This window comes from Lygodium microphyllum, chromosome 16 (assembly GCF_053477565.2).
Source record: "Lygodium microphyllum isolate KBCC chromosome 16, Lygodium_microphyllum_v1.1.10, whole genome shotgun sequence".
Classification (NCBI taxonomy): domain Eukaryota; kingdom Viridiplantae; phylum Streptophyta; class Polypodiopsida; order Schizaeales; family Lygodiaceae; genus Lygodium; species Lygodium microphyllum.
The window spans coordinates 36475721-36764078 of record NC_141150.1 but is presented as its reverse complement, the minus strand read 5'-3'; the positions used below and the strand labels follow the sequence as shown (position 1 = coordinate 36764078).

Below are 288358 nucleotides of genomic sequence, written 5' to 3'. Positions count from 1 at the left end.
CCAATAGGCCTTGCATTGAGCTAGAATCTAGTTTTTCTTAATATTTGGGCTCTTAGTCTAAGTACTTTTGAAGTATTTAAACTTTAAACTAGTACTTTCTATTCATGATTCTCAATGTCATATTCTTTTAGTAATTATGCTATTTGTAACCCTTGACTATGCTTTAACCTAGCACTTGTATGCACAATCTTTTGATGTTGTTCTTTTGACGACTATACCATTCATAACCCTTGACTAATTCTTCCTTGTAATTGCTCTACTAGTAAATAAGCCATATGCAACTAGGTGCAATTAAATTCCCTTGATATATGCACTTCACAAACTCCATCTTTCGAGTAGGTGAGATGAAATTTATCCTTTTTGATGGCCTACTGCACTCGTGCATCATAGTATGGGGCCTAACGTATCTCATATGATAATCAAAACAGGCATCTATCAATTTGGAAATACATTACTTACGATCGGAACTGCAGTTGGATTGACAGTGATGCCTTTGGCTGAAGCTTCATTTCTGGTAGTGGGATTACCATTCGCATGTGACATTCTTCGCTTGGGGGCCATCGCCTGCAAGTAGAGTCAAGAGATTAAGAAGGCGGAATAGATTCGAGATGGGAGATTGTAAGAGAAGATGGGTGAGTTGAGGATCCAAATAGAGGGAATTGAGCTAACTCTCTTCCTTGTAGCCTCTCAGGTCTCCTTCTCTCTCTCTCTCTCTCTCTCTCTCTCTCTTGGAGGGGTATCCATCTCTCTACCTCTCTCTTGCAGCCTCTCAGGGTCTCCTTATGCTTCCTTGTGTCTCCCCATGCCTCATATTTATAGTAAATTAGAGGAGAGGGCTTGTGGCTAAGAAGTGGAGCTCTTTGGAGGGGGATCTTGGAAAGATCAGTGATCTGATACTCAGATCATAAATCTGATGGTTCCATTGGCTCTGAAAGAGGGGGGTAAAACCCCAAGACACTTGGTTAGAAAGCTCTCGGTTCACTCCTTTTTTTCTCTATTCGAAGTGTTGTTTTCTGTTTGTGGACTGCGATCATAGCGCGCTCGATTTTGCAAATCCTCTCTTTATTTTATTCTTTTTATAAAATCTCCAAAACTAACTAAAACATCACTTGTCTTTTCTTTTAAATGACATCCAGTTCTAGAAATCTCCATATCTTTTTTGGATAATATCTAAAATATACTAGTTTTACCCAAAATCTAATATTTTTGGACAATCCAAACTATAAACATTAAAACTAGTTGTTAATATAGCTTATAAGCCTCATTCATGTTGTAACCTACGTAAAGGGTGGCTACGATCCTTATGAATCTGAGAAAAATATTGGATTTACAACTCTCCTTTTTTTTACATATATTTTTAATTAAATAAAAATCCTTAGTTATTAATGTTAGTTAGTTTTTTTACTACAATTAGTCTTTAGTTAGTAATCTTACTAACTTATTAATTGACTAACTAACTTTCGAACTAACCAACTAACTTTTATTGTGTGGAAATATTACAAGGATACTACCCCCAACCCCCGACTAGGGGTGTTGCCCGTATATCCCCACCAAGGGGCCCTACCGCTCAAACCCCCCATTGGGAGCTTTGCCCCCAAATCCCTACAACGAGTGCTATCCTGAAACCTCCACTGGGGGCATTGCTCCCAAACCTCCACTTAGGAAGACATTGCCCTAAAACTCTCACCAGGGGCATTTCTCCTAAACCTGCTCCTTCCCCCTCGCCCCTCCTTAAGAACCCACCATTGGGATGTTGCCCCTATTTCCACAGCAAGAGATTTTACCTACATACTCTCTATCCTACCCTGCTAGAGATTCTACTCTCGAACTATCACGAAGGTGGCTTCAAAATCCTCAATGATATTACATATTACATATTCGATACATTAAATATACATAATATTATAAAATATAATTTAATATATTTAAATTTTATTGATTAATTATTAATAAATTAATTTAATATATATATATTTAAAATATATTTTAATAATATATTTCATAATATTCACATAGTACGATATACTAATATAACATGATTTAGACTAAAATAGTATAACTTAAAAATAAAATGTAATATGATACATTTTACTATTATCAACAAGTAGGTAGTATAAGATTTATAAATATTTAACCATGATAAAAATTATTTTTCCTTCTCAAATGGCTTTTAATTGATGCTTAAATTTCCTCAATCTTTATAACTTTGTGTCAGAGGGAATGAAATCTCCTATTCTTTAGAGGTCATTGTGGTTTCAACATTTGAGCACAAGGTCAAAGTTTCTCATAAAATATATTTATCCTTATTGTCATGTGGAATACATGAAATAAAGGTTTTGATAATTTAATCAAATATTTTCTAATGGAGATCACAGAGATTATTTATCATTGTTGACATACAATAAAGGCTTTGAACATTTGGCTAAGTCTTGTTCTATGGGCATCACAAACAATTATTATCCTTGCTATCATCTAGGTTAAATACATGTTTTGACCATATCATTAAGTATTTCCTTGTGGATATCACAAAGAATTTTAATCTTAAGTCTTGTGTAAAATAGTTGCAATAGATGTTTTGACCATTTGGCTAAATATTTTTCCATAAAGATCACAATGAACTTTTATCCTTGTTGTATGTATTTTGCTTAAGTTTTGACCATTTGGCTAAATATTTTTCTATGGAGACCACAATGAACTTTTATCATTTTTGTCATGTGAAATACATACAACAAAGGTTTCAATCATTTGACTATGTTTTTCCCTATGGGGATCACAAATAATTTTTATATTTGCTATGGTATGGAATACATACAATAGATTTTTGACCAGGTGGCTAAATCTTTTCCTATACACATTATAAATAATTTTAATCATTGTTCTCGTATTGAATAGATATAGTACAAGTTTTGAACATCTGCTATATCTTTTCCCAATGAGAACACACAATGAAGTTTTTGCTTACTCAAAGCGTAGCTAATAAAATAAAGTAAAATCAAGGGTAACTACAAATAATAGAAGAAACTTTTCTTATTTACTTTAGGGTGGCATAGTTCATGAGAAAGTTTGTTTTTGGCCATATGGTCAAATCTATCCCCTTTTTGTACGATGTTTCCATTAATACTTTCTATTATGGAAGTTGGACTCATTCTATCTAATGTTTAAGTACTTTTTTCGTTTCAATGAAATTTGATACTTCATTTTATTTAGCAATTTCATTACTATTTTCTTCTTTCTAAGAGGTGATAACATACAAATGATAAAATCTCCATTTTCTCAATTGTACATGTATCATGAATAATGAATTTTATTTTGGAGAAAATGTGAATTTTCTAGTTGATCATGAGATTGCTGCACTTGGGAGAGTGCATGCAATACATCCAAATGAGACATGCCATGGAGAAACACTTGAAGATGGGTATATTTCAGTGGTTATTGATAAATGTTTAAATGTAGCAGCATATTTGCCATTCCCAACAATTGATGCAATGAAGATTCATGAAACTGTAGGTGGTTTTACAAAATGGGGAAAGAAAGATGTGGTGGTTGTTTCAAACTCAATAACAATCCATGACGGAGGAGATAATTATGAATCAAACCATGTCCAACCTTCTGAGGATATTGATGTGCTTAGCATTCGTGAAAGTTGGAGAGAATGTAGAGTGATGCTATGGATGGAAGGCAACACTGTGTGTGTTGGGATAGGGGTTATATTATTGGCTTTTCCATATGATGTGATAAAATTTGAATTGCTAGGAGAAGAGGATGTTGGTGTGGTGGTAGATAAAGCCCTTAATCAAACCACATGAACATACATTGATGACAACCTCCATTGTCTCACTTTGGAAAGATGGCCTATTAAACAAGTCACCTTTGATGATGGAACATCACTACTACAACAACAATCATACATGCAATTTGTCTCTACAAATGCTTTTGTCAAAAACATGGAAGATACCAATGAAGATTATGTTTCTGCAAAAAATCAATTTTTGTTCAGAAGAGATCATATTGTATGGTCAATAGAAAGCCTCAAATTATTGCCTCTAAAAGTGCAAACTTGAGGACTTCTATGCACTCCATTTCACAGGTTTCCATGATTGATTATTGCCAAGAAAAGTGTTGTCAGTTTGCTGATAGAGAAGCAATGCAACAATTACATAAATACTTTTGGGGATTTCAATTTGAAGATCACACAGACTATGTTTATGACAAGTTTGAATCATCATGCAAGATTGATTAGTTGGGAACAAGGAAGTACAGCTTTATCTTCAATGGACAAGTGGTATGTGGAAGGGCATGGTATGAGATTCATGGAATCCCAAAGACATCTTTTTATAGGTACAAAACACAATTTGAGCATGGCGTGAGGAGGGCAATGCATGGAAACAAGGGGGTAATAAGAGTAGCTTGGGATCACACAGAGATGTGAAGAGCCATCCTTAGAGACTTTGTTAAGAAGAATGCAGAGCAAATGCCACACAAGAGTACAACAATGCAAGATGAATCAAGGGAGACACAATTGGTCATCCCAGATGTTTACAAGCAAGTAGATATATGAGCAGAAGTAAATACAACATTGAGTGGTATTGGATGTAAGCAAATGTCCTTGTCAACCTTCAATCGTATTTGGAACACAGAGTTCAAGCATGTAACCTTAGCAAAGACAAGTGAGTTTTCCAAATGTAGTATTTGCTTAGAGATCAAAGAGCAACTTGCAGCAACAAAGTGTCTTCAAGAGTGAAATGTGCTTCTAAAGAAGCATCAATGTCACATGCTACAACAACAAAGTTGTCGAAACATATACTATAGTTGGCACTTGGCCTCAGCATTACACATGGACATGGAGAAGGTCGATATGGACATTCTCACTCAATCTATGGCTTGATGATCCTAACTTCACAATTGCCTCATTGTCGTTGTGCTTTAGGAACTTGGAGCGAGTACACAAGCATGCAAATGGTGATCTACAAGTAGATGGAATGCCAAGATCAACCTCTGTGGTACTAAATTCCCTCAACTCGAAAAAAGTACTAGACCACGATCAAGGTGTCGCATAAAATAAATCATTCATGGAAGATAATACACCACATGATGACCATCATCATTTCAAATGATTGCCAAAGAACTTACTACTTCAACTTGATAACTGTGGATCAAAAAACAAAAATCGCTATCTCTTTGCATATCTATCATTGCTTGTTGCATGAGGAACATTCAAGATGATCTAGCTTGGGTTTCTCATGGTGGGTCATACACATGAAGACATCGATGCAATGTTCAGTAAATTTTCAAAGAAGCTAAGGACGAGCATGACCTTCACTTTTCCTCATCTTATGCAACATTTTCAATCATGCTAGATGACAAGTCCTACACCTTTCTTATTGACACATGTGCCTGACTTTAAGAGATACATTCAGGGATACTTGTGTGATTCAAAAGATATAATTTTTGGTCACTCCAAACCTCTTCAACTTCGGTTTATATGCAAGGAGATACACCTGTCATGCAATACAAGATGCATCCAAAGTCCCCAAATTGGTTATCAGGAGAAGGTGGCATTGAATTATGGAAGACAGCCCTTGCAGGAAAGCCTACTCTTCCAAAGGGTGTTCCAATGTTGCTACCCATGTTTGAGTATATTAAGGATCGTCAAGAAGTAGTAAGTGGAGTTAAAGATTATTTGAAGTATTGGGAAATATGGTCAAATGTACAAGGACTTGAAGCAAAGTTCACAAAGTTTATAACACTAGTGATTGATTATTGGAAACATATGATTTGCGCTCTTCAAACTCCAAATGCCCAAGAAGATTTATTTTTCATAGATTTCTGGCGAAGAATACAAAGTGATGTAACTAATATAGATGTAGATAATGTAGATGACTTCATTGGATTGGAAGATTTGAATGATCACTATTGTGGTCTTCTGAGCAAACGACCCAAATATGCATTTGAACCAATGCTTGATGTTAAGAAAGATGACTTTGTGCTTGTTAGACCTTCAGATCTAGTATATCCAAAATGGCTTGGTGTTGCACAAAGTGAGGTCGATACAAATAGAAATTCTGAAAACTTCAACAAGGTAGGTATACAATATTGGGAACCATTTTGTAGTCGTCAAAATGCTACAGATGCATAGGTGTATTTTAATTGCTGGGATAAATATTGGATGTGCAAAAAAAAAGATCCTAAATGATGGGAAAAAATAGATAGCATTGTTTTCTCTTGGATGAAGAAATGTACAAAATCTCCCAAAAAATTTAAAATTCCCCCAAAGGTTGTATTGAAGGCTAAAGAAAGTCTACAAGAATCCATTGACTGAAGATTTTCCTTGAATATTTTCAAGGATATTAAAACTAAGGCATTTATTAACACTACCTTTTTGAGTTTTTTTCAATCTCTTGGAAACAACCATAAGCAGTAATATGTTCAATTGCACCAAGTTCCAAATTAATGAAATTCCCAAAATTCATGAAATCCATCTTGATTTGGTTTTTTCATATTGATGGAAAATTTCCAAAATCATGAATATGGAGTTATAATGTTCCATATCTTTATACATGTTTTGCCATCAATACTTCTCTTTGATATTTGCAAATGTGTCCCAAACTCCTCTATGTCTAGCCCATAAGCTTTTATGAAACTCATGTATCACCTGTTGTTGAGAAGCCCTATCTCCCAAAACACGTACTGGAGCTCCTCTCTTTCTCTTTGCATGCTTCCATAAACATCCATCTTTTAAGAAAAACACATTAGCTTTTCTTTTAATCCTTTTGAATTCAACTTCAGACCATTCAGCCTTCTTTGTCATGAGGCTAAGATATTGACCTATTTTCAGCCAATCATCCTTATACAACTCTTCCAAAAATTGTGTTCTCATTGAAGCATAACACTGATGATGCTTTCTCTCTACTACCCATTTCTTCTCCATGGCTGTACGCTCTTTTCTTACTACTGAAATCCCTGTTACAACAGTTGTACCTGCAATAACAACAGCTACATACTCATTTCCCATTGTCATAAAGTCATTTTCAGCACCTATCACATCATCCTCTTCATCTTCCATCAACTCCTCTTCAGCTTCCAACCTCACTCGTGAAAGCATGCCAGCCACAAGGTTTTCTGTACTTGCAATATGCTAAAAATCAAGGCTAAATGACTTTATATATGCAATCCATCGTAACATGGCAATATCAAGAGTTGAGCAATTTGCTATCATGCCCAATAAGGTAGACAATCAGTCTCTACCACTATATGAGCTCCCATAAAATACTCCCTATCACACTTAAGGGCTATCACTACACCCCAAAGCTCTCTTTTGACTTGAGAATACCATTGTTGGCGTTCATTGAGGACCTTTGCTCCAAACTGAATGGCATATTTATTCCCATCAGCATCATCTTGACCCACTGCCCAACCAATGCCAATTGGGCTTGTATCCATAGTGATAATAATAGGTTGCCCATTCTCATAAATTTCTCTCTTTAGTGTTGGGACTAAAATCAATAAGCTCTTTAACTTCTGAACTGCTTTCGTATGTTGTTTTCTCCACCAAAACATTTTCCCTTTTCTTAAGAGTTGATATAGACTTTCAGCCACATGAGCAAAATGCACAATCCATATCAAGTAAGAGACACATGCACCCAAAAATATTCTTACCTCAGATACATTCAAACATGTCTCCCACATCCTGCTTGTGGTATCAATCTTTACTGGTGAGGGCTTTCTTCCATATGGTCCACACATGTGCCCAATAAGTAATACTTCCTCTACTCCAAAAATTGATTTTTCTCCTAACAGAGTCAAATGCACTTCTTCAAGACGGCTCAAAATCCTGTCACAATTAGCAATATGATCAGCCACAAATCCTCTACATCCCTAATTATTTAGCTCTTCATTCTTCTCATGGATATTGCATCCTTTTATCGGCATATCATCAAGAAAGGGTAAGGTCAACTGAGGAATTTACTCCCTCAAAACTTTATCCATAGCATTCATTATATGCGCCACTGAATTGGTTGCCCCCTGTGGAAGTGTACACATTCTAACCAATCCAAGTGGTGTCTTCATGGTAGTGATATCCCAGCTTTCTAATGCAAGCTGGAACTGATCATATCCTGAATATAGATCTCCCAAAGAGTAAATTTCCTTGCCTGCAAATGCTTCTGCAAATTCATCCACTATCAGGCCTGATCCAACATTCCTTATGGTGACTTTATTAAGTGGTTGCAAATCCTGTATAAACGACCTCAAAGAACCATTCTTCTTTGGAACAGTAAACCATCGATTCAAATATGGAGCTGAAGAGGGCTCCAAAATCCACATCCTGATCTCACGTTCAAAAGCTTCAGCGACTTAGACAAATATGCCTGAGGTACTAGAATAGGCTTTAAATTCCATGGCACATGAGGTACTGTAAAGATCGCCATAGGTGCAACTATGGTTGAATCAACACATCCAATTTTATCTAGTTGAAATGCAAAGGCTTTCCCATGCCTTGCCAACATCTGCAAGAAATAAGCTCTTTCTGTAGGTAAAACAAAGCTTGTATCACCAATTTTCATCTTTTGTAAAGTTTCAGCTAAAAAATTATGTCCCACTCCATGTGGATCCCATAAACTAGGCTGTTGAGTCACTTTTTCAGCCAACACATCACTTTTCAGCCCCACTCCATCCATCCTCTGGAAGATCCTCTAGAAGAGGTAGATCTAGAGGATCTTACATATTTCTTTTCAGCCCCGCACATGGCTGAAACATTCTTAAAATTGCCAAGAATACATGCTATCAATTATTGCAACCCAGACACAAACACACTTTTCCCCTTTCTTGGAGGCATAATTATCTTCCTAGCGGCACTGCCATAGCCTCCCCTTACAATAGTGCTATCTAAAAACCCTTAAACTCTCATGCATTAGGTGGCATAGGATTATCCCGCAACTTATCTTGATTGCGGGGATGATTCACACAAATAGTGAGAAACTGTACTGCCTTTGTATTGTCTTTAATGAAGAACCATCATCCAAGGCTTTTGTTTCTAGCCTTGATTCTGAAATATTGGGCTATCCCAAAATCACTGGATAACTACATGAATCTTGCGGAAAAAAATAATATTCATCCCTAACATCTCCAATAGTCATGGGTACATTCGGACAAGCTGCATAAAGATCCCTTGATGAATTGTTTGCCACCCGCATGCGCCATCTTGAATCTACATCAATTGGCCAATCTCCATTCTCATACAAACTGCGTGCCATAACATTGATTTCAGAACCATGATCCAAGAGAGCTATGCAAGGCGTCTCTCTTTCTCCCACTTTAATAATCGTCTCTATTGTAGCACGAGCCCAATGTGTTCCTAAATAATGACTGCTTGGAATAAAATGAGCATCGTCTTCTTCATGTGCTTGAATGGACATCCCTATTATACATAGCCTTTTCTCTATGCTTAGTGCTGCCGATAATACCATTTTGGCCCACTAGCTTGTTGTCTATACCTCCATCTAACCCATTTTCAGCATCAGCCTATTCTAAAACAGCATTTCATACATCATTATATTCCCTCTGAAGATGTTTCTCTATGTCTTTGTCAACCTACATCAATGCTTGCAAAACTTCACCATCAAACCTTCTATTTCCTTTCACCATATCAATGATTGCATCATAAAATTCACGCTTTGAGATTCCAAGAACTTTGCCAAGTGTTAATTCCACTCTACCAAGTATGTGATCTTCCAAGACTTTTTCAAGATTTGTGGCAGTCTCAAGATCTGATTGTAACCTGTAACCGAGCTGCTTGCCCCTTTTCTTTCCTTCTTGTTTCTTCTCTTGAGATGCATCATCCATAACATGCTTAGGTATGACTTTTTCACTATCTTTTTGTTGCTCCATTTTACTTCGTGTTATGCATTTAGATGGGCTTGAAGATGAAGGACCAGTAGTGTCCTCGTCTCTTCTTCTCTTTTTTTCTACAAGAGCTTCTTGATTATGAACCTCAGCCAAATAAGCATAGGCTGAAAATGCATCCACTAATGCACTTCATCTTGTTCTCCCTCATATACTCTAACTTGCATTAGCCAATTCAGACTTTGTTGTTTTTCCCTTTTCCATGCAATCTAATGCTTGCATCCAAACACGAGATTTTGCTTCAGCCATGCTTCCTTTATGAGCTTCATCAGTCCTTTCAATTCTCAACCCATATGTGGCTGCATCTATGGCAACAAATGCTATTATTGCAGCCATATCTTCCAACTTCTTCTGCATGCCACCATTTTCAAAATTTGGCTCTATTGGAAGACTAGTTTGTGTTGCATGTATTTTTCCATCTTTTCAAAAGATTAACCTTGTACGATCTTTGGGATGTTGTTCGAGCCTTCTCTTCTACCTTAACATCCAACTTTTCGACCTTTGCATAAATCTCTATCAAATTCAGCCTAAAATCACGCATGCCTTTTATTAATTCATCCACAACATCACCTTTAAGAGTTGCACCAATAGATATAGCTGGTTGTTCCACCATATGAACAGCCCAAGGACAACACCTAGTCTACCCAGAGAGCAGGCCTCATGGTGGCATCTAGAATGCCCGTGCCCTCAAAAATCTGCAAGAAACACCCTTCGTCTCAACAAGAAACCATGCTCACACACAAGAATCCAACACACAAGAAATATAACCATAATCTTCATCCTCACTCTCTCCTTCTTCCATGGAAGAGATAAAGCAAGAGAGCACAAGAAAGGAAAGAGAGCAAGAGTTGTGCCAATGAAAGAGAGAAAAGAAGATACGTGCAAGTAGCTAGATAAAGGAGAGGAAGAGAAGTTGTAACTCCCCAAACCACCTTTTCCCACAAATTGCATGGCTCTTCATTTCCACCTTTTCATATTCCTTTAAGGGTTTGTTTTACATGAGCATTCTAAGACCTTAGAAATGAGGTCTATGAACATTGAAACATTAAAACCTTTCAAATTTTGCAAAACACACACACTACTTCTCATGCTCATGGCTTTACAATGTGGACCCAATAAAATACCATGGCAAATTACAAAGAATATTATCAATGATAGTTGCTTGAATTTTCTTTTTGCCGATGTAGACCACATTTTGTGCCTTTTTCTTGCATAAATTTTGGGTTATCAACAGCCCAAGGACAACACCTAGTCTACCAAGAGAGCAGGCCTCATGGTGGCATATACAATGCCCATGCCCTTAAAAACCTACAAGAAACACCCTTCCTCTCAACAAGAAACCATTCTCTCACACACAAGAATCTGGCACACAAGAAATATGACCATCATCTTCATCCTCACTCTCTCCTTCTTCCATGGAAGAGATAAAGCAAGAAAGCACAAGAAAGGAAAGAGAGCAAGAGTTGTACCAATGCAAGAGAGAAAAGAAGATACATGCAAGTAGCTAGATAAAGGAGAGGAAGAGAAGTTGTAACTCCCCAAACCACCTTTTTACACAAATTGCATGGCTCTTCATTTCCACCTTTTCATATTCCTTTAAGGGTTTGTTTTACACGAGCATTCTTAGACCTTAGAAAGGAGGTCTATGAACATTGAAACATTAAAACCTTTCAACTTTTGCAAACACACACACTACTTCTCATGCTCATGGCTTTACAATGTGGACCCAATAAAATACCATGGCAAATTACAAAGAATATTATCAATGATAGTTGCTTGAATTTTCTTTTTGCCGATGTAGACCACATTTTGTGCCTTTTTCTTGCATAAATTTTGGGTTATCATTCCTCCTCTTCCAATCTTGTGAGCGTCCTCGTGATCACTTTGGAAATACACTTTGCCTTGGAATAAGCACCTTATGTTGATGAAGAATCTACATCTCTTTACTTCACTTCACATTGAAATTGAACCATCTCAATCGATACTCGTCCAAAAACACCATACTTCACACTTCCACTTCAAATCTCATCTCTAACTTTTTCTTCACACCAACATTTGCAAAACCTTCCACTTTCACTTTGAAAAGAGCACAAGGCAAAACACCCTCCAAAAGAACACAAATCTATCCACAATCTTCAATAAAGAAGGAAAGAGAACCACCTTCATCTTGAAACACATTGTAGACCGATCCATGGAAAGTACCATGGAGCTTTAACCTGCAAAAGAATCTTCCTTTAATTGCACCCTCACAAAATATTTGCCAATGAAGAGCTCCACCCGGTTGATGTATTTGTGTGTTTTTGGTACAAAAGGAAAGGAGAGTGGTTTTATTTATAAAAGGAAAATAACTATTCTAATAGCTAGTATGATGCTTGTGTGAGGGAGTAAGGCTCTTAGTTGAGAAGAGCATGTGAACAAACTCAAAAGAGATTTGTTGTTTTTTCTTCATTGTAAGGGACGAGAGATATGAGAAAGTTGTGGCTATTGTTGTCTGTGCAGAATATGGAGAATGAGAGGAAGAAGATAGGAAGAGAGGAGTGGAGTGGGAGGTTACTTTCTCTCTCTCCGTCTCTCTCTCATCCTCCTACCTTCAAATCTGTTTCCTTTGTGTTTCTCTCTTCCATTGCCTCCTCTCTCTTTTTTTCTGTTTGTCTGTCCATTTAACTAGAAACAAACTTTTCTAGTCACCCTTCCAAACAATCCCTGCACATCCATCGAATCGTAGCAGTGAAAAACCCTAAATAGAAGGATTGAAGCGCTTCTTTACTCCGCATAGACAGCATTACAAGCATTTTGGTCTAATCATTTTTTTGATCCGTGTGGTCCTTTCCTTTGTGTGCTTCATCGTGCATGCTTCAATTCACCTTACAAAATGATGCATTAGATAGGAAGAGAGGAGTGGAGTGGGAGGTCACTCTCTCTCTCTCACCTCGCTCTCTCGCCCTCTGCTCTTATTATTCACTATGAGGTGCAATAGCCATTCTCTGTGTGTTTCTATGGGGAATCAGAGGTTGATGCTGATGGTGGGTTCTGGAGCCTTTGCTCTCGCCTCCTCTAGCTTCCATCGGCTTGAAGGTGTCGAGAATAGATACATGGGCTTCTCAATATCATCACTTGCAACAGCACGAGCCTTGCTCCGTAATATTGCCTTCGAAAGCTTCCGTCTATTCTAGGAGAGGGTTTTGATGAGACCCTGCCGGTGTTTCAAGAAATCCATGAGGACTTCCCACTTGTACCTTTTGATGGCCACTGCTGTGCTGCTTTTCCTCTTCCTTCTTGGTATTCATGGTATCCATAACCTCTAGATCTATGACTTGTCCAAATTTGAGCATTTGAACATCGATCACACGTTGCTCCAAATCTGCAATTTTTCTTTCTCTAGATTTCTGATCTCTAATGAGAGAGATGATCTTTTCTGAGTTCTTTCTAAAGCTTTGTGAGAGCCAAAGTTTCTGATCCATGCTCACATGTCCTCCTCCTCTTGCTTATCGCAAGTCAGGGTAGTTGCTGTCATATGAAGGAGAGAGGAGGAGCTAAAGAAGGGTGAAATGTCTTCCAAGGATCGCTGTGTTCTTGAGACAAACCACATGGCAGATGGAAGCATACAACTAGAGTGCCAGAGGCATCAAAGGTATGTTGACTTTGGAGTAGGCTGCAATGCCAAGCAAGGGGCCTAGAGGATTTGGCATGGTATTACTTAAGTGCATTTTGTGCTGTGGAGATGAGCAAAGATAAGAGTATGTAGAATTGAGCAGATGGCATCTTGGAAGAAGTCGTTGATTGTGATGGCATCGTACTCTTCATCATCCTTCTCTTACTTCATTCCAAGAATTAATATTCGAAAAATTTCTGAGGTGGATCAGTCCCAGGACAAAGGGGAATATGGTGATGAACATAGGAAAGCACACTGATTGCACATCTGAGATGTTGCTCAAGCCTTCTTGAAATCCCTTCAGATTGTCTCGAAACTTTGACTGCCACTTCCTTGCCTTTGTATATGCCAAGATAAACCCTACTGTAGGCTCCCGAAGCAACTTGTGGCCTGTAGATTCATTTTCTTGTGCCAAAATACTCGAACCATGAAGTAGCCTGAGCAACATCAAACTCTCCATGTTCATCTCTTCTATTTCACCTTTCTCTTTATGAGCAGTGTCTTCTTCTCTATCCTCTTCACTGTTTAGCACCATCTTCTTCTCATCCTTCTTTGGCCTAAGATTTGAAATGGTAGAGGCTCATTCCTTCTTGCAAGCTTCAAGAACATCCATGAATCCCCCTGGCAGGATCACTAAAAATGAATAGCCCAAGGACAACACCTAGTCTACCAAGAGAGCAGGCCTCATGGTGGCATCTACAAGGCCCGTGCCCTCAAAAATCTGCAAGAAACACCCTTCCTCTCAACAAGAAACCATGCTCACACACAAGAATCCAGCACACAAGAAATATAACCATAATCTTTATCCTCACTCTCTCCTTCTTCCATGGAAGAGATAAAGCAAGAGAGCACAAGAAAGGAAAGAGAGCAAGAGTTGTGCCAATGCAAGAGAGAAAAGAAGATACGTGCAAGTAGCTAGATAAAGGAGAGGAAGAGAAGTTGTAACTCCCCAAACCACCTTTTCCCACAAATTGCATGGCTCTTCATTTCCACCTTTTCATATTCCTTTAAGGGTTTGTTTTACATGAGCATTCTTAGACCTTAGAAATGAGGTCTATGAACATTGAAACATTAAAACCTTTCAACTTTTGCAAAACACACACACTACTTCTCATGCTCATGGCTTTACAATGTGGACCCAATAAAATACCATGGCAAATTACAAAGAATATTATCAATGATAGTTGCTTGAATTTTCTTTTTGCCGATGTAGATCACATTTTGTGCCTTTTTCTTGCATAAATTTTGGATTATCACCATAGCTACAAGTGACTTGGTTGCAATTTCAGTCCCCTTCTGACCACTAGTAGTTGTGGTGCCTCTATCCCATCTTAATTCATCGGCTCTCTCTTTACCAATATATGCACTGCTTGAGTTACATTAGCCCAATCTGATTTCAGCCCTATTTCAGAAGAGGCATCTTCTAAACGATCAGTCATCTTCTCCTGCAAGACATGATCTACAGCCTTTAGAAAAAAATCAAATTTTTGACTCTCCAATGATTGCTGCTCATCGGCATCCAATTGTGCATACCGACTTTCAAATTCACGGAGCAAAGCTGTAGCAGTCAACCCTTTATTGGGTTTTTCAATCCAATCTATAAATGTCTTTTTAGTTACCAATCTTGCATCTTCCAAGAAAAACTCTTCTCTCAATGCTTTCTTAAAAGCTGCCCCATCAGCATCTCATCTATATAACTCATCAATTTGATCATGCAAAGCATGCATGGCCAAACGGGAGAAATATTGACTCCATGCATACTACGGTACCCCATGAAACAACATCTTTTCTTCATACAGCCAGATGAAGGCCGAAACATTTTGACCTTTAAACTGCTTCAATTCTTGTCCCACTGCCTACAATGCATTCACGGCTAAGGAATCAATTCTTTCTACTTCCTACCGAGTTTGCATCTGTTGTTGTAACAAGAACTGTTGCTGTTGTTGTTTGTGCAACAAAGCAATCATTTGTTGTAAAGTATCACCACCACTTGAAGCTTTAGAATCTCCCATCTTTACACACCTCTACTGCCGACTTTCATGTCGAGTTCACCATTGTCGGAGCATTTGCGATCAAAAGTCTACCACGGGGGTAAGAGATAGCAGGGTGAAGGGAGATTCAAGGAGTGGAGTAGATGGAAGAGAAGGGTTGAAAGAAAGAGAAGATATGAAAGAATACTCGCCGAAAGAAATAGAAGACGTAGAACAATACTCATAGGATTGAAGCCTGTCAGTTTATTTCTCCATTATGAGAAGACAAATCTCTTGTACACAAAAATGTACAGAAAATAATACCTTCCTCTATGCTACCCAGACCACCAATTGGATGCTTTCATTGGCTCTGAAAGGGGATAAAATACCAGCACACCTGGCCAGAATTTTGCCAGATCACTCCTTCATCCCCCACTTCGAAGTGATGTTCATTGCCAGAAAAAAATTGATCGCAATGCGTGCGATTTCGTCCATCTCTCTTTTTACATAAAATCCTCACAGATGGCTAAAAGCTACATGCTTTCTTTTGCATGTCATCCTAATCTAGAAGTTGTCTACAATTTTTGGATTTTTACAAGAGATAATATCTAAAATATCATAAATTGACTACACTTGTCCAAAAAACTAATATGTTTGAACCATGGACACTAACACTAATGTCTAAAATGGCATCGGCTCTCTAGATCAATAAGAAAGCCGCACTTTAGAGTTTTTCACATGGTATGTGTGATCAATAAGAAAGACGCACTTTAGAGTTTTTCACATGGTATGTGTGATCAATAAGAAAGCCTCACTTTAGAAATTTTCACATGGTGTGTGCACAGTGGCACGACAGTGTGTCTATCTTATTTACAATTTGTTTTGAATGATTGATGGTTTTTTCAAGTTTTGAAATTCACTATTTGCACTGTGTCATGTTTTATATCACGATGAAGATTTGATATCTATAAATTGTTTCTAGTTAGCAAATGTGAAATCCTAGTGAGTATCCCATTGCATACACGAGGTTTATGAGTGTGAATAAACATATCTTGATATTTACATCATAGACCACAATTCTTATCATAATGCACTTAATAAAGGTAACACTTAAAAAATTTCATAGTCACTAGAATCATTGAGAGATTTTTATCAACCTTTAATAGCTACTTTGCGATTAATTCCATGATAAACATGGGTATCAAATTATTAACCATATCGCAGTTTATCTCCATTGAGCTAGTGTCATTATTTAGTAAGGTTTTTTAAAATGTGCACGATGTATGTGTACATGCGTGTGTGGGTGTGTGTTATTCCTTGCAAATAAGATGCTTTAATCTAAAAGGATTGAAACCAATATTTTATGGGTCATAGTTAAGTTGGTAATGGTCTATATGTTTCTTTCAATTTCAAGTTATATTTGCTTTTATATACAACTAGTACAAAATGTGCAAGAATGTGTATGTGCACACATTTAAGGGTGTTGTTCCTTGTTGCAAACAAGGTGATTTAATCTAAAGACTTGAAACCAATCTTTTATGGGCCTTGGTTAAGTTGGTAATGGTTTATATGTTTCTTTAAATTCCAAGTTATATTTGGATTTATGTGCAATTGGTATAAAGTGTAATCATATGTGTGTATACACGAGTGTATTGTGTGTGGCGTTTCTTGCAAACAAGTTGCTTTGATCTAAAATCTTGAAGCCAATCTTTGGTGAATCATAGTTGAGTGTTAATTGTTTGTATGTTTCTTTAATTTTCAAGTTATATTTGGATTTATATGCAACCGATATTCTTTAAAAACTGATATAATTTTGTAGTAGCATTGTGAAGAAACAAAATCTTAGGTATTGTTTTGTGTGTTTTTCTATAGGCATGGATAGATTAAAGAAACAAAAAATTTGTGAGGTTTCAAAGGGAGATATTGCAACATTTTTTAGCCATCCAATAAATACCCCTACGACCACAAATGTTATAAATGATTCGTAGACATCAATAAATCAACCAGATACATCTATTCCATTACAAGGATATGGAGGTATAGCAAGGGCGGTTTCCAACGCAAAATAGCGGCATCGCTATTAGCGTCGTAAATAGTGACGCAAATAGCAATGGTACTCAGATGAAAAAAATGCGGGCCGAAACCCGAGCATGTTATTTTGCATGCATACACGAAAGGGAGAGCGAAAGGGAGAACAAACATCTTGCATTTGAGAGGGAGAGGGAGAGAAAGAGAGAAAGGGGGAGAAGGAAAGCTTCTCACCGCCAACGCCACCATTCGCAAAGAAGAGGAGGAAGTGTACGGAGGGCGAAGAGGAGCCGCCAAACCCTTCTTTGAGACTTTATGGTGAGTGCATTGTTCCTTCTTGCTTTGTTTTTGTGTTTTCTCTTTCTCTTTTACTTGTTTTTGTTCAAATTCATGTGTATTGAAAGAGGGAGAGGAAATGAGAGAGAAAGAGAGGGAAAGGGAGAGGGAGGAAGAGGAAATGAGAGAGGGAGAGAGAGGGAGAGAAAGAGGGAGAGAAAAGAGAAGGAATAATTAATTAACATAATAGGAAAACCAAGAAAGAGAGGGAGAGGGAGAGGGAGAGGGAGGGAGAGGAAATGAGAGAGGGAGAGGAAGAGAGAAAAGAAAATGAGAGAGGGAGAGGAAGAGGGAAAAAACATTAAACATAATAGGAAAAGGGAGAAAGTGAGGGAGAGCGAGAGGGAGAGGGAGGGAGAGGAAATTAAACATAATAGGGAAAGAGAGAGGAAGAGGAAGAGAGAAAAAGAAAATGGAAGAGGGAGAGGAGAGAGAAAAAACATTAAGCATAATAGGGAAAGAGAAAAAGAGAGGGTGAGGGTGAGGGAGGGAGAAGAAATGAGAGAGGGAGAGGAAGAGAGAAAAGGAAATGAGAGATGGAGAGGAGAGAGAAAAAACATTAAACATAATAGGAAAAGAGAGAAAGAGAGGGTGAGGGTGAGGGTGAGGGAGAGAGAGGAAGAAGGGGAGGGGGGGAGAGGAAAGAGAGGAAAACATTAAACATAATAGGAAAATGAGAGAGGGAGAGAAAGAGACAAAAGGAAATGAGAAAGGGAGAGGAAAGAGAGGGAAACATTAAACATAATAGGGAAAGAGAGAGGGAGGGAGAGGAAAGAGAGGGAAACATTAAACATAATAGGGAAAGAGAGAAAGAGAGGGTGAGGGTGAGGGAGGGAGAGGAAATGAGAGAGGAAGAGGAGAGAAAAAAAACATTAAACATAATAGGGAAAAAGAGAAAGAGAGGGAGAGGGAGAGGGAGGGAAAGGAGAGAGAAAAAACATTAAACATAATAGGGAAAGAGAGAGGGAGGGAGAGGAAAGAGAGGGAAACATTAAACATAATAGGGAAAGAGAGAAAGAGAGGGAGGGATAGGAGAGAGAAAAAATATTAAACATAATAGGAAAAGAGAGAAAGAGAGGGAGAGGGAGAGGGAGGGAGAGGAAATGAGAGAGGGAGAGGAAGAGAGAAAAGGAAATGAGTGAGGGAGAGGAGATAAGAGAAAAAACATTAAACATAATAGGGAGAGAGAGAAATAGAGAGAGAGGGTGAGGGATGGAGAGGAAATGAGAGAGGGAGAGGAAGAGAGAAAGGAAAGAAAGAACGAGAGAGAGAGAGGGAGAAAACATTAAACATAATAGGGAAAGAGAGAAAGAGAGGGAGAGGGAGAGGGAGGGAACGAGAGGAGGGAGAGGTTGTTGTTTTCTTGTTTTTTTTGTAGTAGTAGTAGTAGTTTTTTTTCTTTTCTTGTTTATTGTTATTTAATTTTCTTATTTTTTGTTGCTGTAATAGTAGTACTAGCAGTTCTTGTTATTGTTTTTTCTTCTTTTCTTGTTTATTATAGTGGTAGTGGTAGTACTAGTGCTAGTGCTAGTGGTAGTCGTGGTCGTGGCCATGGTTATTGTAGTAGTAGTAGTAGTTATTGTTGTTGTTGTTTTTTTTTCCCTTACTTTCTTGTTTATTATAGTGGTAGTAGTAGTGGTAGTCATGGTCATGGTCGTGGTCGTGGTGGTGGTCATCATCGTCGTAGTTGTAGTCGTAGTTGTGGTCATGGTCATCGTCGTAGTCGTAGTCGTAGTTATAGTCATGGTCGTGGTTATAGTTGTAGACCTATTGAGAGAGGGAGTTGTAGTTGTGGTCATGGTCATAATCGTAGTCGTAGTCTTAGTTGTGGTCGTGGTCGTGGTCGTGGTCATAGTCGTAGTCGTCGTAGTTATGGTTGTAGTAGTAGTGATTTTCTTATTTGTTGTTGTTATTGTTGTTGTAGTAATGGTTTTTTTTGTTTTCTTTTTTATTGTTGTCTAGTTTTCTTATTTGTTGTTGTTGTTATAGTAGTGGTAGTAATAGTAGTTTTTCTTTTCTTTTCTTGTTAGTAGTAGTAGTAGTAGTAGTAGTAGTAGTAGTAGTAGTAGTAGTAGTAGTAGTAGTAGTTGTTGTTGTTGTTGTTGTTGTTGTAGAGAGAGATATATGTTTTATTAAAGGAAATGAGAGAGAGGGAGGAAGAGAAAAAAGAAGAAGGAATGAGAGAGAGGGAATAAACATACAACATAATAAAGAAAGAGAAAAGGAGAGAGAGATGGGAGGAGATAATGAATGGATAAAAGACAAAGAGAGAGTGGTGGCGTGGTTCGGTGCAAACACTCCAATATACGTTAATTTGTGGATGGGTGGGTTGAGACTTTACATACGTTAATTTTTGCTAAGATACAAGAGAAGAAATCCCTTCTTAAACAATTTAAGAAAGAAAAAAAGAATGATAACGAAAACAAATTGTTTGTCATAACGTAGACAAAATGGAAAATTATGAAGGTCTTGATGTCCAAGATCGTGAGGCGCATCTTAATCAGCATGTCCCATATCCTTGCTCTTAATGCAAGCTGGAAATTCGACAAAAACGTCGATTGTCTATAGAACATGTACGATGCTTCAGCGAGTTTCAATCTGAGATCATTGATCATGCGATCTTGGATTTTTAGCAAATGATAAGAAAAGTTAATATCAATCATGCATTATACTTGCAAGATTATTGAATACCATATACAGAAAGATTGGGTGTGGTTGGCAAATTTTCTATCCAAGGAGTTGACGTCTCGTCCCAAGGAGGAGTGCACCCTTTGCGGCCAATTGGAAGAGTTCATGGGCATGCGATGGATGGAGTGCCTGAGCCAATCCACCACTTAGAAGGCACTACCCAATCTATACCGTCAATACCAAAGGAGATAGACAGCCTTCGAGACTTACCTACAATCTTGGAGCTTGAGATGGAGGCAATGATCCATGCATTGATTCCCATGGATGTCGAGACTTCTGATCCGCTTAGAGAGGAAGCATCCATACCATTATATGATGGGTGCCGAGTATCTCGCTTGAAGACACTGCTTGCACTCCTAAGTGTGCAAGAAAAATACGGGTGGAGCGATGCGAGTGTGATCGAGTTGATCAAGTACCTTGTACGTACACTTCGTTGATTTCTTTTTGGCACTATCATTAAAAACATTTGTGTTTTTTCAAGATGTTTTATGATTTTTTTCAAGTTACTGAAGTATCATATATTACTACTTGCAAATACCATACCTGAGTCTTGCGATGATATATGACATGTTTTACGAAAGCTTGGCATGGACTACAACAGCATCCATGCATATACCAACGATTGCATACTGTTTCGAGGAGAATATGAGACTATGGAGACATATCCAAAGTGTGGTTCTCATAGGTATCGACAAGACTTGCAAGGGCAAACCATCCCTCAAAACATTCTTAGGCACTTTTTGCTTATCCCCCGCATAAACCACATGTTTCATACATCCGACATGGTGAGCTTGACAATGTGGCATGCGCAGAATAGGTCCACAGATGGAGTTCAATGAATATCAATGGATTCACGCGCATGGAGCCACATTGACTCTACCTTCCCAAGCTTTTCCTGAGAGCCAAGGAATCTTCGGCTTGGTCTTGCAATGGATGCGTGAACTCATTCGGTCTACACTCAACTTCTTACAGTGTGTGGCCTATATTCCTTGTCAATTACAATATCCCTCCATGGCTTTCTATGAAGAAAGGACATCTCATCCTTAGCTTACTCATCCCCAGCCACTACAAAGTTAAAAATATGGATGTGTATCTTTGTCCATTAGTCAATGAGCTTAAGATTTTGTGGGAGGAGGAGGTCACCATGCAAGATATGAGCAAGCACAATGGTCGACCGTCTGCCAATATTCCAGCCAGAGACTGCTCAGATAAATAGGCTTCCATTCTCATTGGTAAAATCCATCATAGCTCGTTCAAGTTTGTATTCACTGGATAGAGGTATTGGGACACGTATGGTTACCTTAGGCTATCATGCATGTCCATTATGCGGACCACAGTTAGACTCTTAAAGGTCATGAACCATGAAGAATATGGTATATCAAGGGCACGCCACTTTCTTGCTAGAGGGTCATAAACTCAGGGAAGGTTTTCTTGGACGACCTCCAACACATATGAATGCCCAAAGCTATTACGAGCTGAAAATGGTCCACGCAGAGTCACATCCAAATGGAATGCGATGGTTCTCAGTTTTCTATGAGTTGCCATATTGGACCACTTACAGATCAACCACTTGTTGGATCCCATGCATATTTCTAAGAGCGTGGACAGCTTGCTATGCGGCCATATCACAGGAAAGAGACACACTATAGGGGTATGAATGGATTTGAAGGAGGTAGGCAAGATGGAAGCACTTTGGCTGCAGTCGAGTGTTGATGGTCGCGTGCAACTACCTCGCGCTCCTTGGGTTCTGTCCACTACAGAAAAGCGCATTGTGAAGCAAATAGTCAATTCTATCCGCACTCCGACAGGAATGATGCGTTCTCTTGGGTCTGCATTTTCGAATGATGACCAATTATCAGGGATAAAATCCCATGATTGGCATAAGATATGTCAGGTTTGTACTACGAATGGATTGTAAGTGGCGTGCGCATTTTGCTATTTGAAGTGTAGTCATTGTTCATAATTCTTTCTCACTTGTGGCAGTTTGTACTACCGATCGCAATTGCAGGATGCCTTACTCTAGAAATACGCGAGGCCATTTACAAGTTGTCGACTTTAGTGCAATGGATCTCACAGAAGGAGATTAAGACATCTTCTATTGAATCCGCAAGGCGGGGAGCAGTGGAGACGGTCTGTCTCTTTGACAAATACCTGCCTATCAGCATGCTCACGATACAAATCCAGTTTCTTGTGCATCTTGTAGATGAAGTGGAGATTGTTGGACCTGTCCATATGCGATGGATGTTCTTCTTGGAGCACTTCATAAAAACCATGAAAGGCTTTGTGCGAGAACGAGCTCGGCCAGAAGGTAGCATGGCTGAAGGTTGGTTGGTGTTTGAGGCGCTAGTGCATATTTCACAATGGCTGCCAATGGTGGATCCAAACAACAATATGCTATGGTCGTTGAAGGACAATGATAGACTAACCAGAGATGTGGTGGTTGGAAATGGGTTAGAAAAAAGAATGGATGCTGCAATGGAGGAGAAAGTGAATCACTTTTGTATGTTGCACCATGCATCTATGGAGACGTGGCTTGCCAGCAGGTACCCTCAAGCTAGGCAAGATCGAGAGAAAGACCGATCTGAATTTTGACGTAGTATGCGCCATCAACCGATTCGATATCCCGAGGGCATGGAGGAGATGCCGGGGTTTATGTCAATGTGATGTTTTCATGGAGCTTTGACCACAGCATCTTGCGAAGGGGTGGATGTCTCAACCAAGGAGTGGAAATTCTCGAGGGGATGTAGTCCAAAGGTGATGACGCGTTTAGGATTTGTCGTATCTATATTTTATATATGACAACTAATTAAGTGTTTCAATGTACAATACAAAATATATACTATAGTGTGGTTGCGCAGAAGACATTTTTGCGTGGAGCGTATTTGAAAAAATGGGCTCCACAACAGACTGTGGTATCATGGCAAGGTTTGAGCAAGAGAGCCAACGACGAGCAATGGATCCAAATACAGTTATAGATGAGGTGGAGTATTTTGGAAACTTGCAAAGTATTATTACGGTGGATTATCATAGCTTCTCCATGATACTATTCGATGTATAGTGGTTCAAAGTGGTACTTGAAGGAGCTGGACCAATAGTTCGACGAGGTTCATCTGGATTTCTCGAAATAGATTCCAAAAAAAAATGGATGGATTTGCACGACAACTTTGTGCTGCCGGCCCATTGTGAACAGATGCATGAACTCATTTATTTGTTAATTGTATTACGACATGGTACATATCACAATAGTTAAATCTCTCTTGTACATATTTGTGAATACGTAAACTTCTATCCAAACCCCCGATAACCTTGATGGTGGTATGTTATACCTTTAGCTCCCTGAAGTGTGAGAGTATATGATCAAAGCAATGTTCCAAGCATAGATGATGACAATATGCAAATAGAGGGGTTGATATTGCAAGGGGTGAAGGCCACCGAAAGCTAGGAGCATGTAGAGGAGCCAGTATTGGGTAGCAATGATGGAAATACAGGAGTCCAAGAATTCTTTGAGAACCAGGTGGACTCATCCTTTTGTGGTGACATATCTATCGACCTTCCAGTTTATGCCGAGTTGTGTCAGGAGATTGACATGGGACCATAGGATACTTCATACTTGGAGCATCCATTTACTCAATTCGTTGACTAATCGCTTATAAAGGTACATAAGATATGCATTTTAAGTAAGATCATTTTTTAAGATTTATATTACCGTGCTTTGTATGATCTAAATTGATCATGCTAACATCATTTTAATGTCTATGTAGGTGACCTTTGTGGATGCTTAGATCATCAGGATGAGTCGAGGGATGAGTGATGAGGAGTTGTAGGATATCTTCACGCATATATCTCCAAATCAAATGGCGAGATTCAGAGACATGGCAGACTAAGAGTTGTCTCGGACATCCTCAGGCTGCTCTGTTAGATCTGCTTCGGCGCGATGAGATGCTTCAACTTCAAGCAGACGAGGTCGACGCTCCAGACTTGGGCCAGATGGAGGGTGTGCTTCAGGGTTAGGGGGATGCTGTAGAGATACATATGTAGTGAGCCCATGGTTGGTTCAGGATACAAGTGCTACTCCTCGCTCCTCCACGCTCTCGTGGCACTCCTAGAGAGCGTGGCTCAGGTGGTTGCTGTGGAGGCATGGACACGGTGTCTCCGTCTCATCGTTCTCCTAGAGTTGCATTACCTTCCGGATTTGTCACACCTATGGGGATGTCTACTCCAGTCACTCTGGCTTTTGCTCAGCCGTGCGCAAGTGGCACCCCTATGGGTGCTACTCCGATAGATGTTATCTCGGTTAGTACACTAGATGTACAAGGGTCTCTTGGATATGCCTAGGAGCATGGTTCCAGGTGGGAGAGGATCAATCTTAGGTATACCCCTATGCCTACCTTGTAGATGATAGGTCAGGAGCCATCATCATGAATGATGAGGGGAGGAGGGTGATGGCTCGCATGAGAGAGTTGTGCCAACAAGTTTTTCGGCACAACATCTTGGATCATTGGAAAAACATACCGAAGGGCAGCAAGGACTACATAGTAGCATCCTTGCATGAGAAGTTTCTAGTACCAACCATAGCAGATAGGTTTTCTATGGGCTTGATGATGGAGTGCATGCGTGCATATGTGTCACACAGACGATCGGATGCACGCAAGGCACTCAAGAGTAGGGTTTCAAAGCTCGAGTGACTAGATGTGGATGACTGGCGCCAACTGAGGGAGGAGGCTATAAATTCTCCAAGACATTGGAGTCAGCAGTGCGAGGCGGCGATGGCATGACTAGAGGCCGGAGTGGTCCATCATCTTGGGAGTGGTAGCCACAGGACATATCTGAAGGACTTTGTAAGTTTTTCTTTTGTTTTTCTTGCTTATTTTTTTGCAATATGCTTTGTACTGACAATCGTGTTTCTAACAGTTCGTATTTTGTTTCCTTTGTAGCACTTCATTGCAAATTGCGATCCAACTGGCCTTGAGACTCAATATGTAGAGAGGCACGATCTCATTGCATTGATCAACCGATTGTATGGATGCGGCGGACCTGTAAGTCACTCATCTTTCTTGTCTGTAGTTACCATGTTTAATTAGAATGCATTATTGTATGGTGGATTGATGTGTAGTTGTTTTTTTTTTTTGTAGAGTCCGTTCGATGCTCCTTTGCGGTGGGACGAGCTTTTGGATGGCAAGGATCTATAGCTTGCCCTTGGATTCCTGGAGCTCACACACCCTTCTTTTTTGGTCACTTGATATGTGTAGAAATTTTCTATATAGTAGTGATATCTTGCCATGATTGTACCAGCCGCTTTCATTATGTGATCATGTATTTATTTCATGTATCAGTGTTATGATTTAAGTACACTTTGTCTTTATTTACACGAGCATTGTACATAGTGTAGAAACTATTTTGTATGGCCCAAATAAAGCACTTAGTGCTACCAATTTTTTTTTTCCCTGTTATTGTCGCTATTAGCCTTGCAAATTTGCATGCGTGCGTCGTTATTAGTGTCGTTATTTGCATCAGTATCAACATCATTGTTATTTGTGTCGGTATCAACATCGCATTTACGATGTTGATATCGACGCAAATAGCAATGCTAATAACGACACTAATACCGACTTTTCTATGGCATCGCCAATAACGACGCTTTTTGCGACGAACAAGGGTAAATTTCTTTATTTACATTTTCGTCGCTTTTAACGTCGGTATAATGTAGTGTTATTGGAAATGAAGCAAATAATGAGATTGAAACACCATATCAAATAGCAAGAGATCAACAAATTTGTGCCACTACTAGTGTTGGAGTAATTGAAAGACAAGTTACACCAACTATACAAAATGCTCCATGTCAACCTATACAAACAAATGAAGAAGATATGTCAAGTTTCTTGAAAAGCACACAAGCTAGTGAGAAGAAAAATAAAAGAATTTGGAGCCTTGCAAAGCATACATTTTAGCTAGACTAGGTTAGTAAATTTCCATTCATTGAGCCAGTTATACCAACTGATGATTCTACTCCAAAAAAGGCTCGATGTATTAGTTGCTCATGGAAAAAGGAAGCTGATTACACACTTCAGCTCAAAATTAACACTATAGAGAAGCATGTAGGCAAGGAATATGAAAAAGCCATTGTTGATGGGCAAGAAGTAAGTCAAGTAAGATGGAAGTCTAGTGAGGAGTGTCTACATCTAAAGAATGCATGACTATATGAGAAACATTTGCTTGAGCAAGCACAACGTGAGAAGTTATCAATTAACAACATGTTCAGAAAAATGCAATATAAGACCTTGCAAATTAAAATCATATAGTTGAAGGTACTTTTAAATCATTTATAATTATTAATATATTCATAATATATTTTATATTGTGTGTAATATCAAATTGTAATGGTTTTTTTAAAGGTGCATATTGTTTTTTATATCTTAAGGCGAGGAAGACCAATGGTGGACTATCCCGAGTATAAGGAATTCTTGTCACAATTTCCTATTGATAATTTTCCACAATTGCATTGGTCACGCAGTAGTGGATGGGATTTGGCAGAAGCATTAGATGAGGTTGTCAAGCAAGATTTGAGAGACAAAATTAAATCTTCTCAATTTTTTACTCTCTCGCTAGATGAGGCCACATCAAGAGATAATACTAGTTGGGTTTACATGACTGTTTATTTTGTGGAAAATCATGTTCATCGTGCATATTTTCTTACAATAAACAAAATGCAAAAAGATGCCACAGTAGAGAACCTATTCTTGTTAGTTGAAGAAATCTTATTGAGTATGTTGCAATTTTCAAGGGTTGAGATTGCAAAAAAACTAAATTGTGTGGGAGTTGATGGAGCAACAGTTATACAAGGCCATCGCTCAAGAATTTGTGTCCGCCTACAAACTTCTATAGCACCTTTCATGTTAGGAATTCATTGTATGGCACATAGAATGAACTTGGCCTATAAAATAGTTGATGAGTTTGATAGTGTTGCAAAGGTGGAGTAGTTGGTGGATGAGTTCCAAATGATATTTAAAGTCCCAAGAGATGGCGAAGGGTTTAACAGAGGGTAGAAAATTATTGAAGCATGTGAATACAAGGTCGATCAACTTCTACTTGCTAGCTAGGAGATTATTAGAGGAGTACCCATCTTTAGTAGGACTCATGGATAGATTGGTAGCTCAGAAGTTGAAGGAGATTGACAAGACATTAGAGCTTTTAGCAGCTTTGGCAGATTTAGAGACATTACTTACATTGATAGGTATTTCAATGTTTTTGGAGTCATTATATTGCTTGTACCTTTTTTTTCTAATTTTGATATCTAATATTTTGTATATTTTTTTAATAGAAATTGTTCCTTTGCTTGGGGAGCTTAATGTCTTTGTGAAGCTTTCTAAAAAGTGAACAATTTATATGATTGAATATAGCAATATGCAGAAGATGGTATGCTTAGTATTAGATTCTTTTTATGCAGATATGAATCATCCTTTGCATGAGGAGAGATTCAAAAGATGGCATGAGATCATGAAATTTCAATCAAAACCTAGCAAGAGCTTTTTAAAGATAAACAGAAATGGCACAGTATGGATCAAAGTGCATTCAAGGTTGGTACATCTTTATGTCTCTAGGAAGTGAGTTCGAGGATGACTTGTTAGAAGACAGCCTATAAAGATGAAAACTTTTAATAATGTAGTGGAGAGTGTTAAAATCACATTAGCACAAGTTGCACGGTCTGTGTCACAGGAAATAAGAGAACAGTTTACAAGAGATGAACTATTGGAGGCAATGTCAATTGTTTATCCACAGTTTTGAAACCATAAGCAAGACATGTGTGCTCTTCAAGCAGATTTCAAGAAAAGAGTTCATGTTCTTAAAGATTACTTTGGGAAAATGTTACAATTGCAATGGTCTGATGCAACCTTCTTAGTAATAGATGGAGATGCACGTTTGCAACAATCACAATGCTTTGGAAATACCATGTGGCATCAATTAACAAAACTTATTGAGCCTACAAAATTCAGTGCAATTACTCTATTATGGAACATGTTGAGCATGAGTCAAGTTCTCCAAGATCGTATGCTTGAATATTTTCGACTTGTTGACTTGGCTCAAATAATGATTTTAGGATCCGTGGAGGATGAAATAATGTTTAGTGTTATGGTCTTTTAAAAAACAAAGTGTGCAATAAGTTAAGTACAAACTTGGATACTTGCATGAGATTGCATGTTTTCCATCAGTACTCAATAGAGAACTTTCCCTATGACCGAGCTTTGGCATATTGGATATCAGTCAATACTCAATGAAATCAATTGGATATCAACATAGGGTCAATATCACTACCATCATCATCATCCACAAAACTACATGAAAATGATGAAGTTCCTAATACTGATGGATAGCAACCCTAAGATAATCAAGGCTTTTGTATAGACAATCCAAGTGAATGTTGCACTCTGACTCATCAATATATTATTTATAGGTATTTTCTCACAGGAAAGTTGAGCTTTAATCAATGTGTATTTACTTGATTTACCTTGCTTTAGTTGTACTATTTTCTTTGCAATAACACAGTCATTGGTTGAATTAACTTTCATTCAATGTTCTTTCTATGTTATTATTAAGAAAATTTTACCATCTTGAGTTCAAAAATAACATTTTAATCTCTTTCTATCTGACCATCCATTTGAGGGTGGAATGGTGTGCTCATACTGAATTGGGTTCCCATTTTTAAAAGGAAATGTTACCAAAACTTGGGAGTGAAGTTAACATCTCTACCACTTCTACATTCCATGAATTTGAAAGATCTATACGACATAGATATTTGCACTATCCATAGCACTTTAAGTTTAGTGCATGATCAGAATAACTTAAAATTAAAATAGATTATGGATTTAAAATGAATGTGTCATTATATTACTCTGAATTCTATAGTAGTGAGGCCATGGTGAATAGATGCATTCATGAGATGAATTTTTCTATACATTAGTAGCACGGTTGATGTGATGGAAAATGATGTTGTCACTTCTTGATTAAATTATTATTATTTGGATGCTTTGAGTCTTGCTAGGTTGGGTGATTCCATGAAATGCATGTCCTAAGATAGCATTGGTTCTAGTTTTTAAAAATAAGTCCTAAGATGAAGTGAGGGTTTTCATTTTTTAACCTTAGAGGAAATACCCTTTGAAGACAAGATGTTTAAAATTTAGAAGATTGTGGATGATCCAAGTTAATGCTCGATAAAAAGACAAATATCATAATAAGTTTCATTGAGAACCTAGATTTGTTTAAAGGAAATAGAACCAATCCACTTTTAAAAGCTTGAGGAAACAAGGTATCCATTGGTACTTCTTGCTCCAAGTAAGAATAAAGGCTATGAAGAGTTGATGGGAAATCTTTGTGTTGAATAAGGTATTGTTATTGTCTTTAGAAACCGTTGAGAGTTTATTGTCTTGTAGTATTCTCTAAATAAGTTAACGTGGAGATTCTAATCAAAAAGTGTTTCTAATGATTGTCTTGGTGGATGGCATGCTTTTGAATTAGAGTACATTTGAGAGAAAGAGAAATAATTCCATAAAGATGTTTGAAGCCACATGTGCGAGGAAGGGCTTTAATGTACCTGGTTGAGGCTTTGAGTTGTAACTAAATTTAGATCCTTTTTTTTAGAAGCCCTAGAGTGAATAGGGAGACCACAAGAATTTGAGTCCTAAGTTAAGTGACATGCTTGAGTTTCTCCCTTGGAATCCAATGAGTATAATGTTATATCCATGAGCCTTTAGTTTTTGTTGTTGTTGGTCTTGTGAAAATTAAGCTCGGGATGGTTGAAAATTATAATAAGTCACCAAACCCAACTAGCACTCTATAGTATCTCTCAATTGTGCATGCTTGTCTAGGTTTCCCCTAGTTGTAATGAAGGAGAACTAGGGGGAGAGAAGAGAGAAGGGAGAAGATTGTAGAGAGGGGAGAGGAGGGAGAACGAGAGAGCAAAAGAGAGAGAAAGACCAGTAGAAGAGAGAGAAATATAGGAAAAGGGAGAGAAAGAGACAAGAAGGCACGAAAGCTAGAAGAAAGGTAAAGAGAAACTTGATCCATAATGCATGCTGTAATTGAGTCTATCAGCACCTTAAATACCCAATTGGTGTAACTGGGTACTCTTATGCTAACCCTCTATGTCCTATGTGTCTATCCCATTCTTTTGCATTACATCTTGATCTCTAAGGTTTTTTCCCTTAAAAACAAAAAGAGGACTTATTGGTGTGGGTTACACTGGGGCTATAGAGTACTACTCTATTCAACATTACGAGGGTAATATATATATATATATATATATATATAAAAGCTCAATCTCATGTGAAATTGGGATATATAGATTTATATGGAATATGTACAACATGTAGGAATTGACAGTGTATGGGTTTGGCCACCAATTCTAGACAGTTAGGGTTTTTAGGCTCAAACACTAGAGAATGTGTTGTCCAACTAGCTAGAGAAAACTGGTCATAAATTTCTATGCGCGGCTCCAATTGAGACGTGTGACATGTCAAAAAAAAGCTTGTGAAGTGTACTTCTAGCCAATATACATTACACATGATTTTCATTATGGCATGGTAAAAACTATCTCAAAACAGCGTGCCATCTATAAGTAGTTTGTAGGCCATATCACACTAAAGTTGGCCACTCTTCAACCAAAATTACATCCTTTAGATAGAGGAATTCCTCTAAGATTGTTGCTTTCCTTTAAGAGGCTTCTTTGAAAGATAAAACTTAGCATTTCATGAGATATTTGTGGATAGATTGAGTCTTTGTTTTGTTTTTTCTTTGTCCAATGACTACCTCAAGAATGTACTAAATGATGCCCTGTTTATCTAGTATGGGTGGAAGCTCCTCCACATAGTCTTTAGGAGTCCCAAAAAAAAATTTCACTTGACTTACATGAAAAATAATATTTATCTTAGTGGAGGGATGGATTTGGAGATGATGAGCTAAGTCATCTACTCTCTTGACTATCTTCTAGAGCCCCAAATAGCAATCTGCCAACTTATTGCTAGAGTTATTCTTTAGTATGTAGTATTGGGACTTGGATACCTTTAGGGAGAACCAACTCATCTTCTTGAAGCTCAAGGGAGCATCTTTTGTGATTAGCATAGAGCTTCATGTGTTCTTGGGTCTTCTTGAGATTCAACTTACATTGTTGAAGTAGGGTTTGAATGCATCCAGTTTTTCTCTTCCATGGTGAGGGTTCAACTTCTCACTAAATATGACTATAGAGAGGGGCACCCTATACCCATATATAAGATCAAAGGGGGATACTCTAATCCTAGAATGAGTGGAGTTATTATAAATAAAATCAATCAAATGGAGCCACAAATCCCATACACGTTGCACATCATGACAAAATATACTCAAGTAGGTCTCAAGCCACTTGTTCACCATCTCAATTTGGCCACTGGTCTAAGGGTGGTATGCTTTAGATGGAGCTAATTTTGTCCTTGTAGAGATGAAACATATATACCAATAAATGGCTTGTGAATTTTCCATCTCTATCATATACAATGACTTGTGGAAGCCCATGCAACTTAAAGACATGCTACATAAACTAGATTGCTACTTGAGATATAGTATACTATGCCTTAGTGGGGATAAAGTGGGATAATTTGGTGAGTCTATCCATTACCACATGAATACTATTACAACCCTTATTTTTTTTGGGAAAGCTAATTATGAAATCCATTGTAATATATGTCCATTTTCTGTGAAGTTAGGCAATTGCAACAATAAACCCATGGCTTGAGAGTGCTATCCTTGTTTTGTTGGCATGGCATACATCTAGATACAAAGTCCTTGACGTCCTTCCGTATGCCATTCTAGTGGAACCTCTTTGCAATTCTATTATATGTCTTAAATATTCCCACATGACATACAATAGGTGAAGAATGTATCTCTTCCATTATCTTCTACGTAAAAGAAGACATAGGAGGGATTACAATCTTACCATTTGACAAAATGAGTTAAATTTTGAGTTGATATTTGGATTTCTATTCCATGCTACTTTGTTGTAATTTTCAAAATATAGGACTAAGATAATCACTAAGGAAGTAGGACTCTTGGATCTCTTCTATCCAAACACTCTGAAGCTCAGAAATAGATTGTAATTTGCATGTCCCCATGGGAAAGAGCGAATGAACCACAATATTATCCTTTTGTCTAGTATGAGTGATTTAAAAATCATAATTTTGTAAGGTTTCCACCCACATTCTTTGCTTAGGGGTCAAATTTGTCTACAATAAAAAGTATTTGAGCCCTTGATGAGCTCTTTTCACTCTAAACTAACTATCATAGAGATACTAGTACCACTTCTTGATAGCATGAAGGATGGCCAACATTTCCTAGTCATAAACATGTGTTTGCCTCTCTATTTCATCCAATTTTCAACTTTCAAATGCAATGACACCATATTTTTGCAATAAGACACACTACAAGGGACTGGGGCAATAGCGACGCCGATTAGCGACGGCGTTTATCGGCGTCGCTATTGGTGTCGCTATATGCGTCGCTATTTGCGTCGCATTTGCGACGCAAATAGCGACGCAAATAGCGACGCAAATAGCGACGCAAATAGCGACGCATATAGCGACGCAAATAGCGACGCAAATAGCGACGCATATAGCGACGCCGCAGGGAAAAAAAGCGCGGCCGAAACCAGAGCGCCGTTTTCATTTTGTTTTCTTCGCCTTTTGAGAGCGAGAGCGAGGGAGAGAGCCAAGGCTTTGTGAAAGAAGAGGAGGAAGAGACTTGTTGCCGCCGCCGCCGCCACCGCCACCGCCACCGTCGTTGTTCGCGAAGGAGAGGAGGAGCCCTCGTTGCAAAGAGAAGCCACCCATGCTCGCCATATCTCATTGGTGAGTCTCCCTCTCTCTTTCTTTTACTTGTTGAAGGTTTAAATCGTTCTCTTTTGTTTATTTAGGATAGGAAAAGAAAGAGAAGGAGAGGGAGAGGGAGAGAGAGGGAGAGAAAGAGAGGGAGAGGGAGAGAAAGAGAGTGAGAGTGCATTCTCTCTCTCTCTCTCTCCCTTTTGCTTGTTTAATGTTTAAATTACTTTCTTCTTTGCTTGTTTAGGAGAGGAAACGAGAGAGTAAGAGAGAAAGAGAGGGAGAGGGAGAGGGAAAGGGAAAGAAAGAGAAAGAGAAATAGAGGGAGAGGGAGAGGGAGGGGGAGGAAATAGGAGAGGGAGAGAAAGAAAAAGAGAGGGAGAAGGAGGGAGAGTGCATTCTCTCTCTCCCTCCCTCTCCCTTTTGCTTGTTTAATGTTTGAATCACTTTATTTTTTTCTTGTTTAGGAGAGGAAATGAGAGAGAAAGAGAGTGAGAGGGATAGGAAGGGGAAGGAAATGAGAGAGGGATAGAAAGAGAAAGAGAGGGAGAGTGCATTGTATCTCTCCCTCTCCCTTTTGCTTGGAGGATGTTTAAATCACTTTATTTTTTGCTTGTTTAGGAAATGAGAGAGAAAGAGAGATAGAGAGGGAGAGGGAGAAAAAGAGAGGGAGAGGGAGAGGGAGAGGGAGGGGGAGGGGAAGGAAATGAGAGAGGGAGAGAAAGAGGGAGGGGGAGGGAGAGGGAGCGAGGGAGCGAGGGAGAGGGAGAGGGAGAAAGAGGGAGAAAGAGGGAGAGGGAGGAGGAGGGAGGAAATGAGAGAGGGAGAGAAAGAGAACGAGAGGGTGAGGGAGAGGGTGAGAGAAAGAGAGGGAGAGGGTGAGGGAGAGGGAGAGAGAGAGGGAAGGGAATGAAATTTAAGATAATATACGTATCGATAATGGTATGCAATGTGCTTTGCATACGGCCACGTACTTCATCAAAATTAACCCAAAATTATTGTTATAGAAGTGGAGATCCCTTAAATTGAGTATAGGATAATTTCTCTCAGGTCTTATGACTATGAGTAGAATTGATTGAAATAAATTTTATTACTATAGTTGTAAAATTTCATAGATGGCGCGCATTAATTTTAAAATGGATTACTTATACTCAAAGCCGAGATATAACAAAAAATTATCTACCGGGACAAACAAATCGTTGAGCATGATACAAGGCCGAGATATAACATCGGAAAATCTCTCGACTACTATATACAATGCAAGGTTTATGGTCAACTTGCAAGTTGACGTACATCTCCAAAAAGCTATCCATTTAAGCCTCGTTTGCTGTAATGTAGATAAGATGGCAAACGAAGAAGGTCCTATTGTTCAAGACCGCGAGTCGTATCTTAATCAGCGTGTCCCATGTCCTTGCTCTCAATGCAAGTTGGCAATTAGACGAAAACGCCGATTGTCTATAGAACACGTACGACGATTTGGCGAGTTTCAACCTGAGATTATTGATCAGGCGATTGCAGATTTTCAGCAAACGGTATTTTCAAGTTAGCATTTTTCATGCATTGTACTCTCAAGCTAATTGAAAACCATACACAATAAGATTGGGTCTTGTTGGCAAATTTTGTGTCCAGGGGGGTGATGTCTCGACCCAAGGGGGAGTGCACCCTTTGCGGCCAATTAGAAGAGTTCGTGGACGTGAGATGGATGGATGGCAGGAGCCAATAGACCACTCGCAAGGCCCATCTATATCGTCAATGCCAGAGGAGACAGACAACCTTCCCGACTTGCCTACAATCTTGGAGCCTGAGATGGAGGCAATGATCGATGCATTGATTCCCATGGATGTTGAGACATCTGACCCGCTTAGAGAGGAAGCATCCATACCATTATATGATGGGTGCCGAGTATCTCGGTTGAAGACATTGCTTGCACTCTTAAGTGTGCAAGCGAAATACGGTTGGAGCGATACGAGTGTGACTGAGTTATTCAGGTACCTTGCATACAGACTTCATTGTTTTTTTTTTAAACAGTATTATTGTAAATATGGATGGATTTTTCAAGGTGTTTTATGATGTTTTCAGGTTATTGAAATATCATATATTGCCACCTGCAAACACCATGCCTGAGTCTCGTGATGATGCACGACATGTTTTACGGAAGCTTGGCATGGACTACAATAACATCCATGCATGTATCAACGACTGCATATTGTTTCGAGATGAATACGAGACTATGGAGACATGTCCAAAGTGTGGTGCTCACAGGTATCGACAGGACTTGCAAGGGCAGACCATCCCTCAAAAAGTCCTCAGACACTTTCCGCTCATCCCCCGCATAAACCACATGTTTCGCACGTCTGCCATGGCAAGCTTGACAACGTGGCATGTGCAGAATAGGTCTACGGATGGAGTGCAACGAATATCAGCAGATTCGCGCGCATGGAGCCACATTGACTCTACCTTCCCAGGCTTTGCGCGAGAGCCAAGGAATCTTCGGCTCGGTCTCGCCATGGATGGTGTGAACCCATTCGGTCTGCGCTCGACTTCTTACAGTGTGTGGCCTATAGTGCTTGTCAACTACAACATTCCTCCATGGCTTTCTACGAAGAAAGGACATCTCATCCTTAGCTTGCTCGTCCCGGGCCGCTACAAAGTAAAAAATATGGACGTGTATCTTCGTCCATTAGTCGATGAGCTTAAGATTTTGTGGGAGGAGGGGGTCACGGTGCAAGATATGAGCAGGCGCGATGGTCGGCGGTCAGCCAACATTCGAGCCATTCTCATGTGGACGATGCATGACTTTCCGGGATTGGGAGAGTGCTCAGGTGAGCAGACCTTTGTTCACGCCGGTAATATCTATATTTTATTTCATTCAATCAAGTATTCACTAGGTCGTGGATCGCCTTGCAGGTCTCGTTACCTCAGGTTATCATGCATGTCCATTGTGTGGGCCACAGTTAGACTCCCGAAGGTCACGAACCATGAAGAAGATGGTATATCAAGGACACGCCACTTTCTTGCCGGAGGATCATGAACTCAGGGAAGGTTTTCTTGGACGACCTCCAGCACGTATGAACGCTGCAAGCTGGTACGAGCTGAAAATGGTAAACCCGGAATCACATCCAAATGGAATGCGACGGTTCTCAGTTTTCTACGAGTTGCCATATTGGACCCACTTACAGGTCAACCACTTGTTGGATCCCATGCATATTTTCAAAAATGTGGGCAGCTTGCTATGGGACCACATCACAGGAAAGAGAGACACTATAGGGTCACGAATGGATTTAAAGGAGGTAGGTAAGATGGAGGCGCTTTGGCCGCAGTCGAGTGCTGAAGGGGGAGTGCAGCTTCCTCGCGCTCCCTGGGTTTTGTCTACCAAAGAAGAGCGCATTGTGAAGCAAGTAATCAAGTCTATCCGCACTCCGACGGGTATGATGCGTTCTCTCAGGTCCGCATTTTCTAAAGATGACCAAATGTCTGGGCTAAAATCCCATGATTGGCATAAGATATGTCAGGTTTGTGAACAGAATGGATTTTAATAAGCGTGGACATTTTGAAATTTGAAAAGTGACCATTATTCTTAATGCTTTCTCATTTGTGGCAGTTTGTCCTACCGATCGCGATCGCGGGATGCCTAACTCCAGAAATTCGCGGGGCCATTTACAAGCTGTCGACTTTGGTGCAATGGATCTCACAGAAAGAGATTAAGACGTCCTCTATTGAATCCACAAGGCGGGGAGCAGTTGAGACGGTCTGTCTCTTTGAGAAATACCTGCCCACTAGCATGCTCACGATACAAGTTCACCTTCTTGTGCATCTTGTGGACGAAGTGGAGATTGCCGGACCTGTCCATACGCGATGGATGTTCTTCCTGGAGCGCTTCATGAAAACCCTGAAAGGCTTTGTGCGACAACGAGCTCGTCCGGAAGGTAGCATGGCGGAGGGTTGGTTGGTGTCAGAGGCATTAGTGCATATCTCACAATGGCTACCAACGGTGGAACCAGACAATGAAATGCTATGGACGCTCAAGGACGATGACAGGCTGACTGGAGATGTGGTGGTTGGAAATGGGGTAGAAAAAAGAATGGATGCCTCAATGAAAGAGAAAGTGAATCGCTTTTGTATGTTGCACCATGCCTCCATGGAGACGTGGCTCGCCAAGTACCAGATTGCAAGGCAAGATCGAGAGGAAGCGCGAGCTGAATTCCGACGCAGTACGCGTCACCGACCGATTCGATATCCCGAAGGCATGGAGGAGATGCCGCGGTTTATGTCAACACGATGGTTGCATGGAGCCTTGATCGCAGCATCCAGCGAAGGGGCAGAGGTCTCAATGGAGGAGTGGGAGTTCTCGAGGGGATGTAGTCCAAAGGTAATGAGGGGTTTAGAATGTGTCGTATCTGAATTTGTTTGCTACATCTAATTTGAGTGTTTCAATGTGCAGTACAAAATATATAGTGCAGCGTGGTCGCGCGGACGGCATTTTCGGGTGGAGCGTATTGACAAAATGCGCTCCACAATGGACTGTGGTGTCATGGCAAGGTTTGAGCAAGAGAGCCGGCGACGAGCAACGGATCCGAACACGGTTGTGGATGAGATGGAGTATTTTGGGAATTTGCAAAGTATTATTACGGTGGATTACCGTAGCTTCTCCATGATAATATTCGATGTGCAGTGGTTCAAAGTGGTACTTGGAGGAGCTGGCGCAACGGTTCGACGAGGTCCATCTGGATTTCTCGAAATAGATTCCGAAAAAAAATGGATGGATTTGCGCGACACCTTTGTGTTGCCGGCACATTGTGAACAGGTAATCTTCTAGTCATTTGCTTGCTAATTGTAATACGACATGCTTTATGTCACAATGATTTGAAGACGATTTGTAAGTGTTTGTGAACAGGTAATCTTCTATCCAAATCCCCGACAACCTCGATGGTGGTATGTTATACCTTCAACTCCTAGAGGTGCGAGAGTATACGATCAAAGCGATGTTCCAGGCATAGATGAAGAATATATGCAAATAGAGGGATCGAAATTACAAGGGGTGGAGGCCACCGCAAGCTTGGAGCCCGCATCGACTAACAATGATGGAAATACAGAAGTCGTAGAATTTTTTGAGAACGAGGCAGACTCGTTCTTTTGTGGTGACATGTCTATCGACCTTCCAGTGTATGCAGAGTTATGTCAGGAGATTAACATGGGACCATAGAATACTTCATTCTTGGAGAATTGTATTACTCAATTCGTTGTTTAGATCTTCCATAAAGGTAGATAAGATATGCATTTTAAGATGGATTTTTCAAAAATGATTTATATTAATGCGCTTTGTATAGTTTCAATTGATTATTCTAACATTATTTTTTATCTCTGCAGGTATCTTTATTTTCAGGATGAGTCGAGGGATGAGCGATGAGGAGTTTCAGGAGATGATGGCACGTATGTCTCCAGATCAGCTCGGGAGATTCAGAGAGATAGCAGATCAGGAGCTGTCTCGTTCTTCGTCAGGGCGCTCTGCTAGATCAGCTTCAGTGCGATCAGATGCTTCAGCTTCGAGCAGACGATCTCGACGCTCGCGACTTGGGCCAGAGGGAGGGACTGCGACTGCAGGAGGATCAGGGGGGTGCTACTGTGGAGACACGGACGCGGTGTCTCCGTCTCGTCGTTCAGCTAGAGCTCGGTCACCTCCAGGATTTGTCACACCTGTGGGGACATCCACTCCAGTTACTCCGGCTTTTGCGCAGCCGTCGGCAGATGTCACGCCTTTTGGTGGCACTCCTTTTGGTGGCAACCCCTCTGGTGGCACTCCTTTTGGTGGCACCCCCTCTGGTGGCACCCCTTTCAGTGGCACTCCGGGAGAGGGTACCCCCGTCGGTACACCGGATGTTCAGGGGTCTCCTGGATATGCCCAGGAGCGTGGACGGAGATGGGAGAGAGCCCATACGAGGCACACTCCTAGGGATTATGGATACCTAGTGGATGGCAGGTCAGGAGCTATCATCATGAATGATGAGGGGAGGAGGGTGATAGCTCGCATGAGGGAGTTGTGCCAACAAGTTTTTCGGCACAACGTCCTGAATCATTGGAGGAACATACCGGAGGGGAGCAAGGAGTACATAGTAGCATCCTTGCATGAGGAGTTCCCGGTGCCAGCCGCAGTGGATAGATTCTCTACGGGCTGGATGATGGATTGCATGCGTGCATACATGTCACATAGACGATCCGACGCACGCAAGGCAATCAAGAGTGGGGCTCCAAAGCCCGAGTGGTTAGATGCAGAGGACTGGCGCCGACTGAGGGAGGAGGCTACAAATTCGCCAGGACGTTGGAGTCAGCAGCGGGAGGCGGCGAGGGCACGAATCGAGGCCGGATCGGTACATCATCTTGGGAGTGGCGGCCACAGGACATATTTCGAGGACTTTGTAAGTTTCTCTTTTGTTTTGCTTATTTGTTTTTTTGAGATATTATTTGTACTGACAATCATATTTCTAACAGTTAGCATTTTGTTTTCTTTGCAGCACTCCATTACAAATCGTGATCCGCAAGGCCTTGAGACTCAATATGCAGAGAGGCACGGTCTCAGATCATTGATCGACCGATTGTACAGACGCGGCGGCCCAGTAAGTCTCTCATCTTTCATGTCCGTAGTTACCATGAGATATTTGAATGCATTATTGTATGGTGGATTGATATGTTGTTTCTTTTTCTGCAGAATCCGTTTGATGCTCCTTTGCAGAGGGACGAGCTTTCGGGGGACGACGATTTGTAGCTCGCCCTCGGATCCTTAGCGCTCACATACCTTTAGTTTTTAGTCGCCCGATCTATGTAGACATTTTCTATGTATTAGTGATATTGTTTTATGATTGTACCAATCGCATTTTATGCGATATCATGTATTTATTTCATCTATCAGTTTTATGATTTCAGTATAGATTCTTTTTGTTTGCAAACGCTTTGTATGCAGCAGTGCAGAAACTATTTTGTATGGCTCTCATACAGCACACAGTGCTATATGTGGCAGGGCAGCTTGCTGCCCTGCCACAAAAATTTTTTTTCCTCTGTTACCGTCGCTATTTGTGTCGCAAATTTACTGCAGGCGTCGCTATTGTCGTCGCTATCAGCGTCGCAAATTCTCTGTAACCGTCGCTATATGCGTCGCTATTTGCGTCGCTATATGCGTCGCAAATGCGACGCAAATAGCGACGCATATAGCGACGCAAATAGCGACGATTCCATGGCGTCGTCAATAACGACGCTTTTTGCGACGACGGGGGCAAATTTTGTTGTTTGTATTTTCGTCGCTTTAAACGTCGCTATAAGGTCTATATCTTGTAGTGACATTATTTATACCCCTTCCACTAGCATCAAGCTAGATTTATGGATTCTTTGGAGAAGTCTAGGTAAACAAGTATGGGGGATGAAGTAAGCAATCCCTTTAGTTGGTTAAATTTGTGATCAACTAGAGTATCCCAAAGAAAGGCCACATTTTAGTGAGTTTCAATCGGAGATAATTGACCACATAATCTCAAAATTTGAGCTAACTGTAAGAAAAATGTGTAGTAATCATGCTTTACATTTACATTATAATTTGAGCTAACTGTATGAAAAATGTGTAGTAATCATGCTTTACATTTACATTATAATTGAATATCACATATAATAATAATAGATGTGCCTTGAAAATATCTACAAAGAGGTGCCATTCCGTTCTAAGAGATGTATCTATTGTGGCCTACAATAATATCACATATAACAAGATTAGATGTGCCTTGAAAATATCTATAGAGAGGTGTCATTTTGCTCCAAGGAATGCACTAGAATGGATGGAGTGTCTAAGCTTATAAATCCATTAGAGGGCATGCCACTAACTATGTCCCCGAATGAGAAGAGATGGTGGGCCTTTTGGACCTTCCTCCAATCTTGGAGCCTAAGATGGAGGCAATGATCGATGTATTACTTCCCATGGATACTGAGTAATCTCATCAACTGAGAGAGAAGGTGTCCATAACATTCTATTATAGATGGTGGTAGATATCTCACTTCAAGATACTACTTGAACTCCTAAGTGTACATGCAAAGTACAGATGGAGCAATGCAAGTGTGACTAAGTTGTTCAGATACATACTATGCTCCTTTGTCTTTGACTCTATTATAAGATTAATTTTTATGCTATTTAAATTTGGTTGAGTTTTTTTCTTTCAAAATTTTAAAATATCATATATTTCCACCTAGAAACACGATGTCAGAGTCTCGTGATGATGCAGGACAGGTGTTGCAAAAGTGTAGCATGGACAACAACAGCATCCATACATGTGCCAATGATTATGTATGGTTTTGAGGAGACTACGAGACTATGGAGACATGTTTGAGCTCTGGAGCTCATATATATTGACAGGACTTGCAAGGGCAAACTACTCCTCAAAAGATTCTCAGAAACTTTCCATTGGAGCTCTCGGGAGGTTCACTATATATATATTCTCTATATGATTTGCGTTCATGGCCTATTTATAAATATCCTAACGTGTGAATTTTTCTTGAATAAAACACAACCCTTTTCTATTCAATCTGTAAGTAACCCCTTTATATGACACCCTTCTGTATGTAAAAACTGTATAAAAATGGTGTTTTAAAAACCCCTTATTTTGAACTCGCTTTATATATACATATATTCATAAGTGACCCCCCCCCCCCCCCCCGAGTTGGAGCTATATATAACTAACCCTATTTAGACTAGGTCTCATCTACATATATGCAGATTGTGCTCAATATGAAATAGTCTTTGGGATTTTATATGGTATGTCTCTTCTCTCTCTCTCTCTCTCTGTGTAATGAATGAAGCTGGGAGGAGAGAGGAGTGGAGCTGAAGAGAGAGAAAGAGAGGAAGAAGAAGAGGAAAGAAGACTAGAAGAAGAGAGAGAAAGACAAGAAAGAGAGGAGAAGGGAGGAGGAAGTCATGGAAGCTCAAGATGAAGGTGAAGCTTGTCTTTGGTTCTAGATTTTAATTTGAGCTTGATCTTGGCTTTGGAATGCATTTGATGCTCCGTCTTGGATGTACATATATGGCATATACGTTACCTATGCTTGATCGATCTTGACATGCTCGACCTATGCCACTACTACATGCTAGTTACATTGTTTGGAGTTGATTGCTACTAGTGCCTTGTCTTGGATTGTATATGGCTTCTCGAAACTTACTTGGGATATTTCTTGGCTTGTAGGAGTTGTACTTGGGATACAGTTGATGCCTATGGATTATCTAATTGAAGGCTACAGAGCCTATATGCCCATGATGTCTTATTGATTTCTGGTCTTGGATCTTTCACCACTTGTGCTCTCATATGCCTTTCTTGAGTTTCTTGGCTTGATCCATATGGATTTTGTGCCATTGGGAGCATTGTTGGATGTTTGACAGACATTGAACAGGTGGTTTATGCTATTAAGCTTTGTGTATTTTAAGACTGGGATCTTCTTCACTTGGATGTTGCATGGTTGATATGCCATGGTTTGTACTTGGGTTGATTTGGGCTTCGCACTCCTTGAGCATATGCCTCTTTGTATTAGGTCGTCTTGCTAGTGTTGTGTACACTTTGCCCTATTAAATAGGGGGTGTGTCGGATTACTAACGGATTTGTTTGACATGCTTAGGTATTTTCTCGAAGTCTGTATGACTATCATATACTGATTTATGCTCGCTTGATGCTGGTTATTCTTGGACAATCAGTGGTTTACTTGGTGTATTGATTTTGCCTACAATTTTCTCTCATTGTACCTCGTGATAATTTATTACATCAAGTAGTTATGTATGAACTAATGTGAAATTTTCATGCTGAATCATCTTGATTTTATGTACTTTTGATGGTTCTTGGTGGGCAACATTATTACCGATCAATTCGTGGTCATGTTGCCTTGGTTTTGGTGGTTTTTGGTTGTTTACAACATAAACGAGTAAGTAGTTTTGAGGTGTCTGCACTGTTTTTTACTGCATTATGGATTCCTCTTCCAGTAACAGTGCTATCTTCAAAATCAATAAGCTTGATGGTATGAATTATGCTGATTGAAAGAGCCAAGTTTGGCAGGTATTGGTGTAGAAATTGCAGATAAAGCTACTAAGGATGCATGGCGAGCAGCTTGAAACTATGACTGATGACGAATGGGATGAGCTTGATGAGTTATGCAAGTCCACCCTCATCTTGTCTCTCATTGAACGAGATGCATTACAATGTGGTTGAGGAAGCAAAGAGTGCTTGGCAGCTTTGGGATAAAATTAAGAACCTCTATGATAAGAAAAGTCCATAAAATCAAAAGTATTGGTTGAAGCACCTTATGGAATTGTGCATGAAGGAGAATATGACAATGTTTTCTCATTTGAGTGAGTTCCATTATATTCTCAAGAACTTGACTTTATAGGGTATTAACTTTAATGATGAGGTCTTTTCATTGTTTTTGCTTGGGACTCTAAGTGAGTCATGGGATGTATTCCGCATTGCCTTATGTGCTCCTACTACTATTTTGAACTTGCTTGATATAGAGAGTGATCTTCTGCTAGGAAGAGATTAAATGTAAGAACTTTGATGCCTCCCGTGTGTCGCATGCTTTGACTGTTAGATGCAAAGATGGTAATGGCAAGAATGACCGTGGGAATGGCCATGGCAAAGACTTGCTAAAGTCTAGGTCAAAGTTGCATGGTAAGTCGCACAGCAAGTCTCATGGGAGAAATACTAATGTGACATGTCATCATTGCAGCAAGAATGATCATATACACCCACAGTGTCATGAGTTACGCAATGAGAAGCACAAAGAGAAGGGGAAAGACAAACTATAGGAAAAGTCGTCTGATCGCAGCATTATACTTGCAAAATCCAATGTGAAAATCGAGGAGATAAATGTCATGCAGATTGATGACTCCGATGGGGAGTACATACTTGTAGTTAGTTCTTGTGATGCTACATCATTGACTGATGTTCACTCTATGTATGCATAGTACTGGCTTTTGGATTCTGGTGCTTCATTTCATGTTACACCAGTGAGTGGTTCCACTCCTACCACACTGTCTCTGGTTCAGTTTGCTTGGGTGATACCAGGTCATTTGCTATTGCTGGCATTAGGGATGTATGACTGTAGTTCTCTACTAGCAGTACTTTTCTGTTACAGGATGTACGCCATGTACCTATGCTTACACGTAGTCTTATATCTATAGGGCCGCTTGATGATGCTAGGTTTCATGTTTTATATGGGGATTCTACCTGGAAGATCACCCATGGCAGACTTATGCTTGCTAGAGGTGCCAAAGTTGGCAGCCTCTATCCTCTTGTAGTTGATGGGTCCTCTGTTGACCATGTTTTGTCAATGGGTTCCATCCCACATGTATCTCTTTGGCATGCCCATTTGGGCCATATGTCCTTGAAGGGAAAGAAAATGCTTTCTAGTTTTCAATACTTACCAACCCTTGACTACGCATTTTTTGATTCATGTGAGCATTTTCTTTATGGCAGACAAACTAGGAATACGCATAAGAAGTCTAGTAGGACACGCATGAGTGAACCCCTGGCATTGGTACATTTGGATGTCTATGGACCCATGCCCTATCAGTCTATGGTGGTGCAAAGTATTTTGTGATGTTCATTGATAATTTTTTGCATAAAGTCTAGGCTTACCCCATTAAGCTTAAGTTAGAAGTCGTGGCTATGTTTCAGAGATGGCTTGCATTGGTGGACAACTAGACTGGGCATAGGCTAATATGCCTTAGTACTGACAATGGGGGAGAATATGTGTCACATGATTTTGAGCAACTATGTGACTAGAGGGGTATTAATCATCAATTGAACGCCCCTTATACCCACCCCAAAATGGTTTAACTGAGTGGATGAATAGAATCATCCATGAGCGTGTACGTAGTATGCTTAGCCATGCACGCTTACCACAGAGCTTTTGGGCTAAGGCAATTAGTACAGTTGTGAATGTAAAAAATAGATCACCTTCTAGTGGTTTGGATTTCTAAGTTGGAGAGGAGGTATGGGCTGGGAAACCTCCATCTTATGCGCATCTATGTGTCTTTGGATGTGAGGCATTCTACCATGTGCCCAAAGACAAGTATACTAAGTTGGATCCTACGAGTGTCAGATGCATTTTTCTTGGCTATGGGGATGTAGGTGAGATAGGTTACCACCTTTGGAATTTGCAAGCATCGAAAGTCATTCGTAGCCATGATGTATTCTTCCATGAAGAAAAGATGCATAGGAAACTTGAGAAAGTGGTAGAGATACACATGGTTATATTCTAGGAGGAGCCATGTGCTCCTGCACAACTAGTTGGACAGCCTGCAGTAGCAGTTTGTACACATGGCCAAGGTGTTGGACTGGCCAGAAAGCCTACCATGAGATGGTCTACTAGAGATAGATGGCCACCTGATAGATTTGAGCCCTCGATGCATTATGTTTGAGTTAAAGATGCATGAGAGTCTCTCACCTATGATAAAGCTATGTGTAGGGGTGACAGTCACTCCTGGAAGAGGGCTATGTAGTGTGAGATGGATTCTCTGCACAAGAATATGACTTGGAATTTGGATGCACTGCCTTAGGGAAAGAAGGCTTTGCCATGCAAATGGGTGTACAAGCTAAAAAGTACCCCTAGAAACCCTAAGCCTGCTTATAAGGAAAGACTTGTCGCTAAGGGTTTTAAACAGGAGCATGGAGTTGACTTTGATTAACTCTTTTCTCCTGTGATCAAGATGACCACCCTACGCTCGGTTTTGGCCTTAGTCACGCAGCTTGATTTGGACTTGTACCAGGTGGATATCAAGACTGCATTCTTGCATGGGGATTTTCATGATAAGATATACATGGAGCAGCCTAAGGGCTTTGCAAAACCTAGTAGGGAGCACCTAGTGTGCAAGTTGAAGAAAAGTTTTTATGGCTTGAAGCAGGCACCTAGGGAGTGGTATCATAATTTTGATGCCTTTATGCAATCAGAGGGATACAACAGGAGTGCTATGGATCCGTTTCTTTACATGAAGAAAGTCTGTCATGGCTCATTGCTTATTTTGGTACTTTATGTGGATGATATGTTGATAGCAGGGAAAGCTCATGATGAGTTGGATGCTCTTAAATCTCAGCTGAAGAAGAGCTTTGAGATGAAGGATTTGGGGCAGGCCTCTCACATTCTTGGTATGCGCATTAAGCGCGACAGGCATCAAGGACTAATCTACCTCTCACAAAGGGAGTACATTCATAAAGTCCTTGAGCGTTTCTACATGCAGGACATAAAGTCTATTGGATGTCCATTACCTTCTTATGTGAAGGTTTCACAGGCCGATTGTCCACAAATGGATGAGCAGAGGGCATAGATGACCAAGATCCCTTATGCATCAACAGTGGACAATTTGATATATGCCATGATAGCCACTCATCTAGATATTGTCTTTGTAGTTGGTGTTGTGGCTCGCTATATGGCTATACCTAGCAAAAAGCATTGGGATGTTGTAAAGTGTAGATTCATGATATACCTAAAGGACAAAGCAGATATGTGCATTTGCTATGGTAGCCAGGATACGGGAGTTGTGGGCTATAGAGACTTTGATTATGTAGGACGTGTAGATAATAGAAAATCAATTAGTTGAAGCTTAATAAGCTTAAGCTTTTCAACTTTCATCAATCATCGGTGGCAGCACGTACTGCACAACGACGAAGGCGACGAGAACATAGCGCCGTCTTGGAACAAATTTCTAGATTCATTAAGCTTTTTACTATAAAGCTTAAGCTTAACGTTAAGCTTTATTCAAAACCTTACCTTTTTAATCTCTCCCATAGCAGCAGTTCACATACAATCACTCCCAAACTCGTTTTTGATCTACCTGCAAGCTCGTGTTCACACCTGTGCTGTGGACAGAGACGAATTCCAGCAAGCGGAGAATCACATGTAGAGTATACGCAAGAGTATACACTTGGAAGAAGACCGACATCAATTTTCGTAACCACGGAGAAGAAATATTGCTAAAAAGCCATTGAAAAAAAAAAGAGCAAGCCTTGTAAACCCGACTTTGAGCTACGCTCATCCCACTAACAAGATTTTGAGTGTGTGAGGTTGTTTCAAATTTTACAGGATGACCGATCAAAATATGGAAGATTCTATGGCTGAAGGTGATTTATCGGAACCAACGATGGAGAAAAAACTTTGCAAGCTCAATTGTCCAATCATTCCACGCAAGAAAACAAGCATATCTCATTCCATGCAAGAATCGGATTCCGTATGCGTATGTAGCAAGCGTCGGAAGGTCCCCAAGAACAAAGAACTCTACTTTAAGCTCAAAATCAAAGAGAATAGACTTGCATGACATGAAGCAAAAATACCAATTGGGTACTATCTCTCCCCATGCCTTATGTGAGCACTCCACAAAGCATGTATTTAATATTTTATTTATCTCCTAGCTAAAAAATAGCCCAGATATACAATTAGCATGCATTAGCTTTTGTGTTTACTTTTTTCCAAATAAAGAATAAAGCCATTGGGCACCCCAAGAGTCAAGCTGTGCCTTAGACTGTGTGCCCATGTGCATACAAAATAATAAATATATGTCAAGCGCTTCAACAAATAAGCGCGTCAAAATAAATATTGGCGCCACGCCTAAGACGTGCACCCATAAAAAATGATCATTTCTTCTAAATAACTTGAATACATGCTATCATCCAAGGCTTCCCAGTGCCACTGCCGCTTGGTCTACACATCAACTGAAGCATTCACAATTGTTAGAAAATAATAAAATTAAACCAATAAAAGTGAATACCTAGCATTCTTTAACTATAAAATAAATAAATAGGTTGGAACTCTGTCCTAACCTTAATTTAATATGAGTGCACACTCTAAACTCATAAATGTTCATTAATTTAAATATGTATTTTTGGAATCACCCGCTATGGAATCACCCACTTGTACATTAAATTAACGTGACACCCGAAAAGGACAGGCGTCCCCATCAACTTTTCGCAGAAGAAATCCACCTTGTGTACAAGCCCCAACAAATAAATATAATTTTACTGAATTCACTACAAAAGCTCATGAAATCCACCATGGAATATGCCTCTTGGCATTAAAGATGCAGTCAAAATAACCAAAGAAAAGCAAAGGAAAATAAAATTGAGGTCGGATCAATCAAGAGGTATTGTTGTGAATGCATTTTTACTGCCTAATCAAGTTGACATTGTTGTAGAACATGCAGGACATCAAGTTTTGAATCTTCATGGGGCATTTGAAGGAGCAGAGAATGGGACTCAACAAGGCCATAGAAAATCAGATGATGATGTGATTAGTATTCTAATCGGAGTTGGTTATCAAAAGATACACTCATTTTACTAACAATGGATCTAGTTGACTACACCCAAATAAAAGTAAGCAAAGATAAGGGCAAGGCCTAGTGTAACCTACATAGATATATTATCAAGCTAGGGGGCTCATCCCTAAAGAACCACATGGAGATGAATTTCATAAAGAGTCACTTGAATGGGGAGCCTTCGTATGCAAACATGAGACATGCCATGCACTAAGGCACAATGGCGTGGTCTAAATATTCATTATTGGTCATTGTATTCGAACTCTTGGGACGCCCAACCACTTTATTCTTTATTTGGACAAAAACTAAAGCATGCTAATTGTAAATTTGGGCTATTTTTGAGCTTGGAGATGAATAAAATATTAAACACATGCTTTATGGAGCACTCACACAAGGCATGGGGGGAGATTATACCCAATTGGTCTTTTTGCTTCATGTCGTGCAAGTCTATTCTCTTGGATTTTGAGCTTAAAGTATAGTTAAAGAGTATGTATCATGAATATATGATGAATCTCATTGAGAGTTGTCTACTCTCCCTCGCCCCTATCTCTCTCCCATTCGTTCAACACACTCTAGCTCTTTTGATAACCAATTTTAGATACACCCATTGAGAGCATGCTGGAAAAATAAGAGATGAATAAGAGAAATCCAAGTTGACAAGTGATAACAGACAACACACTATCACACATCTAAAATTGGTTTAGTAATCAACAAAGATTAGGTTTACAAACATCCAATACAGATTTCATTTAGAAGTGAAAACATTAGGAACCGAGCCTCCATCTGAGCCTTTTCAAAAGACAAAGAAAGTTGAGGTACGATGGAATCAAGGTATCCCTCTCCACTCCAAAGTGTAATTTTAAGTGTGTTTCAAGGAAGTCCAGCTCACCCCCTAATGCAAACTTGCATCTTGGTATCATTGGAAGTAGAGGTCTCCCCACTAGCTTTGAACTAGGTGAACCATCCAATAGGAATGAAGAATCAATTATGAGTGCTTTTCCTATGTAACCCCATACTAGAAGTCATCCCCCACTTTTGATTTTTTGTGGGCCTCACAAATGCTAGAATGATTGCTTGATAGTCATTGATAATTTGTACTTAATGGATTTTATGGCCAGAATGGCCAACATGCATATAATGCGCATCAAGGTCCTAATGGGCAACATGTATATAATGGAGAGTAAAATCCCAATGGGAAACATGCATTTAATGAGAAGCATGGACATTATGGGTAGCATTTATTTAATGAGCTACATAGTGACAATGGGCACTATGGATACAATGAGCATTGTGGATATAATAGGCAACATGTTTACAATGGCCAACATGGCATAAATGGGTAACCAAATGCCTATGATTGAGAAATTTGAGACAAGATAATCCTTACAAAATACAATAGCCAATCTTCATCCCCCTTAGATCTGGAGAACTAGATGCCCAAGTTGGAATCCTACTTTGATCTCTACCCCAAGATGAATGATCAAAAGATACACTTGGCCATACTTCACCTTGAGGGTTTTGTGCATACTTGGTGGCGCTATGTAAAGCATGAAAATTAGAAAAGTCATGGATGGGAGGACCCTAGGGCACACATAGTGTAAGTGTTTGTCTCTTTGATTGAAGTGGAGCGGTTGGCTAGGAGATCGCACCAAGTAGAGCAATGTAGCTTATCCCCATGAGAGACTACATAAATCAATTCCTTACTTAACAATGGATGTGGATGGTGTTAATGATTTTGCAAAACTGTATATGTATATGAATTCAAGCCCAATTTGTTCACCTTTGCTAGAGATATGATGGCATAAAAGCCAACTCCACTTTTCCAATCAATAGAGTTGGCCAAAAGGTATGCTCATAAATAGAAGAAAGACATTGGATTGTAGCCCAATTTTCAATAGCAAAGTGCACTACCTAGACAAAGCCCTCAAGGAGGCGCTTTATGGGGAAACTAACATGCAATATAGTGACCCCAAACTACCCACCTTACCTACCATTTAATGCCTCAAAACAAGAACCAAGTTTTAGGATAGTAAACAAGAAAAAATGGGCTAAAAATTAGGCCAAAGAATGGTTCAATCTAAGGTAATCAATGAGGCCAAAAAATCATCCCTATGGATCTTTGTAGAGAGTGCAAAGAAAATGTCTTATTCTTTTGATGTGAGGAAAAGTAAACATTGGATCATGCTTCAAAATGTGCTTATCGTAGGGCTAATCTCAATAGTATGCATGTCTTAGAAGATGCAAATGAGGAAGATGAGGATTTAGATACTATGAGGCCATATGTTGGTCATCATGAGCACTATGATGAGGATATGGATCATGAGCAATTCTATGATCTCCCAAATGACTATTACTTCAACTTGGATAGGTGCTTACCTCATAACCTGGGTGGAAATGCTTTTACCATACCCCCACATGTTGCCACTTCCATATTCTCTATCTCTTTTGATGGATGGATGGGCTCTAGGAGTCGAAGCATGCTATGAATACATGGAGGCATAAATGGAAAACATGGTTTTATTCTTGTGGATAGTGGTAGCACTCATAGTTTTGTGAATAAAATCACCATGGATTATTTGAGATGTTTTCCTACCAAATTACAACATCCCTCGAAGTACAAGTGATAAATGTTGATGAGGGAATCAACATTGACATATGCTTGGGAGAACCTTTATGCTTGGCTGAAAATTACATGCCATTTGTGGACTTGATTGCACTTAATAGAGCCTCATTGATGTTGCTCAAGAATATGATTAGCTAAAACACTTAGAGCAAAAAATGCCATGGGTTTTGTTATGAATGGACAACTCATATACTTAGAGAGAATTCGGGATAATACATGATTTTACCTTATTACCACCAATCAACTCAAAAGGGAATTCAAGAAATAGTCACATATATTTGTGTTGCATTTGAACAAGGAAATTATAGTTCAACCCACAGTTTTGGCTCACAATTTGGCATTGCCAGATCTTGTGGATGAATGCAAGGATTTATTCCAAGTCCCTATAACCCTTGTGCTTGAGAAACAAGTGGACCACCTCATTGACTTGGAGTCCCATGGAAAGCCAATGACCAAGTAACCTTACAAAGTGTGAGTGTGAAGAAATTCTAAAGCAATTGAAGGAGTTGCTTAAGATGGGGTTGATTGAATCAAGTTCTTCTCCTTATGCATCCCCATCCCTATTACTCGAGATGAAAGATGGGCCATTTAGAATGTATATTGACTACATGGACTTGAACAAATTTATTTTCTATAAACGGTTGGCATTCCATACCTAGGATTGATGACTTACTTGATGAGCTAAAGGGGGACAAATTATTTCACAAAGATTGATTTGAGATCTTGCTATCATTAGATATACATGAGAGAAGGTGATGAGATTAAAACAACACTTTATACAGATTTAGGGCTTTATTATTTTCTTATAACACCATTCAAGTTGAAAAATACCCTTGCTACTTTTCAGAGCCCCTGATGAATAAGATCTTACATCCCGTCCTTTTTCAATTTTTTCTTGTATTCTTTGATGACATTCTCATTTTCATCAGATCATTGAGAGCATTTACTATACATTAGGAGCATGTTTGACCTATTAAGGGACCATAAAATGTTTGCCAAGAAGTGAAAATGTATATTTATGTAGACTAAGATAGCCCACTTGGGTCACATTGTGAATGAGAATGGCATATAGATTGACCCCAAAAAGATACAATGTGTCAGGGATTAGCCCATGCCAACTAATACCACTTTTTTATGAGTATTTCTCATGGTCTTTCTTTGTTCTATTTGACATATCTTTGTCACCATGTAATAATCACAGCACCTCTGACTAATTATAGGTTGAAAAAGGAGGCCTTTCTTTGGGATAATCTAGTTGATCACAACTTTAACCAACTAAAGGGATTGCTTACTTCATCCCCCATACTTGTTTACCTAGACCTCTTCAAAGAATCCATTATCTAGTTTGATGCTAGTGGAAGTGGTATAGCTAATGTCTTGTTGCAAAAACATGGTGCCATGGCATTTGAAAGTTGTAAATTGGATGAAATAGAGAGGAGAATGCATGTTTATGACTAGGAAATGCTAGCCATTCTTCATCCTATTAAGAAGTGGTACTACTATCTCTATGATAGTCAGTTAAGAGTGAAAAGAGCTCATGAAGGGCCCCGGGGAAGTTACTATATGGATACTTTCTACATCACATATGCGTTCAATGCCTATTTTTAAATATTATTATCTACACTTGAATAAAACATAACCATTTTCTATTCAGTATGTAAATAACCCCTTTATATTACACCCTTCTGTATGTAAAAATTGTATAAAAATGGTATTTTAAAAAATACCTTATTTTGAACCCACGTGATGCACACATATATTCATGAGTAACTTACCTAAGTCAAGGGCTCAAATAGTTTTTATTGTTCACAAATTTATGATTTTTAGGTCACTCACACTAGACAAAAGAATAATATTGTGGTTGATTCACTCTCTCATATGGGGGCATGCAAATTACAATCTATTTTTGAGCTTTAGAGTGATTGGCTAGAAGAGACTCAACATGCCTACTTCCTTAGTGATAACCTTAGTCCTATTTTTCAAAAATTACAACAAAGTAGCATGGAAGAGAAATCCCAATATCAACTCAAAATTCAACTCATTCGGTCAAATGGCAAGATTGTAATCCCTCATGTCTCTTCATTTACATAGAAGATAATGGAAGAGATACATTCTTCACCTATTGTATGTCATGTGGGCATCTTTAAGACATATAATAGAATTGCAAAGGGGTTCCACTACAATTTCCTATGAAAGGACGTCAAGGACTTTGTCTCTAGATATATGCCAAAGTAGGATAACACTCTGAAGCCATGGGTTTATTGTTGCCATTGCCTATCCTTGAGGAAAAATGAACATATATTACAATGGATTTCATCACTAGCTTGCCCAAAAACAAGAAGGGTTGGAATAGTATTTATGTGGTTGGAATAGTATTTTCTTGGGACTCCTAAAGACTATGTGGAGGAGCTGCCACACCCGTACTAGATGAAGAGGGCATCATCTAGTACATTCTTGAGGTAGTCATTGGAGAAAGAGAAAACAAAACAAGGACTCAATAGATCCACAAATATCCCATGAAATTCTAGGGTTTACCCTTCAAAGAAGCCTCTTGAAGGCTAGCAACAATCTTAGAGGAGTTTCCCTATCTAAAGGATGCAATTTTGGTTGACGAGTAGCTAACTTTAGCCTAGTATGGCTTACAAACTACTTACAAATGGCACATTGTTTTGAAATAGTTTTTACCATGCCGTAATGAAAATCATGTGTAATGTATATGGGTTTAAAGTACACTTCACAAGCTTTTCTTTGACATGTCATATGTCTCAATTGGAGCCGTCCATTGACATTTATGACTAGTTTTCTCCAATTGGACAACACATTCTCTCGTATTTGAGCGTAGAAACCCTAACTATATAGAATTGGTGGCCAAACCCATACAACATCAATTCCTACATGTTGTACATATCCCATGTAAGTCTATATATCCCAATTCCACATGAGATTGAGCTTTATCATATATATATATATATATATATATATATAACCCTCCTACTTTTGAATAGAGTAGTACTCTGTAGCCCCACTATAAGCCACACCAATAAGTCCTCTTTTTTCTTTTGAAGGAAAAAACCTTAGAGATTAGGATGTAATGTAAAAGAATGTGATAGACACATAGGACATATAGGGTCAGCATGAGAGTACCCAAATACATCGATGGGGTATTTAAGGCATTGATAGACTCAATTACGGCATGCGTTATGAATAATCAAGTCTCTCTTTACCTTTCTTCTAGCTTTCATGCCTTCTCGTCTCTCTCTCTCCCTTTTCCTATATTTCTCTCTCTTCTACTAGTCTTTCTTTCTCTTTTGCTCTCTCCTTCTCCCTCCTCTCTCCTCTCTACACTCTTCTTCCTAATCTCTTCTCTCCCTCTAGTTCTCCTTCATTACAACTAGGGGAAACCTAGACAAGCATGCACAATTGGAGATACTAGTGAGTGCTAGTTGGGTTTGGTGACTTATTATAAGTCTCAACCATCCTGAGCTTAATTTTCACAAGACTAACAACAACAAGAACTAAAGGCTCAAGGGTATAACATTCTACTCAATGGATTACAAGAGAGAAAATCAAGCATGTCACTTAACATAGGACTCAAATTCTTATGGTTCCCCTATTAATTCTAGGATTTCTAAAAAAAAATATCTTAATTTAGTTACAAATCAAAGCCTCAACCACGTACATTAAATCCCTCACTCTCACGTGTGGCCTTAAACATCTTTATAGAATTATTTCTCTTTCTCTCAAATTTCTAATTCACAAGCATGCCATCCACCAATATAATCATTAGAAACACTTTTTGATTAGAATTTCCAAGTTATCTTATTTAGAGAACACTACAAGAGAATAAAACTCTCAAAGGTTTCTAAAGACAATAACAACCCCTTATTTAACACAAAGATTGCCCATCAACTCTTCATCGCCTTTATTCTTACTTGGAGCAAGAAGTAAGAATAAGAAACAAGGTATCCATTGGTACTTCTTACTTGGAGCAAGAAGTACCAATGGATACCTCGTTTCTTCAAGCTTCTAAAAGTTGATTGGTTCTATTTCCTATAAACAAGTATAGGTTCTCAATTAAACTTACTATGATATTTGCCTTTTTATCAAGCATTAATTTGCATCATCCACAATTTTCTAAATTTCAAACATCTTCTCTTCAAAGGGTGTTTCCTCTAAGGTTAAAAAATGAAAACCCTCACTTCATCTTAGGGCTAATTTTTAAAAACTAAAACCAATGCTATCTTAAGACATTCATTCCATGGAATCTCCCAACCTAGCAAGACTCAAAGCATCCAAACTTTAATAATTTAATCAAGAAGTGTCAACATCATTTTCCATCACATCAACCTTGACACTAATGCATAGAAAAATTCATCTCATGAATGCATCGATTCACCATGGCCGCAATACTATAAAATTCAGAGTAATATAATGACACATTTATTTGCAATCCAAAATCTATTTTAACTTTAAGCTATTCTGATCATGCACTAAACTCACAATGCTATGGATAGTGCAAATATCTATGTCAAATAGATCTTTCGAATTCATGGAATGTAGAAGTGGTGGAGATGCTAACTTCACTTTCAAGTTTTGGTAGCATTTCTTCTGAGAAATGGGTACCCAATTTAGTATGAGCACATCATTCCACCCTCAAATGGATGGTCAGATAGAAATAGTAAATCAAGCATTTGAGAATATCTTAAGAGCCTATTGTGCTAGAGAGACACATAAGTAGAAACATTACTTGACCTTGATTGGGTATTCCTCTAATGCTCCACATAAAATGCTAATTGAAATGAGTCTATATTGAGATCTCTATGGACAAGAATACTTGACACATTATTTGGACATATCCAACTATCTAAGTACAAACCGCCAAATAATTATTAGATGAGATGTAAGCACAGGAAAGATACATTCACTAATGAATTGAACTAGTTCTAGATAAGTAAAGCATATGCAAATACTCATAAATTAGATAAAACCTTTTTTGAGGGAAACATGGTTTTCCTAAGGGTGGAACCAAAGAAAAATACTTTAATCATAGTAGGTTGTTAGAAGTTATCACCGTGGTGTCATGATATTGTACAATCACACCTCAAAAACCTAGGGTATAAGGTGTTTACTTCTTGCCTGGTTTGAATAAGGTAGTTTCATTCATTTGCATGTTTTGTTTTTATTCATTATAGGTGAGCTCGAGTTGGGAGAAGTTGATCATATCAAGCTAAAGAAGGAATTTTGAGACCTTAGCCACTTTCTTTATAAGTTGCAAAATTATTTATGGAAAATCCATCTTAGTGCATGACCTAAGAAAATTGGTCATGGAAGGAGAGGGAATAATGTTGGAAGTTGCACATGATGCTTAAAAGAACTAAGATGTTCCTTGTTGGTTGGCATAGTTAAGAAGGAGTTTGTTTTAGAAGTACTCTTCATGCTCAAGCATCCATGCTAAGGTTCTTAGCATATGTGGAGGTGGACACACAAAATATTAACCTTTCCAGGATAAGAAAAGTGTTTTGAAAATTCACTAAGCTTAGTGCTTACAACAAAAAAAATGCTAGCTTTTGTAGCAAAAGGAGAGAAAAAAGAGAGTTTCCTTGTATATATGGCAGCTTTTAATGGCTAAACATTAGCAGCAAAGAAAGCAAAGGTGGAGAAAAACCGTGTTCTTGTGTCACCATGTATAGGCATGCTAAAGTGAAAAGAGACAAAAAAGAGGAGATAGAGCGTCATCACAATCTGCTTCTCTATGGAAAAATCTAAGGGTTGTTAATGCTGATAGGAGATACATGAAGATTCTCTACTATGTCCTCAACTTGATGATAGCATAAGAAAGCGCTTCCTCGAGATGTTGAATTCTAACTGTGATTGGCTGAAAATAACACCCTCTTCAAAGTGTGAAGAAATTGCCAAATCAAAGAGCATTTGGGGGAAAATCATATTTTGAAAACAAAGCAAGGGGGAGGGGATTATTATTAGCCTTCAATGGCAACCTTGGAAGGAAGATAATGGTTAAAAATCACCTGGATATACATGAGCAACAGATGGAGATGATACATACAGCACGAGCCATTGCAAGTTAATGTGGAGAGGGCATCATCAAATTGATTTTTGTGAAATCTTATTGACTATCCAAGTTGACTGATATTATTGTCAAAATATCACTTGTGTAACCTTTGAGAAAGGTGGTAGTAGTTGACATAGCCAAGGCATTGCATGCACTCATGGAGAAGCTATGACAATGTTACAATCAAAACAAGTGGACCTGCAAGTCATCTTGAACATCACCTTCATCAATGTTAGGTGGTGTTGTAACAGTCTTTTCATTGATGACTAAGATGACTAAATTTGATGTGGCCAACAATTGGCAAAAGTGCATTAATCATAGGCTAGGCATGGGTACAGAAGCCAAGCATCAGTTTTGAATGAGAAGGAGTCGTAATGAGTTTCTAATCAATTTCCTAACATCCTAATCTATAAGTCAAGCTTGATCACAATAGTCGACAGTCATCATAATGTTTGGCTTCAGTGATTTGCTTTGTGTGTAGTTTGATGAGCCAAATCATATGGTTTATAAACTCCTCTAAGCCTTCTTTCTACACCTTTCCCATTATTAATCCTAGCCACAAGTCATTGTATTGTATAAATGCTCGATTCATGACTTATATCTCCTTCTTTATGTATCTAGCTTCTCCTTTGATCTAGTTCAACCTCTTATCCATGATATCATTGTCATGTATTTAAAGCTTCAAGAATCTTCTTCAAGGATTAACCTTGAATACAAAATTCATAAAACGTCTCATGGATTTTTATAGTTGTGCAGTGCTTTAACCTTGAATACAAAATTCATAAAGAGTATTGTGGATTTTTATACTTATGCAGTGATGGTGTAAGGGATCCACCCTTGAGATAGAAAATAAGACTTCTTCTAGGTTGTGATGTTCTTAATCCTTTGTATATTTGTGGCTTTACCCAAAAGCACTTTAACCTTGTTGGTGAACCTAATGACATGAAGCCACTACTTAGGCATTGGCAAGATGGAAGACTTAACTTCTTCTGCAAGTCCATCCATGTCTTCTTCTAGGTTGTGATGTTCTTAATCCTTCGCATATTTGTGGCTTGACCCAAAAGCACTTCAACCTTGGTAGTGAACCTAATGACATGAAGCCACAACCTAGGCATTGGCAAGATGGAAGACTCAACTTCTTCTATAGGTCCATCCATGTCTAAAGAGATGAAGTAGATTCTTCGTACACTTATGGAGCAACAATAGAAATACCAACAAAAGCAGCAGATATTGCAATGCAGATCCCGTTGTGGATAATCTTGCATAGACTTTTACTGGATGAGTTATTTATTCTCTTGGAGATCTATATATTGGATATGATCAGTTTCAGCTTGCTATAGAGATCAAGGACTTGACCACTATAAAGACACCACTGGGCCTTGTTTGGATGTGCACTTTATTGCAAGGAGCCACAAATTTAGTGTCTCATATGATGAAAACTATAAACATGGTCTTGTGTGACTTCATTCCATAGCTGACTATGCATTTTTTGGATGATGTGCCTATTAAAGATTGTAAGTGAGATTGTAAGAGGAGGAAAAGATGAGTCTTTGGATGATTTTGGTTGCATATGGTAGGTCAAGCCACAAATCTGTAGAGGATTAGGAACGTCACAAGTTGGAAGAAGCCTCATTTTCTATCTCAAGGGTGAATCTCTTACAATAGCACTACAAAATATGATAATCCGCAAGATGCTTAATGAATTTTGTATTCAAGGTCAATCCTTGAAGAAGAATCTTGAAGCTTTAAGTACATGGGAATGACATCATGGATAAAAAGTTGAACTAGATCAAAGGAAAAGCTACATACTTAAAGAAGGAGATTTACTTGTTAAAGTAGCTCACAAATTGAGCCTTCAAGCAACACAATGGATTCTGTTCAAGCTTAATCATGAGAAATAAGTAGGGAGAAGGTTTAGAGGAGTTTATAAACCATATGATTTGGCCCATCAAAGTATATGAAAAGAAAATAGTGATAGCCAAAGATTTTGATGATTTCTTGCTCTTGTGATCAAGATTGACTTCAAGAGTAGACTGTGATAGGAAAAGTGATTATAGACTGCTTGTGACTTCTTTTTCAAAACTTATGCTTGGCTTCTTTGCCCACACCTAGCCTATGATTACTACACTTTGGCCAATTCTTGGCCACATTAGATGTAGTCTCCTTAGTCATCAATGAAGAGACCATTAGAATATCTCATTAGTCATCGATGAGCATACCACTAGAAAACCACCTAATATTAATGAAGGTGACGTTGAAGCAGACTTGTAACTAGACTTGTTTTGAGTGCAATCTTGTTGCACTGGCCAATGAGTGGACATCATTTCTTGGCTATGCAAACTACCACAACCTTTCTCACAACTTACATAGGAGATATTGTGACAATAATGTCAGTCAAATTTGACAGTAAATAACACTTCACATAAATCTGTTTGATGATGACCTCTCCACATTAGCTTGCAATGGCTCGAGTTGTGTGTGTCATCTCCATCTACCACTCTTGCATACCAAGGAGAGTTTTAACTAGTATCCTCCTTTCAACATTGTCATTGAAGGCTAATAATAATCTTTCCCTTGTTCTCTTTTTCAAAAATGATTTGCTCCCCAGATGCTCTTTGATTTGAAAGTTTCTCTGGGCTCTAAATAAGGTTTTATTTTTAGCACACACAATCAGAATTTAGTGTCTCTAGGAAGCACTTTTTTGTGCCATCATCATCATGGTGAGGACATAATAAATAATCTCCTATCAACATTAACTACTCCTAGCTTTTTCCATGCAGAAGGAGATCCTAATGACATTCTATCTCTCCTTTTTCATCTCTTTCCGTGGTACACACCTATGTGTGGAAATCCAAAAATAAGGTATTTCTCAATCTTTGCTTTCTTTACTACTAGTTTCCAGTTGCCATATATACAAGAAAACTCTCTTTTTTCTCTTCTTTGCTACTATAAAAGCTAGTGTTTCTTACTCTAAGCACAAAGCTTAGTGATCATAGTGATTCTTTAAGACACTTTTCTTATCCTCTAAAGGCTAATATTTTGTGTGTCCACCTCCACATATGCTAAGAACCTTACCATGGATGCTTGAGCATGAACACTTCTAAAGTAAACTCCTTAAATGTGCAAACTAGCAAGGAATATCTTAGTTCTTTTAAGCATCTTCTGCAACTCCCATTATGATTCCCTCTTGATCCACAAGAGCTTTTCTTAGGCTAGACCCTAAGATGGCTTTTATATAAGTAATTCTGCAACTCATCATCAAGAAAGTGGCCAAGGGCTCAAAATTCCTTCTCTAGTTTGACATGGTCAAGTTCTCCCAACTCAAACTCACATATAAGGAATAAAAACAAAACACATGAATGAAAGAGACAACCTTATTCAAACTAGCAAGAAGCAAACACCTACTACCCTAGGTTTTCCAAGTGTGAATGTGTAGTGTCACAACATCCACCCCCTTCAACTACTCATCCCCCAAATGAACCATATTTACTCATCTTCATTTCCTCAGAGCTCTAAAAGCAAGCCAAGCTCCTCATCATCAACATCCAAGAGAGCATCATCTTCCATAACATTATCCACAACATCCTATTCTCAAAATATAGGCTCATCCTTAACTAAATTTTCCATTGCATATTCAACTTCATCTCTTCTCTTGAAAATTTTGATCCGCTTGCCTCCAATGGGTTTCTTCAAGTCTATCCCATCAAGCTCAATCAGCTCATAAGTAGCATTCTCATAGGCATGCTTCACCCTATAAGATCCAAACTCCAAACCACCTTCTCACCATCTCACAAATAGTACTATGTTGATTGCCCAAGCTACTATCATACATTAATATTCAATATCCATCTTCAACTACTTTAGGTCATAGTCTATGCTTGTTATCAAACCTCTCCTTTTTCTACAATCTGGCTTCTTTGAGCTTTTGCACTGCACTCTATACACTCTTCATTCTTCACTTAAGTTTCTAAATGCAAAGAACTAGAATATCCTCTCTAGACATACCCTCTTGATAAGGTAAAACACTCCAAGTAATTACAAATACCTCTATTGCCATAATCAGATTTTGGCCATAGATAAATTTTGAAGGCATAAAACCTATAGCAACACAGTGAGTAGTGTGATCTGCACAAAGAGCATAGGGAAATATCCTCAACCAGTTCCTAATCTTTCCACCATAAGATTTAGCTAAAGCCTTTGCTATAGGTGGATGACCTCTCTTGCTCTTCCCATTTCCTTCGAGATTATATGCAAAAGTTAAAGACAATTTAATGCCATGTCTAGATAAGAATTCTCTAGCCTCATCTGCATCCAACTCACTAGGATCACTAGTGATCTTACTCACACAACCATATTTGCAAAAGATCTCCTCAAGAAAAGACCTGCACATGACTCTAGTAGTCTTTGTTCTTAGTGCTTTTCCTTGAACCTATATTAATTTGCACTATATTGTGTGCTTTCTATAGTAATTTGCACTATATTGTGCAAAGAAGAATCCTCAAATGCCCTATTGGTTCAATGTGATGATAAATGTTCCATAGTCTTGATTCACTACACCAACATGCTCTATAAGACATTCACATAAACAATTCTAGGTTCTTCTAGCACGTCTAAACCATGGCTTTCAAGCACATCTGATGACACAATGGATGATGAAGCCTTCTCACACACTACAAGATATAGAACTTATAGCGACGTTTAAAGCGACGAAAATACAAACAACAAAATTTGCCCCCGTCGTTGCAAAAAGCATCGTTATTGACGACGCCATAGAATCGTCGCTATATGCGTTGCTATATGCGTCGCATTTGCGACGTAAATAGCGATGCATATAGCGACGGTTACAATTTGCGACGCTGATAGCGACAACAATAGCGACGCGTGCAGTAAATTTGCGACGCAAATAGCGACGGTAGCAAAGAAAAAAAAAATTTGTGGCAGGGCAGCAAGCTGCCCTGCCACATATAGCACTGTGTGCTGTATGAGAGCCATACAAAATAGTTTCTGCACTGCTGCATACAAAGCGTTTGCAAACAAAAAGAATGTATACTGAAATCATAAAACTGATGGATGAAATAAATACATGATATCGCATAAAATGCGATTGGTACAATCATAAAATAATATCACTAATACATAGAAAATGTCTACATAGATCGGGCGACTAAAAACTAAAGGCATGTGAGCTCTAAGGATCCAAGGGCGAGCTACAAATCGTCGTCCCCCGAAAGCTCTTCCCGCTGTAAAGGAGCATCAAACGGATTCTACAGAAAAAGAAACAACATATCAATCCACCATACAATAATGCATTCAAATATCTCATGGTAACTACGGACAAGAAAGATGAGTGACTTACTGGGCCGCCGCGTCTATACAATCGGTCGATCAATGATCTGAGACCGTGCCTCTCCACATATCGAGTCTCAAGGCCTTGCGGATCACGATTTGTAATGGAGTGCTGCAAAGAAAACAAAATGCTAACTGTTAGAAACATGATTGTCAGTACAAAAAATATCTCAAAAAAACAAATAAGCAAAACAAAAGAGAATCTTACAAAGTCCTCCAAATATGTCATGTGGCCGCCACTCCCAAGATGATGTACCGATCCGGCCTCGATTCGTGCCCTCGCCGCCTCCCGATGTGACTCCAACGTCCTAGCGAATTTGTAGCCTCCTCCCTTAGTCGGTGCCAGTCGTCTGCATCTAACCACTCGGGCTTTGGAGCCCCACTCTTGATTGCCTTGCGTGCGTCGGATCATCTATGTGACATGTATGCACGCATGCAATCCATCATCCAGCCCGTAGAGAATCTATCCACTGCGGTTGGCACCGGGAACTCCTCGTGCAAGGATGCTACTATGTACTCCTTGCTTCCCTCCAGTATGTTCCTCCAATGATCCAGGACGTTGTGCCGAAAAACTTGTTGGCACAACTCCCTCATGCGAGCCATCACCCTCCTCCCCTCATCATTCATGATGATGGCTCCTGACCTGCCATCCACTAGGTATCCATAATCCCTAGGAGTGTGCCTTGTATGGGCCCTCTCCCATCTCCATCCACGCTCCTGGGCATATCCAGGAGACCCCTAAACATCCGGTGTACCGACGGGGGTACCCTCTCCCGGAGTGCCACTCAAAGGGGTGCCACCAGAGGGTGTGCCACCAAAAGGAGTGCCACCAGAGGGGGTGCCACCAAAAGGAGTGCCACCAAAAGGCGTGACATCTGCCGACGGCTACGCAAAAGCCAGAGTAACTGGAGTGGACGTCCCCACAGGTGTGACAAATCCTGGAGGTGACCGAGCTCCAGCTGAACGACGAGACGGAGACACCGCGTCCGTGTCTCCACAGCAGCACCCCCCTGATCCTCCTGCAGTCGCAGTCCCTCCCTCTGGCCCAAGTCGCGAGCGTGGAGATCGTCTGCTCGAAGCTGAAGCATCTGATCGCGCCGAAGCCGATCTAGCAGAGCGCCCTGACGAAGAACGAGACAGCTCTTGATCTGCTATCTCTCTGAATCTCGCGAGCTGATTTGGAGACACACACTGTAAGAAGTCGACGCAGACCGAATGGGTTCACACCATCCATGGCGAGACCGAGCCGAAGATTCCTTGGCTCTCGCGCAAAGCTTGTGAAGGTAGAGTCAATGTGGCTCCATGCGTGCGAATCTGCTGATATTCGTTGCACTCCATCCGTGGACCTATTCTGCACATGCCACGTTGTCAAGCTTGCCATGGCAGACGTGCGAAACATGTGGTTTATGCGGAGGATGAGCGGAAAGTGTCTAAGGACTTTTTGAGGGATGGTCTGCCCTTGCAAGTCCTGTCGATACCTGTGAGCACCACACTTTGGGCATGTCTCCATAGTCTCGTATTCATCTCAAAACAATATACAGTCGTTGATACATGCATGGATGTTATTGTAGTCCATGCCAAGCTTCCGTAAAACATGTCGCGCATCATCACGAGACTCAGGCATGGTGTTTGCTGGTGGCAATATATGATATTTCAATAACCTGAAAAAATCATAAAACACCTTGAAAAATCCATCCATGTTTGCAATAATACTGTTTTTTAAAAAAAACAATGAAGTCTGTGTGCAAGGTACCTGAATAACTCAGTCACACTTGTATCGCTCCAACCGTATTTTGCTTACACACTTAAGAGTGCAAGCAATGTCTTCAACCAAGATACTCGGCACCCATCATATAATGGTATGGATGCTTCCTCTCTAAGCGGGTCAGATGTCTCAACATCCATGGGAATCAATGCATCGATCATTGCCTCCATCTCAGGCTCCAAGATTGTAGGCAAGTCGGGAAGGTTGTCTGTCTCCTCTGGCATTGACGGTATAGATGGGCCTTGCGAGTGGTCGATTGGCTCCTGCAATCCATCCATCGCACCTCCACGAACTCTTCTAATTGGCCGCAAAGGGTGCACTCCCCCTTGGGTCGAGACATCACCCCCCTGGATACAAAATTTGCCAACAAGACCCAATCTTATTGTGTATGGTTTTCAATTAGCTTGAGAGTACAATGCATGAAAAATGCTAACTTCAAATTACCATTTGCTGAAAGTCTACAATTGCCTGATCAATGATCTCAGATTGAAACTCGCCAAATCGTCGTACGTGTTCTATAGACAATCGGCGTTTTCGTCTAATTGCCAACTTGCATTGAGAGCAAGGACATGGGACACACTGATTAAGATACGACTCGCGGTCTTGAACAATAGGACCTTCTTCGTTTGCCATCTTATCTACATTACAGCAAACAAGGCTTAAATGGATAGCTTTATGGAGATGTACGTCAAGTTGCAAGTTGACCATAAACCTTGCATTTTATATAGTAGTCGAGAGATTTTCCGATGTTATATCTCGGCCTTGTATCATGCTCAACGATTTGTTTGTCCCGGTAGATAATTTTTTGTTATATCTCGGCTTTGAGTATAAGTAATCCATTTTAAAATTAATGCGCGCCATCTATGAAATTTTATAACTATAGTAATAAAATTTATTTCAATCAATTCTACTCATAGTCATAAGATCTGAGAGAAATTATCCTATACTCAATTTAAGGGTTTCTTCTTCTATAACAATAATTTTGGGTTCATTTTGATGAAGTACGTGGCCGTATGCAAAGCACATTGCATACCATTATCAATACGCATATTATCTTAAATTTCCTTCCCTTCCCTCTCCCTCTCTTTCTCTCCCTCTCCCTCTCTTCCTCTCTTTCTCTCACCCTCTCCCTCTCCCTCTCGTTCTCTTTCTCTCCCTCTCTCGTTTCCTCCCTCCCCCTCCCTCTCCCTCTCCCTCCCTCTTTCTCCCTCTCCCTCTCCCTCGCTCCCTCTCCCTCCCCCTCCCTCTTTCTCTCCCTCTCTCATTTCCTTCCCCTCCCCCTCCCTCTCCCTCTCCCTCTCCCTCTCTTTCTCTTTTTCTCCCTCTCCCTCTCCCTCTCTATCTCTCTTTCTCTCTCATTTCCTAAACAAGCAAAAAATAAAGTGATTTAAACATCCTCCAAGCAAAAGGGAGAGGGAGAGATACAATGCACTCCCCCTCTCTTTCTCTTTCTATCCCTCTCTCATTTCCTTCCCCTTCCTCTCCCTCTCACTCTCTTTATCTCTCATTTCCTCTCCTAAACAAGCAAAAAATAAAGTGATTCAAACATTAAACAAGCAAAAGGGAGAGGGAGGGAGAGAGAGAATGCACTCTCCCTCCTTCTCCCTCTCTTTCTCTTTCTCTCCCTCTCATATTTCCTCCCCCTCCCTCTCCCTCTCCCTCTATTTCTCTTTCTCTTTCTTTCCCTCTCCCTCTCCCTCTCTTACTCTCTCGTTTCCTCTCCTAAACAAGCAAAGAAGAAAGTAATTTAAACATTAAACAAGCAAAAGGGAGAGAGAGAGAGAGAATGCACTCTCCCTCTCTTTCTCTCCCTCTCCCTCTCTTTCTCTCCCTCTCTCTCCCTCTCCCTCTCCTTCTCTTTCATTTCCTCTCCTAAACAAACAAAAGAGAACGATTTAAACCTTCAACAAGTAAAAGAAAGAGAGAGGGAGACTCACCAATGAGATATGGCGAGCGTGGGCGGCTTCTCTTTGCAACGAGGGCTCCTCCTCTCCTTCGCGAACAACGACGGTGGCGGTGGCGGTGGCGGCGGCGGCGGCGGCAGCAAGTCTCTTCCTCCTCTTCTCTCACAAAGCCTTGGCTCTCTCCCTCACTCTCTCCCTCGCTCTCGCTCTCAAAAGGCGAAGAAAACAAAATGAAAACGGCGCTCTAGTTTTGGCCGCACTTTTTTTCCCTGCGGCATCGCTATATGCGTCGCTATTTGCGTCGCATTTGCGACGCAATAGCGACGCAAATGCGATGCATATAGCGATGCCAATTGCGACGCCTATAGCGACGCCGACATCCGTCGTCGCTAATCGGCGTCGCTATTGCCCCATTCCCTTGTAGTGACACTTATTTAGCTTGCAAGCACCTACCCCCCACCAATACTAACTCCATTTTCAAGTCTTGAATCAAGAATGGGGGGTTTGATCTACAAGTAATCAATGCCAAGGACTCACTCGAACAACATGCTACATCTACTTCATGCTTCCTAGGCTCACAAAGATATTCCTTAGTATAATTAGCATGACTACTGCTAGAGAAAGTAGTTGGCTAATCCTTTGTAGAGTTTGGCTTCTTATGCTACTATTGCTAGTGGGAACGCAATCATTGCAGAGAATATAGATGGAAACCCCGAATCATCATATATGGCTTTAAAATTCTCGCAACGTTTCCCTCCCCTACATAGCAATTTCAACTATACAACCTATAACCGCATGTCTATCTTCCTGATGGAAGGTCTCTTCATCTATTGTGCAATTGTTGATGAGGCTCTTAGCAAGATCAAAGCATTCATATTGTCGAAGCATGTCAATGATGCATTCGAGGTGCTTCTGTAGCAATAAGGATTTGATAGAGAGAACCCTCTACCCTTCTTCTTGGATAAAGAGATGGATCCCTTTTTTGAGCATCTTGTAGCGCCACTTGTTGGAACACCACATAAAGAAAAGGATTGCATACAAGAGAAACTCCAAGCACAATGGTATGTAGACATTGACTTTGAAATCAGCCCTCTATTGTTGTTGTACACTACAAAAGACTATGTAAACATTCTAGAGCACTAAGTTAAACGATGGAATGTACAAATGTTGCCATGTCTTTCAAGACAAGGACAACATGTCATTTATCTTCCAAGCTTGACCCTTTAATCTTCAAGCTCATAGCTAGCATTTGTTTCTTGATGACTTTCTTCCATCTTCAAGCTTAACTCTACACTTGGTGATCCCTAAAATGATAGAAGTAAGAGTGAGGATCCTTGTTGTCCTCACAAATGCATCAATGGATGTTGCATCTTGCCATTAAACGTCCCACTTGCACCTCATAAAGGATTGGTGAAAGCACCATGGATGTTGGAAAGAAAGCTTGAAGAAAAAGAAGAAGGAGGAGAAACAAAGATCTGATCCTTAAAGCCTCTTTAGCCATCAACAATGGTACTCTATTTGATATCTATGATGTCTAGAACCCTTGTACACATTCCATTGCCCAAGAAGAGAAGGATCCTAAAAGAAATGAATGATGTTAAAAGTGGATTTTAATGATGTATATAGCTCATCCACCATAGCAATATCCAAGTATTTTAACAAGATTGTTCCTTCATCCACCTCACTCAACATACTCTGCAATTCCAAAGAAATGATTTTAGCAAAAAACAATTTATATTTACATATTTAGCAATACACACATTTACTAAATAAACACAACACATATAACCTGAGAGGATTGGCATTTATCAAGTGTCTTAGCATGGCTCCTAGCTAGCCGCACATTGAAGTTTTCAATCCCTCTATTAAGCATCATAAAAGGGTTAAATTACCAAAATAAAGACATCCATATTTATCTTAAGATACACTCAAAATACCTTGGATTTATTATGATTCTCTATATCCCTTGAAGCTTTTTTCTTCATTTCCTTCATGTTATCTTTCATCTTTTCACTCCACTATAAGATAAAAATAATTCTCTATATCCCTTGAAGGTTTTTTTTTCATTTCCTTCATGTTATCTTTCATCATTTCACTCTACTATAAGATAAAAATAATTTGATTAAACAAAGATAATATTTAATACAAACTATAGAGATAAAAAGAATGAGAAATATCTTAGTACCTTTGGCATTCGCTTGCTTTTTCAATTTACAACTATAACATTATTTGCCAACATAGTGTTCTCCTCAATCTATAATTTAAAAAAATAAATAAATTATAATATGATATATATTAATATTTAATTTTTACAAATCATTGAAGATAACTAATCTGTGTAGCCTGTATAATAAGGTCGGTAAATGATTTATAATTCTTGAGCATGTCATAGTTAAAAGAAAATGAAACATGTTAGTAAAATTATCCAAATATTTTATTAAAAATAATTATGAATATCATGCTCACCGTATCAAAATTCTCATCATTTTTTTTGTGATTTGAATCATCTTGTGTATGTGACGGTAGTTCTGGATGATAAACATCCTCTACCTCCATCTTGTTTGAAAGAAAACTCAGTAATCAAATAAAAAACATAAATATTCGAAAAAGTAATGATCAATGAGGTGCATTATAGTTTTATTGACAAACCTCTATTGTGCCACATGCATTATGATCCAAACCCTCATTTTCTTCATTGTTAAAAGATTGGGATTGTTGCAATGTTTTTTTTTAATATAACAAAAAAGTGTAATTTATGTCAGTATAGTTATGTAAACCAAATCATAATTTAAAAAACATTATTCTAAAATGGAAATAAAATGTTTGAAATAAACCTGTTGAACTTCTTGATCATCTTTAGCATCTTCTCCAACTATAGAAGTAGTTGATTTCTATAAAAAGAAGTTGATTTGTAAGGAGCATAAAAAGTAAAGTAAGTTCTAATACATGTTAAAGAGTGTACCATAGAGGAGCTCTTTGATAAGTGTCTCATCTTTTGTTTCTTGAATTTTCTATTTGTTTGCATATTTTGAAGGAAATATTGGTAGATGTCTTCTTTTCTCCAAATATAAGTTGCCCCTGGAAACTCAAGTGGCTTAATCTCATGATGCTTAGACTCAATGTAATCTTTTATCTCTTGTTGCAAGTCAAGCTTATGTCGCAGATCTTTATACTTTTCTTCCACATATTTCACCCAACGTCTTACAGTAGCTTGATTTGCACAATAAATTTGGTTTTGTGTACTACGACAATATGCTATGAGATATTTTCTTCCATATTTCTTATTAGGATTGCGATTGTTTGATGGTTGAGGCAAAAATATCTGCTCATATGTTGGTGTATCTACAACCATGACCTCATTAGAGGCCATCGTAAAATATAACCTGAAAAAAAAAACATACAAGTCAAATAAACATAATATTTAAGATAGTAATCATTCACAAAATGGTAAATATTAGTTGTAGAGATATATGAAGCTTGGATTGATCTAATAAAATAAATGTTTTAAAAAATACTTCCATTTATAAACATGTATATAGTCTATAAAGACATGTCTTTTTTGCATAAATTTAGGATATCCATGACACTGGAAAATCACATAATTCTCCAGAGGGTAATATTGCTCTCCTGCTTTTCCTTATCAACCATCCATGTATTATTGTGATACAACAATTCTAGTCCCTCGTGCAGTTATCCTCCATAGAAACTTTCCATAAGTTATTTTGATTATGATCTTTCTCCAACCATACTAATTTGCATTCTTTTTTTTCTCTATCAACTTCACGTACCACCGCATGTTTGGTTAAATTGTTATTCATATCTATATATGCCAACACAATATCATTTTTTTCTAGCCATGGAGGAATACATCCAACTTCACCTACTTGAAGCAGTCTCATCCTTGGTGAGAGATCTTTTATTTCTTAAGCACTAAGCTTATTAGTGAAAGGGATAAGCATACACTTGTGCAATAATGAGCATACAGGCCTTACACAATCCCAGTCAAATGGAAGACGTTCTCTCTGTAACACACTCATTCCTGTAGTTGGTTCAATAAGTAAGCAGTACTCTTTATTATCTTTTACTGTGATACATTGTTTATAATACTTTGCCCCAAAGAAAAGCATGATCTCTCTATTCCATTGAACTAAAAAAAATGATGTAATATGAGCCTTCCAATGACCCATGCTTTCAACAATAGTGTTAGGCTCATCAACTTTAACTACTAAATCATCCCCAAGCTTATAAACATCCCCATTGAACAATAACTTTTTATACATTGTCACATGTTGGGATTGTAGAGAATTCTCTTCAAGAGACCAATAGTGCTCTACATACTTTTGTTCCTCCTGAATAAGCTGTCTAATTATTCCTCTCTTTTGTCGTATTGCTATACCTTTTTGTTTTATCATTCTCCAGCATGCACTATCTTGATTTATTATTTCAAGCTCCCTCCATAGCTCCTTTGCCCTCTTGACTGATGAAACCTCCAAGATTCCTTGCTCATGTGTTGCGTGGCATGATGTGCTATCACGACTTCTTATCTCAAAAAAGAAGGAATTGACAAACACATATGAATACTTTTTAATGTCCTCTCATGTGGCAAAAGGTTATCCTTATCTTGTTGTAAGATTGAGAAAACCTCTGTAAATAGTATTCTTCTATAATAATGAATGTATGATATCTCCATGTCAAAATTATTGGTCTTGATACCAACATATGTTAGTACCTTACGTTCAAATTCATAACACCAATAGATATCATGCATTCCATGCCTGCAAACATCATCAAGTATTTCTCCAAACCCTGTAAATAAAATAATTTAGTAGACATTATTAGAGGCTATGAGAAATTGATATATTGAATTAATAAAGGTTCATACCTGCAACATGCTCAAGAGGAGAAGAATTTGCCTCCATAGACTCTTTCTTTCTTACTCTCCATGAAAGTAGCAAGGTACGCATCATTTCTATGCTTTCCTTTGACCAACCTTTGTCGCGACTATAATTATAAAACCCATGGGATATATCTACTAGAAGAATCCTCAAGTCATAGATTTCTCTATGTAAGTTAAAAATTCTTAGTAAAATATATGGTAAGCACCACTGGATGAACTTTTGATTCTCCTCTGCCTTAAAAAATCATGGTATTTACTTGGAGTGAATGGCCAATGACCATATCGAATGGATTGTGGAGCGAGGGAAAATACTTTTCAACACAAGCATCTATTTCTCTCTTTGTCTCATTGGATGCAGCTTGCATAAGAGCACTTACATATTTTTTGAATACATTCAATGCAAAAATATGCATTGAATCATAGACTAAATCCAATGATAAAATGAAACCATATAGATCATGCAATCTCCACATTATAGACTCTCCTAATAATCCTGCTTCCTTGAGTATACATTCTCGTTCAAACTGTGTGAATGCTTTTTTGGATTGTAAAAGTGCTTCTTTCATTCCTTATATGGTGCGTTTTTTTGGAGGATACCGAGCTTGATATCTATTTCCATCATAAATATAGTGACCTTGAAATGATGAGTTATTACTATCCAAGGTAGCTTGAGCTTTGTACCTTCGACAAAAGGATTGTCCTCCATCTTTAAACATTCCAAGTTTGCATTGGGCTAGATGATCACCTGTGACCATCATTAACATTGCACGTATCTTGGAAAATTGTGTTTATTGAGTGCAATTATCAAAGATACGTTCAATTGGATAATTATAAAACACATTTACTCCCTCAATGAATAACTCCTCAAGCTCTTTTATTAATGGTCTCAAAATGATCCCGAATGCAAAGCTTGAATTATGAATCAACTTCTTGCTACTTAGTGGCAAAAATAATACAGGAAGAATCCCAACCCTAGACCTTTTGCCACCATTTAAAATCATAATTTCTACTGCACCACAATATTTTTAAGTTGTTCCAGAAGCTTGGAATCCATCCCAATGTAGAAGTAGAGCGAAGTTTTGAGGCTCTCCCTACATAAAAAATTAATTTAGTACAAAAACGCATAGAGCAATAACTAGTATGATTCTATGTATTCACAAGTAGATTTGGTATACATATTTTGAAAAGATAACTAGTGAAATATGTACCTTGCATAACTGTTGATGGTGTTTATTCAAAGTACGACACTTATTGCATATAAATATATACTCCTTGGTAGATTCAATCCATCCATGCCGAAGTGTTTCTGATTTTCTTGGAAATGTGGAAAACATATTATTACACCTTGAGTTCTGGCAGATGACAGGTAACTCGTACTGAGTATTTGGATTCCAGAAATCTTGGACCTCACGACATTTTGATCCATCCCAAAATTCAAAGGATGAGTTTGGATGCATAGAAATAGCATGTCCAAGCCATCTCTCCTTGTGGCGCCACATTTGTAAAAATCCATGGCAAAGGCTTTGACTTTTTACTAAAAGTTGTAGTTGATTCTTAATAGGTAAATAGTCAAATGAAAGCATATCCTTTCGTGGCTTTTGATACCTTGGACACTTGGAAGAACAAATTAAGCAATCACGTTTTAAGATGCTTTGTCTTCTATTTCTTGGACAAGAACACTTTTCAACATTTCCCACATATAGATCTTCTCTACTAGGCTCAAAAATCTCTATCTCATGAGGATTATCATGTGTACCTCCACAAATCTTATAGCATTGAGATTGAATCATTCCAAGTCCATTGTACATTGTAATCAATTTCTCCCAACATGTAGGAATCCTTACTCCATCTAAGGTCCCATCCCATGTCTTAGGCAATTGAACCATGAGCTTACTCAAGCTTGGTTTCAAAGGCTCATTATCTCATTTTCCAACTCTCTGGCCACCCATATCACCAAACAAAAGTTGAAGCATTTCATCCTGAGCTATAATAGATATTCTATGTTTATCCCAAAGAGCTTGTAACTCAATTACCTTCTCAAGTATCTAGATGCATAGTAAGGACTCTGTGTCATCCACATCTGCACTACTTGGATCAACGTCTTCATGTATATCCATATGTTCATCATGTTCTTCCAAGTGATCAACATTGTTAGCATTATCCTCACAATGTTGATCTAGGTCACTATATGCATGATCTCCATGATCATGAACATCATTTATTATATCATCAAGATGATTTATCATACTTGGAGACCTGTCACCATAGGCATTGAAAGTACTATTGTTGTCATTGCATTGTGGTGTCAATCCTATCTCAAGTCCCAAGTCTTGATATTTCAACCTCAATTGTTGATGAATAGCAAAGGTAGAAGGAACCACATATCTTCCACCATGACAATATAAAATGCAATTGCACCAAACTTGTCTCCTCTCTGTGGGTCCATCTATAGTTTCAGTTAATTGTTCCTCATCTTGGGCCATAGTCAAGTTTGGATTTTATAAACCAGTCCTCCTATGCATATTACCAAGTAAATCTTGGCGGCTATGATGGTAGAAAGTACTTCTACTAACCATCTGCCATCCTTGATTAGTTTTTGAGCACTTGTATAAGCATGAGCATCTTCTCATATCACTTGAGGAACTTGCCATCTGTGCCACAAGAATACCATTCAATTAAAAATTTATATAATCTCTTAACACTACAACAAAAAGGCCTCATAGATGCACTTTTAGATGTGATTTTTGAATATAGAGAAAATCTGAGGGGTGCGTCTATCCGCCCGTCTATTTGTGTCTACAGCGTCGCATCTATAATCACATGTATAAACGAATTTACATGCAAATATAGACGCGCTGTTACGCGAGCGGTGATCGAGTGCAAGCCTCACTCACAACTCGATAACGAGACGTTAAGGAGTGCCGTTGGGGTAATTGACTTTATTGGATGCAAAACACAACTTGAAAAATTCAAATATTTGATAAAACACCACAAAACAAGACTAAAAAACAATGCCTCTTATAGCTCACAAAAAATTTAAAACCCGTATGCAGGTAGAGCATCACACAACCACACAATGAAAATACCAATAATTCGAAAACAAACCAAGAGATATATATTATCGTACCTTAACAACCTTGAGTCGATGCTCGGCGCTTTGACACCCAAAAGCTCCAACTTTTGAATTAGCATGACAAGAGCTCACTCTAGCATGCGACCCTCCACTCTCCTCTCTTATAAAATACAATTGTAATCAAGGGGGAAGGCTCTTAACTCTTCAATATCCTCTCCTTATATAGTTTTCTATCCACACTCACACTCATTAGGCTTTTTGCTTTCAGCTTTTGGCTTTTGCTTTTCTCCTGCTTTTCACTATTTTTGTTTTTTCTGCTTTATGCTTGTTTGCAACTTGTTTGGATCATAACTTCATCATTTGGCTTTTGCTTTTCTCCTGCTTTTCACTATTTTCGTTTTTTCTGCTTTATGCTTGTTTGCAACTTGTTTGGATCATAACTTCATCATTTGAGATCAAAACGCATCTAATCGACAAGCCCACGCGGGCAGAATTACGAAAATCCATCCAAAATGGGCAAAAATATTGATATTTGTAAATTGCATCATTTTTCTCCATCTTTTATTTTCGACGACTTATTCCCTTCCTTGGCCTATTGTTCTTGTAATTGCATATACTTTCACCACACATGGCCTCTTTTTCTTCAATAAATACTCGTTGACGATGTAAAACGTACGATCTTTTCCTTGATCCTTGAGTCTTCAAAATATTCTCTAGATGTGAACCTGTTTTTATGTAGTGTGTCCTAATAGGAATATGCTATGAAAGAGAACTCCGTGCCCAATCATTCATGATTTGAAAAAATATGCAATGTTGGATCCATGACTTGCAACCAATCAATCGATGCTACACACAAAATAATGTATGCATTGAAGAATTGTGCCTAGCCTATCTAGATATGATCGTGCATCATGCAAAATACAAACAGAATTCCTTATTAATTTAAAATTCCTTATCCTCACCTCTCAACTCTCATAAAGAAGATATGATATACTCCGCTCCACCCATCCAAAATCTCACAATCACTCTAGAAAATGGTGGTCCTCAAGTTGTTGACCAAATATGAACAACCCTTCTCACAATTGATGGAGTCCTTCACGACCCTCTAAACTCACCCAACCTCCTTATACACTCAACCAGAGGTTCCACTTTGTGATGAGCATCCCAAATGGTGCATGCAAGAAATGTGCGTGCTCAAAGACAGGTGCTCTCTCATGTGCGCGTGCATCTAAGATTTACTGCATATAGTTGCAGCGGACCTCATGCCGTGCTAGTGCTCAATGATGGTGCAAAGCGTGCATAATCCCAACCCATGGCATAGAGGTATTTGATAAGAACAGGAGATGACCCCCAAGTGCAGTGCATCAACAAGTGCAATGTGAAGTGCTCATGAATCCATAATCCCTGTGATGTGCAAGAGTCTCGATAAGAATACATACCTAGCTCCTCAATGTTCAGTAGCTATTGCTAAACACAAGCTTCATCCTGTCCAAAAAAATACCAAGCTAGACCAAGGCTATCAAGTTTCACACTCAACAAATCAAACAAAATGATAGAAACAAATCTTAGGCTAAACAAACAGAAGAAATCCAACTACAAAATAACAAAATAAACTATCATGCAAATAACTAATCTAGAAAAAATCAAACCTAACTACAATTTGACTAGGGCTTTTCAGTTTTCACAAAAACGCTTGAAATATTTAGCCCTCCCCCTAGTCTGCAAACATTCATGTGCAGCAGTTGTTTTCATAAAACGATGCAACATTTATGAGCCAATCAAAAATCAAATCCAAGGATCTATCCACAATCTTCTCAACAAACACAAATGGCACATTTTTCTCAAACAACTCCTTTATAGGTAGACATAATTCATCCATGAAATTCTCATCAAAATCCTTGAGACAATCCTCTCCATCTAAGGAAAATGCATCATCCTCCGAATTCTTCAAATCCCAACCATAATCCAAAATCTTCATATCCCACCCATCCTCCCTAGGAAAAACCATGTTACTTTTAGAGTCTCTAAATAAAGTCTTGACCCTTTCTTTGTTGCCAATCTCAAATTCATCCATTGATTCATTTACAACTTCTCCTAAAGATACTATGTAAGGATTTTCCAACTCAGTATCCAAATCAAACACAACATCACAAAAACCAACAACATCCACAAATGGGGTCACTCCAGGATACCCAGCCACATCACTCAACTCATCAACAATACAAAACTCCATCGAGTCTTTCACACACAAAGAGTGGTAAACACCTTCCATAGTATCCTTACAAGAAACCTCACAAGAAACTGAAGAAACTTTCACCTCTACATCATCACAAATAACATCTTCACTATACAACAATTTTGGGTCTAAAACCTCAACCAAAGACTTCTTAACTATCAAATCCCCAACTATCTCCTCACAAATACCTTTCAACTCCATTTTCTTAATTTTAAACCACTCTTCCCTCAAATTCTCAATCCTTTTTAAAGCCTTACTCAAATTCTCTCTCACATCCTCATCAATGTCACTCTCAAGATCCTCAAAACACCAATCAGAATCATCACAAATCTTAAGAGAACTCAAAGAAATTGAAAGACTATTAGATGAAGTTTTCTCTTCGACGTTGTTGCCTAAACCAATCAAACAATTATCCACACAACTATCAAGAAACATGAGGTTAGGTCTACTCAACACAACATCATCAACACCACAAACAAAAGCCTCTCCAAGGCTACTCAAACCATCAACAACCAACTCACAAGACTCATCAGAGTCAACAACACCAACACCAAAATCACAACATGAGTCTGAACCTAAAACCTTCATACTCTCTTGATCAACAAACTCATAACCAAGCTCACAACAAATCTCCACAAACTCATTAGACAACAAATTTGAACTCTCAACTTTATCTTGAAACCTTTTAGTTTTTAAGCCCTCCACCTCATGGTCTTCTGACAAACTCAAAAATTCATCCTCAATTCTCTCTTCATCTTTCAAACAATCAGATCCATCTATACTATCACCAAGGAAAACAAGCTCACTCTCTAAATTGTCTTTACTCTCTTCAACACTGCCATGACTATCAGAATTTTCATCACACCTTCCCTCATCAGAAATATTAAAACTTTCTTGACTCTCATCCTCTCCCAAAGAACATGAAAACTCTTGGTCCTTAAAATCATATGGTCTCTCGTTTTCTTCTTTACAACTCAAATCCAACTCTGGCTCAACTCTAAAGTCCTCAAGCTCCAAATTATCATCAGTCGATCCCTCTTCTTTAGTTAGATCTCTAATCACTGGACTAGAAGTATCCGCGGTCAATGGGTACGAATTCACAATCCTAGACTCTTCACTCCAATCAGTCAAACAAGTATTTTTTTCCTCAACCACCCTAGGGAGTTTCTCCTTACAGACTTCAATTGATTTCTCACAACTCAACTCGTCTCTCCTAAATAGAGAATATAGTATATCTCTTTGAGGATAGGCATAACTAACTCTCTGCTCCTCAAAAACATTTCTCTCAACTTTCCTTGAACTCAACTTTTCCCTTGGTTCATAAAACCCTAACTCTTTTTTTCTTTTAGTCTTCCTCTCTTGATATTGAGCTATCTTCACCGCTTCCTCAAAAGTCTTAGGCTTTTTTACCTCTAATTTTACTTTCCAATCTTCTAATCTCAACCCATTTACAAAATACATTATCTTCAACATAACCGGGGCTATCTCACCTTCTAACAATGTTAAACTCTATCGATTCCACAATCTTTCAAACTCCCTAGCAAAATCCTCAACACATTGATCATCTTTTTGAACACAAGTTTCTATTTTCTCCCATATCTCACATTGACTTTCTCTTTTTTTAAACCTAGATAAAAATGCATTTTTAATGGTCTCATAGTCCAAATTTTGTCTCTTAAATTGTAGGCTTCTCTCAAAGTCAAGCAACCAATTGTGCTTCTCCCTGCAATTGATACCTAAGAATTTGGAGTTTATCCTCAGGAATAACCCTTCTCATAATTGATGGCATCCTTCACGACCTTCTAGACTCACCCAACCTCCTTACACACTCAACCAGAGGTTCCACTTTGTGATGAGCATCCCAAATGGTGCGTGCAAGAAATATGCGTGCTCAATGACAGGTGCTCTCTCATGTGCGCGTGCATCTAAGATTTACTGCATATAGTTGCAGTGGACCTCGTGCCGTGCTAGTGCTCAATGATGGTGCAAGGCGTGCATAATCCCAACCCATGGCATAGAGGTATTTGATAAGAACAGGAGATGACCCCCAAGTGCAGTGCATCAACAAGTGCAATGTGAAGGGCTCATGAACCCATAATCCCTATGATGTGCAAGAGTCTCGACAAGAATACATACCTAGCTCCTCAATGTCCAATAGCTATTGATAAACACAAGCTTCATCCTATCCAAAAAAATACCAAGCTCGACCAAGGCTATCAAGTTTTACACTCAACAAATCAAACAAAATGATAGAAACAAATCTTAGGCTAAACAAACACAAGAAATCCAACTACAAAATAACAAAATAAACTATCACGCAAATAACTAAGCTAGCAAAAATCAAACCTAACTACAATTTGACTAGGGCTTTTCAGTTTTCACAAAAATGCTTGACAGCGCAATAGACGCACATATACACGCGTGAATACAAGCGCAATAAAAATCAAAATTGTTATTTATTTAATTTATTCTGTGCGTTTACCAGCGCATCTATCTGGCAATTAGACGGGCATATAGGCACCCTTGTAGACACGCTTTTATAAGCACCCTTAGACGTGAACGAAAAATAAAAAATCTCATTTTTAAAAAAAATATATTTAATTTTTTTTAAATTTAAATTATCTGATGCGTGTATAAGCGCGTGTACTCTGCATTGTAGAAGCGCTTATAAACGCGCGTTTTTTGCAATTCAGACGCGCGGATAGACGCGCAAAACAGAACTGGAAAAAAAAACCACAGAGCATGTTCGCTAGCACGACCATGGCTACTAGCGCCACTATCCCCCTCCTCGCTATGCTCCACATCCGGGTTTGCCTGCACATACAAAAGATCAAGGTTTCTTACGTAGACATGGTGGGAAAAAAGTTATAATTAGCTATACTTTTAATAGGAAAGTAAGAAAAACATACCTCCTCTTGCTGTCGAATCCTCATAGCCCGGTTGTATTGGTCCTCAATGATGAGACCCTCCTCATAGAAGTGAAGCCATGTGGCTGCGCGGTTATGGCCTCGATGGTAACCTACCTCTCTAGGAGTAGGTATCCTACCAAGGATAGTAGTCTGCAAAACAATCATGATACATACAAACAATTATGAGACACAATGTATTAGAAAAAATTATATAAAGAATTGAAAGAAATATAAATTTTAAAAAACTAGAAATCAAAATATACTTACAAACTCTGCCTCCCACTACTCTCTGCCGCCCGATCCATAATGCGACGATCCCATGGTTTCCATTTGGATCCGTTGCGCCTTTGCATGCTGGTGACTCTTCACTTTCTCTACTGCTTTCTTCTTGGCTTTCTTCCACTCTATGCGGTGGCACATAGGTGGTTAGCTATAGGCTCCACGCCCCTCCTCCTGCCTCCACAGTGAGTCCGTGGTGCGTGTCATGAGGTGGGATCTTTTGTTGTGAAGCAAATCCCTCACTTTTGCGTCCCCAATCATCCGAGAAATGCTGACCCTCAGGATTTGGGTACCTCTTATGGACTGCCCTCAACACCTCCTGCCACAAGCCACTTTTCTGATTTTTGAAGTAGACGAAACAATCTTTATACGTCGCATGCACGACGCTCCTCATGTACGCCATTACATCCCTTCCTTCATCATTATGGAAGATGCCACCAGTATCTATAACTCTATAGTACTGGCGTACTGGCTCCTCTACATGATCTACTGGTGAGGGTGATCGCTCGCCACCTCCTAGGCAACCCCCACACAAGCCTCGTACTCCCCCTCGACTCTCCCTCCTCCCTCTCTCTCGACTACCCTCTGCCTCGCTGGATGCATGTGCTTCTGCAGATACACGTGCGTCCGCTAACGCTTGTGCTTCAGCCGATGCATGTACAGGTGCTGCACGTTGCATGTGGAGTACCTGCACATGGAGTACCTGCAATTGGAGTCTGGGAAGTAGTGCCAGGAAAAGACGTTAGAGGCATTCGAAACATGATGCTGAACACCTTGTCTGCTGTGGGAGAGCGGCCAAGGTGTCTGGTCATCTCTCCCATGAAGTCTTCCCTACTAGGAAAACCTCCAAAAAATGCATTTATCCCCCTACCGAACAATGCCAATGTATCATTCATGCGATCCAGATCCAGGTCATTGCTAGAAGAACTAGGATGCGACATTTGCAAAAAAAACACAGGAAAAAGACAAATGTGTTTGCATACAAAAAATTATATATTACCTTCATCCACACCTAAACATTTTCAAAGACCCAAAATCCTTGATCCAATCCAACATTAATTATGAAAAATCATTCAGTGAGCCTAGAATCATTATATAAGAGAAGGCTTTTGATACTCACACATAGAAAAAATACATGGATTCTCATGGCACTTGAAAGTGCTAATAATCTAGCTTTCTTTAGATATTGAGCATAAAACTTAAGTGCTAATGCTTCTCATAAACAAGAAAACTTATAAACACAAACATGGGATTGGTCACATTCATCATTGCAAAAATATATTGTTTTAGGCAATGAAAATTGTGTTTTATCAGAGCTGGCGCTGGCGCGTGTATAATCGCGTCTAAATTTCAGTATAGACGCGCTCTCATATGCGTTCCTAAAGTCAACCCTTTGTACAGAGTGCATCTATATCTGCATCAGAGATGCAATATAGACGCGCTAGCAGACGCAGTTTCTAGGTCAATGCTTCTGTCGCGCGCATGTATCATCGTGTGTAGGCTGCAGAGTAAACGCACCTGGAGATGCGGCCTCAGACACAATGAGAGAAAACATTTCTGCGCATCTATCCCTGTGTCTACACTGAAATGTAGACGCGCTGGCAGACGCGCTCAGTCGGCTGATTTCAGTCCGACCGAACGCCATTCATGATTTACAAAATGCAATACTTAATGGAATCAGAAATCCTAATACACAAATCCTAATACACAGAGAGAGAGAGAGAGAGAGAGAAAGAGGACTCACCTTAGGTGTTTGGTGTGGTGGGTGGTGGCGCTTCTTCCTCTCCTTGGTAAGTTACTCTCCCTTGATGCTTGCTTGCTTGATTGCTGCTTCTTGTTCCTCTTATTCTCCTCTCTGTTGTTCTCTCTTTCTTCCTCTCCTTGGCTTTCCTTTTTCTCTTTTTGTGTGTTTGAAATGAAAAAAGAGATGAGTCATGAGGAGGTGAGGCACGAAGAGATTGCATGTCAGCTAAACTCGAGCTTCAGAACCGCAAAAAATGTAGGAAAGGACTGGCACAGTTTGAAAAGAAATGATTTAAGTATGTTTTGAATTTTGACGTGTGCATCTATTTTGGCGTGTATATGCGCGTCTAACTTTACGTAAACACGCGTATAGATGAGAACGTAGACGCACATATAGATGCAAACATAAATGCAGATATAGATGCGCATTTAAGTTTTATCATAATTTTTTGTTTTTAATATAAGTTTTGATAGTGAATTCTAATCATAAGTTTTAATGTATTTATGATGAGTTTTGTGTATTTAAAATTGAGATCTTAGAATAATTAATATACCAGCTTGAAGTTTTTGATGAATGATAAATATTTTGATGTTGTCATGAATTAGGTTTAATCATGTCGTCGTCATCACCTAGTGCGGTGTATGCTGATGAGTCAACGAGCACATTCTCAAGTGAGGATGAAATACTACGTCTTCATAATCAAGATGCATGGCTACGACGAAAAATTAAATGCGTGTGATCGTTGTCGAGGGTGTATTTTTCGAGCACATCGAATTGCAATGTCACACCTCAGCTTGTATGGAGAATGGGACTGAGAAAAATCACCAGTATTCATTGTTTTTTTCTAACACTAAGATTACTAGTCTATGTTACTCAATATATATCAACGTACATGAAACTCCCTTTTGTGGTTGAGCAGGATGCGGTGCCACATCCTCAGATGCTCCCTCCTGGGCGTCGAGAGGCTGCAAAGCATTGACGCGAGGAGGCAGAGTCTTCAAGAAGAGTGGAGACTGACAACCATGATAGAAGCCCTCATGAAATACCCCATCACGTTGTAGAGGATGAGATTTTGGACAACATGGTACACCATCTAATTTCGCAACTGGTTCAGGGAGAAGGTCGCTCTACAAAGCCAGATGATCCACTGTACGCAAGGTCATCTACTCCATTGTATGAAGGTTGTACGTACTTTGTTTTTCGTGCGTCCCTCGAGATACTTAACTTGCAAACGATTTATGGGTGGAGTAATGTCAGTTTGTATGCATTATTGAAGTAAGTATTAATTCAGTTTGGCTTATGAATCATAATATTAATTGTTCTATTTTGAAATCAAACACAAATATATGTTGGTGATTTTTTAACTCACTTTTAAAAATATATGTAGGTTATTATCACAAATGCTTCCAAAAGGAAACAAATTGCCAACTAAGAGAGAGCAAGCAAGACATTACTTGACATCTCTGGGAGGCCTTGATTATGTCAAGATCCATGCATGTGTCAATGATTGTGTCTTATTTCGTGGGATTCATGAGTTCACACAAGAGTGTCCTGTTTGTGGCGAATTAAGATACGAAGTGGAGATGAAGTCAATGGATGTGCCTCGTAAGGTTTTGCGACATTTTCTGATTGTTCCACGTATTCAACTTATGTTCAATGTAAGTCTATTGAAAAGCTCATGTCATGTCATACTAATCATCGTTTAAGTGATGGAAAATGGAGGATCCCTGCAGACACATCGGCATGGCAACATATAGATAATTTGTGGCCCGTTTTCAAAGAAGAGCCAAGAAATTTGAGATTTGGTTTAGGTATGGATGGAATCAATCCATTTGGCATCAAAAGCACATCATACAGCGTATGGCCAGTGGTAATGTTGAACTATAATATTTCTCCATCCATGGCCATTAAAAAGGGACATGTAATGTTGTCCCTTCTAATTCCTGGAAAGCACAAGGTAAAAAACATGGACATTTACTTAGAGCCTTTGATTGAAGAGTTAGAAATGTTATGGGAAGGTATTGAGGTGCAAGATACAAGTGCATCTGCATCCTCCAGAGATTTACGTTGAAGGCCATGTTGTTGTGGACCATGCATGACTTTTCAGGATACGGAGAGTGTTTAGGTACATGTATATAACTCTATATTTGAAATTCAAGACTTGAATCAATTACATTTTATTAATTCACTTGTTTGTTTAGGTTTAACCACATTAGGATATCATGCATGTCCTATTTGCGATCCCTCTCTAGTTTCCTCTAGGGCGGCACGTTTAAAGAAGGTTATCTATGACAATCATCATCGATTTTTTCCTACTGACCATCCCAAATATGTTCTCCCTACTAATGGAATGATTTCACAATCTCTAACCATTTGAGATTGGAAGGAGATATGAATTAATGCAGATAGCCACCCTCCACTCGACATGAGTCGGTAAGAAGTGCATTTCTCTCGATTGACTTTAAAGTATTTAGCATGATAAATTGTTTACATAATATATTGTTTGTTTGTTAGATTCTCTAAGGGCTCGTGATTCAGTCAATGTAAGGGAGGATTTACGTAACATTGGTTGCATGAGATGAGCCTGGCCATGCATTGGACTCAAAGGAAAGATTGAGCTATCCCATGCACCTTGGATGTTGTCAAAGAATGAGGAAAAAATAGTGAAGGAACAAACATATAGCTTTCGAACACCCACAGGATGTATGAGATGTCTCAAGGGAGCCTTCATAAAGAAAAATAAAAGAGGTGTGGAGCAACTATCTGGTTTGAAGTCCCACGATTGGCACAAAATGATTCAAGTAAGGGTATCTCTAACCATGAATATAGTAATTAGTGGAGTAACTATGTGTAAAATTTGGGGTATGATGACTTTTTTCTCAACTAATCATTTGATCTATGAATATTATTTACATTCAGTTCGTACTTCCTACTACCATATCCCATTGTGTATCCAAAGATGTACGTGATATCATTTACAAGATGGGAGAGCTTATGAGGTGTGTATACATTGTATTTTTTCATTATATATCTTTTAATTTCTACGCAAAAATAAACAATTGTCAAATACATCCTGACAAATATGTGAGCTCGAAGGAAATTGATCTAAACACATTACAAGATACTCGAGTATTATCTGTTGAGGTGGTTTGTTTGGTGGAGGAAAAATTTCCTCGGTCCATTTTGACTACTCAATTACATTTACTCATACATTTGATTGATGAGATCACACTTTGTGGGGCAGTTCATGCAAGGTGGATGTTTTTTCCTGAGCGCTTCATGAAAACCTTGAAAGATTTTGTGAGGCAAAAAGCACGGCCTGAGGAAAGCATGGCTGAGGGTTGGTTAGTGCAATCATCCCTTGTTTATATCTCTGAATATCTTGCTGAAGTGGACCCCTCTCAACCACGACTATGGAAAGATGATGAAGACTTGAGGATGACCTCTATAATACCTCAAGGAAAAGGAATGAGTAAAGTGCTAACAAAAGAAGAACTTCGTAAGTTAAATAGTTTTTGTGTGCTCAATAGTGATGTAATGAGAAAATGGGTGACACTATATAATGAAGCAAGGGCAAGAAGAAAAAGCAAAGGACAAGCATTTCGCACCAGATATGGACGTAATGTCTCATTTTCAGATCATCTAAATGTGCTCCCACGTCATATTGATATAGATTGGTTACATGAGGAAATGGAGAGAATTGAAAAAGATGAGGAAATTAATATATCTCAAGAAGAGTGGGAATACGCACGAGGTTGCTTATCAAAGGTGAGACATACTATCAATGATTTTTCTCTATAAGTTATATTTTATATAAAAATTTGACATATTTGATCTTAATCTTTTACTACTAGTGCACATTATTCAATGCTATTTGGTGTGAGGATAAACATATTCGAACTCAACGTATAGATGAAAAGAGAAATACCCAAGATTGTGGTGTCCTTGCTCACTTCGAGGATGCCAATGGTACCATGGAAGGTTATTGTGGCTTGATCCAAGATATTCTGAAGCTTGACTTCAGACAATTCTTTATATATGTACTGGATGTGAAGTGGTTTAAAGAAGTGGTAAAAAATGGTGAGCATTGCACAATCAGATGTCATCCAAGTGGTTTTGTAATCATTGACTCTACAAAATTTCACCAAAACAAGAATGACACATTAGTACTACCTCAACAATGTGAGCAGGTATATATGCAAAAGCTAATTTTTTTATATGTATACATATGATATATATACACAATATAATAAGTATTTAAGTTTCTTGCTTTTGTTTTTCAAATACAGATTGTCTATCATCCAATGGTAAACAATAACCGATGGTGGTATGTCATCCCTATATCTAATCGTTCAAAACCAATATATGGTAATACACTACAACAGAAACGAGGCATAGACGCGCATGTTAGACGCGCAAAGTCGGGCACATCTATCACAGCATCTATAAGTGTGTGTAAACGTGCGTGTAAATAGACACGAATTTTGCATCTATATATCTGCGCAAATAGAAGCGCATATACACACAAAAATAGACGCACACGTTAAAATTCAAATCATACTTAAATCATTTCTTTTCAAACTATGCCTTTTCTTTCCTGTGTTTTTTGTAGTTCTGAAGCTTGAGTTTAGCCGACATGCAGTCTCTTCATGCCTCACCTAGTCTCTTCATGCCTCACCTCCTCATGACTCACCTTTTCTTTCATTTCAAACACACAAGAAGGGAAAAAGGAAAGCCAAGGAGAGGAAGAAAGAGAGAACAAGAGAGAGGAGAAAAAGAAGAAGTAGCAAGCAAGCATCAAGGGAGGGTAACTTACTAAGGAGAGGAAGAACAAGAAGGAAGAAGCGCCACCACCTGCCACACCAAACACCCAAGGTGACTCTCTCTCTCTCTCTCTCTCTCTCTCTCTCTCTCTCTCTCTATGTTTCTCTCTTCCTCTCTCTGCTCTGTCTGTGTATTTAGGATTTGTGATTCCATTATGTATTGCATTTTGTAAATCATAAATGGCGGTCGTCGGCCTAAAATCAGCCGACCGAGCGCGTCTGATAGCGCATCTACATCTCAGTGTAGACGCAGATATAGATGCGAGTGGGAGAGCAAGAGCAAGAAAGAGAGAGACAAGAAATGGGAACTCCAACAGTCACAATGTGTGACCGGGCCTTCCTTTATTCAAACTGTCACTAAAAGAATAAAGAATAAAGTGACGTGACGGGCGCCCGCCACCTACAGTGTGCAGTGGCGGGTACTGTCGGTGTAGTAATACACGGGGCGGCATGGCGGAGGCGCCTTTACCCCCAACAACCTCCCACTTAAAGGCGAATCTACCCTAGTGAGAGAGAAAAGAAAAAGAAAAGACAGTACAAATGTACATAGGTACAAGGGATGAGGAAAGGCGACATCTCATCCAACGCCCATCAACCTCCTGAGGAAGGCAAAGCGCTCAGTAGTGAGGCTCTTCGTGAGCAGATCTGCAGGATTCTCGTCAGTGGAGATCTTGACAAGGTCAACAGACCTGTCCTCCACGGCACCACGTATGAAGTGATACCTCACCTCAATGTGTTTCATCTTCGCATGGAAGACCGGATTCTTAGCCAACTGAATGGTACTCATAGAATCCGAATGCAGTGTAGGTGTAGCATCAATCCCAAGGTCAGCAACTAGACGGCCTAACCATATGGCCTCCTTGCAAGCCTTAGTGGCTGCAACATACTCGGCCTTAGTGGTAGACAAAGCCGTATACTTCTGAACCCTAGACATCCAAGAGATAGCCCCTCCAGCATAGGTGAATACATAGCCAGAAGTGGACTTCCTACTATCTACATGTCCTGCATAATCGGAGTCAGTGTACCCCATGACCCCTGTATCCTGGCTGCCATAGCAAATACACATATCTGTTCTGCCCTTCAGGTACCTCATGATACCCTTCACGGCATCCCAATGTCTGCTGCCAGGTGTAGCCATATAGCGTGCCACAACACCAACTGTATGCGCAATATCTGGACGAGTGGCTATCATGGCATACATCAAACTACCCACGGCTGAAGCATAAGGGATCTTGGCCATCTCAGCCCTCTGCTCATCTGTCTGCGGACAATCGGCCTGTGATACCTTCACATAAGAAGGTAATGGACAGCCAATAGGCTTTACGTCTTGCATGCGGAAGCGCTCAAGGACTTTATGAATGTACTCCCACTGTGAGAGATACAAAAGCCCCTGATGCCTATCGCGCTTAATGCGCATCCCAAGTATATGTGAGGCCTGTCCCAAATCCTTCATCTCAAAGCTCTTCTTTAGCTGAGATTTAAGAGCATCTAGCTCATCATGAGCTTTCCCTGCTATCAGCATATCATCAACATAGAGTACCGAGATAAGAAAACTGCCATCACGGGCTTTCTTCGTGTAAAGACACGGATCCATAGCACTCCTGCTATAGCCCTGTGACTGCATAAAGGCATCAAACTTATGATACCATTCCCTAGGTGCCTGCTTCAAGCCATACAAGCTTTTCTTCAACTTGCACACTAGGTGCTCCTTGCCAGGTTCTGCAAATCCCTTAGGCTGATCCATATAGATCTCATCATGCAAATCCCCATGTAGAAAAGCCATCTTGACATCCATCTGATATAGATCTAAGTCAAGCTGTGCAACCAAAGCCAAGACCAAGCGCAGGGTGGTCATCTTAACCACAGGAGAGAAGACCTCATCAAAGTCCACACCATGTTCTTGCTTAAAACCCTTTGCTACCAATCTAGCCTTGTATGCCGGCTTGGGGTATCCAGGGGTACTTTTCAGCTTGTACACCCACTTGCATGGCAAAGCCTTCTTGCCCTTAGGCAAGGCAACCAAATCCCAAGTCTCATTCTTATGCAGGGAGTCTATCTCAAACTGCATAGCCCTCTCCGAGGAGTGACTATCACCCCTGTGCATAGCCTCATCATAAGTGAAAGGCTCTCCTGCATCTGTAACCAAAACATAATGCATAGAGGACTGAAATCTGTCAGGTGGACGTCTGTCTCTAGCATACCGTCTCACCGCAGGCTCTGCTGCCTGTCTAACTGCCTGTCCAACACCCTGGCCCTGTGGAGGAACTGCTGCAGGCTGTACTACTGGCTATGCTGGAGCTCTAGTCTCCTCTTGAAAGATCACTCTGCGGATCTCAACCACCTTCTCAGGCTACCTGTGCATCTTGTCTTCATGGAAGACGACATCATGGCTACGTACTATTTTCCGCGCCTGCGGATCCCATAGGCGATAGCCCATCTCTCCTGACTCACCATAGCCAAGGAATATGCATTTAATACTCTTTGGATCCAATTTACTCCTCTTTTCCTTGGGCACATGGCAGAATGCCTCACATCGAAAGACACGGAGATGCGCATAAGAGGGTGGCTTACCAGCCCAAACTTCCTCTACAACCTGGAAATCCAATCCACTAGAAGGCGATCGGTTTATGACATGCACTGCCGTACTAACTGCCTCAGCCCAAATGCTCTGGGGTAGGCCTGCATGGCTAAGCATAGAGCGCACACACTCTTGAATAGTCCTGTTCATGTGCTCAGCCAAATCATTCTGGGGTGGGGTGAAGGGGCAGTCAACTGACGCTTAATACCCCTGTCATCACAAAACTGCTCAAAAGCACGTGAGACATATTCTCCCCCATTGTCAGTCTTAAGGCATTTCAGCCTATACCCAGTCTGGTTCTCAACAAGAGCAAGCCAACGCTGAAAGACTGCCAAGACATCAGACTTTTGCTTTATGGGATAAGCCCACACTTTCCTAGAAAAATCATCAATGAAGGTAACAAAGTACTTCGCGCCACCCATAGACATGCAAGGCATAGGCCCACAAACATCGGAATGCACCAATGCCAAGGGCTCACTCATGCGTGGCCTACCCGATTTCTTATGCGTAGACCTATTCTTCTTACCATAAAGACAATGATCACACGAGTCAAAACATGCATAATCCAAAGGCGGAAGATACTGCAAACCAGATAACATTTTCATTCCCTTCAAAGACATGTGCCCTAAACGAGCATGCCAAAGTGATACATGTGGGCGACTGCCAAAACATGGTCAACTAAGGACCCAGATACAACAAGAGGATAGAGGCTGCCAGACTTGGCGCCTCTAGCAAGCACAAGTCTGCCTTTGGTAATTTTCCAGGCAGAATCCCCAAAACAGACATGAAACCCTGCATCATCCAACTATCAAGCAGACATAAGACTGCGCGTAAGCGTAGGTACATGACGTACATCCCTGAGCAAAAAGGAACTGCCAGTGGAAAACTGCAACTGAATATCTCCACAGCCCATAATATCAAGAGACCTGTCATCTCCAAGTCTGACTGATCCAGATACAGTACGGTAAGAGTAAAACCACTCACGGTAAGGCGTCACATGGAAGGACGCACCTGAATCCAATAACCAGACTGTGCATACATACTAGATGTCTCAGTCAAGTGTGAAGCATCAGAAGAACTAGCTGCAAGTATAAACTCATCACCACCATCGGACTCCTCAGTCTGCGTGACATTAATTTCCTCAATCTTGACGCTGGACCTCGCAGGTACTATGCTGCGATCAGAGGACTTCTCCTGCACTTTATCTTTCCCCTTAAAAACATGAAATGTCCTATGTGTCTATCCCATTCTTTTGCATTACATCTTGATCTCTAAGGTTTTTTCCCTTAAAAACAAAAAGAGGACTTATTGGTGTGGGTTACACTGGGGCTATAGAGTACTACTCTATTCAACATTACGAGGGTAATATATATATATATATATATATATATATATAAAAGCTCAATCTCATGTGAAATTGGGATATATAGATTTATATGGAATATGTACAACATGTAGGAATTGACAGTGTATGGGTTTGGCCACCAATTCTAGACAGTTAGGGTTTTTAGGCTCAAACACTAGAGAATGTGTTGTCCAACTAGCTAGAGAAAACTGGTCATAAATTTCTATGCGCGGCTCCAATTGAGACGTGTGACATGTCAAAAAAAAGCTTGTGAAGTGTACTTCTAGCCAATATACATTACACATGATTTTCATTATGGCATGGTAAAAACTATCTCAAAACAGCGTGCCATCTATAAGTAGTTTGTAGGCCATATCACACTAAAGTTGGCCACTCTTCAACCAAAATTACATCCTTTAGATAGAGGAATTCCTCTAAGATTGTTGCTTTCCTTTAAGAGGCTTCTTTGAAAGATAAAACTTAGCATTTCATGAGATATTTGTGGATAGATTGAGTCTTTGTTTTGTTTTTTCTTTGTCCAATGACTACCTCAAGAATGTACTAAATGATGCCCTGTTTATCTAGTATGGGTGGAAGCTCCTCCACATAGTCTTTAGGAGTCCCAAAAAAAAATTTCACTTGACTTACATGAAAAATAATATTTATCTTAGTGGAGGGATGGATTTGGAGATGATGAGCTAAGTCATCTACTCTCTTGACTATCTTCTAGAGCCCCAAATAGCAATCTGCCAACTTATTGCTAGAGTTATTCTTTAGTATGTAGTATTGGGACTTGGATACCTTTAGGGAGAACCAACTCATCTTCTTGAAGCTCAAGGGAGCATCTTTTGTGATTAGCATAGAGCTTCATGTGTTCTTGGGTCTTCTTGAGATTCAACTTACATTGTTGAAGTAGGGTTTGAATGCATCCAGTTTTTCTCTTCCATGGTGAGGGTTCAACTTCTCACTAAATATGACTATAGAGAGGGGCACCCTATACCCATATATAAGATCAAAGGGGGATACTCTAATCCTAGAATGAGTGGAGTTATTATAAATAAAATCAATCAAATGGAGCCACAAATCCCATACACGTTGCACATCATGACAAAATATACTCAAGTAGGTCTCAAGCCACTTGTTCACCATCTCAATTTGGCCACTGGTCTAAGGGTGGTATGCTTTAGATGGAGCTAATTTTGTCCTTGTAGAGATGAAACATATATACCAATAAATGGCTTGTGAATTTTCCATCTCTATCATATACAATGACTTGTGGAAGCCCATGCAACTTAAAGACATGCTACATAAACTAGATTGCTACTTGAGATATAGTATACTATGCCTTAGTGGGGATAAAGTGGGATAATTTGGTGAGTCTATCCATTACCACATGAATACTATTACAACCCTTATTTTTTTTGGGAAAGCTAATTATGAAATCCATTGTAATATATGTCCATTTTCTGTGAAGTTAGGCAATTGCAACAATAAACCCATGGCTTGAGAGTGCTATCCTTGTTTTGTTGGCATGGCATACATCTAGATACAAAGTCCTTGACGTCCTTCCGTAGGCCATTCTAGTGGAACCTCTTTGCAATTCTATTATATGTCTTAAATATTCCCACATGACATACAATAGGTGAAGAATGTATCTCTTCCATTATCTTCTACGTAAAAGAAGACATAGGAGGGATTACAATCTTACCATTTGACAAAATGAGTTAAATTTTGAGTTGATATTTGGATTTCTATTCCATGCTACTTTGTTGTAATTTTCAAAATATAGGACTAAGATAATCACTAAGGAAGTAGGACTCTTGGATCTCTTCTATCCAAACACTCTGAAGCTCAGAAATAGATTGTAATTTGCATGTCCCCATGGGAAAGAGCGAATGAACCACAATATTATCCTTTTGTCTAGTATGAGTGATTTAAAAATCATAATTTTGTAAGGTTTCCACCCACATTCTTTGCTTAGGGGTCAAATTTGTCTACAATAAAAAGTATTTGAGCCCTTGATGAGCTCTTTTCACTCTAAACTAACTATCATAGAGATACTAGTACCACTTCTTGATAGCATGAAGGATGGCCAACATTTCCTAGTCATAAACATGTGTTTGCCTCTCTATTTCATCCAATTTTCAACTTTCAAATGCAATGACACCATATTTTTGCAATAAGACACACTACAAGGGACTGGGGCAATAGCGACGCCGATTAGCGACGGCGTTTATCGGCGTCGCTATTGGCGTCGCTATTTGCGTCGCTATATGCGTCGCTATTTGCGTCGCTATTTGCGTCGCATTTGCGACGCAAATAGCGACGCAAATAGCGACGCAAATAGCGACGCATATAGCGACGCCGCAGGGAAAAAAAGCGCGGCCGAAACCAGAGCGCCGTTTTCATTTTGTTTTCTTCGCCTTTTGAGAGTGAGAGCGAGGGAGAGAGCCAAGGCTTTGTGAAAGAAGAGGAGGAAGAGACTTGTTGCCGCCGCCGCCGCCACCGCCACCGCCACCGTCGTTGTTCGCGAAGGAGAGGAGGAGCCCTCGTTGCAAAGAGAAGCCACCCACGCTCGCCATATCTCATTGGTGAGTCTCCCTCTCTCTTTCTTTTACTTGTTGAAGGTTTAAATCGTTCTCTTTTGTTTATTTAGGATAGGAAAAGAAAGAGAAGGAGAGGGAGAGGGAGAGAGAGGGAGAGAAAGAGAGGGAGAGGGAGAGAAAGAGAGTGAGAGTGCATTCTCTCTCTCTCTCTCCCTTTTGCTTGTTTAATGTTTAAATTACTTTCTTCTTTGCTTGTTTAGGAGAGGAAACGAGAGAGTAAGAGAGAAAGAGAGGGAGAGGGAGAGGGAAAGGGAAAGAAAGAGAAAGAGAAATAGAGGGAGAGGGAGAGGGAGGGGGAGGAAATAGGAGAGGGAGAGAAAGAAAAAGAGAGGGAGAAGGAGGGAGAGTGCATTCTCTCTCTCCCTCCCTCTCCCTTTTGCTTGTTTAATGTTTGAATCACTTTATTTTTTTCTTGTTTAGGAGAGGAAATGAGAGAGAAAGAGAGTGAGAGGGATAGGAAGGGGAAGGAAATGAGAGAGGGATAGAAAGAGAAAGAGAGGGAGAGTGCATTGTATCTCTCCCTCTCCCTTTTGCTTGGAGGATGTTTAAATCACTTTATTTTTTGCTTGTTTAGGAAATGAGAGAGAAAGAGAGATAGAGAGGGAGAGGGAGAAAAAGAGAGGGAGAGGGAGAGGGAGAGGGAGGGGGAGGGGAAGGAAATGAGAGAGGGAGAGAAAGAGGGAGGGGGAGGGAGAGGGAGCGAGGGAGCGAGGGAGAGGGAGAGGGAGAAAGAGGGAGAAAGAGGGAGAGGGAGGAGGAGGGAGGAAATGAGAGAGGGAGAGAAAGAGAACGAGAGGGTGAGGGAGAGGGTGAGAGAAAGAGAGGGAGAGGGTGAGGGAGAGGGAGAGAGAGAGGGAAGGGAATGAAATTTAAGATAATATACGTATCGATAATGGTATGCAATGTGCTTTGCATACGGCCACGTACTTCATCAAAATTAACCCAAAATTATTGTTATAGAAGTGGAGATCCCTTAAATTGAGTATAGGATAATTTCTCTCAGGTCTTATGACTATGAGTAGAATTGATTGAAATAAATTTTATTACTATAGTTGTAAAATTTCATAGATGGCGCGCATTAATTTTAAAATGGATTACTTATACTCAAAGCTGAGATATAACAAAAAATTATCTACCGGGACAAACAAATCGTTGAGCATGATACAAGGCCGAGATATAACATCGGAAAATCTCTCGACTACTATATACAATGCAAGGTTTATGGTCAACTTGCAAGTTGACGTACATCTCCAAAAAGCTATCCATTTAAGCCTCGTTTGCTGTAATGTAGATAAGATGGCAAACGAAGAAGGTCCTATTGTTCAAGACCGTGAGTCGTATCTTAATCAGCGTGTCCCATGTCCTTGCTCTCAATGCAAGTTGGCAATTAGACGAAAACGCCGATTGTCTATAGAACACGTACGACGATTTGGCGAGTTTCAACCTGAGATTATTGATTAGGCGATTGCAGATTTTCAGCAAACGGTATTTTCAAGTTAGCATTTTTCATGCATTGTACTCTCAAGCTAATTGAAAACCATACACAATAAGATTGGGTCTTGTTGGCAAATTTTGTGTCCAGGGGGGTGATGTCTCGACCCAAGGGGGAGTGCACCCTTTGCGGCCAATTAGAAGAGTTCGTGGACGTGAGATGGATGGATGGCAGGAGCCAATAGACCACTCGCAAGGCCCATCTATATCGTCAATGCCAGAGGAGACAGACAACCTTCCCGACTTGCCTACAATCTTGGAGCCTGAGATGGAGGCAATGATCGATGCATTGATTCCCATGGATGTTGAGACATCTGACCCGCTTAGAGAGGAAGCATCCATACCATTATATGATGGGTGCCGAGTATCTCGGTTGAAGACATTGCTTGCACTCTTAAGTGTGCAAGCGAAATACGGTTGGAGCGATACGAGTGTGACTGAGTTATTCAGGTACCTTGCATACAGACTTCATTGTTTTTTTTTTAAACAGTATTATTGTAAATATGGATGGATTTTTCAAGGTGTTTTATGATGTTTTCAGGTTATTGAAATATCATATATTGCCACTTGCAAACACCATGCCTGAGTCTCGTGATGATGCACGACATGTTTTACGGAAGCTTGGCATGGACTACAATAACATCCATGCATGTATCAACGACTGCATATTGTTTCGAGATGAATACGAGACTATGGAGACATGTCCAAAGTGTGGTGCTCACAGGTATCGACAGGACTTGCAAGGGCAGACCATCCCTCAAAAAGTCCTCAGACACTTTCCGCTCATCCCCCGCATAAACCACATGTTTCGCACGTCTGCCATGGCAAGCTTGACAACGTGGCATGTGCAGAATAGGTCTACGGATGGAGTGCAACGAATATCAGCAGATTCGCGCGCATGGAGCCACATTGACTCTACCTTCCCAGGCTTTGCGCGAGAGCCAAGGAATCTTCGGCTCGGTCTCGCCATGGATGGTGTGAACCCATTCGGTCTGCGCTCGACTTCTTACAGTGTGTGGCCTATAGTGCTTGTCAACTACAACATTCCTCCATGGCTTTCTACGAAGAAAGGACATCTCATCCTTAGCTTGCTCGTCCCGGGCCGCTATAAAGTAAAAAATATGGACGTGTATCTTCGTCCATTAGTCGATGAGCTTAAGATTTTGTGGGAGGAGGGGGTCACGGTGCAAGATATGAGCAGGCGCGATGGTCGGCGGTCAGCCAACATTCGAGCCATTCTCGTGTGGATGATGCATGACTTTCCGGGATTGGGAGAGTGCTCAGGTGAGCAGACCTTTGTTCACGCCGGTAATATCTATATTTTATTTCATTCAATCAAGTATTCACTAGGTCGTGGATCGCCTTGCAGGTCTCGTTACCTCAGGTTATCATGCATGTCCATTGTGTGGGCCACAGTTAGACTCCCGAAGGTCACGAACCATGAAGAAGATGGTATATCAAGGACACGCCACTTTCTTGCCGGAGGATCATGAACTCAGGGAAGGTTTTCTTGGACGACCTCCAGCACGTATGAACGCTACAAGCTGGTACGAGCTGAAAATGGTAAACCCGGAATCACATCCAAATGGAATGCGACGGTTCTCAGTTTTCTACGAGTTGCCATATTGGACCCACTTACAGGTCAACCACTTGTTGGATCCCATGCATATTTTCAAAAATGTGGGCAGCTTGCTATGGGACCACATCACAGGAAAGAGAGACACTATAGGGTCACGAATGGATTTAAAGGAGGTAGGTAAGATGGAGGCGCTTTGGCCGCAGTCGAGTGCTGAAGGGGGAGTGCAGCTTCCTCGCGCTCCCTGGGTTTTGTCTACCAAAGAAGAGCGCATTGTGAAGCAAGTAATCAAGTCTATCCGCACTCCGACGGGTATGATGCGTTCTCTCAGGTCCGCATTTTCTAAAGATGACCAAATGTCTGGGCTAAAATCCCATGATTGGCATAAGATATGTCAGGTTTGTGAACAGAATGGATTTTAATAAGCGTGGACATTTTGAAATTTGAAAAGTGACCATTATTCTTAATGCTTTCTCATTTGTGGCAGTTTGTCCTACCGATCGCGATCGCGGGATGCCTAACTCCAGAAATTCGCGGGGCCATTTACAAGCTGTCGACTTTGGTGCAATGGATCTCACAGAAAGAGATTAAGACGTCCTCTATTGAATCCGCAAGGCGGGGAGCAGTTGAGACGGTCTGTCTCTTTGAGAAATACCTGCCCACTAGCATGCTCACGATACAAGTTCACCTTCTTGTGCATCTTGTGGACGAAGTGGAGATTGCCGGACCTGTCCATACGCGATGGATGTTCTTCCTGGAGCGCTTCATGAAAACCCTGAAAGGCTTTGTGCGACAACGAGCTCGTCCGGAAGGTAGCATGGCGGAGGGTTGGTTGGTGTCAGAGGCATTAGTGCATATCTCACAATGGCTACCAACGGTGGAACCAGACAATGAAATGCTATGGACGCTCAAGGACGATGAGAGGCTGACTGGAGATGTGGTGGTTGGAAATGGGGTAGAAAAAAGAATGGATGCCTCAATGGAAGAGAAAGTGAATCGCTTTTGTATGTTGCACCATGCCTCCATGGAGACGTGGCTCGCCAAGTACCAGATTGCAAGGCAAGATCGAGAGGAAGCGCGAGCTGAATTCCGACGCAGTACGCGTCACCAACCGATTCGATATCCCGAAGGCATGGAGGAGATGCCGCGGTTTATGTCAACACGATGGTTGCATGGAGCCTTGATCGCAGCATCCAGCGAAGGGGCAGAGGTCTCAATGGAGGAGTGGGAGTTCTCGAGGGGATGTAGTCCAAAGGTAATGAGGGGTTTAGAATGTGTCGTATCTGAATTTGTTTGCTACATCTAATTTGAGTGTTTCAATGTGCAGTACAAAATATATAGTGCAGCGTGGTTGCGCGGACGGCATTTTCGGGTGGAGCGTATTGACAAAATGCGCTCCACAATGGACTGTGGTGTCATGGCAAGGTTTGAGCAAGAGAGCCGGCGACGAGCAACGGATCCGAACACGGTTGTGGATGAGATGGAGTATTTTGGGAATTTGCAAAGTATTATTACGGTGGATTACCGTAGCTTCTCCATGATAATATTCGATGTGCAGTGGTTCAAAGTGGTACTTGGAGGAGCTGGCGCAACGGTTCGACGAGGTCCATCTGGATTTCTCGAAATAGATTCCGAAAAAAAATGGATGGATTTGCGCGACACCTTTGTGTTGCCGGCACATTGTGAACAGGTAATCTTCTAGTCATTTGCTTGCTAATTGTAATACGACATGCTTTATGTCACAATGATTTGAAGACGATTTGTAAGTGTTTGTGAACAGGTAATCTTCTATCCAAATCCCCGACAACCTCGATGGTGGTATGTTATACCTTCAACTCCTAGAGGTGCGAGAGTATACGATCAAAGCGATGTTCCAGGCATAGATGAAGAATATATGCAAATAGAGGGATCGAAATTACAAGGGGTGGAGGCCACCGCAAGCTTGGAGCCCGCATCGGCTAACAATGATGGAAATACAGAAGTCGTAGAATTTTTTGAGAACGAGGCAGACTCGTTCTTTTGTGGTGACATGTCTATCGACCTTCCAGTGTATGCAGAGTTATGTCAGGAGATTAACATGGGACCATAGAATACTTCATTCTTGGAGAATTGTATTACTCAATTCGTTGTTTAGATCTTCCATAAAGGTAGATAAGATATGCATTTTAAGATGGATTTTTCAAAAATGATTTATATTAATGCGCTTTGTATAGTTTCAATTGATTATTCTAACATTATTTTTTATCTCTGCAGGTATCTTTATTTTCAGGATGAGTCGAGGGATGAGCGATGAGGAGTTTCAGGAGATGATGGCACGTATGTCTCCAGATCAGCTCGGGAGATTCAGAGAGATAGCAGATCAGGAGCTGTCTCGTTCTTCGTCAGGGCGCTCTGCTAGATCAGCTTCAGTGCGATCAGATGCTTCAGCTTCGAGCAGACGATCTCGACGCTCGCGACTTGGGCCAGAGGGAGGGACTGCGACTGCAGGAGGATCAGGGGGGTGCTGCTGTGGAGACACGGACGCGGTGTCTCCGTCTCGTCGTTCAGCTAGAGCTCGGTCACCTCCAGGATTTGTCACACCTGTGGGGACGTCCACTCCAGTTACTCCGGCTTTTGCGCAGCCGTCGGCAGATGTCACGCCTTTTGGTGGCACTCCTTTTGGTGGCACCCCCTCTGGTGGCACTCCTTTTGGTGGCACCCCCTCTGGTGGCACTCCTTTTGGTGGCACCCCCTCTGGTGGCACCCCTTTCAGTGGCACTCCGGGAGAGGGTACCCCCGTCGGTACACCGGATGTTCAGGGGTCTCCTGGATATGCCCAGGAGCGTGGACGGAGATGGGAGAGGGCCCATACGAGGCACACTCCTAGGGATTATGGATACCTAGTGGATGGCAGGTCAGGAGCTATCATCATGAATGATGAGGGGAGGAGGGTGATAGCTCGCATGAGGGAGTTGTGCCAACAAGTTTTTCGGCACAACGTCCTGAATCATTGGAGGAACATACCGGAGGGGAGCAAGGAGTACATAGTAGCATCCTTGCATGAGGAGTTCCCGGTGCCAGCCGCAGTGGATAGATTCTCTACGGGCTGGATGATGGATTGCATGCGTGCATACATGTCACATAGACGATCCGACGCACGCAAGGCAATCAAGAGTGGGGCTCCAAAGCCCGAGTGGTTAGATGCAGAGGACTGGCGCCGACTGAGGGAGGAGGCTACAAATTCGCCAGGACGTTGGAGTCAGCAGCGGGAGGCGGCGAGGGCACGAATCGAGGCCGGATCGGTACATCATCTTGGGAGTGGCGGCCACAGGACATATTTGGAGGACTTTGTAAGTTTCTCTTTTGTTTTGCTTATTTGTTTTTTTGAGATATTATTTGTACTGACAATCATATTTCTAACAGTTAGCATTTTGTTTTCTTTGCAGCACTCCATTACAAATCGTGATCCGCAAGGCCTTGAGACTCAATATGCAGAGAGGCACGGTCTCAGATCATTGATCGACCGATTGTACAGACGCGGCGGCCCAGTAAGTCTCTCATCTTTCATGTCCGTAGTTACCATGAGATATTTGAATGCATTATTGTATGGTGGATTGATATGTTGTTTCTTTTTCTGCAGAATCCGTTTGATGCTCCTTTGCAGAGGGACGAGCTTTCGGGGGACGACGATTTGTAGCTCGCCCTCGGATCCTTAGCGCTCACATACCTTTAGTTTTTAGTCGCCCGATCTATGTAGACATTTTCTATGTATTAGTGATATTGTTTTATGATTGTACCAATCGCATTTTATGCGATATCATGTATTTATTTCATCTATCAGTTTTATGATTTCAGTATAGATTCTTTTTGTTTGCAAACGCTTTGTATGCAGCAGTGCAGAAACTATTTTGTATGGCTCTCATACAGCACACAGTGCTATATGTGGCAGGGCAGCTTGCTGCCCTGCCACAAAATTTTTTTTTCCTCTGTTACCGTCGCTATTTGTGTCACAAATTTACTGCAGGCGTCGCTATTGTCGTCGCTATCAGCGTCGCAAATTCTCTGTAACCGTCGCTATATGCGTCGCTATTTGCGTCGCTATATGCGTCGCAAATGCGACGCAAATAGCGACGCATATAGCGACGCAAATAGCGACGATTCCATGGCGTCGTCAATAACGACGCTTTTTGCGACGACGGGGGCAAATTTTGTTGTTTGTATTTTCGTCGCTTTAAACGTCGCTATAAGGTCTATATCTTGTAGTGACATTATTTATACCCCTTCCACTAGCATCAAGCTAGATTTATGGATTCTTTGGAGAAGTCTAGGTAAACAAGTATGGGGGATGAAGTAAGCAATCCCTTTAGTTGGTTAAATTTGTGATCAACTAGAGTATCCCAAAGAAAGGCCACATTTTAGTGAGTTTCAATCGGAGATAATTGACCACATAATCTCAAAATTTGAGCTAACTGTAAGAAAAATGTGTAGTAATCATGCTTTACATTTACATTATAATTTGAGCTAACTGTATGAAAAATGTGTAGTAATCATGCTTTACATTTACATTATAATTGAATATCACATATAATAATAATAGATGTGCCTTGAAAATATCTACAAAGAGGTGCCATTCCGTTCTAAGAGATGTATCTATTGTGGCCTACAATAATATCACATATAACAAGATTAGATGTGCCTTGAAAATATCTATAGAGAGGTGTCATTTTGCTCCAAGGAATGCACTAGAATGGATGGAGTGTCTAAGCTTATAAATCCATTAGAGGGCATGCCACTAACTATGTCCCCGAATGAGAAGAGATGGTGGGCCTTTTGGACCTTCCTCCAATCTTGGAGCCTAAGATGGAGGCAATGATCGATGTATTACTTCCCATGGATACTGAGTAATCTCATCAACTGAGAGAGAAGGTGTCCATAACATTCTATTATAGATGGTGGTAGATATCTCACTTCAAGATACTACTTGAACTCCTAAGTGTACATGCAAAGTACAGATGGAGCAATGCAAGTGTGACTAAGTTGTTCAGATACATACTATGCTCCTTTGTCTTTGACTCTATTATAAGATTAATTTTTATGCTATTTAAATTTGGTTGAGTTTTTTTCTTTCAAAATTTTAAAATATCATATATTTCCACCTAGAAACACGATGTCAGAGTCTCGTGATGATGCAGGACAGGTGTTGCAAAAGTGTAGCATGGACAACAACAGCATCCATACATGTGCCAATGATTATGTATGGTTTTGAGGAGACTACGAGACTATGGAGACATGTTTGAGCTCTGGAGCTCATATATATTGACAGGACTTGCAAGGGCAAACTACTCCTCAAAAGATTCTCAGAAACTTTCCATTGGAGCTCTCGGGAGGTTCACTATATATATATTCTCTATATGATTTGCGTTCATGGCCTATTTATAAATATCCTAACGTGTGAATTTTTCTTGAATAAAACACAACCCTTTTCTATTCAATCTGTAAGTAACCCCTTTATATGACACCCTTCTGTATGTAAAAACTGTATAAAAATGGTGTTTTAAAAACCCCTTATTTTGAACTCGCTTTATATATACATATATTCATAAGTGACCCCCCCCCCCCCCCCCCCCCCCGAGTTGGAGCTATATATAACTAACCCTATTTAGACTAGGTCTCATCTACATATATGCAGATTGTGCTCAATATGAAATAGTCTTTGGGATTTTATATGGTATGTCTCTTCTCTCTCTCTCTCTCTGTGTAATGAATGAAGCTGGGAGGAGAGAGGAGTGGAGCTGAAGAGAGAGAAAGAGAGGAAGAAGAAGAGGAAAGAAGACTAGAAGAAGAGAGAGAAAGACAAGAAAGAGAGGAGAAGGGAGGAGGAAGTCATGGAAGCTCAAGATGAAGGTGAAGCTTGTCTTTGGTTCTAGATTTTAATTTGAGCTTGATCTTGGCTTTGGAATGCATTTGATGCTCCGTCTTGGATGTACATATATGGCATATACGTTACCTATGCTTGATCGATCTTGACATGCTCGACCTATGCCACTACTACATGCTAGTTACATTGTTTGGAGTTGATTGCTACTAGTGCCTTGTCTTGGATTGTATATGGCTTCTCGAAACTTACTTGGGATATTTCTTGGCTTGTAGGAGTTGTACTTGGGATACAGTTGATGCCTATGGATTATCTAATTGAAGGCTACAGAGCCTATATGCCCATGATGTCTTATTGATTTCTGGTCTTGGATCTTTCACCACTTGTGCTCTCATATGCCTTTCTTGAGTTTCTTGGCTTGATCCATATGGATTTTGTGCCATTGGGAGCATTGTTGGATGTTTGACAGACATTGAACAGGTGGTTTATGCTATTAAGCTTTGTGTATTTTAAGACTGGGATCTTCTTCACTTGGATGTTGCATGGTTGATATGCCATGGTTTGTACTTGGGTTGATTTGGGCTTCGCACTCCTTGAGCATATGCCTCTTTGTATTAGGTCGTCTTGCTAGTGTTGTGTACACTTTGCCCTATTAAATAGGGGGTGTGTCGGATTACTAACGGATTTGTTTGACATGCTTAGGTATTTTCTCGAAGTCTGTATGACTATCATATACTGATTTATGCTCGCTTGATGCTGGTTATTCTTGGACAATCAGTGGTTTACTTGGTGTATTGATTTTGCCTACAATTTTCTCTCATTGTACCTCGTGATAATTTATTACATCAAGTAGTTATGTATGAACTAATGTGAAATTTTCATGCTGAATCATCTTGATTTTATGTACTTTTGATGGTTCTTGGTGGGCAACATTATTACCGATCAATTCGTGGTCATGTTGCCTTGGCTTTGGTGGTTTTTGGTTGTTTACAACATAAACGAGTAAGTAGTTTTGAGGTGTCTGCACTGTTTTTGACTGCATTATGGATTCCTCTTCCAGTAACAGTGCTATCTTCAAAATCAATAAGCTTGATGGTATGAATTATGCTGATTGAAAGAGCCAAGTTTGGCAGGTATTGGTGTAGAAATTGCAGATAAAGCTACTAAGGATGCATGGCGAGCAGCTTGAAACTATGACTGATGACGAATGGGATGAGCTTGATGAGTTATGCAAGTCCACCCTCATCTTGTCTCTCATTGAACGAGATGCATTACAATGTGGTTGAGGAAGCAAAGAGTGCTTGGCAGCTTTGGGATAAAATTAAGAACCTCTATGATAAGAAAAGTCCATAAAATCAAAAGTATTGGTTGAAGCACCTTATGGAATTGTGCATGAAGGAGAATATGACAATGTTTTCTCATTTGAGTGAGTTCCATTATATTCTCAAGAACTTGACTTTATAGGGTATTAACTTTAATGATGAGGTCTTTTCATTGTTTTTGCTTGGGACTCTAAGTGAGTCATGGGATGTATTCCGCATTGCCTTATGTGCTCCTACTACTATTTTGAACTTGCTTGATATAGAGAGTGATCTTCTGCTAGGAAGAGATTAAATGTAAGAACTTTGATGCCTCCCGTGTGTCGCATGCTTTGACTGTTAGATGCAAAGATGGTAATGGCAAGAATGACCGTGGGAATGGCCATGGCAAAGACTTGCTAAAGTCTAGGTCAAAGTTGCATGGTAAGTCGCACAGCAAGTCTCATGGGAGAAATACTAATGTGACATGTCATCATTGCAGCAAGAATGATCATATACACCCACAGTGTCATGAGTTACGCAATGAGAAGCACAAAGAGAAGGGGAAAGACAAACTATAGGAAAAGTCGTCTGATCGCAGCATTATACTTGCAAAATCCAATGTGAAAATCGAGGAGATAAATGTCATGCAGATTGATGACTCCGATGGGGAGTACATACTTGTAGTTAGTTCTTGTGATGCTACATCATTGACTGATGTTCACTCTATGTATGCATAGTACTGGCTTTTGGATTCTGGTGCTTCATTTCATGTTACACCAGTGAGTGGTTCCACTCCTACCACACTGTCTCTGGTTCAGTTTGCTTGGGTGATACCAGGTCATTTGCTATTGCTGGCATTAGGGATGTATGACTGTAGTTCTCTACTAGCAGTACTTTTCTATTACAGGATGTACGCCATGTACCTATGCTTACACGTAGTCTTATATCTATAGGGCCGCTTGATGATGCTAGGTTTCATGTTTTATATGGGGATTCTACCTGGAAGATCACCCATGGCAGACTTATGCTTGCTAGAGGTGCCAAAGTTGGCAGCCTCTATCCTCTTGTAGTTGATGGGTCCTCTGTTGACCATGTTTTGTCAATGGGTTCCATCCCACATGTATCTCTTTGGCATGCCCATTTGGGCCATATGTCCTTGAAGGGAAAGAAAATGCTTTCTAGTTTTCAATACTTACCAACCCTTGACTACGCATTTTTTGATTCATGTGAGCATTTTCTTTATGGCAGACAAACTAGGAATACGCATAAGAAGTCTAGTAGGACACGCATGAGTGAACCCCTGGCATTGGTACATTTGGATGTCTATGGACCCATGCCCTATCAGTCTATGGTGGTGCAAAGTATTTTGTGATGTTCATTGATAATTTTTTGCATAAAGTCTAGGCTTACCCCATTAAGCTTAAGTTAGAAGTCGTGGCTATGTTTCAGAGATGGCTTGCATTGGTGGACAACTAGACTGGGCATAGGCTAATATGCCTTAGTACTGACAATGGGGGAGAATATGTGTCACATGATTTTGAGCAACTATGTGACTAGAGGGGTATTAATCATCAATTGAACGCCCCTTATACCCACCCCAAAATGGTTTAACTGAGTGGATGAATAGAATCATCCATGAGCGTGTACGTAGTATGCTTAGCCATGCACGCTTACCACAGAGCTTTTGGGCTAAGGCAATTAGTACAGTTGTGAATGTAAAAAATAGATCACCTTCTAGTGGTTTGGATTTCTAAGTTGGAGAGGAGGTATGGGCTGGGAAACCTCCATCTTATGCGCATCTATGTGTCTTTGGATGTGAGGTATTCTACCATGTGCCCAAAGACAAGTATACTAAGTTGGATCCTACGAGTGTCAGATGCATTTTTCTTGGCTATGGGGATGTAGGTGAGATAGGTTACCACCTTTGGAATTTGCAAGCATCGAAAGTCATTCGTAGCCATGATGTATTCTTCCATGAAGAAAAGATGCATAGGAAACTTGAGAAAGTGGTAGAGATACACATGGTTATATTCTAGGAGGAGCCATGTGCTCCTGCACAACTAGTTGGACAGCCTGCAGTAGCAGTTTGTACACATGGCCAAGGTGTTGGACTGGCCAGAAAGCCTACCATGAGATGGTCTACTAGAGATAGATGGCCACCTGATAGATTTGAGCCCTCGATGCATTATGTTTGAGTTAAAGATGCATGAGAGTCTCTCACCTATGATAAGGCTATGTGTAGGGGTGACAGTCACTCCTGGAAGAGGGCTATGTAGTGTGAGATGAATTCTCTGCACAAGAATATGACTTGGAATTTGGATGCACTGCCTTAGGGAAAGAAGGCTTTGCCATGCAAATGGGTGTACAAGCTAAAAAGTACCCCTAGAAACCCTAAGCCTGCTTATAAGGAAAGACTTGTCGCTAAGGGTTTTAAACAGGAGCATGGAGTTGACTTTGATTAACTCTTTTCTCCTGTGATCAAGATGACCACCCTACGCTCGGTTTTGGCCTTAGTCACGCAGCTTGATTTGGACTTGTACCAGGTGGATATCAAGACTGCATTCTTGCATGGGGATTTTCATGATAAGATATACATGGAGCAGCCTAAGGGCTTTGCAAAACCTAGTAGGGAGCACCTAGTGTGCAAGTTGAAGAAAAGTTTTTATGGCTTGAAGCAGGCACCTAGGGAGTGGTATCATAATTTTGATGCCTTTATGCAATCAGAGGGATACAACAGGAGTGCTATGGATCCGTTTCTTTACATGAAGAAAGTCTGTCATGGCTCATTGCTTATTTTGGTACTTTATGTGGATGATATGTTGATAGCAGGGAAAGCTCATGATGAGTTGGATGCTCTTAAATCTCAGCTGAAGAAGAGCTTTGAGATGAAGGATTTGGGGCAGGCCTCTCACATTCTTGGTATGCGCATTAAGCGCGACAGGCATCAAGGACTAATCTACCTCTCACAAAGGGAGTACATTCATAAAGTCCTTGAGCGTTTCTACATGCAGGACATAAAGTCTATTGGATGTCCATTACCTTCTTATGTGAAGGTTTCACAGGCCGATTGTCCACAAATGGATGAGCAGAGGGCATAGATGACCAAGATCCCTTATGCATCAACAGTGGACAATTTGATATATGCCATGATAGCCACTCATCTAGATATTGTCTTTGTAGTTGGTGTTGTGGCTCGCTATATGGCTATACCTAGCAAAAAGCATTGGGATGTTGTAAAGTGTAGATTCATGATATACCTAAAGGACAAAGCAGATATGTGCATTTGCTATGGTAGCCAGGATACGGGAGTTGTGGGCTATAGAGACTTTGATTATGTAGGACGTGTAGATAATAGAAAATCAATTAGTTGAAGCTTAATAAGCTTAAGCTTTTCAACTTTCATCAATCATCGGTGGCAGCACGTACTGCACAACGACGAAGGCGACGAGAACATAGCGCCGTCTTGGAACAAATTTCTAGATTCATTAAGCTTTTTACTATAAAGCTTAAGCTTAACGTTAAGCTTTATTCAAAACCTTACCTTTTTAATCTCTCCCATAGCAGCAGTTCACATACAATCACTCCCAAACTCGTTTTTGATCTACCTGCAAGCTCGTGTTCACACCTGTGCTGTGGACAGAGACGAATTCCAGCAAGCGGAGAATCACATGTAGAGTATACGCAAGAGTATACACTTGGAAGAAGACCGACATCAATTTTCGTAACCACGGAGAAGAAATATTGCTAAAAATCCATTGAAAAAAAAAAGAGCAAGCCTTGTAAACCCGACTTTGAGCTACGCTCATCCCACTAACAAGATTTTGAGTGTGTGAGGTTGTTTCAAATTTTACAGGATGACCGATCAAAATATGGAAGATTCTATGGCTGAAGGTGATTTATCGGAACCAACGATGGAGAAAAAACTTTGCAAGCTCAATTGTCCAATCATTCCACGCAAGAAAACAAGCATATCTCATTCCATGCAAGAATCGGATTCCGTATGCGTATGTAGCAAGCGTCGGAAGGTCCCCAAGAACAAAGAACTCTACTTTAAGCTCAAAATCAAAGAGAATAGACTTGCATGACATGAAGCAAAAATACCAATTGGGTACTATCTCTCCCCATGCCTTATGTGAGCACTCCACAAAGCATGTATTTAATATTTTATTTATCTCCTAGCTAAAAAATAGCCCAGATATACAATTAGCATGCATTAGCTTTTGTGTTTACTTTTTTCCAAATAAAGAATAAAGCCATTGGGCACCCCAAGAGTCAAGCTGTGCCTTAGACTGTGTGCCCATGTGCATACAAAATAATAAATATATGTCAAGCGCTTCAACAAATAAGCGCGTCAAAATAAATATTGGCGCCACGCCTAAGACGTGCACCCATAAAAAATGATCATTTCTTCTAAATAACTTGAATACATGCTATCATCCAAGGCTTCCCAGTGCCACTGCCGCTTGGTCTACACATCAACTGAAGCATTCACAATTGTTAGAAAATAATAAAATTAAACCAATAAAAGTGAATACCTAGCATTCTTTAGCTATAAAATAAATAAATAGGTTGGAACTCTGTCCTAACCTTAATTTAATATGAGTGCACACTCTAAACTCATAAATGTTCATTAATTTAAATATGTATTTTTGGAATCACCCGCTATGGAATCACCCACTTGTACATTAAATTAATGTGACACCCGAAAAGGACAGGCGTCCCCATCAACTTTTCGCAGAAGAAATCCACCTTGTGTACAAGCCCCAACAAATAAATATAATTTTACTGAATTCACTACAAAAGCTCATGAAATCCACCATGGAATATGCCTCTTGGCATTAAAGATGCAGTCAAAATAACCAAAGAAAAGCAAAGGAAAATAAAATTGAGGTCGAATCAATCAAGAGGTATTGTTGTGAATGCATTTTTACTGCCTAATCAAGTTGACATTGTTGTAGAACATGCAGGACATCAAGTTTTGAATCTTCATGGGGCATTTGAAGGAGCAGAGAATGGGACTCAACAAGGCCATAGAAAATCAGATGATGATGTGATTAGTATTCTAATCGGAGTTGGTTATCAAAAGATACACTCATTTTACTAACAATGGATCTAGTTGACTACACCCAAATAAAAGTAAGCAAAGATAAGGGCAAGGCCTAGTGTAACCTACATAGATATATTATCAAGCTAGGGGGCTCATCCCTAAAGAACCACATGGAGATGAATTTCATAAAGAGTCACTTGAATGGGGAGCCTTCGTATGCAAACATGAGACATGCCATGCACTAAGGCACAATGGCGTGGTCTAAATATTCATTATTGGTCATTGTATTCGAACTCTTGGGACGCCCAACCACTTTATTCTTTATTTGGACAAAAACTAAAGCATGCTAATTGTAAATTTGGGCTATTTTTGAGCTTGGAGATGAATAAAATATTAACACATGCTTTATGGAGCACTCACACAAGGCATGGGGGGAGATTATACCCAATTGGTCTTTTTGCTTCATGTCGTGCAAGTCTATTCTCTTGGATTTTGAGCTTAAAGTATAGTTAAAGAGTATGTATCATGAATATATGATGAATCTCATTGAGAGTTGTCTACTCTCCCTCGCCCCTATCTCTCTCCCATTCGTTCAACACACTCTAGCTCTTTTGATAACCAATTTTAGATACACCCATTGAGAGCATGCTGGAAAAATAAGAGATGAATAAGAGAAATCCAAGTTGACAAGTGATAACAGACAACACACTATCACACATCTAAAATTGGTTCAGTAATCAACAAAGATTAGGTTTACAAACATCCAATACAGATTTCATTTAGAAGTGAAAACATTAGGAACCGAGCCTCCATCTGAGCCTTTTCAAAAGACAAAGAAAGTTGAGGTACGATGGAATCAAGGTATCCCTCTCCACTCCAAAGTGTAATTTTAAGTGTGTTTCAAGGAAGTCCAGCTCACCCCCTAATGCAAACTTGCATCTTGGTATCATTGGAAGTAGAGGTCTCCCCACTAGCTTTGAACTAGGTGAACCATCCAATAGGAATGAAGAATCAATTATGAGTGTTTTTCCTATGTAACCCCATACTAGAAGTCATCCCCCACTTTTGATTTTTTGTGGGCCTCACAAATGCTAGAATGATTGCTTGATAGTCATTGATAATTTGTACTTAATGGATTTTATGGCCAGAATGGCCAACATGCATATAATGCACATCAAGGTCCTAATGGGCAACATGTATATAATGGAGAGTAAAATCCCAATGGGAAACATGCATTTAATGAGAAGCATGGACATTATGGGTAGCATTTATTTAATGAGCTACATAGTGACAATGGGCACTATGGATACAATGAGCATTGTGGATATAATAGGCAACATGTTTACAATGGCCAACATGGCATAAATGGGTAACCAAATGCCTATGATTGAGAAATTTGAGACAAGATAATCCTTACAAAATACAATAGCCAATCTTCATCCCCCTTAGATCTGGAGAACTAGATGCCCAAGTTGGAATCCTACTTTGATCTCTACCCCAAGATGAATGATCAAAAGATACACTTGGCCATACTTCACCTTGAGGGTTTTGTGCATACTTGGTGGCGCTATGTAAAGCATGAAAATTAGAAAAGTCATGGATGGGAGGACCCTAGGGCACACATAGTGTAAGTGTTTGTCTCTTTGATTGAAGTGGAGCGGTTGGCTAGGAGATCGCACCAAGTAGAGCAATGTAGCTTATCCCCATGAGAGACTACATAAATCAATTCCTTACTTAACAATGGATGTGGATGGTGTTAATGATTTTGCAAAACTGTATATGTATATGAATTCAAGCCCAATTTGTTCACCTTTGCTAGAGATATGATGGCATAAAAGCCAACTCCACTTTTCCAATCAATAGAGTTGGCCAAAAGGTATGCTCATAAATAGAAGAAAGACATTGGATTGTAGCCCAATTTTCAATAGCAAAGTGCACTAGCTAGACAAAGCCCTCAAGGAGGCGCTTTATGGGGAAACTAACATGCACTATAGTGACCCCAAACTACCCACCTTACCCACCATTTAATGCCTCAAAACAAGAACCAAGTTTTAGGATAGTAAACAAGACAAAATGGGCTAAAAATTAGGCCAAAGAATGGTTCAATCTAAGGTAATCAATGAGGCCAAAAAATCATCCCTATGGATCTTTGTAGAGAGTGCAAAGAAAATGTCTTATTCTTTTGATGTGAGGAAAAGTAAACATTGGATCATGCTTCAAAATGTGCTTATCGTAGGGCTAATCTCAATAGTATGCATGTCTTAGAAGATGCAAATGAGGAAGATGAGGATTTAGATACTATGAGGCCATATGTTGGTCATCATGAGCACTATGATGAGGATATGGATCATGAGCAATTCTATGATCTCCCAAATGACTATTACTTCAACTTGGATAGGTGCTTACCTCATAACCTGGGTGGAAATGCTTTTACCATACCCCCACATGTTGCCACTTCCATATTCTCTATCTCTTTTGATGGATGGATGGGCTCTAGGAGTCGAAGCATGCTATGAATACATGGAGGCATAAATGGAAAACATGGTTTTATTCTTGTGGATAGTGGTAGCACTCATAGTTTTGTGAATAAAATCACCATGGATTATTTGAGATGTTTTCCTACCAAATTACAACATCCCTCGAAGTACAAGTGATAAATGTTGATGAGGGAATCAACATTGACATATGCTTGGGAGAACCTTTATGCTTGGCTGAAAATTACATGCCATTTGTGGACTTGATTGCACTTAATAGAGCCTCATTGATGTTGCTCAAGAATATGATTAGCTAAAACACTTAGAGCAAAAAATGCCATGGGTTTTGTTATGAATGGACAACTCATATACTTAGAGAGAATTCGGGATAATACATGATTTTACCTTATTACCACCAATCAACTCAAAAGGGAATTCAAGAAATAGTCACATATATTTGTGTTGCATTTGAACAAGGAAATTATAGTTCAACCCACAGTTTTGGCTCACAATTTGGCATTGCCAGATCTTGTGGATGAATGCAAGGATTTATTCCAAGTCCCTATAGCCCTTGTGCTTGAGAAACAAGTGGACCACCTCATTGACTTGGAGTCCCATGGAAAGCCAATGACCAAGTAACCTTACAAAGTGTGAGTGTGAAGAAATTCTAAAGCAATTGAAGGAGTTGCTTAAGATGGGGTTGATTGAATCAAGTTCTTCTCCTTATGCATCCCCATCCCTATTACTCGAGATGAAAGATGGGCCATTTAGAATGTATATTGACTACATGGACTTGAACAAATTTATTTTCTATAAACGGTTGGCATTCCATACCTAGGATTGATGACTTACTTGATGAGCTAAAGGGGGACAAATTATTTCACAAAGATTGATTTGAGATCTTGCTATCATTAGATATACATGAGAGAAGGTGATGAGATTAAAACAACACTTTATACAGATTTAGGGCTTTATTATTTTCTTATAACACCATTCAAGTTGAAAAATACCCTTGCTACTTTTCAGAGCCCCTGATGAATAAGATCTTACATCCCGTCCTTTTTCAATTTTTTCTTGTATTCTTTGATGACATTCTCATTTTCATCAGATCATTGAGAGCATTTACTATACATTAGGAGCATGTTTGACCTATTAAGGGACCATAAAATGTTTGCCAAGAAGTGAAAATGTATATTTATGTAGACTAAGATAGCCCACTTGGGTCACATTGTGAATGAGAATGGCATATAGATTGACCCCAAAAAGATACAATGTGTCAGGGATTAGCCCATGCCAACTAATACCACTTTTTTATGAGTATTTATCATGGTCTTTCTTTGTTCTATTTGACATATCTTTGTCACCATGTAATAATCACAGAACCTCTGACTAATTATAGGTTGAAAAAGGAGGCCTTTCTTTGGGATAATCTAGTTGATCACAACTTTAACCAACTAAAGGGATTGCTTACTTCATCCCCCATACTTGTTTACCTAGACCTCTTCAAAGAATCCATTATCTAGTTTGATGCTAGTGGAAGTGGTATAGCTAATGTCTTGTTGCAAAAACATGGTGCCATGGCATTTGAAAGTTGTAAATTGGATGAAATAGAGAGGAGAATGCATGTTTATGACTAGGAAATGCTAGCCATTCTTCATCCTATTAAGAAGTGGTACTACTATCTCTATGATAGTCAGTTAAGAGTGAAAAGAGCTCATGAAGGGCCCCGGGGAAGTTACTATATGGATACTTTCTACATCACATATGCGTTCAATGCCTATTTTTAAATATTATTATCTACACTTGAATAAAACATAACCATTTTCTATTCAGTATGTAAATAACCCCTTTATATTACACCCTTCTGTATGTAAAAATTGTATAAAAATGGTATTTTAAAAAATACCTTATTTTGAACCCACGTGATGCACACATATATTCATGAGTAACTTACCTAAGTCAAGGGCTCAAATAGTTTTTATTGTTCACAAATTTATGATTTTTAGGTCACTCACACTAGACAAAAGAATAATATTATGGTTGATTCACTCTCTCATATGGGGGCATGCAAATTACAATCTATTTTTGAGCTTTAGAGTGATTGGCTAGAAGAGACTCAACATGCCTACTTCCTTAGTGATAACCTTAGTCCTATTTTTCAAAAATTACAACAAAGTAGCATGGAAGAGAAATCCCAATATCAACTCAAAATTCAACTCATTCGGTCAAATGGCAAGATTGTAATCCCTCATGTCTCTTCATTTACATAGAAGATAATGGAAGAGATACATTCTTCACCTATTGTATGTCATGTGGGCATCTTTAAGACATATAATAGAATTGCAAAGGGGTTCCACTACAATTTCCTATGAAAGGACGTCAAGGACTTTGTCTCTAGATATATGCCAAAGTAGGATAACACTCTGAAGCCATGGGTTTATTGTTGCCATTGCCTATCCTTGAGGAAAAATGAACATATATTACAATGGATTTCATCACTAGCTTGCCCAAAAACAAGAAGGGTTGGAATAGTATTTATGTGGTTGGAATAGTATTTTCTTGGGACTCCTAAAGACTATGTGGAGGAGCTGCCACACCCGTACTAGATGAAGAGGGCATCATCTAGTACATTCTTGAGGTAGTCATTGGAGAAAGAGAAAACAAAACAAGGACTCAATAGATCCACAAATATCCCATGAAATTCTAGGGTTTACCCTTCAAAGAAGCCTCTTGAAGGCTAGCAACAATCTTAGAGGAGTTTCCCTATCTAAAGGATGCAATTTTGGTTGACGAGTAGCTAACTTTAGCCTAGTATGGCTTACAAACTACTTACAAATGGCACATTGTTTTGAAATAGTTTTTACCATGCCGTAATGAAAATCATGTGTAATGTATATGGGTTTAAAGTACACTTCACAAGCTTTTCTTTGACATGTCATATGTCTCAATTGGAGCCGTCCATTGACATTTATGACTAGTTTTCTCCAATTGGACAACACATTCTCTCGTATTTGAGCGTAGAAACCCTAACTATATAGAATTGGTGGCCAAACCCATACAACATCAATTCCTACATGTTGTACATATCCCATGTAAGTCTATATATCCCAATTCCACATGAGATTGAGCTTTATCATATATATATATATATATATATATATATATATAACCCTCCTACTTTTGAATAGAGTAGTACTCTGTAGCCCCACTATAAGCCACACCAATAAGTCCTCTTTTTTCTTTTGAAGGAAAAAACCTTAGAGATTAGGATGTAATGTAAAAGAATGTGATAGACACATAGGACATATAGGGTCAGCATGAGAGTACCCAAATACATCGATGGGGTATTTAAGGCATTGATAGACTCAATTACGGCATGCGTTATGAATAATCAAGTCTCTCTTTACCTTTCTTCTAGCTTTCATGCCTTCTCGTCTCTCTCTCTCCCTTTTCCTATATTTATCTCTCTTCTACTAGTCTTTCTTTCTCTTTTGCTCTCTCCTTCTCCCTCCTCTCTCCTCTCTACACTCTTCTTCCTAATCTCTTCTCTCCCTCTAGTTCTCCTTCATTACAACTAGGGGAAACCTAGACAAGCATGCACAATTGGAGATACTAGTGAGTGCTAGTTGGGTTTGGTGACTTATTATAAGTCTCAACCATCCTGAGCTTAATTTTCACAAGACTAACAACAACAAGAACTAAAGGCTCAAGGGTATAACATTCTACTCAATGGATTACAAGAGAGAAAATCAAGCATGTCACTTAACATAGGACTCAAATTCTTATGGTTCCCCTATTAATTCTAGGATTTCTAAAAAAAAAGATCTTAATTTAGTTACAAATCAAAGCCTCAACCACGTACATTAAATCCCTCACTCTCACGTGTGGCCTTAAACATCTTTATAGAATTATTTCTCTTTCTCTCAAATTTCTAATTCACAAGCATGCCATCCACCAATATAATCATTAGAAACACTTTTTGATTAGAATTTCCAAGTTATCTTATTTAGAGAACACTACAAGAGAATAAAACTCTCAAAGGTTTCTAAAGACAATAACAACCCCTTATTTAACACAAAGATTGCCCATCAACTCTTCATCGCCTTTATTCTTACTTGGAGCAAGAAGTAAGAATAAGAAACAAGGTATCCATTGGTACTTCTTACTTGGAGCAAGAAGTATCAATGGATACCTCGTTTCTTCAAGCTTCTAAAAGTTGATTGGTTCTATTTCCTATAAACAAGTATAGGTTCTCAATTAAACTTACTATGATATTTGCCTTTTTATCAAGCATTAATTTGCATCATCCACAATTTTCTAAATTTCAAACATCTTCTCTTCAAAGGGTGTTTCCTCTAAGGTTAAAAAATGAAAACCCTCACTTCATCTTAGGGCTAATTTTTAAAAACTAAAACCAATGCTATCTTAAGACATTCATTCCATGGAATCTCCCAACCTAGCAAGACTCAAAGCATCCAAACTTTAATAATTTAATCAAGAAGTGTCAACATCATTTTCCATCACATCAACCTTGACACTAATGCATAGAAAAATTCATCTCATGAATGCATCGATTCACCATGGCCGCAATACTATAAAATTCAGAGTAATATAATGACACATTTATTTGCAATCCAAAATCTATTTTAACTTTAAGCTATTCTGATCATGCACTAAACTCACAATGCTATGGATAGTGCAAATATCTATGTCAAATAGATCTTTCGAATTCATGGAATGTAGAAGTGGTGGAGATGCTAACTTCACTTTCAAGTTTTGGTAGCATTTCTTCTGAGAAATGGGTACCCAATTTAGTATGAGCACATCATTCCACCCTCAAATGGATGGTCAGATAGAAATAGTAAATCAAGCATTTGAGAATATCTTAAGAGCCTATTGTGCTAGAGAGACACATAAGTAGAAACATTACTTGACCTTGATTGGGTATTCCTCTAATGCTCCACATAAAATGCTAATTGAAATGAGTCTATATTGAGATCTCTATGGACAAGAATACTTGACACATTATTTGGACATATCCAACTATCTAAGTACAAACCGCCAAATAATTATTAGATGAGATGTAAGCACAGGAAAGATACATTCACTAATGAATTGAACTAGTTCTAGATAAGTAAAGCATATGCAAATACTCATAAATTAGATAAAACCTTTTTTGAGGGAAACATGGTTTTCCTAAGGGTGGAACCAAAGAAAAATACTTTAATCATAGTAGGTTGTTAGAAGTTATCACCGTGGTGTCATGATATTGTACAATCACACCTCAAAAACCTAGGGTATAAGGTGTTTACTTCTTGCCTGGTTTGAATAAGGTAGTTTCATTCATTTGCATGTTTTGTTTTTATTCATTATAGGTGAGCTCGAGTTGGGAGAAGTTGATCATATCAAGCTAAAGAAGGAATTTTGAGACCTTAGCCACTTTCTTTATAAGTTGCAAAATTATTTATGGAAAATCCATCTTAGTGCATGACCTAAGAAAATTGGTCATGGAAGGAGAGGGAATAATGTTGGAAGTTGCACATGATGCTTAAAAGAACTAAGATGTTCCTTGTTGGTTGGCATAGTTAAGAAGGAGTTTGTTTTAGAAGTACTCTTCATGCTCAAGCATCCATGCTAAGGTTCTTAGCATATGTGGAGGTGGACACACAAAATATTAACCTTTCCAGGATAAGAAAAGTGTTTTGAAAATTCACTAAGCTTAGTGCTTACAACAAAAAAAATGCTAGCTTTTGTAGCAAAAGGAGAGAAAAAAGAGAGTTTCCTTGTATATATGGCAGCTTTTAATGGCTAAACATTAGCAGCAAAGAAAGCAAAGGTGGAGAAAAACCGTGTTCTTGTGTCACCATGTATAGGCATGCTAAAGTGAAAAGAGACAAAAAAGAGGAGATAGAGCGTCATCACAATCTGCTTCTCTATGGAAAAATCTAAGGGTTGTTAATGCTGATAGGAGATACATGAAGATTCTCTACTATGTCCTCAACTTGATGATAGCATAAGAAAGCGCTTCCTCGAGATGTTGAATTCTAACTGTGATTGGCTGAAAATAACACCCTCTTCAAAGTGTGAAGAAATTGCCAAATCAAAGAGCATTTGGGGGAAAATCATATTTTGAAAACAAAGCAAGGGGGAGGGGATTATTATTAGCCTTCAATGGCAACCTTGGAAGGAAGATAATGGTTAAAAATCACCTGGATATACATGAGCAACAGATGGAGATGATACATACAGCACGAGCCATTGCAAGTTAATGTGGAGAGGGCATCATCAAATTGATTTTTGTGAAATCTTATTGACTATCCAAGTTGACTGATATTATTGTCAAAATATCACTTGTGTAACCTTTGAGAAAGGTGGTAGTAGTTGACATAGCCAAGGCATTGCATGCACTCATGGAGAAGCTATGACAATGTTACAATCAAAACAAGTGGACCTGCAAGTCATCTTGAACATCACCTTCATCAATGTTAGGTGGTGTTGTAACAGTCTTTTCATTGATGACTAAGATGACTAAATTTGATGTGGCCAACAATTGGCAAAAGTGCATTAATCATAGGCTAGGCATGGGTACAGAAGCCAAGCATCAGTTTTGAATGAGAAGGAGTCGTAATGAGTTTCTAATCAATTTCCTAACATCCTAATCTATAAGTCAAGCTTGATCACAATAGTCGACAGTCATCATAATGTTTGGCTTCAGTGATTTGCTTTGTGTGTAGTTTGATGAGCCAAATCATATGGTTTATAAACTCCTCTAAGCCTTCTTTCTACACCTTTCCCATTATTAATCCTAGCCACAAGTCATTGTATTGTATAAATGCTCGATTCATGACTTATATCTCCTTCTTTATGTATCTAGCTTCTCCTTTGATCTAGTTCAACCTCTTATCCATGATATCATTGTCATGTATTTAAAGCTTCAAGAATCTTCTTCAAGGATTAACCTTGAATACAAAATTCATAAAACGTCTCATGGATTTTTATAGTTGTGCAGTGCTTTAACCTTGAATACAAAATTCATAAAGAGTATTGTGGATTTTTATACTTATGCAGTGATGGTGTAAGGGATCCACCCTTGAGATAGAAAATAAGACTTCTTCTAGGTTGTGATGTTCTTAATCCTTTGTATATTTGTGGCTTTACCCAAAAGCACTTTAACCTTGTTGGTGAACCTAATGACATGAAGCCACTACTTAGGCATTGGCAAGATGGAAGACTTAACTTCTTCTGCAAGTCCATCCATGTCTTCTTCTAGGTTGTGATGTTCTTAATCCTTCACATATTTGTGGCTTGACCCAAAAGCACTTCAACCTTGGTAGTGAACCTAATGACATGAAGCCACAACCTAGGCATTGGCAAGATGGAAGACTCAACTTCTTCTATAGGTCCATCCATGTCTAAAGAGATGAAGTAGATTCTTCGTACACTTATGGAGCAACAATAGAAATACCAACAAAAGCAGCAGATATTGCAATGCAGATCCCGTTGTGGATAATCTTGCATAGACTTTTACTGGATGAGTTATTTATTCTCTTGGAGATCTATATATTGGATATGATCAGTTTCAGCTTGCTATAGAGATCAAGGACTTGACCACTATAAAGACACCACTGGGCCTTGTTTGGATGTGCACTTTATTGCAAGGAGCCACAAATTTAGTGTCTCATATGATGAAAACTATAAACATGGTCTTGTGTGACTTCATTCCATAGCTGACTATGCATTTTTTGGATGATGTGCCTATTAAAGATTGTAAGTAAGATTGTAAGAGGAGGAAAAGATGAGTCTTTGGATGATTTTGGTTGCATATGGTAGGTCAAGCCACAAATCTGTAGAGGATTAGGAACGTCACAAGTTGGAAGAAGCCTCATTTTCTATCTCAAGGGTGAATCTCTTACAATAGCACTACAAAATATGATAATCCGCAAGATGCTTAATGAATTTTGTATTCAAGGTCAATCCTTGAAGAAGAATCTTGAAGCTTTAAGTACATGGGAATGACATCATGGATAAAAAGTTGAACTAGATCAAAGGAAAAGCTACATACTTAAAGAAGGAGATTTACTTGTTAAAGTAGCTCACAAATTGAGCCTTCAAGCAACACAATGGATTCTGTTCAAGCTTAATCATGAGAAATAAGTAGGGAGAAGGTTTAGAGGAGTTTATAAACCATATGATTTGGCCCATCAAAGTATATGAAAAGAAAATAGTGATAGCCAAAGATTTTGATGATTTCTTGCTCTTGTGATCAAGATTGACTTCAAGAGTAGACTGTGATAGGAAAAGTGATTATAGACTGCTTGTGACTTCTTTTTCAAAACTTATGCTTGGCTTCTTTGCCCACACCTAGCCTATGATTACTACACTTTGGCCAATTCTTGGCCACATTAGATGTAGTCTCCTTAGTCATCAATGAAGAGACCATTAGAATATCTCATTAGTCATCGATGAGCATACCACTAGAAAACCACCTAATATTAATGAAGGTGACGTTGAAGCAGACTTGTAACTAGACTTGTTTTGAGTGCAATCTTGTTGCACTGGCCAATGAGTGGACATCATTTCTTGGCTATGCAAACTACCACAACCTTTCTCACAACTTACATAGGAGATATTGTGACAATAATGTCAGTCAAATTTGACAGTAAATAACACTTCACATAAATCTGTTTGATGATGACCTCTCCACATTAGCTTGCAATGGCTCGAGTTGTGTGTGTCATCTCCATCTACCACTCTTGCATACCAAGGAGAGTTTTAACTAGTATCCTCCTTTCAACATTGTCATTGAAGGCTAATAATAATCTTTCCCTTGTTCTCTTTTTCAAAAATGATTTGCTCCCCAGATGCTCTTTGATTTGAAAGTTTCTCTGGGCTCTAAATAAGGTTTTATTTTTAGCACACACAATCAGAATTTAGTGTCTCTAGGAAGCACTTTTTTGTGCCATCATCATCATGGTGAGGACATAATAAATAATCTCCTATCAACATTAACTACTCCTAGCTTTTTCCATGCAGAAGGAGATCCTAATGACATTCTATCTCTCCTTTTTCATCTCTTTCCCTGGTACACACCTATGTGTGGAAATCCAAAAATAAGGTATTTCTCAATCTTTGCTTTCTTTACTACTAGTTTCCAGTTGCCATATATACAAGAAAACTCTCTTTTTTCTCTTCTTTGCTACTATAAAAGCTAGTGTTTCTTACTCTAAGCACAAAGCTTAGTGATCATAGTGATTCTTTAAGACACTTTTCTTATCCTCTAAAGGCTAATATTTTGTGTGTCCACCTCCACATATGCTAAGAACCTTACCATGGATGCTTGAGCATGAACACTTCTAAAGTAAACTCCTTAAATGTGCAAACTAGCAAGGAATATCTTAGTTCTTTTAAGCATCTTCTGCAACTCCCATTATGATTCCCTCTTGATCCACAAGAGCTTTTCTTAGGCTAGACCCTAAGATGGCTTTTATATAAGTAATTCTGCAACTCATCATCAAGAAAGTGGCCAAGGGCTCAAAATTCCTTCTCTAGTTTGACATGGTCAAGTTCTCCCAACTCAAACTCACATATAAGGAATAAAAACAAAACACATGAATGAAAGAGACAACCTTATTCAAACTAGCAAGAAGCAAACACCTACTACCCTAGGTTTTCCAAGTGTGAATGTGTAGTGTCACAACATCCACCCCCTTCAACTACTCATCCCCCAAATGAACCATATTTACTCATCTTCATTTCCTCAGAGCTCTAAAAGCAAGCCAAGCTCCTCATCATCAACATCCAAGAGAGCATCATCTTCCATAACATTATCCACAACATCCTATTCTCAAAATATAGGCTCATCCTTAACTAAATTTTCCATTGCATATTCAACTTCATCTCTTCTCTTGAAAATTTTGATCCGCTTGCCTCCAATGGGTTTCTTCAAGTCTATCCCATCAAGCTCAATCAGCTCATAAGTAGCATTCTCATAGGCATGCTTCACCCTATAAGATCCAAACTCCAAACCACCTTCTCACCATCTCACAAATAGTACTATGTTGATTGCCCAAGCTACTATCATACATTAATATTCAATATCCATCTTCAACTACTTTAGGTCATAGTCTATGCTTGTTATCAAACCTCTCCTTTTTCTACAATCTGGCTTCTTTGAGCTTTTGCACTGCACTCTATACACTCTTCATTCTTCACTTAAGTTTCTAAATGCAAAGAACTAGAATATCCTCTCTAGACATACCCTCTTGATAAGGTAAAACACTCCAAGTAATTACAAATACCTCTATTGCCATAATCAGATTTTGGCCATAGATAAATTTTGAAGGCATAAAACCTATAGCAACACAGTGAGTAGTGTGATCTGCACAAAGAGCATAGGGAAATATCCTCAACCAGTTCCTAATCTTTCCACCATAAGATTTAGCTAAAGCCTTTGCTATAGGTGGATGACCTCTCTTGCTCTTCCCATTTCCTTCGAGATTATATGCAAAAGTTAAAGACAATTTAATGCCATGTCTAGATAAGAATTCTCTAGCCTCATCTGCATCCAACTCACTAGGATCACTAGTGATCTTACTCACACAACCATATTTGCAAAAGATCTCCTCAAGAAAAGACCTGCACATGACTCTAGTAGTCTTTGTTCTTAGTGCTTTTCCTTGAACCTATATTAATTTGCACTATATTGTGTGCTTTCTATAGTAATTTGCACTATATTGTGCAAAGAAGAATCCTCAAATGCCCTATTGGTTCAATGTGATGATAAATGTTCCATAGTCTTGATTCACTACACCAACATGCTCTATAAGACATTCACATAAACAATTCTAGGTTCTTCTAGCACGTCTAAACCATGGCTTTCAAGCACATCTGATGACACAACGGATGATGAAGCCTTCTCACACACTACAAGATATAGAACTTATAGCGACGTTTAAAGCGACGAAAATACAAACAACAAAATTTGCCCCCGTCGTTGCAAAAAGCATCGTTATTGACGACGCCATAGAATCGTCGCTATATGCGTTGCTATATGCGTCGCATTTGCGACGTAAATAGCGATGCATATAGCGACGGTTACAATTTGCGACGCTGATAGCGACAACAATAGCGACGCGTGCAGTAAATTTGCGACGCAAATAGCGACGGTAGCAAAGAAAAAAAAAATTTGTGGCAGGGCAGCAAGCTGCCCTGCCACATATAGCACTGTGTGCTGTATGAGAGCCATACAAAATAGTTTCTGCACTGCTGCATACAAAGCGTTTGCAAACAAAAAGAATGTATACTGAAATCATAAAACTGATGGATGAAATAAATACATGATATCGCATAAAATGCGATTGGTACAATCATAAAATAATATCACTAATACATAGAAAATGTCTACATAGATCGGGCGACTAAAAACTAAAGGCATGTGAGCTCTAAGGATCCAAGGGCGAGCTACAAATCGTCGTCCCCCGAAAGCTCTTCCCGCTGTAAAGGAGCATCAAACGGATTCTACAGAAAAAGAAACAACATATCAATCCACCATACAATAATGCATTCAAATATCTCATGGTAACTACGGACAAGAAAGATGAGTGACTTACTGGGCCGCCGCGTCTATACAATCGGTCGATCAATGATCTGAGACCGTGCCTCTCCACATATCGAGTCTCAAGGCCTTGCGGATCACGATTTGTAATGGAGTGCTGCAAAGAAAACAAAATGCTAACTGTTAGAAACATGATTGTCAGTACAAAAAATATCTCAAAAAAACAAATAAGCAAAACAAAAGAGAATCTTACAAAGTCCTCCAAATATGTCATGTGGCCGCCACTCCCAAGATGATGTACCGATCCGGCCTCGATTCGTGCCCTCGCCGCCTCCCGATGTGACTCCAACGTCCTAGCGAATTTGTAGCCTCCTCCCTTAGTCGGTGCCAGTCGTCTGCATCTAACCACTCGGGCTTTGGAGCCCCACTCTTGATTGCCTTGCGTGCGTCGGATCATCTATGTGACATGTATGCACGCATGCAATCCATCATCCAGCCCGTAGAGAATCTATCCACTGCGGTTGGCACCGGGAACTCCTCGTGCAAGGATGCTACTATGTACTCCTTGCTTCCCTCCAGTATGTTCCTCCAATGATCCAGGACGTTGTGCCGAAAAACTTGTTGGCACAACTCCCTCATGCGAGCCATCACCCTCCTCCCCTCATCATTCATGATGATGGCTCCTGACCTGCCATCCACTAGGTATCCATAATCCCTAGGAGTGTGCCTTGTATGGGCCCTCTCCCATCTCCATCCACGCTCCTGGGCATATCCAGGAGACCCCTAAACATCCGGTGTACCGACGGGGGTACCCTCTCCCGGAGTGCCACTCAAAGGGGTGCCACCAGAGGGTGTGCCACCAAAAGGAGTGCCACCAGAGGGGGTGCCACCAAAAGGAGTGCCACCAAAAGGCGTGACATCTGCCGACGGCTACGCAAAAGCCAGAGTAACTGGAGTGGACGTCCCCACAGGTGTGACAAATCCTGGAGGTGACCGAGCTCCAGCTGAACGACGAGACGGAGACACCGCGTCCGTGTCTCCACAGCAGCACCCCCCTGATCCTCCTGCAGTCGCAGTCCCTCCCTCTGGCCCAAGTCGCGAGCGTGGAGATCGTCTGCTCGAAGCTGAAGCATCTGATCGCGCCGAAGCCGATCTAGCAGAGCGCCCTGACGAAGAACGAGACAGCTCTTGATCTGCTATCTCTCTGAATCTCGCGAGCTGATTTGGAGACACACACTGTAAGAAGTCGACGCAGACCGAATGGGTTCACACCATCCATGGCGAGACCGAGCCGAAGATTCCTTGGCTCTCGCGCAAAGCTTGTGAAGGTAGAGTCAATGTGGCTCCATGCGTGCGAATCTGCTGATATTCGTTGCACTCCATCCGTGGACCTATTCTGCACATGCCACGTTGTCAAGCTTGCCATGGCAGACGTGCGAAACATGTGGTTTATGCGGAGGATGAGCGGAAAGTGTCTAAGGACTTTTTGAGGGATGGTCTGCCCTTGCAAGTCCTGTCGATACCTGTGAGCACCACACTTTGGGCATGTCTCCATAGTCTCGTATTCATCTCAAAACAATATACAGTCGTTGATACATGCATGGATGTTATTGTAGTCCATGCCAAGCTTCCGTAAAACATGTCGCGCATCATCACGAGACTCAGGCATGGTGTTTGCTGGTGGCAATATATGATATTTCAATAACCTGAAAAAATCATAAAACACCTTGAAAAATCCATCCATGTTTGCAATAATACTGTTTTTAAAAAAAAACAATGAAGTCTGTGTGCAAGGTACCTGAATAACTCAGTCACACTTGTATCGCTCCAACCGTATTTTGCTTACACACTTAAGAGTGCAAGCAATGTCTTCAACCAAGATACTCGGCACCCATCATATAATGGTATGGATGCTTCCTCTCTAAGCGGGTCAGATGTCTCAACATCCATGGGAATCAATGCATCGATCATTGCCTCCATCTCAGGCTCCAAGATTGTAGGCAAGTCGGGAAGGTTGTCTGTCTCCTCTGGCATTGACGGTATAGATGGGCCTTGCGAGTGGTCGATTGGCTCCTGCAATCCATCCATCGCACCTCCACGAACTCTTCTAATTGGCCGCAAAGGGTGCACTCCCCCTTGGGTCGAGACATCACCCCCCTAGATACAAAATTTGCCAACAAGACCCAATCTTATTGTGTATGGTTTTCAATTAGCTTGAGAGTACAATGCATGAAAAATGCTAACTTCAAATTACCATTTGCTGAAAGTCTACAATTGCCTGATCAATGATCTCAGATTGAAACTCGCCAAATCGTCGTACGTGTTCTATAGACAATCGGCGTTTTCGTCTAATTGCCAACTTGCATTGAGAGCAAGGACATGGGACACACTGATTAAGATACGACTCGCGGTCTTGAACAATAGGACCTTCTTCGTTTGCCATCTTATCTACATTACAGTAAACAAGGCTTAAATGGATAGCTTTATGGAGATGTACGTCAAGTTGCAAGTTGACCATAAACCTTGCATTTTATATAGTAGTCGAGAGATTTTCCGATGTTATATCTCGGCCTTGTATCATGCTCAACGATTTGTTTGTCCCGGTAGATAATTTTTTGTTATATCTCGGCTTTGAGTATAAGTAATCCATTTTAAAATTAATGCGCGCCATCTATGAAATTTTATAACTATAGTAATAAAATTTATTTCAATCAATTCTACTCATAGTCATAAGATCTGAGAGAAATTATCCTATACTCAATTTAAGGGTTTCTTCTTCTATAACAATAATTTTGGGCACATTGCATACCATTATCAATACGTATATTATCTTAAATTTCCTTCCCTTCCCTCTCCCTCTCTTTCTCTCCCTCTCCCTCTCTTCCTCTCTTTCTCTCACCCTCTCCCTCTCCCTCTCGTTCTCTTTCTCTGCCTCTCTCGTTTCCTCCCTCCCCCTCCCTCCCCCTCTCCCTCCCTCTTTCTCCCTCTCCCTCTCCCTCGCTCCCTCTCCCTCCCCCTCCCTCTTTCTCTCCCTCTCTCATTTCCTTCCCCTCCCCCTCCCTCTCCCTCTCCCTCTCCCTCTCTTTCTCTTTTTCTCCCTCTCCCTCTCCCTCTCTATCTCTCTTTCTCTCTCATTTCCTAAACAAGCAAAAAATAAAGTGATTTAAACATCCTCCAAGCAAAAGGGAGAGGGAGAGATACAATGCACTCCCCCTCTCTTTCTCTTTCTATCCCTCTCTCATTTCCTTCCCCTTCCTCTCCCTCTCACTCTCTTTATCTCTCATTTCCTCTCCTAAACAAGCAAAAAATAAAGTGATTCAAACATTAAACAAGCAAAAGGGAGAGGGAGGGAGAGAGAGAATGCACTCTCCCTCCTTCTCCCTCTCTTTCTCTTTCTCTCCCTCTCATATTTCCTCCCCCTCCCTCTCCCTCTCCCTCTATTTCTCTTTCTCTTTCTTTCCCTCTCCCTCTCCCTCTCTTACTCTCTCGTTTCCTCTCCTAAACAAGCAAAGAAGAAAGTAATTTAAACATTAAACAAGCAAAAGGGAGAGAGAGAGAGAGAATGCACTCTCCCTCTCTTTCTCTCCCTCTCCCTCTCTTTCTCTCCCTCTCTCTCCCTCTCCCTCTCCTTCTCTTTCATTTCCTCTCCTAAACAAACAAAAGAGAACGATTTAAACCTTCAACAAGTAAAAGAAAGAGAGAGGGAGACTCACCAATGAGATATGGCGAGCGTGGGCGGCTTCTCTTTGCAACGAGGGCTCCTCCTCTCCTTCGCGAACAACGACGGTGGCGGTGGCGGCGGCGGCGGCGGCAGCAAGTCTCTTCCTCCTCTTCTCTCACAAAGCCTTGGCTCTCTCCCTCACTCTCTCCCTCGCTCTCGCTCTCAAAAGGCGAAGAAAACAAAATGAAAACGGCGCTCTGGTTTTGGCCGCACTTTTTTTCCCTGCGGCGTCACTATATGCGTCGCTATTTGCGTCGCATTTGCGACGCAATAGCGACGCAAACGCGATGCATATAGCGATGCCAATTGCGACGCCTATAGCGACGCCGACATCCGTCGTCGCTAATCGGCGTCGCTATTGCCCCATTCCCTTGTAGTGACACTTATTTAGCTTGCAAGCACCTACCCCCCACCAATACTAACTCCATTTTCAAGTCTTGAATCAAGAATGGGGGGTTTGATCTACAAGTAATCAATGCCAAGGACTCACTCGAACAACATGCTACATCTACTTCATGCTTCCTAGGCTCACAAAGATATTCCTTAGTATAATTAGCATGACTACTGCTAGAGAAAGTAGTTGGCTAATCCTTTGTAGAGTTTGGCTTCTTATGCTACTATTGCTAGTGGGAACGCAATCATTGCAGAGAATATAGATGGAAACCCCGAATCATCATATATGGCTTTAAAATTCTCGCAACGTTTCCCTCCCCTACATAGCAATTTCAACTATACAACCTATAACCGCATGTCTATCTTCCTGATGGAAGGTCTCTTCATCTATTGTGCAATTGTTGATGAGGCTCTTAGCAAGATCAAAGCATTCATATTGTCGAAGCATGTCAATGATGCATTCGAGGTGCTTCTATAGCAATAAGGATTTGATAGAGAGAACCCTCTACCCTTCTTCTTGGATAAAGAGATGGATCCCTTTTTTGAGCATCTTGTAGCGCCACTTGTTGGAACACCACATAAAGAAAAGGATTGCATACAAGAGAAACTCCAAGCACAATGGTATGTAGACATTGACTTTGAAATCAGCCCTCTATTGTTGTTGTACACTACAAAAGACTATGTAAACATTCTAGAGCACTAAGTTAAACGATGGAATGTACAAATGTTGCCATGTCTTTCAAGACAAGGACAACATGTCATTTATCTTCCAAGCTTGACCCTTTAATCTTCAAGCTCATAGCTAGCATTTGTTTCTTGATGACTTTCTTCCATCTTCAAGCTTAACTCTACACTTGGTGATCCCTAAAATGATAGAAGTAAGAGTGAGGATCCTTGTTGTCCTCACAAATGCATCAATGGATGTTGCATCTTGCCATTAAACGTCCCACTTGCACCTCATAAAGGATTGGTGAAAGCACCATGGATGTTGGAAAGAAAGCTTGAAGAAAAAGAAGAAGGAGGAGAAACAAAGATCTGATCCTTAAAGCCTCTTTAGCCATCAACAATGGTACTCTATTTGATATCTATGATGTCTAGAACCCTTGTACACATTCCATTGCCCAAGAAGAGAAGGATCCTAAAAGAAATGAATGATGTTAAAAGTGGATTTTAATGATGTATATAGCTCATCCACCATAGCAATATCCAAGTATTTTAACAAGATTGTTCCTTCATCCACCTCACTCAACATACTCTGCAATTCCAAAGAAATGATTTTAGCAAAAAACAATTTATATTTACATATTTAGCAATACACACATTTACTAAATAAACACAACACATATAACCTGAGAGGATTGGCATTTATCAAGTGTCTTAGCATGGCTCCTAGCTAGCCGCACATTGAAGTTTTCAATCCCCCTATTAAGCATCATAAAAGGGTTAAATTACCAAAATAAAGACATCCATATTTATCTTAAGATACACTCAAAATACCTTGGATTTATTATGATTCTCTATATCCCTTGAAGCTTTTTTCTTCATTTCCTTCATGTTATCTTTCATCTTTTCACTCCACTATAAGATAAAAATAATTCTCTATATCCCTTGAAGGTTTTTTTTTCATTTCCTTCATGTTATCTTTCATCATTTCACTCTACTATAAGATAAAAATAATTTGATTAAACAAAGATAATATTTAATACAAACTATAGAGATAAAAAGAATGAGAAATATTTTAGTACCTTTGGCATTCGCTTGCTTTTTCAATTTACAACTATAACATTATTTGCCAACATAGTGTTCTCCTCAATCTATAATTTAAAAAAATAAATAAATTATAATATGATATATATTAATATTTAATTTTTACAAATCATTGAAGATAACTAATCTGTGTAGCCTGTATAAGAAGGTCGGTAAATGATTTATAATTCTTGAGCATGTCATAGTTAAAAGAAAATGAAACATGTTAGTAAAATTATCCAAATATTTTATTAAAAATAATTATGAATATCATGCTCACCGTATCAAAATTCTCATCATTTTTTTTGTGATTTGAATCATCTTGTGTATGTGACGGTAGTTCTGGATGATAAACATCCTCTACCTCCATCTTGTTTGAAAGAAAACTCAGTAATCAAATAAAAAACATAAATATTCGAAAAAGTAATGATCAATGAGGTGCATTATAGTTTTATTGACAAACCTCTATTGTGCCACATGCATTATGATCCAAACCCTCATTTTCTTCATTGTTAAAAGATTGGGATTGTTGCAATGTTTTTTTTAAATATAACAAAAAAGTGTAATTTATGTCAGTATAGTTATGTAAACCAAATCATAATTTAAAAAACATTATTCTAAAATGGAAATAAAATGTTTGAAATAAACCTGTTGAACTTCTTGATCATCTTTAGCATCTTCTCCAACTATAGAAGTAGTTGATTTCTATAAAAAGAAGTTGATTTGTAAGGAGCATAAAAAGTAAAGTAAGTTCTAATACATGTTAAAGAGTGTACCATAGAGGAGCTCTTTGATAAGTGTCTCATCTTTTGTTTCTTGAATTTTCTATTTGTTTGCATATTTTGAAGGAAATATTGGTAGATGTCTTCTTTTCTCCAAATATAAGTTGCCCCTGGAAACTCAAGTGGCTTAATCTCATGATGCTTAGACTCAATGTAATCTTTTATCTCTTGTTGCAAGTCAAGCTTATGTCGCAGATCTTTATACTTTTCTTCCACATATTTCACCCAACGTCTTACAGTAGCTTGATTTGCACAATAAATTTGGTTTTGTGTACTACGACAATATGCTATGAGATATTTTCTTCCATATTTCTTATTAGGATTGCGATTGTTTGATGGTTGAGGCAAAAATATCTGCTCATATGTTGGTGTATCTACAACCATGACCTCATTAGAGGCCATCGTAAAATATAACCTGAAAAAAAAAACATACAAGTCAAATAAACATAATATTTAAGATAGTAATCATTCACAAAATGGTAAATATTAGTTGTAGAGATATATGAAGCTTGGATTGATCTAATAAAATAAATGTTTTAAAAAATACTTCCATTTATAAACATGTATATAGTCTATAAAGACATGTCTTTTTTGCATAAATTTAGGATATCCATGACACTGGAAAATCACATAATTCTCCAGAGGGTAATATTGCTCTCCTGCTTTTCCTTATCAACCATCCATGTATTATTGTGATACAACAATTCTAGTCCCTCGTGCAGTTATCCTCCATAGAAACTTTCCATAAGTTATTTTGATTATGATCTTTCTCCAACCATACTAATTTGCATTCTTTTTTTTCTCTATCAACTTCACGTACCACCGCATGTTTGGTTAAATTGTTATTCATATCTATATATGCCAACACAATATCATTTTTTTCTAGCCATGGAGGAATACATCCAACTTCACCTACTTGAAGCAGTCTCATCCTTGGTGAGAGATCTTTTATTTCTTAAGCACTAAGCTTATTAGTGAAAGGGATAAGCATACACTTGTGCAATAATGAGCATACAGGCCTTACACAATCCCAGTCAAATGGAAGACGTTCTCTCTGTAACACACTCATTCCTGTAGTTGGTTCAATAAGTAAGCAGTACTCTTTATTATCTTTTACTGTGATACATTGTTTATAATACTTTGCCCCAAAGAAAAGCATGATCTCTCTATTCCATTGAACTAAAAAAAATGATGTAATATGAGCCTTCCAATGACCCATGCTTTCAACAATAGTGTTAGGCTCATCAACTTTAACTACTAAATCATCCCCAAGCTTATAAACATCCCCATTGAACAATAACTTTTTATACATTGTCACATGTTGGGATTGTAGAGAATTCTCTTCAAGAGACCAATAGTGCTCTACATACTTTTGTTCCTCCTGAATAAGCTGTCTAATTATTCCTCTCTTTTGTCGTATTGCTATACCTTTTTGTTTTATCATTCTCCAGCATGCACTATCTTGATTTATTATTTCAAGCTCCCTCCATAGCTCCTTTGCCCTCTTGACTGATGAAACCTCCAAGATTCCTTGCTCATGTGTTGCGTGGCATGATGTGCTATCACGACTTCTTATCTCAAAAAAGAAGGAATTGACAAACACATATGAATACTTTTTAATGTCCTCTCATGTGGCAAAAGGTTATCCTTATCTTGTTGTAAGATTGAGAAAACCTCTGTAAATAGTATTCTTCTATAATAATGAATGTATGATATCTCCATGTCAAAATTATTGGTCTTGATACCAACATATGTTAGTACCTTACGTTCAAATTCATAACACCAATAGATATCATGCATTCCATGCCTGCAAACATCATCAAGTATTTCTCCAAACCCTGTAAATAAAATAATTTAGTAGACATTATTAGAGGCTATGAGAAATTGATATATTGAATTAATAAAGGTTCATACCTGCAACATGCTCAAGAGGAGAAGAATTTGCCTCCATAGACTCTTCCTTTCTTACTCTCCATGAAAGTAGCAAGGTACGCATCATTTCTATGCTTTCCTTTGACCAACCTTTGTCGCGACTATAATTATAAAACCCATGGGATATATCTACTAGAAGAATCCTCAAGTCATAGATTTCTCTATGTAAGTTAAAAATTCTTAGTAAAATATATGGTAAGCACCACTGGATGAACTTTTGATTCTCCTCTGCCTTAAAAAATCATGGTATTTACTTGGAGTGAATGGCCAATGACCATATCGAATGGATTGTGGAGCGAGGGAAAATACTTTTCAACACAAGCATCTATTTCTCTCTTTGTCTCATTGGATGCAGCTTGCATAAGAGCACTTACATATTTTTTGAATACATTCAATGCAAAAATATGCATTGAATCATAGACTAAATCCAATGATAAAATGAAACCATATAGATCATGCAATCTCCACATTATAGACTCTCCTAATAATCCTGCTTCCTTGAGTATACATTCTCGTTCAAACTGTGTGAATGCTTTTTTGGATTGTAAAAGTGCTTCTTTCATTCCTTATATGGTGCGTTTTTTTGGAGGATACCGAGCTTGATATCTATTTCCATCATAAATATAGTGACCTTGAAATGATGAGTTATTACTATCCAAGGTAGCTTGAGCTTTGTACCTTCGACAAAAGGATTGTCCTCCATCTTTAAACATTCCAAGTTTGCATTGGGCTAGATGATCACCTGTGACCATCATTAACATTGCACGTATCTTGGAAAATTGTGTTTATTGAGTGCAATTATCAAAGATACGTTCAATTGGATAATTATAAAACACATTTACTCCCTCAATGAATAACTCCTCAAGCTCTTTTATTAATGGTCTCAAAATGATCCCGAATGCAAAGCTTGAATTATGAATCAACTTCTTGCTACTTAGTGGCAAAAATAATACAGGAAGAATCCCAACCCTAGACCTTTTGCCACCATTTAAAATCATAATTTCTACTGCACCACAATATTTTTAAGTTGTTCCAGAAGCTTGGAATCCATCCCAATGTAGAAGTAGAGCGAAGTTTTGAGGCTCTCCCTACATAAAAAATTAATTTAGTACAAAAACGCATAGAGCAATAACTAGTATGATTCTATGTATTCACAAGTAGATTTGGTATACATATTTTGAAAAGATAACTAGTGAAATATGTACCTTGCATAACTGTTGATGGTGTTTATTCAAAGTACGACACTTATTGCATATAAATATATACTCCTTGGTAGATTCAATCCATCCATGCCGAAGTGTTTCTGATTTTCTTGGAAATGTGGAAAACATATTATTACACCTTGAGTTCTGGCAGATGACAGGTAACTCGTACTGAGTATTTGGATTCCAGAAATCTTGGACCTCACGACATTTTGATCCATCCCAAAATTCAAAGGATGAGTTTGGATGCATAGAAATAGCATGTCCAAGCCATCTCTCCTTGTGGCGCCACATTTGTAAAAATCCATGGCAAAGGCTTTGACTTTTTACTAAAAGTTGTAGTTGATTCTTAATAGGTAAATAGTCAAATGAAAGCATATCCTTTCGTGGCTTTTGATACCTTGGACACTTGGAAGAACAAATTAAGCAATCACGTTTTAAGATGCTTTGTCTTCTATTTCTTGGACAAGAACACTTTTCAACATTTCCCACATATAGATCTTCTCTACTAGGCTCAAAAATCTCTATCTCATGAGGATTATCATGTGTACCTCCACAAATCTTATAGCATTGAGATTGAATCATTCCAAGTCCATTGTACATTGTAATCAATTTCTCCCAACATGTAGGAATCCTTACTCCATCTAAGGTCCCATCCCATGTCTTAGGCAATTGAACCATGAGCTTACTCAAGCTTGGTTTCAAAGGCTCATTATCTCATTTTCCAACTCTCTGGCCACCCATATCACCAAACAAAAGTTGAAGCATTTCATCCTGAGCTATAATAGATATTCTATGTTTATCCCAAAGAGCTTGTAACTCAATTACCTTCTCAAGTATCTAGATGCATAGTAAGGACTCTGTGTCATCCACATCTGCACTACTTGGATCAACGTCTTCATGTATATCCATATGTTCATCATGTTCTTCCAAGTGATCAACATTGTTAGCATTATCCTCACAATGTTGATCTAGGTCACTATATGCATGATCTCCATGATCATGAACATCATTTATTATATCATCAAGATGATTTATCATACTTGGAGACCTGTCACCATAGGCATTGAAAGTACTATTGTTGTCATTGCATTGTGGTGTCAATCCTATCTCAAGTCCCAAGTCTTGATATTTCAACCTCAATTGTTGATGAATAGCAAAGGTAGAAGGAACCACATATCTTCCACCATGACAATATAAAATGCAATTGCACCAAACTTGTCTCCTCTCTGTGGGTCCATCTATAGTTTCAGTTAATTGTTCCTCATCTTGGGCCATAGTCAAGTTTGGATTTTATAAACCAGTCCTCCTATGCATATTACCAAGTAAATCTTGGCGGCTATGATGGTAGAAAGTACTTCTACTAACCATCTGCCATCCTTGATTAGTTTTTGAGCACTTGTATAAGCATGAGCATCTTCTCATATCACTTGAGGAACTTGCCATCTATGCCACAAGAATACCATTCAATTAAAAATTTATATAATCTCTTAACACTACAACAAAAAGGCCTCATAGATGCACTTTTAGATGTGATTTTTGAATATAGAGAAAATCTGAGGGGTGCGTCTATCCGCCCGTCTATTTGTGTCTACAGCGTCGCATCTATAATCACATGTATAAACAAATTTACATGCAAATATAGACGCGCTGTTACGCGGGCGGTGATCGAGTGCAAGCCTCACTCACAACTCGATAACGAGACGTTAAGGAGTGCCGTTGGGGTAATTGACTTTATTGGATGCAAAACACAACTTGAAAAATTCAAATATTTGATAAAACACCACAAAACAAGACTAAAAAACAATGCCTCTTATAGCTCACAAAAAATTTAAAACCCGTATGCAGGTAGAGCATCACACAACCACACAATGAAAATACCAATAATTCGAAAACAAACCAAGAGATATATATTATCGTACCTTAACAACCTTGAGTCGATGCTCGGCGCTTTGACACCCAAAAGCTCCAACTTCTGAATTAGCATGACAAGAGCTCACTCTAGCATGCGACCCTCCACTCTCCTCTCTTATAAAATACAATTGTAATCAAGGGGGAAGGCTCTTAACTCTTCAATATCCTCTCCTTATATAGTTTTCTATCCACACTCACACTCATTAGGCTTTTTGCTTTCAGCTTTTGGCTTTTGCTTTTCTCCTGCTTTTCACTATTTTTGTTTTTTCTGCTTTATGCTTGTTTGCAACTTGTTTGGATCATAACTTCATCATTTGGCTTTTGCTTTTCTCCTGCTTTTCACTATTTTCGTTTTTTCTGCTTTATGCTTGTTTGCAACTTGTTTGGATCATAACTTCATCATTTGAGATCAAAACGCATCTAATCGACAAGCCCACGCGGGCAGAATTACGAAAATCCATCCAAAATGGGCAAAAATATTGATATTTGTAAATTGCATCATTTTTCTCCATCTTTTATTTTCGACGACTTATTCCCTTCCTTGGCCTATTGTTCTTGTAATTGCATATACTTTCACCACACATGGCCTCTTTTTCTTCAATAAATACTCGTTGACGATGTAAAACGTACGATCTTTTCCTTGATCCTTGAGTCTTCAAAATATTCTCTAGATGTGAACCTGTTTTTATGTAGTGTGTCCTAATAGGAATATGCTATGAAAGAGAACTCCGTGCCCAATCATTCATGATTTGAAAAAATATGCAATGTTGGATCCATGACTTGCAACCAATCAATCGATGCTACACACAAAATAATGTATGCATTGAAGAATTGTGCCTAGCCTATCTAGATATGATCGTGCATCATGCAAAATACAAACAGAATTCCTTATTAATTTAAAATTCCTTATCCTCACCTCTCAACTCTCATAAAGAAGATATGATATACTCCGCTCCACCCATCCAAAATCTCACAATCACTCTAGAAAATGGTGGTCCTCAAGTTGTTGACCAAATATGAACAACCCTTCTCACAATTGATGGAGTCCTTCACGACCCTCTAAACTCACCCAACCTCCTTATACACTCAACCAGAGGTTCCACTTTGTGATGAGCATCCCAAATGGTGCATGCAAGAAATGTGCGTGCTCAAAGACAGGTGCTCTCTCATGTGCGCGTGCATCTAAGATTTACTGCATATAGTTGCAGCGGACCTCATGCCGTGCTAGTGCTCAATGATGGTGCAAAGCGTGCATAATCCCAACCCATGGCATAGAGGTATTTGATAAGAACAGGAGATGACCCCCAAGTGCAGTGCATCAACAAGTGCAATGTGAAGTGCTCATGAATCCATAATCCCTGTGATGTGCAAGAGTCTCGATAAGAATACATACCTAGCTCCTCAATGTTCAGTAGCTATTGCTAAACACAAGCTTCATCCTGTCCAAAAAAATACCAAGCTCGACCAAGGCTATCAAGTTTCACACTCAACAAATCAAACAAAATGATAGAAACAAATCTTAGGCTAAACAAACAGAAGAAATCCAACTACAAAATAACAAAATAAACTATCATGCAAATAACTAATCTAGAAAAAATCAAACCTAACTACAATTTGACTAGGGCTTTTCAGTTTTCACAAAAACGCTTGACATATTTAGCCCTCCCCCTAGTCTGCAAACATTCATGTGCAGCAGTTGTTTTCATAAAACGATGCAACATTTATGAGCCAATCAAAAATCAAATCCAAGGATCTATCCACAATCTTCTCAACAAACACAAATGGCACATTTTTCTCAAACAACTCCTTTATAGGTAGACATAATTCATCCATGAAATTCTCATCAAAATCCTTGAGACAATCCTCTCCATCTAAGGAAAATGCATCATCCTCCGAATTCTTCAAATCCCAACCATAATCCAAAATCTTCATATCCCACCCATCCTCCCTAGGAAAAACCATGTTACTTTTAGAGTCTCTAAATAAAGTCTTGACCCTTTCTTTGTTGCCAATCTCAAATTCATCCATTGATTCATTTACAACTTCTCCTAAAGATACTATGTAAGGATTTTCCAACTCAGTATCCAAATCAAACACAACATCACAAAAACCAACAACATCCACAAATGGGGTCACTCCAGGATACCCAGCCACATCACTCAACTCATCAACAATACAAAAATCCATCGAGTCTTTCACACACAAAGAGTGGTAAACACCTTCCATAGTATCCTTACAAGAAACCTCACAAGAAACTGAAGAAACTTTCACCTCTACATCATCACAAATAACATCTTCACTATACAACAATTTTGGGTCTAAAACCTCAACCAAAGACTTCTTAACTATCAAATCCCCAACTATCTCCTCACAAATACCTTTCAACTCCATTTTCTTAATTTTAAACCACTCTTCCCTCAAATTCTCAATCCTTTTTAAAGCCTTACTCAAATTCTCTCTCACATCCTCATCAATGTCACTCTCAAGATCCTCAAAACACCAATCAGAATCATCACAAATCTTAAGAGAACTCAAAGAAATTGAAAGACTATTAGATGAAGTTTTCTCTTCGACGTTGTTGCCTAAACCAATCAAACAATTATCCACACAACTATCAAGAAACATGAGGTTAGGTCTACTCAACACAACATCATCAACACCACAAACAAAAGCCTCTCCAAGGCTACTCAAACCATCAACAACCAACTCACAAGACTCATCAGAGTCAACAACACCAACACCAAAATCACAACATGAGTCTGAACCTAAAACCTTCATACTCTCTTGATCAACAAACTCATAACCAAGCTCACAACAAATCTCCACAAACTCATTAGACAACAAATTTGAACTCTCAACTTTATCTTGAAACCTTTTAGTTTTTAAGCCCTCCACCTCATGGTCTTCTGACAAACTCAAAAATTCATCCTCAATTCTCTCTTCATCTTTCAAACAATCAGATCCATCTATACTATCACCAAGGAAAACAAGCTCACTCTCTAAATTGTCTTTACTCTCTTCAACACTGCCATGACTATCAGAATTTTCATCACACCTTCCCTCATCAGAAATATTAAAACTTTCTTGACTCTCATCCTCTCCCAAAGAACATGAAAACTCTTGGTCCTTAAAATCATATGGTCTCTCGTTTTCTTCTTTACAACTCAAATCCAACTCTGGCTCAACTCTAAAGTCCTCAAGCTCCAAATTATCATCAGTCGATCCCTCTTCTTTAGTTAGATCTCTAATCACTGGACTAGAAGTATCCGCGGTCAATGGGTACGAATTCACAATCCTAGACTCTTCACTCCAATCAGTCAAACAAGTATTTTTTTCCTCAACCACCCTAGGGAGTTTCTCCTTACAGACTTCAATTGATTTCTCACAACTCAACTCGTCTCTCCTAAATAGAGAATATAGTATATCTCTTTGAGGATAGGCATAACTAACTCTCTGCTCCTCAAAAACATTTCTCTCAACTTTCCTTGAACTCAACTTTTCCCTTGGTTCATAAAACCCTAACTCTTTTTTTCTTTTAGTCTTCCTCTCTTGATATTGAGCTATCTTCACCGCTTCCTCAAAAGTCTTAGGCTTTTTTACCTCTAATTTTACTTTCCAATCTTCTAATCTCAACCCATTTACAAAATACATTATCTTCAACATAACCGGGGCTATCTCACCTTCTAACAATGTTAAACTCTATCGATTCCACAATCTTTCAAACTCCCTAGCAAAATCCTCAACACATTGATCATCTTTTTGAACACAAGTTTCTATTTTCTCCCATATCTCACATTGAATTTCTCTTTTTTTAAACCTAGATAAAAATGCATTTTTAATGGTCTCATAGTCCAAATTTTGTCTCTTAAATTGTAGGCTTCTCTCAAAGTCAAGCAACCAATTGTGCTTCTCCCTGCAATTGATACCTAAGAATTTGGAGTTTATCCTCAGGAACAACCCTTCTCATAATTGATGGCATCCTTCACGACCTTCTAGACTCACCCAACCTCCTTACACACTCAACCAGAGGTTCCACTTTGTGATGAGCATCCCAAATGGTGCGTGCAAGAAATATGCGTGCTCAATGACAGGTGCTCTCTCATGTGCGCGTGCATCTAAGATTTACTGCATATAGTTGCAGTGGACCTCGTGCCGTGCTAGTGCTCAATGATGGTGCAAGGCGTGCATAATCCCAACCCATGGCATAGAGGTATTTGATAAGAACAGGAGATGACCCCCAAGTGCAGTGCATCAACAAGTGCAATGTGAAGGGCTCATGAACCCATAATCCCTATGATGTGCAAGAGTCTCGACAAGAATACATACCTAGCTCCTCAATGTCCAATAGCTATTGATAAACACAAGCTTCATCCTATCCAAAAAAATACCAAGCTCGACCAAGGCTATCAAGTTTTACACTCAACAAATCAAACAAAATGATAGAAACAAATCTTAGGCTAAACAAACACAAGAAATCCAACTACAAAATAACAAAATAAACTATCACGCAAATAACTAAGCTAGCAAAAATCAAACCTAACTACAATTTGACTAGGGCTTTTTAGTTTTCACAAAAATGCTTGACAGCGCAATAGACGCACATATACACGCGTGAATACAAGCGCAATAAAAATCAAAATTGTTATTTATTTAATTTATTCTGTGCGTTTACCAGCGCATCTATCTGGCAATTAGACGGGCATATAGGCACCCTTGTAGACACGCTTTTATAAGCACCCTTAGACGTGAACGAAAAATAAAAAATCTCATTTTTTAAAAAAATATATTTAATTTTTTTTAAATTTAAATTATCTGATGCGTGTATAAGCGCGTGTACTCTGCATTGTAGAAGCGCTTATAAACGCGCGTTTTTTGCAATTCAGACGCGCGGATAGACGCGCAAAACAGAACTGGAAAAAAAAACCACAGAGCATGTTCGCTAGCACGACCATGGCTACTAGCGCCACTATCCCCCTCCTCGCTATGCTCCACATCCGGGTTTGCCTGCACATACAAAAGATCAAGGTTTCTTACGTAGACATGGTGGGAAAAAAGTTATAATTAGCTATACTTTTAATAGGAAAGTAAGAAAAACATACCTCCTCTTGCTGTCGAATCCTCATAGCCCGGTTGTATTGGTCCTCAATGATGAGACCCTCCTCATAGAAGTGAAGCCATGTGGCTGCGCGGTTATGGCCTCGATGGTAACCTACCTCTCTAGGAGTAGGTATCCTACCAAGGATAGTAGTCTGCAAAACAATCATGATACATACAAACAATTATGAGACACAATGTATTAGAAAAAATTATATAAAGAATTGAAAGAAATATAAATTTTAAAAAACTAGAAATCAAAATATACTTACAAACTCTGCCTCCCACTACTCTCTGCCGCCCGATCCATAATGCGACGATCCCATGGTTTCCATTTGGATCCGTTGCGCCTTTGCGTGCTGGTGACTCTTCACTTTCTCTACTGCTTTCTTCTTGGCTTTCTTCCACTCTATGCGGTGGCACATAGGTGGTTAGCTATAGGCTCCACGCCCCTCCTCCTGCCTCCACAGTGAGTCCGTGGTGCGTGTCATGAGGTGGGATCTTTTGTTGTGAAGCAAATCCCTCACTTTTGCGTCCCCAATCATCCGAGAAATGCTGACCCTCAGGATTTGGGTACCTCTTATGGACTGCCCTCAACACCTCCTGCCACAAGCCACTTTTCTGATTTTTGAAGTAGACGAAACAATCTTTATACGTCGCATGCACGACGCTCCTCATGTACGCCATTACATCCCTTCCTTCATCATTATGGAAGATGCCACCAGTATCTATAACTCTATAGTACTGGCGTACTGGCTCCTCTACATGATCTACTGGTGAGGGTGATCGCTCGCCACCTCCTAGGCAACCCCCACACAAGCCTCGTACTCCCCCTCGACTCTCCCTCCTCCCTCTCTCTCGACTACCCTCTGCCTCGCTGGATGCATGTGCTTCTGCAGATACACGTGCGTCCGCTAACGCTTGTGCTTCAGCCAATGCATGTACAGGTGCTGCACGTTGCATGTGGAGTACCTGCACATGGAGTACCTGCAATTGGAGTCTGGGAAGTAGTGCCAGGAAAAGACGTTAGAGGCATTCGAAACATGATGCTGAACACCTTGTCTGCTGTGGGAGAGCGGCCAAGGTGTCTGGTCATCTCTCCCATGAAGTCTTCCCTACTAGGAAAACCTCCAAAAAATGCATTTATCCCCCTACCGAACAATGCCAATGTATCATTCATGCGATCCAGATCCGGGTCATTGCTAGAAGAACTAGGATGCGACATTTGCAAAAAAAACACAGGAAAAAGACAAATGTGTTTGCATACAAAAAATTATATATTACCTTCATCCACACCTAAACATTTTCAAAGACCCAAAATCCTTGATCCAATCCAACATTAATTATGAAAAATCATTCAGTGAGCCTAGAATCATTATATAAGAGAAGGCTTTTGATACTCACACATAGAAAAAATACATGGATTCTCATGGCACTTGAAAGTGCTAATAATCTAGCTTTCTTTAGATATTGAGCATAAAACTTAAGTGCTAATGCTTCTCATAAACAAGAAAACTTATAAACACAAACATGGGATTGGTCACATTCATCATTGCAAAAATATATTGTTTTAGGCAATGAAAATTGTGTTTTATCAGAGCTGGCGCTGGCGCGTGTATAATCGCGTCTAAATTTCAGTATAGACGCGCTCTCATATGCGTTCCTAAAGTCAACCCTTTGTACAGAGTGCATCTATATCTGCATCAGAGATGCAATATAGACGCGCTAGCAGACGCAGTTTCTAGGTCAATGCTTCTGTCGCGCGCATGTATCATCGTGTGTAGGCTGCAGAGTAAACGCACCTGGAGATGCGGCCTCAGACACAATGAGAGAAAACATTTCTGCGCATCTATCCCTGTGTCTACACTGAAATGTAGACGCGCTGGCAGACGCGCTCAGTCGGCTGATTTCAGTCCGACCGAACGCCATTCATGATTTACAAAATGCAATACTTAATGGAATCAGAAATCCTAATACACAAATCCTAATACACAGAGAGAGAGAGAGAGAGAGAAAGAGGACTCACCTTAGGTGTTTGGTGTGGTGGGTGGTGGCGCTTCTTCCTCTCCTTGGTAAGTTACTCTCCCTTGATGCTTGCTTGCTTGATTGCTGCTTCTTGTTCCTCTTATTCTCCTCTCTGTTGTTCTCTCTTTCTTCCTCTCCTTGGCTTTCCTTTTTCTCTTTTTGTGTATTTGAAATGAAAAAAGAGATGAGTCATGAGGAGGTGAGGCATGAAGAGATTGCATGTCAGCTAAACTCGAGCTTCAGAACCGCAAAAAATGTAGGAAAGGACTGGCACAGTTTGAAAAGAAATGATTTAAGTATGTTTTGAATTTTGACGTGTGCATCTATTTTGGCGTGTATATGCGCGTCTAACTTTACGTAAACACGCGTATAGATGAGAACGTAGACGCACATATAGATGTAAACATAAATGCAGATATAGATGCGCATTTAAGTTTTATCATAATTTTTTGTTTTTAATATAAGTTTTGATAGTGAATTCTAATCATAAGTTTTAATGTATTTATGATGAGTTTTGTGTATTTAAAATTGAGATCTTAGAATAATTAATATACCAGCTTGAAGTTTTTGATGAATGATAAATATTTTGATGTTGTCATGAATTAGGTTTAATCATGTCGTCGTCATCACCTAGTGCGGTGTATGCTGATGAGTCAACGAGCACATTCTCAAGTGAGGATGAAATACTACGTCTTCATAATCAAGATGCATGGCTACGACAAAAAATTAAATGCGTGTGATCGTTGTCGAGGGTGTATTTTTCGAGCACATCGAATTGCAATGTCACACCTCAGCTTGTATGGAGAATGGGACTGAGAAAAATCACCAGTATTCATTGTTTTTTTCTAACACTAAGATTACTAGTCTATGTTACTCAATATATATCAACGTACATGAAACTCCCTTTTGTGGTTGAGCAGGATGCGGTGCCACATCCTCAGATGCTCCCTCCTGGGCGTCGAGAGGCTGCAAAGCATTGACGCGAGGAGGCAGAGTCTTCAAGAAGAGTGGAGACTGACAACCATGATAGAAGCCCTCATGAAATACCCCATCACGTTGTAGAGGATGAGATTTTGGACAACATGGTACACCATCTAATTTCGCAACTGGTTCAGGGAGAAGGTTGCTCTACAAAGCCAGATGATCCACTGTACGCAAGGTCATCTACTCCATTGTATGAAGGTTGTACGTACTTTGTTCTTCGTGCGTCCCTCGAGATACTTAACTTGCAAACGATTTATGGGTGGAGTAATGTCAGTTTGTATGCATTATTGAAGTAAGTATTAATTCAGTTTGGCTTATGAATCATAATATTAATTGTTCTATTTTGAAATCAAACACAAATATATGTTGGTGATTTTTTAACTCACTTTTAAAAATATATGTAGGTTATTATCACAAATGCTTCCAAAAGGAAACAAATTGCCAACTAAGAGAGAGCAAGCAAGACATTACTTGACATCTCTGGGAGGCCTTGATTATGTCAAGATCCATGCATGTGTCAATGATTGTGTCTTATTTCGTGGGATTCATGAGTTCACACAAGAGTGTCCTGTTTGTGGCGAATTAAGATACGAAGTGGAGATGAAGTCAATGGATGTGCCTCGTAAGGTTTTGCGACATTTTCTGATTGTTCCACGTATTCAACTTATGTTCAATGTAAGTCTATTGAAAAGCTCATGTCATGTCATACTAATCATCGTTTAAGTGATGGAAAATGGAGGATCCCTGCAGACACATCGGCATGGCAACATATAGATAATTTGTGGCCCGTTTTCAAAGAAGAGCCAAGAAATTTGAGATTTGGTTTAGGTATGGATGGAATCAATCCATTTGGCATCAAAAGCACATCATACAGTGTATGGCCAGTGGTAATGTTGAACTATAATATTTCTCCATCCATGGCCATTAAAAAGGGACATGTAATGTTGTCCCTTCTAATTCCTGGAAAGCACAAGGTAAAAAACATGGACATTTACTTAGAGCCTTTGATTGAAGAGTTAGAAATGTTATGGGAAGGTATTGAGGTGCAAGATACAAGTGCATCTGCATCCTCCAGAGATTTACGTTGAAGGCCATGTTGTTGTGGACCATGCATGACTTTTCAGGATACGGAGAGTGTTTAGGTACATGTATATAACTCTATATTTGAAATTCAAGACTTGAATCAATTACATTTTATTAATTCACTTGTTTGTTTAGGTTTAACCACATTAGGATATCATGCATGTCCTATTTGCGATCCCTCTCTAGTTTCCTCTAGGCCGGCACGTTTAAAGAAGGTTATCTATGACAATCATCATCGATTTTTTCCTACTGACCATCCCAAATATGTTCTCCCTACTAATGGAATGATTTCACAATCTCTAACCATTTGAGATTGGAAGGAGATATGAATTAATGCAGATAGCCACCCTCCACTCGACATGAGTCGGTAAGAAGTGCATTTCTCTCGATTGACTTTAAAGTATTTAGCATGATAAATTGTTTACATAATATATTGTTTGTTTGTTAGATTCTCTAAGGGCTCGTGATTCAGTCAATGTAAGGGAGGATTTACGTAACATTGGTTGCATGAGATGAGCCTGGCCATGCATTGGACTCAAAGGAAAGATTGAGCTATCCCATGCACCTTGGATGTTGTCAAAGAATGAGGAAAAAATAGTGAAGGAACAAACATATAGCTTTCGAACACCCACAGGATGTATGAGATGTCTCAAGGGAGCCTTCATAAAGAAAAATAAAAGAGGTGTGGAGCAACTATCTGGTTTGAAGTCCCACGATTGGCACAAAATGATTCAAGTAAGGGTATCTCTAACCATGAATATAGTAATTAGTGGAGTAACTATGTGTAAAATTTGGGGTATGATGACTTTTTTCTCAACTAATCATTTGATCTATGAATATTATTTACATTCAGTTCGTACTTCCTACTACCATATCCCATTGTGTATCCAAAGATGTACGTGATATCATTTACAAGATGGGAGAGCTTATGAGGTGTGTATACATTGTATTTTTTCATTATATATATTTTAATTTCTACACAAAAATAAACAATTGTCAAATACATCCTGACAGATATGTGAGCTCGAAGGAAATTGATCTAAACACATTACAAGATACTCGAGTATTATCTGTTGAGGTGGTTTGTTTGGTGGAGGAAAAATTTCCTCGGTCCATTTTGACTACTCAATTACATTTACTCATACATTTGATTGATGAGATCACACTTTGTGGGGCAGTTCATGCAAGGTGGATGTTTTTTCCTGAGCGCTTCATGAAAACCTTGAAAGATTTTGTGAGGCAAAAAGCACGGCCTGAGGAAAGCATGGCTGAGGGTTGGTTAGTGCAATCATCCCTTGTTTATATCTCTGAATATCTTGCTGAAGTGGACCCCTCTCAACCACGACTATGGAAAGATGATGAAGACTTGAGGATGACCTCTATAATACCTCAAGGAAAAGGAATGAGTAAAGTGCTAACAAAAGAAGAACTTCGTAAGTTAAATAGTTTTTGTGTGCTCAATAGTGATGTAATGAGAAAATGGGTGACACTATATAATGAAGCAAGGGCAAGAAGAAAAAGCAAAGGACAAGCATTTCGCACCAGATATGGACGTAATGTCTCATTTTCAGATCATCTAAATGTGCTCCCACGTCATATTGATATAGATTGGTTACATGAGGAAATGGAGAGAATTGAAAAAGAGGAGGAAATTAATATATCTCAAGAAGAGTGGGAATACGCACGAGGTTGCTTATCAAAGGTGAGACATACTATCAATGATTTTTCTCTATAAGTTATATTTTATATAAAAATTTGACATATTTGATCTTAATCTTTTACTACTAGTGCACATTATTCAATGCTATTTGGTGTGAGGATAAACATATTCGAACTCAACGTATAGATGAAAAGAGAAATACCCAAGATTGTGGTGTCCTTGCTCACTTCGAGGATGCCAATGGTACCATGGAAGGTTATTGTGGCTTGATCCAAGATATTCTGAAGCTTGACTTCAGACAATTCTTTATATATGTACTGGATGTGAAGTGGTTTAAAGAAGTGGTAAAAAATGGTGAGCATTGCACAATCAGATGTCATCCAAGTGGTTTTGTAATCATTGACTCTACAAAATTTCACCAAAACAAGAATGACACATTAGTACTACCTCAACAATGTGAGCAAGTATATATGCAAAAGCTAATTTTTTTATATGTATACATATGATATATATACACAATATAATAAGTATTTAAGTTTCTTGCTTTTGTTTTTCAAATACAGATTGTCTATCATCCAATGGTAAACAATAACCGATGGTGGTATGTCATCCCTATATCTAATCGTTCAAAACCAATATATGGTAATACACTACAACAGAAACGAGGCATAGACGCGCATGTTAGACGCGCAAAGTCGGGCACATCTATCACAGCATCTATAAGTGTGTGTAAACGTGCGTGTAAATAGACACGAATTTTGCATCTATATATCTGCGCAAATAGAAGCGCATATACACACAAAAATAGACGCACACGTTAAAATTCAAATCATACTTAAATCATTTCTTTTCAAACTATGCCTTTCCTTTCCTATGTTTTTTGCAGTTCTGAAGCTTGAGTTTAGCCGACATGCAGTCTCTTCATGCCTCACCTAGTCTCTTCATGCCTCACCTCCTCATGACTCACCTTTTCTTTCATTTCAAACACACAAGAAGGGAAAAAGGAAAGCCAAGGAGAGGAAGAAAGAGAGAACAAGAGAGAGGAGAAAAAGAAGAAGTAGCAAGCAAGCATCAAGGGAGGGTAACTTACTAAGGAGAGGAAGAACAAGAAGGAAGAAGCGCCACCACCTGCCACACCAAACACCCAAGGTGACTCTCTCTCTCTCTCTCTCTCTCTCTCTCTCTCTCTCTCTCTCTCTCTCTCTCTCTATGTTTCTCTCTTCCTCTCTCTGCTCTGTCTGTGTATTTAGGATTTGTGATTCCATTATGTATTGCATTTTGTAAATCATAAATGGCGGTCGTCGGCCTAAAATCAGCCGACCGAGCGCGTCTGATAGCGCGTCTACATCTCAGTGTAGACGCAGATATAGATGCGAGTGGGAGAGCAAGAGCAAGAAAGAGAGAGACAAGAAATGGGAACTCCAACAGTCACAATGTGTGACCGGGCCTTCCTTTATTCAAACTGTCACTAAAAGAATAAAGAATAAAGTGACGTGACGGGCGCCCGCCACCTGCAGTGTGCAGTGGCGGGTACTGTCGGTGTAGTAATACACGGGGCGGCATGGCGGAGGCGCCTTTACCCCCAACAACCTCCCACTTAAAGGCGAATCTACCCTAGTGAGAGAGAAAAGAAAAAGAAAAGACAGTACAAATGTACATAGGTACAAGGGATGAGGAAAGGCGACATCTCATCCAACGCCCATCAACCTCCTGAGGAAGGCAAAGCGCTCAGTAGTGAGGCTCTTCGTGAGCAGATCTGCAGGATTCTCGTCAGTGGAGATCTTGACAAGGTCAATAGACCTGTCCTCCACGGCACCACGTATGAAGTGATACCTCACCTCAATGTGTTTCATCTTCGCATGGAAGACCGGATTCTTAGCCAACTGAATGGTACTCATAGAATCCGAATGCAGTGTAGGTGTAGCATCAATCCCAAGGTCAGCAACTAGACGGCCTAACCATATGGCCTCCTTGCAAGCCTTAGTGGCTGCAACATACTCGGCCTTAGTGGTAGACAAAGCCGTATACTTCTGAACCCTAGACATCCAAGAGATAGCCCCTCCAGCATAGGTGAATACATAGCCAGAAGTGGACTTCCTACTATCTACATGTCCTGCATAATCGGAGTCAGTGTACCCCACGACCCCTGTATCCTGGCTGCCATAGCAAATACACATATCTGTTCTGCCCTTCAGGTACCTCATGATACCCTTCACGGCATCCCAATGTCTGCTGCCAGGTGTAGCCATATAGCGTGCCACAACACCAACTGTATGCGCAATATCTGGACGAGTGGCTATCATGGCATACATCAAACTACCCATGGCTGAAGCATAAGGGATCTTGGCCATCTCAGCCCTCTGCTCATCTGTCTGCGGACAATCGGCCTGTGATACCTTCACATAAGAAGGTAATGGACAGCCAATAGGCTTTACGTCTTGCATGCGGAAGCGCTCAAGGACTTTATGAATGTACTCCCACTGTGAGAGATACAAAAGCCCTTGATGCCTATCGCGCTTAATGCGCATCCCAAGTATATGTGAGGCCTGTCCCAAATCCTTCATCTCAAAGCTCTTCTTTAGCTGAGATTTAAGAGCATCTAGCTCATCATGAGCTTTCCCTGCTATCAGCATATCATCAACATAGAGTACCGAGATAAGAAAACTGCCATCACGGGCTTTCTTCGTGTAAAGACACGGATCCATAGCACTCCTGCTATAGCCCTGTGACTGCATAAAGGCATCAAACTTATGATACCATTCCCTAGGTGCCTGCTTCAAGCCATACAAGCTTTTCTTCAACTTGCACACTAGGTGCTCCTTGCCAGGTTCTGCAAATCCCTTAGGCTGATCCATATAGATCTCATCATGCAAATCCCCATGTAGAAAAGCCATCTTGACATCCATCTGATATAGATCTAAGTCAAGCTGTGCAACCAAAGCCAAGACCAAGCGCAGGGTGGTCATCTTAACCACAGGAGAGAAGACCTCATCAAAGTCCACACCATGTTCTTGCTTAAAACCCTTTGCTACCAATCTAGCCTTGTATGCCGGCTTGGGGTATCCAGGGGTACTTTTCAGCTTGTACACCCACTTGCATGGCAAAGCCTTCTTGCCCTTAGGCAAGGCAACCAAATCCCAAGTCTCATTCTTATGCAGGGAGTCTATCTCAAACTGCATAGCCCTCTCCGAGGAGTGACTATCACCCCTGTGCATAGCCTCATCATAAGTGAAAGGCTCTCCTGCATCTGTAACCAAAACATAATGCATAGAGGACTGAAATCTGTCAGGTGGACGTCTGTCTCTAGCATACCGTCTCACCGCAGGCTCTGCTGCCTGTCTAACTGCCTGTCCAACACCCTGGCCCTGTGGAGGAACTGCTGCAGGCTGTACTACTGGCTATGCTGGAGCTCTAGTCTCCTCTTGAAAGATCACTCTGCGGATCTCAACCACCTTCTCAGGCTACCTGTGCATCTTGTCTTCATGGAAGACGACATCATGGCTACGTACTATTTTCCGCGCCTGCGGATCCCATAGGCGATAGCCCATCTCTCCTGACTCACCATAGCCAAGGAATATGCATTTAATACTCTTTGGATCCAATTTACTCCTCTTTTCCTTGGGCACATGGCAGAATGCCTCACATCGAAAGACACGGAGATGCGCATAAGAGGGTGGCTTACCAGCCCAAACTTCCTCTACAACCTGGAAATCCAATCCACTAGAAGGCGATCGGTTTATGACATGCACTGCCGTACTAACTGCCTCAGCCCAAATGCTCTGGGGTAGGCCTGCATGGCTAAGCATAGAGCGCACACACTCTTGAATAGTCCTGTTCATGCGCTCAGCCAAATCATTCTGGGGTGGGGTGAAGGGGCGGTCAACTGACGCTTAATACCCCTGTCATCACAAAACTGCTCAAAAGCACGTGAGACATATTCTCCCCCATTGTCAGTCTTAAGGCATTTCAGCCTATACCCAGTCTGGTTCTCAACAAGAGCAAGCCAACGCTGAAAGACTGCCAAGACATCAGACTTTTGCTTTATGGGATAAGCCCACACTTTCCTAGAAAAATCATCAATGAAGGTAACAAAGTACTTCGCGCCACCCATAGACATGCAAGGCATAGGCCCACAAACATCGGAATGCACCAATGCCAAGGGCTCACTCATGCGTGGCCTACCCGATTTCTTATGCGTAGACCTATTCTGCTTACCATAAAGACAATGATCACACGAGTCAAAACATGCATAATCCAAAGGCGGAAGATACTGCCAACCAGATAACATTTTCATTCCCTTCAAAGACATGTGCCCTAAACGAGCATGCCAAAGTGATACATGTGGGCGACTGCCAAAACATGGTCAACTAAGGACCCAGATACAACAAGAGGATAGAGGCTGCCAGACTTGGCGCCTCTAGCAAGCACAAGTCTGCCTTTGGTAATTTTCCAGGCAGAATCCCCAAAACAGACATGAAACCCTGCATCATCCAACTATCAAGCAGACATAAGACTGCGCGTAAGCGTAGGTACATGACGTACATCCCTGAGCAAAAAGGAACTGCCAGTGGAAAACTGCAACTGAATATCTCCACAGCCCATAATATCAAGAGACCTGTCATCTCCAAGTCTGACTGATCCAGATACAGTACGGTAAGAGTGAAACCACTCACGGTAAGGCGTCACATGGAAGGACGCACCTGAATCCAATAACCAGACTGTGCATACATACTAGATGTCTCAGTCAAGTGTGAAGCATCAGAAGAACTAGCTGCAAGTATAAACTCATCACCACCATCGGACTCCTCAGTCTGCGTGACATTAATTTCCTCAATCTTGACGCTGGACCTCGCAGGTACTATGCTGCGATCAGAGGACTTCTCCTGCACTTTATCTTTCCCCTTATCCTTGCGCTTCTCATTGCGCAACTCATGACACTGTGGTCTAATATGGCCCTTTTTCCCACAATGATGACAAGTGACATTTGCATTGCGCCCACGCGACTTACTACACGACTTGCCACGAGATTAGACCGACCCTTCTGCGAGTCACGGCCTCGGCCATTACCATGGTCATACCTGTCATTCCTACCTCTAACTGTCAAAGCATGACTACCACGAGAGGCATCCAAGTTTTTGCGATTCACCTCTTCCTGAAGAAGAGCACTCTCAACATCTGCCAATTTTAGAGTAGCACTAGAGGCACAAAGAGCAGTGTGGAATACATCCGATGACTCATTCAGAGTACCAAGCAAGAAAAGAGGAGTTACTTCCTCTCCAAAGGTGATATCCTGCAAGGTCAGGTTCTTCAGTATAGCATGGAACTGGCTCAAGTGAGCAGACATAGTCGCATTATCCTTCATACGCAGATCCATAAGCTACTTCAACCAGTACATCTGACTCACCGGACTTTTCTTATCATAAAGATTCTTGATCTTATTCCATAGATCCCATGCACTCTGTGCTTCCTCAAATACATTATAATGTACTTGTTCAGTGAGAGACAATACAATCGTGGACTTGCATAGCTCATCAAGTTCAAGCCAGTCGTCATTGTCCATAGTTTCAGGCTGCTCCCCACTCAACTGAAGTGGCTTAATCTGAGATTTCTGCACCAAAACCTGCCATATTTGACCCTTCCAGTAAGAGTACTTGGTACCATCCAACTTTGTAATGTTAAAGATTGCACTATCATGCGAAGATGACGCCATTATGCAGGCTGGAAATGCCCAAACAGTCCAAAACTGCTTGCTATTTTACTGCAGAAACTGCCCAAAAATGACCAAAGCGGGGTCCAAAGGGCGAGCAAAGTGTGCCAAAAGTTGTTGCCCACTTAGTACTAGGTGCGGTACACCAAATCAGGATATTTTAGCATGAAAAGTACACCTCAGTCCACCAATAACTGCTTGCTGTAATAAATTGCAGGTATGCAGTCTAGAGAGCAAACAGTCCCAAAGTAGGATCCAATGTCAAGCAAACAATGCTAGGTCCAAAGCTGGCATGAAACGGACATAAGCAAGGCCAATGACAGTGAAAAGAACATGAGCTCAACACCGAAGCATGTCAAAATAACATCTTCCAGTGAAAGGCACACCCCCAGACACTCTAGGCAAAGTGTTCTTGAACTGCCAAAACCTGACACAAATAGGTGTCTGCTCAAAGAGAAAGATCCAAATATGAGACTCAGCTCACACATCAATGCATATCCATAAAGATCGGAGTATGATCCCAAAGTCTCAATGCGTATGTAGCTGCTCAAGACATAAACTGCTCCAAATACATGTAAGTGCTCCAATAGCATGTAACTGTCAAAGGTCAAGCAAGCATGTAAAATGCTCCCACTGGCACAAAAGGCGTACAAAGCGAGCTCAGAAGCTCAAACAACCCAAGAGAAAGCACCAGTGATAAGTGACCCTGTCAATGCATCAAGCGCATCCAAGAGAGCATGACATACATGAAGCACCGGTCGTATTAACCATGAAGCAATACATAAGCCCAAATAAGCTCTCGGTCAACTCAATGACATCCAAATAGCAACCAAGATCAGTGATCAAGTAAGCCGGGAATGCTCAAATACATCCAAATCCAAGCTCCAAATGTCGGTATGGCATACACGAACCAAATAGCATATGTCACGAACCAAAGCATGTAATGCAAAAGCCTAACTGTCAAGCAGAGACATGAGGCATAGGTGGTCCACGAGCATGCCAAGTCGGTCCAAATGCCAGTGAAGACGGAGCTACTGTGAAGCTCAAAAGCATCCCATAATCTCATACATATGCTCCAAGTCGTCCCCAAATGTCAGAGACATCATGCCAAAGCTCAAAGCATACATTCAGTATCGGTAGGTAAGTGCCAAAGCATGTAAAGTACCTGCAGCCCACTGTTATTCCAGCATGTATTTACTATTCTAAATAGTAGATTTCATCCCCGTATTCAAGCCAAAATCGCTCCAATTCGTCCCAAAATGTCAGAGACATCATGCCAAAGCTCAAAGCATACATCCGGTATCGGTAGGTAAGTGCCAAAGCATGTAAGGTACCTTCAGCCCACTGTTATTCCAGCATGTATTTACTGTTCTAAACAGTAGATTTCAGCCCCGAATTCAAGCCAAAATCATGGTCAAACCAAATGCATACATCCCCAATAAATCCGGGTAGGAAGTAGACTGCATACGGGCATCAAATAGCTCCAATGGAATGAGGCATAAGCAACAAATGTCAGTGTCAGGGGTGCTGCCCTGTTTCCAGCACTGTTATGCAGTAAATGACAGTTTCAAAACTGAGAATGATCAGCTCCCAACCTCAATGTCAAGCCAAAGAATCAAAATGACATCCAAAAATGGCTCAAATGCCCTCCAAATAGACCAATGATGAGTGCTCCATGAGCAACAAAGCATTCAACTGTAAAACATGGAGGTCAAAGTCTAAAAATGGGCGCCATATTCAGCGTGTTGAGGCCTGGAGTGCTGCTTTAATCACGTGGCTGAATGTTGAGTGTGGGGGGGCTCAATGATGGCCCAAGGTAAGCACATACCAAGCCATGAAGGCCCAATACAAAGGGGAGGGAAGATATGAGCTATGGAGCTCAAGAAGAGTGGCTGCCCTTTGTTCCTGCCCTGTTTCAAACTGAGAATACACTCAAATGCCTGCAAATGCTGAAGCAATACCTCAAGGGCAAGGCCTTGATGAAGCTCAAGAAGGCCGGGATGGAGCTCGGGAAGCTGGGGAGAGTCGGGAGCTCAAGAGGTCGGCTATGGCTGCCGGGATGGAGACCCAATGCGTGAAGCGAGTCGATGCGAAGGTTGGGAAGCACCGAGTCGAGCTCGAGCAAGAGAATGCCAAGCTCTGATACGAGTTGAAAGATGAGAAGGATCGAAGCTTGCACGCGAGCTATGGCGGGAGAGCAAGAGCAAGAAAGAGAGAGACAAGAAATGGGAACTCCAACAGTCACAATGTGTGACCGGGCCTTCCTTTATTCAAACTGTCACTAAAAGAATAAAGAATAAAGTGACGTGACGGGCGCCCCCCACCTGCAGTGTGCAGTGGCAGGTACTGTCAGTGTAGTAATACACGGGGCGGCACGGCGGAGGCGCCTTTACCCCCAACAAAAAATGTTTCTCTGAGGGCGCGTCTTTGAGCGCGTATGCTGGTGCGTGTGCTCTGCAGTGTACACGCAATGGTACACGCGCTAACAGATGCGCACAGAGACGCAGGTATAGACGTGCACAGAGACACAGGTATAAACGCTGTATGTAATATGTTTTATCTACACAGGGTAATATGATTTTTCTTGTGTAGATGTGGAATACTGGATCCTCCAACACCCCATTCAACAAAGAGCAATTCATGGGGGGGATGACCAATTCTCTTGGTCACCCTCCCACTGCAAATGAGGTTTTCAGTGTGATGTTTGGGACACCTATCACATCTTTGCCTACACAGGGATCAGCTAAGGTACATGGATCGACCGAAGCACGTACATCTGTAGAAGCACGTGTATCGAGTGAGGTAGAGGGTAGTGCACGTCGAGGGAGGAGGGAGAGTGGTGTAGGAGGACGAGGAGGTCAAGGGCTTTGTGGGGGTTGCCTAGGTGGTGGCTCTCGATCACGCTCACTAGAAAATGAGAGAGATGAGCCTCCACAAATGTACTACTCTATCACTGATGTTGGTGGTATCTTGCATGACTTTGAGGGGAGGGAAGTGATAGCCTACTTGAGGAATGTTGTGCATGCCACATACAAAGATTGCATGATTCCCTTCAAGCACCAAAAAAAATGATTTGTGGCAAGAGGTGCTGCGGGCAGTACATAAAAGGTACCCTAATCCCAAGAATTCACGATTCTCAGATGATTGGGGACGGTCAAAGGTGAGAGACACGCTTCATAACAAAAGGTCTCACCTTATGACGCGCGCCAAGGAGTCATTGCGGAGACAAGAGCATGGGCGCCCTGGATATGGCCAACCACCCAATTGCCACCGCAAGGAATGGAAAGAGGCCAAGAAGAGAGTAGCAGAGAAAATGACAAGTTGCCAGCATGCAGAGGTGCGACGTATCCATATGGCAACCATGGGATTGTCGCATTATGGATTGGGTGGCAAGGAGTCATGGGAGGCTGAGTTTGTAAGTATTATTTGTTTTTTTTTTTTAAATAAATTTTGTAATTTGTTTCACTTCATTATGTAGTGTGTTTTAATACGTTGTATGTTCAAATTGTTTTGTAGTATCATATCGTTGGTAGGATGCCTACTCCTAGAGAGGTAGGCTACCATCGAGGTCATAACCGGGTGTCCACTTGGCAACACTTCTACGAGGGGAGACTCATCACGGAGGAACAATATAATCGCGCCATGAGGATTCCACCACCAGAAGAGGTATGTTTTATTTTTTACATGAAAAGTATAGATAACTCTAATTTATTGTTTGTAATGGTATTTATATACCTTAATCCTTTGTGTAGGCGAACCCTAATGCAGTTGAGGATAACGAAGGGGGGACTAGCAGTAGCAGTGGCGGCAATGGCAGCGGTGGTGGTAGCGATGATGATGCCTCTTCTGAGGAGATATAGAGGAGCCCCATGCATGCATGCCTCCCCTTGGCTTGTAATTTTCATTTTTGATATGTATTACTTTCAGCTAGTGCTTGCGACCATGACGTCACAAGCACTAGAACTCATAATGTAAAAATGTTTCATCTATATATATGAAATTTCGTGTGCTATATACATTGTTTTGTTTTCAGTATCCAATCTTCGAAATAATCTTTCTTTTTTCTTCCTTAGCATACAATTTGATGTTGATGGGGGGGAAAAAACTAGAGAGCATATGGCTTGCAAAGCCACATGCTCTCTAGTTTTTTTTTCATACCTCTGTTTTGCGCGTCTATCAACGCGTCTAAATTGTAGGATAAATACGTGTCTATTTTCGTCAAAAACTTTCAGAGTAAACGTGGTTTTAGACGCGTAGATACATGCTTGTATAGACGCACAATATGCACATGTCCACTTTTTTATAAATATGATTATATATTTACGTAGCGCGTTTATACGCGCGTCTAAGTGTACGTGTAACTCTGATCATAAGCGCGCTTTTAGACATGATTTTGTAGACGCGTTAATAAACGTGCCCGACATTTTTTTTCACAATTCAAATATTGCATCTACAAGCGCGTCTATGGAGCCTTTTTGTTGTAGTGATATTACCGACATAGAGATAGCACATGACAATCCAACAATTAATGATGATGTACATGCTGACATCATAATGGATGATATGCGTGATATAGTACAAGATGAACCTCGCAAGGATGTTCAAGGAAACACAAAAGAGAACTATAATGTGATTGATGATATTGATGAAGTTATTGAGCAATATAGCAACACATCCGATAGTGGGATAGACTTATTTGTTTCGTTACCTCTTGGTAATATAGACCTAGAAGTAGATACTTTAGCAAGGGTTGATCTCATTGAAGATGAGATGGATCATTCAGTGTAACATACTTAATTTGCTTAATGATTCAATGTGTATTCTTAATTCTATGGTTTTTATCATACGCACGTGTGCATACTCAAGAATCAATAGTCAAGTTTAAAGCTAAATTGAATTTTCCATAATAAAAAGGAAGTATTTTTTATCATCTTCAAGTAGAGAAATTACGAGATACATACAATGCTTGCTACTAATTGTATAATAAGGTTTCTATCACTTGTCACTAATTACTTAAATCACGCTTGTCACAACTAGAGGAACAGCCATTCATTAGAAAGCAATGCAAAAATAATTATTAACTATGTTTTTTAAATTATATTAAATCCAATTTCAGGTGGTTAAATAATTACGCGTTTGAAGACGAGTCTATATTCGCGTCTATTTGCGCGGATATATAGACGCAAAATTCACATCTATTTTCATGCTCTTTTACACGCGCATATAGATGCAATGATAGACGTGCCCAAATTTGAACGTCTATGCCTCGTTTCTGTTGTAGTGTAACAAATTTAGTTTTCAAGCTTACTTTTCTAAGCATGGTTAAATATCTCCTCAAACAAGAGATTACAAAATCCTACTTATAAAGAACAAGAATGTATGTCCTAGTAGAGGTGTTTCTATAGAAAAGAGTCACAAAAAAAATATCAAGGACATACATTGGTGGGCTCATTTCCCAAGCAAGAACATAGATTGATGATTAGACATCTCCTCAAACAAGTGATATCGAGATCTTGCTATAACAAACTTATGCTCAAGAAAACCTAGCGTAAAAAGTAAACAAGAGAACCCTAAACCCTGTTTGGATAGAAAGATCGTGTCCCTAGGGCCAAAAAGGCCCATCACAACAGTTATCCTTTCCCAAAGCATGGTTAGACATCTCCTCAAACAAGCAAAGGAGATATTACAAAAACCCTACTTGGATAGGAAGATCGTGTCCCTAGGGCCAAAAAGACCCATCACAACAGTTATGTTTTCCCAGGCATCGTTAGACATCTCCTCAAACAAGTCATTTTAGGATGATTACTATAGAAAAATCATGAGTATTCCTCATTCCAAAATATCATAGAATTTTATACAACATAGAAGAGTTAGTGGTAGCTCCATTTTTACTTTTGGCTTTTGAAGGCATAATCCATTTAAGTAGAGGGCATTAACATACCCTTAAACATGCTAAATAATCATATTATCAAGGTATTCAATGCATCAATACGAATATCTATTGTGAAATTTTCACAAAATTGAATGGAATCTATGAGTACTTATTGGTCCTAGTAGAGGTGTTTGTACAAAAAGGATGGTTCTAGTAGAGGTGTTTCCACATAAAAGAGTTACAAAAAAAATATCAAGGACATACATTGTACTTATTGGTCCTAGTAGAGGTGTTTCTACAGAAAAGAGTTACAAAAAAAAACCAAGGACATACATTGGTGGGCTCATTTCCCAAGCAAGGACACACATTGATGATTAGACATTTCCTCAAACAAGTGATACCGAGAGCTTGCTATAACAAAATTATGCTCAAGAAAACCTAGCGGAAAAAGTAAACAAGAGAACCCTAAACCCTATTTGGATAGGAAGATTGTGTCCCTAGGGCCAAAAAGGCCCATCACAAGAGTTATCCTTTCCCAAAGCGTGGTTAGACATCTCCTCAAACAAGCAAAGGAGATATTACAAAACCTTGCTTGGATAGGAAGATTGTGTCCCTAGGGCCAAAAAGACCCATCACAACAGTTATCCTTTCCCAGGCATAGTTAGACATCTCCTCAAACAAGTCATTTTAGGATGATTACTATAGGAAAATCATGAGTATTCCTCATTCCAAAATATCATAGAATTTTATACAACATAGAAGAGTTAGTGGTAGCTCCATTTTTACTTTTAGCTTTTGAAGGCATAATCCATTTAAGTAGAGGGCATTAACATACCCTTAAACATGCTAAATAATCATATTATCAAGGTATTCAATGCATCAATACAAATATCTATTGTGAAATTTTCACAAAATTGAATGGAATCTATGAGTACTTATTGGTCCTAGTAGAGGTGTTTGTACAAAAAGGATGGTTCTAGTAGAGGTGTTTCCACATAAAAGAGTTACAAAAAAAATATCAAGGACATACATTGTACTTATTGGTCCTAGTAGAGGTGTTTCTACAGAAAAGAGCTACAAAAAAAATATCAAGGACATACATTGGTGGGCTCATTTCCCAAGCAAGGACACACATTGATGATTAGACATTTCCTCAAACAAGTGATACCGAGAGCTTGCTATAACAAACTTATGCTCAAGAAAACCTAGCAGAAAAAGTAAACAAGAGAAGCCTAAACCCTATTTGGATAGGAAGATTGTGTCCCTAGGGCCAAAAAGGCCCATCACAAGAGTTATCCTTTCCCAAAGCATGGTTAGACATCTCCTCAAACAAGCAAAGGAGATATTACAAAACCTTGCTTGGATAGAAAGATTGTGTCCCTAGGGCCAAAAAGACCCATCACACCAGTTATCCTTTCCCAGGCATAGTTAGACATCTCCTCAAACAAGTCATTTTAGGATGATTACTATAGGAAAATCATGAGTATTCCTCATTCCAAAATATCATAGAATTTCATGCAGCATAGAAGAGTTAGTGATAGCTCCGTTTTTACTTTTAGCTTTTGAAGGCATAATCCATTTAAGTAGAGGGCATTAACATACCCTTCAACATGCTAAATAATCATATTATCAAGGTATTCAATGCATTAAGAGGAATATCTATTGTGAAATTTTCACAAAATTGAATGGAATCTATGAGTACTTATTGGTCCTAGTAGAGGTGTTTGTACAAAAAGGATGGTTCTAGTAGAGGTGTTTCCACAGAAAAGAGTTACAAAAAAAATATCAAGGACATACATTGTACTTATTGGTCCTAGTAGAGGTGTTTCTACAGAAAAGAGTTACAAAAAAAAATCAAGGATATACATTGGTGGGCTCATTTCGCAAACAAGGACACACATTGATGATTAGACATTTCCTCAAACAAGTGATACCGAGAGCTTGCTATAACAAACTTATGCTCAAGAAAACCTAGCGGAAAAAGTAAACAAGAGAAGCCTAAACCCTATTTGGATAGGAAGATTGTGTCCCTAGGGCCAAAAAGGCCCATCACAAGAGTTATCCTTTCCCAAAGCATGGTTAGACATCTCCTCAAACAAGCAAAGGAGATATTACAAAACCTTGCTTGGGTAGGAAGATTGTGTCCCTAGGGCCAAAAAGACCCATCACACCAGTTATCCTTTCCCAGGCATAGTTAGACATCTCCTCAAACAAGTCATTTTAGGATGATTACTATAGGAAAATCATGAGTATTCCTCATTCCAAAATATCATAGAATTTCATGCAGCATACAAGAGTTAGTGATAGCTCCGTTTTTACTATTATCTTTTGAAGGCATAATCCATTTAAGTAGAGGGCATTAACATACCCTTCAACATGCTAAATAATCATATTATCAAGGTATTCAATGCATTAAGAGGAATATCTATTGTGAAATTTTCACAAAATTGAATGGAATCTATGAGTACTTATTGGTCCTAGTAGAGGTGTTTGTACAAAAAGGATGGTTCTAGTAGAGGTGTTTCCATAGAAAAGAGTTACAAAAAAAATATCAAGGACATATATTGTACTTATTGGTCCTAGTAGAGGTGTTTGTACAAAAAGGATGGTCCTAGTAGAGGTGTTTCTATAGAAAAGAGTTACAAAAAAATATCAAGGACATACATTGGTGGGCTCATTTCCCAAGCAAGGACATACATTGATGATTAGACATCTCCTCAAACAAGTGATACTGAGAGCTTGCTATAACAAACTTATGCTCAAGAAAACCTAGCGTAAAAAGTAAACAAGAGAACCCTAAACCCTGTTTGGATAGGAAGATCGTGTCCCTAGGGCCAAAAAGGCCCATCACAAGAGTTATCCTTTCCCAAAGCATGGTTAGACATCTCCTCAAATAAGCAAATGAGATATTACAAAACCCTACTTGGATAGGAAGATCGTGTCCCTAGGGCCAAAAAGACTTATCACAACAGTTATCATTTCGTAGGCATGGTTAGAGATCTCCTCAAACAAGACATCTCCTCAAAAAGGAGTTACAAGAAAAATATCAAGGACGTACATTGATGGGCTCATTTTCCAAGCAAGGACATACATTGGTGGTTAGATATCTCCTCAAACAAGTGATACTTGGAGCCAACTATAATAAACTTATGCTCAAGAGAAAACCTAGCATAAAAAGCAAACAAGAGAACCCTAAACCCTACTTGGATAGGAAGATCGTGTCCCTAGGGCCAAAAAGGCCCATCACAATAGTTATCCTTTCCCAAGCATGGTTAGACTCCCTCCTCAAACAAGCAAAGGCCACTAATTAAGAGACATGTAATCTTCAATTTTAAATTCTCTTATGCAACAAAAGTGTACCATAAAAGAAAGTTAAATTCTCTTATGCAACAAAAGTGTAATACTATCTAAGGCTTCTTGGAGATTTCACTTATCAAATGCTTTGCATTTCTATTCTTAGTTGTTTCATAAGATCCATCCCATAACTAAATCTTAAAAAAGGCCAGTATCACTCCATAATTAGCTCTTTAGAAAAAAACAATTTCAATATCATTGCAAGACATAGAGGAATTTAATTGAATAGATAGTGAACCATGGAAATCTACATGAATTGATGTACAAAAGTGAACCTATTATATACACTAGTATACAATGTATGCGAATGCTCAAGCAAAATAATTGACAGAATTATTTTTTTCATATTGCAATTGATGAATTCACATTCTATTATCCTTAGTGTTAGGTAATTCAAAAACTCCCCTTTTATTATCCTTAATACCATACCATTAAAACACTTTAGTTAAAAAAACATGAAAAAAGCATTTCAAACTATATATATTTTAATTATCCTTAGTCAAGTTTGGTTATACCTAGCTGGAGTTGGAGGCGTAATGGGTGGTCAAGGGATGCAAGACGTCAGGAGCTAGGCCATCGTTGGGAGGAGCTGGCCGTTGGGAGGAGTTACTTTTGGGAGGAGATCAATTATTTCCTGAATTGGCAATACAAGAACCCCCAAAATTAGGCAGGCGTGTTAGAGAAAATAACGCACATATAGATAAACTCTTCTATGTGATTTATTTATCCGTATATATATTCGATTCTGCGTAAGTATAACACACTGAATCAAAAACCAGCAATGATTCATGTCAATTGCAATAGATGCGTATGCGACACACATTGCATCAGATTCCAGGCATAGTTCATGTTAGATTTTGATGCATAATTCATGTCAAATTTGACAGAAAACAAAGAAAGACAAGGAATCAGAAAGCAAGATAACAATATCAAGGCATGGCTAAAAATGCCACTGATGAGACAACTAAAGCAGATGAGGAATCAAAAATCAACCTTGCTGCCTTCTTCGCCCACCTTCGCGATGATCAGGCACTCAAGAACTTGAAAAGGCGGCCTGGCACAACTTCTACACCAGCTCACGACGTATAAGTACTTGTATGATATCAACACTCGGTGCCTAGATCAATGCGGGGACTAATTGGCCGAATATCAAGCGAAGGCCGCCTGGGGCGATCAATCGGGTGGGACTAGATGACCAAATATCTAGGCGAAGGCAAAGCTATATGGAGGAGACTCTACGGCAGGCAGAGAGTAGGAGGACGATGACGAACTATCGGAAGATGGCGGAGAGTAAGAGGACGATGGTGAGCTGCCAGACTTTGACGAGGGAGGGCAGTAGGTCAGTGGAGTCCCGACGGGAGAGCTACCGAACGACGGCAAAGAGTAGGAGGACGACGGCGAACTACCGAACGATGGCGGAGAGTAGGAGGACAACTGCCAAACTTTGATGGGGGAGGGTAGTAGGTCAGTGGAGTCCCGATGGGAGAGCTATCGGACAACGGAGAAGTGTAGGACGATGATGGAGAGCTACCAGAGTTGGAGGGCGCAACGAAGCTGCTGGCCGAGTACAGTTCACTCTTATGAGCTGCCGCCTGCTGGCAGGCAGGGCACCACTTATAACAAGGCCGCTTGTCGGCGATGCCGACATCTAGTAGCACGCGTCGCGTGCTAGATTGAATCAGGCCGATAGCTAGCAGGGAGCGCGCGCGGGTCACTGCTCACAGCGCTGATGCACAGGGCACGCTATATTTGGGCACTGCAATATTGATCACGGGAGCTAAGTACTAGGACGTGTGCAGGGCTCCACAAGTTGATCAGGCAGAAGCAGCACAAAGGGTTGATAGGGCACCGCATGTGCACTTTTTTTCCAATGAGGTATTGAAAAAATTTCATAGCCATAAAACTACATTTGTTTTGAATTTAAATGTGCATTCAAAATCTTAATTTATTAAAACTTCCCTTTTAAGTGTTTATGCGGATTAAGATTGCTATCCTGAATTAAGAGACTTGAAGTATTGCATAATAAATTTCCATATCCACAAGGACACTCACAACATTTGAGATAAAATATAAAAAACCTTTGAGAATGAGGTAGAAGAAAACTTTGTGTTATAGTTGGGGGTTAGATCCAATTGTATCACATTGGGGTAGATGGTTGAAGTAGAGGCCACAAATGTTGGAGGTTTCTCGTGGGCCGAGGTCCTCAAGCACTTGTAATTGTGTATGCTCCTTGGGGGTGTGTCTCCCTATCTGTGATGTGATTTGTATATATGTTGGTATAATCAGAAGCCAATCTTCACGGGGTGTATATAGCCATCAAAAAAGTTTTACTAGCAGTTGTAGATACTTGCGTATTATGATGAATGATGGATTGGGAAAGTTTCTTAACTTTCTTACCAAATCAGTTGATTGAAGGCAAAAGGTCTCTAGCATGAAACATATATTGCTCCAGTGGGACTTCCATGGCCTACTAAATATACTTGTGTCACAAGTATCTACAACACTCCCTAGTCATTATCCATGTCGCCCTTACAAGTAGAAGTTATACCTTGTTCAATTCCATTTCCATAAATAGTAAGCTTCATTTAGTTAGATAGAAGATGAAAGGAAATTGAGCTCTACTCAGTCGTGGCAAAATTAGAAAGAACTTAGCTCTAAGAGGAAGTCATAAGAATTTTTCAAGAATGATAGGACAATTATGTTTGTAAGATATGTAGGGTATTTATAGCACCAAGCTTTTAGTACTAGTAAGTTATATAGGGTAATGGCCAAATACTGGACCTTAATTAAAAAGAAAGAAAAGAAAGCATGCATAATGATGCCTAAGGACACATCCTTTCTCCCTAATGAGAATCGTATGTAGGAAAGTGAAATAATCTAGTAGGTTTCTATCGCATTGTGTATTCTATTTTAAAGCAAATCATTATGGTCCTCAACCCATTGATGTTTAGAATGTATCCAATTTTGTGGTTCAAAGTGGATATTTTAGATGGATCACTCTCATTTAATTTAAGGTTACAGGTACAAAATTTAACAAGAAAAGCAACATCTACCTGCAACATTTAAAGGTGTAGATACAAGGCATGCTTCAGACTTAACAGAGAGTAGATTCATAAAATAAGATTCAATGCATATTATGATCTTGCATTGAATTTACAAGAACTTGGGATAAGCATGAGGAACACTCCTTCAACAAGCCTCTAGCAAAAAGGCTTCTACATAGCAAGCCTATGGTAAAAGGGCTACTTGCTCTACGACCTAATCAAGATAGGAAAGTCAACATGTGGCTACCTTATCCAACTTTCTACACTTTGATAGAGCTATCAAAAGTGACAAACAATTCAGAGCTCAAGTTGCTACTAAGGATGTGGACTATAGCACCCCTAATTTCTAAATACGTTTTCTTGCATTGAACCATCAAGGTTGCACCAATCAAAGCTTGACTACTGATGGTGTCATGTATGCTAACATCCTTGCCTGCTGCATGCTTGTGTGCCTTACCAAGTGGACTTTGGTGAGCCAAGGTTCATCATGCCATGTCAAATTTGGAACTTAATTTCTTTATGTGTTTGAGAGATTGGTGCAAAATCATCATTTTGAAAGACTCTTACACTATAATCATGGCAATGTAATATGGGGTATAGAGAGATTTTCATGGATGTGATTATAATAGTGTATCTAAAATTGATTGCACACATAACGAGTTGGATTGTGCACTTGTAGGTGATTGTAGATCACACTACACGAGTGATTGAAAGCACTACACCATTGATTTCCCAACCTTTGCTTGCCAATCAATGGCATAGTAGGATAGTGCAAGGGATTAGTTACCTAAGTTTTCTTTTGCGTATAGAGTCAATAATTTGACAATATCCATATTTACTCTTAAGATTATGATGTGGTATACTGTAATAGAGAGTGGTGGTGATATATGTGGTATACTATCTCTTGCTTATTTAGTGTAATAAAGTAGTATATATGTGCAATGTATAACTTTTAACGTTAGTGGGTACTAATGGCTAGACAATCTAAACATTCATAACTTGGTCAAGTGCAAATGTGCAAATGAGGTGAGGATCAAATAATTGCAACTAAACCACATAAGGGTATTTCTCAAATTTATACTTAGAGGGGTTTGATCTACATAAATATGGCTTCTTTAAACATAAATTTGTTGGAATATTTGTATGCTTAAGATTTTCCATATTAGCATAAGATATCCCATAACTTATGTAAGGATAGCTAGAGTTGCTTCTTGCAATCTTATTAGGCAAGATTGTTTGCATGACTTACAATACTCTTCTACATGGTATTTACGTGGCATTTCCAAAATTTAAAAAGAATACCATGTGCTCATTTGTGCTTCCGAAATATTAGGTATAATATAGTAAATAGTTGCCTCGGTAAGGAAAAGTTCTTTTTAGAAGCACTTGGCCTCCTAGATAAGGTCATATAGAATGGATATTGCATGCTAGATGCCTTTACTTTCAACTCTATACTTCATAGCCTTTGAGAGAGAGAGAGAGAGAGAGAGAGAGAGAGATTATAATTCTAGCAATGGTAGGTTATCTTCATAGTTGAATACGAGTGTTTCATAGTTAGATAGCTTAATATCCCATTTTTTAAATATTTTCTTTGACTCAAGTTATGTATAAAAACAGCTCATCTCATTGATGTTTCAATATATGGAGAAAGGTGGAGAGAGAGAGAGGTTTTCTTATTAAGATAATTCATCGTATGATAGAATTGACTCAATGTGTGTGCGTGTGCACGCATGCATTTGTGCCTGTGTGTATAAAATAGTTTTAAAAACATTATTGAAATGTAGCTTGAAATCTAAGATGCAATTTCTAAGACATATATTTTAATATGTGGTTTACAATATGAGGTCATGAAAGGCTGCTTAAAGTTATATTTATTTTCCTTTTGTTTATGTGAAGAATATGTATGCATGACACAAAAGCTTATTGATGCTTGATTGACATTATTGTAAAAGTATGATATTACACACATGGTTTATTCTAATAGCTTTTGTACGATTTAGTGAAATTATTGTAAAAAGAATGCACTACATATATGGTGTCTTCTAACTTTTGTGCGATTAGTGTTACAATCATTTTACTGTGTGAGCCATAAAACCCAAAAATGATGTTTATGTGTGAACCCTCTAGCACTAGTTGTGCCTAGTATTATCATTACGGGCTTAGGTGTGTCGGTGTGGATGTGTTATTTAGGTATACATGCATTTGTATTTTGAAATTGTACTTAATATAAAGATATATACACATGTGCATGTATGCCCATAATATGTTTGGATACATATGTGTATGTATGTGGATCGTTTGTATAGACATGTATGAGTGGCATTGTATGGATGTGTATGCATGTACCTGTAAACATGCACATATACATATGTATACATGCATGTGTAATCAAGTATACAAGCAAGGTTATGTTAGTAAAATAATCCATTGCCTAGTTGAAGATATAGCCATAACCAATGTAGCAAGTTTATAATCTTTTTTATTTACCAAATGTTATAGGAAAATAATTTTCTAGTCAAAGGGCAAGATAAGTTTCTAGTCAAAGGACATCAATTTACTAGTTCTATCTAGGAAAATCCTATATTCTTAATTGACTAGAAAAATTGTATGTAATTTGCTTATTACAGAATAGTAATTTACTAGTTTTTAAGTAGTGAAACATGAAATTTCCTAGTTATCTTGGTATTGTTACTAGTTTTACAACAAGTTACTATAATGTTACTAGGTAGGGCTCCAATTTTCTAGATAGTAACTAGAAAAAGGGACTTACTAGTTAGAAGAACCTCATGATGCCCAAAATCTCTAGTTATAACTAGGAAATGTTGCATCCTTACTAGTTTGGTTGAGGTTCTTACTAGTTATAATATGAATTTTCTATATAGGAAGTGATTTAGAGTTCCTCTTGATATCGCATCTGACCTTTTTTCGTCCATTTGTATTGCTGTATATATCAGCAATTTGGTCTCGCCGGCGCCAGACAGCAGAGATTCGGCTCTAAACTCCTTGGGTTCTGCGAGGAGACACTTGCTAAGGCGTGGGCGTCGACGAGGATACACTTCGCTCCATTTTAGAGCGCCAGAGCGACGTCGCTATCATTCCAGTGGAGCAGAGGATCTCCTTCGAGGAGGCGCGTCGACGACGGCAGCACTATGAGGACGAAGAGGAGGACGAGGAGGAATATCGCTGAGGGCGCCGCCGTGATTCTGGCCGTGATACTGAGGTTAATAACGAGAATGCTGTCCAGATAGCTGAGCGCAGCCGAAGCAGTTTCCACTACTTCGAGGAGCTCAGGTACAGTACCCGAGCGCAGGGGCCGATGTCTATGTTCGCGACGGGTGGGGAGACAGATTGTGAATCGACACAAGCTCCCGGCTTTGAGCGCAGTAGGGTTCAGCGTGGGGAGGGGACGACTGGAGCCGGTAATTATTGCATTAATATGCACGAGCAGTATGTGCTAATATGTATATGCGCGATTATTCTTTAGATGTATATATCATCACGCCTGTCGAAATATGGCAATATATCATGCTCACCTTCCACCTTATCTCGACCTTCAGAACGCCATCTTCGCGCCGCTCTTCTTCCGCAATGCTCACCAGCTCATCTACGTGACGCGCGGGAAGGGCAGGATTGAGGTGTCGACGGGCAACGGCCGGAGCGCCTTCAACGAGGAGGTGCGAGAGGGCTCCGTGGTGGCCATCCCGCCGTTGCACCCGTCCTTGAAGATCGCGGGCGACCAGGGGCTGGAGTGGATCAACCTCATCACGAGCGACAACTCCTTCCTGGCCGGGCGGAACTCCGTCTATCGGGGGGATACCCACACAGGTGCTGCGCGACGCATTGCGCGTGGATGAGAGAACCTTTGAGGAGCTGGTCCGGGGCCGTGAGGAAGACGAGTTCATCTTCCCAGCTGGTCGCGGTCGTCACGAAGAGCACCGCAGGAGAGGACATGATGACGAGTGGGAGCGAGAGCAGGAGGAACATCATCGGCATCGATCTAATCCTGATTCGCACCTGCCGGAGCTCGTGGCGAGCGGGGAAGGGGGGAGTTTCCTTTTCTGGTTGAATGCGCAGACTGTACATATTTCTCGCGAGTTAGTAATAAAGAGTAATAATCGTGCCCACCACCCAAACTGCGGAACAGTGTTCGTTTTTAAAGGACTAGCCCGTATTTTCTGCTGAAGGTCTCTCTATGATCTTGCCCTTCGAGTTGAAGGTCACTTCTTAGAAGATGGCCTTCGAATTATGTGTGCAATAAATATTACCTTACAAGATCTAAATCTTGTGCAAATAAGCTTTTTAAGTAAAATCATTTAACAACGATAAAATTTTAATTCATATATAAGATACATTTTTCATTCAATTTATACTAACTCTATTATGAATCATTGATATATCCTTAGTAACTAGGCATTGGGTAATTAGATTAATAAATTTATTTATAATACAATATACTAATTTTTTAGCCAGACTCAATCTTATTGTATATGGTATTCAATTAGTTTGCGAGTATAATGCATGATTGATATTAACTTTTCTTACTGTTTGCTGAAAATCCGCAATCACCTGATCAATGATCTCAAATTGAAACTCGCCAAATCGTCGTACGTATTCTGTAGACAATCGACATTTTCATTTAACACGCTAATTAAGATACGCCTCACGATCTTAAACAACAGGACCTTCATCGTTTTCCACTTTGTCTACATTACGATAAACAATTTGTTTTTGTTATTATTCTTTTTTTCTTTCTTAAATTGTTTTCCTCTCCTTCCATCTCTCTCTTTTTTTTTCTTTCTTAAATTGTTATCCTCTCCTTCCATCTCTCTCACTTTTTCTACGTTACGACTACGACCACAACAATGACTACGACCACGACCACGACCATGACAATAACTACGACCACGACTATGACCACGACCACGATCACGACCACGACCACGATCACGACCACGACCACGACCACGACCACCATGACCACCACAACCATGACCACGACCACAACCACGACCACGACCACGACGACCATGACTATGACTACGACCACGACTACGACTAGGACCACGACCACAACCACGACCACAACTACGATCACGATCACGACTACGACGACCACGACCACGACGATCACAACCACAACCATGACCACAACCACAACCACGACCACGACCACGACCACGACCACGACTAGGACTACAACTACGACCATGACTACGACTACGACTATGACCACGACCACCACCACAACCACAACCATGACTACGACTATGACTACAACGACCATGACCACGACGGCCACAACCACGACCACAACTACGACTATAACTATGATGACCACAACCACGACCACGACCATGACCATGACCATGACCACAACCACAACCAAGACCAAGACCACGACCACGACTACGACCACGACCACGACCACGACTACGACGACCATGACCACGACCACGACCACGACCATGACCATGACCACGACTACGACTAAGACCATAACTACGACGACCACGACCACGACCACGACCACGACTAGGACCATGACCACGACCATGACCACAACCACGACCACGACTACAACCATGACCACCACCACCACCACGACCATGGCGACCAGGATGACTACAACCACGACCATGACCACGACCACAATGACCACGACTACGACTATGACTACTTATATAGAGATGAAGAGAGAGACAAGAATTAGGGAGAGAGTAAAGTTAGACAAGTGAGAGAGGTAGAAATAGAAAGAGAGATAGAGAGAGAAAAGAGATAGGGGGAGATAGAAGGATTTAGGGAGAGTATAGAAAGAGAGAAAGAATGAAGATTGAGGGAGAGAGAAGGGTTGAGAGAAGAGAGAGAAGAAAGAAAGAGATCCGACTAGAGCATTTGACATCCATAGTCAACACACCATGAAAAACACAAGCACAAATTGACATTGAATTATGGCAAGAAACTCTACCACAAAACAATAGTTATAATACTTGAGGTAGAATTTCAAAGTCTTATGAATTTCAATCGCTGATGGATGCCATACTATAGGTAGGTTCCACTGACTAAGAATAGAATTGGTGATTCACCTCATTTTCTTTCCATCATCAATAGAATTCTCCTTTACCATTTACAACTCACCCACTTTCTCTCCATACTATTGTACACTACAATCTCTATGAGGGCATGAGATTGGGATCTCCATAGATACTAAAGCATGATCTCTAGCTTGATGGTTGCATATATACTACTACTACTCATGGAATAAATCTTAAAATAGTTATTATGCTAAAATATATGCTTGTAGAGCATAAATTTGTTCCTAAGACTATTCTAAGGAAGAAAGAGGGTTAATGATAAAAGAGTGTCCTTCCTTGAAAGTGATTTTATATTATATTTTTCAATTAAAACTTATAATTGAATATGAGTTTCCTAGGAGATCTTGTGGTGATGCTATTTTAGTTTTGCGAAGCATATGAATGATACTGTTTTAGTTTTTTATATTTGTCTTTTTAATAAGAGATTGATTTTTATGGAATATCCAAAGTTATTTTTTGATTTACATTAATATAAAAAATGAATGTTTTTCTAAATGATAGCCTGATTGCCTTCATTGTATACTTGCGTGATGGAGGCTAGGACAAGCCCCATGTATGAGAGGTCTCTTTACAGGAAGAACATTATGCTAGGAGGCATAAGTGTGCTAGGGTTTTCTAGCCATATATCCCTTAGGTTTGTTGAGGATCGACCTAACCCGTATATGCCTAGGATAAGCTTATTGTAAGGTCTTATTTTATTCTTTCTCTTTCTCTCCCTCTCTCATTTTCTTTCCCTCCCTCACCCTCACCCTCTCTTTCTCTCTTTTCCTATTAGGTTTAATGATTTTTCTCTCCTCTCCCTCTCTCATTTTTTTTCTCTCTCCTCTCCCCCTCTCATTTCCTCTCCCTCCCTCACCCTCATCCTCTCTTTCTCTCTTTCCCAATTAGGTTTAATGATTTTTCTCTCTCCTCTCTCTCTCTCATTTCCTTTTCTCTCTTCCTCTTCCTCTCTCATTTCCTCTCCCTCCCTCACCCTCTCTTTCTCTCTTTCCCTCTTATGTTTAACATCTTTTCTCTCTTTTTTCTCTCTCCTCTCATTCTCTCTCTTTTTCTCTCTCCTCTCCCTCTCATTTTCCTATTATGTTTGATGTCTCCCTCCCTCTCCCTCTCCCTCTCTCATTTTCCTCTCTCTCTCTCTCACTCTCTCTCTCACTCACTCACTCTCTCTCTCTCTCTCTCTCTCTCTCTCTCTCTCTCTCTCTCTCTCATTTTCCTATTATATTTAATGTCTCCCTCTTCCTCTCTCATTTCCTCTCCCTACCTCTCTCTCCCCCTCTCAGCAAAACGGTCGCTCTCCCTCTCGAAATATTTCGTGAATGTGTGAAATAAAATACGCTCGGGTTTCGGCCTGTGTTTTTTTTTCTCTTGGTATCGTCGCCATTTGCGTCGCATTTGCAACGCTAATAGCGACACCGCTATTTGTCGTCGCTAATCAGCGTCACTATGGCCTGATATCCTTATAGTGAGAGAGGGTCTATGAAGTAAAACTATTTAGAGCTAGAGCAAGGAGAAGAAAATTAGAGTGCTTCATACAATCTAGAGCAAGGAACATTTCTTCAACTTATGAAGCAAAACAAAATACATAAAGAAAAATAAAACCACACTAGAATAGCCCAACCAATTATGTGATCTGAATTGTCAAAATAGTTGGGTATAAGAAAACTAATGATGATAGGGTTGAAATAGGAATAGTGATATTTTATAATCATCAAGAAAGTTCGGTTGAGGTAGCCCAAGGCATTTGCTATGGTTGCATTGACTTGCCCAAAGTTAAAAGACTCTTCATAATTATGTGCTCTAATTCCAATATAGATAGTGTGATATCTCAATGAACTAGTGATGGTGTAGATAGTATTTCCATCACGAACTAATGATAGTGTAGTGTGTTAAGTCTTTTCATAATCATGTGCTCTAATTCCAATAGATATTGATGTCATTAAGAACTAATGATGGTGTAGATAGTATTTATCGTGAACTAATGATGGTGTATCTTGTTAAGTCTTTTCATAATCATGTGCTCTAATTCCAATAGATAGTGATGTCATTAAGAACTAATGATGGTGTAGATAGTATTTCATGATCAAAAGGTTGAAATAGGCCAACGAATTTATTGATATTTGGCGCTTTCTTTTTATGATGATCCCTAAAACTTCTTCAAGTGTAAATTCAATCTTGCAATTAAGATTTCAATCTTCGAGTACCTTTTTCAAATATGTGGAAGACTCAATGTCGAATAGTAGCTTGAATCCAGGTTGCTTCTTCGGCTTTGAATCCTTTAACTTTGAGTCATTTTTGTCTTCTTGCATCTTTGGCTTTTGCTCATTAGCCATGCTCTACTCCGGTCTTGAAGAAGAAGGTTGAAGAACTGGCTCACTCCTCCTAGTTGCATTCTTTGATCCTTCTGGTTGATCATTATCTCTTTTGCGCTTTTCTTCAACAAGTGCTTCAAATCTTTGAGATTTTGCAATATAAGCCTAGATAAAAAAGACATCTACATGATCATTCTATCCAATTCCTTTTCTAACTGCATCTCCTATGAATGAAAGTTCAGATGAAGAAGCTTTACCTTTCTTTTCCGCATGCATTGCATAGGACCATAAAGGAGACTTATCTTTCGGTAACTGCTCCAATTGAAGACCATAGGCTATAGTTTCTCTTGCCGCCTCTTGCTTTACATAAGAGAAACGTAAAAGAGTTTCTTCCAATAATTTCTTCATACCTCCTTTGCCAAAATTTGTTTTGAGTGGTTGGTCTGAGTCTCCAAAGCATATCATCCTATCCTTCCACACTACCAACTTCAATCCTTTCACCTCTTTGAAGTCATGACAGTCTTCGCGCTCATGGTCGGGACTGTCGCACCATATGCATCAATGAACATGATTATTTCTGGAAGAATTCATAGGAGTAGAAGAAGAGAGAACAGAACTTGGAGCTAGGTTAAGTGGATGTTGATCTCTTCTGGCCATCTTTATCTGAAGATCCTTCAAGTTTTTTGAAATTTCTTCCACCACGTCTTTCATAGTTGGTTTAGCAAATGGCCTATCAACTGCCGCAGGAATAGGCATAGGCATAGAAGTAGGTATAGACATGGGGTGGGAGGTAGAAGAAGTGGAAGGAGCAGTAGAAGTAGGAGAAGTGCAAGTAGGAGTAGACATCGTTAGGGGAGTTTGCATACCATTTTGTAGGCATGCCTTCCATCTTCGTCTCTTCATTAATGTGGAGACTGTTTCAAGAGCATCTTGCCAATCCCTCTTCAATCCCATAGGCTATGTTCGGTGTTCAAGAAGCTCTCCCAAATCGTCCTGAAGTGTAGGATTAGCCGCCTGTAAAAATAACTCCACTTTCTCAGAGTTTAGGGCTCTTTGTTCAAGTGTATCTAACTGATTGGGCTGATAGACCCATTCCCTGAACGTCTTCTGAGTAGCAATGCCATAATCTTCCAGGAAATATTTATATTCAAGCGTCTTCTTGAAGACATTTCAATTTGAATCTTGCACGAATATATCACTCACTCTAACCCACAAAGGAGGCGTGACAAGCCATAAGAAGTAATTGCTCCAGTTGGTAGGAACACCAAAGAAGCGCATCTGGCTTTCAAAAGTTTTAAGATAAGGTGCGACATTCCGGAATTCAAATATTTTACGTTCACTTACCATGGCCTCGATTGCTTTGCACAAGGAACTTTCAATCGATCCCCATATAGGAAAAAAAGAGAATTCCCCATGGAATTCCCTAGTTGAAAATACATATAAGTGGGGAAAGTAAAAACTAGGAAAAATGGGACATTTCCTAGTGAGAATAAGTAGGGAATCACATAAGACATTTTCTATGAAGGAAATATTTCCTACATAGAAAATTTCTACATAGGAAATTCCTATGTAGGAAATATTTCATACATAGGAAAATACAGAATTTTCTATGTAGGAAATAATTCCTATATAAGAAATATTCCATATATAGGAAAAAAATTCTAGATGTGATTCCCTAGGTACTCTCATTAGGAAATCTCTCATTTTTCCCATTTTTTACATTCCCTACTTATATGTACTTTCAACTAGGGAATTCCGTGGGAATTCTCTTTTTTTCTTATCACTTTATCTACTTTGCCCTTACTCTTAGACATGCTAATATCAAACAAGAAATTACACAATAAATTTTTAACTAGAAAATTATATAGAGAATGTCATCATTTCTAAGTAAGGATCAATAACATACATCTAATGATCAAAATAGATTAAATAAATTAAGACATCAACATCTACTTCTAGCAACCTTTAAAAAAATGAAAATACTTTTAAAGGAGCATAGAACTAAAAACTAATTAAGCAACGTGTGTCTTGATTGTTTTATCCATTAAATTTCCAATACGTTGCAAAGTAATAAATGTTTGAGTAATCCATCAAATCTCCAATATGTTGAAAAGCAATAAATTCTTAACTCAAAGTAGAAGTTATGCTAAAACTTCCACATCATCTAGACTAAGCACATCGCTATTTTTGTTTAATACAACTTTGCCATTTCCTAGTAGCCAATAAACAATCTCCTTAATCATATCATCACTTGTTGGCTTCTTTGTATCCTTAATCAAGACTCAAAAGCTAGCTTTAATCTTTTTGAGATTCATGTATGTACTCTTTAAAGAAAAGTACATATCATGAATTGTAGGCACACCAAGATACTTCAAAAGTATGGTTTCCATGTTCTCTTTTGTCATATTAACGTGCATTGAATAACAAAAAGAGAATAAGTAACTTATTATACTATGTATAGATAATTAAATGACACGAATTATAATATGAAAAGCCATAAATTTAACTACATAACTATTTTATATATATATATATATTTTATATATATATATATATATATATATATATATATATATATATAAACTATAAAGATACCCTTTAAACATCATTTGAAATGTTAATCTCAAAGCTACAAATTAAACTACATGACTACAATTATATATATCTAATTAAAATATAAATTAACAATAAAGTTACGCTTTGAGTATCATTTGAAATGTTAATCTCAATGCCTTGGTTTGGGAGATCTTTAAATTCCTAATTCAAATAAAATAAAAAGATTAGATTATGCTTTTCATGTATGACATAAACAAAAATATAAACATTTACATCTAGCACATTTGGTTCTTTTTCGTTGATACTAGTACCTCGTTTCATGCTCATTTGTTGCAAAATATCCTTCATCTTCTCACTTGGCTAGTCAACACGTAAAATAAATAGTTATGTAATAAATCATATCTTTAGTTATTCACTAAACTATGACGCTATTGTTCTCTCACAAACATATATCAAATACCTTCCTCTTTCTTTGACTTTTTCGAGATGTTTCATTAATGTCATCATCTGGATTAGCCTACATTCAAAACTAAAATTAGTAATCACATTAAAAATATTTATATAGAAAAAAAAGCTACATACCTTATCATTGCTTGAACTATGGATACTTTGTTCCAGAGTTTCTTGACGTTTAGTTGAGTACATTATTTTGTCTAAACCATGTGACAATAACTTTGAAAAGCTGGCACAATTTTCCATATCAAGTGTCTTATCTTCATTTTCAACATCCTACATTTTAAGCATGTAAAGGATAAGATACTGTTAAGAACATAAATCATATGGTTAATCTTAAATTTAATATAAAGCAAATAACGTCATCGGATGTATAACATTGAAATTCTTCAAAGCTCTTTTCTTCCTCCACGAGCATATTCATCTATGGGAAATGAAAGTTAATGTATAAGTATTTGTATAAGAGACATTCTCAAAGAAAGTTATTAGATATGAGCTTAAAAGCATTACCTACCATGATAAATCTATTTGCTTGTATTGTTGTCCTTCAAAGGAGCTACTTTCTTCAAGAGGCTACATCAACAAAATAAGATCATGTGTATACATCAAATGTCTCCAAAATATATGGAATCAAGTATAAAAATGATAAAAATATAAGATTATAAGATACATTTTTTAAACCTTGTTCATTCGCAATATCATCCATGCTAGGAATGTATACATCAAGTTGATTAGAATCAATAGTAGCAACATATGGTTCACTCTGCCATCAATAGACACCCCTAAATGAGTATGGGAGAAAAAGAGCCAATTCTACACTTATGATATCAAACTTATAAATCATATCATCTTACCATTGATGATGTTATGTCATTTGATACATTTTGAAGCTCATCTATATCATCCACTCCAAGAGATGTGGATAATTCTCCCTATATGTCATAAGATTAATAGTTCAATAACTTAAAATCTACACCTTAAATATTAGGAAAGCCAATTAAAAAAAGTAACAATCAACTTACCTTCTTTAAAAAATCTTTTTTCTTCAAATACTTTCTTTCATCTTGCTTTGTACCCTTCCACCAGTCATATATGTCATTCACTCTCCATATGTACTCACATCCAGTAAACTTCAATGGTAAAATCTCATGGTGATTCTCTGATATAATTTTCATGATATACTTTTTATCCTCATTTTTATAACGTAGATCATCTGGGTTTAAGGATTCAAACCACCTATGTACTCGATGATAATTTTCGAGCATGACAGTGTGTTGACTTTTAAAGTTTTCAGCCAAGAGCTTTTTTCCATAAAGTCTACCCTCTTCTCTAAATTTCAACATGGGTGGCCGATAGATATCATCATATGATGGTATGCGTATCACTCCTATTGATACTCAAGTGATCAAATATCATTAGTTAGTATAACCATTTCAAAAAATGACTCATTATCAACATAAGAAAGCTGGTAATACCTGATTCTTGGCTTGAAGAAGTGTTAAGGCAAGCAATCTCAATGTCTTCCTTTCTTACATTGTCTCTTGTGTCATCTTTAGTAACTTGTTTACCTATATATACATAGAGTTAACCAAAGCTCACGATAATACAAGGTTATGAAAATTTTCAATAACACAAAAGAAAGTAATTAGATATTGTGTATCAATTTGTGTCACCAAATTTGTACAGGTTTTTTATCCTTAAAGTTGGTACCTGCATCTTGACTTGAAGAAACATTATCGCAAGTAACCTCCTAATCTCCCTTTTTTACATTACCTCTTTTCCCACCTTTTGTTGTTCTTTTATCTATGTTTATATATATACACGCAATTACTCAAAGTTTAAAGATATGAATAACTATGAACATTTTAAATTTGGCAAAGAGACTAATTAAAGCTAGTTAATCTCAAAATGAATCACCTAATAAAGCAAGATGTAATATATGTACAAATTTTAATTTTCAAAGTTTAGTAGAAATAAAGACATATACCTGCATCGTGATTTGAAAAGACATTAGGGCCAATGACCTCCTTAGCTTTCATTGTTCCATTATCTCTTGTACCATCATTTGTGATTTTGTTACCTTTATGTACACATAATAAACCAAAGTTTAGAAACATAAGAGACTTATATTTTTTAAAAAGAAGTACTATATCAAACTAAATCACTTAATTCCTTAGCACTTGGATTAAAACACATAAAATAGTAATAAAATTAGGTATAAATTTAGTTATTAGAGTTAGTTACCTTTCACTTCTTCCACAACTGAATCCACAAGCCCAAGTAGTTTGGGATCCTCACTCATCATTTTTTTCAAAAGAGCCATCATCTCTAGATTAGAAGTCAACATGGCAAACCTACATAGGCATGGTAACAATAAGAAATTATTTGCAATGGATGTTTGAAAATGTATATTACATTAAGCAATACAAAACAAAAGACTTCAATAAACATACCGTCATAATGTTTGAAAATGTAAATTACATTAAGCAATACAAAACAAAAGACTTCAATAAACATACCGTCATAATGTTTGAAAATATAAATTACATTAAGCAATACAAAACAAAAGACTTCAATAAACATACCGTCATAACATTGTTGCCTCATGCTCATGCGAACGCCACATGGTAGGTACAATCTTTCTATTGTTGTCAATTGCAATTGCTTTTTTGTGGATACACATAGCCACCAATCCTTCCAATCTTGATCCTCTATTCTCACTTTCCAAATATTTTCTTGCAAGTGTACATTAGTTAGCCATCCCACTTTTACTTACTTCATTTCATAGTGTACTGCTCTTATAACCACACATTTGAGGTCATTTGGCTCACATAAAGCATCTAGATGAGACTTCATATAGACAACATCATTTTCCTCTAGCCAAGGAGGAATGCAACCGATGCAACCTATCTTAATCAAACGTGACCTTGGTCTCAAATCTTTTGTCTCATATGCGATAATATTATTTCCATATTGAAGTGGAATAAATTTGTGTAACAATGATTGTATTGATCTAATGCAATCCCATGAAAATGGAACAAAACCATTTTGCAAGACACTCATACCTATAGTGGTATCCACAACTAGACTTTCATGGCCACTTTCAATCACAATACATTGTCTGTAGTAATAGGCTCCAAAAAATAGTTTCACTTCACCATTGCATTCAAACGAAAAAAATGATGATATGCATGCTTTCCAATGGCCAACATCTATGTCCACTCTAGAGTCTTCATCGCATCTTACCACCACTTTATCTCCCACTCTATAAACTTCTCCCTTTAGAAAAACCTTTTTATATTCTGTCCACTGTTTCCACCTCTATGTTGAAGCTATGATGAACATATCTTTTTTCTTCATTAGTTGCATCTCTGCGTCTTAACTTATTTGCTCCTATGGTTATTCCCTTTGTTAGAGCTACTCTTTTGCATGCACAATCATTAGCCTTTTCTAAAAAACTCCATATTTCTTTTGCTTTCTCCACACATGATACATGCATGAGACCTGATGCATTCCATTCTGGACATTCATCGTACCTATTAAAATCCACTAAGTATCCATCAGGTGGTAGTAAAGCTTTGTGGAGTTCTCTTGTCATCCTTTGATACGGCATAAGTCTGTCATGTTGGTCTTTTGTAATATGCATAAATATCCATGTAAAGAATCTTCGTCTTTGGTAGTTTGCATAAGAAATCTAATTATCTTTGTTATTTGTTTTGATATTGACATATACTAAGACCATACGCTCATAAATATAACACCAGAAAGCATCATGACTACCATGTCGAATAATGTCATCCAAGAATTCTCCAAAACCTACATTTAGTAAGGCAAGAAAATATATACGATTAAAGTGAAATATAATTGCTATATAAATGAAAAAACTAAGAAAATAAAAAATATTTATACTTGCAATATGTTCCAAAGGAGCTGAGTTTGATCCTAAGAGCTCCTTAGAGCTTACTCTCCATGAACCAAGCAATTCTCTCAAAGTGTCTATATTTTCTCTAGACCAACCATGGTCACGAGTGTAGTTGTAAAAAGCATGAGCAATGTCTATCAGAATCAATCCTAGGTCATAGAATACCTTCGGAATACCTTCAATCTCACATAGTACATAAGGCAAACACCATTGAATCCACTTTTGATTTTCCTCAGTCTTGTAGCTCTCACAATACTTACTAGGATATATTGGCCAACGACCATAACGAATAGAGTATGGTGTTACTTTAGTGACACGATGTGTTGTCTCATCAATTTTTACTTTCATCCTGTTATCCACAGTCCTTATTAGAGCACATATATATTTTGAGAACAAATTTAGAGCCAAAATATGCATGCAATCATATACAAGGTCCAGGGATAAATCAAAGCCATAGAGTTCATATAGTCTCCACAAGCATGATCTACCAGAAAGTCCCGCATCTTTCAAAATCTCTTCTCTTTCTGCTTGGGTGAGGGCTCGCTCTGCAATAGTCAAAGAACTAAGCATTTCATTGGTTGATCTTTTAATTGGTCTATATCTCAACTGGAATCTATTTTGACCATACAAGTAACGTCCTGAGCCCTCACCCTCCAAAGTGCCTATTGCTTTGTCTCTACGACAAAATGATTTACCACCATCTTTGAAAGATCCAATCTTGCACTGAGCTTGATGGTCTCCAGTTACCATCATTAGCATAGCACGTGCAATGAATCTTCGACTAAGAGAATTTTCATGCTCAACAATCTGTGTGACTCGATAATTGAAGTCTACTTCAAATCCATCAACAAATAGACTTTCTAATTCATCTATCAATGGCTGCATGAATATGTGAAAGAGTTTACTAGAGCTTCCAATAACTTTTTTGCAACTGAATGGAATAAATAAAACCGGTATAACTCCAATAAGGGAGCTCTTTCCAACATTGAGAATTTTGATTTCAACAACTCCACAATTCTTATGGGTTGTCTTTGAGGCTTGGAATCCATCCCAGTGTAATAACAAGGAGAAATTGCGTGGATCACCCTATTTATCACAAAACACACCACATTTTAGTAACCTATATCAAATTTCATTTATATTAATTAAAAAGACGAGCATGATAATAAAGTGTACCTTACAAATCCGTTTGTACCCATGTATGTGAGTTCGACATGATTTGCAGATAAACTTGTAGGCAGTCTTAATATCATCCCATGAATGATCAAGCAATGGTGACCTTTGGGCAGAAGGCCAAGATGTATAGACTTGTTTGCAATGCATGTTATTACATATCAATGGAAGCTCAAAGTATGATTCAGGATTCCAAAAATCATTTACACTTTTGCATTTTGTACCATCCCAAAACTCATTTATTGTAGAATCACAAAGTGTATTCTCCTGTATTAACCATTTGTTTTTATTTCTCCACATTTCCAACAATTCATGGCATAGATTTCTACTTCTAGTTAGTAGACGCAATTGTTCTCTAATGGAGACATAGTCAAAAGAGAGCATATATTTTCTCGGTAGAGAACACTTGGAACACTTTTCACAACATTGTGAACAATCACGCTTTAACTTCTTCCTTCCTCCTTTTCTGGTGTTACACAAGCATTCAATTGTGTCTCTAATGTAGTTATCCTCCTTGCTTGGCTAATAAAGCAATGGTGCATGAATAGAGCTCTCACTTCCTTGGCATACCCTGTAACGTTGGGAGTTAACCATACCTAGCCATGTGAACATGATACCAAGTTTCTCCCAACAAGTAGGAATATTTATACCATTCAAGTCTCCATCCCATGTGTTAGGCATTTGCACTAGTAGTTTGGCCAAGCTTGGCATATATATATTGTCCATATGTGCTTGGGGGGGATCAGAACTGACCATATCACCAAAAAGAATTTTAAGCATTTTATCTTGAAACTCAATTGAAGCTTGATGCTCATCCCAAAGTGCTTGCAATTGAATTATTCTTTGAACAATTTTGTCAAATAAAGATAGTTCAACATCATCCATCTCGAACGCTTCATGTTGTGGTTCCACCTCATTATCCTCCCTTTCGTCTAAATTGTTAATCTCATCTGATGGGTCATTATGGACCTCATCTCCCATGTCATTATGCTCTAGTAGAATGTCATCTTGTGGTAGTCCTTGAGAGTCACATAAACCAAGATTAGTAGCGAAACTCTTAAATCTTTCCTCAATTTTCATGTGTCTTGCATATGTTGAGTGAGGAACCATACGTCCACCTCCACAATATGTTCTGCATGTACACCACAAACGCCTGCGTCTAGGCAAAGAGTGAGATGATGGTTGATCCATAGGAGGGTTATCTTCACTCATAGGAACATCATTGTTAGTAGAATTTTGACCTTCTTGTTGAGCCAGAACTGATGAATGTATTATCCCATTCATATCCTTGCGACTGTGTGCATAGTAAGTTTGTCTAGTAACATTATGATAACCAAGGGTTGAATGCCTACACTTATAATTGCACTAACATCTCCTTAAATTATTCATTATGGCTTCCTGAAACATAGACATAAATAAAAAATAATAAATCTATATATTAAAGTTACATATCAAAGGTTATACATCAAACGGGAAAAAAAAAGCATTACTCAAAGGGAAGTAGACTTTTATCTATGGTGGAAATAAATTATATTCAAGAACCATAAGCATAGTCAAGGAGATTTAATTAGAACGCTGCAAAGAGTAGAAAGTGTATGAACTTAAAGCCTTGTGGAAATACACTTTAGGTAACAATCACACTCCCTTATAGAATACCTTTGTATCAAAATCTTCCAAAGATGCATAAAACTTAGTTTAGCAAAAACATGTGTCTATTATTTCTAAGGGTAGAGTAGGGATACGATAGTGCTATATGGTTTACAAGCATATTCATAGTGTGAAAGAAAACTATGTTCACTTAATATTGTTATCTCAAAGTTCTATATTTATTATGGGCACATACATAAACTAGATCTTCCAGTAAAGTATAGCTAGATGTACGTTATGAAGTGGTGCAAAGGTGTCACTTGGTTCATGTGAATTGAAGGGGAATTCAAGCTGACTCTGAGTCTACAAACATAAGTAGGCTATAGAGAGAGAGATTACGAAACCTTGCTTGGAAAGGAAGATCGGGCCGGGCTGGGCCAAAAAGACCCATCACATCACTTATTATTTCCCTAGTATGGTTAAACATCTCCTCGAACAAGTGATACTTGGAGCTTACTATAATAAACTTATGCTCGAGAAAACCTAGCATAAAAAGCAAACAAGAGATAACAAAACCTAGCTTGGATAGGAAGATCATGTCCCTAGGGCTAATAAGGCCCATCACAACAGTTATCATTTCCCAAGCATGGTTGGACATCTCCTCAAAACAAGCAAAGTCAGAGATTACAAAACCCTGCTAGGATAGGAAGGTCATGTCCCTAGGGCTATAAATAAGGTCCATCACAGCAGTTATCCTTTCCCAAGCATGGTATACATGTAGTATACATCATGGTATACATGTAGTATACCAGAAAGACTAGTGGACACAATAGGCATTAACATTCTTAGTAAAAAGGCTTGTTGTCCACATTGTTACAACAATGAATAGCCTATCAAAACTAACCCAAACAAGCTCAAAACACCTCAAGAAGCACTTCAATACATCCTCCAAACATTCAAGCAACAATACATGAGTACCAATAGTAGCATAAATGAGTTCCAAACACTCACAAAAAACTAACTTGAACCTGTATACAATAGATTTTTTGTGTATAATAACAACGATAGAGGTTAGCGAGCTCCAAACACCAATGTCAGGTAGAAAGCTAAAGTGTTTATCAAGTACTGGAGTGGAGCAAGGAATTATTTGATGGTTGTTGTAGATTAGGGATATAGACTTGAAAATAGGCATAGTTCATGCTAATTGGGTTGATGTGTTATTGGTCTTGCTGGATTAATTGAGCCTCAAGCAAGGATCAATGAGGCCCTTGGAACCCTTGGAACAAGCATTAACAAGTGGTATCGTGCTAGAAGAAGGAAATGGTCGATGCATACCTTAAGAAGAAGAATCAATGGTTGTTACGAAACCTTAAGTTGAACCTTAAGATGAACCGGTGCTGACCACCAGCTGTACTCCGCAGGGGCACCACGGTGTCACTCGGCGCGCCTGGATCGACTTGTGCCTGAACGACATACTCACGCCGCCTTTTGTGTCACAGGACACGTACGTAGTCTCCTGCGTTGCGACATAGCTCCACTACGTGTTGTGCATCCCTTCTGCAATATACCTGAAGGCTGCATATAAGACGAGAGCAATATTATAGCCCAAGCAAAAGCAGCAGAACAAGAGATATTCCGGTAGCATTTTAATTAATACAGACACATTAGAGGGCATATGGCAGAGCACTCAAATTAGGGGCCGCTAGCTCTGGAGCATGGAGACGGTGGAGTAGCTGGAGACCTAAAATGCTTGCGCGAGAATGGAGGAGCTGAAGAGAATGCCAGGGAGGGAGTTGGTGCCAGGGTTAGCAGAATTGAAGGAAGCCAGGGCATGGGCGGATCGAGAGGCTCTGTTCCAAGGTTTTCCTCCTCTAGACTAAGGGCATCGATCCATTGGCGGGAATTAATTAGAGGTTAGGTAGGGAATTAATTAGAGGGTAGGTAACAATAGTGGAACATTAGCTTATGAAAGACTAGCAACCCAAATGCCAAGGACCCCCCTTAACTTCATTTATCTAAAGGCAAGATTGTACTTTAAATAGCTTAGATTGAATCTTGTGCATTTATAGGTATTCATGGTCCAAATGTGGATTTCAATCCATGATACACACATAAAAGTGATTGCATTGATCTTTAATGGGGTTCATCTAAACACGATGGCTCAGTTTGTTTGTTGTGGTTGATATAGGTGGACTTGGTAACAATGTTGGAGAAGGCTATTAACTATGTCAAATTTTTACAACTTCAAGTCAAGGTGAGTGGTAAAGCCAACGTGTGTTACCCATGTTTGATGAAAAAGAGATACAAAGTTAGAATAATGTCTAAATTTAGTGACTTGAATTTTTATCGGTGTTGTCAGGTGCTTGCAACTGACGAGTATTGGCCCACTCCACTTAACAAGTTCCTAGCCTAATGGAGACAAGGAGGAGGCCAATCAGACCAACTAAACAAAGACCAATGCCATATTAGATATATTCTAAATACTTCATGGGGAAGTGAATCCAAAATGGATACCCATGACAACTCGATCTAGCATGATCTCCCAAAAAAAATAAGACTAACACATTGGTATAACTATTATTGCATTCACAAGTGATTATGAAAGAGTTGTATATAATTATGAATGGTTCACAATTTTGTGTTTGCATTGTAGAAGGAAAAACTAATTGTTCACAACACATGTCTTCTTCTGAAAATAGTTTAGTGTCAAACCATGATAGCAAACATCATAATACAACGAACAAATATGCACACTTCTTAAAGTTTCTAAGGCAAGAACAAAGCATGCACCTTCATGGTTTTGGAGCTAGCATTGATTATGTGACTAGAGTCGAGGTCTAGAAGAGGGCAATTTGTAGGAGCTTAAGGGGGCACCAATATGGTGTTCAATCCCATTGTTAGGACGACATACGTGCAATGTCTTGAGACAAATAGAAAACATTAGTACAAGAAAAGAGTGGTAAATTTAAAACTATGTAAAGAAGAGTCATGGTTTTGGGATTCCTTTTCAAAATCAATGCAAGCACAATACGTATGTATGACAATCATGCATGTAGATCTACTTTTCAAAATGTTTGCATACCACAATTTCTTGATGACTAAAAAACATTAATTTATAAAAAATGTGATAGCTATAAGGATGCCAAAATTACAAATTCATGAACAAGAGGCATGCTTTCTCGATTGGTTGTCAAAATCAATGCAAGAATGAGACATCATGTATGAGAAGCAAGCATATAAATTTAATCTTAAAAATGTTTGCATGCTAAAATATAGTAGATACATAAGAGGAATAATTTTATCATAGTGACACAATCTCACAGTAGTGCACATGTATTTAAGAAGATTTGGCATTGCACCACAAAATGTATATACAAGTGCTCGGAAGCATCAAAACCTTTTGCACTAAAAAATGCACTATGAGGTAAAACTATCATCATTCTACTACATGTCTCTCTAAATAGGTACATTGATCCTTCTTTGCTTTGAAAGCTTGAAGCAACTCAACCCTTTTCAATGCAGTGTGATGAATGAAAACATGTGACATGGGGTCCAAGCTTAGAAACATTTAAGGACACATAGTACATATGCTTACATGGAATGGAAACTTGATACTTTCTTTTATTTTATTTGGAAGCCATTGGTAGATTGGCTAGTACTTCGATGCTCTTAGGAATTGTATTCTTCAATGAATAATAATAGAGCCTCATGGCAATTCTAGCATAACTAAATATAACAAAAACATTAATACTCTTTAAGGATGAAATTCAATGTTTCCTTTGGTTCTAATCCACGACATCCAACACATTTTACTAACCTAAATGCTAATTCATGTAGTTTCATTTGAGAATAAAACCCCCAATGCATGTAGTGCGACCATAGAGTTTGCCACTATGGCACGTCCGTGTTGGTGGTTGCGGCCAGATGACTCGTGCCTCTTGTAGACCTGTTTTCTTATTTCTCCTACAAACAAGTCCAAACCAGATCTGACGCAGACTTGTTTTTTGGTAATGCCCACTCCATAGCCACATATGCATGTTTGTTTAGGCCGAACCCTCCTTGAGAAGGACCTACCATGTTAACCTACTAGCTTCTTCAAACACTACCATGTTGAAAGCATGAGACTAGCAACTACCCTACAAAGTCTAATAGTCATGGATAAACTAGTGCTAGGTAAGGCAACCACTCTTAACAAATCTTGAAACATGTAAACCAAGTTCATGGTTGTAATCTCAGGGAAGGGGGATGTTCATGCCTCATTTTATAGCTCCCACCACTACCCTGTTATAAGGTCTATATGTACGGTCTATCTATAGACTGAATTTTGTGGTTGAAGTGTGCTCATGCACAGCTCCCACTACAATGCTAAAAATTTTCTATTGACTATTCTGCGAACTCATAAGTTGCTGCTAATATCTATCTACAGACTTGCAAGTTGCAGGTTGCTGCTCTATTGCTCACCACATGAATATCCCAAGACCATGTCCAGGTCTAGGACATATTGATTACCACCCTTATATTGATTACCATGTCCAGGTCTAGCATGATGATGCATAATGGAATTATTGTACAACTAGCAAGAGGTTGAAAGTTTGTTGAAGGTTCAAATAAAAAATATATACCTCAACTATTTACATATCAGTAAAGACATGCAAAAAATTGATTGTTGAATATATTAGATGCAGATCAAGAGCAACTATACCAATGAAATTGCCCACTTCTCATGTCCTTTTTTGCTAGAAAATTAAAGTGGATCCAAGAGCACATAATCTACCTTTAATAACGACAAATCCTTTTTAGGGCTCCATTAGCACATGAAACCCAATGGGATCCATTTTTAGCTCCTAACACTATAGTATTGAAGCGATTGAGGCATACTTCAGAAACCACATAGGCACAAGTAATCCAAAAGCTCATGTGCCATAACTAGAATCAAACTTTGTTCCTATTTCACACACATCCACTTTTTCTCTCGATGATGTATTTTGATTGGTGTAATTCAATTTTCTCTATGGTATCTTTGATAACTATATTGCATTAGATGTATCCTCATCACCAAATTGCATTGTACTTTTGATAATTGTAAGTTATACAAGTTTTTAGCCCCCACAAGCCAACAAGTGTGAGTTATGAATAGACTTGAAATGGTGCTCTATCTAATCTTGGTTAGATGTACTAGGTTATGAGATAGACTTGGAATGGTGCTTTGTTGGTTAGACATACTAGGCTATGCATGTAAAAAGACAAAGCTGACTCATGAACTTGATCACCTTGAGAAACGTTGTTGGCTTAGGAAGGTTTCACAGATGTCCAAACGAACAAACACATTAGAATGCATAAATCAAAATAAATGAAAGGCAGATCAAACATGATTTGGGTGCTCTTGCTTTCAAATTTGTTTGGATGCTTGCATGCATTTGATTGGTGGCAATGGCTAGCCACTTCTTTCTGTGTACTATAGAAAACTATCTACTCACCTCTTGCGTGTCAAATTTGCAACCTCAATTAATGGCTTTGTTGCACACATTTGTCCCCGAATGAATATGAAATGGCCCTTAGTCATTCTGGAGCATAAAATAGCAAACACTTTTGTCTTAATTTATATGCTTAGGTTTCTTACGAATTACATGGATATAGCTCAAAAATGGATTTTTGCAAGCATCATCACTCTTGAATGAGTTGTGATAAAGAAGAAAATGTGGAGTTCTTATTTATGGCTATGGCCTTATAGTGCCATCCTTACATTCATTTAGAGAATTGCTCTATCACAATGACTATAAACCAAGCCATCACAATGCATTGTTGAACTATGTTGCTTTGTATTTTGTATTTTTCTTTTTTATGGTTGCAATAGTCATACAATGTAACTCCTCCTTTCTAGGGACCTCTAAAAGTTAGTCCATAAGGGGCGTTACTAGGAGATACCATGGTTTTGAGGTATCTAGAGTATACAACATATGTGTCTTGCTATTTTAAGAACTACTAAAGGAAGATTATGGCTCATTGGACACTTGTTTTCACTATGGCAGTCATAGGCAAGCACCATCTTGCTCATTTAAAGATGTTATACAAATATCAACATTTTCTTCTTGTCAAAGGCAAGCACCATCTTGCTCATTTAAAAATGTTATACAAATATCAACATTTTCTTCTAACAAGAGTAGTAGGATATCTCAAAAAAATTGGACCATTTAAACCATCTAGGTCATTAGTCCAAACACTATAACCATTCAAAATCTTGATGGTTTCTCATCCAAGGTTCATAGAGTGCTAGACCAAGATTATGTTTACATTGACATGTCCAAGCTTGCAAGGATGAGTATTTTACTATTGTTCTTATAACCATGATTTGTAGAACAATTTATGTAAGGAGTGCATGAAGACCTATAAGGTTTTTAATCCAAACATTGCCATGTATGCCATTATACAATATTCTATGTCTACATGAAATATCAAAACATAGGCATTAAATGGTTATATCACCGAAGAAAGTTAGAGGAAAGAGAGTAATGTTGCACAAAATAGGTATGTAACTACTTGGCTTGAGGCCTCATTTTTCAACAACATGGTGGTCATTTCAAACATTTAGTGCTAGGATAAACCTCGAGGAACTTACTATATGTATATCCTCTACATCACGTGCGTTTAGGGCCTATTTATAAATATCCTAATCTGTGAATTTTTCTTGAACAAAACATAACCCTTTTCTATTCGATTTGTAAATAACCCCTTTATATTACAGCCTTTTGTATGTAAATAATGTATAAAAATGTTATTTTAAAAATACCTTATTTTGAACCCATGTGATGCACACATATATTCACGAGTAAGTTACTCGAGGAATAAATAAGCCCATGACTATATTTCGATATGGCCTTTTGACTAAAACTAAAGAGGCTTGCATGTGTGTGTGTCTATCATGTGCACTTGTGTTTCTGTGTGTATACGTGCACATGTAAATATAGGCACGTATGTATGCAACATGTTCATATGTGTGTAGGGGGGGTTAGAAAATCTAGGATCACCTTCATATGGCTACTTCCAATTTCATTAATTTTGATTTGTGTTTACGAGCTAGATCAAAGCTTGAATTTCTTATAATCTCCCATATAGAGATTTTTTAGAGAAGGTAGGGAATCCTCTATGTACTTATAGTTTCCTACTATTACAATTAGAAAATGGCACTCTTTCATCATTCTGTTATATAGGGAATTTAGACATAACATAGGAAATCTTCATAGTGACCTATGATTCCCTACAAGGAGAAGTAGGGAATTACATTCATTTGTACTCTTACATAGGGAATTTTAAAAGAAGGTAGGAAATAATCTATATTGACCTTTAATTCCCTACTATTAGATGTGGGAAATGTGATTTCCTAGTTGTACATAGGGAATACATGCGTATACACATAGGAAATATTGCAACATTTCCTACATTTCACAAGATTTCCTATATAGGGATTGATTAAAAGTCCCTTGTGTTGGTTGCTCCATGTGTATGCTCTTGTTCTTGATGTAGCATCCGTTGTTGATCCAATTGTTATTGATGTAGCTATTGTTGCTGCTACATAGATAATTGCATCTGTTGGTTCTGCATCATAATAGGCGAAGATAGAGTCTGCAATAGATTCTTCATCTCGTTGGTCAAAAAGGATGAAGCACTCGATGAATATGTGGGTGGAGTATTTGAAGAATCTCCCATCTCGCCAATCAGAAGTTACCCTTTTAGGTCGGGTTCACCAGGTGTCGCGCGGTATTCATGCAGGGCTTTGTAAAAGTCCCTCTCCACAGACACGTTTTGCAAGATGGAAGAAAAAGAAGAAATACAATGAATCACTTCACAAGAGATCTTCAAAAATTTTTCACAAGAGAGATTAATACAATAAGGATAAAAATGTTGAAGTATATTTGGTATTTTGGTGAAGAAGGAACTTCTAGATAAGGGGTTTTTAAGATTGCAAAGACTCTTTTTAGCATGTCCTTTCAGTATTCCTTCGAAACTTCTTCTTCATTTAAAATCTTCGAACAAAATTGTCGAAATATTCTGAATTTGTAGTCATTGTTCGTATGTGGAGCCATAGAGGAAAAGATGTGCCATGAGAAAGAAAATGTATTGCAATTGTGTTCTAATAATCGAGCTACACTCCCACAATAGAAAATGCATCAGATTAACAACCAAGCTTCAATTTGCATTGTACAAATCTCCAACTAGTGCTCCCTAGCCTCTTAACCATGTGTTCCTGAAAGGTGAATTATCTCGTAGTGATGCATCATGAGGCTTGTACTCCATCATGTAGCTCTGAGGTATATGCAGATGTCGCTTGATAGAATCTCGAAGTGACATGACATCCTAGTTATCTGATGCATTCCAATTCCAGACACTAAGTATGTCCTCACCAAAACGAATACTCAAAACAGCTCTACAGACAATATCACCAGCCTCCAATTGATCTCCAACAATGGCTAATATGAGATCTTCCCAAAATCACCCATAGACAATTTTTTTAAATTGTATAATCCATTCACCACCATTTCTTTTGGTAGCATCCTCCCACAAAGGCCAGAAAATCTCCTCTTTAAATAAATGAAAATCAATGGGGTTTGGCAGAGATGATGTTCTTACAAGATGGCAGTAGCAACTCCAAAATCCTTCAACCGTGTTGAAGTCTGCAATCTTTTTCACACTAACTTCGTAAGATATTTGTGAGCATATCCTAGGGGTGCATCGTGTATACCAGAAAACAAATCGATGCTGCAAAAGATGAAGGCATGCCTTAAGATCACGACTCTTGCGTTCCCACTCTTCGCCTTTATGAGCATGCCTCTCCTTCTCTTCAATCTCCTTCACGACCTTCTCATCAGGCACGAGATCAGCCGTAAGCAAAAGAAGGGGCGGCAAGTTGCTGAACCTCCAACACATTGTTCTCACTTTCCTTCGTTTGATCCACAACCTTCCTTTATGTCAGTCAGCTTCGCTGGCCCATCTTCTCTTCCATCGTTTAGTTGTCGTTTCTCCTTACATCACTGCAGCTCAACATTACTTTACGACATCATCTTTAGCTTATTGTAGCGTACTCTTCTTGTCAATTGTCTCAGACACAAACACCAAGCTTCCTTCTTTGTAACAGATAGGTCCTCATCCGAGATAGAAGCAGGTTGATCTATCAATTCTTCATATAATTATTGCTCTTCGATAGTCCTTGAACGTCCTTCTACTCATTGTCATCCTTATGCTTCATCACCAGCAAAGTCGTCTCCATCTTCGTCTCTAATCTCCAGTATGTTATCTAAGACTTGCTGTGCTTACGATATTCTTCCCTCATTCGATGGATCCTTCTTGGACTTTGCTTCCTTTTTAAACTCGACGGCCCTAGAAAAAAAACAAAGCTTTTTCCTCAAAAATCTTCAGACCTTAATAGTTTTTCCTATTCTTCTCCATCGCCATCCTCCATCATTACTTATGTCATCCTCGTGCTTGTAATATCATCATTTTCTTGTTGTGTTATTTCACCTACCAAGTTCTTATGAATTTTCTCGAGTGGTATGAATCTCCTTCTTTTGAACGTGCCCCCTCTTGGTCGAATGTAAGCTTTGATGTGGCCTCGAATGTGAGCTTTACCTTAGTTGCTTGATTTCCTCTTTACTCTCTTCCTTTGTTGAACTCAACTTACGTTTGTCTCTTTTCTTTCTTCTTTGCAATTTGTAATTCTACTAACCTTGTGTAAAACTTTGCTTTGGTAGTCTAATTCTCTTTTACAACTTCATTCCCATCCATACCACTATGTGGAAGTAGCTTCTGTGATTGCGAAGATGCACTAGAAAGAATCATTCAACCTCACCCGACTTGTGTCATCTTCAAAACATACATTCTTTTCATAAGAATCTGTTTTTCATGCAATGTGTCCTATCAAAAATATACTTGGGAAGAGAATATCGTGCTGAAACACTCATGAAGTTTGCACACATTAAAATCCATCCTATGCTTTGCAAAAAATTATGAATGCATTGAGGAATTTGTGCCTAGCCTAACTACATGTGCTCATGCGTCACGCAGATGCATGCACAAAAGAGACACACAACGAAAAATAAACTGATAATGTCCATGACTTAAGAGTTCAAAATCTTAGCACAAAATTCCACCCTCATGTTTGCACTGGTAGACGCGTAGCATCACGACATCCACCCCCTCCAAACCTACGCATCCTCTGGATGGGCCACAGTTGAACGTCCTTCTACTCTCGTCTTCCATGTGCTTTGTCACCATCAGAGCCATCTCCATCTTCGTCTCTAATCTCTAGTATGTTGTCCAAGACGTTGTGGTTACGATCTTCTTCCCTCGTTCGATGAATCCTTCTTAGACTTCCCTTCCTTTTTAAACTCGACGGCCCCAGAAAAAAAAAAGCTTTTTCCTCAAGAAGCTTGACATCTTAATAGTTTTTGCTATTTTTCTCCGCCGCCATCCTCCTACTCCTAATATCATCAATTTCTTGTTGTGTTATTTCACCTACCAAGTTCTGATGAAATTTCTCGAGTGGTAGGAATCTCCTTCTTTTGAAGGTGCCCCCTCTTGGTGGAATGTTGGAATTGAAGCTTTGGTGTGGCCTCGATTGTGAGCTTTACCTCAGTTGATTGATTTTCACTTCATTCTCTTCCTTTGTTTCTACTTGCGTTTGTCTCTTTTCTTTCTTCTTCGCAATTTGTAATTCTACTAACCTTATGTAAAACTTTTCTTTGGTAGTCTAATCGTCTTTTACAGCTTCCTTCCCATCCATACCACTATGTGGAAATAGCTTTTGTGATTGCGAAGATGCAATGGAAAGAATCATTCAACCACACCCCACTTGTATCATCTTCAAAACATATATTCTTTTCATAAGAACCTATTTTTCATGCCATGTGTCCTATCAAAAATATACTTTGGAAGAGAATTTTCTGCTCAAACACTCATGCAGTTTGCAAGTTAAAATCCATGCTATGCAAACAATCGAGCTATGCTCTGCAAAGTTTTATGAATGCATTGAGGAATTTGTGCCTAGCCTAACTACATGTGCTCGTGTGTCATGCAGATGCACGCACAAAAGAAACACACAAAAGAAAATAAACTCATAATGACCCTGACTTAAGAGTTCAAAATCTTGTCAGAAAATTCCACCCTTAGGTTTGCAGTGGTAGATGCATAACGTCACCTCTGGATGGGCCACAGTTGAAGGTCCTTCTACTCGTTGTCTTCCATGTGCTTTATCACCATCAGAGCCGTCTCCATCTTTGTCTCTGATCTCCAGTACGTTGTCCAAGACGTGCTGTGGTTACGATTCTCTTCCCTCGTTCGATGGATCCTTCTTGGACTTCCCTTCCTTTTTAAACTCGACGGCCCAAAAAAAAACAAAGTTTTTTTCTCAAAAATCTTGAGACCTTAATAGTTTTTGCTATTCTTCTCCGCCACCATCCTCCTGCTTGTAATATCATCAATTTCTTGTTGTGTTATTTCACCTATGAAGTTATGATGAATTTTCTCAAGTAGTAGGAATCTCCTTCTTTTGAAGGTTCCCCCTCTTGGTGGAATGTAAGATTTTGTGTGGTCTCGAATGTGAGCTTTACCTCAGTTGCTTGATTTCCTCTTCATTCTCTTCCTTTGTTTCAACTTACGTTTGTCTCTTTTCTTTCTTCTTCACAATTTGTAATTCTACTAATCTTTTGTAAAACTTTGCTTTGGTAGTCTAATCCTCTTTTACAGTTTCATTCCCATCCATACCACTATGTGGAAGTAGCTTCTGTGATTGCGAAGATGCAATGGAAAGAATCATTCAACCACACCCCACTTGTGTCATCTTCAAAACATACATTCTTTTCATAAGAACTTATTTTTCATGCAATGTATCCTATCAAAAATATGCTTTGGAAGAGAATTTCATGCTCAAACACTCATGCATTTTGCAAATTAAAATCCATGCTATGCAAACAATTGAGCTATGCTCCGCAAAAATTTATGAATGCATTGAGGAATTTGTGCCTAGCCTAACTACATGTGCTGGTGTGTCATGCAGATACACACACAAAAGAAACACAACCGAAAATAAGCTCATAATGATGCTAACTTAAGAGTTCAAAATCTTGGCAGAAAATTATGCCCTCAAGTTTGCAGTGGTAGACGTGTAGCATCATGACAAGGTATGACGCCTCGGCGAGTTTCAATCAAAGATCATTGATCACGAAATTTCATATTTTGAGAAAAAGGTAAGAAAAGTGTATATCTGTCATGCATTATATTCACAAAATAATTGAATATCATATACAAAAACATTGGGTGTGGCTGGCAAAGTTTCTATCCAGGAGGTGACGTCCCGTCCCAAGGAGGAGTGCACCCTTTGCGGCAGTTAGAAAAGTTTGTGGGTGTGTGATGGATGGAGTGCTTGAGCCAAACCACCACTTGGAAGGTACTATCCAATCTATACCATCAATACCAAAGGAGACAGGCAGCCTTTCAAACTTTCCTACAATCTTAGAGCCTGAGATGGAGGCAATGGTCGATGCATTGATGCCCATGGATGTTGAGACATCTTATTTGCTTACACTGGAAGCATCCATACCATTATACTCTTGATTGTAAAACATCACTAGTTCTATTTCAAGCCCATCATCATTAATTTGCCTATACCCAATTATTTTGACAATTAGGATCACATAATTGGTTGGGCTATTCTAGTGTGGTTTTATTTTTCTTTATGTATTTTGTTTTGCTTCACAAGTTGAAGAAGTGTTCCTTGCTCTAGATTGTATGCGCTCTAGTTTGTTTCTCCTTGCTCTAGCTCTAGATGGTTTTGCTTCATAGACCCTTTCTCTGTTTTTTTGTTGCTTCATAAGCTAAACTTATTTTACTTAAAGTTACTATTTCAATTTAGTTCTTGTTACTTGCTTAAAGTGCCTATACTATAGGGTCATTCCAAGTGTCTAGAATTTGTTAGGTCAATGTAGGTCGCTTCACAAGTTTGGACCATTTGAATATGAAATCAATTTTCAACCTAATCCAACCTAAATTGTTTGTTTTAGAACTTATGATTTTTATCATTCCAACCTACAAGATGAATTATATTATTAATGAGCCTGCAATTTACTTGCTTAAAGTGGGAATACCATAATAAAGTGAATGACTGACAAAATTAATTTACAATCTAATTCAACCTAAACCCTTTTTAGAAAACTTATGATTGAATCTTGATCCATTAGTAGACGAAATCAATTTTCAATCTAATAAAACCTAAATTGTTTGTTTTAGAACTTATGATTTTTATCATTCCAACCTACAAGATGAATTGTATTATTAATGAGCCTCCATATTACTTGCTTAAAGTGGCAATACCATAATAAAGTGAATGACCGACAAAATTATTTTTCAGTCTAATTCAACCTAAACCTTTTTTTTTAAACTTATGATTTCAATCATTCCAACCTACAAAATGAATTTGAGTATTATTCATGAGACTACAATTTACTTTCCTAAAGTGGCAATACCATAATAAAGTGAACTAATTAATATGGCTAGATAAAAATCTTATATTGATGGGCCCAAAATTCTACTTGCTTTTTAAATTGGCCATATCATAAAATGAATTGAGTAGATTATGGCTAGATAAAGTGTGTGAATTTGCTTGCTTTTTAAAATGGCCATATCATAAAATGAATGATTAGATTATGGCTACATGGTGTGCGCTCCTCTCTCATGAGGCAAAACAAAACAATAGGATAATGAAAACACTATAAGGGATATAGTTGAACAACCACTAATAATTCAAACTTACTCTTTGAAAGGAGGAAGGAAGTGCATAGAGGAATCTCATTTTTTATTTTGGCTTGGCCATCCATGCTTTTGGGATGTGTCCTTAGGTGAATGGCAATTTGTGCTTTTGGCCTAGCCAAGTTCTTACCTCGTGCTTTTAGCCTAGCCAAGTTCTTAAAGAGCTTTTACCCAACTAAAAGTTACATACAAATGACATTTTAAGCTAGGCCAAGTTCTTAAAAGCTTTTAATTGGAAAATTCTTTTAAGAATGAAAAGTTTTTTAAGTTAAATTCTCTCTTATTGACCTCGTGCTTTTGGCCTAGCCAAGTTCTTAAAAGAGCTTTTACCCAATTAAAAGTTACATACAAATACATTTTAAGCTACACCAAGTTCTTATGAGCTTTTAGGTTAATGGCAATTCATGCTTTGGGCCTAGCCATGTTCTTAAAGAGCTTTTACCCAATTGAAAGTTACGCCAAGTTTTATGAGCTGTTAGGTTAATGGCGATTCATGCTTTTGGCCTAGCCATGTTCTTAAAGAGCTTTTACCCAATTGACTAGCCATGCTCTTAAAGAGCTTTTACCCAATTGAAAGTTACACCAACCAAAAGCCATGTTCTTAAAGAGCTTTTAGACAAATGACATTTAAAGTTCTTTAAGAGCTTTTAATTGAAAAAATTTTAAGGTAAAAAATGACTCTATTGACCCTTGGCCCGAACTAAAACGAGACAAGGAACTAAGTAATATGGGTACACTGTACTAACTAAAACGAGACAAGAAACTAAATATGACTGGATGGAGAATCTATATTGGCCAATTGGCCCTTTTAGTTTGCCCTCTATTCCCTAGAAAGTAACCAAAAACGTGAGATGAAAACTATTATTAGTGATGGGAGAATCGACAGTGCAGCTTACACAAGATTTTGCACCAAATTCAGAAATTTCCACCACATAACCATATGCTTATGTTTCTAACGTGGAATCATGTTTAGATAACTCCAATCGTAATCGTATGCTTATGTTTCTAATGCGGAAGGATGTTTATATAACTCCACGAACAATCTCAACGTCTATTGGCTTTAGTTGGCTTGTTTGTCTACGAATCTTTAGCAGACATCCATATGTCTGAGTAAATAGAAATGCATGTACGAGACATCAATCACCTGCGACGTTAAAATTAACATTCGGTAGTCTGGGTGGTGGGCACAATTATTACTCTTTTATTACTAACTCCCGAGAAATATGTACAGTCTCCGCATTCAAGCCCTCCCCCCCTCCCCTTCCAAGTAAGTAGGTACTTCAGCTTTTCATATGTACATTTGGTTGGTGCCCAGGATGATCGGTGGTGTGGCGGAGCCCGTGAGCTTCGCTAGAACAGCTATATTTGATTAGGCGAGCAGCGGCACCTCGTGGAGAACTTCTCCACCAGCTCCGGCAGTTGCGAATCAGGATTAGGTCGACGCCGATGATGTTCCTCCTGCTCTCGCTCCCACTCGTCATCATGTCGTCTCCTGCCGTGCTCTTCGTGACGACCGCGACCAGCTGGGAAAATGAACTCGTCTTCCTCACGGCCCCGGACCAGCTCCTCAAAGGTCCTCTCATCCACGCGCAACGCGTTGCGCAGCACCTGTGTGGGTATCCCCCGATACACGGAGTTCCGCCCGGCCAGGAAGGAGAATGATGGGTTGTCGCTGGTGATGAGGTTGATCCACTCCAGCCCCTGGTCGCCCGCGATCTTCAAGGACGGGTGAAACTGCGGGATGGCCACCACGGAGCCCTCTCGCACCTCCTCGTTGAAGGCGCTCCGGCCGTCGCCCGTCGACACCTCAATCCTGCCGTTCCCGCGCGTCACGTAGATGAGGTGGTGAGCGTTGCGGAAGAAGAGCGGCGCGAAGATAGCGTTCTGCAGGTCGAGATGGGGTGGAAGGTGAGAATGATATATTGCCATATTTCGAGAAGCGTGATGATATATACATCTAAAGAATAATCGCGCATATACATATTAACACATGCTGGTCGTGCATATTAATGCAATAATTACCGGCTCCAGTCGTCCCCTCCCCACGCTGAACCCTACTGCGCTCAAAGCCGGCAGCTTGTGTCGATTCACAATCTGTGTCTCCCCACCGTCGCGAACATAGACATCGGGCCCCTGAGCTCGGGTACTGTACCTGAGCTCCTCGAAGTAGTCGAAACTGCTTCGGCTGCGCTCAGCTATCTGGACAGCATTCTCGTTATTAACATCAGTATCACGGTCAGAACCACGGCGGCGCCCTCGGCGATATTCCTCCTCGTCCGCCTCTTCCTCCTCATAGTGCTGCCGTCGTCGACTCGCCTCCTCGAAGGAGATCCTCTGCTCTACTCGAATGATACCGACGTCGCTCTGGCGCTCTAAAATGGAGCGGAGTGTATCCTCGTCGACGCCCCACGCCTTAGCAAGTGTCTCCTCGCTGAACCCATGGAGGATAGAGCCGAATCTCTGCTGTCTGGCGCCGGCGAGACCAAATTGCTGATATATACAGTACAAATGGACGAAAAAAGGTCGGATGCGATATGTCGTATATGTAAGATTTATGGACTTATGCTCACTGCTAGTGAAAATGTATAGAGCTAGTGAAAATTTAGAGGAAGAGAGAGAGAGAGAGAGAGAGAGAGAAAGAGAGAGAGCGTGTGTGTATATATTCCGCATAATGCATTACATCACCTGCATCTGTCCTGGGTTCGAGCCGAAGGTTGTCTCTGAAGCGCAGAGCACACGATGGCGACGGTTGCCATCATTGTACCACCAATAGACAGTGCCCTTGGGCAACGCGATCACATCGTCCCTGTCGACATGACGCACTAGCATGTGGGGGCGGTACTCAGGACGGACGGGGAGGACGGCACCAAACCATCCTTTGCCTGCAGCAAACACCGATCGATGAACATGTGATCATCATGGGAGGATGTCGATAGCAAGCAAAAAAATGAAGTGAACCTGAAGTCAATGATATGGTGCCCTGCTGATACTAATTATTACCTTCCAGCACGACTGCCACCTTGTCTGCATCTGCGTACTGCGGCAGCAGCAGGCCGTTCTCTTCCAGCTGGAGCTCCGCCATGCCCACATAAGCATTCTGAAAGGCCTCTATGCGCTCCCTCCACATGCGATAGCTCCCCCCGTCCGACCTCAGTACCTCGCGGGCCTCTCCCAGTCCCAGCTCATACTGCTCTTCCTCACCCCGGCGGCGGCCCTCCCGCTGCTGCTGTTGCCTCGCAGCCTTGCCCGACCCTGCCAGGAACAGAAGCGACAGTACAAGCAGTCCACCCGTCATCCTCGACATGATCACACAGCTTATGATTATAATAGAACTGCTGATCACTGATGGTTACTGCACCACAACTCCTGGATAGCACTCCGATGCCATGGCCTTTTATATACCTGAAGGCCTCGTTACTTTGCTCCGTTTTTGGAAAGCCAACATCATGATTGAGACAGGCGGCCGCATTTGGACTCGTTTTGGAAGCATGCAGGATCAGGATGCGGCGATCTGCTTCCGCATGGGCGCAGTCGCACTTATCTGCCGGGTGGCGCACACAGCGTTTTACCCCTTGCGGGCTTTTCTTTTGAAATAACAACGAAAGAAAACTCTAGAACCGTTCGGCCAGACACGCAACTTGTGAAATATATCACAAGAGAAATAGGTTGGTTCCACTAGAAAGTCTAACCTTCGGAACGAGGACTGCATATGCATGCCGCATATTGACCATTAGGATGCGCGAGGAGCTTGGACACCAGAATAGTAGCCACCACTATTACCATCCCTAGAACTTCTAAGGCCATGAAAATTTAGAGGCATTTGGATGGATGACTCATGTGTCCATGGTATTTATATCCACTTTTTGAGATTCAAACAAATCCCTTGTTTCACATGGTTCTAAATCTCAGCATTTCTAAAAGCATGAGTAGTTTGCATACACTCTCTTCCAAGTCACCATTGAGGAAAGCATTTTTCACATCCTTCTATTGCCATTTCCAGCCTTCAACAGTAGCTAATACGATCATTGTTTGTATGGTTGCCATCTTAGCAACAGGGCTAAATGTTTCCTCATAGTCTAACCCATACTACTGAGCATATTCTCTGCAACTAGCCTAGCTTTATACCTCTCTATACTACTATCTGACCTGCATTTAATTTTTTAGACCCATTTACAGCCAATGCTCTTCTTTCCTTCTGGCAGTGGCACAAGATCCCAAGTACTATTTTCAACCAAAGCATCGATCTTCTCATCCATAGCTGTGTACCAATTTTTATCTATCATTGCTTTATCAAATATAGCAGGCTCTTTGACCTCTATTACCTTTGTCATATAAGAAAAATGCTTTGCATAGTAACCACTGACTTAGGGTACCTCACTCTCAATGATCATCTAAGCTGTGGTGCACTACTCGATTCCCTTCTCTCATGAGGCAGAATGTGTCTGTTCTGCCTAGTGCTAGGCGTATACACTGTACTCGGAATACCAAGTTGACTGTCTAGACTATTAGCCGAGTCATAACCTGAAGTCATCTTGCCAAGTGTCAACATACCAGATGTATCATCAATGACTTTTTTTTAAATTTGTTGTCCACCACATCATATCTCCCCTCACTAACATATTGGTGTTAGTGGGGATGGTGAGCCAGACACTACAACAAAAAGGCTCCATAGACGTGCTTGTAGACGCAATATTTGAATTGTGTTTAAAAATGTCGCACGCGTTTATTACCCCGTCTACTAGCGCGTCTACAATTTCGCGTCTACAAGTGCACTTATAGTGAAAACTATAGGTGCATATAGACGTGCATATATACTCGAAGATAGACACACTTATAGATGCGCATATACACGTGCATATACATGCGCACATATATGCGCACATACACATGCATATACATGCGCACATACATGCGATTATAGACGCGGAAAACAGTGTATGAAAAAAAAACCTCAAAGGAGATATGGTTGTTTAACGTGAGCGTATCTATAGGCACGTCTAATCTGTGGATCAGGCGCACTCTTACACGCGTCAGGTCCACAAAACTCAAAAAAACCTAGGAGGTTTTATGGATCTTCAACACTTGCGCGTCTACGAGAGCATCTACTCTATATATCAAACGCGCTTGTAGACGTGAATTAGCAGTGAAGCACAAAATAAAACTAGGAAAAGCAAGCAACAACTAACATACCCAAAGCTAAGAAGGAACCAAAATACAACTCAGAGTAACTAGAGAGAGAGAGAGAGAGAGAGAGAGAAGAGAAGAAGGACTCATCTTGAATATTTGTTGTGATGGGCAGCGGCACAACTACAAACTCCTTCTTCTCCTCCGTCTCCTTGCTCTTTGGTTGTTCTCCTTGTCGCAACAAACATACCAAAATCTAAGAAGGTAGCAAAATACAACTCAAAGCAAAAATAGAGAGAGAAAGAGGGAGGGAGGGAGGGAGGGAGGGAGGGAGGGAGGGAGGGAGAGGGAGAGAGAGAGAGAGAGAGAGAGAGAGAAGGTGAGTGAGTGAGAGAGACAAGAAGAAGGACTCACCTTGAATCGGTGTTGTGATGGGCGGCGACAGGGCTACAAACTCCTTCTCCTCCCTCTCCTTTCTCTTTGCCTCTTGCTTCCTCCTCTCTTTACCCTTTCTTCTTTACCTCTTCCTTTCTCCTCTCTTTATGTCGTGCGACTGTCAAAAAAACCCAAAAGAAACGCATGACGGGACTACTTTGAAAAGAATGACACACAAGCAATATTTTTCAAAAATTTTTAAAATTTAAGTGTGCGTCTGTGCCCGCGTCTATAAGCGCATGTATATAGAGCAGGAATTGCTTATAGACGCGCTTATATATGCACAGTTAAACGCACTTATAGATGTGCATATACACACGCTTATACATGTGCAAATACATGAGCATATACATGTGCAAATACATGCGCACATAGATGTCATTTTACCTGCAAATTAGACGCAAATATAAACGCGCAATTGCGTCTATATTTTTCAAGATTTTTTAAAATTTTAGTGTGCGTCTATAACTGTTGCTTGTTGTAGTGACGTGTCTGAAAACACGTCTATATTCGCGTCTATTTGTGCGGATGTATAGAGGTAAAATTTGTGTCTATTTACACGCTCTTTTACACGCTCATACAGATGCGATGATAGACGCGCCCGACTTTGCGCATCTAACATGCGCGTCTATGCCTCGTTTCTATTGTAGTGAGAGCTACTCAATCTCCCTATCCATGGAGATACCATCGTACCACTAGGGCCTGTCACTACAATACTCTGCTGCGAATCAACTGTAGAAACATGTGTAGAAGGCATATCCAATGGTATTGTAGATGGTGATGCATACTAAGAGGCCATCTCATCAATGATGACATCTCTACTCACTAATGTATCCGAGTAGAGGGATCATAACATTTGTATGCCTTCTTATTCTACGAATATCCAATAAAAATACACATATGTGCTTTTGGATCCAGCTTTTTCCTCTTCTCATCAGGGATATGCGCATAAGCAAGACAACCAAATACTTTCATGTGACTCACATCAGGCTTGTAGCCATACAATTTCTCAAATGGTATCATCTCATGAATACCTACAGCGGGAGTCGTGTTCAAGATATACATGGCTATCATAAGAGCCTTAGCCCAATAATAGAGCAACATACTCTTCTTGTTCATCATTGCCCGAGTACCTTACATCAATACCCTATTCTTTTGTTGAGCTACCACATTCTATTGTGGAGTGTAGCTGCATGTAAGTTGCCTACGTATACCATTTTCAGCCAAAAAACTATCAACATCATTTGATCCATACTCCCCACCACTATCAGGTCTCAAGCAAGAGATGTAACAATCAAATTCCTTTTCGACGTGCTTTTTAAACTACTGAAAAACAACAAACACCTCATCCTTTGTTTTCAGTATGTAAACCTAAGTATAGCGATTGAAGTCATCAATGAATGTGATATAGTACTTGGAGCCCCCCATAGATGTATTATGAGCTGGCCCCCACACATCAAAGTGAACTAACCAATATTTGTATACTAAAACTTGGGTAAACGTGTCAAAGTTTTTTCTTCTACATCATTTGCAGCCGTTGAAGATTAACATGTCCCACTCTCTTATGCAATATTTTCAAGTCTCTAATTGTGCTAGAGCCATGGGCAAACATTGTTGATTTTAGTTGTGGCAAAGTAGCATCAAGAGTAAACATCCTACCATTCCTATGACCGCGAGCAATCAATTTACAGCCATTACCAAACTCCTCATTAAAGCATCCATGCTTGTTAAATCGGACTTGCAAATTTTTCTTAGTTAATTGACCCACAGACAATAGATTTTTAATAACTGATGGGACATGCAATACATCATGTAAGTTCTTCTTCCTGCCATCATGGATTACCAAAGGTACTTTGCCTTTATGTTCTACGCTATGCTACATATCATCCTGTGTGCATACATAGCCATTGTTCTCAAGCACTATGTCAATAAACCAACCACCATGAGGGATCATAGGATTCGATGCCCCTGCAGCAATGTACCAAACTAGATTCTCATGAGACTTGTCAACAGCCATGTCTTCCACATATGTCATGACAAACTTAGGATTGTCAGATAGACACTGCTGCTGCCAGGAACCTCTGCCTCTAGGGCTAGATCTCCTCATGGCTCTAAAATTATCACCTCCTCGTGTATTTAAAACCCTGTTAGTTATTATGACCATAGGATACATTTTATTGGCCTCCTCTTCCAGAACCATAAACTCTACCACGGCTGCCATGGCCGCGTTGATTCTGGTTATATTAAGCATTTTCCCCACTATCTTGGTTATATTGTTGGTTCTGGTCTGCATTTATCATGTTGTAAATAATGCCTGACTACCTGCAAGCCAATAAGTCTAACTGACAAACTACAGTCTTTGACTGTTTATGAAAATTTTCTACGATAAATTCACTATTGAAACTAGATTATTTCATCCCCTTAACATCTCAAAACCATCCACAACATGTGATATAACCCATAGGTACATCAATCAATACATAAACCATGTAGGTGTTTTAACTCTATCTCATGCAACCTTAGTGTCAGAGTACATACATGCAGTTTGAAATCTATAAACTGTTAGTGACGAGCATCTGATTCACAGCTAAAAAGGATATGTATACATATCATACATGCTCCAAAACTTCATAGACATCTGCTACTACATATAGTAGTCCAAATATGACCATACAGGCATAAATCAGTGCATAACTAGTAAGTACAAGTGTCAAAACTCCCGTTCACAAATTGCAATAAAAAAATATTCTGTAAAGCAAGGTTTATGCAACTCCAAAATTTGTTCACACTACAACAAAAAGGCTCCATAGACGCGCTTGTAGATGCAATATTTGAATTGCAAAAAAAAATGTCAGACGCGTTTATTAACGCGTCTATTTCCGTGTCTACAAAATCGCATCTAAAAGCGCGCTTATGATCAGAGTTACATGCACACTTAGATGCGCCTATAGACGCGCGTATAAACGCGCTATGTAAATATATAATCATATTTATAGAAAAGTGGACATATTTATATTGTGCGTCTATACAGGCGTGTATCTACGCGTCTAAAACCACGTTTACTCTGAAAGTTTTTGACGAGAATAGACGTGCATTTATCTTGCAATTTAGACGCACTGATAGATGCGCAAAACAGAGGTATAAAAAAAAACAGAGAGCATGTGGCTTGCAAAGCCACATGCTCTTTGGTTTTTTTCCCCCCATCAACATCAAATTGTATGCTTAGGAAAAACAGAGAAAGATTATTTTGAAGATTGGATACTGAAAACAAAACAATGTATGTAGCACACGAAATTTCATATATATATAGATGAAACGTTTTTACATTATGAGTTCTAGTGCTTGTGACGTCATGGTCGCAAGCACTAGCTGAAAGTAATACATATCAAAAATGAAAATTACAAGCCAAGGGGAGGCATGCATGCATGGGGCTCCTCTATATCTCCTCATAAGAGGCATCATCATCGCTACCACCACCGCTGCCTGTGCCGCTGCCGTTGCCGCCACCGCTACTGCTAGTCCCCCTACAAACAATATATTAGGGTTCGCCTACACAAAGGATTAAGGTATATAAATACCATTACAAACAATAAATTAGGGTTATCTATACTTTTCATGTAAAAAATAAAACATACCTCTTCTGGTGGTGGAATCCTCATGGCGCGATTATATTGCTCCTCCGTGATGAGTCCCTCCTCGTAGAAATGCTGCCAAGTGGACGCCCAGTTATGACCTCAATGGTAGCCTACCTCTCTAGGAGTAGGCATTCTACCAATGATATGATACTACAAAACAATTTGAATATACAACGTATTAAAACACACTACATAATGAAGTGAAAAAAATTACAAAATTTAATTTAGAAAAAGAAATCAAATAATACTTACAAACTCAGCCTCCCATGACTCCTTGCCACCCGATCCATAATGCGACGATCCCATGGTTGCCATCTGGATACGTCGCGCCTCTGCATGCTAGCGACTTGTCATTTTCTCCACTGCTCTCTTCTTGGCCTCTTTCCACTCCTTGCCGTGGCAATTGGGTGGTTGGCCATATCCAGGGTGCCCCTGCTCTTGTCTCCGCAATGACTCCTTGGCACGCGTCATAAGGTGAGACCTCTTGTTATGAAGCGTGTCTCTCACCTTTGACCGTCCCCAATCATCTGAGAATCGTGAATTCTCGGGATTAGGGTACCTTTTATGTACTGCCCGCAACACCTCTTGCCACAAACCATTTTTTTAGTGCTTGAAGGGAATCATGCAATCTTTGTATGTGGCATGCACGACACTCCTCAAGTAGGCTATCACTTCCCTCCCCTCAAAGTCATGCAAGATACCACCAACATTAGTGATAGAGTAGTACATTTGTGGAGGCTTACCTCTCTCATTTTCCGGTGAGGGTGATCGAGAGCCACCACCTAGGCAACCTCCACAAAGCCCTCGACCTCCTCGTCCTCCCGCACCACTCTCCCTCCTCCCTCGACGTGCACTATCCTCTACCTCACTCGATACACGTGCTTCTACAGATGCACGTGCTTCGGCTGATCCATGTACCTCAGCTGATCCCTGTGTAGGCAAAGATTGGATAGGTGTCCCAGACATCACACTGAAAACCTCCTCTGTAGTGGGAGGGCGACCAAGATAATTGGTCATCTCCCCCATGAATTGCTCCTTGTTGAATGGGGTGCTGGAGGATCCAGGATTTCACATCTACACAAGAAAAATCATATTACCCTGTGCAGATAAAACATATTACATGCAGCGTCTATACCTGCGTCTCTATGCGCGTCTATACCTGCATCTCTGTGAGCGTCTGTCAACACGTCTCTATGAGCATCTGTCAACGCGTCTCTGTGGGCGTCTATCAGCGCATCTATTTCCGCATCTATAGCTATGTCTACACTGTTATCTGGACACGCTGACAGACACGCACAGTTGCACCATTTCTTCTCAAACTTGCTTAAAAAACAAAGCTTAAAAACCTCCTTAGATGACAAGATCCAGCATGTGAAGAGAGAGACAAACAAACAGAGAAAGCAAACAAGATTGAGAGAGAGAAGAAGAACTCACCTTCTTTGCTTGTTCCAACGGGTGGCGGCTAGGTTGCAAGCTCCTTGTCCTCCTTCTCCTTTCCCTTGATAAGTTGCTTGAATCTTGTTCTCTTCCTTACTATTTGGCTCTTGTTATTTACTCTTTGGCTCTTCTTTCCTCCTGTCCTCTTTTTACTCTTATTTCCTTGCCTCATTGTCTTCATGAAGTGATAGATAGACACGAGTAGTGATGTCGAGCTCGAACTGCAGAAAACACGCAAAAAATGCACCAAAGCACAAGTTTGAAAAGAAAGCCACAACTTTTTTTAAATTTTTCTATACTTGCATGGCGCGTCTGTCGGCGGGTGTAATTGCACATGTATATGCGCAGATAATTCTTGTTACATGCGCTTACAGATGCGCATGAATAATTTAAGGAATCAATGTGTATATATATATATATATATTACAAATGCACAAGTCAACCTTTAATTTATATATACATCCAATCATCATGCCCTATCCAATCACATTTGTATAGGGAATGATTGGATGTATACAGGGCATGAAATCACATATATGTAATTAGCTTTGAATGATTGGATGTATATTTGTAATACTCAGAAAGAAGTAAATTTGGTAATGTATATCATATCCTATGCATGTATATGCCCTATATATGTATATCATGACGTATATACATGTATATCATGTCCGTATGATCCTATACATGTATATCATGTCTTAGCGTATGAAAGAGGACTGAAGTGAAGTGACAGTAGTGAGCTATGAAGAGACACTATAGTGACTCTAGTGCCCTTTCATATCCTCCCACACCTTTTGGGAGGTGCATCTACAACCTAAGAAGGATTATTGAGAGTGATTATTGAGTATTTTAGTGAGGAGATTATGTATTATTGATAGAGAGAGAGAGAGAGAGAGAGAGAGAGAGACCGAGATAGAGATAGCAAATTCTATCAAAACAATGTATCTATCTATGAGAGATTGAGAGAGAGAACTATGAAGACAATGAAGATGAATACTATGTGATTATTTCCATTCAAAAATGGCATATTCTTTTGTGTTTCTTGTTCTATTGATGGATTCTATGAAGATATTGAAGTTTATGGTTGATTCTATCAAATCCGTCGGAGATATCTACCATGATCCTACGTGAAGATTTGTTATTTTCCTTGTTGTGGTTCTCAAAAGAATGAAATAAAAGCTTGTTGATGTTACAATATAGATTTTATTGCAGTAGAAAGCTCTTTTCCTTAGTGTTTCTATTGGGGCTCCATACTCTTCCAATAATTTAAAAAGACAAGGATCCATATCTTTTGAAGGAGTGGAGGGCCAATCTTTGACAAGAGAAGGGCAAACATACATGTCTTTGCATTGATCTCTCTCTTAATCTTCTTGGGGCTGATCACCTCTAGCTTCTTCTTCTCAATCCCTTAAAGAGTAACTTGATGTCCATACCACTGAAATTTCATTTGTAGCCTATTCAAATCCATAGTAAACCTACCAATACTTTTTAGCCAATTTCAGTCAAGTACAATATCAATGGCACCCATCTCCAAGGCAATAAGACTCACCGAAGTGGTACAAGATGACGATAAAGTGATGGGAATATTAGAACAAATCTGATTACAGCTCTCGTGAGTTTCATTTTGCCACTTGAATTCTTAATGATGAAGGCACTTATTGAGTGTACATTTTCAATCCATCAAGAGATTGTGTATTAATGAAGCTATGTGTACTCTCAATATTGATAAGAATATGAGCAATTCTTCCATTAATGTAGCCTTTAAGGTGTAATGTATTGTCCCATTTGGAACCATTCTATGCATCACATGAAATAGAACAAAGCTCTAATGAATCCAAATTTGTCCAAGGATCATCCATGTGTTGTAACAACTTGGGTCAAATGGAAAACCATCCATAGGGTCATAAAATTCTTCATGGCAATCATCATCATGGTCATGCGTTTCCTCAAGAGTAGGTAAGCACTCAAGCTAAGATAGATTGCATTCATTAGTCTCAACATCCAGCTCCTCTTCGAAGATCATGCTCACGTTGACATTCTTGGCTTTGCATTTTGTCTTATGGTCAGGAGACCATTTCTCCCCACATTTGAAGCATAGGCCTTTCGCATACAAGTCCTTCAGCTTATCATTAGACACATACTTTCCTTGCACCATAGGAACTGAGTTTTTGCCACCCATTTCAGTCCTCTTTCCTTCTGATCTATTTTTAGCATTAAATATGAAATTACTGCCATGTTTTGATCCATAAACAAAAGGAAATGTAGGAATCTTGCTATAGATATTTGTTGGCTTCCCTCCTTGCTGAAATTCAATCTTTGTTTGCCCATAATTTGCAGCTATTCTAGGGGACTGGTTTGGCTAAAAATTTTGCCTTGCTCTTTGCTGAAAACTCTTATATTTTTTATCATACCTTTCAGCCAATTGTATGGCAGCTTGTAAAGAGGATGTTTTCATAGCTCCTACTTCCAAAGATAGAGAAGATTCAAGCCCAAATATATACTTATTCAGCTTGGTATTTTCAAATACTCCATCCACATTCATGGAGAGGTTAAGGAATTGGTTTGAATAATCTCTAACCGATAATCCCCTTTGCTCAAGAGTGTACCACTTCTTCTCTAACTTCTCGTTTTCAATAGGAGACACAAAAACTGAGATCAGTGCCCTCTTTAATGCATCCCATGTCAAGAATTCATTATCAATCACTGACATGTACCGCCACCAAGTGTGTGCATACCCCTCCAAATGTAGGGCTACAAATTTAATCTTGGCATTTCTGGTCTAAGATACAAAGAGAAATACATCTCAAGCTTGTCAAACCATTCTTCTAATTTGGTAGGGGATGAATTTTCCCCCTTGAAATTAGAAATTGTTATTTTCTCCTTGTATTCCCACTCGTATTAATGAGATTGGTCATTATTGTGTTGCTTTTCATTAAACTTTGCACCAAAAAAATTTTGCTTTTGAAAATCATTACTCCATGTTCCATGAACATATGGTTGTTGCTATTCATGAATAGTTACAAACCCATTTGGCTAATTAAATTGTCCTTGTGGCGGAAAGAAAGAGTTACCAACAACATGAGGCTGTCCACAAACTTGATGTCCATACATTGGAGAGTGTATATTTGGTGGTTGTACACTCATTTGATGAGGCCAAAATTGATTTGAATGAAGACCTTGTTTAGAGGGCTGATTATTTACATGATTACTATTGACTAGTTACTTTATTAAGTACAGAGGCTAAGTCTAGAGGTGTTGCTATGGTAGCATTTGAGGTGTGTCAAGAATCGTGTGGTGGGGAGACCTGCTTGAGCTGCTGTGCCAAACACACACTATATATACAAGAGAAAGCTCACTCAAGAATACAAGAAGAGACATGGAGGCCAACATGTTTTGTTGCTGATTTTTCTTCTTCTTTTACTCACTATATAATGTACACAAAGTATAGATAAGAAACAACATAAAGAAAAGCGGCCTACTAAGTCAAACAGTGCATAACAGACTACACTAATCAATTGGCGCTATATCTTTGCCAGCTGTAGGTAGGTGTAACAAACTAAATATAATAAGTGATAAGTCAGTGGCCATGTGAGTATCATAATGAACACCAACATGCTAATTGTAGACGTGCGGACCCATCTACCCAAGCGGTCCATCATCAATGTGCGCACATGTTGAGCTTGCCATCTCAACACTTCCCCTCAAGCTCAACTCTATCTCTGCAACTCCAAGTAAGCTTTGGAACTTTCAAAGGATCTCTGCACCCAATGCCTTTGTGAAAATGTCAACTATCTAATCTTGTGTGCTGACATATACCAAGTCAATCTCTCTTGCAAGTACCTTCTCTCTCACAAAGTGGTAGTGTATCTCAATGTGTTTTATCCTAGCATTGAACACTAGATTCCTAGCTAACTGTATGCTGCTCATGTTGTCACAATGAATGACAAATGGACCATCTCCCTACACATCCAAATAACCTAATAACTTTTGCAGCCATACCACCTCACATACTGTCATAGCAGCACCTCTATACTCAGTCTCTGTACTCGATAAAGCAACTGTAGGTTGCTTTTTCCTACTCCATTTAACTACTACACTACCAAGGGAAAACAATCCACTAGTAGATCTTCTGTTTGACATGCTACCAGTCCAATCTGCATCTGTGTATCCAAAGACATATACATCCTTACCTACCTCATAAAAAATTCCATAATGTAAAGTGAACTTCACATATCTCAATATACCTCTAACTGCATCCAAGTGAGGCTTTCTAGGCATCTGCATAAATTGATTGACAAGACCAACAACGTAGCTCAAGTCTGGCCTTGTGATAGTCATGTAAATCAAACTCTCTACTATCCTCATGAACATAGCAGGGTCTTCTATCTCATCCCTAATGTTCGCACTCAACTTCACATTTTGCTTCGATGGTACTGAAAGAGGCTTATATGCTGTCATACCATACTTGGATAACATATCCAAGCCATATTGCCTTTGGGAGAGCCATATACATCATCACATCTGTTCACCTCAATACCAAGAAGTTATCTCAGCTCACCCAAATCCTTTATCTCAAACTTCTTCTTCAAGAAGTCTTTAACTTCAGCAATCCCATTGTCACTGTCACCTCCTGTAATAATCAAGTCATCCACATAAATGACTATGATGACCAAACCTGCATCTCCTCTTCTTACATAAAGTAAGTGATTAGCATCAGAAATACAAAATCCAATATTGACAAGATACTCTCCAATCTTGTCAGACCATGCTCTAGGTGCTTGCTTTAGCCCCATAGAGTGCCTTCTTTAACCTGCACACATGTGTGGGATGCTCTAAATCCTCATAACCTGCTAGCTGCTCCCTATATACTTCTTCTTGCAATTCACCATGCAAGAAGGCATTTTTAATATCCATTTGCTACAAACTCCAACCTTTGGCTACTGCCAAGGCAATCACGCATCTAATAGTTGTCATCCTAGCAACTGGACTCAATGTCTCTTCATAATCTATGCCATATGTTTGATCATAGCCTTTTGCAACCAACCTAGCCTTATACTTGCTACTAGCTGAACCATTTGCATTATGCTTGACTTTGTAAACCCACTTATATCCAATAGCTTTCTTACTCTTAGGCAAGGGTACCAAATCCCAAGTCTTATTGGCTTCTATTGCAACCATCTCCTCATCCATCGATGCATCCCAATGAGCATGACCAACAGCATCCTCAAAATAAGTGGGCTCAACATCCTCAACTAGTTTCACCATATAAGCATAATGGGAAGCTGCATAACAAGCCAAATCTTTTAATAGGGTACCTGACCCTGCTAGACCTACATACCACTAGATTACTCAATGGATCATTTACATTACTATGAGCTCTCTGTACACCCAGTGTCTTGACTGAAGGAATACCAAACTCATCATCCAAACTCTCTAAACCACAACAATCTCCATCAAATCCCAAATGATTAGTAGATGCATCATTACCATCCAACACTCTCTTCTTTCCTTTATCTTTTCCTGCAACACTTATAGATACATCTGAAGATGTGGGGCTACTCCTTAGTCTCCGAGACCAAGGACTCACTATAGGTGTAGTACCAGATGATGTTTATGGTCCACTAAGACTTTGTGATTCTTGCTTTTCTTTCTATACATAGCTATCATGATCATTATCATCATCTAATACATCACCAGCAGGTTGCTCATCTCATAAAAAATAATGTCCCTGCTCACTTTGAACTCACCTATGATAGGGTTATAACAATGATACCATTTCTGCTCTAAAGAGTATCCAATAAATATACATTTTTTAGCTTTTGGATCAAGCTTCTTTCGCAGCTTATTTGGCACATGAACATATGCAATGCAGCCAAATACCTTCAAGTGTGATACATTGAGTTTCTTGCTAGTAAAGCATTCTTTGGGAGTCATCCCATGAACTACAGCTGTGGGGGTTCTATTCATATTATAGATAGCAATATGGACAGCTTCAGACCAAAAATGTTTTGGCATTTTCTTTTTAGCCATTAATATTCGTGCAACTTCTGCAATATGCCTATTTTTTCTTTCTGCAACCCCATTTTGCTATGGGATATACCTGCAAGTAAATTGTCTCTTTATCCCATGAGTCCTTAAGAAGCCACTAAACAAGATATACCTGCAAGTAAATTGTCTCTTTATCCCATGAGTCCTTAAGCAAGTAAATTGGATAAAGAGCGTGAAGCTTCACAAGAGGCTATTTACCATGAGAACCATGATAATGAGGAGCTAGAGATTAGTTCAACACATGCTGCAGTAAACAATCAAGTGAATGGAGTTGGCACTACTCATGCCTCTACTGATTCTAATAGTTTTCACCAACTCTTTAATGACATAAAGGACATGAAGTCGGGCATTGACAAGCTTGTGGCTCTTTTGAGTGAGAGGATGTTACCTACAGCAATTCCAAATGCTCCAAGTCTTCCCATTATTGAAGAGCAACCAAAGACCAAAACTCCCAAGGTTGTTGGATATTATGAAGTTGGAGAGCCATCAAGAGCTCAACCCTTTTATTTTCAACCTCAATTTCAATCCCTTAATCGAACCAAGATCTACACTAATCCTCATGGATAGGATTTGGAAGATAAGATTCATACTAGCTCAAGGCTTGATGATGATACACATGGATGCTATCCTTTTTACAAGTCTTTTTATGGACAGCCATCTACTATCCCTAAATCTACACATGAAGAGAAAGTTGAAGAACAAAAGTCTTATCATGGTCAAGCAAGTGGAGGTTATAATTTTCATGGGCAACACCATTACAGTGGACATGGTCATGTAAATTCAGCTCCAAATTCTTTTGAACAGCATCCCTCTCGTTTCCCATTCTCCTTGAACCAAGTGCATCATGAATCCACTTCGGACCTGGCATTTCTGCATAAAGTAGTTTGCTCGGGTTCGACGCTAGTTGCCGTTAGGAAATGACCAATAGGGAAAACCCTATTTCAGGTCGGTCCTAAGTGGGAATGGCCTGAATACTTCCGCTACGTGGCAGACGCGAAAAGTCCTAGATCGCAAACTCCGTAACATTCCATGGGAGTGCCGGCCAGAGCTTTCTAGACATCCTTTCTGATGGACTGCTAAGACGTGACCTGAAGATAATAAGTGGACACGTTACAGATTACTACCCCGGACATTGTTATGATCCGGTGGATTGCATACATCAAATCTTTGAACCCTGAATTTCAGCATATTGCAAGAAGAGATAACCAAGTGGCAGACATGTTATCCCAAGCACGCTATGAGAATGAAGATGGGATGATGGATGAGGAGGAAGAAGATGACTTTCTTGCGGTTGAAAATGATGTTGCAAAAGTGAATTTAGCAATGCAGGGTGTTGCTGTAGAATTAACAGAAGCTTAGACAACAAAGAGAAGACACTTTATACGTTTCGCATCCTGTGTAGAAATGTTTCTGGAAGATAAATATACAAGAGAGTAGCTGAGAATTGGTCAATACCTCAGTACATTAACAAAGAGAGATGAATGGTCAGATGAGGAGTTTAAAAAGATTAAGAGGAAAGCCTATGGGTTTTCCTTAAAAGATGGATACTTATGGAAACATGCTAAAAAGAAACAGGGTATGCCATTGTGAGTTTCGGGTGACAAAACTTCACAAGTAAATGCTATGCAAGAATTTCATGAAAGCTTATGGGCTGGTCATAGAGGTGTTTGGGGTACTTTTGCAAAGATCAAAAAAAGATATTGGTGGCAGGATATGTATAAGGATGTTGCTCACTTTGTTGAAACATGTACGACATGTATACGTGAAACTCGGTGTAGAGGATAGCTCTACATCTAATGATGAAAAGGCTGAAATGGCCAAGATTCTGTATGCTTCAATTATTGACAGTTTGATGTATACTATGGTTGCTACACGTCTAGACATTGCCCTTGCAGTGGGAGTGGTTAGCAGGTACATGGCAAACCCTGGCAAGAAGCATTGGGAAGCAGTGAAAGGTATTATGAGATACCTCAAGGGCACAAAGGATTTGTGTATCTACTTTGGTAAGAAGAAGACATCTGCTGTTGGCTTTACAGATGCAGACTATCCTGGACATGCAGACTGCATGAAGTCCACTACAGGGTATACTTCATAAGGGGATCTGCCTCTTGGATATCTAGGCTTTACAAGTGTGCTATGCTATCTACTACGGAGGCAGAATATGTGGCTGCCCACTGAGGCATGCAAAGAGGCCTTATGGTTGTCACATTTAGTAGCTGGGCTTGGGATTACTAAGGTTCATATTCTCCAGTGTGATACTCAAAGTGCTGTCATGCTAGCACAGAACCATGTCTTTCATGCAAAGACAAAACACATATAAGTAAAGTATCATTTCATTAGAGAGGTACTTGATAGCAAGAGCATTAAGCTGGTCAAGGTGCACACTGATGATAACCTTGCCAGAGAGGTTTTCTAGCAGAGAGGTTTTCCCATTGCCAGAAGATGATGGGTATTGGATAGGTATAGTCTCTTCAGCTTTGTACATACTTACACTTAGCAGATTCTTTTATTCTACTTTGGGCACATTGCCTTTGTTAGGGGGGAGGTTGTTGGGATAAAGGGCAGTGCCCGTGTCCGCCTGTAAGGGCCAGGTTGTACATAGTGCATATACCTATCTAAAATCATTATTGAGATACACTCTTCAGTACCACAAATCATGTGTCTCTGTCTCTGCTCTCTCTCAACCTTCATCTCTACATAGAAGCTCCATTGCAGCTAACTCAACAGTATTCTACTATAGTATTAGTAAAAGAGGGTCCTAAATAGACTCCCATCTTCATGGCAACCCTATGTTGGGGGTCTTTAATGACCACACCGATGCTCTCATGTTTAGCGGGCCCTCTAGAAGCTCTAGCAAAATACACAGTATAGACCTAGTCTTCAGTGATAGGCCATGCCATACTGATTAGCTCACTCGTACTTATGATAATCAAAATCAAGTCGAGAGAGAGTATGTATAACATGCACAATCCCTCCTTCCTCGCTGAACTCGATAGGAACGCTAGTCAGAATTCGATGACAATGGTGGCAGTAGACCTTAATCTCCCACATGAAATATCCGTCTTGCCACTCAATAACCTAATAACCTTTACTCCATCAAATCACTTGACCTTGGTGGTAATGTTACTCTAGATATTGATGCTCAAGATAGTCCCATTTGATCCTCTTGGTACCTACTATATACTAAAGTGAAATTAGGAAGGACCTACACAGGCACCAAGCCCAACGTTAGCCCTTACACATAGTAAGGCTTCAGCTTATTAAAATTAACTTTAGTCTTAAACTCTACCCCCTGCAAATCTACTAAAGGGATGTAGAGTCATTCTTTCCTAAACATACAATTTTGTATGGTCCATCCCATTTGGGTTCCAATTTACCTTGAAATAGCTCATCATCATAATATAGCACCAACTAACCTTTCGCAAATTTATATTTCTTAGCCCAAAGTTCATGAAGGGCTTTCATTCTTTTCTTCCCTACTTCTTCATGTAGTAAAGCCTGCAACCAAATCTCATCAAGATGCAAGAGAAGTATATCTTTCTTGTAACACTTCTGCCTCTCCCAATGAATGATTGAGAGAAAAACGCACAATGGGCAACTCTATTTCCAATGGAAAAATACACTCCTCCCCATACACTAGCTTGAGTTGGGTGTGGCCTATAGCTCTCTTGAATGTCAAGCTGTAAGCCCACACTGCCACATAGAATTTATTATCCCAATCACGCTTACTTTCCTACACTATCTTGGATAAGATTCCCACAAGCTGTTTATTTGTACTCTCAACTTGACCATTCACTTGAGGAAAATATGGGGTAGTTTTATTGTGCTTAATCTTCAAAGCTTCAGTCAAGGCTACGATAACCTTATTCAAGAAATGTGTCCCTCAATCAGACATTATCTTCTTTGGTAGACCAAAATAGCAAACAATTTGCTCCATAGTGAAACTCACCGTCTCCTTAGCATTATCATTCACCATTGCTCGAGCTTCAAACCACTTTGTAAAGTAGTCTATTACTACAATAATATACTACTTGCACATTGTCGATGAAGGGTATATTGGTCCCGCAAAATTGATATCCCATTTTTCAAAGGGTAACATAACCAAAATGGGATTTAGAGGTCTCCTATGATTCTCCTTGGCATTGTGTCTTTGGCAGACATCACAATGCTTAACATAATTGAAATTATCTTGGAAAATCAATGGCTACCAATATCCAGTGGGCATGGAGAGCTTTTTGGGTAGTAAGTTGGCAAGCAAAATGTCCCCCACATCCTCAATCATGACACTCCTCAAGAATGAACGGTACTTCATCAGGTACTACGTATGGACGATACATATCATCTACACTTCTCTGATATAGGACACCTGCTATAATAAGAAAGCATAGGGCTTGTTGCTTAATCTTTCTCTTTTCCAACTTTGGTAAAGCAGTCCCAAATTCTCCTGTAGATAAATAATGTGTTATAGGTGCATACCAAGAACGAATGGAAGCTATATTGATTTTAAGCATACCTTCAATATCACTTTCTTCAACTAAAATTTCATTTGGCTCCCCAAAATCCACAATACCCTCCATCTTCTATGGCTTACTCCTAATCTCATAACTGAACTTGTGTAAAGTGATTAAACATTTTGCTAAATAGTCTGGCAGCTACAACTTATTCAACAATAGTCTAAGTCCTTCCGCTCTCGTAAAAATACTACCTTCACATAGAGAATATAGTGCCAAAATTTCTTCGTTGCAAAGACCATTTCAAGGCACCAAGTCTCCATATAAATATAATTGACTTTAGATATCCCCAATTTCCTACTAGAAAAGACAAATGGATAATATCATTTCTCTTCCCAAATTTGGGCTAAATAGCAGAGTTGATACTATGCATTGTTACTGCCAAAAATATATAGAAAACTTCACCTCTTTTGGGTGCTTTTAGGATTTGTGCTTTCGCTAGTTCCTGCTTCACATCCTCAAAGGATACTTGATAGGGTTCATTCCACTCAAACAGACAGTTAAAGGATAGCAAGTTTGTCAATGGCAACGCTCTTTCTACCAATGCATTGATAAACCTGTGATAATATTCCACCGATGACAAAAAGTTGTGTACCTGTTTTGGAGCACGTAGTGGGCTCATATTGACTATAACCTTTATCTTTTCCAGTCAAGTCGCAATACTAGCCAAACTAACCACATGGCCTAGTAACAATCCATAGGGAACCCCAAAGATGCACTTGCGTGGATTAAAAGCAATGCAGAACTATCTACAATGCTCAAAATATTTCCTTATGATGATCAATTGTCTTTTCCTTGTGGTGGCTGCCCCCAATCATTAATATAGATTTTTAACTCCTCTAGGGAGATATCACCAAAATTCTTATTAGCTATTTGTTGCCAAGAACTATGCGCATTGCATAACCCAAAGGCCATCACATGATACATAAAAGTACCAAAGAGAGTGATAAACGTCGTTTTCAATGTGTCTTCCTTCGCAATAGCCATTTGGTTGTGTCCAACAAAGAAATCCATAAATGAATAAATTTCCCTACCTCTAATTGATCCAAAATCTAGTCAATAAATGGTAATGGATAGTAATCCTTAATCATTTACTTATTAAGCTCCCTAAAATTTACACAAAGCTGAATTTGATTGTTCTTCTTCTTCTTGATAACACAACTAGTGAATGCCACTCTGTGTGTTGAACTGAAAATATCAAGCCATCTTTCCACAGCTCTGTAGTAAAGATATCATAAATTCATGCGTTAAGGACATGTAGTCCTTCCTTTCTTCCAAACTGAGCATGGATCCTAATTCGATTGGTTGTGAATCATTCAATGTACCAAGGTCTAACTCAATTACATCCACAGCATCCCTTATCCTCTCCTGAGTCTCTATTGGCTTACTTAAAGTTACTTGATAGATATCCTCTGTAGTAGACCCCTCATTTTATTCATCACTTGACAACAATTCACTAGCAAATGAAGCATCTAATGTATCTAACTTTGATGAGGATAAAGGAACTCTCTCACTTTGAGGCAATTCAGGATAGGCATCTTCTACTACATGTCTAGCACCTCTACGAAAGATCAACCGACCAGTAGATATATCAACCTAATAGTCTGCTTGTAAGATGTATAGCCTATCTATCAATACTTGATAGCTAGGTTGCCCCACAAACCTAATGACCCTAAAGTCCAAAATGCATTCCACATTGGCAACGGTCACATGGACTTTAGTAATGTAACCTTAAGGTTGTCTTAAACTGTCATCAGTCATTCAGAGAATCATGGAGACATATTTTTCTATTTCTAGCCCCAACCTCTCTATCAATTCCGAACTCATAATGTTGACAAATGATATTGTTAAAGTATTGAGAATGCATGCTATGGAGGATCATTGATGAGCAAATAGACAATCATAATGAGGCAGAAGCATTGACAAAGAAGAACAACTAATATTATCTGAGCATAATTCAAGCTACACAACTGAATGAAAAATGATTGATAGAATGAGTGTGGGATGAGTGACTTTTATAGGCTTACAATAGGTGGTATTGGTAGGTGGAAAAAAGTGGAAAGGGACTATGGTAATCACCAACTGTGGTTTTAATAAACCATGCATACATGACCTAGTCTAAGGCTTTATTTGTAGTATGTTTCTTTGCCTTGTTTGTTCCAAACAAAGAGTCTATGGTGGATGTGATTGCACATTTCTCAATAGATCTTGTGTCCACAATAGCATGGTCCACTAATCTTCCATCAACATATGCTACTACCCTTGGCCAATGCTTTTCAACATGCTCAAACCAATCATCACCTACTAACACCATTCCCAAGGTCTCAATGATAGAACCAGTGCAAAAAATCTTCTTAAACTCTTTATGCACTCCTAGAGACAACTTAATCAATTATAGGAGGTTTACATCCATCTTAACTTTGAAAAGAGAACTTGCTAAATCAAATTCATGATAGCTAGCAAGAGCTCTCTTTTCTTGCTAGACCATTATCTCCTTTGGTCTTTGAATTGGCTTTGGTGCCTCTTTCTTAGCATTTGCCTTCTTCTTTGTCAACTCCTTATCCTTCTTGGCTTTTGCCTTCCATATTGGGATTAAGGACTTGCATCCCCTTATAGACTTGCTTAGGGCTTCCCTCAACATTTGTCAGTTTCTTTACACTTTTGACCTCTCATAACGACCCTTAAATTGAATGTTTCAGTGCCATTAACACAAATGACTTCAATAAGACTAACTCCACTACCACTAAGTAGCTCCTCTACCATAGCTTTCCCTCTTTGTAGTATTTTTTTCGGTCCCTCATCTTGCTGGAGATTATTTACTTGACCTAACCTGGCTATTTACTTCCTTGTTGAATAGAACTAATATTACTCCAATAGGGGCAAACTTTCCACATATGTCACATTTAACATTTGAATAATTCCTAGGGAAATTTTGGTCGCCACACCATTTATAACTAAATCTTGAGGGGGCACCCTCTTCAGGGCATCCACTCCCTATCAAATTCTATGTTTCTTAACAAAATTGGCATCAACGGCTATTTGCCTATATTGTTCAGTGATCGTATCAGTATAGTGCTTCATCATATCCTTAACTTCTCCAAGGACATTTGAGGCACTTGACTCATAGCCATGATCATCTATATATCATTCCATTAGCCTAACCACTTGATTAGAAATTGGCTATTGATTCTCTAGAACAACATTAGGGTTTATCATTTGTCTTCCAACATTCGATGGAGCCATGTGACTAGCCATAAGCATGGTCACACTGGGAGGAGTTGGTAACATGGGCACATTTTGAATCATGCTTCCTCTCCCATTGAGAGTATCCATAGGCATCCCTTGATTGCCATTCGTCAATGCTAACATATTTCCAACACCTAGACTCTAATTTTAGTTTTCCCTAAGAGGTATAGGCCACTTGTAATCGTGATTCTACCTCCTTTGCTCTTGTAATAGCCGTATCAATGTTGGTTTAAGCAAAACTGATCAACTACACTTGAATGTTAAATTCTAACCCATTTAGAAAGTACTGCAACTAAGCAATAGATGGAATAGGAATATAGGTTTGCACCTTATGGAATACTTCATTGAGTTTCTTGGCATATCCACGAACATTCTCATTGAGATTCTTGATGTTTTACATTGAGGACACAGAGCCAATACTGACCTCTACTTTTAGGGGCAAAATCTCATTAAAAATCCACAAAGAAGAAGTCAATTGTAGTTATACTTTAGCTCATCCTTTCAAAGTCATATTAAAGAACATCATCAAGTGTCTGTCATCTTGAATTCGGTAGTTAAACATTAACTTTTGGAATTCATTGATATGAAGTTCTACATCTTCCTTTGCTAATCTATTAAAAATGAGTAGAGAAAGCCCTAAGGTTGGCAACTTTGGCATTTTTGCTGGGATTGCAATGGGTTGCACCATAGTAACAATCAAATTTGCTAAAGGAGTTTGAATTATGAGAACTATTACTCCACTCAAAGTGGATGGACTAATTGGAAGAGGGGAAGTGCTAGAACTTCCTCCTCCTAATTGATTATGTGTCTAGCTAGGGTTACTAAGACCTTGCCCTTGTAGGGACATTGGATCACTCCTTTGCGGAGAATATCTTCTAATAATTTTGGCATGTCCTCTAGCCCGTTCATCTTTTTCTTGCTTCTAAAGCTCGACTTGAAGGTCTTTTGAATCTATCTCACTACCTTTTGGCATACACTAATGAGCTAGTCCCTATTAACCAAGATTCAAAAACCACCACTTATTAGCATCTCTTGAAAAATGCACCACCTATCGGGATCTAAAACAGGCTCCACACTGGCTCTAAGGCACTACCTGGGCCTGTACTACTCACCTAAAACCATCCCACACAACCTCGCGGCCATGAGCATTGAAGAACTTTGTGTTTGTACGATTTTGTAGTCCAATGAATAATTCCTTTCCCAAACCTCAAAGGGAATCCCTAAAAAACATATTGGTGTTATACACCACGTAGCAGACACAAAGGGAGCACCCCTTGATTGATCACTACAGCTCCATTATGGCTCTCCTACACCTTAGAGATTGGCCCCAAGATGTGCCATGAACATAGAACACATTTTTTTAAAAATCCACTCTTTTGATTAAACATTCTAGGAGATAATGAGTAATCCTCACCAAACAAACTCCAAGGAATCAAATATCTAGCCCTATGGCTTAGGATACCTCATACTCTCAACATAGGTCATCACTCGTATAAATAGATGCTATACATCCAGTATATGATACTGTATGGTATATCAATGAAATTGTGTATATGAACATCATGCTCAAAAAAATTTATTCATTAAAAATTAGCAACGTGAAAGTGCAAAGATGATTCTTTTCATGATTTTCTTCTACTATGATAGTGCTTCATTTTTGCTTAGGGCTAGTATCGAGCTTTCTCGTGCTACTAGACCCTTTTATTTAAAAATATGCATCATGAAACATCATAATTCATTGTACTTTAACCAATTTGGGTTTTGCGTGTTTTGGTATAAATCATTATACGACTAAATTTTCTAGTTTTCTTCAAGATTTCTAATAAGTTTCACCATTATCAATCAAGGGCAACCATTTCCACACAATTCCATCAAACATCTATCATGAAACAAATAAATCTATTACTTAGAAACACGATTCTGGAGATGCGTACTTCATGGTTGGGAGGCCGCTGACACTTATTCTTGGCCTGTTGACACTCTTTCTTAGCCCAATCTACGATCTCCTTTGGTCCAGCACCATCATTCTATCAACATCTTGCATCAAACTTCACCCCCTTCTCCCACAGAATCACGTGTGTAAACAAGCAACAAGAGGAGAGAGGAGAGAGAAATACTAAACATTGGATTTTTTTATTCCCTTCATGAAAATTAGCATGCTTACACCCAAAATGGAGCCCTTAGAGAGTGGATCAGATATGTGCAGGCATTTCTCCCTCAACCCTAGCATCGGAGAGGCACAAATCTCCAAAAAAAATGGGGCGCAAAAACATTTGCACCCTCTCCTTGCTCATGATCAGTTTTTTGGGTTTTTTCCTCTTTAATCAAGCTTAAGGTTTTAAATTTTAAAATATCTAGTTCATCTTCTCATATTCACACAATTGCAACTGAAGTGGATCTTTCACTTTTTCGAAGGGGCAAACGAGCTCGGATTCGAGATTTGTCTAGCCGGATGGCTTCGTAACATTGAAATCTATAAACTTGAGACTCGTGACACACTTTTCGGCATTTGGATCATGTAGTTGCTTCATAACGCAAAACCTTGCAGGAATTAAATGGGGGGTTAAACGGATTTCGATTGACGAACCGAGACTTGTGTTAGCTTCCTAGCATCAAATTCCATCTAGAAAAACTCCAACTCATCGATCTGCAACTATTTCATTTTGCATGAAAATTTGGTCTTTTACGGCCTCACATGCTCTTTTTCACTTCAAAAGTTGTCTCTAAATTCTACTCTCATTGGCGACCATGAGATAGGGCAACTCAGCTCGTTGAATCCCATAAATTGATCTACACAAACAGCAACCAAATAAAGCATCAAACTGCCACAAAAAATGTACTCAACAAAGCACAAGAACAACTCTAACCCTACCCCCTGACAGAATCAAGGCATAAGATTCCACAAGGGATAGGCCTAGGCATAATGTAACAGAAATCCAAAGTGAGTCACTAACCAAGCGCTCTAACACAGACTGGCTAAAAAAACTATCAAAGAGGTCATCCTAGTAGTGGTCTGAACTACCTACCTAACTTAGGACAACTGGACCGACCTCCTACTAGGCGAGGACTCCTATAGTTGGATCTCATTTATTTATTATTATTATTTTCTATTTAGCTTTCTTTTTCTTCAAAACCTGATACTCGGGCATGTAAAACAAAGGGATTTGAGTGTAGAGTGATCCAAGGAGAACAGGGCATTGGCATCAGGTCATCTTGACTCGGTATCCAAGAACCTACCAAGCTCTCGTGAGGAGGTGATACTTAATCCTTTTATTTCACTCACTTTTGTTTTCACTCCAACCTTTCCTTTCTTTTCTTTCGGCTAATTGCTACCCCTAGGAAGACAAGGCATTGGTAACTTGTCCCCAGGAACCTACCACACCTCCACAAGGCGATAATCAACTACTTGTAAGAATTTTCTATTTTTTGTCCTTTTCTAATTGAGGGGTTATAACCCCTTTTCACTTACCTCTGTAATTTTTATCTTTAGATATATTTATAACTTTCTCTTATTTGCTATTTTGGCAGGCTTCTCTAACTGCCTCACACTAGCAGGGACTCCTAGGATAGTTGCCTAGCAACAAGCAGGAAGGATAGGGTCACAAGGACTACCCTCTATCAGAGGTCTTTAATGCCTGACAATGTCCTAAGAGGAGGTAGACAACTACTCAAATTTCCCCCCTAGATATACCTAACCAAACCCTAGGCCTTCATGCCTTGATTGTCGGTCCCCAAAAATGAAAAGAAAATAATCCCCACATACACATATAACACTTTTAGCTTAAGAGGAAAACTCGAAAAAGTGATGACACCACCTAGAATGGCCACAAGAAGCTCATGTGCAAAAAGGCTCCCTCCAAGCACTTTGTCCATCCTGTGTGATGCAATCACTAAAACAAAAAACCATTAAATGTACCTACACCAAAAACACGTATGGCCCTCTTGGCCTAAACAAATATAACATTTCACAATCAATAGAATAGCCTTTTTGTCCTTATGAAGTAAAACATTAGAACTCGACAGAGACAGCCCTCTTGGCCTTATGAAATAAAATATTTTACTATCATTCAATACATCGTATTGCTAAAACAATCCCACGGTCCTAACATTACTCAACTAAAGCACAAAACTGACCAAGGATAAGGCCTCTTATGCCCTACACTAAGTGTATCATGTTATTAGATAACCCCCCTACATAGATAGCAAGGGGTGCCCGATAAATATGACGATATACAATCCTATGCGTCCATGACAGAGTAAGAAAGTGCTCACTTGCTACCTAACTCATAACCCAAACTAACCATCGGCGGCGGCCAAAATATGACGTGTTACCAAGAAGACCCTAAAGTAGTCTAGGGCTAATGTTAGGAGGTAATCGTAAGAGCTCCCTTCTTGGACTACAATTGAAAAAGACATCTTCCACGACAGCATAGTTAGCCAAGGAATCTGCAAAGTGTTTCCATTGTCAAGGAACTAACTGACAAGTCACCATCTCAAAGATATGCAACACGTCCAAGACTGCATGATGGTACATCTGTAAGATGGGATCCCACACACTATAGGTCCCATTTAGCTGATTGATTACTAACTACAAGTCACCTTTAACCAATAATCGGCAAATACCATCACATCGGCCCCATGATCACAGCCTTGTATTCTGCTATATATTAGTAAAAGAGGGTCCTAAATAGACTCACATATTCATGACAACCCTACATCAAGGATCTTTAATGACCACACCAATGCTCGCGTGTTTAGCAAGACCTTTGGAAGCTCCATCAAAAGCATCTTGGAAAATTGATGGCTATTCCAATATCGAGCACGGTGAGTTTTTTGGGTGGTAAGCCAACCAGCAAAATGTCCCCCACATGCTGAATCATGGCACTCCTTTCAAGAATAAATGGTACCTCCTCGGGTACTACACAACAATGATAGATATCATCTACTCCTCTCTGATACAAGGCTATAATCGAAAAGTGTAATGCTTGTTGTTTGATCTTTCTCTTTTCAGACTTCGATAAAGTAGCCCCAAGTCCTCATGTAGATGAATAATGTGTTGTAGCCACATACCAGGAAGGGATGGAAGATGTATTGATTTTAAATAGACGTGAGAATTTCCTTTTGCTCCCCGAAATCCACAAGACATTCCACAACACCCTGTAGCTTTGGTGATTTACTCCTAATCTCATAATCAAAGTCTTGCAGAGTGATTAACCACTTTGCTAAATGGTCAGGCGGCTACAACTTGTTAAGTGAAAATCTGAGTCCTTCCACCTTTGTAAAAAATACGACCTTCTCATAGAGAATATAATGCCTAAATTTATTCATCGTCACAAAGACCATTCCAAGGCACAATTTCTCGATGCACATTGTCAGAGGGGTTTTTGTCGAAAGGTCAAATCCACCGGGGATCAGAGGTAGAAGGAAGTAGAGATAGGAGATGGAAGAGAAGATAAAGAATACACAAGAGGTAAACACAATAATGACAAAGCACAATGAATCAAATCAATATGTATTGACAGAACTCAAAATCCTTTGTCTGGCACTACTCAGAAGCACTCTCCAGGCATTAGATCTCCTAAAGCTCCCTCGTAGAATAAAAATGTGGATCAGAAATAACAGCTCCTTCTCTGTTGCTCGAAACCCAAATCTAGGCTCCGTTGGCTTTGAAAGGGGGTAAAACCTTAGCACACCTGCTCACGAATCTCCCATATCACTCCTTCTTCCTCTTCCAATTCAAACTGCAGTTTTTAACCTATCAACAGTGATCGCGACGTGCGTGATTTCGTCAATCTATCTTTTTTATGAAAATCCCATAACTGGTTGAAAAAGCCACTTGCTTTTTGCATGCCATCCTAATCTAAAAGTTTTTTTTTACAATAAATAATATCAAAAATAGACTAAAATTATCCAAAAATCTAGTATTTTTGGATAATCCATGCCATGGACACTAGTACTAATGACTCAGATCACAGTGACTCTCTACATTAATAAGAAACTCGGATGATGATGCATTCCATACTTTTTCACACTCTATCCGCATAGCATCATGACATCCACCCCCTTTGAACTTGCACATCCTCTGGTATGTGCCAAAATCCTAGTTGCCACTAGATTCTGAGTCCTCCTCATCCATTGTAGCCATATCCTTTGCTTCTTCATCTTCCATATCTTCCTGGCTACCCTCTGTATCATGGCCACTATTTCCTTCCAATTCCGGCAACTCATAGGCATTAGATTCCCACCTCTTGAATAATTTGATTCTTTTTCCTACTATTGAAAGTTTGATGTGCTGTCCCATCCAACTCATTCAATGCATAAGTAGCATTATCAAATACATGTCTTACCACATAGGGTCCAAACCATCTTTTGGAAACTTTATGCATGGCACTATGCTAGTTGTCTAAACTGCTATCATAAACCAATACCCAATCCCCATCTTGTATGGTTCTTGGTCTTAGTCTATGTCTTTTGTCAAACCATTTCTTGTTCTGTATCCTTGTTACCCTTAACTTTGCAATTGATGCCTCTATGTCTTGTGACTTTCTTTCCAACTATCTAATGTATAAGGCCAATAACTCCTCTCGATTCAACTCCTCCTCCCAAGGTAGCACACTCCATGTGACTATCATCTCTTCTATCGGCATGATAGGTTTTTGACCATATATCAATTCTGCATGCATATATCTTGTAATAGCACTATGAGTTGTTATGTCAGTCCACAAAGCATAAGGGAGCAATTGTGGTCACTCTTTTACCTTCTCTCCATATGATTTTTCCAATGCCTTCATAGTAGGTGGATGACTCTTTCACTTTTTCCATTTCCTTAAGGGTTATAGGTTGAAGTTAAAGCAAGCTTTATCCCCAACCATGCAAAGAAATCATGAGCTTCATCTGCATCCAGCTCACCCCTATTTGCAGTAATTTTCCCCACACAGCCATACCAACAAAAGATCTCTTCTAAGAGAAAAGTACACATATCATTTGTTGCCTTAGTATTTCGAGCTTTCCCTTCCACTTGATTAGTCAAGACTTCATGGTCAATCATAAGATATCTCATTTGCAAAGACTTGTAGGCATCGTGACTAAATCCACCACCCACATAAAATGAAGAGACAATGGATATGTGGGCTACAATCCATCTCGATGTCTCACAGATGAATGAGGAAATGGAACTCCGATTGCTTTCCCCCCTCCATATTGAAACACTGCAAAATCTTGGATACATACTCCTGCTGAGATAGATAGATTAACCCCTTTGATCTATCTCTGAGTATCTACATCCCAAGAATATAAATGACATCACCAAGATCCTTCATGTCAAAGCTGCCATGAAGACTTTGCTTCAATGAATCTAAGGCATGAGTATCCCTGCCAACAATCAGAGTGCCATCAACATACAGAACCAATGTCATTAGGCTGCCATCTACTGCCTTCTTGTTGTACAAGCAATGATCAACTTGACTTCTTTGAAATCCCTAAGATTGCATAAAAGTATCAAACTTATTATATCATTCCCGCGGTGCATGTTTCAGCCCATACAAACTCCGTTTGAGCTTACAGACCATCTTCTCTTTGCCTTAGCAACAAACCCTTCATTACTCCATATATATGTCCTCATGCAGATCAGCATCATGTAAGAATGCAGTCTTTACATCCATCTATATGAGCTCCATATCTTTAGCTACAACCAAGCCCAAAATGGTTCGAGTAGTCATCTTGACTATGGGAGAGAAGATCTCGTCAAAGTCAATTCCATATTCCTACTTGTACCCCTTTGCAACTAACCGTACTTTGTACTCTGGTGAAGAACCATAAGTGACTTTCTTCTTATAAACCCATTTTTCTACCCTTTAGGCAGCTACAAGTACCATTCTTATCAAGTGATTCCATTTCTGACAACATGGCCTTGAACCACTTCTCATTGTCCGGTCTAGTCATTTCTTCCTTGAAGCATAATGGCTCACCATAGTCAATAACCATGACATAATCTGCAGCATTCTACACACCAAGAATAAACCTATTTGGCTGCCTTGAAGGTCAGGTTGACTCGTGAAGGTTATGCATTTACTGGTTGTTGAGCTTGCAAATTTGCATTTACAAGTTGCTATCCTAAAATATGGGCCTGTAATTCTGCATGTACATGTTGTTGTCCTGAAATACAAGCTTTCAATTCTACATGTACAAGTTGTTATCCTAACATTCTAGCATGTTGTCCTAACAATTAAGGCTGTCCTAACTGCATGTTTTCAGTCTGAAACTGTGGTGTATCATGGGCAATACCTTACTAGTCCTTTCTAGCACCATTTTCTACATTTTCAAGAGTATTTACAGCAGGTATACGCTGCTATCCACTGGGCACAAATGGTTGTCTAAAAGGTACATCCTCCCTGAAAATAACCCTCTTGAATTCCTCAGTCATCTCGGGCTGCTTCCTATTTGGTGACCTGTTAATTAGATGAACGACTGTCATAACAACCTCTGCCCAAAAGCCATGGGGTAATATAGCATTACATGGACCTTATCCCATATGGTCTGATTCATGTGCTCTGCAACTCATTTTGGGGTGGATTATGAGGGGCAATGAACTACCTCTTTATCCCCTTGCTATCACAAAATGCTTGAAAGGCTTTGGACACATACTCCCCATCGTTGCTGTTAAAGCAAAGATACTTAAGTTTCTTATTAGTCTGGTTCTCAACCAATGCCAAGAATTTCTGAAACTTGTCAAGCACCTCATCCTTGCTCTACGAATAGGGTAAAACCCATACCTTCCGAGTAGCATCATCAACAAATGTGACAAAGTATTTCTTTCCTCCTAGAGATAACCCTGGCATCTAACATACATCAGAATATACTAACTCTAGAGGCAAGGATTTTAGTGAAATAGACTTTTTATGAGATGTCTGCACATGCTTACCATAAATACAGTGATCACAATGCTCAAAATTAGCATAACAAAGACAAGACAAGTAACCCAAATGAGAAAGTACTTTCATTCCTGTTTGACTCATGTGTCCCAACTGGCCATGCCACAAGGAAAAACTTGGCTTCTCAATCATGGCAACAACATGGTCACACACACTAGATACATGGAGAGGATACAAAGTATTGCTCTTTGAGCCTCTAGCAATAAGCCTAGATCCTCTGCAAATCTTTCATTTTCCATCGCCAAAGGTGGTATGAAAGCCATCGTCATCTAACTGTCCAATACTAATCAATCTCTTCTTCAGTTGAGGTTCATGCCTTACATTCTAAAGAGTGAAGACAAATCCATGTTGAAACTACAGTTGCACACTGTCAATGCCTACAATGTCACATGCATAATTGCCCCCAAGATGCACAACACCATGCTGACCTCTTGTATAGTTTGTAAACCACTCACGGTGAGGGGTGACATGAAAAGAGGCACCTAAATCTTAAATCCAAGTATGCATGTCATTATCCATATCTGCAATCAAGGCATATGCACTAAAACTAGAAGAGACAAAGAGTGCATCATTCCCAATGTGGCTCTCATGGCTAACTACATTCACCTATTTGATCTTTACACTACTCTTCTTAGCAAGTTGACTCTCTTTACTCTCTTCCTTAGTGTCATCCATCTTCTTGCCCTTCCCTTTCCCTTTCTTCCATTTATAGCAGTCATATTTGAAGTGACCCTTCTTGCCACATTGATGGTTTGAAGTGACCCTTCTTGCCACAGTGATGGCATTCAACATCCTTATTACATGATTTATTGTGTCCCTTGCTATCAAATTTACCTTTCTGTTGTAATCTTCCTCTAGTATGCAGAGCACTAGAAGACTTACTCGATGCATTGTTCTACAAATTCATTTCTTCCGTGAGTAGAGCACTCTCTACATCAGCATACAAAAGCATAGCACTAGAATTGCTCATAGCAATCCTAAAGGTATCCCAGCCCTCTGGCAGAGTGCAAAGCAAGAACATCGCTTTGAACTCATCATCAATATTGAACTTCAAAGCGGCAAGTTGGCTGAAAATGGAGTTAAACTCACTAAGGTGAGTAGATATTGTACTACCCTCTTTCATATGCAAACCCATGAGTTTCTTCAGCTAATAGACTTTTCTTGTAGTACTCTTCTGGGCATACAATTCTTCTAGTCGCTTCCAAATGTCATAAGTAGAATCCAATCCTTCAATGTTAAACAGCAAGGCATCAGAAATCGATAGCTCAATGGCGAGCACGCAAGTTCATTTAGCTCATCCCAGTCATCCTTCTCTACATTAACTGGTTTTGTTCCCTTTACTTTAATCGGCTTTGCCTGCTTCTTCTGCAACAAGATATTGCAGCACTACGTTTACTAAACTGCGAAGTTGTGTGCTCCTTCAAGCTTCTTGATATGCATAATATGATTGTCACTGCTACTAGCCATGATTCACATCCAAATAACTATATGATAGTAAATGACAACTAATTCCAAGCGATGGAAGATAGCATGTTAGGAATATCCCCAAGTATATAGCAGCAAGAACATACATGATTCAGTTCATTGCCCAAAATGTCTCAAAAGCATTTAATGACAATAAACATACCAATTTCCTGACAAAAACAAAGTGCAATCCTAAAATTCCTGACAATACATGTAGTTGTCCTGCAATTTAGGAGTGCAGTCCTGAAATCCCTAATAATACAGGTTGTTATCTTACAATTTAGGAGTGCAATCCTGACATTCAAGAAAAATCTTTCCTGAAAATTCAGAATTGAAATAACCTCTCACACTGACTGAGATTGAGCTCCAAATATCATGCAAAGCTACTCCAAACATTAGCATAATGTTCTAGCATAGAAACATATCAAATTTCCTAACAATTATGTATCTTGTCCTGAATATGTAGAAAATTGTCCTGAATGTACAACAATAGACCTGTAGATAAAGCTAATCCAAAAATGAGCTTTAAATCACTGCTCAAATGCATTTGGGAATCAAATCCAGGCATGTAACATCAACCATAAGCATGAATACTTGGTTTAGAATGCTCGAGACCAAGTCTAGAAGCAAGATATAATGCATACACATTCAAATTTCATTCAGCGTTGTTATTCCAGCAGCCAAATATGTCTGCAAAATGAGCCAAATCCTTGCCAAGATTAGTTCAAAATGGCCTCAAGACAATGCCATATGATTTCCAAAGCATCCAGTATCAAGATACATCCAAATAGCTATCATATGAGCATTAATCTCAAGAGAGCAAGTGATGCCTTGTTTATTACATATCTAAATATTGTGTATTTCAAACCTTAAGCTGAATGTATATCAGTCCCAAGTATAATACTACACTTCAATGCTCAATGTTAAGCATTAGATGCAAAGTCTAGAGCACAACAATGATGTCAAATGAAGAGGAGTAGCTGCTCTAGGTCCTAAGCATGCTGAAAACTAGTTTTGCATACCCACGCTGATGATGCTTTCAACCTTGAAGAGATTGGAATGATGGTCCAGGTATTGGAGATGATGGGGAGGGTTCCCAAGTGGCCAATGATGGCTGTCAACAAGCTCAAATGAAGAGGAAAGCTTCAAGAAGAAGCTTCAAACCTTGTTGCCATGCCTGCAAACTCTTCAAATGAACTCTTCTTCAACTTCAAGCTCCTACACCTGAAGAAATGCCAAGCTCCTAATGGCCTACCAAGATCTGATACCACTTTGTTGAGTTAGCTACAATAGAGCTTCTGTAGAGATGCAGATTGAGAGAGAGAAGAGACAGAGACACATGATTTGTGATACTGAAGAGTGTACCTCAATAATGATTTTAGATAGATATATGTACTATGTACAACTTGGCCCTTACGAGCAGACATGGGCATTGCCCTTTATCCCAACAAATACAAGGCCTTGAGATCATGGGGGTGAATGTAGCCCGATGTGGTGGTATCCACCGATTACTGGTAAAAGGTGACTTGTGGTTAGTAATCAATCATTTGGATGGGACCTAAAGTGTACAAGATCCCGTCTTACGAATGTAGTGTCATGCAGCCTTGGATATGTTGCATATTTTTTAGACAATGACTTGTCAACTAGCTCCTTGCGAGACGATGGAATCACTTTGTGGATTCCCTAGCTAACTATGCTTTCATTGAAGATGTATTTTTAAATTGTGGTCTAGGGGAGCTCTTACAATTATCTCCTAATATTAGCCCTAGACTACTTTGGGGTTTTCTTGCTGACACGTCCTATTTTAGCCATCGATGGTTAGTTTGGGTTATGAGTCAGGTAGCATTTGAGCACCTTCCTACTCTGTCATGGGCGCATAGGATTGTGTATTGTCATATTCGTCGGACATCCCTTGCTATTTATGCAGGGGGATCAGCCAATAACTGGATGCATTTATTGTAGGGCCTAAAGAGCCCTTAACCTTGGTCAGTTTTGTGCTTTAGTAGAGTTATGTCAAGACCAAGGGTTTGTCTCAACAGTACACTACTGAATAGTAGTGAAGTGGATTATCTCCTAAGGCCAAGAGGGCCAAATTGCTGGTTGTGAATTATTATATTTCGTAAGGCCAAGAGGGCCATGTGTCTGTTTGGTGTGAGTACATTTAATAGTTTTCTATTTTAGTGTCTGCATTAGACAAGTTTGATGAAGTGCTTGGAGGGAGCCTTTACTATGTAGTGCAGGAGATTTTTGTGGCCATTCCAAGTGGTATCGTCACCTTTTCAAGTTTTTTCCTTAAGCTGATAGTGTTATATGTGTATGTGGGGATTTTTTCCTTCTCATTTGTTGGGGGAACCGACAATCAAGGCATGAAGTTCTAGGGGTTGTTTAGGTATATCTGGGGCCGATCGGAGTATTTGTCTACCCCCTATCAAGACATTGTCAGGCATTTAAGGCATGTTTTAGAAGGCAGTCCTAGTGACCTTGTTCTCCTAGCTTGTTAGGCAGTTGTCCTAGGAGTCCTTGCTAGTGTGAGGCAGCTAGAGAAGCATGCTGCCGAAGTATAAAGAAGAGGAAAATCTAAATACACTTGAAAGACAAAACAATATAGAGGTGTGTAAAGAGGGGTTCTAACCCCCTTAAACAAGAAAAGAAAAGGAAAGGAAAAAAAAATCTTAAAAGCAGTTGATTATTGCCTTATGGAGAGCTTGGTAGGTTCCTAGGGATGACGAGTCAAATCTCCAGGGCCAATGCCTTGTCTTCCTTGGGGTAGCAGCTAGTCAAAATAAAGAAGTAATGAAGGTTGAAAATAAAATAAAAGTGAGTGAAATAGAAAAGAATTAAGTGTCACCTCGCCAGAGCTTGGTAGGTTCTTAGGTACCAAGTCAGGATGACCTGAGGCTAATGCCCTATTCTCTTTGGTTCACTCTATGCTTAGCTCCCTCCTTTTTACACTCCCGACTATGGAAACTTTGAAAAGAAGTGTGTTAAAAGGAAATATCTGATGGAGCATGCTATAGGAGTCCTTGCATAGTACGAGTTCCTAGTCTAGTTGTCTTAAGTTAGATAGGTAGTTCAGACGACCACTGGGATGACCTCTTTGATGGTTCTTTTTAGCCAGTCTGTATTGGAGGAGTTGGTTAGTTACTCCATTTGGATTTCTATCAAATTATGTTGGGTCTATCCCTTGAGGAACTTCATGCCGCCTTGATTTTGTCAGGGGGTAGGGTGAGAGCTGTTTTTGTGTTTTGTTGAGTATGTTTTTGTGGCAACTTGATGCATTCTATGGTTGTTGTTTGTGCAAATCAAGTAATGGGATTTCATGGGCTAAATTTCCCTATCTTGTGGTCGCCAATGAGATGGATTTTAAAGGCCATTCTTAAAGTGAAAAAGAGCCCGAGAGGTTGTAAAAGACCAAATTTTTATGTAAAATGAAACGATTACGGATCAATGAGGTGGAGTTTTCTTAGATGGAGTTCGATGCCAAGAATCCAACACAAGTCTCGATTCATCGATTAGAGTTCGTTTGACCCACTATTTAATCCCCGCAAGGTTTTGCATTATAAAGCAGCTATGTGATCTGGGAGCCAAAAATTTTGTTATGATGGCCAGGTTTATAGATTTTAACATCACGAAGCCAGCTATCCAAACGGATCTCAAATCTGAGCTCAGTTGCCCCTCCAAAATCGAAAAAACCAATTGGCAAAGAGAGTGTGAACATTAAAAAATTTAAACTAAGTTTTAAAAACCAAGGTTTAAGCTTAAATCAAGCTTTATGATATGAAAGGTCACGATTTGCAAAACGTGGGGGGGAGGGGGGAGGGGGGCATTGTTTTCTTCAGCATCCCAAATTTGACATTAATTTATCATTTTTCAAATCAGCACCATCCTAAAAATCCTCTAGGTAGAAAAACACATCAATTCTTCGCCCTCCATCTCGCTAGAGGAATTATTGAAAATGACACATTGAGTGGAAAGATCTGATTTTAGTCTTTCTCTCTCCTCTTGTGGTTTGTTCTCATGGATCAATGTAAAAGAGAGAGGAATGGCCTTAGATGGACAATTTCGTCGTGTACGATGATGCGAGAGCATAAAGAGACTTGACTCGAGGTTGGAAAGATTGTCAACGGCCATGAGAGAGAGTCAATGGGTCTCCAAGTTCGAAAAACATATGTCATAATGTGCGGTTTTATGAGAAAAATGTAAATTTTATCATTTTAATTAATTGTTATTTATAATTATTAGCAATGATTGTATTTGATTGCTCATACTCTATTTGATCAATCATACTAAAGGAATCATAAAAAATCATTTGTATAATAAATTTATGCTAAACACGCAAAACTTGAGACTATGTGGTTTAAGGGAAAATATGTAGTTTTTGGGCTGTTGGTATTCATTTGCAGTTTCTATGGGTTGAAACATGCTAAGAAAATCATTTTTCATAATTTTATTTAATCTAAATGAGAAAATAAATTATTTTTCTATAAATAAATTAAAAAAATAAGAAATTTGAGAAAATTTAAGTTTTTCACATCAAAAATAAGAAAAAAATAAGATTTATATTTGTGAACGTATGATAGAGCTGAAGCATGAGGTTTAAGCTTAGTTTAGCCCTATCTCTTTGTTAGAGTGAGTTTTTATCACTTTAGAAAAAGAAAATTATACAAAAACCATGCCCTAAATCCATAAATGCATGTAAAATTTTAAACGGTAGGAAGCAGGGGTTGTTGAGTTGTTAAAGTATGTTGAATTCTGATGTTTCATGATGCATATCATATAGGGTTTGTTCTCTTCTCAAATAAAAGGGTCTACTAGCAAGAGAAAGCTCAGTACTAGCTCTAAGTAGAAGAAAATTATGAAAAGAATTGTCTTCGCACTTTCACCTTATTGATTTTTAATGAATAAATTTATTTGATCATGATGGTCATATATACAATTGCATTGATGCACCATATGGTATCATTTCCTGGATGCATATTACTTGTTTATATGAGTGATGACCTACGTTGAGAGTGCGAGGTATCTTAAGCCGTTGGGCTAAATATTCGGTTCCTTGGAGTTTGTTCAATGAGAATTACTCATTATCTCCTAGATCATTTAATCGAAAGAGTGGAGTTTGTTTCAAATGTGTTCTATGTTCACGGCGCATCTTGGGGCCAATCCCCGTGGTGTAGGAGAGCTGTAGTGGAGCTGCAGCGGTGATCAACCGAGAGGTGCTCCCTTTGTGTGTGCTATGTGGTGTATAACACAAAGATGTTTAGGGACTCCCTCTGAGGAGTGGGGAAAGAATTATTCATTGGACTACAAAACAAATGCAAAGTTCTTAGACGCTCATAGTCGTGAGGCCGTGTGGGGTGGTTTTAGGTGAGTAGTAGAGGCCCGTCAGCTAGTACCTTAGAGCTAGTGTCAAGCCTGTTTTAGGTCCCAAGAGAAATTCTATCATTGATATAATGCACCTGGGGTTTTTTTGTTTCCTTTCATCACCTTTTTTCTTAAAACCAAGACATTGTATGCTATTTTCCATGTATACTCTTTTTTATCTTGGAATATACATTCGATTTTAGAACATAGTACTTAAGTTATGCTAGGTTTTATAGCAAAGGGCTACTCTCTAATACCAAGATGGAACATTGTTATAACTACACTTGGTATTGTGTGGTTCTCACACTACCCATCCACGAGGTTTACAACCATGTGATAGGAGGAAACTCAACCACTAGGATAAGGCTCTCTCACTTGATGGTGGCGACCCATGTAGGGTTCACACCACATGTAAGGCACCACTAAGCAATAACAAGATATAACACCCTTGGGATGTGCATCCTTTGCATGGTGGTGAACCATTTAGAGCCCTCCGCACATGATGGTGATCTTCTCAACATGATTTTCCAAGATAGCATTGTCTACATTGATATATTTAAAAGCCCAAAGATCACCGCCTACAACATTGTATCATACTTGGCACATGTGGTTCTCAACCTCGCCACCCCCACAAGGGTCACCATCAAGTGGTAGGAGGGAACTCCACTAATGTGGTGGAGCTCTCTCGATCACCACAAAGTGATAATGGGCCATATCAACATGATGTAGCATAACTCCCCAAGATACCATAGTCAACATTAATATTTTTAAAATCTCAGAGATCGCCACTTATAACCACTCATAATATTGTATCACACTTGGTACTTGTGGTTCTCACTCTTTCCACCCATGAGAGTCACCACAAAGTAGTACAAGAAAACTCCACTATTGTGATGGAGCTCTCTCACCTGATGGTGACCCATGTAGGGTTCATAGCACAAAAAGGTCAACATTAAGTGATAACAGGACATTTCAACATTATACTCACCTCCTCAATATAATTTTCCAAGATACCATAGTCAACATTGACAATTTTAAAATCCCAAAGATCACCACCTATAGCATCCGCAACATTGTATCACACTTGGTAGTTGTGGTTCTTAACCTCGCCACCCACAAGGGTCACTACAAAGTGGTAGCAAGAAACTCCACTATTGTGATGGAGCCCTCTTGCTTAGTGGTGACCCATGTAGGGTTCATAACACATGCAAGTTACCACCAAGTGATAAGGGGCCATATAAACATGATGGTCACCTCCTCAACATAACTCCCTAAGATAATATAGTCAACATTAATATTTTTCCAAGCCCGGAGACCACCACCTATTGCCACCCACAACATTGTATCACCACATAATCACAATGTAATTGTGAATCCATTGCCTACATGGAGAATGAGGCTTTTTGGTTCTCTAATTATCTCATGATGTCTGATAGTTCTTGTAGTGCATATTATAATACCATAATCAACATTGATATTTATAAAATCTTATAAATCGCCATGTATCACCACCCACAACATCACATCACCACATAAGTTGCAAGAAGGTTATGAAAAAAAGGAACAAAATTAACCATGCCCAAATCATAGATCTAATGGTTTAGCTAGATAATGAAAAGGTAAGGATATCAACTCATCTTACTCAAGCATAGATGAAGGTAGCCTTCACAAGATTACAATACAATTGGGATGAGTTTGAATACTACAATCCATCAAATGGAGAAAGAAGGCAATAGAACCTATGAGGAAGTATTATAATGATTGACTACATGCTTGGCACACTCTCTTCACAAGGAAAGTCTGCTTAAACTTCATGTACTATCATACAACCAAGAACTTTTGCTACAATAAGAGTTCCATCAACATACTATATATAGTGTATCTTCTAGAAACGTAGAGGATGTATAGGAACTAAAGACTTGGTTGGGATTGGCAACTAGCACCTTGGCCAATTTTGACCAAGGAGGAAATCTCACACTAATGACCTCAGAACTAACTAGAAAAATTCATACATTTGGCCTTCTAGGCCAATACGAATAGCTCTCCTTATGAATGAAGTAATTTTTCATTGCTAGAGGCAAGTCATCTTGTACATCATACATAGGATGTTTCCTATTGTAGGCTAGTAGGCAAGGATCCTTAATCCAAACCAAGGCTCAATATGGTACCCATCAAATACGATGGACTACTATGGGGCTCAAACTTTGGTACACAGGAATGGACAATGAAATAGTTGTCATATTCATTATTTAGAGAGTTGTAGCACCAGTCCTCCAAGAGTATGGTGTCGCTGGCATCATACCGAGGGTGTTTTCTCCAGACTTTCGAAAAGCTCTTTAATAACATAAGCTTCTTCCAATATTGCTCATCAACATGAGGGATCTAGCAAAAATTATTTCACTATACTTCACAATCTTCTTGAGAGAATATATCTACTTATATAAAAATTTATAGGAATGTAAGACTTAATCAATAAGAAGAATACAAAATGACACAAAAATACTAACAATCTCTAAGTAGCTTTACTTGTAAGAGTTTTATCATTTTCTAGTGCGTAGGAGAAGCATGCACAGAAAATTTGCATTAGCTTTGGGTTGCTACAATAGCTCAAAACTATGATAATTACTTTGGTCTCAATGATAGCAGGAACTATTTGGCTCTAGGCCTCACTATATAGTAACAATCCTCACTAACCCCCAGAGTGGTTTGGACCCCTCCAATAGTCAATCCTGTTTAAAAGGTTCCTTTGATTCCTTGAAGAGCACCACATTGAAATCAATGATTATCAATCTACCCTTGGTTTGTAGAAACATCACTTGGAAGCTTACTTTTCACAGTAGACTCCTCTTTGAGCTAGAAAGCTCTTAAGGCTACAAATAAGTTAACAAGTTAGGTATGTGTAGGAAGATCTCTACTCATTTTCAAGAATCATAGTCGACTCCTCTTCTCCCTCTAGCTCCCCCTTCTACTCTCCAAAGATAGGAACTAAAGTAGGATCCTCCTCTCCTTCCATCTCCCCTCTCTAATCTTCATAGATAGTATACTTTAGTAGGTGTTTTGGCATGCTCTCCAGAGACAGGAATTGTAGTGGGCTTCTCCTCTCCTTCTACCTCCCCCCCTTCTACTTTTCACAAACATCAAGCTCATGGGTATCTCTAAATGAATTTCTGCATCATCCTAGTTATTGATTTCTTTAGGGTCACCAAGCACGTCCTCCTTGACATCACAAGAGTCGTGTCCAAGACCCTTCAGCTCCCTATTTGTAGCATGGTTATCTGCATAGCCCTACAATCTACAAAGTTTGGCAAGATGACCCATTAAAGAAAAGGAAAAGAAGAATAAGGTAGACAATATAAGAAAGAAGATAATAGTTACTTGCATTTAGTACACATAAGGGTCAACACCAAGCCTAATATACCAAAATCTATCATTGGGTTCAAAATGTGAATTTTTTTGTGGCAAAAACGTGTGAAAAGGTTCAAAATATTCTAAAATGATCCAAAATTTTCAAAATATACCAAAACAAATACAACACTAGGCAAACAGAGTACAATAACTACCAAAAGGTAAATCAAAAGTACCTATTGAGATTCCACCTCTTCGGCAAGTAGCTGCGAATCTTCAATGATTCCAAGTCAATAGAGCACACGCTTCCATGAAGTTAGATTGGCCTGCACTTCATTTAGCTCTTTGGCATCAGGCGGCCCTTGTTGGTATAGCTCCTCTAGGCATTGCTCAAACATGGTAATGTCCTCTTAATTCTCTTAGCCATGGCATTGGAATCCTCAACCTTCAATAAGCTCTCCTTCTTTTGTTGGAGAGCTGCCCTCAGCTCATGTAACCTACTCAACTTCTACGTGAAACTTGTTAGAACCCTCTTAGCAATGCCCTATAATAAAAAATATAATCTAGTTCAGAAGGTCTTGACTTGAAAACGTTATCCTCTTCAATGCACATGTTGCTTGCATCTTGAGTGTAGTCATTCTTTCTATTCGTGACCCATGTAGGCCACCCTAAAATATATCGTTCGTCCTTCTTCGAATTTCCAACTTCTTTTCTAGCCCTCTAGACTTACTTTTGCACATTTCTAGCATGGTTTCCCCTCGAACTTTTCCCATGTAATCTTATGTGTGGAAGGGTCTTCTTTTACAAATCGCCCATTGGGAGACCTTGAGTTTGCTTACGTCATCATCGTGCCCCACACCTAAGCAAATGTCCTCCCTTGAATTTATTTTTGGTAACCTCACAATGGTGCCATGATCCCTTTCTCTGCTTCTTTACCCATGGCTCTTTGCAACATTGCGTTGATGCTTGGACCAACATCCATGGGGTGCACTAGCTCCGAGTCATCGCATATCGAGGAGTACCATAACCAAGATTCTCCATAGCCAAAGAGAGAGAGAGACAGCAAGCAAGCTATGGAGTTGCATGATGCAACATGTCTAAATAGTGCACCTGGTTTTTTCTTCTAGGGGCAGAGGGAGGGGGTAGGAAGAGAGAGACAGAGACAGAGACATAGAGAGAGAGTGTGTGCTATGAACAATGAGCAGGCCATGCATGCACCTTATCTGTGGAGAGAGAGAGAGAGAGAGAGAGAGAGAGAGATGTTGAGTCTTGACCTTGACCCCTCTCTCTGACCCCACCATATCTACAATTGCTTACAATGACCATTAGTTGTTGGGAGCTATGGTACTTCAATTCTCAAGTTTAAATATTTTAATCATTTTATTTCTTTTTAAAAAAACTATTCTAACAAATGGGGTCATAGCATAGTGGTTGATACACATAGGTTGAGTTTCACCAAAAACACAATTATTTAGCTACTAAAATTTTGGTGTATTCTACACACAATTCACCAAAGACATGTGGTTTTGTGCCACCAACTAGTTCTTTTGGCTTGGTACTTTTGTTGTATATCATTCATTGACAATGAAATTTGAAGACATCGCATGCACCATGTTCAATGCTTAATGCTTCACTGTTACATAAATGGTGCCCTTTGATGACTCTCTCAAAATCTTCTCACTCCATTTTTAAGACTTTACTTCGAGGACTCTAAGCCACATTAATATTCGAGCATGGATCACTGCATGTAATGTGATTGTAAACATGGCTAGCTATAAACATCTATACCACCTCCATATTGATCTGGAAGATGAGTATGAACCCATTTACAAGAGAAACCAGGTGTCTATCAACACACCAAGTGTGCTAGAGGCAATGAGATCAAAAGATAGAATGAATATCAATCTATGGACTGATGGCAGGTTGTATCCTATGGATTCCACAATGAGAATCACTCCGTTCTCATCGTGTTCCTCATTGTTGAGGTTTGCTACAGCACTAGTGGTTACTCTAGGAAATAGCTACAATGATGACTAGTTGGAGGAGAGCCAATAAAAAATAAGGAGGCTCAAAACTTGGCTACGTACAGAAAGGCAAAAGGAAAAAAACCTTGGGTGGCATGAGAGGCAGGGAAGTTTGAAGAATTTTAAGACTCTCAAGCCTAGAAGCGGAGGTTGTAGGAGAAGAATAACAACAATATAGTAACAGTTGGTCACTCGCCCTGAACTACTTGTATTATTTCTCACATTAACGTTGTTGTTATAACCAACAGGACCATTCTCCATTCGGACAAAGCAACGAGGAACGTGGAGAAAGCATTAGAAGATTACAACACTATCATTCCTCCCAAAGCTATAAGGAGCGTATTGATCAAGAAGAGGTTTAAGAAGGCAAGGAATAGTGCATTGAAAATTCCTACCAGGGTCTTGCCTAGACAAAGAGGATATCCAAAAGCACCCTGGATAGGGTGGGGAGTGTATTGATCAACAAGAGGTTTAAGAAGGCGAGGAGTAGTGCATTGAAAATTCCTACCAGGGTCTTGCCTAGACAAAGAGGATATCCAAAAGCACCCTGGATAGGGTGGGGATTAATAGACAAAGCTACATCGAGCTCTTAAAAGTTATGCAAGCAATATTGAAGAAGAAAAGGATCGAGGGGTCTATGCTTCCAAAGCCATCTTTAGTTCAATAAACAAGACACAACATCAACCAGCGAGTCTTGAAACTCCTTGGCGAGCCCTTTTACATCATAGATAGCTATCTTGGAAAGAAGAGAGTGCTAAACTATGGCAGCTATAACAATATATTCTTTGACTTGAGAATGTTGTAAATAGCAATGATAAGGTTTTACCTACTAGAGCACGTAAAAGCAAATGGTGTTTCCACTTTTTAAATCAATATAGGTGAAACAGAGATTTTGAAGGGCAAGAAAATGGAGAGAGTTTCTATCACCTTGATTTACAAGACTCTTCAACCACGTACCAAGGGGGATAAACGCTTGAAGGGCTTAGTGCACTTCAATGTGTAATTGAAGCAAGACATCTAGTGGTTGGGAGCATTTTAGGTTGACACAGAAGATTTTCACATGTTTCACTAGGTGTTTCAATGAGCTTCTATACCCGAGGTGATAAGTGCTCAACAATCAAGGGAGGAACTAAGCATCAAAGGGTTTGGACAAAATAAAGTGGAGTGGCATAATGCCACAGATTTAGAGATACTAAAGTGTATGTATAACCTATCAAAAGGTGCTACTGCTAGGAAACCTTGCATTTGTTGAATGGCTGTGTCCAAGGAGTGGAATTTTGCTTGTTGGAACAAGGTGCCCGATAGACACACAAAAGATCCAAACTTTTAGGTTGTTTTACATATCCCCTTAACAAATGTCCACATATGCACATTGCATGCGTTGTGCAAAATAGTTGAGAAAAGTGTGCATTTATGCATTGCATTTGCACGAAAACTACAACCCCAAAAGGCCAAGGATGGTGTTATTAGGGCTATTGTGAGAGGGTTTTGTAAGTTATTGGTCTCCATGAGAGGAATGTTGTGATCAAGGTAGATCCTAAGAGATCCAAAAATAGAAATAATGTTTCCAAGAAACCCTAGATAGTAGGTGGAGTTAAGGACAAAAGGTTTTTGGGCCTCCATGGCAAGACCAAAAAATGTTTTTCTCACATTCATCACAACCAATGGAAAGCACTATACAATGCAGTCAAAGACCACAGGGATTATGAAAGAGCAAGGAATAGGAAGGCTGAAGTCTAGGAGACATTCGACACATTGTTCCTATATTGTGATAAAACACCTTGGTCCATTGAGGACCCCCCAACCTTTAAGAAGGTCCTCGACAAGTTTAAAATGTCCATGAAGGATGCTTGGGGAGAAAACAATTTCATGCATTATATGTAAGCAAATTTCCTTTAAATTTAAAAAAACTTTTGGGGGAAAGGGAAAGCAAATATGAGACTTTAGTGGCAATTGCAAAAGGGGTCACTACCAGGCGATATGAGGCCCTTCCTCTTTGAGGGTGGTGCTTTTTTTTATTGATAGTGGCCCTCCCTAGAACTTCCTGCTTAGCACTTAGCTAATTCCATCTCTTTCCTAATGTGCAACATATTATTATTGATAGTGACCCTCCCTAGAACTTACTACTTAGCACTTAGCTAATTCCATCTCTTTCCTAATGTGCAACATATTATTTATAGCAATGGTCCCTAGTTTGTGAGATAGTATAAAAATTTGTTGATTTGGTCCACCTAAGGAATGGAGAAGTCTCATTACTAAGCAAGGACTAGATACTTTCGGCATATAAGACATGATGGTGGTGCACAAAAGGCAAAAACCCTACTTGAAGTTTTCCCGTGGTTTTATAGATTAATTTAGCGCATAACAAGGTTAGAAGAAGCAAAAAGAACATCTCAAAGCTCAAAAATTATTGTTGTATTAAAAACATTGAAACAAAAGAGACAATAAGCATACAATAACTCATGTGCAAATGAAAATCATTTACAATGGATGGCCTCCAGGGAGAAACAAGGCTAGAGATGGGGCTCAAGGAGCAGATAAAGAGGCATTCATTCCTCGCTACCTGGGCTCGAAGAGGATGAATTCATCTTCTTTGCTGATATTTCCTTGTGCTTATCACCCGAGGTTGGCAATTGCATAAGTGTGCTGGCTTTGTTGGAGGCAATGACTCTATAGCCATAAAGCTCTCCTAGTGAAGTAGGTCTATAGGAACCCTACACTTCATTCACCTCAAGAATTCTTATTTTGCATAAGGATGCAAGTTTCCCGATTCCCATACCCCTGTTGTAATAGCATGAGCAATGTACGATATGTAGTAAGGGACCCTTAAATATTGGCATCCATATATCATATGCCAAACGCTCATAATGCATGTTGCTTCTCAACTAGAATTATTTTATTTGCATTCTCCAAAAGCGCATATCCTCCACAAAACTTGGTCAACACCTTGAGCACAAAAATGGGGAGCCTTACATTGTCCAAAGAATATTCATAGTGAAAAATTATAATATGTAATAGCAAAGTGATTTATTCAATTCAATACACAATCTTTCTCTATAATACATCACTCGACAGTGTATTTTTGCATATGCATCTTTGTATGATCCAAATTTCCAATGTATTGTGAGATAGTGACATATTTTTCTAGCCTATGGCTGGCACAGTTGATGTCCTTGAGTCCCCCTACTTGCATAAGGAAGTTGTCATTGTCAACTAGTACCTACTTGTAAATAAACATTCTTACAAAAGAAGCCATGAGCTATTATAGACCAAGAATAAGAAGAGCACATAAACTAAATACCAATTGATTTTCATCACTTTCAAGCAACTGCAACATCCACAAAGAGATTGTGCCACCCCTTGATTCTTATAGCATTGATGTTTCATCCCCTCGCATGTTTACTATACCAAGCTTTTGTATTATTGCCCATCTTTCCTCTTCAGTAAGCCATTGCCACTACTCATAGGCATTGGCCTTTTCTTCAAGCCTTTCAAGGATCTCCTCACCTCACATCCATTTTGAATCTTCAACTGCAGCATCAACCAAGAGATGTAGATCTATATCATCCATTGCCCAGCCTTACTAAAGTGGGCCAAGGTAGTGAGGCTATAATCCTCACGAATGTCTAGTAAACTCATAACATCGGCCAGCAACACATAATGCTAGTGATCTGATATCATAAATATAGGAAAGGTAAAGACAAGCATGCCTCGTTCATCCAGCATATGAATCCAATGATAGTGCATCCTCTAGGTCAGTAGGGATAATAACTAGGGATTTGTTTGCCTTTGCTCAGCAACCTTTGCCACCACCTCCTTTATATCAAAGGCTACAATCTCCTCTACCTCATCAACCTCTCTATTAGTAATAGCAGGTTATCTCCTATCACTAGCATGCGATGCTTATGAAGTCCCTTGCAAGTCCTTCCCATTCGATAGGAGATGCAAGCAGTAAAGGAATGCAAAGGAAGAATGTAGTAGACAACATCTCTTTGAGTGTGCTGGCAATTCTTCATACCCTTACATGCACCGATAGGTAATTTGTCTATCACCCTAGCTAACTTGGAAGACTTTTTTGGTCATGAAGCCATCTGGATGAACATATTCCTCTGCATCAACAGTCAAAGTGCCAAATGATGTGATTCTTCAAAATTCCTCCATTTTCTTAGCCAGCAGTTTCCCAAAGGAGTCAAATAACTTCTCAATAGGAAGAGACAAGTTGAACATACACAACAACTCGAGAGCACATGAGTGAGCATCAACATTAAGAGGACCATATATAGCATTTCATTTGGGGTGTCCTCCATGTCATCCTCACAAACACTAGCTTGACTTTCTTGTTTCATGTGCTCAATATAAAATTTGAAAGCAAAAAATGACTTTCCAAGCCAAAAAATAGCTTAAAATGAGGCATCCTTCCCTTGGTGGTGACCCACATTGTATTTAAGTGCACATGAGGATCAGCAGTAAGCGATCCATTTTTCTCACCACCCACAATGAGAGGCCTCTCTTGATTGATGGTGACCCATATGGCATCTAGTGCACCTGAGGGTCACCACCAAAGCGATGTGGATGCTCTCAAGTTTAGGAAGAAGTCTCCTTTGCCTAGTAGTGACCCGTACTATGTTTAATGCTAGGTAGAGTCAACAACAAGCGATGCCCTTTGCCCATTGACTAGGTGAGGGGCCCCCTCGCTTGATGATGTCTCATACTACTTTCATGCATATGACGGTCAAAATCAAGTGATGTGGGCCCTCTTAAGCCTAGGGAGAAGCCTCCTTTGCTTGACGGTGAACCACACTATGTTCAAGTGTTAGTTAGGGTCCTCCACTACAGTGAGGTTCCTCCCTCGCTTGGTGGTATCCCATGTTGTGTTCAAGTGAACATTACATCACAATCAAGTAATGTGGAATCTCTTTGGCCTAGATAGAAGCCTCCCTCACTTGGAGGTGATCCACAATGCATTCAAGTGCACATGAGGGTCAACACCAAGCAATTCTCTTTGCCCCTTGCCCTAGTGAGGGTCCCCCTTGCTCGGTGGTGACCCATATGGCATTTATCGCATGTGAGGGTCACCACCAAGTGATCTGGGTGCTCTCAAGCCTAGGGAGAAGCCGCCTTCACCTGGTGGTGACCCATACTACATTTAGGGCGAGTGAGAGAGTCAACACCAAGTGACACTCTTTGCCTATCAACCCAATGAGAGGACCCTCTTACTTAGTTGCATCCCATATAATGCTTTCAGTACATACAATTGTCAAAATCAAGCGATGTGGGTCCTCTTAAGCCTAGGTAGAAGCCTCCCTTGCTTGGTAATATCCTCCTCAAGAGAAGCATGTCTTGCTTGGTGGTGATCCATATTGCATTCAAGTGGCCATGACATCAAAACCAAGTGATGTGGAAGCTCTTTAGCCTAGGTAGAATCCTCCCTCACTTGGTGGTGATCCACACTTTGTTCAAGTGCATATGAGGGTCAATACCAAGTAATGTGGGTGACCTTGAGCCTAGGGAGATGCCCCATTGCTTGGTGGTGACCCATACTATGTTCAATGTACACAAAGGTCAAAACCAAGTGATGTTTGACTTCTCAAGTCTAGAAAGAAGCCTCACTCTCTTGGTGGTGTCCCATACTATATTCAAGTGTACTTGAGGGTCAACCCATGTGGCATGTAGTGTACACCTAGGTAAAAAACAAGCAATTATGTGGTGTTAGTGCATGGGGATCCCCTAATTGCTAAAATTCATAGAGACACCTCTCACTTGGCATGCACAAAATTAGAAATAGCACAAAGTTATTATGGCATTAGTGCATGGGGTCCCCTAACCCATAAAATTCATAGAGACATCTCTCACTTGGCATGCTCAGAATTAGAAATAGCACAAATTCAGAAGTAGCCCACACCTACTGTATTATTAGATGACACCTTGTATGAAGAGCTAGCATCCATCGCTAGATGGATTAGTTCCTTGATCTACCACATCGAGGAAGCAAGGGTAGTCAGCAGGCCTAAAGTATGAGCAACGCAAGAGCAAATGCACTAGGTGCAAGAGATAACATGTGATTGAAGGTTGAGAAAGCACGAGTGTAAGGCACACCCTAAACCATAAACAGTTTGCACATATATGCTCAATGGTCCCTCTTTAAATGACACCCATAATGATAAGTTTACCCCTTTTTAGGATTCTAATTTCTACCTCCCTTTCTCCCAATGGTGGTAGTGGGCCACCACTATCTCCCACAAGGATCAACAGCCCAAATCAATCAACGAAGAGTGCAAATCAATGGCTTGAATATATGGGGCTATTCTAAATCTCCAATACTTTATTGTTACTTTTCGTTGAACCCCTGGAAATAAGCACATGTTTTGGCAGTGCCCTACATCATGTCCCAATCAAGACACATCTAAAACAAAGCAAAAAAAAATTGCATGTTAATGCAAAAACACACATTACTAGTTGCTCATACCTATAACAGATTAATGTAAAATACTCGATCCTCACACTATAAACCAGTTAGTGCAATAGCTTCTCCAAACTAAACTTTGTACACATTTTGCAGATTTCTTACTCTCGTCCTAACATGGTCCTCTACTCTACCTCTCACCCAGCCAACTGTCTGCTCAACCCTCGTATTGAGCCCGCCCCGAGAAGGAGCATATCTCTGGTCCATCTGCACCAAGAATTGGTCTCCCAATAAAAGAGAGATTCTGCCACCACAACGCTAATTCCGTCATGACCTGTTCGTCTCAGTAAGACAATTTTTTATTTCCAAAAGACATCCTCCAGCATTGTATATTTGAGATTTTTTTCTATGACCATGTTCCTTGCACCGTGGTTTTTCTCTAGTGGATAGCCTTTCAAGGACATCATCAAGTGATTACTGGCAACCTAGTTGCCATGGACAGTCTCCCTCACTTAGTGGTGGCCCTCGTCCCTTGTTATTAACTTCAATGGTCCCCACCTAAAAGTGGTGCATGGTTAACCATTGCAATCCAAAATCTCCCTTGCAATCCATTGCTAGGAGCAGTGAGAGTGGATTTTAAAGCCAAACATCAAGTGCAAAAGGACCCCGAGACTCATAAAAGAGACATTTTTAGTGCAAAATGAAACGGTTACAAATCAAGGAGCTAGAGTTTTTCTAGATGCACTTCAACGCTAGGAATCCAATGTAAGTATCGATTCGTCAATCAAAGTTCATTTGACCCCCACCTAATGGCCACAAGGTTTAGCATTATGAAGCAATTACTAGATCCAAAAGTCAAAAAGCATGTGACAAAGGCCAAGGTGATAGATTTCAATACCAAAAAGTTTCCCATCCACTCAAATCAAGATTCCCAGGCCATTGCCCCTCCAACCGGGTCGAAACCACTTCAAGCAAGTATGAAAAAAGCCAAAATGGAACTAGTCACTTGGGGGGTTGTGACTTAAGCTTGATTATGAAAGAGAGGGAGGCACTTTTTTTTTTGCCTCCTTCTCTCCCTTTAAAAATGATTTTTTATGCTTGTTGAGATCATCCTCCTACTCTCTTGGGCCTGAATAGCATCAATTCCTCGGCATCAATCACTTTAGAGATCGTGGAAAATGTAGTACTCAGTAAGATCAATAGTTAATCTTTCTCTCTCCTTTTTTTCCTTGTTCATATGGTTGTTTATGAGAGAGAGAGAGAGGGGAAGGGTTGATTTGACTTATTGGTGATGGATGACAGTTTGAAAGTGTAATGACAAGTAGATCGAGTGATTTATATACGTCACGACTAGAAAATAGCATCATTGGCTATATTTTCTCAAAATATGAGATGTACGTATGTGAATTTTTGAGTAAACAATCATTATTTAGTTTTAATGATGAATCGTTAGTGTATATGATGGAAAAATAGTCACAAATGATTGAAATATATTTGTTGATGTCTATAATTCTAGAAATTCATTCATTTTTCTCTTTGTATACAAAAACAATAAAATCACAAAATCTAAAACATGAGATTTAATGAAAAATAGGATTACTTTTTAGTTTTGATTATCAAATGATGTTCATATGGCATGAAAATAAATATGATAATGGATTATAATTTTTATAAGTGAATATGTAATGAAGGTGAAGCATGAGGGTTTGCCTCGATTTTCCTTTATTTTTAAGTGTGTATTTTAGGGTTTCTTTCTATGAAAAAATTTCACAAAATTCCCCTACATTTGTGTAAGCAATTTAAATGTAAGCAGTAGGAGGTGTGGGTTGAAATGGAAAGATGCTTGATTAAGTTACTGATTTCTTTACATATCTTAGTACATAGACAATGGTTCATAAAGTTTTTAAGAGGTTTAGTAGCACAGTGTCGTGATGCTATGCAGACACGGTGTGAAAAAGCATGGAATGCATCATCATCCGACTTTCTTATTAATGTAGAGAGACAATGTGATCTGAGTCATTAGTGCTAGTATCCGTGGCATGGATTATCCAAAAATACTAGATTTTTGGATAATTTTAGTCTATTTTTTATATTATTTATTGTAAAAAATCCAAAAAAGTTAAAAAAGCTTCTAAATTAGGATGGCATGCAAAAAGAAAGTGGCTTTTTCAACCAATTATGGGATTTTCATAAAAAAGATAGATGGGTGAAATCAAGTGAATCGCGATCGCTATTGACAGGCTGAAAACTGCAATTTGAACTAGAAGAGGAAGAAGAAGTGATCTGGGAGATCCGTGAGTAGGTGTCCTACGACTTTACCCTCCTTCCGGAGCCAACAGAGTCATCAGATTTGGGTTCTGAGCAGTAGAGAAGGAGCTGTTATTTATGATCCACGTTTTTGTTTTATGAGGGAGTTTCAGGAGATCTAATGCCTAGAGAGTGCTTCTGAATAGTGCCAGACAAAGGATTTCAGGTTCTGCCAATACATATTGATTTGATTCATTGTGCTTTGTCATTATTGTGTTTACCTCTTGTGTCATTCCTTTGTAATGCCACACGACACTGGTAGAAAAAAATCATGAAAAGATTATTTATGCACTCCATGTTGGCTAGTTTTTAGTTAAGTTCTTTGAGCAAGAGTACTTATATACTTTGCATGTGCAATCTAAATATGGTATCAGAAGATAAATTCCTGGATTGATGGCAATTGTATGTTTAGGTGATGACCAACATTGAGAGTGTAAGATTTATCTTGCTATAGGGTAGTTCGATATCTTGGAAAAATCAATTAAGTAAGGAAAATATACAATCTCCTGGATCGTTACATTATATTATGAGAGGACTCTATTATATTTGTGTTCTATGTGCAAGACAGTGCATCATGGGGTGTAGGAGAGCCATAGAAGCCACATCATTCCACTTAGGAGAGCTCTTTCTATATGTGAATCAAGGTATTGATCACTTATATGATTGGATACTCCCTCTATTGGATTCATGAAGGGTAATAATGGTGGATTACAATCAATACAAATGCATCATTTATTTAGAGTAGTGCATAGCCATCTATCACTCTTAGTTGCGAGACCGTGACGGTGGTTTGGTAAGCATAGGAGGCTTGGCTAGATCCCTAGAGCCAGTGTTGGACCTATTTTAGGTCTAGACAAGTGGTGCATTTCCTGAGAGCCACTAATAAGTGGGGATTTCCAAATATTGGTTAATTAGGTACCAATTGTTTAGAGTTCATGTCAAAGAACATTGAGATAGATCTGTTATTTCCTGATAGATACTCTCAAGCCAATATTCAATGACAAGAGAGAGCTAAAAGAGCTAGATGACAAGCTGAAATCATTAAGAGATATTCTCCTAAGCGTAGTAGCCCGATATCACTAAGAAAGAGAGGTCTTGTTGACCCAATCAATATCTCAGTTCAATAATCTAAAATCATTAGGAGATATTCTCCTAAGCATTGTAGTCTGATGTTGCTAAGAAACAGAGGTCTTGCTGACCTAATCAATATCCCAATCAGTCTATTAAGGGAAGGAGGAAGCTCTAGCATTTTTCTTTACCTAAAAAATCCATCTACTTCGAGTGAGAGTGTACAAACCCCTAGAGCAAACCCGATCATCATGATGGTGCAATCCATTGCAATACATCTGAAAGAATGCTAGATTTTCTAGCCCTAGGTTTCCCCCTACCCATTTTTGATGGATTAGCAAAGGAAGGTGTGGAACTTCACATTAGTGATTTCCAAAAATTAATGTTCAATTGGCGAATTTAGGATGAAGGATATCTCATGATGTTTTTCACAACATGACTCTGAAAGGAAGAGCTGCAATGTGAAATCATGGCTTGGAAGCCAGAACCATAACCACAATCAATATATTCTTTGTAGCCTTTCGAAGAGAGTTTGCCCATGAGAAAGGTGATCAGTATTAGCTATGTGTTCTAAATGTGACACGTCAAGAGCCCCATGAAAATGCTTGAGCTTATGCTAAGAAACTGAAAGAGGTGTTTTGCAAATTGTAAACCTCTATTCCTATTCCATTGGCTACCTAATTGCAATACTTTTTACATAGATTAGATATCAATATCCAAATGTAGTTGAGTAATGTCGCTCTTGCTGATATAAACACTGCTATTACATGAGTAGAAGAGGTAGATTTGTGCAGTTACAAGTGGCCTATGCTAAATTCAAGTCTAGGTCTTGAAAATAATTTGGCATTGACCAATGGAAGTCAAGGTGCAACTAGTATATCTATGATCAATTTGAATGGGAGAGGAAGCACAATGGAGAATGTGCCTATGCTGCCAGCTCCTCTTAATGTTGCTATGTTGATTGCTAGCCAAATGAAGTCAAATAAAAAGCCCTAATGTTATACCAATTAATCAGCATCAAATCTCTAATGAGATGGTTAGACCAGCTAAACAACAAGTAGATGATCACAATAATGAGTCTGGTGCATCAAATTTTCTTTAGCAAAGTTAAGGACATGATGAAGCATTATACCAATATGATAATGTAATAACATAGATAAATAGCCATAGATTATAATTTCCTAAAGAAGCAACAAAATTTGATAGGAAGCCAATGTCCTGAAGAAGGTGCTCCATCAAGATTTAGTTGTAAGTGATGTGGTGATCAACACTTTTTGAGAAGCTGCCCTAATGTCAAATGCGACATATGTGGAAAGTCCAACCATCTAGCTACTACTTGCTAGGGTAAAATCAGCTCTAGCAAGGGAGTAAGCAACAACTAGGTCCAATTAATCATCGAGCACAAGGGAATAACCTTCAACATAACGAGAAACCAAAGAAAATATTACAAAGAGGAAAAGCTATGGTAGAAGAGTTGCCCAATGGTAGTGGTGTTAGCCTTATCTAAGTTGTGCATGTTAACACCACTAAGGCTTCCAATTTATGAGCCATTACAAGAGGACAGATTAAAGAAGGCATTAGAGATAATGTAAAACCTACTGAGGCAAATCCCAGACAGAACGATAAGGGGATGCAAGTTGTTAATCCTAAGGTGGAATCCAATCCTCTAAAAGCCACTAGTGGAGAAGCTAACTTTAATAAGGAGCTGTCAAAGAAGAGGGTAAAGCCAAGAAAGAGGCACCTAAGCCTGTTTAGTGACCAAGAGAAAGAACAGTTTGGCAGGAGAAGAGAACCATTGTTAATTATCAAGAATTTGAGTTAGCTAATTCTCTTTGCAAGATCAATCATGATGTGAATCTCCTACAATTGATCAAATTATCTCCAGGAATGCATAAATAGTTTAAGAAGATCCTCCACACTAGGTATATTGTTGAACCCTTGGCAATAGCCCGTGTGGGAGATGACTAGTTTGAACATGGTGAAAAGCATTGTCCAAGGGTGGCAACATATGTTGAAGGCATATTAGTGGATTGTACCATTGTGGATACTGGTTCCTCCATCAACATTATGAGTTCAGAATTGATGGAAAGATTGGGACTGGAAATCCAAAAGGATGCCTCCACAATTTTGTGGATGGTTTATGTTAGTTTAAGACAACCAAAATGTTTCATTACCAATTTAGGGTTATTAGGTTTGCAAGGAAATCAAGCTATTAAGTATTACTAGGAAAGCCATTGAATCTTGCAGTCTGACTGTCAAGTTGATATACCTCTCGGGTAAGTTACTTATGAATATGTGTGCACCACATGAGTTCAAAAAAATGTATTTTTAAAATACCAATTTTATACATTTTTTACATATAGAAGGATGTAATATAAAGATGTTATTTACAGATTGAATAGAAAAGGGTTATGTTTTATTTAGAAAAAATTCATATATAAGGATATTTATAAATAGGCCTTGAATGCACATGATGTAGAGAATATACATATAGTAACTTCCTTGAGATATACCTGTTGGTCATCCAATTTTCGGCAGAGGTGCCAAATGCGTAATAGTGGATGCATATCCTAAATCTTCTCAAAGTGAGAGAGTACATTTATCTTTGATAGAATTAAATGTGTTAGAGGATCCTTCTAGTAGTGAGACTTCATCAAGTGATAAATCAAGAGAGAGGTCCACTATAAAAGATGTCTACTATGTAACTCTGAATGGATAAATAGAATCTCATGATAGAATCAAAGATGCGAATGTGATTGAGCTAGATCTTAGTACATTGGATGAGCCACAATTGATTAAATTAGGGTCTTTTGTGTAGTCTAGAAGAGAGAAAGGACTATGTGTCTTTGATCCAAGAATTCCGTGATATTTTTGCCTAAAGCCATGATGAGTTGAGGGGTATTCCCCCTAGTTTGGTTGTGCATACTATTTCCCTGAAGGAAGGTAGTCGTTTTGTTTGACAAAAAGTGAGGTGTATACCTTTTGAGCTAAGGGACAGACTATTTGAGGACTACAAAATTATCTAAGGCTAGCATGATATTTCTTATATAACACATGAATTGATGTTTGTCCTTATTTATTTTTAAAAAAAGAATAATCAAATCTAGCTTTGTGTAGATTTTAGGAAGCTCAATAACCAAATAGTCAAAGATTACTATCCGCTACCATTTTTTAATTAGATTCTAAATCTGTTTTAGCGGGTAAGGATATCTATTCATTTATGGATTGCTTTGTCATTTATAATCAAATGGTTAGTGTAGAGGAAGATAAGTTAAAACAACACATATCACTATATTTGATACCTCTATGTATCATGTTATGGCTTTTGGATTATGCAATATGCCAAGGTCTTGGCAACGTATGGCTGATAAAACTTTCAATGATATTTTCCTAGACAAGCTAACAATCTTTATTGATGATTTGGGAGCAACCACTACAAGGAAGAGACAGCTACTTATTTTAAGAAAATATATGCCTACATCCCTTTCTCCCAAGATACAAGTGGACCACCCACTTGACCTAGAGCCCCATTCCAAGCCAGTGAATAAACCCCCTTACAGACTCTCCAAGTGTGAGCGTGAAGAGGTTGCAAAATAAATCAAGGAGTTTGTGGGAGCTCTCACTCAACCGCCAAGACCCACGGACTGCTTATTGTTTCAAGCATTCCAAGCCGAGCACTAATGGCTACCTCTCACATAGCCGATGCACCATCCATCTCTACGGGTGTAGTGAGCTTACCTCCATGCCCGATCAAGTTACCTCCTCTCCCAAGCACTCCGGTAGCTCCACGATCCAAGTGCAAGCTTCAAGCGAGCTCCATCCTCAAGCTCCCCGCTCCAAGCTCCATTGTTGTGAGCAAGACAAGAGAAGAGAAGAGAAGAGAAGAAGAGAGGAGAAGATGGAGAGCTTCTCCTCCCCGGTCCCTCACTCTCACACACTCACTTCCTCACACTCTCACACTCCCTCTCTCAAGCACAAGCTCAAGCAAGCAAGAAGAAGAAGAAGAAGAAGAAGAAGAAGAAGAAGAAGAAGAGGAGAGCCACTTTTGGCCACACACAAGAATGAGCTTCTCGTTCACTTTTCAACTTTATATACAAAACCCTAAATCCCTTTTGGGCGGTCATCCCCTTTTTTACATGGCCGGCCGTGGCCTAGGCCCTTTTTCCATTGTTCTCCCTTTCCACCGCCCGTCTACGTTTATAAATTTCACAGGTGAGAGCCCGGAACTCTTAAAATAAATCATGGTGCGCCTTGTGCTTTTTTACAACAATATAGACTCGCGCTTTTTCTCATGTGCCTTTCTCCTTGATTTAGGACTTTTCTGCACTTCTTGTGTTTCTAGATTCTTCCTGACGTGCCTTCGTCTTCTGTTTCACTTTTACCTTGGCCTTGTCTTCTGCTTTAGATTTTTCAGCTTTTCCACCTTGTTCATTTGAGGGTTAACAGAGTTGTTAGAGATGGGTTTCATTGAACTAAGTCCGTCCCCCTATACATCCCATGTCCTCTTAGTCAAAAAGAAAGATGGCTCCTTTTGCATGTGCATTGACTACAGAGACTTGAACAAAATTACAGTGAAGAAGTGCTACCCCATCCCATGGATTGATGATTATTGAGTAGAAGACTAAATATCCATAATATTTCTATTATATACTTTGATTCCCTTATCCCTATGAAGGATACCTATGACCAAGACCCAATTTTCAAGCTAAGTGGAATAAATTAGTTGCTAATAACTGGATTCCAATCGATTCTTTGTCTTATTCTAATGGATTTATGTTTTATAATAAAAGATTGTGTGTCATTGTTCCATTTAGATCATTTGTGTTACACGAAATTCATTGTCCCCCATATCAAGGCCATAGAGGTATTATTTCTACTTTATGTACATTGATTGAAGATTTTTATTGGCCACAAATGGAATTTGATATTTCTAACTTTGTTTCTGAATGTTTAATTTGTCAAAGAGTCAAGTGACACCAAGGTAAGCAATATGGTGCCTTTACGAATTCCTGAACGACCATGGGAACATATTTCAATGGATTTCATAACTGGTTTGCCTATTAACACCCAAGAAGCTAAGCATTATATGATTTGGACTATAGTAGATTAATTTAGCAAACACGCATATTTCCTACTATGCAAGAAAACTTTTAACTGCATCTCAAGCTGCACAATTGTTTTTTAAGACTGTTTTTACTAACCATGGTTTGCCAAAAGTTATTATTTCTTATCGTGATTCTCGATTCTGTAACAATTTTTGGACTACTTTGTTTGCTAATTTAGGTAGTAAGATTGATTTTTCATATGCATTTCATCCTGAAACCAACGGGCAAACAGAAGCTACTAACATTATAATTTTAGATCTTTTGCGTGCATACACAATTTCAAAACCACAAACATAGGATACACACTTACATTTACTTCAATTTGCATACAATAATACACCACATACAGCTACACATAAAGTACCTTTTGAAATCCTTTATGGATATAGATTGCCTACACCTGTTACATCGTTGTCGAACAAAGTTAAAGCTGCTAATAATATTACCAATATGCATGCTACTATTTTTGCTGAAGTTAAAGACGTGATTGCGAAAGCCTAGCAATCATACACTAAACAAGCTAACAAGAAAAGAAAATCTATGAGTTTCAAAGTTTATGATTATATTTGGTTACGCATTGAAAAGAGAAAATTGCAAGTGTTGAGAAACACCTTGGTATTAAGTTAGCCCCTAGATTTTATGGACCTTTCAAAATCATTCGCAAAATCAATGACAATGCATTTAAACTAGAACTACCCCACATTGGAAAATTCATAATACTTTTCATATCAGTTTACTACAACCTTTTAGAGGCCAATTACATGTCCACCCTGTCTATGAAAACCCTCCTTTGTTAGAAGAAGAAACTAAAATCCTTGAACCTGAAACTATTCTAGATACTGACTTTATGACCACTAGAACTGACCGTAGATACTCTAGATATTTGGTTAAGTTTAAAAATCATCATGTTGGAAGAAGCTCAATGGATGCACGCCTATGACCTAAGTGCTTACCCCTCACTGTTGGCTCCACATTGAGCTAATAGCAATTGAGGACAATTGCTATCCCACCCCGGGGGTATGATGCCATGAGGCATATTCCTCCACGGGGGATTCCGTAAGACCACGGTGGATTCCGTGAGGTTTTTATTCCACGATGGATTCTATGAGATTTTGCGGTGGATTTCGTAAAACTATATTTATTTGTCGGCGCTCGTACACAAGGTGGATTCCTTGTGCGAGAAGTTGACGGGGATGCCTGTCCTTTTCAGGCATCAGATTAATTTAATGTGCAAGTGGGTGATTCCACAAAATACATATTTAAATTAATGGACGTTTATAAGTTTAGAGTGCACTCGTATTAAATTAAGGTTAGGACAAAGTTCCAACCTATTTATTTATTTTGTAGCTGAAGATTGTTAGGTATTCACTATCATTGGTCTAATTTTATTATTTTCTAACAATTGTGAATGCTTCAAGTGATGTGTAGAGCAGGCAGCGGTGGCGTTGGGAAGCACTGGGTGATGGCATGTAGACAACAGGACTCAATAGGATATGAATTATCCCACAACCCGGGACCGTATGTATGGATACAAGATATTAAAATTACAAGATCATCCTTGACAGGGATGAATAAGATACAAGGAAACACTAGACAAGATCTCGTACTATGAGATTACAAGGTGACAAGACAAGAGTATAATGAAAGACAAGACAAGACTAGATATCATAACTAGACAAGAACTAGAACTAGAGTATAATGAAAGACAAGACAAGACTAGATACCATAACTAGACAAGAACTAAAACTAGAACTCGAGGTTACTTACTTGGAGGTCTCAACTCCTTGAGCTCCCAAGACTAGCATTGGCAAGACTAAGGATCTCTATGACGAGCCCCTCCTTTTATAAGTGTTGGAGGGGGATAAAGGTGTTCTAGAATATTCCATGATGACATCATGCATATCTTCCAGAAGGTTCTATGAGACATGGCAAGGGTGGGTTCACATGGTTGGTTTGAGGATGTCCTGCTAAGGGTGCGTTCACGTGGGGTGTGAATTCATATGGCATGAGCAAAAATTAATATCTACTCTTGATCATGGCATGTCCATGATATCACCCCCTCCTTTAGAGACGAGTTTCATGAGGAGTGGCTTGGTGGTTTGGTCCAAGTTTCATTGGATTCCTCTTGTGAAATTCTTTAACTTTGAGAAGTGCTCTTTGAAGATATTCTACAGGTTCCCAAGTGCGATCAATGATGCCATATCCTTTCGAGTGAGCAAAGTATTCCAGTCAACCTCAAAAGATCCTCGAGTCTAAGACATGCTCAATCTCAAATTCTTCATGATATTCAAATTGGACAAGTGGTGAGGAAATAGATCTCTCCCCCCTCAGTGGTGAGCTATGGTATGGCTCAAGCAAGGAAACATGAAAGAGATTGGGTGGATCTTCATGGTGCTAGGGAGTTGGAGTCAGTAAGCAACTAGGTTGATCTAGGCTACGATAGTGAAGGGCCCAAATCTCTGGTGGTCTAGCTTGGTGGAGGGCCTTGTTGACTAGAGGTTATACTTGAGTAACTGTGCTTTATCACCGAATTGGATATTAGAGATGATATTGGCCCCCATAGTGCGTGTACTGATTTTGAGCCTTTTGGAATTGTTGCTTGAGTTCTTGGTGTATATCTGCTAGGTATTGAGCTTTATCTCAAGCGGCATGGTTCTTTACTTGATTGGAGAGATGTACATCCATCCTTGGATGCTGGCCATAGTTTGCAAAGAAAGGAGTTTGCTTCGTAGATGCATGGATACTATTATTATAAGCATACTCTACAAAGGGCAAGAGCTCAAACCAATCATTCTAATGGTAATTGATGGTGTAGCAGAGATATTGTTCCAAGACTTGATTTACCCATTCTGTTTGACCATCAGTCTGTGGATGATTGATTGTGGAAAACTTAACTTGGACTCCAAGGAGCTTGCAAAGGCTCTTCCAAAAAATTGATATGAATTGGGGATCCCAATCGCTTATGACATTGTCTGGGAGTCCATGTGATCTAAAAATGTATTTGAGCAAGAGTCTAGTAGTAGTTGTGCTTGTGATGGTCTTGGTGGTAGGGATGAAATGTGCCATTTTTGTGAGCCTATCTACCACAACAATAATAGAGTCATATTTTTCTGATTTGGAAAGATCTATTGTGAAATCTAAGGATAAAGAAGACCAAGGTGCATTGAAATGGGCAAGGGTAACAAGAGGCCATGTGGTTTGTGACAAGGTATCTTGGTCCTTTGCAAGTATCACATGATTTTATATATTCCTTAACTTCTTTCCACATCTGGGGCCACCAAAAATCTCCTAAAATGAGCTCTAAGGTCTTATTAACTCCAAAGTGTCTTGGTGCTAGGGTGTCATGGTGTTGTTGGAGTACCTGGGGTCCCGAGCTTCCTAGAGGGATGTAAAGTAGATCCTTATAGTATAACAGTCCATTAGTTCCCTGAAAGTCACAAACTTCATTTCCTTTTCCTTCTTGATTTTTTATCTTTACATTGTTGGCCAAATCATCATGCGGCAAGGCTTCATGGATTAACTGGATCAAGGTAGGGTCCTCTTGGTGACAACTGGAGATGGTTGCTAGCTAGAGGTGCTTTGGCTTGAGTAGTATTGCTCATTGTTGATTAAAAGCTTCTTCTCCCTTCTTAGGTGCCAGGTAGGATCTTCTTAATAAAGCATCTGATTGTTGGCATTGTTGGCATCCTGGGCAATAGGTAATGACAAAGTCAAACCTAGATAAGAAGTTACTCTAGCAGGATTGTCTTCGATTGAGGACGCAGGTTGTCATAAAGTATTCTAGATTTTTGTGATCTATATAGACAATAACTTTATGGGCTACACCCTTTAGATGATGACGCCAAGTATCAAAGGCATCTACGATGACAAGGAGTTCTTTGTCATGGATCTCATAGTTTATCTCTAGAGGGAAGAACTTCCTTGAGTGGAATGCCACTGGATGCATATGACCATCATCTCCATGCTGGGACAAGATGGCTCCTAAGGCATAGTCTGATGTATCTGTCTCAAAGAAAAATGGCTTGGTAGGATCTGGGTGGACTAGGATTGGGGCGGTGGTGAAAGTGGTCTTCAGGGTCTGGAAGGCCTTCTCGGCTTTTGGGGTCCATGAAAACTTTGAGTTTCTTGTGAGTCTAGTGAGTAGTGTGACTATCTTTGAGTAATCCTTGATCAATATCATGTAGAAGTTGGCGGTAAAGCCAGGGAAACATTGGACATCACAGGCACATGTGGGTGTCTGCCAATTAAAAATAGTCTCGATATTCTTGGGATCCATGAAGATTCCTATTTAAAAGACATTATACCCCAAGAATTCCACTTCTGTCTGATGGAAAAAACACTTCTCAAGTTTTGCATATAGTCATTTTTCTCTGAGCTTTTCCAAAACTAATTTTACATGGTGCTTATGCTCCTTTGGATCTTTTGAGAATATCAAGATATTATCCAAGTATATAACTACAACATCATCTAGGTTCCCTTGGAAGATATCATTCATCATATATTGAAACACTATAGGAGCATTGGTGAGACTGAATGGCATAACAACATACTCAAAGTGATCATACCTTGTGCAAAAGGCTATCTTTTATTCGTCTCCTTCTCTAATCCATACAAGATTATAAGCCCCTTGTAGATCAATCTTTGTGAAGATTTTGGCTTTTCCAAGGCGTTCCAAGAGCTTTGGTATCAATCGGTAAAGGGTATCGAATCTTGATTGTTATCTTGTTTAGTCCTCGATAATCCGCACACATTCAAATTGACCTGTCTTTCTTCTTCATGAACATAATTGGGGCTCCAACAAGAGATTTTGAGTGCCTAATGAACCCCTTGGCTAAGTTCTCATCAATGTTCTTGCGTAATTTAGCTATTTTATTAGGGGATAGCCTATAGATGGGTCCAAAAGGTAGTTGAGCAACCTTATGGAGTTCTATAACACAATCATATGGTTTGTGTTCAGGCAAGAGATTTGTATTCGTTTTTTCAAAGACATCTTGGAATTCTTGATCTTGGCTTGGTAGCTTGATTGACTCATACTCACTAGATTCTTGAGCTAGTGTATGATATATCATGTAGGTCGGTTCCTACCTTGCTATGTGCATAAAGGCTTTGGCTCCTAGATATACCGACTTTCCTTGATTTTCACGATGTGTAATCTTTTGCTTAACCAAATCAATTTCTAGGTTATGCTTCTTTAGCCAAGGCATCCCAAGGATGATTGGATTTGTTGGATTTGATATGACATTAAAGCATACACGAGATTTGTGATCGCCAAGAGTTACCATGAGTGGTCGGGTTTCCTTGGCAATATCCCTAGATGCTAGAGGTCTCCCATCCAGGACTTTAGCGGGTATAGGATTGGTCTTTGGAGTACTTGAATCTGGTATCTATTCACAAAGACATAATCAATAATACATGTGGAGGCAATGGAGTCGCAACCAGGGCTTTGAGGGAAAGGGTCTTTCTCGATAGGATCATCTAGACTGTGACAAGGAAAGTTTCCGTGGTGGGTGTGGCTGGAATCAAGAGACCCTTCCTTATATCAAGGTCCGATTGTACGGTCTCATTTACAATCGGACATCCTTGTTTTCGTGCTTGAGGGTGGTTGTTGAAACTCTTGAGGTTCTTGCCCTCTTATTTGGACAATTTAGAGCGATGTGTCTAGGGTTTCCATAATATAGGTATAGATGATTCTCTCTTTGTCTTTGCTTTTCTTGTAAGGTCAAGGGCTAGAATTTGGCATTATCTATTTGCATTGGTTCTAGCTTGGTTTCTTCTCTGATTGGGTCTCTGATTAGGGTTGGGTTCCATTTGCAAGGGCTTAATTATTCTCTGATTGGGGCTAGGTTCCATGGCGAGGCCTTAATTCTTCTCATTTTTCTTGCTTCCTCTCAAACAATCTATTATCACACTGGATGGCTTACATGATATAATCATTGAGTGTTTTTGCCTTAGGCATAGTGACCATGAGGTCCTTTGATGTCATCTCAGAGACCCCATCTAAATTGGCTGCTAATAATATACTCCTCATGCCAAGTGAGGTCATAGATTAATTGCCTAAATTTAGATGCATAAGGAGCGGTAGGGCGGTTACCTTATCGTAGCTTCCAAAGTTTTGTTTCTACTACTCAACCAATGTCCACATCTCCAAATGTGAAAGTGAGCTTGCAAAGAAATGCCTCATAGTTATTATGAAGTACTAGCATATTCTTTCTTAAGATTGGGGCAAATCATGATAAAGCTTGACCAACCTATTTGGTTGCATGCGGATATAGAGCTTCACTTGTTGCAGGAATCCCTTGAACTTTGAATGGTCACCATTGAACTTCTCTAGCATACTGATCTTAGGTTCTCTTGTTGGGGGTTGATAAATATGAGGAATCATCTGGTCACTTCCTTTGTTATTCTGCAAGTCTGAGATCTGGTCTTGGACCTCTTGAAGTGCAGGGCCTAGATGCATAGGGTGTTGTATTTGAAGTTACGATTGTCGTTCATTCAAGTTTTGAATTTGTTGTTGGAGGTTTTGAAAGGAGGCCACGATTCTTTCAAGGGTTGCCTCCATGATGCTCAATAGGGCTAGAAAGTAGTCTTGTCAAACTATTATGGGAGCACTAGATTGTGGTCGAGAAACTAGACTAGATGCAAGATTTGCTATAAGAATTCTAATTACAAGATAATCCCACGTAGGGGCACAAGGTACAATGATAACTTAACAAGATACGGAAAATCCCACAACTTGGGACCGTAGGTATGGACAACAGGACTCGATAGTGTTGGGGGTAAAGGTGCCTCTGTCTAGCCGCCCGTGTATTACTACACTAACAATCACCGCCACTACACACTGCAGGTGGCGGGCGCCCGTCACCGTCACTTTATTCTTTATTATTTTAGTGACAGTTTGAATAAAGGAAGGCCCAATCACACCTTGCGGCTGTTGGAGTTCCCATTTATTGTCTCTCTCTTTCTTGCTCTTGCCCTCCCGCCATAGCTCTCGAGTACAAGCTTCGATCCTTCCCACCTTTCAACTGGTATCAGAGCACGGCTTCTGACTCTTGAGCTTGCCTCATGGCATTCTCAGCTTCCCATTGACTCTCCACTCTCATTGGGTCTCCTTCCCGGCAGTCATAGCTCATTCTCTTGAGCTCCCATCACTCCCCGACTTCTCGAGCTTCTTCCCGGCCTATTGAGGCACCATCAGGGCATTGACATTGAGGTATTGCTTCATTATTTCAGAGATTTATCTCAATCCACAGGTCTAGGTAAACAGGGTTTTCACAGGTTGTGGGCAACCATAGCTCACACCTCTTGGAGCTTCCTTCACCTGGATCTTGCTTTCAGCCTATCAAGGCTTGTTGAGGCTTGTGTAGGCCTTCTTTGGCCCCATTTCTGCCCCCTTTGGGCCCCATTGTTGACACGTGGGACAGCAGACCCCCCCCCCAGCTAGCTAACTTTTTTTTTACGCCTGTTTCAAAATCTGGCCCAAAAATCACTCTTTTTGTCATATCTCAGGCATTCAGAACTGATTCAGGAAAGATAAGAGTCTAAGATAGGTTTTGGCACACTCCGGACGCGATGGTGATGTCAAATTTTCCAAATTCTAATGACAAAATATTCTGCAATAGATTTCAGGTCTGAGACAGCATGTATTTGTATTCCTATGGCTTATGTGATGCTTCCACTGATGTCAATTGATTAGGGGATTGAAGCTACATGTAATGCTATGATTTTGGCCTGATTGTAGGGCTGGAAATACTCAGTTTATAATAGTAAATGCATGCTGAATACTCTTGGGCTGAAGCTATCTTTCATGCTTTGACATATGCCTATTGGTTCCGAGTGTATGTCTTGGGTTATGCTATGATGTATTGATCATCGAGGGACGACTTCGAGCTTGTCATTGGATCCGAATGCTTTTGGAAGCTTGAGCTTATTTCAGCCCGCACTTATTGACATCAGTCTATGCTTGACAGTGGTCAGTGCTTTGACAGTTATATACTCTTTGGGTACATGCTTACCCGATGCCTACGGCTTGATGCATTTGCCTTGGCACAATGTACCATGTACCTGTTGAGCTTTAGTGCTCTCTGAAGACTTGGCTTGGATTCTCATTTGCTATTCTGGAATTTTGTATTGGATATCACTTTGCTTGTTAGAGATCTTTATTGGGATGTATGTCTTGCTCATGGATGCTACCTACAGTCGCTCTGTAGCCGGCATGCTCTTGGGATGCTATTGAGGCATTGTCTTGGTTACCTATCTTTGGTACTTTGACTTGGTTTGATTGAGTTGTTGAGCTCGTTTATTCGCCTTTTGTGCCAGTGAGAGCATCTTGTATGCTTGACCGACATTGAGCAGCAGGTTTATGCTATTTGAGCATTTTGCAGATACTTGAGACTTTGGGATCTCTTACACTTAAATATTGCATGGTTCATGCACTGATATCTTAGAGTTGCTTTTGACCTAAGCTTGGGCTTTGCACTCTTGTGAGCATACACCTACTGGTATCAGGTCTTGCGAGTGTTTTGTATACTTTGCCCTACTGTCCAGGGGATATATCTACTCATCACTGACAGATGCTTTGGTGACATGTTTGGGTGTTTGCTCAGGGTCTTGATGACTGTTTGGTGCTGATTTATGCCTATTTATGACTGGTCATGTCTTGGTTGTCATTTATTGACTTGGTGCAATGATTTGGTCAGAAATTGACTCTCACACAGTACCATGCTGTCATTTATTACAGCAAGCATATAACTCCGGATTGACATGGAATTTTCATGCTCAAATATTCTAAAATTATGTACTTTCACTATTACTTGGTGGGTAGCAGCTTTGGTTATACTTTTCTCGCCATTTTCTCTTAATTTTGGTGATTTTTTTGTGATTTTCTGCAATAAACAGCAAGCAGTTTTGAACAGTCTACAGTCTTTCAGCTTGCATTATGGCGAGTTCGTCCACTAATCATGCTATTTTCAACATCACTAAGCTTGATGGTACGAATTACTCTTATTGGAAGAGCCAGATTTGACAGGTGTTGGTGCAGAAATTGTAGATCAAACCTTTGAGGTTGAGCGGGCATCCACTCGCAACTATGCCAGATGAGGAATGGCTTGAGCTTGATGATTATGCAAGTCCACTATTGTATTATCTCTCACAGAACAGGTTTATTACAATGTATTTGAGGAAGAACAAAGTGCATGGCAATTGTGGAATAAAATCAAGAATCTCTATGACAAGAAAAGTCCAGCGAGTCAGATGTATTAGCTGAAGCAGCTTATGGATCTGCGTATGAAGGAGAATGTGACCATGTTTACTCACTTGAGCCAGTTCCATGCTATACTCAAGAACTTGACTTCACAGGACATCACTTTTGCAGAGGATATCACTCCTCTTTTCTTGCTTGGTACTCTTAATGAGTCATGAGATGTATTCTGCACTGCATTATATGCCTCTACTACTACCTTGAAATTATCTAATGTTAGTGCTATTCTTTAGGAAGAGGTTAACCATAAGAATTTGGATGCCTCTCGTGTGTTGCATGCTATGACAGTTAGAGGCATGAATGATGGATATGGAAAGCATGGCAGTGGCAGTGGCCGTGGAAGGGATTCTCAAAAATCTCGGTCCAAGTCTCATGGAAAGTCACGTAGCAAATCCCATGGTAGGAATGCAGATGTTACTTGTCACCATTGTGGGAAAAAGGGCCATATTAGGCCACAATGCCATGAACTGCGCAATGAAAGACGCAAAGATAAGGGGAAAGACAAAGTGTAGGATAAGTCTTCTAATCGCAGCATAGTGCTTGCAAAGTCCAGTGTTAAAATTGAAGAGATCAATGTTATGTAGCCTGAGGATGTTGATGATGATTATATCCTTGTAGCTACTTCTAGTGGTTCGTAGATGACAGAGATACACTCTATGTATGCATAGTGTTGGCTCTTGGACTCAAGTGTGTCCTTTCATGTGACACCTTACTGAGAGTGGTTTCATTCATACCGTACTGTTTCAGGTTCTGTGTGGTGATGACACCTCTCTTGATATTGTGGGCATTGGTGATGTTAGGCTGCAGTTTCCTTTTGGCAGCAGTTTTGTTATGCAGGATGTACATCATGTACATGCTTTGACCCGCAGTCTCATGTCAGCTAGACAGCTTGATGACGCAGGTTATCATGTATCTTTTGGAGACTCTGCATGGAAGATCACTCGTGGCAAACTTGTGATTGCGAGAGGTGCCAAGGCTGGCAACCTCTATCCCTTGATTGTATTCCCTTCTTTCCTTGATCATGTTTTGTCTGTGGGTTCTATCCCACATGTATCTCTTTGGCATGCGTGTTTGGGCCATATGTCTTTGAAAGGAATGAAAATGCTTTCTAGTTTGCAATATTTACCGCCCCTTGATTATGCATGTTTTAATTCATGTGAGCATTGTCTTTATGGTAGGTAGACTAGGTCTATGCACAAGAAGTCTGGTAGGCCATGCATGAGTGAGCCCTTGACATTGGTACATTCGGATGTCTATGGGCCCATGCCTTGTCAGTCTATGGGTGGTGCAAAGTATTTTGTTACTTTCATAGATGATTTTTCACGGAAAGTTTGGGCTTATCCCATTAAGCTGAAATCTGATGTCTTGGCTGTGTTTCAGAGATGACTTGCATTGGTTGAGAACCAGTCTGGATATAGGCTAAAATGCCTAAGAACAGATAATGAGGGTGAGTATGTCTCACGTGCTTTTGAGCAGTTATGTTATGAGAGGGGTATTAAGCGTCAGTTGACCGCCCCCTACCCCCCCCCCCCCCCAGAATGGTTTGGCTGAGTGGATGAATAGAACCATCCAAGAGCATGTACGCAGTATGCTTAGCCATGCAAGCCTACCACAAAGCTTTTGGACTGAGGCAGTTAGTACAGTTGTGCATATCATAAACAGATTATCTTCTAGTGGTTTGGATTTCTAGGTTGCAAAGGAGGTATGGACTGGAAAACCTCCCTCTCATGTGCATCTTCGTGTCTTTGGATGTGAGGCATTTTGCCATGTGCCCAGGGACAAGAGAAGTAAGCTGGATCCTAAGAGTGTCAAATGCATTTTCCTTGGTTATGGGGACGCAGGTGAGATGGGTTACCATCTTTGGGATCCGCAAGCGCGGAAAGTCATCCACAGTCATGATGTAGTCTTCCATGAAGACAAGATGCATAGGCAGCCTGAGAGAGTTGTTGAGATCCGCAAGGTCATATTTCAGGAGGAGCAGCCGAGAGCTCCCGCACAGCCAATTGGAAAGCCTACAGCTGCACAGCAGATGCTCATGGTCAGGGTGTTGGACAGGCAACTGGGCAGGCAGCAAAGCCTGCCGTGAGACGGTCTACTAGAGACATACGTCTACCTGATAGATTTCAACCCTCGATGCATTATGTCTTGGTTACAAATGCAAGAGAGCCTTTCACTTATGATGAGGCTATGCGCAGGGGTAATAGTCACTCCTGGGAGAGGGCTATGTAGTCTGAGATAGACTCCTTGCATAAGAATGAGACTTGGGATTTGGTTTCATTGCCTAAGGGAAAGAAGGCTTTGCTATGCAAGTGGGTGTACAAGCTAAAAAGTACCCCTGGACACCCCAAGCCAGCATGCAAGGCTATGATGAAGGAAATTTGGTATGGAAGCCTCTATACTATGCCAAACTTCCTTCTGCCACAAAGTGAATGAGGTAAGGGTACCACCTAGTCATGGAAGAGCGGACTAGGACGCTATGCAAGAGGGAGAGGAGCTTGTGAGGGAGAAGAGAGGAAAACTAAGAGAGGGGGAGAGAGAGAGAACTATAAAAAAATAGATGAATCAATAAACTTAAGCGATGGAGAACCCTCGAGACATAACCAATATACACAATATGGACACCAATAGTATGGGCTTATTACACTGTAGAGCATGTATAAGCTATAGTAAGGGAATGAACTGCATAAGCTCATGAGAGAGAATGGGGAAGGCTCAATAGGGCTGAAGACGGCCTCTTGGCTCTCTCTCTTCTTGCAAATTACAAAGGAAAATGTCTCTTTATATAGGCATTGAGGGTGTTTAGGGAGGAGGTTAAGATAGAATAGGAATTAACACCACCAAAGTTGCATTAAGGCGGCTCCACCAATGTGGAAGCTCCATCTAGATGTTTTGTCGACCAATTTCGTACTTAATCAAGTTCCATGGGGAAGAAAGTGTGGGTGTGTATAAAATTGGGAGGTGGTCTCCACCGCAGTTGGAAAAAGTTAGCATCCACCATTTTGGCCATATCTCCCGACTCGTTGCTCTAAAAAAGTATTAAAAAATACCAACAAAAACTTTAGCTCACGTGCTATAACTTTCATGTTGAAAAGTTTTTTTGGATCAGAGTGGAAGTATTTTTTAAAAATCTTACAAAATCATGTGCTTGATTTTTCTTCCACTAATGCTTCCAAGAAGGGTCCCATTTGTTTGAATTATCATAAGGCTCCAAAGTCATGACATTATGAGCCTCACATGCCCTTTGGATGGCTCTAAATCCATTTCATGTCTTTTCTTTTCACATTATACATTTTCCCTTCACCTTCCTCCATTGATCTTTACTCTTCACCCCCCCTTGGTAAACCGGTCCATGAAATATTTCCATCCAATGATTTCTTGGATTTTTCAAGAGGTTTTTCCTACCCTCTTCTTTATTTCAAAGCTCCAAATATACAAAAAATCAACAAAGTGTTAGATAAATAATTTTTTTGTAATTTTCTCGGATCATATAGGCCCCCCCAACCTGGCTAGAGGTATTTATGCCTCTAGACACTTTGGTATCTTGAGTTGACCCCACCTTGATATGATAGGGTTTTAAGCGCCATCCATTTACCTTGGTCTTGTGCACTTTTCCCTCAATGTCTTAAAGTTTGTAGGATCCATTGTTGAATTTTTTTTGTGACCCAAAATGGTCTCTTCCACCAGTAGAGAAACTTGCCATCCTTTCTTTTATCAAAGCGATTGTCATATTGAAGCACTAAAGATCCCTCCTTGATGTTTTTATCTATTAGCTTCTTGTTGAACTTTTCTCTACGCTTCTCAGCTTCCTGGGAGTAGTGGTTGATGGATTTTTCACGATCCAATTGTAGCCTCTCTAGGTCTAGTAATCTTTGATGTAACTTCTCATTTTGAGAGCCTACTGTGCCACCTAATACCCGAAGGCTAGCTAATTATAATTATAAAACCCATGGGATATATCTACTAGAAGAATCCTCAAGTCATAGATTTCTCTATGTAAGTTAGAAATTCTTAGTAAAATATATGGTAAGCACCACTGGATGAACTTTTGATTCTCCTCTGCCTTAAAAAATCATGGTATTTACTTGGAGTGAATGGCCAATGACCATATCGAATGGATTGTGGAGCGAGGGAAAATACTTTTCAACACAAGCATCTATTTCTCTCTTTGTCTCATTGGATGCAGCTTGCATAAGAGCACTTACATATTTTTTGAATACATTCAATGCAAAAATATGCATTGAATCATAGACTAAATCCAATGATAAAATGAAACCATATAGATCATGCAATCTCCACATTATAGACTCTCCTAATAATCCTGCTTCCTTGAGTATACATTCTCGTTCAAACTGTGTGAATGCTTTTTTGGATTGTAAAAGTGCTTCTTTCATTCCTTATATGGTGCGTTTTTTTGGAGGATACCGAGCTTGATATCTATTTCCATCATAAATATAGTGACCTTGAAATGATGAGTTATTACTATCCAAGGTAGCTTGAGCTTTGTACCTTCGACAAAAGGATTGTCCTCCATCTTTAAACATTCCAAGTTTGCATTGGGCTAGATGATCACCTGTGACCATCATTAACATTGCACGTATCTTGGAAAATTGTGTTTGTTGAGTGCAATTATCAAAGATACGTTCAATTGGATAATTATAAAACACATTTACTCCCTCAATGAATAACTCCTCAAGCTCTTTTATTAATGGTCTCAAAATGATCCCGAATGCAAAGCTTGAATTATGAATCAACTTCTTGCTACTTAGTGGCAAAAATAATACAGGAAGAATCCCAACCCTAGACCTTTTGCCACCATTTAAAATCATAATTTCTACTGCACCACAGTATTTTTAAGTTGTTCCAGAAGCTTGGAATCCATCCCAATGTAGAAGTAGAGCGAAGTTTCGAGGCTCTCCCTACATAAAAAATTAATTTAGTACAAAAACGCATAGAGCAATAACTAGTATGATTCTATGTATTCACAAGTAGATTTGGTATACATATTTTGAAAAGATAACTAGTGAAATATGTACCTTGCATAACTGTTGATGGTGTTTATTCAAAGTACGACACTTATTGCATATAAATATATACTCCTTGGTAGATTCAATCCATCCATGCCGAAGTGTTTCTGATTTTCTTGGAAATGTGGAAAACATATTATTACACCTTGAGTTCTGGCAGATGACAGGTAACTCGTACTGAGTATTTGGATTCCAGAAATCTTGGACCTCACGACATTTTGATCCATCCCAAAATTCAAAGGATGAGTTTGGATGCATAGAAATAGCCTGTCCAAGCCATCTCTCCTTGTGGCGCCACATTTGTAAAAATCCATGGCAAAGGCTTTGACTTTTTACTAAAAGTTGTAGTTGATTCTTAATAGGTAAATAGTCAAATGAAAGCATATCCTTTCGTGGCTTTTGATACCTTGGACACTTGGAAGAACAAATTAAGCAATCACGTTTTAAGATGCTTTGTCTTCTATTTCTTGGACAAGAACACTTTTCAACATTTCCCACATATAGATCTTCTCTACTAGGCTCAAAAATCTCTATCTCATGAGGATTATCATGTGTACCTCCACAAATCTTATAGCATTGAGATTGAATCATTCCAAGTCCATTGTACATTGTAATCAATTTCTCCCAACATGTAGGAATCCTTACTCCATCTAAGGTCCCATCCCATGTCTTAGGCAATTGAACCATGAGCTTACTCAAGCTTGGTTTCAAAGGCTCATTATCTCATTTTCCAACTCTCTGGCCACCCATATCACCAAACAAAAGTTGAAGCATTTCATCCTGAGCTATAATAGATATTCTATGTTTATCCCAAAGAGCTTGTAACTCAATTACCTTCTCAAGTATCTAGATGCATAGTAAGGACTCTGTGTCATCCACATCTGCACTACTTGGATCAACGTCTTCATGTATATCCATATGTTCATCATGTTCTTCCAAGTGATCAACATTGTTAGCATTATCCTCACAATGTTGATCTAGGTCACTATATGCATGATCTCCATGATCATGAACATCATTTATTATATCATCAAGATGATTTATCATACTTGGAGACCTGTCACCATAGGCATTGAAAGTACTATTGTTGTCATTGCATTGTGGTGTCAATCCTATCTCAAGTCCCAAGTCTTGATATTTCAACCTCAATTGTTGATGAATAGCAAAGGTAGAAGGAACCACATATCTTCCACCATGACAATATAAAATGCAATTGCACCAAACTTGTCTCCTCTCTGTGGGTCCATCTATAGTTTCAGTTAATTGTTCCTCATCTTGGGCCATAGTCAAGTTTGGATTTTATAAACCAGTCCTCCTATGCATATTACCAAGTAAATCTTGGCGGCTATGATGGTAGAAAGTACTTCTACTAACCATCTGCCATCCTTGATTAGTTTTTGAGCACTTGTATAAGCATGAGCATCTTCTCATATCACTTGAGGAACTTGCCATCTGTGCCACAAGAATACCATTCAATTAAAAATTTATATAATCTCTTAACACTACAACAAAAAGGCCTCATAGATGCACTTTTAGATGTGATTTTTGAATATAGAGAAAATCTGAGGGGTGCGTCTATCCGCCCGTCTATTTGTGTCTACAGCGTCGCATCTATAATCACATGTATAAACGAATTTACATGCAAATATAGACGCGCTGTTACGCGAGCGGTGATCGAGTGCAAGCCTCACTCACAACTCGATAACGAGACGTTAAGGAGTGCCGTTGGGGTAATTGACTTTATTGGATGCAAAACACAACTTGAAAAATTCAAATATTTGATAAAACACCACAAAACAAGACTAAAAAACAATGCCTCTTATAGCTCACAAAAAATTTAAAACCCGTATGCAGGTAGAGCATCACACAACCACACAATGAAAATACCAATAATTCGAAAACAAACCAAGAGATATATATTATCGTACCTTAACAACCTTGAGTCGATGCTCGGCGCTTTGACACCCAAAAGCTCCAACTTCCGAATTAGCATGACAAGAGCTCACTCTAGCATGCGACCCTCCACTCTCCTCTCTTATAAAATACAATTGTAATCAAGGGGGAAGGCTCTTAACTCTTCAATATCCTCTCCTTATATAGTTTTCTATCCACACTCACACTCATTAGGCTTTTTGCTTTCAGCTTTTGGCTTTTGCTTTTCTCCTGCTTTTCACTATTTTTGTTTTTTCTGCTTTATGCTTGTTTGCAACTTGTTTGGATCATAACTTCATCATTTGGCTTTTGCTTTTCTCCTGCTTTTCACTATTTTCGTTTTTTCTGCTTTATGCTTGTTTGCAACTTGTTTGGATCATAACTTCATCATTTGAGATCAAAACGCATCTAATCGACAAGCCCACGCGGGCAGAATTACGAAAATCCATCCAAAATGGGCAAAAATATTGATATTTGTAAATTGCATCATTTTTCTCCATCTTTTATTTTCGACAACTTATTCCCTTCCTTGGCCTATTGTTCTTGTAATTGCATATACTTTCACCACACATGGCCTCTTTTTCTTCAATAAATACTCGTTGACGATGTAAAACGTACGATCTTTTCCTTGATCCTTGAGTCTTCAAAATATTCTCTAGATGTGAACCTGTTTTTATGTAGTGTGTCCTAATAGGAATATGCTATGAAAGAGAACTCCGTGCCCAATCATTCATGATTTGAAAAAATATGCAATGTTGGATCCATGACTTGCAACCAATCAATCGATGCTACACACAAAATAATGTATGCATTGAAGAATTGTGCCTAGCCTATCTAGATATGATCGTGCATCATGCAAAATACAAACAGAATTCCTTATTAATTTAAAATTCCTTATCCTCACCTCTCAACTCTCATAAAGAAGATATGATATACTCCGCTACACCCATCCAAAATCTCACAATCACTCTAGAAAATGGTGGTCCTCAAGATGTTGACCAAATATGAACAACCCTTCTCACAATTGATGGAGTCCTTCACGACCCTCTAAACTCACCCAACCTCCTTATACACTCAACCAGAGGTTCCACTTTGTGATGAGCATCCCAAATGGTGCATGCAAGAAATGTGCGTGCTCAATGACAGGTGCTCTCTCATGTGCACGTGCATCTAAGATTTACTGCATATAGTTGCAGCGGACCTCATGCCGTGCTAGTGCTCAATGATGGTGCAAAGCGTGCATAATCCCAACCCATGGCATAGAGGTATTTGATAAGAACAGGAGATGACCCCCAAGTGCAGTGCATCAACAAGTGCAATGTGAAGTGCTCATGAATCCATAATCCCTGTGATGTGCAAGAGTCTCGATAAGAATACATACCTAGCTCCTCAATGTTCAGTAGCTATTGCTAAACACAAGCTTCATCCTGTCCAAAAAAATACCAAGCTCGACCAAGGCTATCAAGTTTCACACTCAACAAATCAAACAAAATGATAGAAACAAATCTTAGGCTAAACAAACAGAAGAAATCCAACTACAAAATAACAAAATAAACTATCATGCAAATAACTAATCTAGAAAAAATCAAACCTAACTACAATTTGACTAGGGCTTTTTAGTTTTCACAAAAACGCTTGACATATTTAGCCCTCCCCCTAGTCTGCAAACATTCATGTGCAGCAGTTGTTTTCATAAAACGATGCAACATTTATGAGCCAATCAAAAATCAAATCCAAGGATCTATCCACAATCTTCTCAACAAACACAAATGGCACATTTTTCTCAAACAACTCCTTTATAGGTAGACATAATTCATCCATGAAATTCTCATCAAAATCCTTGAGACAATCCTCTCCATCTAAGGAAAATGCATCATCCTCCGAATTCTTCAAATCCCAACCATAATCCAAAATCTTCATATCCCACCCATCCTCCCTAGGAAAAACCATGTTACTTTTAGAGTCTCTAAATAAAGTCTTGACCCTTTCTTTGTTGCCAATCTCAAATTCATCCATTGATTCATTTACAACTTCTCCTAAAGATACTATGTAAGGATTTTCCAACTCAGTATCCAAATCAAACACAACATCACAAAAACCAACAACATCCACAAATGGGGTCACTCCAGGATACCCAGCCACATCACTCAACTCATCAACAATACAAAACTCCATCGAGTCTTTCACACACAAAGAGTGGTAAACACCTTCCATAGTATCCTTACAAGAAACCTCACAAGAAACTGAAGAAACTTTCACCTCTACATCATCACAAATAACATCTTCACTATACAACAATTTTGGGTCTAAAACCTCAACCAAAGACTTCTTAACTATCAAATCCCCAACTATCTCCTCACAAATACCTTTCAACTCCATTTTCTTGATTTTAAACCACTCTTCCCTCAAATTCTCAATCCTTTTTAAAGCCTTACTCAAATTCTCTCTCACATCCTCATCAATGTCACTCTCAAGATCCTCAAAACACCAATCAGAATCATCACAAATCTTAAGACAAACTCAAAGAAATTGAAAGACTATTAGATGAAGTTTTCTCTTCGACGTTGTTGCCTAAACCAATCAAACAATTATCCACACAACTATCAAGAAACATGAGGTTAGGTCTACTCAACACAACATCATCAACACCACAAACAAAAGCCTCTCCAAGGCTACTCAAACCATCAACAACCAACTCACAAGACTCATCAGAGTCAACAACACCAACACCAAAATCACAACATGAGTCTGAACCTAAAACCTTCATACTCTCTTGATCAACAAACTCATAACCAAGCTCACAACAAATCTCCACAAACTCATTAGACAACAAATTTGAACTCTCAACTTTATCTTGAAACCTTTTAGTTTTTAAGCCCTCCACCTCATGGTCTTCTGACAAACTCAAAAATTCATCCTCAATTCTCTCTTCATCTTTCAAACAATCAGATCCATCTATACTATCACCAAGGAAAACAAGCCCACTCTCTAAATTGTCTTTACTCTCTTCAACACTGCCATGACTATCAGAATTTTCATCACACCTTCCCTCATCAGAAATATTAAAACTTTCTTGACTCTCATCCTCTCCCAAAGAACATGAAAACTCTTGGTCCTTAAAATCATACGGTCTCTCGTTTTCTTCTTTACAACTCAAATCCAACTCTGGCTCAACTCTAAAGTCCTCAAGCTCCAAATTATCATCAGTCGATCCCTCTTCTTTAGTTAGATCTCTAATCACTGGACTAGAAGTATCCGCGGTCAATGGGTACGAATTCACAACCCTAGACTCTTCACTCCAATCAGTCAAACAAGTATTTTTTTCCTCAACCACCCTAGGGAGTTTCTCCTTACAGACTTCAATTGATTTCTCACAACTCAACTCGTCTCTCCTAAATAGAGAATATAGTATATCTCTTTGAGGATAGGCATAACTAACTCTCTGCTCCTCAAAAACATTTCTCTCAACTTTCCTTGAACTCAACTTTTCCCTTGGTTCATAAAACCCTAACTCTTTTTTTCTTTTAGTCTTCCTCTCTTGATATTGAGCTATCTTCACCGCTTCCTCAAAAGTCTTAGGCTTTTTTACCTCTAATTTTACTTTCCAATCTTCTAATCTCAACCCATTTACAAAATACATTATCTTCAACATAACCGGGGCTATCTCACCTTCTAACAATGTTAAACTCTATCGATTCCACAATCTTTCAAACTCCCTAGCAAAATCCTCAACACATTGATCATCTTTTTGAACACAAGTTTCTATTTTCTCCCATATCTCACATTGACTTTCTCTTTTTTTAAACCTAGATAAAAATGCATTTTTAATGGTCTCATAGTCCAAATTTTGTCTCTTAAATTGTAGGCTTCTCTCAAAGTCAAGCAACCAATTGTGCTTCTCCCTGCAATTGATACCTAAGAATTTGGAGTTTATCCTCAGGAACAACCCTTCTCATAATTGATGGCATCCTTCACGACCTTCTAGACTCACCCAACCTCCTTACACACTCAACCAGAGGTTCCACTTTGTGATGAGCATCCCAAATGGTGCGTGCAAGAAATATGCGTGCTCAATGACAGGTGCTCTCTCATGTGCGCGTGCATCTAAGATTTACTGCATATAGTTGCAGTGGACCTCGTGCCGTGCTAGTGCTCAATGATGGTGCAAGACGTGCATAATCCCAACCCATGGCATAGAGGTATTTGATAAGAACAGGAGATGACCCCCAAGTGCAGTGCATCAACAAGTGCAATGTGAAGGGCTCATGAACCCATAATCCCTATGATGTGCAAGAGTCTCGACAAGAATACATACCTAGCTCCTCAATGTCCAATAGCTATTGATAAACACAAGCTTCATCCTATCCAAAAAAATACCAAGCTCGACCAAGGCTATCAAGTTTCACACTCAACAAATCAAACAAAATGATAGAAACAAATCTTAGGCTAAACAAACAGAAGAAATCCAACTACAAAATAACAAAATAAACTATCACGCAAATAACTAAGCTAGCAAAAATCAAACCTAACTACAATTTGACTAGGGCTTTTCAGTTTTCACAAAAATGCTTGACAGCGCAATAGACGCACATATACACGCGTGAATACAAGCGCAATAAAAATCAAAATTGTTATTTATTTAATTTATTCTGTGCGTTTACCAGCGCATCTATCTGGCAATTAGACGGGCATATAGGCACCCTTGTAGACACGCTTTTACAAGCACCCTTAGACGTGAACGAAAAATAAAAAATCTCTTTTTTTTAAAAAAAAAATTTAATTTTTTTTAAATTTAAATTATCTGATGCGTGTATAAGCGCGTGTACTCTGCATTGTAGAAGCGCTTATAAACGCGCGTTTTTTGCAATTCAGACGCGCGGATAGACGCGCAAAACAGAACTGGAAAAAAAAACCAGAGAGCATGTTCGCTAGCACGACCATGGCTACTAGCGCCACTATCCCCCTCCTCGCTATGCTCCACATCCGGGTTTGCCTGCACATACAAAAGATCAAGGTTTCTTACGTAGACATGGTGGGGCAAAAGTTATAATTAGCTATACTTTTAATAGGAAAGTAAGAAAAACATACCTCCTCTTGCTGTCGAATCCTCATAGCCCGGTTGTATTGGTCCTCAATGATGAGACCCTCCTCATAGAAGTGAAGCCATGTGGCTGCGCGGTTATGGCCTCGATGGTAACCTACCTCTCTAGGAGTAGGTATCCTACCAAGGATAGTAGTCTGCAAAACAATCATGATACATACAAACAATTATGAGACACAATGTATTAGAAAAAATTATATAAAGAATTGAAAGAAATATAAATTTTAAAAAACTAGAAATCAAAATATACTTACAAACTCCGCCTCCCACGACTCTCTGCCGCCCGATCCATAATGTGACGATCCCATGGTTTCCATTTGGATCCGTTGCGCCTTTGCGTGCTGGTGACTCTTCACTTTCTCTACTGCTTTCTTCTTGGCTTTCTTCCACTCTATGCGGTGGCACATAGGTGGTTAGCTATAGGCTCCACGCCCCTCCTCCTGCCTCCACAGTGAGTCCGTGGTGCGTGTCATGAGGTGGGATCTTTTGTTGTGAAGCAAATCCCTCACTTTTGCGTCCCCAATCATCCGAGAAATGCTGACCCTCAGGATTTGGGTACCTCTTATGGACTGCCCTCAACACCTCCTGCCACAAGCCACTTTTCTGATTTTTGAAGTAGACGAAACAATCTTTATACGTCGCATGCACGACGCTCCTCATGTACGCCATTACATCCCTTCCTTCATCATTATGGAAGATGCCATCAGTATCTATAACTCTATAGTACTGGCGTACTGGCTCCTCTACATGATCTACTGGTGAGGGTGATCGCTCGCCACCTCCTAGGCAACCCCCACACAAGCCTCGTACTCCCCCTCGACTCTCCCTCCTCCCTCTCTGTCGACTACCCTCTGCCTCGCTGGATGCATGTGCTTCTGCAGATACACGTGCGTCCGCTAACGCTTGTGCTTCAGCCGATGCATGTACAGGTGCTGCACGTTGCATGTGGAGTACCTGCACATGGAGTACCTGCAATTGGAGTCTGGGAAGTAGTGCCAGGAAAAGACGTTAGAGGCATTCGAAACATGATGTTGAACACCTTGTCTGCTGTGGGAGAGCGGCCAAGGTGTTTGGTCATCTCTCCCATGAAGTCTTCCCTACTAGGAAAACCTCCAAAAAATGCATTTATCCCCCTACCGAACAATGCCAATGTATCATTCATGCGATCCAAATCCGGGTCATTGCTAGAAGAACTAGGATGCGACATTTGCAAAAAAAACACAGGAAAAAGACAAATGTGTTTGCATACAAAAAATTATATATTACCTTCATCCACACCTAAACATTTTCAAAGACCCAAAATCCTTGATCCAATCCAACATTAATTATGAAAAATCATTCAGTGAGCCTAGAATCATTATATAAGAGAAGGCTTTTGATACTCACACATAGAAAAAATACATGGATTCTCATGGCACTTGAAAAAGCTAATAATCTAGCTTTCTTTAGATATTGAGCATAAAACTTAAGTGTTAATGCTTCTCATAAACAAGAAAACTTATAAACACAAACATGGGATTGGTCACATTCATCATTGCAAAAATATATTGTTTTAGGCAATGAAAATTGTGTTTTATCAGAGCTGGCGCTGGCGCGTGTATAATCGCGTCTAAATTTCAGTATAGACGCGCTCTCAGATGCGTTCCTAAAGTCAACCCTTTGTACAGAGTGCGTCTATATCTGCATCAGAGATGCAATATAGACGCGCTAGCAGACGCAGTTTCTAGGTCAATGCTTCTGTCGCGCGCATGTATCATCGTGTGTAGGCTGCAGAGTACACGCACCTGGAGATGCGGCCTCAGACACAATGAGAGAAAACATTTCTGCGCATCTATCCCTGTGTCTACACTGAAATGTAGACGCGCTCGTAGACGCGCTCAGTCGGCTGATTTCAGTCCGACCGAACGCCATTCATGATTTACAAAATGCAATACTTAATGGAATCAGAAATCCTAATACACAAATCCTAATACACAGAGAGAGAGAGAGAGAGAGAAAGAGGACTCACCTTAGGTGTTTGGTGTGGTGGGTGGTGGCACTTCTTCCTCTCCTTGGTAAGTTACTCTCCCTTGATGCTTGCTTGCTTGATTGCTGCTTCTTGTTCCTCTTATTCTCCTCTCTGTTGTTCTCTCTTTCTTCCTCTCCTTGGCTTTCCTTTTTCTCTTTTTGTGTGTTTGAAATGAAAAAAGAGGTGAGTCATGAGGAGGTGAGGCATGAAGAGATTGCATGTCAGCTAAACTCGAGCTTCAGAACCGCAAAAAATGCAGGAAAGGACTGGCACAGTTTGAAAAGAAATGATTTAAGTATGTTTTGAATTTTGACGTGTGCATCTATTTTGGCGTGTATATGCGCGTCTAACTTTACGTAAACACGCGTATAGATGAGAACGTAGACGCACATATAGATGCAAAAATAGATGCAAACATAAATGCAGATATAGATGCGCATTTAAGTTTTATCATAATTTTTTGTTTTTAATATAAGTTTTGATAGTGAATTCTAATCATAAGTTTTAATGTATTTATGATGAGTTTTGTGTATTTAAAATTGAGATCTTAGAATAATTAATATACCAGCTTGAAGTTTTTGATGAATGATAAATATTTTGATGTTGTCATGAATTAGGTTTAATCATGTCGTCGTCATCACCTAGTGCGGTGTATGCTGATGAGTCAACGAGCACATTCTCAAGTGAGGATGAAATACTACGTCTTCATAATCAAGATGCATGGCTACGACGAAAAATTAAATGCGTGTGATCGTTGTCGAGGGTGTATTTTTCGAGCACATCGAATTGCAATGTCACAGCTCAGCTTGTATGGAGAATGGGACTGAGAAAAATCACCAGTATTCATTGTTTTTTTCTAACACTAAGATTACTAGTCTATGTTACTCAATATATATCAACGTACATGAAACTCCCTTTTGTGGTTGAGCAGGATGCGGTGCCACATCCTCAGATGCTCCCTCCTGGGCGTCGAGAGGCTGCAAAGCGTTGACGCGAGGAGGCAGAGTCTTCAAGAAGAGTGGAGACTGACAACCATGATAGAAGCCCTCATGAAATACCCCATCACGTTGTAGAGGATGAGATTTTGGACAACATGGTACACCATCTAATTTCGCAACTGGTTCAATATACCTCTAACTGCATCCAAGTGAGGCTTTCTAGGCATCTGCATAAATTGATTGACAAGACCAACAACGTAGCTCAAGTCTGGCCTTGTGATAGTCATGTAAATCAAACTCTCTACTATCCTCATGAACATAGCAGGGTCTTCTATCTCATCCCTAATGTTCGCACTCAACTTCACATTTTGCTTCGATGGTACTGAAAGAGGCTTATATGCTGTCATACCATACTTGGATAACATATCCAAGCCATATTGCCTTTGGGAGAGCCATATACATCATCACATCTGTTCACCTCAATACCAAGAAGTTATCTCAGCTCACCCAAATCCTTTATCTCAAACTTCTTCTTCAAGAAGTCTTTAACTTCAGCAATCCCATTGTCACTGTCACCTCCTGTAATAATCAAGTCATCCACATAAATGACTATGATGACCAAACATGCATCTCCTCTTCTTACATAAAGTAAGTGATTAGCATCAGAAATACAAAATCCAATATTGACAAGATACTCTCCAATCTTGTCAGACCATGCTCTAGGTGCTTGCTTTAGCCCCATAGAGTGCCTTCTTTAACCTGCACACATGTGTGGGATGCTCTAAATCCTCATAACCTGCTAGCTGCTCCCTATATACTTCTTCTTGCAATTCACCATGCAAGAAGGCATTTTTAATATCCATTTGCTACAAACTCCAACCTTTGGCTACTGCCAAGGCAATCACGCATCTAATAGTTGTCATCCTAGCAACTGGACTCAATGTCTCTTCATAATCTATGCCATATGTTTGATCATAGCCTTTTGCAACCAACCTAGCCTTATACTTGCTACTAGCTGAACCATTTGCATTATGCTTGACTTTGTAAACCCACTTATATCCAATAGCTTTCTTACTCTTAGGCAAGGGTACCAAATCCCAAGTCTTATTGGCTTCTATTGCAACCATCTCCTCATCCATCGATGCATCCCAATGAGCATGACCAACAGCATCCTCAAAATAAGTGGGCTCAACATCCTCAACTAGTTTCACCATATAAGCATAATGGGAAGCTGCATAACAAGCCAAATCTTTTAATAGGGTACCTGACCCTGCTAGACCTACATACCACTAGATTACTCAATGGATCATTTACATTACTATGAGCTCTCTGTACACCCAGTGTCTTGACTGAAGGAATACCAAACTCATCATCCAAACTCTCTAAACCACAACAATCTCCATCAAATCCCAAATGATTAGTAGATGCATCATTACCATCCAACACTTTCTTCTTTCCTTTATCTTTTCCTGCAACACTTATAGATACATCTGAAGATGTGGGGCTACTCCTTAGTCTCCGAGACCAAGGACTCACTATAGGTGTAGTACCAGATGATGTTTATGGTCCACTAAGACTTTGTGATTCTTGCTTTTCTTTCTATACATAGCTATCATGATCATTATCATCATCTAATACATCACCAGCAGGTTGCTCATCTCATAAAAAATAATGTCCCTGCTCACTTTGAACTCACCTATGATAGGGTTATAACAATGATACCATTTCTGCTCTAAAGAGTATCCAATAAATATACATTTTTTAGCTTTTGGATCAAGCTTCTTTCGCAGCTTATTTGGCACATGAACATATGCAATGCAGCCAAATACCTTCAAGTGTGATACATTGAGTTTCTTGCTAGTAAAGCATTCTTTGGGAGTCATCCCATGAACTACAGCTGTGGGGGTTCTATTCATATTATAGATAGCAATATGGACAGCTTCAGACCAAAAATGTTTTGGCATTTTCTTTTTAGCCATTAATATTCGTGCAACTTCTGCAATATGCCTATTTTTTCTTTCTGCAACCCCATTTTGCTATGGGATATACCTGCAAGTAAATTGTCTCTTTATCCCATGAGTCCTTAAGAAGCCACTAAACTCATTAGAGAGGTACTGAGGAGGTACTCTCTCCCTCCATCTGATCTCAAGCACTTCACTTTCAAGCATGTTTCTATTTCAACAGTTGCCTTGAAAGATTTGAAGTGCTCAAATACGTCACTCTTTTCCTTCATGAAATATACCCATAACTTCCTTGAACAGTCATCGATAAATGTGATAAAGTATTTGTTGCCACCAAGAGATACATTCTATGTAGGCCTCCAAACATCTGTATGCACTACATCAAGTATATTTCTGCTCACTTCTCTGTCATGCAAGAAGGGTTGTCTCGCCTACTTACCAAACTAGCATGTTTCACAGACTTTATGAAATTTTACAACTCTAAAAGAAGGCAACCTTGTAACCAATCCTCAAGATTGCAATAATTTCAGCCTTTGCACATTTTCATGTCCAATACATTTATATCATATTTCAATCTCTAGAACCACTCCTTTTCCTTTAGCATATGTAGCAACATCCATTGCAGGAATTCCAACATCTAAAGTGAACATGCAGCCAAATATACTTCCTTTTGCGACCAACCTATACTTATCATTAAAGTCTTCTACAAAACAACCTTTTACATTGAGTCGAACCTGCAACCCTTGCTCTACCATTTGGCCACATAGAGTTCACAATCTCCTTTCAAGAGTGTCCTTCATCCATTGGCTTCCCTTCTTTGTGTGAACCATTTTAATCTACTAATAAACAAACTTTTCATTCAATTCATGATCACCCATTAGTCTTGTAAACCTTAGGCCCTCAATCTTGCATTCCTTGTTCTCAAAACCATAGCATGAGAAGCCTTAGAAGAATTCAATGCACTTGTGGCATTTGTAATTTAGGTCAGCATTAAAGAGTTGGAACAAGGTATGCAAACAAGGTCTCATTGATTGGATCCTTATCTTACAGTCACAGTGGGATTATTCAATCCTTTTGTTTCTTACAGAGGTCATTCTCAATTTTGTAGTTGTATGGAGTTCCTTTGTAGCTCTACATAGTTGGTACATGCATGAAATTGATGGTACAAGTCATTAAATGACAAAAACAGAGCATTCACAAGTTGCAAGAAATTCTAGTCAGCTACAGTCAATTGCCTACAAAAAAATTGTACTCAACTATTTTCAATACTTGATAGCTCATCTGAAAGGGGACATCCTAAGCTTTATATAAAGCCAAAAAGTTAGTCATTTGGATCACTAGAGCTCAAGATATTTGAGTTTTTCTTCTACTGTACATCCAGGATAAGACGTTACCTATGGCTAAAATAAAAGAAAGGACCCCATTATGGATACCATTAGTAAAGGTTTAAGGGACTATCAGTTGGATAAAGAGCGTGAAGCTTCACAAGAGGCTATTTACCATGAGAACCATGATAATGAGGAGCTAGAGATTAGTTCAACACATGCTGCAGTAAACAATCAAGTGAATGGAGTTGGCACTACTCATGCCTCTACTGATTCTAATAGTTTTCACCAACTCTTTAATGACATAAAGGACATGAAGTCGGGCATTGACAAGCTTGTGGCTCTTTTGAGTGAGAGGATGTTACCTACAGCAATTCCAAATGCTCCAAGTCTTCCCATTATTGAAGAGCAACCAAAGACCAAAACTCCCAAGGTTGTTGGATATTATGAAGTTGGAGAGCCATCAAGAGCTCAACCCTTTTATTTTCAACCTCAATTTCAATCCCTTAATCGAACCAAGATCTACACTAATCCTCATGGATAGGATTTGGAAGATAAGATTCATACTAGCTCAAGGCTTGATGATGATACACATGGATGCTATCCTTTTTACAAGTCTTTTTATGGACAGCCATCTACTATCCCTAAATCTACACATGAAGAGAAAGTTGAAGAACAAAAGTCTTATCATGGTCAAGCAAGTGGAGGTTATAATTTTCATGGGCAACACCATTACAGTGGACATGGTCATGTAAATTCAGCTCCAAATTCTTTTGAACAGCATCCCTCTCGTTTCCCATTCTCCTTGAACCAAGTGCATCGTGAATCCACTTCGGACCTGGCATTTCTGCATAAAGTAGTTTGCTCGGGTTCGACGCTAGTTGCCGTTAGGAAATGACCAATAGGGAAAACCCTATTTCAGGTCGGTCCTAAGTGGGAATGGCCGGAATACTTCCGCTACGTGGCAGACGAGAAAAGTCCTAGATCGCAAACTCCGTAACATTCCATGGGAATGCCGGCCAGAGCTTTCTAGACATCCTTTCTGATGGACTGCTAAGACGTGACCTGAAGATAATAAGTGGACACGTTACAGATTACTACCCCGGACATTGCTATGATCCGGTGGATTGCATACATCAAATCTTTGAACCCTGAATTTCAGCATATTGCAAGAAGAGATAACCAAGTGGCAGACATGTTATCCCAATCACGCTATGAGAATGAAGATGGGATGATGGATGAGGAGGAAGAAGATGACTTTCTTGCGGTTGAAAATGATGTTGCAAAAGTGAATTTAGCAATGCAGGGTGTTGCTGTAGAATTAACAGAAGCTTAGACAACAAAGAGAAGACACTTTAGACGTTTCGCATCCTGTGTAGAAATGTTTCTGGAAGATAAATATACAAGAGAGTAGCTGAGAATTGGTCAATACCTCAGTACATTAACAAAGAGAGATGAATGGTCAGATGAGGAGTTTAAAAAGATTAAGAGGAAAGCCTATGGGTTTTCCTTAAAAGATGGATACTTATGGAAACATGCTAAAAAGAAACAGGGTATGCCATTGTGAGTTTCGGGTGACAAAACTTCACAAGTAAATGCTATGCAAGAATTTCATGAAAGCTTATGGGCTGGTCATAGAGGTGTTTGGGGTACTTTTGCAAAGATCAAAAAAAGATATTGGTGGCAGGATATGTATAAGGATGTTGCTCACTTTGTTGAAACATGTACGACATGTATACGTGAAACTCGGTGTAGAGGATAGCTCTACATCTAATGATGAAAAGGCTGAAATGGCCAAGATTCTGTATGCTTCAGTTATTGACAGTTTGATGTATACTATGGTTGCTACACGTCTAGACATTGCCCTTGCAGTGGGAGTGGTTAGCAGGTACATGGCAAACCCTGGCAAGAAGCATTGGGAAGCAGTGAAAGGTATTATGAGATACCTCAAGGGCACAAAGGATTTGTGTATCTACTTTGGTAAGAAGAAGACATCTGCCGTTGGCTTTACAGATGCAGACTATCTTGGACATGCAGACTGCATGAAGTCCACTACAGGGTATACTTCATAAGGGGATCTGCCTCTTGGATATCTAGGCTTTACAAGTGTGCTATGCTATCTACTACGGATGCAGAATATGTGGCTGCCCACTGAGGCATGCAAAGAGGCCTTATGGTTGTCACATTTAGTAGCTGGGCTTGGGATTACTAAGGTTCATATTCTCCAGTGTGATACTCAAAGTGCTGTCATGCTAGCACAGAACCATGTCTTTCATGCAAAGACAAAACACATATAAGTAAAGTATCATTTCATTAGAGAGGTACTTGATAGCAAGAGCATTAAGCTGGTCAAGGTGCACACTGATGATAACCTTGCCAGAGAGGTTTTCTAGCAGAGAGGTTTTCCCATTGCCAGAAGATGATGGGTATTGGATAGGTATAGTCTCTTCAGCTTTGTACATACTTACACTTAGCAGATTCTTTTATTCTACTTTGGGCACATTGCCTTTGTTAGGGGGGAGGTTGTTGGGATAAAGGGCAGTGCCCGTGTCCGCCTGTAAGGGCCAGGTTGTACATAGTGCATATACCTATCTAAAATCATTATTGAGATACACTCTTCAGTACCACAAATCATGTGTCTCTGTCTCTGCTCTCTCTCAACCTTCATCTCTACATAGAAGCTCCATTGCAGCTAACTCAACAGTATTCTACTATAGTATTAGTAAAAGAGAGTCCTAAATAGACTCCCATCTTCATGGCAACCCTATGTTGGGGGTCTTTAATGACCACACCGATGCTCTCATGTTTAGCGGGCCCTCTAGAAGCTCTAGCAAAATACACAGTATAGACCTAGTCTTCAGTGATAGGCCATGCCATACTGATTAGCTCACTCGTACTTATGATAATCAAAATCAAGTCGAGAGAGAGTATGTATAACATGCACAATCCCTCCTTCCTCGCTGAACTCGATAGGAACGCTAGTCAGAATTCGATGACAATGGTGGCAGTAGACCTTAATCTCCCACATGAAATATCCGTCTTGCCACTCAATAACCTAATAACCTTTACTCCATCAAATCACTTGACCTTGGTGGTAATGTTACTCTAGATATTGATGCTCAAGATAGTCCCATTTGATCCTCTTGGTACCTACTATATACTAAAGTGAAATTAGGAAGGACCTACACAGGCACCAAGCCCAACGTTAGCCCTTACACATAGTAAGGCTTCAGCTTATTAAAATTAACTTTAGTCTTAAACTCTACCCCCTGCAAATCTACTAAAGGGATGTAGAGTCATTCTTTCCTAAACATACAATTTTGTATGGTCCATCCCATTTGGGTTCCAATTTACCTTGAAATAGCTCATCATCATAATATAGCACCAACTAACCTTTCGCAAATTTATATTTCTTAGCCCAAAGTTCATGAAGGGCTTTCATTCTTTTCTTCCCTACTTCTTCATGTAGTAAAGCCTGCAACCAAATCTCATCAAGATGCAAGAGAAGTATATCTTTCTTGTAACACTTCTGCCTCTCCCAATGAATGATTGAGAGAAAAACGCACAATGGGCAACTCTATTTCCAATGGAAAAATACACTCCTCCCCATACACTAGCTTGAGTTGGGTGTGGCCTATAGCTCTCTTGAATGTCAAGCTGTAAGCCCACACTGCCACATAGAATTTATTATCCCAATCACGCTTACTTTCCTACACTATCTTGGATAAGATTCCCACAAGCTGTTTATTTGTACTCTCAACTTGACCATTCACTTGAGGAAAATATGGGGTAGTTTTATTGTGCTTAATCTTCAAAGCTTCAGTCAAGGCTACGATAACCTTATTCAAGAAATGTGTCCCTCAATCAGACATTATCTTCTTTGGTAGACCAAAATAGCAAACAATTTGCTCCATAGTGAAACTCACCGTCTCCTTAGCATTATCATTCACCATTGCTCGAGCTTCAAACCACTTTGTAAAGTAGTCTATTACTACAATAATATACTACTTGCACATTGTCGATGAAGGGTATATTGGTCCCGCAAAATTGATATCCCATTTTTCAAAGGGTAACATAACCAAAATGGGATTTAGAGGTCTCCTATGATTCTCCTTGGCATTGTGTCTTTGGCAGACATCACAATGCTTAACATAATTGAAATTATCTTGGAAAATCAATGGCTACCAATATCCAGTGGGCATGGAGAGCTTTTTGGGTAGTAAGTTGGCAAGCAAAATGTCCCCCACATCCTCAATCATGACACTCCTCAAGAATGAATGGTACTTCATCAGGTACTACGTATGGACGATACATATCATCTACACTTCTCTGATATAGGACACCTGCTATAATAAGAAAGCATAGGGCTTGTTGCTTAATCTTTCTCTTTTCCAACTTTGGTAAAGCAGTCCCAAATTCTCCTGTAGATAAATAATGTGTTATAGGTGCATACCAAGAACGAATGGAAGCTATATTGATTTTAAGCATACCTTCAATATCACTTTCTTCAACTAAAATTTCATTTGGCTCCCCAAAATCCACAATACCCTCCATCTTCTGTGGCTTACTCCTAATCTCATAACTGAACTTGTGTAAAGTGATTAAACATTTTGCTAAATAGTCTGGCAGCTACAACTTATTCAACAATAGTCTAAGTCCTTCCGCTCTCGTAAAAATACTACCTTCACATAGAGAATATAGTGCCAAAATTTCTTCGTTGCAAAGACCATTTCAAGGCACCAAGTCTCCATATAAATATAATTGACTTTAGATATCCCCAATTTCCTACTAGGAAAGACAAATGGATAATATCATTTCTCTTCCCAAATTTGGGCTAAATAGCAGAGTTGATACTATGCATTGTTACTGCCAAAAATATATAGAAAACTTCACCTCTTTTGGGTGCTTTTAGGATTTGTGCTTTCGCTAGTTCCTGCTTCACATCCTCAAAGGATACTTGATAGGGTTCATTCCACTCAAACAGACAGTTAAAGGATAGCAAGTTTGTCAATGGCAACGCTCTTTCTACCAATGCATTGATAAACCTGTGATAATATTCCACCGATGACAAAAAGTTGTGTACCTATTTTGGAGCACGTAGTGGGCTCATATTGACTATAACCTTTATCTTTTCCAGTCAAGTCGCAATACTAGCCAAACTAACCACATGGCCTAGTAACAATCCATAGGGAACCCCAAAGATGCACTTGCGTGGATTAAAAGTAATGCAGAACTATCTACAATGCTCAAAATATTTCCTTATGATGATCAATTGTCTTTTCCTTGTGGTGGCTGCCCCCAATCATTAATATAGATTTTTAACTCCTCTAGGGAGATATCACCAAAATTCTTATTAGCTATTTGTTGCCAAGAACTATGTGCATTGTATAACCCAAAGGCCATCACATGATACATAAAAGTACCAAAGAGAGTGATAAACGTCGTTTTCAATGTGTCTTCCTTCGCAATAGCCATTTGGTTGTATCCAACAAAGAAATCCATAAATGAATAAATTTCCCTACCTCTAATTGATCCAAAATCTAGTCAATAAATGGTAATGGATAGTAATCCTTAATCATTTACTTATTAAGCTCCCTAAAATTTACACAAAGCTGAATTTGATTGTTCTTCTTCTTCTTGATAACACAACTAGTGAATGCCACTCTGTGTGTTGAACTGAAAATATCAAGCCATCTTTCCACAGCTCTGTAGTAAAGATATCATAAATTCATGCCTTAAGGACATGTAGT

General features: G+C 39.4%; 1 protein-coding gene and 1 pseudogene across 1 annotated transcript; both read right to left on the bottom strand.

The window, feature by feature from the left end:
- Positions 1-189043: 189043 nt before the first annotated feature.
- LOC148022704 (eukaryotic translation initiation factor NCBP pseudogene) lies at positions 189044-189745 on the bottom strand (annotated as a pseudogene).
- Positions 189746-195976: 6231 nt separating this feature from the next.
- LOC148022703 (legumin B-like) lies at positions 195977-197912 on the bottom strand. The gene is made up of 5 exons (XM_087695249.1): positions 197618-197912; positions 197303-197499; positions 196898-197107; positions 196640-196828; positions 195977-196501 (listed from the first exon to the last, which is right to left on the bottom strand). The coding sequence occupies exons 1-5, from the start codon at positions 197910-197912 to the stop codon at positions 195977-195979; spliced, it is 1416 nt and encodes a 471-aa protein (XP_087551375.1).
- Between the last annotated feature and the right edge of the window lie 90446 nt (positions 197913-288358).

Excerpts from the sequence above, each read along its gene's own strand:
- LOC148022703 (XM_087695249.1), bottom strand. The coding sequence starts at position 197,912 with ATGACGGGTGGACTGCTTGTACTGTCGCTTCTGTTCCTGGCAGGGTCG. Across the intron at positions 197,500-197,617 it reads GGTGGCAGTCGTGCTGGAAG|GCAAAGGATGGTTTGGTGCC; the intron begins GTAATAATTAGT and ends TGTTTGCTGCAG. Across the intron at positions 196,829-196,897 it reads AGCACTATGAGGAGGAAGAG|AATGCTGTCCAGATAGCTGA; the intron begins GCGGACGAGGAG and ends GTTAATAACGAG.